This window comes from Urocitellus parryii, chromosome 5 (genome assembly GCF_045843805.1).
Source record: "Urocitellus parryii isolate mUroPar1 chromosome 5, mUroPar1.hap1, whole genome shotgun sequence".
Classification (NCBI taxonomy): domain Eukaryota; kingdom Metazoa; phylum Chordata; class Mammalia; order Rodentia; family Sciuridae; genus Urocitellus; species Urocitellus parryii.
In genome coordinates, this window is record NC_135535.1 from 97,244,953 (window position 1) to 97,533,310 (window position 288,358).

Consider the following 288,358-nt stretch of genomic DNA (forward strand, 5'->3'; position numbering starts at 1 on the left):
CACCCACATAATGACATTTAGGTTAACAACAGACTGCATATAGACTGTGTGTCTTTAAGATTATAATGAAGCTGAAAAACTGTTGCCTAGCAACATGGTAGCTGTCTTAAGGTCCTAGTGCTATGGACTACTCATTTGTTTGTGAAAGTGCTGGTTTCAACAGACCTACTGTGCCGCCAATCATCTAACAGTATAGCCCATACAATTATGTATGGTATATAATACCCGATAATAAGTAAATGACTACTGAATTACACATTTAGTATTCTATATTTTTATCATTATTTTAGAGCATATTCCTTCTCATATTAGAAAGAAAAAGTCTCCTGTAAGATAGTATGCTGTGTTACAACAATAGCAGCCCCATGCATCTGTTGGTCATCTCTTGATTGCATTAGGAGGCCACACAGAGTGATTGGCCTGGCCCATCTAATTTGTGTAAATCCACTCTGTTATTCACATGATGACAAAAATCACCTATTGAGGGACTGGGGATATAGCTCAGTTGGTAGAGTGCTGGCCTTGCATGCCTAAGGTTCTCGGGTTCAATCCCTAACACCACAAAAAACAATAACAAGAAACTATTGCTGCACCTGTTAGAATGTATGCCACTAGTTAAATTAACTATGACTGTAGCTTTTGAAAATTTTACCTCAAAATGTTGCAGAATATTTTTAAAAATCGGTCATGATTGATATCTGCTACTTGTTTGACACCAAGCACTGCAGCTGCTCTGTTAAGGTACTCTGTTTCTGAGGGGAAGCTGGACACTTAACCAACCCTTTTCTCCTTTTTCTTAGGAATCCTCTTTGCTTTCTATCTACCCATCCTCCATTCCTTTTACCACCTTCATAACCGTGGTCTATATACCCTACCTGACCTGGCTCCTGCTTGGCCTTCGGTGCTCATCTCCTACTGCTCCCTCCTGGGCTCCTCCCCACTGGCCACTCCAGCCTCTTTGCTTGAACAGGCCAAACAGCTACCCCCTTGGCATTTGCACCTGCAGTTCCTTCAGTATTGGTTACTCAGATTTCTGTATATCAGATATCTTTGCCCTTCCTCCGAATGGGTCTCTGCTCTAGTGTCACCTCCCCAGAATGGATTTTTAGAATCACTCTACCTAAATTTTAAGTATTATCCAAACGTCACTCTCTATCTCCTTCTTCTGCTTCATTTTTTTTCCTTTATAGTAGTTATCATTAGGCTGGTGATATTTTCTTCAGATCTTTCTGAAATAAATAAAAAGTTGAAAGCTCCCATGATGGTAGATTTTAGAGAACGGATACAGCACCCAGAAGGGTGTGTCTGTGAGAGTGTTCCCAGAGGAGATTGGTAGGTTAGTTGGTGGACTGAGTGGAAAAGTTCTCTCTTCACTATGGGTGGGTACCATCCAATCTGCTGGAGTCACAGATGAAACAAAAAGGCAGAGGAAAAGAAATTCTCATTCTCTCTCTCTCTCTCTCTCTCTCTCTCTCTCTCTCTCTCTCTCCTATGTTCTGGAATGAGACTCTTTTTTTCTTGCCTGTGGACATCAGAACACCAGGCCCTCTGGCTTTTGAAATCCAGGACTGACACAGTCCTCCACCCCCAGATTCTCAGGTTTACAGTCTCAGATTGAAAATTATAATATCAGTTTCCTTGATTTTGAGGCTTTCAGACTTGGACTGAGTCCCTCTGCTGGCATCTCAGGATCTGTGGCATGTAGACATTCCATTGTGGGACAGCCTCTGTAATCATGTGAGCCAAGCCTCTCATAAATCACCTAGCTATTTCCATCTATTTATTCATCTACCCATCCATCTATCAATCCATCTGTCCATCCATCCACCCATCCACCCATCCATCCATCCATCCATCCAGCTATCTTATCGATTCTGTTTCTCTGGAAAATCCTCTTTTTCCATCTTCCCCAATATCATTCCCTTTTCTTCCTCCACCAGAGGAAATTATGGTCATGGTTTTGTTTTCTCTGATTCACTCATTCTTCTATTTGTTTTTATACTTCCATTACATATACATAGGTGTAAACAATGTATAACAATTGTTTTCTATTTGTTTTAAATAAATATTCATATTCAGTGTCACATTGCATGCATCTCTCTAACACAAACACACACACACACACACACAATTCCTTCATTTTAATGGCTGCCTCTGTATTCTATCAAATGAATAAGCCTCGATTTACCTAATCCTTACTGATGAAACTTTCAGGTCCCCACCCCCAAATATGATCACTAAAAACGATGCTGCAAGACAGTATTGTACATGTCCTTTTGTACACAGGTGGGAGTTTCTAGAGGGCATAAACCTAAGGTAGAATTGTGAGTCAGGTGGTATGTTGGATGTTTTCCATTTGCTTCTCTAATTCACTTTCTTCTCTACTGGGCTCTGTGCCCTAGGAAGCTGACCTTTATGGACTGTATCCATGAAATCCCTTTCCTTCTGACTTCTAGTTGGAGTTGGCCAGTGAGAGATGCCAGCAGGAGAGCAGAGGGTGGGAGGAGAGTGAAACCAGGGCATTTATTGTTCTGGCTTCTGACCTGCTGGGCCTCTGTGGATTGGCTGCATTCCTGCACCTAAGGCTTACAGCTTCTGCCAAGTGGCTCTCCAGCTTCCACAACTTTTCTCCTCAGGCTCTGGTGGCCACTCCCTCTCTTTGTCCCTTCAGTCCTAAGGGTAGCAATGAAGATCCTCAGACTCTCCTGCTATTGCCACTTTTTTCTTTCTTTCTTTCTTTCTTTTTTTTTTTTTTTTGAAGTGTCCACTCAGGGGGTGAGGGTGTAGCTCAGTAGTTAAAGAACCTTCCTAGTGTGTGCAAGGCCCTAGGTTCAATCCCCAGCTTGAAATAAATAAACATAAATAAATAAAATGGCTATTAGCCCCACCCACACTTTTGTAAATAGTCCTTATTGAGTTGTCCTCAGTTACCCAGGGTGAGAATGCATTGTGTTTCCTGCCAAGGCACTGGCCAGAACATATGACATGTGCATTTTCAACTTTACTAGACATTGATCAATCAAACTGACTCTCTAATCTCCATTTCTTCCCTGGAACTTGTTGATGAAATCTAAGATATTTTGTAATGCTATTAAGATATGATGTCCTTACTTTTCCCCATCTGAAATCTCTGCTCCAGTCAGATTGACCTACTCACTGATCCATGAATATGCTTTTGCTTTTAGGTTTTCTTGAATAGGTTCTTCTTCTGTTTTGCCACCTTTTCAGTCTGTGATCATTGGAGTCCCTCTTCCTGTCCTAACCTACTGGAAGGGAATCTTATCTGCTTCTTGCCATCATAAACCAGGGGAGGTGACACTTTTGAACTCCTAGCACTTACTGTCCCTACCCCTCACTTGGCACACTGTTCTCAAAATCTCATGTTGTTTTTCATCACCAGTTGGTTTTCTTGTGCATATGTCCAATGATACTGCACTTCTTTTAAATGTAACTGACTTTGGGTTCTAATTTTTTAGTATTCACCCTTATTACCTAAGCTCTATGTACAGACAGGTGCTCATTTAGTATTTTTAATGAAGCAATAAATGAATTTACTGCACTGACATCAATAATCAAGAGTTAGTAGTAACATACAATCCAATGACTTGAAACCTTTCCTTAGTTCCCAATGAATGTAAGTTTCTTTTTTCATGCCAGTTCAATCTATTCTTATGTCAAATGTATCCTGTTAAATGGCCTATTTGTCAGAGAAGTACACATTTTGGTAGTGAAGGAGTTAAAGCCTATGAGTTCACTATAGATAAAACATTTCCATTAGAATGCAAGTATTCATATTCTTATTAGGAAAGAAATTCTTTTTTTTTAAGAAAAGAAATTCTTAGCAGAGAAAATAATAATGGTGATAACCAACCAAATTAGTTAAGAGGGATCAAGGGCCTTCCATTCTCCACCCACTCCAATGCAAAAATTTGAGGTTCCTTTTTTGACTTTGAAGTATCTGTCAACATCTGCAGACATCCTAAGGGAAATTGGCACAAAATAAATACATGCATGCTATTTTTAACTCCACTGTGTTAAAAAAAAGAGCAAGGAGAAATTAAAAGTTTCTCTACATGAAACTAGGAAGAGAAATGTTTTTCTAGAGTCTACCTAAGCAAAAGGAGAAAAAGAAAATTAGTTTCCCAACCTCTCACGGCTATCTCCAAATGAAACAAAAACAACAACCACTACTAATCTCTATGTAATATATACCCAGGCTACAAAATATCCTGCATATTTGTGTGCTTCAAACTTTTTAATCTTTTTTTTTTAACATCAGGCTTTAAGATTTGTTGTTGGTGGTGTAAATGAAAAGGACTGGCAATTGCATTCTATTTTATTTTGGTCCTGGGGATTGAACCCTGAGGTGCTTTACTACTGAATTATCTCCCCTGACATTTTAATTTTTTTTTATTTTGAGACAAGTACTCACTAAATTGCTTAGGGCCTCACTAATTTGCTGAGTCTGGTCTTGAACTTGTGATTTTCCTGTCTCAGCCTCCAAAGGTGCTGGGATTATAGGTATACACCACAATGCCCTGCTGGCAATTGCATTTTAAAGAAGATATTCAGTAGCATGTAGATGTTAGAGGTATTTATCAGGATGTACAATCCTGCAAATAACAGAATCCCTGACCAACATGAACACCACTTGGGAGTTTGATAGAAATGCAGAATCTCAGTGTGCCTTCTCTCTTTCTCTGTCTTTCTTCCTTTCTTCCTCTCTCCTCTCTTCCTCTCTCTCTCTCTCTCTCTCTCTCTCTCTCTCCATCCATATCCCTCTCTCCCTCTCTCTCATGCTTTCTCTCTTTCTTGCCTGAGATAGAGTCTCACTGTGTTGCCTAGGCTGGTCTCCAACTCCTAGGCTTAAGTCATCCTTCTACTTAAGCCTCTGTCACAGGCCTCCAGGCCTAGAACATACATTTTAATGAGATCCCCCAGGTGACTCATATGCACATTAAAATTTGAGAAGCACTGCTCTAAATAAATAAATAAGAGTTTATTATTTCATATAGCAAGAATTCTGGTTAATAAGTTACAAAGTGGTGTTAACAAGGTGTTTTCAAACTTTTGGCTCTGGCATCCTCAATGTGTTGCTTTTTGTCCCCTGAAGTAAATTTTCATTGTAACAAAATGACTGCTACAGCTCCAAACATCACATCCTCACAAAAAATGTAGTCAAAGGCAGGAAAGGCAAGGTCTCCTTGTAGTTTCTTTTTTTTTTTCTAAAGGGGGAAAAACATCCCCAGGAATCTCCCAGCAGTCTTCTTCTATTTCTCATTGGCCAGAACAGAGTTACAGACTTATCATCAAACTAATCATTGGCAGTGGGAACAGGATTACTGTGTTGGTTTAAATCAATCAATTCCCTGGGTCTAGGAAGGGGCCTACTTTTCCTAGGCACATTGCCAATGGGTACCTGAACCAAATGAGGTATTATTATTTTTAGCCAAGGGGACTAATCTCTATTGAATAAGTGCTAATTGGATATATTACAAGAACAAAAGTAGTATTAATAAGGAGAAACAAAATTAGTTAATAAAGAGGGCATGTGGAAAATGTTCCAAACCCAGAGCTTTTCTCACAAACTGGAGGACAGGTGGTCAACAATATGAGATCTGTGTCATATTATAAATTTAACTATGACTGGATCTGATGATGGAGCTACAAGAAAGCTTCATGATCAATGGAGTGATAGACAGGGGATGGAGATGACAAGAGGATAAAAAATGAAATTAGTAAATTGAAACAATTTTAAAAGTGTTCAAGGAAAGAGAGACATGGAGTCAGCATTAAGGAGTAGCTCTGATGAGGAAAGATGAGTATTTGTTTTCTAAGAAAGTGGAAAGAAGAGTGAGTTGAGGAAGAGGGACAAGATGGAGCCAGGAAGGAGCTAAGTCCTGAGTCACAGGGGACCTTGATCTTGGTAAAAGGACAGGCATGTTATCTATTGAAAGAGAGATGTGCTAGGTTGGTAGCCCTCAAAGCACACTCCCCAGACTTGCAGCACCATCTGGGAACTTGTTAGAAATGCAAATCTTTAGGCCATACCTCAAGCTAACTGAATCAGAAGTGCTGGGGATGGAACTCAGCAATCTGTGCACTAAGCCCTGCAGGTGATTCTGATGCACAGTCAAGTTTGAGAATAACCATGCCAGGGAGTTGTTTACATAGTACCTACTTGTATGTGTGCCCTTGCAGTCTAATTATTTTGAGTTTTTTTTTTAAAGTCAGGAAATATTCTTCACTTTGTTCTTCATTGCTCACTCCAGCCAGGTATACCTGTGGGTTCAGGTAAACTCATATGCTGAGGAAGGTGTAGAGAACTCTAGACAGACTAGAAGATCTTTAGTGTAACATTTTTGTTTTTATTCCTGCTAGGCTTGTTACCTACATATTTTTTTCCCCTTGCCCAGGTTCTTTTTGAGTTCAAGGAAATAGGCCACTGATGATATTTTTTTGTCCTGCTAATATCTCTCTATTTCTGAAACATGAAAGCTTATACCCCTTAGCATGGAGGGCCAAAATCTCAACTCTGCTCATTTCTTTTTTTTTTTTTTTTAAGATTTTTTTTTTTTTGAGAGAGAGTGAGAGAGGGGGGGAGAGAGAGAGAGAGAGAGAGAGAGAGAGAGAGAGAGAGAGAGAGAGAGAATTTTTTAATATTTATTTTTTAGTTCTCGGCGGACACAACATCTTTGTTTGTATGTGGTGCTGAGGATCGAACCCGGGCTGCACGCATGCCAGGCGATCGCGCTACCGCTTGAGCCACATCCCCAGCCCCTCTGCTCATTTCTTGAGTCTCCTACCTTGCTGATGATATAAGGGAAATTCTCTCTGGCAAGAGGTCTGTGGAAGGGAATTGAGAAGAATCCTAGCACTATTTGATCTGCTCAAAGACCTTTATGACCTGCCTACTATGTGCCAGGAATTTTACCAGGGACTGGGAAGAAGAGATTCTTTACAAAGAAGCATAACATATACTGAAATAAACAGCCTGTCTCAGTTTGAATTGCACATAGACTGGTAGCTTAAATAATAAACATTTATTTCTCACAAATATAGAGGCTGGAAATTCCAAGTTCAAGCAGCTGGCAGGTCTGGTATCTGGTGAGGGCCCAATTTCTGGTTTGCAGATGGCTGTCCTCTCACTGTATCTTGCATGGTAGAGAGAAAAATGATCTTTCTCATGCCTCTTCTTATAAGGGCAAAATGCTCTTCCTAATACCATCACATTGGATGTTCCGATTTCAACATATGAATTATGGAGGCACATTCAGTCCATATCATATCTAAAGTGGAAAAATGCTTTAAACACAGTGAAATCCAATGCTAGGACAAAGGTCTGAAGGGTTAAGGTAGAATCACAAAGAAAGGACACCTGGGCTGGCATTGTGGCTCAGTGGTAGGGCGCTTGCCTCACATGTGTGAGGCACTGGGTTTGATTCTCAGCACTGCATATAAATAAATGAATAAAATAAAGGTCTATCAACAACTTAATATATATATATATATATTATATATATATATATATAGATAGATAGATAGATAATAGATATAAAGAAAGACAGACACTTAAGTCAAGGAAGGTCTCCTAGAGAAATTAGCACCTACTCTTCAGAAATGGTTTTGAAGGTAGAAAGAAGCTGAGAGAAGAAGGTAGAGGTATGCACTTCCAATCAAAGGAATAGCATAAACAAAGACAGGTAAGTTGAAACAGGACAGAAAAAGTGACCAGAAGTTGGAGCTTAAGAGTGGCTGATCAGCCAGGAAAAGAAGGAGATAGATAGCATCCCAAATCCTGTTTTGCCCAGAACTGTCCCAGTCTTTATTAGTAGTTGCCCCTTTCAGTTCTGGGAAGACTAGGATGACTGATCACAAAAGGATGGAAGCTATAATAGGAGCAGAAGTTCCTATGGGCCACAAAAAGAGATATATTCTTGATTCATTGTGAAGTTAGAGTCACTAGAAAGGACAAGGTGTGTTTGGACAAACATCATAAGGTTGCATTATCAAGCACAGGAGCCAAAGTAGGCAAACTGTATGCAAGACTAGGGAAGGCAAAATCAAGTCGCCTAGATTTTACTATCCCACACATGTGAGAAAATGGACACACATAGAGAAACTTTGTTAAAGAGGGAGGAAGGCAAGTCAAGTAATCCAACTGAGGATGAGACTTAAAGTCTGGAGTCCTGTGTTCATTCTTTTCACTTACTCACACACCTCTGTAAGCTTCCACATCTGTGAAATGGGATAATACCTACCTCCCTGGTTTGTTTTGATGATCAAACAACAGAGTGCATGTGAAAAAGCTTGGTAAACTATAAAGCAGAATATGAGTATTACTAATAGGACCACTGCCACATTCAAAATGTGTCTAGCCACATCAATCTAGAAAGGTAATTTGGGGTATAATTGCATCACGTTGCTTTCTGCTTTTCTATAGCACTATGTCATCATTAATAACTCCTGGGTGTCAGCTGGCTCAAATGGGGTGGAGTGGATGGGAAGGATTGCTAGGGAGGAGGCAATCCAGAGTTTTCCTTTGATCTTACCACAAACATTTAAATCAAGTAAAATGGGGTTAAAAAGAACAAGAGAGCAGGCATGGTGGTATGCACTTATAGTCATAGCTACTCAGGAAGCTGGGGTGGGAGGATTTGAGACCAGGAGTTTGGGATCAGCCTGGACAATATAGTGAGATCCTGCAACAAAAAAGAAAAAGATGGGCTGGGGTTGTGGCTCAGAGGGAGAGCACTTGACTAGCATGTGTGAGGCACTGGGTTTGATCCTCAGCACCACATAAAAATAAAATAAAGGTATTGTGTCCACCAACAACTAAAAAATAAATGTTTTTTAAAAAGAAAAAATAATAAAGGAAAAGACTAAGCAAAAAAGAATAATAGGAGCAGGGACAGAAGAAAATGCAAGAGATTTGTTGTAGATTGCAAAGTACGGCTCAAAACATTGATATTTAGATCACACCCTGCTTATATGCTTTTAATAATCCCTTTTGCCAAGAAGACAAAGTTTGTGCTTAATATGGCTCCTACTTAACTATCTGGGTTTTCTTTACTCTTCTCGCCCCATAGAGCTTAGATTCCATCCAGGACTAACTACTCACTGTAGTGGAGTGCGTTTTGTTCTCTTTCAGATCTTCTTGTCCACACAAGCCCTTTCTCTGACTTTCCTCCTGGAGTACCTCTTCTCAGACTTCAAATATGAGCTCAGATGCCACCACCAACGTGAAGTCTACTTTGGCTTCCTCAGGCAAAGTTAGACATCAGTGAGCCTGTAGTACCACGAATGCTTCTCTAGAGTAGAGAAGAGCATGCGATATTGTGTATTAGACAAGGGCATTGGATTTCCAGTTACACTCCAGATTTAAGGCCCAGAACTAGCATTTTCATCTTGGGATGAAATGTAAGAGGTAGTCATGAGAATTGTGAAGAGCACAGATTCTGAAGCCAGATGACTGGCTGTGGGACCTTACACAAGTTACATAAGTTCTTGGCTTCTCAGCATCCACAATAGGTAAAATGGGGATGACAATTAAGTGTCCACTTCATAGCATACTTGCGAGGAGATACACACACACACTCACACACACACACACACACACACACACACACACGTGCACATACATACACACATACACATTTGAAGCACTGAGAACTGCCTAATACATGTTTGTTAACTTTTGTTGTTAATCTTGTAATTTCTTCTTTTGTGAAATGCAACAACACTTACTGGAGAGAGCTGATATGAGGATTACTAGAGACAAGAAGAAATGATGGTATAGAGAAGGTTCAAAGTAAACCTTTTTCTTACCTTTCACTTCTTTCCCTTTGTATTATAATTCTTCATTTATATATACTTCTACACTAAAAACTCATAACTCATTCAGGGAAGAAATGGGTTCATCCATCTCTGTGTCCTCAGCATTCACACATAGTAAGTGTTCAAGTGCTGGTGAATAAACTGATAAAAATATATTAATAGGAAAATTCAAAATGGCTGGGCATGGTGGCATACTTGGGAGACTGAGGCAGGAAGATTGCAAGATTGATGCCAGTCTGAGCAACTTGACAAGACTCTGTCTCAAAATAAAAACAAAGAAAGGCTGTGGGCATAGCTCAGTGATACAGTGCTTACTTAGCATGGGGGAGACCCTGGGTTCAATCTCCAGTGTGTGTATGTCTATGTAGAGGAGAATGTATTGTGTTCTTGTGTTTCTTTGTGTCTGTTTTTTCCTGTCACACCTTCTTTTCTGTACGCTGTACCCTGATGGACAGGTTTTCTAAACTTGGTTCCTAAGCATTCCTTATTATGGGAAGCAGGATATTTAGCAACGTCCCTGCTTTCCACTAACAAGTTGCCAGTAGCATTTTGCACTTCTGAGTGTAGTTTTTTTCTTTAAAAAAAATTTATTTGGGGGGTAAAAGTTACATTTTTATGTTTAATACTTTAGTAATTAACAACTGGATTTTTAGATTCTCTTATTTCTTTATAAATATGTATCTGATTGCTTATGTGTACAGAGTACATATTTTTAATTAATTAATATAATTTAATTTTTTTGGGGTGGTGCTAGGGATTGAACCCAGGGCCTTGTGCATGTGAGGCAAGCACTCTAACATCTGAGATATATCCCCAGCCCTCTAATTTATTTTCATTGACATGTATTATTTGTATAAGTTAATGGGTTTCACTGTGATGTTCCCATATATGCATATATGGTGCACTGATCATGTCCACTCTCCATTCTACCTTCTCTCATCCTCCCTTCTCCCACAGTTCCTTCCCTGTCCCTAATAGCTCCTCTTTTACTTTCAGGCTTTCAGGTTTCTTTTTTTCTTTCTTCTTTTTTTTTTTTTTTTCAGTTTCCACATATGAGAGAAAACATGGGATAGTTGTCTTTTTGTGTCAGACTTATTTTCTGTAGCTTGATGGTCTCCAGTTCCATCCATTTTCCTGCAAATGACAGGATCTCATTTTTTTTCTTTTAGTTTTCGGTGGACACAACATCTTTATTTTTTATTTTTTTTATGTGGGTGCTGAGGATCGAATCCAGCACGCCCCACTCATGCCAGGCAAGCGCGCTACCGCTTGAGCCATATCCCCAGCCCGGATCTCATTTTTTATGGCTGAATGATACTGGATTGTGTATATATACCACGTTTCGTTTTAATCCATTCATCTGTTGATGAACTCCTAGGCTGACTCATATTTGGGTATTGTGAGTAGTGACACAATAAACATGTGTATGCAGGTGTCTCTTTTGTATGCTGACTTTATTTCCTTCAGATATATAACCAGAAGTAGATCATATGGTAGTTCTATTTTTAGTTTTTAAAGGAAACTGCACTGTTTCCAAAATGGCTTTAGTCATTTTCATGCCCACTAACCCACTTAAAAATTCTTCAGATACTGGGCTGGGGATGTGGCTCAAGCGGTAGCGCGCTCGCCTGGCATGCGTGCAGCCCGGGTTCGATCCTCAGCACCACATACCAACAAAGATGTTGTGTCCTCCGAGAACTAAAAAATAAATATTTTAAAAAAAAATTCTTCAGATACTGCTGAAAGTTAGGGGATGTGAGTGTGTTTGCATGTGTGTGTGGAAAATCTCCTACCTCTTTCCTAGCCATTAAAGACCACTTGTCCAGGGAATCTGTTGTAACATTTCCACTTAACGTCAATTTTGCTGGGATTCATTTTTTTTCTTTTTAATCTCCAAGGAAAAAATTGGGCTTATATAGATTCTGACAATAGAAAAGAAAAAATAATTTCTCTTTCCCCAACTACAATATTCATCTCCATCTTCACTCTCAGAAATGGCAAGGAGCAGGGGCTCTTGGATGGTGGGGGTGGACAGAACTCAGGACCACATTTTATTTATTTATTTGGATATGTGCTTCTAAAACAGCAATGGTCTATTTCTTTCATTTAATTTTTTGGGAAAATTGAAAGAATTCAGTGTTTTGCAATATGGATCAAGGCTTAAAAATGCATCAAACTGTATGATTTTTCTGGGAGTAAGAAGTGGAAAGGGTCTGTCATGGTATAACTGCTTGGAAACTTTTTAACATCAGAAAAAGTTTTTTACAGCATGAAAGAAAAATGTGTATGTTGAGAAAGAATATGAGGCTAAAACACATTGTTGCCATAAATCCTGAATTTGAGGCACAGTTCACAATGTTGCTTTACTAATAGTGCAACTTTAAACCTATTTAAGCTGGGAAATTTGTTATCAGGTGACTCATAAGTGGGGAAATCCAGTTCATTGGTGCCAAAGATGAAAGAAAGAGATTAGGTATTTAAATGCTGAGGTTTTAGTCAGTCTTATGAATGAATTGCAGCAATCTTGGATAGGGAGAAAAGAAAGGGGGCAGTTACACACCAAGTTAAAAAGTTAAAGAGCTCTCTGGATTTAAATAATAAAACCTTATAGTATAACATGTTTATCTTTCAAATAGCGTAAGTACTTTTATTTCTTTTTTATTTTGAAACACAAAGTTAAAAAAAAGAAGTACAGTACAGTACAAAGAACATTTTGTCCTCAACAACTTGAGAATGGGGACTGGGTGCTCTATCATGCTCAAGTACTTTTTGGTGTTATTTCCTATAAATAGCACTCTTTTCTGTATCATCACAAAGCAACCATCAAAATTAAAAAATTAAAACTGAGACAAGACTATTATCTAATTCTCTGATTCTAATTTTTGTGTGTGTGTGTGTGTCAGGAATTGAACCCAGGAGCACTCAACCTTGCATATTCTAGGCAAATGCTCAACAGGTGAACTACATCTCTAGCACTATTGATATTTAAAAAAAAAGTTTATTCTAAGCTGGATGGGATATCCATAGGTACTTGACATATAATTTCATTATATTTGTTCAATGTAAAAATAGTTCAAAATAATGGAAACTCTACCCAAAATCATATTAGATATAACTTTAGTGCAACAGAGCTGTCTAACATGACAGGACATAAAATAACAGACAGACAAAAAAGTCTAGGTCAGAGAGAACCTTTGGGAAGAAAAATGCTGGGGATTGAACCCAGGGCCTGGTGCATGCTAGACAAATACTCTATTACTGAGTTATATCCCTAATTTGGGCAAGACAACTTGATGAAATTTTGAGGCATCCCCTTAGGATAGATAAGAGTGTTTTTTGATTTAGCAGCATACTAGGTTATTGACACTCAATTTTGACAAGTTACTGACATTCAATTGACAAGTTATTGACAAGTTATTGACACTCCATTTTGTCCTCTAGAAAATGTGAACGAATATAACAATTCCCTTACAAGGAACTCATTTATATTAAATGGAACAATGAATACAAATAAAGTACATAAAGGTGTTTGATGAACTGCATCAAATCTTTCTGGAAATTAAACAGAACAGATATCATTTTAATGAGATAGAGAAATATGACACTATTCATTTCCCTAACCCTCATGGCAAAGACTCCTCCCTCATCTTTGTGTACTCTTTTTTTGGTATTGGGGATTGAATCCACAGGACTCAGAGGTGCTTTATTACTGAAATACATCCCCAATCCTTTTTATTTTTTATTTTTGAGATAGGACCTCACTAAGTTCCTTAGACTTATCTTGAACTGTGATCCTTCTTGCCTCAGACTCCTGGGCTCACACCTCATTATGTAAGCTTGTGTGCAGTACTTAATGAATACTCAATTAACATTTGGAGAATGCAGGGAACATACTTGTATTTTTGAATATTGTCAAATCATATAAACACTGCAAATACATGAATCAGTTTCAGCTCTCTAGTTGGGAACTACCAAAATAATGAAAAAGGATTATGTTTACTCATACTAGTGTACTGGTTGATATGTACTATTTATAGCAATGATTTGATTTAAACATGTTCTTTAACATATTTCATTCGTCACTACTTCTGTTTATGTAACTCAAGTGTAAATAAGGTGAAAATTTTCTGAAGTTGAATGATGTAAACACGATATCTTTGGGGCTGGGGCTCAGTGGTAGAGCACTTGCCTAGCATGTATAAGGCACTGGGTTCGATTCTCAGTATGGTATTTATTTTATAAATAAATAAAATAAAGGTCCATTGACAACTAAGCAGTATTTTTTAAAAAAAACCGGTATCTTCCCCTTTAATCTTCTACCTGTTTGTAAATAATACTCACATAAGTCATTCATTTTTCTTTTCTACTTATTTGCTCCCTTGAGTTTGGTGGGGTGAATTTGGAGATCAGGTGGCAAATTTTCCAAAACTCCAGGTAGCAATAACACCCTTGATTTTCTGTGGTTTATTCCTGGGACAGGAAGTGCTCTCACACTCACCCAAGGGGAGAGAGAGAGAAATGAAACGGACAGATAAGGAAAACTGTGCACCTCATCACCTCCCCATCCAGCACATAAAGCTTACTTCCCCCACAGGGACAAGGCTGCATCTACTAACCTGTAGGACCCAGGCAGATCTGTACCTTATAGATGTGAACATACACTGATTTCAGCAAAGAGGTGGATTGGAACCTATCCCATTAAGATTTGTCTAGTCTTGGGTTTCTTTAGTGTTTTCCTGACATGATAGCTAATTTTTCCCCTATGGTGAGTGTTCCAGGAGAACAAAGCAAACACCACTATTTATTTAATTGTCTATTCACACTCTGTGTGATTGCTTCAATAGGTCAACCTTATTCAGTGTGGCAAGGGATTTGACAGAGGTGTGACTACCATGAGGTGAGAATCATCAGAGACTATTGAACTGTCCAAATAAAACTCTTACACATCAAATCCTATCTTAGTGATTGCTTCTCAGTAGCAAGAACTAACACATTTGCTTGGTGGATGGAGATAGGATATATATATATATATATATATATATATATATATATATATATATATAGAGAGAGAGAGAGAGAGAGAGAGAGAGAGAGAGAGAGAGAGTGTGTGCTTGGTTTCTATTATTTTTAATATACTTACAAACTATACATATTATATATATTATATATAATATTATATATAATAGATATATCAGCTATTTTTTGTATGGATTGTATTATTTGTATTGTATAGTCTCTGAACACTATTCTTTTAGCTTTGTGGTCAGCTAGTGGTTTACCAGGGGTTTACCAGGGGTTTTCTTCAATTCCTAGCCAACAAAATAAAACAAAACTCTCAAGTCTCTGCAAAGTGGCTCTGTATTGGGGCCAGTGCTTCAGTGATTAGCCAGACCATTTATAATTCTGTCTTAGCCTTCACTTTCTGGTTGTGGCAAGTCTAAAGATCAACCAGAGGTGAAAGCTTATGGTCTTTTCAGATATTTTCTGAGGATTTGTCTTGCCCTGGATATGCATATAGGCTTCTTGATTCCCCTGTATATACAGGAGCTTTTCAAAGCCCTCATTCCCCAAGCTTTACTCCTAGAATTTCAACATTTCCATTATTTACATAAACTGTTATCTTTTACCTTAGGAAGCACAGGTTTGTTCATTTGCCTTTCAGTATTTTTGAAGAACCTCCACTACATAGCCACTTTCTACCTTGCAAGAGTTCTAAGTTAGATAAAACAAAGGTAAGTCCCTTATATCAATTCTTCAGGGAGCCCTAAACAGGTCAAAATATGCAAACACATTTTCTTAGTAACAAGGTTCCCTTTTATCACTTCCAAACTCGGAACCTACAATGTGAAAATGGGCTAGTATCTTCTAGATCACTGCTATACCAGGCAGGGGATTGGACTAGGGTATGTTAAAACATGACAAAAAAACATGACCTCTCCTACCATGTTCATTCTCTTGATTATGTGGTTACTTTGTTGTCTATTTGCTAGAGTTTCAATAAAGTTGATTTTGACACTTCTTACCATTTTTTTTTGTATGTGTGTGTTCTGAGGAGGAAGACCTAGAATTCCCTACTCCACCATTTTCACTGATCTTGGCACCAATATCTCTCTCTTGTATTTGTAACTCCCTTCTCCAGTACTTAGAAACCCAGATTCTATTATCTTTAATATAATTACTTATTAGATTTCCCTTCTATATGTAACCAATAGTCTAACTCTGTAGTTATCCTCTTCCCTGCACAGACACCTTTTTTTTTTCCTTTGCTCTGACATTGATTCTCTATTCCAGGCAACCCTCTACCTGTACATGTTCTTTCATTCTGTTTGGGGGCTAACTTGAGAACTTTGATGTGCAGTGTTTTTATTTATTATTAATATTTTGATAATCATTATAGGGGTTCATATGATTGATGTTGAAATAAGAAAAAATATTAGCAGAAATAAGTAATACTTATTTTCAAATTATAATGAATCCTTCTTAGGCATCCACATCTTACTCTCATGCTGTAACCAGAAACAAGTATTATTACCATTCAAAGATGGAAAATTAGAGGCAAGAAGGCCATTCTTCATAGTATCCACCAGATTTATGGTAAGCAGAAGTTCCCTCTTTGATGTTAGGGAATCCTGTAATACGTCCTTTCTCAGCTCCCTCTTCTGTTCTTAGCAGCAGCTCTTCCAAACCTTCATCACCTTCCTGAACCTCACTCCACATTCTTTTTTATTTCACTCTCAACAGATTGGCTTAGTTTCCATTTATTAAGACCATCAGGGGCGCTGAGGTGGCCGTGTGGTCGGGAGGGGCAGATTGTCCAAAGCCTCAGGGAAAATGGTGGAAAATTCACCGTCGCCATCGCCAGAAAGAGCGATTTATGGCTTTGTTCTTTTCTTAAGCTCCCAGTTTGGCTTCATACTTTATCTTATGTGGGCTTTTATTCCTGAATCTTGGCTAAACTCCTTAGGCTTAACCTATTGGCCTCAAAAATATTGGGCAGTCGCACTACCTGTATACCTCCTTATTACTATAGGAATTGGTTATGTACTCTTATTTGGAATTAACATGATGAGTACTTCTCCACTCAACTCCGTTCATACAATCACAGATAACTATGCTAAAAATCAACAGCAGAAGAAATACCAAGCAGAGGCCATCCCAGCATTAAGAGATATTTCTATTAGTGAAGTAAACCAAATGTTCTTTCTTGCAACCAAAGAACTTTACAACAAAAACTGAGTTGCATGTAAAGATGCTAATATCAAGCATGTTTTTTGACAGAATAATTTTGACCATAATTTTTTATTTTTTCTTATTATTGCTCAATATTGAAATGTAAAAAAATAAAAGTTATTCTTCTCTTAAAAAAAAAAAAAAAAAAAAAAAGACCATCAAATCTTTCTTTCACTATTTCTTCTCCCCAAACCCAATTTACAGTTATCAGGGAAGATTTAGGTTTTGTGGTGCCTAAGCATGTGCAATCAGGGAAAAGGATATTTTAAAGAAAATAAATACAAAAATCCCATACTTTTGTAAATTTTACAAAAACCTATGATCATGCTGAATGATTGCCAAGGTCCCTCCCAACGCCACTGGAAGGAGTCTGTGAAAATGTGGGAGGAGGGAAAAAGTTAAAGGTTAAGCAACTTCTTATAGCCTCACTCATTCTTCTCTCCTCCAGATGTGGTGGTCCTCCCCACTCTCCCTCCTCTCTCTCTTCCTTCTCCTGTCCAAGGCTAATCCATTTGCTAAACTCCAGATCCTCTGTGAAATCTCTGATTCACTTTTCTTTGCCCCTTCTTTATTGGATCACTCACTTCAGGTTATAAAGATGATCATGTTCCTCTTAAATTTGGAAAAACAAAGTAAGCAATCATCCTTAACCAAGTCAACTCCCAAATTCCTTTCCAGCCAAAGAATTTGCTCTTTTTCCTTTAACAACAAGATTTTGGAAAAACTACTGTCCTCTCTCCCTGTTTCCCCTTCATTTCTCAATTCATTGCACACTTGATTTGGCTCTCATAATGCTGTTGAAACTACTTTGGCCAAAGTCACCAATGACTATTTTGTTTCAAGTTTATTAGTGATTTTTAAAAAGTAGCTATTTGAATTAAAAGAGTAAGAATGTTCCTCCTAGTAGCTCAAATAATAATAAAAATGTCTAAAGTAGAATTAAGTCTCTTCCACCCTTTTTAAGTACACTGCTCTCTGTCCACTCATGTTTACTGCCCCTACTTTGTACTCTGTCTAGCCAAATCCAAAACTGACATGTATACAACTACATATGATTTCTCTCTTTCTCTCTTCCCCTTCATTCTTTTTCTTCTAAGTAAAAAATTCCATCATGCAGACACACTATTCTGTAACTTGCTCTTCAGTTAACAATATATGACTGCTATATTTAAAAATTCATACATATTAATCTACCATTCTTTTTGGCAGTCATATGATATCCCATAATAAAGACGTAACATTGTGGCCTCTTATGCAGATGCAGTGGCACACACCTATAATCTCAGTGATTTGGGAGGCTGAAACAGGAGGATTACAAGTTTGAGGCCAACCTGGGCAACTTAGCTAGACCCTGTCACAAATAAAATAAAAAGGGATGGGTGTGTGGCTTAGTGATAGTTCAGTTCCTGAGTTCAGTTCCTAGTACTGGGGTTGAGGGTTGGGAGGAAGACATATACTTGTTTATTAAACTATTCCTCCTTGAAGGGTATTTGGTTTTCTTTTTTGATAAGGCTGAATCATAAAACTGTTTTTTTTGTAGACTTATTTTTTTCTATTATATATAATGTTATAATAAATATCTGTGTACACACCTCTATAAACTTTTGCTTTTATGGATAAATTGCTAGAGATTTCTATTTTCTAGTTTGGAAAGTTTGTATATTTTATTTCCAAATTGCTTTCCCAAAGTGTTGGCAAAATGTATGGGTCCCCTCAGTGACTTTTTTTTTTTTTTTTTTTGGTGGTGGTATCAGGGACTGAACCCAGGGTCTTGTGAATGCTAGGTAGGCACTCTACCAACTGAGCTATATCTCTAGACCCATCAGTGACCTTTTGGTCAGTTTTAAGTCCCAACATTCTTTTTCAGAGCTTTGTTACAAAACATTGTATTTGTCATTGTTGACTATACTTTCTTTCTTTCTTTTTTTGGTTCTGGGGATTAAACTCAGGGGCACATCCACAGCCCTATTTTGTATTTTATTTAGAGACAGGGTCTCACTGAGTGGCTTAGCACCTCACTGTTGCTTAGGCTGGCTTTGAACTCTTTTTTTTTTTTTTTTTAAATACATTGTAGTTGGGCACAATATCTTTATTTATTTATTTTTATGTGGTGCTGAGGATTGAACCCAGGGCCTCACATGTGCTAGGCGAGCGCTCTACCACTGAGCCCCAGCCCCAGCCCTGGCTTTGAACCCTTGATCCTCCAGTCCTCAGCCATTGGGATTACAAGTGTGTGCCAGGCACCATGCCTGGGTGACTTTACACCTTCTTTTGTGGTAGTACTTTCAGCCATTTTCTACCTGCCTCTTTTTGGTCTCTTTTTCTAGCTTTTCTTCTGATTGCCTCTAAATATTTTATACCACATAAATTCTGTCTTGGCTCATATTTCTAGTTATGGTTCTAGACAGATTTTTTTTTTTTCATTGTTGAGGACTGAATCCAGGGCCTCACACATGCTTGGAAAACATTTTATCACTGATCACTTTATCTAGAATTTTACCCTCAGCCCACGAATAGCCCCAAAGGTGACTTCACCTGAATGAGGAAAGTTTTCCTTACTTCCTTTTCCTTAATTAAGATGCCTTTCTGCCACTTCACAGGAAATTTTGGTAGTAACTATTGAGTATTCTATAAGCTGTCCCCTGTGGTATATAAGTTCCGCAATCATTGTTCATGATTGTTTTCCCCATTCCTCTGCTGAATCCTAACTTCTTGTTTTGTTCTTGTTCTTCTTCTTTTGGTACTAGGAGTTGAATCAAGGGCTGCTTAACCACTGAGCCATATCCCCAGACTTTTTTATTTTTTATTTTGAGACAGGATCTTACAAAGTTGCTGAACCTGGCCTTGAGCTTGCCATCCTCCTGCCTCAACCTTCTGAGTTGCTGGGATTACAGGTGTGTTCCACCATGCCTGGCATGTCCCAACTTCTGTACCAGATCTTTCTGCTGTGTATTTCCAATTGAATGCCATACAAATGTCTCCCATATTAAAGACCCACTGTGTAATTTATTACTCCCTCTCTTTAAAAATGCTTCTTATGCATTTCTTTTCTTATTAAAATGAAACTCCCATTATACTGAGGTACTTAGAAACCTGGAAATTCATCCTAGATTCTCTCTTCTCTGTTGATAGATTTATATGTATTGATTTGGAAGTATAGTTGTGATAGTTTACCAAGTTCTACTGTTTTGATCTCATGTTTTTCAAAACCATATCTTTTTGAGTGTCAGTGCTGTTGTCCTGACCATTCTTTTCCCAGATTTCTCTACCATATGCAAATATCTTCAATGTCTACATTGTCAATAGGTTGACATCTAAAACTCTAAGCTTGGCTTAAAAAGCTCTTCATTATTAAACCCAATGTCTATTTAGTGGTCTAGTCTCATTTCCTGACATACCATAAAAGCACCCCATTTAGCTATGTGGCTTTACTTTCAAATCCCCCAGCTCTCTAGTAATTCAGCTTTGCACGTGCAATCCTGCTTGGAACTCCTTGTCAGTCTTGTTGTCCTGGCAAACTCTTACATTTCCAGTCTCAGTTCTATAGTTATTTCCCCTTCTCCAATGGTCTAGAAAGACTTCAGTACTTTCTACATTCAGCAATTTTTACATGTTTAATTATTCGATTAATTAGTGTTTCCAAACTAGTTTGTAAACTTCCTGAATGTATGGACTATGATTGCTCTCATCTTTAAATCTCCAATACTTAATTCAGGGGCTGGGGACTGGCATTTAATACATTCTTTAGTGACTGAGAAAAAGATTAATTTTGTAATAAGAACAGCATCCTGGTTATGGATTATGCCTAAGCTCCAGATTTTCACTTAAGTACCTTTAAAAAAATTGTGATAAATATATAATGTGCTAAAAGAAATTGAAGAAAAGTATATCTTCATCCTAATGCCTATTTTAGTGCACTTACTTCTAGTCTTTGCTCAAATATGTGCTCTCTCTCTGTAGGCTTATATATTTGTATTATATATATTTTATATAACTATAAATAAAATTTATGTTCATGTTCCACTTTTTTTTTCTTCTTTGTGCTGGGCATTAAACCTAGGCCCTTAAACATGCAAATACTCTAGCACTGAGCTATACCCAGAGCCCCACTTTCACTTTTTAAAAGTTCAACTAATTGTAAACATTTTCCAACATTCTTGCACAATCCTCCAAATTGGGTTGGTCCTGCTAGTTACTACTTACTTGAGTGACCTTGGGTAAGTCACTGAACTTCTTTCAGGTTCTCATTTTCCTTCTGTGTGCAATGAATATAATAAGTAACAAAACCTGTCTTACCCCCAGGTTGTTTTGAGTGTCAAATATGATAAAGTGTGTGCAAGCACCAGGTGAACTCCAGTGTCACTAAGATTTTAGTAACACTGGTAGTAGCTCGCTTCCTTGCCCATCTGCCTGCAGGTAAGGGCGTGTGACAGCTGGGCAGAATGCACTTGATGTCTCCATTATGGTTAACTCTTGGAGTGCCACAGCCTAGACTGAAGTCGGTTGGGTGATTTCATGAGGCGTCCAAGCCATTACTCCTGTATGCCCAGTGCACTTGGTACGGCAGAGGATATGCAAAGTTTTATTCTGGGAAATTCTTTCCTCAAGTAGAGAATTGATCATCAAAGCATACCAAACATTCATTATTAAATGCGATTTGTAAAATGCCCAATGCAGTCTTGTCCAATTGCCACTTGGTTCTGCTAGGGGAGCTGACGCCTTTATCTTGGAATTTTATCTGCCAGTTTATAAACCTTTAGTCTTTGTCAGGATTAACTCTGGGGTTAAGTCTGTATTTCCAAAAACCCAGGATAAAATAAAAAATCTGTTTTGAGTTGGCGTTTCACCTGACCCACGTTTAAAGCTAGTGCAACCAGCATTTTTCTTTTTAAGAAAAGAGATGCTTAAACCAATCTCCAACCCTGAAGACGGGATTCATCGCTGGTGACAGGATCCTCCGCTGCTCCTGAAGCACAGACACGCGGCTCGGCAGCAGTTGGTCCTCAGCCCCCGGCCCAGGTGACTGCCTGCGTGGACACGGAGCCCCACCTGGCCGCGCCGCCGCCCGCCGCACAAAGAGCGGGGCAGGCGGCGGCCGGGCCAAGCCGCAGAAAGTAGTCCCGACCACGCCGGCTCCAATGTTTTTCGACGTCGCTTCACGCCCTCCGCGGGGAGGGTCGGAGCCACCGGGCCGGGAAAGAATCCCATCGGAATGCGCCGCCGGGCGGCCTCTCCCCTCCAGCAGACCTCTGCTCACGCGGTACATCTCCCGTGGTCTCCTAGCACAAGCGTGCGCACTGGGGTCCCCACCTCTTTTCCAACCTGCGCGAGAGTCGGCTCTGAGGGAGGGGGCCGGCCGCGCGTAGGGAGACCTCGTCGGCGACTCTTGGAGGAGGCCGGGCGGTTGTATCCCTGCGCGCTGCGCGAGAGGAAGAGACTGAATGAGGAGCAGCGCGGGGGAAGTGGGGCGCCGGGGGAGGAGGCGGCGGGATGGGAGCAGACGCTGGCGTCGCGCGAGCCCGGGGCAGAGCGGCGCGGTAGAGAGGGCGGCGGCGGCGCGCGCGGAGCCTTGACGTGCCCCTTTCTTTCTTCTCTCTCTGGAAAGCATGAGCGTGCAGACCTGCCGCTGCGGCGGCCGCCCGGGCTCCTCGCCTCCCCCTCTTCTGGCCGCCCCTCGCCGGTAAGAGTAGAGAACGCGAGAAGGGAAGATGGGGGCCGTCCTGAGGAGCCTCCTGGCCTGCAGTTTCTGTGTGCTCCTGAGAGGTGAGAAGAGTGGGGGGACCGGAAAGTTGGTGGGATTTTGGAAAGGGGGGTGGCCTTGTTTTGTGTGTCTGGGGGGAGGGGAGGGAAGAAGGGAGGGAGAAGACGGGGAAGAGAGCGAGGAGAGAGAGGCCTGGTGGTGGGGAAGGAGAGGGAGAGAAAGGGGCCCGGGAGAAGGGGCTGTGCGCACCGTGCGCCTGGCCACAATGCAGACCCCTGCCTGGGTTTCCAGACTGTCTGGACAAAGCTGAGCCTAGGTCTGGGCTGCTTGTCTTGGCAGACCCCTGGCACCCCATTCTATCGGAATGACTGAGTGTCTTGTGTACCTCTTTGCCTGGAGTTTCTAGGGAAAAGGGTCTTTGTACGTATTTTGGCTTTAAAAATGTTTGAGCCCACGGTGCTTAATGTTGGCTTCTCTCTCGAAGCTCTCACCTTTTCCATGTCTCTTAGATGAACTTTTAGAGCCCTCTTACTATTTTTCCGGACCTTGTTACAACTAATAATTGGCTTCCGTTTGGGGAATAATGATCCTGGGTGAGAGCACAGTTGGAAAGTGACTTCGAGGTTATAGGTCGAGCGTTTCAGCAATGGGAATCATCTGAGCTTCAGCCCATAATAAAATACAAACGTTGCCCTCGTAACCCCTGGTATTCAGGACTTGCCCCTATTTTCGGAGTATGCAATTGTACAGTTGGCACCAAGTAGGGAAGTCGTCCTTGTGTGACGAGCCTATCCTGGGAACTAAATTATCATTTGCTGTGCACTCTTGGGGACTGCTTGGCACTTTGGTAAATATTACAGACTTCCCTGGATAATTTGCTCTGGGAACCACTCGGGTTTAGTGCCTCTATGATGTTTTGAATTGGACCGCAAAGCTGACACATATGCTTTGACTTTTATTTTGTGACAGTTTCTAAAGTATTTTGACTAGCTGGCAAGATTGTCCACAGGTCGTCTCAAGTCTGTTAAGAGTTGAAGATGAGATGACACTGATGCTATCAAGCATTTACCAGCAGAAGAATTTAAGTGCCGCTTGATGCAATGGCTTGTAGTTTTGGTTTTCTTAATTTTACTTGTGTTCATAGTCAATTTTTTTCAGGTATGGGACTTCAGGAAGCTTTGGAGATTTTTTTTTAGCCATTAATTTAACAAGCTAACTTTGTTAAATCCTCTAAAACTTAAGAAGTTTGTAGAACATGGTAATAAATAATCTGTGGTATAAATGTGACAGGTGTGTCATTTCGGTGTGTCTATATGTATTTTTGATGAGAGTGCCTTTTTTTTTTTCAGAAGGAACATTTACTTTCGCTGCTCTTCTGCACCATTATTATGTTTACATATTCTATTTATACTTAATAATAATTATGTCTTGTAAGCATATTTTGAATTGTCTAGTTATATATATATATATATATATATATATATATATATATAAACTCAAGAAAGATAGTGCTTTAATTTTCATGGCAGAGTACTTAATTCAGTGTTAGGTACTTGAGGAATTCAATAAGTGTGTATTATTTTAGTATACCCTTCACTGAAAGATTTTGCTTTAGCTGTGAGAAAGAATTATATCTGATATAAGAATATGTATTTAAGACAGAAATTGATAGAAATTAAACAAATATGACACCAGTGGATTGTAAAGTCTAGGGGAAATTAAATCCATAACCTGCATACTTCTGGTTCCCCAGTTGTATTTCTTGGAGGGGAAGGGTGTGAGTGATATAAATGCTGTTTGTTTATTTTAACACCAGGTTTGAACCCAGATGTAAATTTGTTCATTACTTGAGTTTAGAGAAGTAGTTATATGTTTTGAAGTAATAAGAGCTGAAAGAGTTAATAGGCAGTCTCCTTTCTACTACCAAAGCTTTCAAAAGTGGAGCTCTTACTTTAGATGTAGCATAATAACCGTATAAAGTGGTCTTTATATTTAACAGTATTTAATGTGAGTACATATCATTTGAACTAAAACTCTTTTGATGTGAAAAATTTTTTGTTCATTATTTATATTGTCGTGACTCCTTGATAATGTGTGTCATCCTCTGTTTTGGTAGTGATACCTAGTCAACCTTGGACTCCAAGGAGAAAAATATTAATTTGTTTTAAGGTCATTTTTCTAAAGAGTTGGAGCTTTAACATTGGGTATGTGATGGGGTGTGAGACTGTTTGGGAAACCTGTTGTCCTGTAACCTTGTTTAATCAGTAGCTGAAAGCCAGGAAATACTATCATGATCCAGGCTGCATTCCTTTCTCCATCATCAGGTAGCAAAGTACAATGGAAAAATTGAGGGATTTTAACACGAAAATCTTGATTTTTAAACCAAAGCTTCACTTCTTCTTAACTTTGTGGTTTGGTCCATTCAGTTTCTCTGGGTCTCAAGTTTTTTTATTTGTGAAATGTGGGTGATGATAGATGTATGTCTGCCTAATTTGCAGGATTATTTGACATTTTAAGTAAATGAATTTAAAGTGCTTTACAAGTTTTTTTCCATCACTGAGCTGTATCCCCAACTCTTTGTCATAATCTTTGATTATTTGTGGATGTAACCTGAACTGCTGGGGATTTGAGGTTTAATTTGTGATTGATTGATGAATTCTTAAAGGTAGATGGGATCTTGGTCTTTCAGCAAATATGTATGAGATACCTACTATACAATAGCTTCTGGTATAGTGGTGAACAAAACAGACATGGTCCTTGTTCTGATGGACTCTGCAGTTTAGGTTGCCATTCTTATCATTCTTTTTTTCCACGGAGAAAATACTATCTCTGCTTTTTGATAAGAATTATAAGTTTTGAAATACTATCAAAGTGTATATTTTAACCTTATTTGAGGAGGCTTTAGTTTTGTAAAAGTTCTTTGCTGATTGCTTTTTTTTTTTTTTTTTTTTTTTTTTGTGGGCTGGTGGTAATGGTACCAGAATAAAGCAATAAAGCACTGTTGTCCAAACTTGTTTTTCTATACAAGTGATCTTTTTAAGGCCCCTTCCCGACTTTAAAATCAGATATTTTAATTTTTTTGGGAAGAAGAATGAATTTTGGAGAGGAAATGAAAAGAACAAAGTTATAGTTCTGTTTTTCCTTAGCTACTTTGTGACCTTGGATAAGTTACTGTCTTTGTTAGGGTAAGGAATCTGTAATTTATATTATTACATTAAGGGCTCTGAGAAATCCTGAAGTAAAAAGAGACCAGTTTTAACTTTAATTTCATATTTCCCATATTTGACAATGAAAATTTTTATAAGTTCTTTTAACATGCCACTGGACTTCTGCTCCAAGAAATACACTTGGAGAGTGTCTCTAAAGGTAGTATGGTGCTGTCATAGTAGACATTCAATAAATGGTCACTATTTAGATGGCCACATTAAGAGAATAATGCTTAGAAAAGACTAGTAAAAACATTTTAAGTGCCTGTTATGTTCCAGTAATTGTTTTTGGCAATAATTTTAGACCAGTGGTTTTTGAACTTCAAAAATTTTTCTGCAACGAAAACAAAAGCTCCATAAAATGCATTTACTTCTGATATTTTCTGTTTTGTTTTATATAAAATACGATGGCCAAACTTTTACTCTCTAAAGGGTAGCAATCCAGGGACACTACCACTGAACTATATCCCCAGTCCTTTTATTTTGAGACAGGGTCTAAGTTTGCTAAAACTCTGTTGCCTCAATCTCCTGAGCACCTGGGATTATTAGTGTGTGCCCTGTTAAAGCGGCATCTGAACAATGCTTTTTTAAAAAGGTGATGATTATTATGAATAAGCTAGAGATAGATAACTCAGTTAATTATGATACTTACTTAAGGGTTGAGTATGGTGGAGTCAGGTGTGTTGTAATGCACAACTGTAATCCTATCTGGGTAAAGAGGATTGTGAGTTTGAGGCCAGTGTGGGCAATGCAGTGAGATTCCAGCTCAAAAAATAAAGTTAAGTATGGATAAAATCACTTTACCAAAACATTTTCTAAGTGAGAAATTATTTGGCATTGGGGATTAAACTCAGGGGCACCTAACGGCTGAGTCACATCCCCAGCCCTTTTTTGTATTTTATTTAGAGATAGGGTCTCATTGAGTTGCTTAGGGTCTCCCTGAGTTGCTGAGGCTGACTTTGAACTAACAATCCTGTCTCAGTCTCCTGAGTTTCTGGGATTACAGGTATGTGCCACTGTGTCCAGTAGAAATTATTATTATTATTTTTTCTTTTCTAATTTATTTATTTTTTAGTTGTAGTTGGACACAATACCTTTTATTTTATATATATATATATATTTTTTTTTTTTTTGTTTTTTTTTAATGTGGTGCTAAGGATCTAACCTGTGACTTACAGGTGCTAGGTAAGCACTCCAAAACTGAGCTACAATCCCAGCCCTGGAAATTATTATTTTTTTTTAATAAGAATTTAAAATTATTCTGGGACCTGGGTTGCAGCTCAGCTATAGAGTGCTTGCCTAGGACGTGTGAGGCACTGGGTTCAATCCTCAGCACCACATAAAAATAATGAATAACTAAATAAATAAATAAAGGTAAATATATATGTGTCCATCTACAACATATATATTTTTAAAAAAATTATTCCACACCAAGTAGGTTATGGGGCTAGGAGCCTTCCTCCTTATTGGAATGCTTTATTGTGAAGTATAATTTTAAATATGCTCATATATCCAATTTAAAAGATATTTTATAAGTCTGAGAAGGATGACAAGTGAACTTCATTACTATGCACTCTTAGCTGCATGTTATGTGGTCTTTATTTGTAAATTTTTTGATTTATGCTAATGAAGAAATAGTTTTTAGATGGTAAAGTTTCTTTTTTTTAATATTTTTTTTAGTTGTAGATGGACATAATATCTTTATTTATTTTTATGTGGTGCTGAGGATTGAACCCAGTGCCTCACATGTGCGAGGCGGGCACTCTACCACTGAGCTACAGCCCCAGCCCCAGAAAAATTTCTTTATAATAGTTTTTTTTTCCCCTTAACATACTGCTGTGTACCAGAGCTTTGGACATATTGGATACTGTAAATTTTACACTTAAAGCGTATAAAATATGTGAATATTTATAACATTTATACAGTCTTATTTGGAACTTAATTTTGTGTTTTATCTAAAATCATTGGTTAGACATGGTTAAGTTATACATTTATAACTATTAGAAAGATTTCTTACACAGGTTATATATGGAAAACAGACTATTTAGAAAAAAAATCAATGTATTTATACTAAGGTTTGAAATTGAAGTGTGGATTATGTATTTTCTGGTTTTAGAATGTAACTATTGCATTAATAATAATATACTTATTCTCACATATAGTTAGCCTTCCAAATCAGTGTTCCACATCCATAGATTCAACCAACTGTTGATTGAAAATATTTGGAAAAAACACTTTTTTTCTTGTCATTATTCCCTAAACAATACAATATTTACATAGGTGTTACATAAGATATGTTATAAATTATATTAGGTAGTATAAGTAATCTTGAGATGATTTAAAGTATTTCGAGGAATGCACTTAGGTTATATGCAAATACTACCCCATTAAGGGAAAACCTTCAGATTTTGGGGTCCAGGAGGATTGTTATTATTATTTGTGGTGCTGGAGATATATAATCTCTCTCACACATGCTAATAATAAGCAAGTGCTCTACCACTGAGCCATACCCCCAGTCCCTGTGGGGTGGGCATGGGGTCTGGAGTGAGGTGAAAGGGAAGCATCTGGAACCAGTCCATCATAGATGTTGAGGGATGATTATATTTTTATCTTTTTTAGTTTTAAATGGACACAATACCTTTATTTTATTTGTTTCTATTTTTTATGTGGTGCTGGGGATTGAACCCAGTGCCTCATGTTAGCATTTGCTCTACCACTGAGCCACAACCCTGGACCTGTGATTATATTTTTTTAAACCGGTGTTTTGGAGATAAAAATCTATGTACCATAAAAATCTCCATTTTAAAGTATACAGTAGTTTTAGTATACTCACATGGTTGTACAGCTGTCACCACTGTCTTATTCCTGAACATTTTTAGCACCCTCCAAAAAACAAACAAAAAACAAAAAACAAACCGCACTCTAAAAATAACTCCGTATGCCTCTTAGCATGACTTGTGGGGAAGGAGAGAAGCCTGACAAAACTTTGGTCAAGGCAAGATAATGGGTGAATAACAATAGCAATTGTGATGAACACTTCTTAGTCCCCCTGTTGCTTAAAACAAAACGTGTCACTATTAGGGATAGAACAAGAGTCACTGTACAGTTGGTCTCATTAGACTTGGCTTGTAATGTTTATATTTGGTAGCAACAATAGTAATTTACTAGGTAGGTCTTTAAAGTTTTGCTGAAAGCTTTTCAAGGACTTTTAGATTGGAGATTGGAGGGCTTTTTTTCTTTTCTCTCTGTGTGTGTGTGTGTGTGTGTGTGTGTGTGTGTGTGTGTATGTGTGTGTATGTGTGTGTATACGCCCGCCCGGCTGGAGATTGAACCCAGGGCCTTGTTCATGTGAGGCAAGCACTCTACCAACTGAGCTACATTCCTAGCCCTAGATTGGAGTTTTAAAACCCTCTTGAGGCTAGAGATGTGAGTCAGGAATTTACCTTCAGGTTTTACTTGTACCTGTAGATTTGAGTTATTTCCTGCCTTGTTGAGGTTTACAAAATATTCTAGGGTTTCTGGGCCCTCTAGGAAGTGAGCATTCTTAATTCATCTGTGAAGCTAGGAACTCTGTAAGCCATTTACCTTGACAAGTTTCCCAAAAGAGCTATAAGCATGGCTCATAAAATCAACTGTAGCTCCTTTAAAGTGTCTAGTCATATCAGATTAAAGGAGCAGCACTTTCAAATATCCAAAGTTATATAACAGTGTTTCCAACCAGAGGCAGACTCAGTGAACCTATGCAAATAACTATGTTGCTATGAGAAGAATACTTAATAATTGAGTTTTTGAATTCTGGAGGTGACAGGAGAAACTGAGAGATAAATGTTTGTTTTACTTCATAAAACATAGTCTGCTTACATGATTATAGATAATTTCAGAGAAGAAAGAGAGGGGGTCCTTATATCCAGGAAATATAAAATTAAAATGAGCACTGTTTTAAATAAAACCCATAATATTCCTTCAGCACTTTATTCAGTTCTACATAATTAACTCTTGTTCTCCTGGATCTGTGTTAGCAATCTCTTGAACTCTTCTACTTCTCTACTACTAGCTTTTTGGAAATCCTGACTCATAACACTGATGTGTTCTCATCTGTCTATATGATGCCATCAGAAGAAACCTGTGCGCTAGTGTAACTGGCAGTTCTTTTTCAATAATACTTTTTTTTTTTTTTTTTTTTTAGAGACAAGTACTTTGACCTGTATACTTGCAGGTATGTTCAGAGTAAAACAAAACAAAAGTATCTGAACTGGATGAGGTGGTGCATGCTAATACTCCCAGACTTTGGAAGCTAGGATCACAAGTTTGAGGACTTCTCAGCATTTTAGAGAGACCCTCAGCTTTTAGGGAGACCATGTCCCAAAATAAAAAAGACTGGAGATGTAACTCAGAGGTAAAGCACCAAAGGTTTAATCCCCAGTATTTGGAGGTAGTGTGTATGTGGGGGGTGGGGAGGCAATGACAACAAAACAAAACACCCTCCAATAAAGCCTATCTGTAGATAACCAAAAGACTTCAAATAGTATAATTAATATATTGCTGATAATTTTAAAAGTGAAAGATCTAATGAGTGGTTGTTATTAAAAAAAAAAAACACAATTTTGATGTGGATGTTGGTATGAAAACCAACATCAAGTCAATCCTAAAAAGTTTTGACAAAATATCTATAAGCAATAATGATTAGCAATTTAAAGAAAATTGCTATTACATATAATTTATAAATATAACCTCAAGAAAACAATCCTAAAGATATGTAATGATCCTGAGTCATAGAAGGTTATAAATTTATCAAGCAGAATATATGTAGAATATAACAAGATCATTCTATTATAGAATAGAATATAATAAGATTCTACCAAGATTATCAAGTAAAAAGATTTAGTCTATAATAGGCCTTTAACATCTGTGTAATAAAATTTCATATGTAAATATGAATTCTCAGTTGAGAACCACTGACCTAATGAGAAGATAGATTTTTCAAATTAAAGAAGTAGCCAGGAGCAGGGCACACACCTGTAATCCCAGCTTCTCTGGAGGCTGAGGAAAGAGGATTGCAAGTTATAGGCCAGTCTTGGCAATTTAGTGAGATCCTGTATCAAAATAAAAAAATAAAAAGGACTGGGGATGTAGTTCAGTGATAGAATGCCTCTGCGTTCAACCCCCTCTTCCTCTGCAAAAACAAACAAACAAAAATTAAAGAAGTAAAATTGTGATCATGTTAACATTAAAACAAACAAATATGGAATTACTAAAGGCACTATACTGTTGTTTAATGTCAGGCAAAGTAGTACCAGGAATACATCTACAGTGAGAGCATCACTAAATTTCTAGGAACTTCATGCCAGTATACAGTGTCTGAAATAATTCATATTAATAACAGTCCACCTATATAGATTTAATTTAGGGAGGATAAGTATCTCTTTATTTGACAGTGCTTCCCATTCAGCTTATAATGTTTTGATCAAATAAACAATTAGTTTTAACTTCTGAGTTTTACAAGGTGAAAAAATAAATTCCTTGTGATTTCCAGGGGCCCTTGGAAAATCTCAGACAGTTGTTAGTATAAAAGACATTATTTAGGATTTGATTTGAAAAGGCAGAATGTCAAAAGTTCTCAGGAGATTTGAATGTTTAAATAGAAGCATGGGTTGATGAGAAAAACTATTTGACTACATTTTAATCTAAGTGACAAAAAGATGTTTAAAAGTAAACATAGGAAGTAACATAATGGTAAGGAATCTTAGCTCTTTGGAAAGGAGTATCAGAGTAAAATCAAAAACTTATCTGTAGGTGACAAAATACTCCAAATGGTATGATTAATCTGTTATTGATTATTTTAAAAGTGAAATAGCTAGAGTGCTTATTACAAAAAGTAATGCATTTATTGACAAGGATGTTTGGTGTTTTTTGTGGCATGCAAACCAAAATCAAGTCAATTCAAAAAAATGAGAAGACGTTGTTTTTTGAATAATCAAAGACATAACAAAGTCAATATTAAGTTCAAGAAATTCTGGTAAAACAGTCTTATGTCTTCCAGGGAGATTATTATTCAGAATGCAAAGACAAACCTTTTATAACCTCTTTATTAGAGCAGACCAATAATCCAGGAAAATTTGTTGCTTTATTATTATTTTTTTAGTTGTAGTTGGATACAATATCTTTAATTAATTAATTAATTTTTATGTGGTGCTGAGGCTTGAACCCAGGACCTCTCCTGTGGTAGACAAGTGCTCTACTGCTGAGCCACAACCGCAGCCCCAATTTGTTGCTGTTAATAGAGCCAACCCAACTCTAATTTTGTATAAAGATATTAAAGTACATTTAAGAAAATGTTGTAAATAAACCTAGGAAATCTTAGCTGGCCTTGACCACAACAAATATAGTTCCTTTTTCATGAATTTAAAATACTTATATCCATTCAGGTTTTGTCCTATGTTTTCTTCTTTCTCATTTTGAAACAGTTAAGTCATTTATGAGAAAACTTTTCTTTTTCATTAACAAAAACTCATCCTACATACCTTGCATACAAAGTTGTTTTCCTTTCTGTACTATAGAGTCTCATTTACATGTAAGATTATAACTCAGTATAATTATAGTAACTGCTGTTTTACACAGAAAGCTATGAGGTGGATGGATAATTTTGAAACTGTCCCACACCAGCATTTTGTAGTAGACTAGCAGAGCTTATGGGATAATACAACTTTTGACACTACAACATCTTATTGTGGCAAAACTGAGTATGTTCTTCTTTTTAAAATTTTTTTTTCATTTTTTAGGTGGACACCATATCTTTATTTTATTTTTATGTAGTGCTGAGGATTGAACCCAGTGCCTCATGCATGCTAGGTGAGCACTCTACCACTGTGCCACAATCCCAGCCCCTGAGTATGTTCTTTAATAAACTTAAATATATATATAGCTTCTCTGTAGCATAAAAATACAAGGCAGAAAACTGTATAAACTTGAAATTATGCTTCACTGTTCAGTTTTACTTAGAAATGATCCGGATATTTAACGAATATCCATGAACTAACTTTGCACAAGTCAGGTTTTAAGTCACCAAAGATTTTCGAATCTGTCTTCAAGTTCGCTTATTAAGAACCTAATTATTTTTTTAAATTTTTATTAAAAAAATTTTTTTTTCTAATTAGTTATACACGACAGCAGAATGCATTTTGTTTCATGGTACACAAATGAAGCATAACTTTTCATTTCTCTTCTTGTAGATGATGTAGAGTCACAACATTTGTGCAGTCATACATGTACCTAGAGAGTGATGTCCTTCTCATTCCACCATCTTTCCTTCCTTCATACCCAGTCCCTTTCCTCCCTCCCCTTTGCCCAGTCCAAAGTTCCTCCATTCTACCCATATTCCTTCCCCTCATAATAGATCAGCATCCACTAATCAGAGAAAACTTTTGGTTCTTTGGATTTTTGGGATTGGCTCACTTCGCTTAGCATTATATTCTTCTACTCCATCCATTTACCTGCAAATGCCATAATTTTATTCTCTCTTTTTAAAAAAAATATTTTTTAGTTGTTTATGGACACAATACCTTTATTTTATTTATTTATTTTTATGTAGTGCTGAGCGTAGAAACCAGTGCCTCACATGTGCTGGGCAAGTGCTTTACCAGTGAGCCACAACCTTAGCCCCTTTATTCTCTTTTAATGCTGAGTAATATTCCATTGTGTGTATATACCACAGAAAAACCTAATTACTTTTGAAATAAAGTTTGTCAGATTAATGATTCAGTTTAGCCTAAAACAAATGGAGATGTAATGCTAGCATAGTCAGGCAAGCTGTGAAAATTTAGTAAAAACATACCCAAGTAAAATAAAGATGTATGTTTGTGTTATTAGATATTTAAAAAATTAAACAAGCAATTTATCAGTGTGGTCATAGGACATGATGTGTTTTCAGTTTACATGTTGAAAATATGTATGATGCAGATTATAAAAGAAATTTAGAGTCCTCATAGTGGAGGGCTGAGGTATGGAGGCTTTCTATTTTCGGCAAGGGGAATCAGAAAGCTTTTTATTTGGATCAAATATGAGTATGTATTAGACATAGAAAAAGAAAGGGAAAGTATTAAGATCATTTACTATTGGGGTAGTTTAGGTATAAGATCATGAAGGTCTAGAGTAGCATAGTGGTTCTAAAAATGGAGAAGAGGCACATTTAAAGAAGAGGCACATGGTAAAGAAGAATCAACAAGATGGTAACTGGCAGACTGGGGGAAAAGGAATGAGGCAAAGATGGCTCTAAGGGACATCAATAAGATCTGGAGAATTGTACTGTTGGCTGATGAAAAATTTTTGGAAAGAAAGATGATGAATTTAAATAAATGGGAAGAAGATTGGCCCAAAAGAAGTTGTAGGCATAGAACTTAAGGTTTAACTAGAGATGATTTGGAAATTAGCTGCATAAAGTTGTTTGTTGACCAGGTGAACTTGATAGTTTTTCATACTCTGTCATTTGGAGAACCAACAAAGAAATCTTGAAATGCTATATATGGAAAGGAGGAAGGTTTAAACCCAAAAGTAAACAAACAATAATGATTGCATAGTAAAAGCAGAACATTTTACTTCAGGTAGGGATATGGCCAACAGTGTTGAATGTTGCAAAGAAGTCAAGAAAAAGAACTAAGGGGAAAAAAACCCAAAACGTTGGATTTGGTTATGAAGGCTTAGAGAAAACAGTTTCAGCTGAGTGATGTGTAGGAAGTTAGACTAAGGGAATTTATAGCTAAAAGTACATACCAGTGTTATGAAATTTTTTTGGTTAAGAGAAATACAGTTATTTGCTTGATGGTAACAGGGTAGGATGTTAACAGCAAAATCATTGATAACAGGACCTCCATGAGCTGTTGAAGGTATAAGAAATACTAAACAACTGATAGAGCAAAGTTTCAGAGAGGAGATAGCCGAAATTTTTACTGTTGTCTTAGAGTAACTGGCCTTTGAGAATGATAACAAAGTAAGGGAGGTTAGGGAGAGATACAAAAAGTTTTTTTGAGAGGTATAAATTAAGATGTTGAAGATGTTTGACATTTACCTTTCTTCTTGCTTCATTGAGATTATGTGATCATCTGAGAATAAAGTATTTAGGACATGAAATTTGTCTGCAGGAGTGCAGAAAAGTTGGAAAAGGCTGCTACAGGATGTTTGGTAGGAGTTTAATAAAGGAAAACTAAAGATTCTTAAGCATCCATGAATATTTGGTAAAGAGGTATATGATTGATTATTTGGGTTGTTTTAGGAATTCAGGAAGTAGTGTTCTGGAATGGAAGGCTTTGAGTACATTGCACATATATGCTACAATCGGGGCAGGTGTGTGTGGATCCAGCTTCCTCTTTAGTAGATAAAAATAACATTACAGATCAAATTATATCTTTCAGTTATCCTAGTTATTTCTGAAAAGATATTGGTGGTGATATGTAGAAAGTGTTCAAGCATCAGAGAAATGATTGTACAAGATGTACTTGGGTTTCCTTTTAATAGTGTATGGGTTTATAGTCCTTTAGTAACTAGTACCTTGCTTCCTGCTTTTTTCTTTTTAGTACTTAGAAGTCTTGTGAGTCAACTTTAAATAACCAGGATTATTCTTTGATTTAGTAGACCAAAGTTTAGTGGAAATATTAATATTTGACTTGAAAGTTAGAAAGACATTTGGCTGCCATCTAATATCATGTTCAGATTTGGTATATGAACACTCTTCCTAAGTTAGTGCCATAAATTAAGAGTCCAATAAATATTCGATTATTATCATTCTTGGGTGTTAAAATTAAGTGCACTGGGGCTATTTCTTGTTCCTCTCTAGGACTGAGCATTGTACCCCTCACTAATAGGAACTTTTTCCCCTTATGTTTATATTTGGCCCAAGCTAAGAGAAGTTCAATATAAGATAATGTGGGCACTACAAGATAATGTAGGCGGCACTATCAGGACTGATAAATCAGCGTGATGTTTAAAGGCCTGAAATGAATTAAAAGTGAATTTAAAAAAAAAATGTTTTTAGTTGTTGATGGACCTTTATTTTATTTATTTATATGTGGTGCTGAGAATTGAACCCAGTGCCTCACACATGCTAGGCAAACGCTCTACCACTAAGCCACAATCACAACCCCAAAAGTGAATCCTTATTAAGAAAATTTATAGTTTTGCCAGTAGCTACAGCAGAATATGCAGCAGAATACGCAGAAAAGATTCTTAGTCACTTTTGAAGAAAAGGTTATCTTCCCATTTTGTTTTTTTTTTTTTGGGGGGGGGGCCGTGGTATTGGGGATTGGACCCAGGGGCACTTGACCACTGAATCACATCCCCAGCCCTATTTTGTATTTTATTTAGAGACAGGGTCTCACTGAGTTGCTTAGCACCTCACTGTTGTTGAGGCTGGCTTTGAACTTCTGATCCTTCTGCCTCCACCTCCTGAGCCCTGGGTTTACAGGTGTGTGCCACCACGCCTAGCTTCCTATTTGCTTTTGAATCAGAAAATTGGATTTAAGCTTGATTAAAAGAGGATTTTATATTGTACTTGTAGATGAACAGAGTGCATATTCATAACTCCATTTGGCAGGTACAGTCCATGGACTGACCTAAACATCACTATTTTTCTTTATACTTTTGTGAGCACTTTAATATTTTGGAATTACAGTAGTTTCTTTAAAAAGGAAATGGTTACTTTTAAATAGTAGTTGGACTTGGCTTTGGAAGTATAGCTTTAGAGTTTTAGTAATTATGAAAGGAGTTTATGTAGATTATTGCATCATAATTCTGGTCTTAGTCTTTATTCCATTTTTTATTCCAATCTCTAGATTGCTATTTAATATCACCACTAAATGCATTTGGTTATTTAAATTCACATTTAAGTGAATTAGTATCTATAAAGTTAGAAGTATAACTTGTTAGCTACATTTATTTTTTATTTTTAATTTTTAGTTGTAGGTGGACACAATACCTTGATTTTGTTTATTTATATGTGGTGCTGAGGATCAAACCCAGGGCCTCATACATGCTAGACGAGTGCTGCACTGGGAGCCACAACCCCAGTCCTATCAGCTACATTTTAAATACACCATAGTAACATGTGGCTGGTGGTACTGCGTTGCCCCAGTCCAGATAACATTTCTGTCATTAGGGACAGTTCTGTTGGACAGTGGTACTCTGGATTTTTAATTGCTACTTGGTACCAGGGAAGTATATGTCAGAAATTTGGAATAGATATTTTAAAAAAATTCCACAAAACCATAGAATTAATGCTACTTTAATCCTTTAATAGCTTCAACTTTCTCAAAATTAAATGTTATTTCTTTAAGATAGTTTAAATTTGTTTTTAGTTGTAAATGGACACAATATCTTTATTTTATCTATCTATCTATCTATCTGTTTATTTATGTGATGCTGAGGATTGAACCCAGTGCCTCACATGTGCTTGGCAAGCACTGTATCACTGAGCTACAACATCAACTCTTAAGATGAGTTTAATATTTAGTTTTGGTATCAGTCATTCTGATAGTATAGAGTAGAATAAAATAGGTTAAAATCTAGCTCTGCTGAACTTTTTATTTAACATTTTTCAGGTATAATTGTTATACCATAAATTGTACTTATATTAAGTATAAAATTTAATAAGTTTTTTTGGGGGGTGGTGTCAGTCTTTATTGTAGGGTTCCCACTGAGCCCAGCACTGGAAGGGAGTGCTCCTATCCTCGGTTGGAGCTGGGGAGTTCTGGAGTCTTGTTGTCCCCTGGCACTCAGACATTGGGAGTGGGTAGGGGTCACTTGGGAGCAATGAAGGGGTCAGTCTGCAGGTGAGCAGGTGGGTGGGTGGGCCCCCTTCTACCACAAAGAGGTCTGAGGTATCACTATTCTGCTCTTGACTCATGAGGAAATAACCATGGAAACTCAGGGGCAACCACATAGCACTGGCTTCAGACAAGCAAAATTTAATAAGTTTAACATGTATACATCTCTGGAACTATCATCATAATAGAGATAACAAGTCATCATCCCCCAAAATTTTCTCATGCTCTTTTATAATTCCTACCTTTCATTCTTTTCCAACTCTTCTCCTCATCTCACCTTAAGACATTCAATGATTGGCTTTCTGTTATAATAGATTGGTTTGCATTTTCTAGGATTTTATATAAATTGGAGTCACATAAACTATACTTTTCTTTTTGTACCAGGGATTGAACGTAGAGGGTGCTTAACCACTGAGCCACATCCCTATCCCCTTTTATAAAAAAATGTTTTATCCGGCTAGGGTTGTGGCTCAGTGGTAGAGTACTTGCCTAGCATGTGTGAGGCACTAGGCTTAATTCTCAGCACCACATATAAACAAATAAATAAATAAAGGTCTATCAATAACTAATACAAATATTAAAAAAAAGATTTCATCAGAAACAGAGTCTCACTGAACTCAGTATACTTTTGGTAAGTTGCTGAGGCTAGTTTTGAACTCGTGATCCTCCTGCCTCAGCCTCCTGAGCCACTGTGTGCACCACTGAGCCTGTCTAAAATATACATTTTTTTGATCTGGCTTCTCTCTGTTATTTTGAGACTAATTCATTTTTTAAAAAATATTTATTTTTTAGTCGTGGTTGGACACAACACCTTTATTTATTGTTATGTGGTGCTAAGGATCGAACCCAGGGTCTCGCACATGCTAGGCGAGAGCTCTACCGCTGAGCCACAACCCCAGCTCGAGACTAATTCATTTTTGATGTACATGTACATTACTTTTTATTCTATGATATATTACAATTTGTTCATTCATTAATTTGTTGATCATATTCCAGTTTAGGTTACAAATAAATTGCTAAGAACATTTATATACAAGTCTTTGTATGATATATATTTTTATCTCTTTGAGTTAAAACCTAGGTATATGATGGCTGGATCATATGGCAGGTTGTGTATTTAAGGAAAGTTGGTAGTTTAAGAAATTACCAACTGTTTTTCAAAGTGGCTGTACTGTTTTATATTCCTATCAGTGTTTCAGTAGCACAGTATCCTTGCTTATTTTTGGTATGGCTAAGCTTTTAAATTTTATCTCACAGACTGTTTCCTTAAAAAAAAGACTATTCTAGTAGAATTGATTTCACCTTGTTGTTTTGGTTTTAAAGTGATGTAAAAATAAAATTTGCCTGAAAGGATTTAGGTATTGCCCTTGTCTGTTTACCCTTTCTAAATTTTTTATGGTATTTGCCACTAATGCTGATTTGAAACCTAGTTTATAAGAACCAATACGTTTTCTTCCCTCTTTACTTACATGTTTGTCTCATTTTGTTCCAGCGGCCCCTTTGTTGCTTTATGCAAACAGACGGGACTTGCGATTGGTTGATGCTACAAATGGCAAAGAGAATGCTACAATTGTAGTTGGAGGTTTGGAGGATGCAGCTGCGGTGGACTTTGTGTTTGGTCATGGCTTGATCTACTGGAGTGATGTCAGCGAAGAAGCCATTAAACGAACAGAATTTAATAAAACTGAGAGTGTACAGAATGTTGTTGTTTCTGGATTATTGTCCCCTGATGGGCTGGCATGTGATTGGCTTGGAGAAAAATTGTACTGGACAGATTCTGAAACTAATCGGATTGAAGTTTCTAATTTAGATGGATCTTTACGAAAAGTTTTATTTTGGCAAGAGTTGGATCAACCCAGAGCTATTGCCTTAGATCCTTCAAGTGGGTAAGTTTTTGTATATTGTTCAAAGGTCATTCATTGTATCTCTTTTTCCTGGTTTCTCCTCTCACACACCCCTCACTGCCAAATGAAAAGAAAGATAAAATAGGAAGTTGAGAATCTTTAAGTTTTCCCCAGAGTAGTCTTTCTTGTTTTCTCTCTTTCTTTTCCTTTTTTTTTTTTTAAGAAAAAGGACAAAGAAGTTTTATTGCTCTGCTAGCAAAGGAGAAACTTGGGGGACTCCTGTCCCAGAGACTGTGATTCTGCCCAACAGGGGAACAGGGGTTCTTCAAAGCGGTGGTTTAAAGGCTACATTCCACCTGTTCTTTCCAGAATTGTAATTTATTTGTTAATTTGGGAGATAGTAATTTCTGAAATCTTCTAGTGCTATACCCAAAGTCTGAATTACTTTGTTTCTGAGGTTGATGTGCTCAAGAACAGATAACTGCCTAGGATGGGAAAAAAAGGTAATCCGATTTCCCCAAGATTAGGGAGGGGGAGGGAGACATCAAGATCAAGTCACAATGGGCTGGAGTTGTAGCTCAGTGGTAGATTGCCTGCCTGGCTTGTGTGAGGCCCTGGGTTTGATCCTCAGCAATGCATATAAATAAATAAATAATCAATCCATTGACAACTAAAAAATATTAAAAAAAAAAAGTCATAGTGGCAGAGCAGCAAGGGCTACATTCAAAGCATGAAGTGGACCTCTGTTATATTTCTCCACTGCCAATGTCTAATTCCGTTTCTTTGGAAAAGTGGGTGACAACATCTCCAAGTTGCTTCTTGCTGAGCGAGGGTAAAGTTGTGGGAGGGGAAGTGACCTGAAGTGCTTGTTCTCTGTCAGGTGGGGCATGGACAGTTAAGGATATTCAGCTTCAGGGCAGTTCAGAGGTCTGTGGTGACTGGACAAGACATACATAAGGCAGGGGTCATGTTGAAATTTTTCAGGCAAGATTTGTGAAAACCTATGGTTGCATACAAACCCCAAAGAGGCTTAAACCAGGAAGCAGAGAGAGCTTTCAGTTCATTTTAAAAAGTATATTTTGTTTTGAGATAGGGTCTCACTAAGCTGCTGAGGCCAGGCTCAAAATTGCAATCCTCCTTGCATCATCAGCCTCCCGAGTTGCTGGGATTACAGGATTGTGCTGCCATACTCGGTTTAAGTGGTCTTGAACATGGGAAGCTATATACTTAGAGTAAGATGTCTGGGGGCTGGGGATGTGGCTCAAAGGTAACGTGTTGCCTGGCATGCATGGGGCACTGGGTTCTATCCTCAGCACCACATAAAAATAAAATAAAGATGTTGTGTCCACCGAAAACTGAAAAATAAATATTAAAAAATTCTCTCTCTCTCTCTCTCTTAAAAAAAGATGTTCTGTAAATACATTTATGCTTCTAACAGCATAAAAGTATTATGAAATAGCCATGTTTATAGTTCTTGCTTTTCTTCTGCATTTACTTTTTGTTTTTATGAGAGGATAATTAGAAGGGAGAGGAAGGAATGGTGGCTTAACAAGACTTGTATTTGATACTTCAAGATGAGATTAAAAAATTTACAGATTTTATAACTTTATTTAACAATTATATAGTCATAATATTTTGTAATACTAATCTTTTATATTAAACTTGAAACACTATTTAAAAAAATTTTTACTTGTAGATTGACAAAATATCTTTATTTAATTTTATGTGGTGCTAAGAATTGAACACAGGGCCTCTCACATGCTAGGCAAACTCTGTCACTGAGCTACAATCCCAGCCCTGAAATACCATTTAATATATCAGTGTTGAATTAAAACATTTAGTTATTGAATAACTCATCCCAGTCAGTACATGTATATTTGCAGTAAGAATATTTGTTTTTTAGTTTTAGGTGGATATAATATCTTTATTTTATATTTACATGGTGCTGAGGATCAAACCCAGTGCCTCATGCATACTAGGCGAGCACTCTACCACTGAGCCACAATCCCAGTCCTTAATACTTTTTTTTAAACTTAAGTGTGTTGGAATACTTTAAAAACTCAATTATAGAAGAGAGTGTATTAATTTTATGTACTCATGTAGAACTCAGAGAAAATGAAAGGAAGGATTGTATGTGTTCCTTTATTTTATTTCTGCCCTGATTTGGTGATGAAGATTTAAGATGATGCCATTATGTTGGAAAATGAAAAAATTCCTTTGATTATAAAGGATAAGATAACATGGCAGTATTACAGTGAAATTTTAGGGTTAGATATTTGAGAAAGCACAAATAGATATATATTTTAAAGAGGAATTTAAGGGGCACATGTTGAAGTCAGCTAGTGCTCTTAAAGCACCAGAAAGGACTTGGGAGTTCTGGATGCCTGTGCCAACCCCCACCCACCTGCAGCCTCCACCCCCCCCCCCATCTCCACCCCAACACCACAGAGGCAAGGAAGTACCACCTGATCTGGGGAAAGTAATCTGTTTGAACAATTCCTGAATGTAGGTGTATATAGGAATCCAGCACAGATGACAGTAACCGAGACTGCCAAGATGGGGTCTCCTTGTGGTGCCTACACTGGTCTTCTGTATTCAAGTGATGCTCCTGCCTCATCCTCATTAGTGGATAGAACAACAGGCACATACAACTGCATCCAACTTAATTTTAAACTACAAATAAAAATCATATTCAACAGATACTTTTGAAATTTGATATTCAATTGAACCTCAATGACTCTTCTTGGAGTACAGCATAAATATGAACCATAAGTTTACATTTTGTCTGTTCCAATGTTTTACTTCCAGCTTTGTTGATGTATATCTGATGAATAAAAATTGTATATTTTTACCATGTTAAAAAAAAAAAAAAGAGCACCAGAAAGTATTGTAATGGCTGAGGTAGTAGCAAGAGGGTTGGACATTCTCAGAGGTTGTGATCAAAGAATTTGGTTATTGAGAACTTTTTAGATTTTTAAAATTTATTTATTTATTTATTTTTTATGTGATGCTGAGGATTGAACCCAGCACCTCACATGTGCGAGACAAGCACTCTACCGCTGAGCTATAACCCCAGCCCCAAGATATTTTTGAGAAATGTAATTTGTGTTGTGCTAACAGAGTTTGTAAGTCTATGGGAGTGTTGAAATATTTCTGAGGTTATTTCTTTGTAGAACACAGTAAGATTTGGTGCTTTTAGTGGTCGGAAAAGAGTACTTTGGTGAAAAGACAAATAGTACCTTTTTTTCTTTCTTGATTAATTCAGTATTACTGAAATTCACCCATATATCTGTTATATGGTTAATGTGTTCAGACCTCTGTATTTTGTACTCTGATTGGGAAGAGGTGGGTATATCTTTAAGATTTACTGTATATTTAAGGACAGAAAACTTGGAGGAGGCAAGTTTTTCTTCTTCTTTTTTTTTTTTTTTTTTTTTTTTTTTTTGTGGTACCAGGGATTGAATCGAGGGACACTTAACCACCGAGTTACATCCTCAGCCTTTTTTATTTTGAGACAGGATCTCATCAAGTTGTTGAGGCTGGCCTTCAATTTTCAGTCTTCCTGCTCAGCCTCTTGAGCTTCTGGGATTACAGGCATGCACCACTGTGCCTGATGCGACTTTTTCTTCTTTAAAGCATGTTTGTTTGCATTATGTTGTATGTGTGTGCAGAAGGGAAGGAAGTTAAAGGAATTAGAAGACCTACTACAGCCCATGCCTTGCAGGCCTGATTCCTGTAATTCTGGATAGCATCTTGATCATTTCCATAAGGGGTTATAAGTACGTGATAGTACATATAATTTACTATATATATATATATATATATATATGTACACACATGCACTATATATGTATATATAATATTATATAAATTTATTTTGAATATTCAGGATTTTAATAATTTCGTGAGTAAATTGATCATTATCATTTTATTTGCTAAAATGAATGAGCTTTACTACTGGCCTGATAAGTGGCTTAGAAAATAAGTTTGCCACCAGGTACAAAAGCATGTGCCTATAATCCCAGCGACTCTTGAGCCCAGGGCAGGAGGATTGCAAATTCGTGGCCAACCTCAGTAATTTAATGAGACCCTCTCTCAAAATAAAAAGGTCTGTGTTGTAGCTCAGTGCTAGAGTGCCCCTGGGTTCAATTCCCAGTACCAAAACCAAAAAGAAATGAAGTTTACCATATTATTAGAGGCTTTAATAAATCCATGTTCCTTCTCAGTATTGAATGAGATTTCAAAGACTCAGCTCTGATATATTACTGAAAGAGTCAATAATGTACTGCAGTTGGGCATGGTGGCACATGCCTGTAGTACCAGCAACTTGGGAGGCTGAGACTGGAGGATCACAAGTTCAAGACCAGCCTCAGCAACATAAGGATGGTCTAAGCACCCTGTCACAAAATAAACAATTAAAAAGGGTTGGGGCTGGGGCTGGGGTTGTGGCTCAATGGTAAAGCGCTTGCCTAACTGGGTTTGATCCTCAGTGCCACATAAAAATAAATAAGTAAAATAAAGGTATTGTGTTCAACTGCAATTAAAAATATAAAAATAAAATATTTTAAAAAAAAGGGTTGGGGATAATAGCTCAGTGGTAAAGTGCCCCTGGGTGTGATCCCTAGTACCTGCCCCCTGAAGTAGTTCATTTATACAAATAGTGTTATTGTTTCTAAATAAATTCAGTGAAGAATATTTTTTCCTCTGAGACCTAAAAGTTTGATAAAAACATCAAGTGAAATTATTATTATTATTATTTTATTCTAATTAGTTATACATGATAGTAAAATGCATTTCTTTTTCTTTTTTTTTTTTTTTTTTTGGGTACCAGGGGCACTCGATTGAATTCAGGGGCATTCGACCACCAAGCCACAACCCCAGCCCCATTTTTGTTTTGTATTTTATTTAGAGACAGGTCATACTGAGTTGCTTAGAACCTCACTTTTTGCTGAGGCTGGCTTTGAACTCGTGATTGTTCTGCTTCAGCCTCTTGAGCTACTGGGATTAAGGTTTGCACCACTGTGCCTGGTGTAGAATGCATTTTGATACATCATACATAAATGGAGTATAACTTCTCGTTCTTCTGGTTATATATGATGTAGAATCACAATGGTTGTGTAGTCATATATGTTCATGAGTAATAATGTCAGATTCATTCTACTATTCTTCCTTCCCCTCTTTATTATTTTTGATATCTGTGATTAACTTGTCTAGTGAAAGGCAAATTTGCCCCCCCCAACCGTTTTTCTCAAAAGTTCTTTTAATTTTGAGAAGTTATTTTGAATCATGATTATCTTAAAAAAAAAAAAACACAACTGAAAACAAATAGAATTCAGCCAAATGGTAGACTTTTGATAATTAGTATGGTGGGGAGTGTGTTTGAAATTATATTTGAACTCATGCATTTAAAAGTACATTCAATCAAATAGTCTTTCATTGTTAATCTTAGATTTGTATAACATTTGTAGTTTTAGTGCAAGTATTAAAGATGGAGTACACCACTTGTCAAACAGAAGAGGTAGTTTCCAGATTTATTTTTTAGGGGAAATATGAAGTTTGCCTTTCAAAGTATGTGAAAAACAGTGCTGAGGAAAAAATGTAGACCTTAGCGTTCCAAAGGATCCTAGGTTATGAGGTTCAGAAGAGCTGAGTCCTCCCTCTCATCAGCTTACGTAAAAGGAAAGCTTTTAGAATGACTGGTATTGTTCGAGCCCTGGGAACTAGTGCGGACATCTGTGTGCTTTTGGATGTATCGAGTTCTTTGTGTAATCAGTCCGTTTAGCATAGACTGAAGGAAGATTTTTATTTCTCTCTAAATTTGGGCACTATTAGTCTGAGGTCCCCCCCCCCCCCCAATAGTGACTGGCAGTGTAGAGTTCAGACTAAGGAACAACACAAAATATGTGTACAAAAGTTGTTTCAGAAAGGGGATAACCATAGTTATAAGAAGCAGTGTTCTTATGTTACAGTGAGTAGAGGTAATTCCTATGTGACTGCTCCTAAATTATAAATCAATCTGATTCTACAGTTACTGTACTTATTTTGGTGATGTTGAGAACCTATTCCAGGTACAGATTTGTATGTTGTTCTAAGGATTTATTGTTTGTTGAGGAGCCTTTCATATTCCAAGTAATTTTAGATTTTTTTAAATAAGTTAAGACAGTATAATATTAATAATATTAAAAATTCTGCTTTAGGGTTGGGGATATAGCTCAGTTAGTAGAGTGCTTGCCTCGCATGCACAAGGCCCTGGGTTCAATCCCCAGACGCCCCCCCCCCCAAAAAAAAAAGAAAGAAAAATTCTGCTTTAAAAATACTTTGCAGATCTAGCTCAATAGGAAAATTATAGTTTATAATTTCCTTATCAATTTTATACATTATCATATCCTGTATTTAATAAAATTTTTTAGTTGTAGATGGACACAATACCCCCCCCCCAATTGAGCCCAGTGCCTCACACCTCAGGTGCTCTACCAGTGAGCTACAATTGCGGCCCCTCCTATGTTTAAAAGTACTTTCTATACTCATGCATCTCAGATGACTAAAATATTTCCTGTCACATAATAGGTGTTTAAAAAATACTTTTTGAGTGACTGAACTTTATGTTTATTATAATATAATATATAAACCTCTTAGTTTTCCTTAGTAGGGGAGAAAGTATTTTCTAAGCAATGTAAATTTCAGTATTGTCCCTGGTAAATTCCAATCAGTAAGACCTTTATTATAATAATGTTATTTTATAACAATGTTTAGCCTTTTTTCAACAAGTTATCAAAATCATAATTTATAAAAATGTACTCATTGGAGCTTGTTTTATGTTGTACCTAGCTTTTATTATTTACCAGCATGGTATTTCTTTCTTTCTTTGTTTGAACCTCAATTACCTCATTTCTAAAATGATTGGTTCTTTTTAGTTTTGTTTGTTTTTGTGGTGGGGATTGAATCATGGCCTTGCCCATAAGCACAAGCTTCTTTCACTTTTGACATTAATTTTTTAAAGTGAGAGATTTTAGGAAAGTACTTTCAATATCTCATTAAAATTTTTATTTTACAGTTACATGTTGAAGCCAATAATTTAGGTATGTTACCATCAGAATTGTGTTTCTATAGAACTGATTTTTTTTTTTTAAATTTTAGATTCTTCTGTCCTTACTGCAATATGTTTTAATATGTTTTCACACTGGAAAACCCCCCCCCCTTTTTTAGAGCTACCCCATCCTAATATTTTAAACCCTTTTTTTTCTTTTTTCTTTGATGTAAACTGAAAAAAAATCAGAATGTAAAAGTATATATTTTTTAAAAATAAAGAATGAAAAATGTAGCCAATTACTTTTAGAAAAATTGTATAGATTCATATAATTGGGGTTTAAAAAAATTTTTATTGCTACCTAAAAATTAAAGAGTAGTGTGTTAGGAACACCTCCAAACTTGTCACAAAATCTGGATTACCTGTTTAGCTTGAGCAGCTTCTGGGATATGAATCAAGGCCATAGAAAATGGAACAAACACATGAGTATATTTAGATCTTCTCAGATGTTAGTACAGGGCTTTTCTACTTCCTCAAAACATCTTAACCTTGTCTAGTTTAAAAAAAATCTTTTTTTTTTTTTTTTTTTAGTTGGAGATGGACACAATGCCTTTATTTATTGATTTATTTTTATGTGGTGTTGAGGATCAAACTCGGTGTCTCAGTGTGCTACGCAAGGGCTCTACCACTGAGCTACAACCCCAGCCCCCTACCTTGTCTAGTTTTTAATTGTTTATACCAATGATATTTATTCCTTGTCTCAAATTACTGATTTTCAAATATATTGTCTAATTTTCTATGTCTCACATCTTTAAGCCCACTTTTACAGATGGATTTTTTTCCCTGTTTTTTAGCCATAGTTACTTGAATCCACAGATATGGAATCCATGGAGTTATTATCTTCTTAGTGTTTTCTAATCTGGGATGTTTCTTTGTTGTTCATAAATTGGAAAGTTTTGTATTTGGAGATTAGTAGAAGCCAGTCATTTATAGAATTTCCTTCAATTTTGTTTCTTTTTTAAAAAATATTTAATTTTTAGTTGTAGTTGGATACAATTCCTTTATTTTATTTATTTATTTTTATGTGGTGCTGAGGATCGAACCTAAGGCCTCACACATGCAAGGCGAGCCTTCTATCACTGAGCCACAACTCCAGCCCCTCAATTTTGTTTCTAATGATTAAAATTATACATTTTTTTTTTTGCGAAAATCTTACACTTTGGAATACATAAGTGTGATACTGTGCCCCTCTCAAGCTGTCATATCAGCAAGTACGTGATATGGATGCTAAATTGATCCCTTGCATACGATGGTATCTGCCAGATTTTCTTTTGCAGTTGCTGTTTTTCACCTTGAAATATTTGAGGCTGTGTAATTTTCCTGTTTCACATCCTATTTTTATCCACTAATTTTAGCATTCCTTGATGGGTTTTGCTTGTAGTAATTATTATAGTGGTGTTTGCCAAATGGTGTTTTTTTTTCCTAGTTAGATTGCTCCTTCTATATTCATTGTTAGGTAGGATTCCATCACAAGGGAATGAGCTGTCTTATCTCTCCCATATATTTATCTAATTATTTATATTAATGTGTTATGAAAATACATTTGGTCATTGTTCCCTGTTCCTGGCATAGCTCCTAAAACTTTTTTGTTAATTTCCCAAGCAATAGCAGTGCTAGGTACATTTTCTGATCTAATATTTGGGGTTCTTGGACCCTAGTGCCCAGCATATGTCTCCTAATGCCTTGGAATTTCCTAGTTGATAGAAGTGTCTTGTTCTATGAGGCAACACTTGATGGACTCCTGGATGGGGCTGGTCACCAGAAAGATGAAGCTATGATTAGAAGCTTGGGTCTTTCAACACTATCCCCTCTTCTCTGGAAAGAGTTAAGGACCTGGAGTTGTATTAGTAATTGATTATGCCTATGTGATGAAATCTCCATAAAAATCCCAAAACACATTCATGTACAGGGAGGGTGGTGGACCCCAACTCCATAAAGTCAGAAGCAGTTGTGCTTGGGATCCTCCCATATCTTGCCCAGTGTCTCTTTTCCATTTGGCTCTCCCTTTGTATCTTTTGTAATAACCTTTATAGTAAATTAGTAAAATATGTACACTCTGCTAGTACATTGTGGAACCTGAGATAATGTGGGACCCTCCAGTTAATGGCTGCTGACTGCTTAGAAGCACAGATGAAAGCTTGGAACTTTTGATTGGCATCTGAAGCAGAGGCAGTCTTGTGAGACTGAGCCCTTACTCTGTGGGATCTGGTTCTGTTTCGGTTAATTAAAGGACACCTAACTGGTATTGAATTGCTTGGTATGTGGAAATCCTGTCCACCCAAAATCTGCTGTCAGATGTGTTCTGTGTGGTGTTAACTGGGTAAGAGAAGAAAAAATATTTTTCTAATATCATTAGTATAGACTTTCAGGCATTTTGGCATATTATTTATGAATACTTCATTTTGCATCTGTAACAAATTAAGACCTTTTTTTACCACTATAATTATAATACCATTATCTTTTACACACTTCATTTGAGAAAATCTTTAATATTATAAGTTGTTCTGACCTCATTCAGATATCTACAGTAATCCAGAAAGCATTTTAGGTCTCCCATCTCCATCCTATAGCAGGGATTGACTTCAGGGGTGCTCTACCACTGAGCTATATCCCCAGCCACCACCACCCCACCTTTATTTTTTAAAATTTGAGACAGGGTCTTAAATTAGTTGCTCACGATGGCCTGGAACTTGTGAGCCTCCTGGCTCATCTTGAATAGCTGGGATTACCATTATGTACCACTGCACCCAGCCATTAAAAATAAAATTTTTAAAATAGTTTGAATGAGGATCCAAACCAGGTTCACAAAATTGCATTTTGTTATGCTTCTTAAGTTTCACTAGAATTGTCAGTCCTCTCCTTCCCCGCTTTTCCCTCTCCCTGTTGACTTATTGAAAAGACAAGGACTTTTGTCCTATAGAATGTCGGATTTTAAAAATTTCTAACAGATTTTTGTACTGTTTGACTTAGTTTTATCGATTGTGTTTATTGTAAAGTTGAATTTTACAGACTTGATAAAAGATAGATTCAACATTTTGGAATAATTATCATAGGTTCTACTGGTACTTTGTATTCATTCCATGAGAAAGTACATAAAATATTACTTTATTTGTAGTGATGTCAGGATTGCTTCAGATGGTGAAAGTTATATCTTTTTATGAAGGTTAGCTTTTCTTTTTCTGTTCTTCCATTTATTTGGAGATGATCCTTTTGTGCTTTGCCAGTATCTAGTTCCTCATTAACTAGTTCCAACCACTTATCTGTTCATTGTTTCAGCATGCACTGAGGATCTTTTTTTTATATTATTTTATTAGGTTTTGATGAAGTCTTGGTCCTATCTATTATATTATATTTTATTTCTCTTTTTGTGTGTTTTTAATCCTTTTTAAAATATTTATGATCTCTATCAGATTGTTTAGTTGTCTGAGGTTCTTAGAAGTCCACTTCTCAGGCTGGGGATATAGCTCAGTTGGTAGAGTGTTTACCTCGCATGTACAAGGCCCTGGGTTCAGTCCCCAGCACCACCAAAAAAAAAAAAAAAAAATGTCCACTTTTGTTTTTTGTTGATTCCTGCTCATGGTGAAATGTTTCCTTGAATATGTCATATTTTTGTGAACTGATCTCTAGAGGGTTTGTCTGTGAGAATCCTGAGTGGCTTCAGCGGGGGAACATTTCTGCAGAAAGGTTTTGGTTTGCTTTTGCCAAGTACCCTAGAGGTGTTTGCAGTGACCATTTTAATTTTTTATCTTAAAATTGAAGTATAATACATACACAGTAAAATGCACAGATCTTAAATATGAAGTTTGAATTTTGACAAATGAGCGTATTCGTGTTATCATTACCCTGTTCAAGCAGAAATCACTGAATATTTTTGGAGTTGGGAGTTCTTGTACTATACAGATAAAATAAATTCAGAGTCTAAACCTGTCCGAGGGCAACCTTGTGATTTACAAAGTCTCACCTTTTAAGAGACTAGGCCAAGACAGAAAAACTTCCTTGCTTCCTGGGTAAAACTTTTTATTCTGTTGTTCCCTAGGAGTGTGTGTGTGTGTGTGTGTGTGTGTGTGTGTGTGTGTGTGTGTGTGTGTTTAATATTTATTTTTTAGTTGTAGTTGAACACAACACCTTTATTTAATTTATTTATTTTTATGTGGTGCTGAGGTCGAACCTAGGGCCTTGCACGTGCTAGGCGAGCACTCTACTGCTGAGCCACAATCCCAGCCCAGTGTGTGCTTTTCATTCAGGAATTTTCTTCCTCTTCTTTGCCACTGCTGCAAACACCTTTGCTATACTGGGGAATGAACTCAGGGATCCAGGGTCTTGCATATGCTTGGCAAGTGCTTTGCCCCTGATGTACATCCCCAAGCCCAACTCCCTTTTTAAATTTTTATTTTGAGACGGGGCCTTGTTAAATATATTGCCCAGGCTGACTTTGAACTTGCTATTCTGCCTCAGCCTCCTGAGTATCTGGGATTATAGGCATGCATCCCTATATAGGAATCTTATTCCTAGCACACATCTTCTGTTCCAAAGCCTAATCTTGTTTCCTGCTTTGCCACTGAAACAGAAGTTTTTCAGTGTCTGAGACCAGAAAATCTTACAGGATTGCAGCAGCATGCCCATCATGTACTGCTTTTTACTTTCTTGATCATTTCCCAGCTTTACAGTGAAAGAAGTGTTACATATTTTATTTTGTGTATATATATATATATATATATATATATATATATATATATATATATATAAATAAGATAAAAAGTTAAACAGTAGTAGTTCTAAGTGTTTTGTAAAAGTGGGTAGAGTGTGGTTCTGGTTATTTTATTACTAATTTACCAGAAATAAAATTCTAACTTTTATGTTTGAAATGTTTTTTAACTAGGGGCTCTTTTTTGTTTGTGTTGGAGATAGGTCTTGGGTGTTGCCCAGGCTGGTCTTGTAATGTTGCCTGTTTTTATTAGGGATACATATATGGGATTGTTGGGCTTGATATTCTTACTAACATGTATATTAATGACATCTTTTAATTATATGTAGGATTATTTAAGTAATGTCAGGGAGTATATGCCAGTATAGATCTGGTTAACTTAGTTTTTATAGCTCAATTCTAAATATTGTAATTAGCCACCCTTGTGTGTAATTACATCTTCTAGAGGGTAGAAATTTATCCCTTCAGTCTAGAGTTATTTATTTAATTGAAACTGAATATTTCTGAATATTTTCATTATAGGAAACCGAATTCAGATTGAGTACAGATAACAAATTAGGGACTTGTGAAAATTTTGGAAATTTTTTTTTATCTTTACCTATTTACAGAAATTACATGTTTTGTAATATAATAAATTTGTGTCAGTTTGAGATATTTTTTCTTTCTTGGCATGAGAAATTTTGATGCTTGAAAACTTAACGTTTGCTTGTTTTAATCCCCTCCCAGTTGAAGTAGAGCCTATCTTCTACCCTTCACTGCATTTAAAAATTATTTTCCAGAAGCGTTACAAATGAATATCAGGCCAGACACAGCAATAAAATTACCTTCATATGGATACTAGTGAATAGCTTATAACAACCTGGTGCTGGTTTTCATGATTTTTCATTAATAACAGATGTGCGTATAATTGCAAAGTGGATCTGTGAGCACATATGTGTATTCTTCACTATTAACTAAATATGTTTATCTTCTCAATTCAAAGCCAGAATAGAACCTATTGAGGACAAAGTAAATTAGGGGCCAAATAGAATACATAATTGGGGAATTAGTAATAATTGTTGATGAAGAGGGGCTGGGGATGTGGCTCAAGAGGTAGCGCGCTCTCCTGGCATGCGTGCGACCCAGGTTCGATCCTCAGCATCATATACAAAGAAAGATGTTTTGTCCCCCGAAAACTAAAAAATAAATATTAAAAAAAATTGTTGATGAAGAGATATTTCTCCTACATTAGCCTATAGTCTGGCTTTTGAGAATCCAAGGGAAATATATATTTTATATTTTGTTCCCAAAGCATACTAAAATTGGCTTTTAAATAGGTTGCTGACATGAGCTCTTGCAGAATGTATTACTCAAATAGTTCAGCCTAGCAATTTTGTTGTTGAAAAACTCCTAGGCATTTATAGATTTCTAAGGTAGGTTAATTATGAAAACAACCAACCAAATTCACTCCTTAATCTGTGCATACCAATTTTTATTTTTAGGAAGAGTTCAAAATAAAATGAGTAGTCAGGGAGCTTATCTCACAGTCTAATTTTTAAATCAGTGAAGGGGCTAGTTTTCAAGTATGTCAGGTTCTTCATTTTAATGATAGCATATTCTAGGTTTTTTTTTTTTTTTTGGTATTGGGGATTGAACTCAGGGGCACTGGGTCACTGAGCCACATCCTTAGCCCTATTTTTGTATTTTTTATTTAGAGACAGGGTCTCACTGAGTTGCTTAACACCTTGCTTTTGCTGAGGCTATATTTAAACTCTCCATCCTCCTGCCTCAGCCACCCAAGCTCCTGGGAGTATAGGTGTGCACCATAGCACCCAACTTGCGAATGTTTTTTTTTTTTTTTCCTTCCCCCTGAACTCTGAAGTGTCTATTCTGCTGACGTGATATTCTCCTTTCTAGTGTCTGGTGTTTAGACTGAAAGTGTACATCTTTCTCATACTGGCTATATTCTTTCTTTTTTAGGTCTTAACTGTTTTAAAAGTCTAAATATTGATTTTTATTGAATATAACACCTTAGGTATGTCATTTAAGCTTTTAGCAGTTGTCTTTCACATATCAGCCTCAAATTCTTTTACTTAGCTTAATAGGCTGCTATAGGCTGTTTTAGTCTTCCATTATATGTTTTAGTTTTCCAGATAATCTTCCCTCACTTCTCCATTTCACATACAACTTGATTCGTTTGATGTTTATTGCCCTCATGATGCTTTCCACTGGCAGCTGTACCCTAGCTATAGAATTTCCGGAAATTTTGAAGCTGTAGAATTATTTCGAAAATGACAAAAATCTCAAAGGATTCAATTTTGTTTTAAAATTACCTCTATAGTACACTGATGTGAAAAATGATAAAGTTTGCGGGAGTTTTTAAAACTCTTGGATAAAACTTTATTTGGACTTTTTCTAGGCTACACAATCTCTTTATGATTCATAGTGTGAACTTTTATTTCAGTACCTAGACTAGTAGTCTGTTGAATTTTTAAAGGTATATTTGTTCCTCATGTCTAGATTACAAGTACTTGAGGGCCGAGTATGCTGGTGTTGTCTAACACTGCACTTGCTCCCAGGGATACAAATTTTTATTTACTTGAGATTGTTTAAATATTATTAATTCAGCTTGTATGTTCTGGCTTAAATGAAGTTATCAGATAATCATAACCGACACTGTAAGCTGGAGGACATTTCTGTTTTCACCCACAACTGCTCAGTTTATGTTTTCTTTCCTCTCTCCAGGGTTTTCCCTCTCTGCTCATGCTGAATAATGGGTTTAGGTTTGCAAAGTAGAAATAGGTGAAATAGGTTCATAGTTCTCCACATTGTCTGTGTAATGTCCTCTGAGTAAGGCTCAATAGTTTCTACTATTCCTACATGAATTTTAGTGGTACATCCTTGAGTGCCATGAGTGCCTGTCTTGGGCCTGTTGTCATTTTTACTTTCCCTGGAGAAGGGTTAGTCTCATAAAAACAGACCCTAGACTAAATACTGATGAGAAATATAGTGTATCTGCTCTGGAGAGGAACCAAGCAAACACCCCCATCCTACTGCCCAGTTGAACAAACTGAAGACACCTACATATTTGTTATGTTTTAGGCATAATGTTTATCTCTTTTTCTCAAGGCTGTTTTTTATTCCTTTCCTTGTTTACATAATTTAGCTACCCTTGGGGAAATGTGCAGAATGAGAATTTGGTACCAGTTTTATTGACCACTAAAAATGAATTCCATGTTTCACAGAATAGCAAACTGAAGCAAAAAGGGCTTTGCCTTTTCTTGTTTCAAAATAAGATAAATGACTATTTTTTTATTTTTTATTTTTTTTTAAAGAAAGGGCACCAGAATTAAAAAAAAACAACAACACATTTTTAGCTGTAGATGGGCACATACCTTTATTTTATTTTATTTTAATGTGGTGCTAGGCAAGTGCTCTACTACTGAGCTATAACCCCAGCCCTTGTTTTTATTTTTTTATGACTTTTTGAAGAGCAGTTTGGGTTCGTAGCAAAATTGAATGGAACAAAATATTTCTAATTTCTCCCTTCAATCTACACATAAGCTATGATCATTAATACATTATTTTATTATTATTTTGAAGAAACTTATCTGTTAGCTCAATTAAGAATAAAAAAGTTTTTATTTTACCTTCACTTATTCCTTCTCTAATAGTTACTTTCTCTTTTGTGGATCCTGTTTCTTACCCATATGATTTTCCTTCTTTCTGAAGAACTACTTTTAAGATATCTTACAAGGCAGGTCTAGCAAAAAATTCCCTCAGTATTTGTCTGGGAAAACCTTTATCTTTCTTCTTCACCTTTGAAGGATAATTTTGTGGAGTACCTAATTGGATTGGCAGTTGTGATTTTTATTTTTTCTCTTTAAGTACTTTACTTTCTTGTTTCTTGCATGGTTTCTGAGGAGAAGATGGGTATAATTCTTACTTTTGCACTGGTATAGGTAAAATGTTTTTTTGTTGTCTTCTGGCTTAAGAGTTTTCTTTATTTTCTATTTCTTTGATTTTCTGAACTTTGTATTATGCCAGAATGAAGGTGTTTTTTGTTTTTGTTTTGTTTTGGTTTTATGCTAGATGTTTTGAGCTTTTTGGATTTGTGATTTGGTATCTGATATTAATTTTGGGGGAAATTTGAAGGCATTATTGCTTAAAATATCTTTCTTTTGGTATTCCCATTATAGGCATTTTATATCATTAGCAGTTGTCCCACTATTTTTAGATGTTCTGCCCCCCCTTTTTCCAGTCATTTTTTTCTATTTTCTTTGCAGTTTTGGAAGTTTCTATTGATGTTTTCTCAAGATCAGAGATTTTGTTTTCCTCAGCCAAGGCCAGTCTATTAATGAGTCCATCAAAGACATTATTCATTTCTGTTCAGTGTTTTTGATCTTTAGTATTTCTTTTTGATTTTTTTGCTTAGAATTTTCATCTCTCCTCCTTACATTATTTATCTGTTTTAGCATGTTTTCTTTTTTTTTTTTTCCCAGTAGAATTCTTAGCATATTAATTGTATTTGTTTGAAATTCCTGGTCTGCTCATTACAATGTTCCTGCCATATCTGAGTCTGGGTCTGTTGCTTGCTCTGTCTCTGCGGAACTGTTTTTTTTTTTTTTTTTTGGCCATTAACCTTGTAATATTTTGTTGAAAGCTAAATATGATATACCTAGTAAAAGGAAATGTGGTAGATTGGCCTTTAGTAATAGTGATGAGGTATAGAGGGAGGGAAAGCCTTCTATAGTGCTGTGACTACATTAGTCTTTTAGGGGCTTGTGGCCTGGATTACAAGCTTCACAAGTGCTTCTTAGCTTTTTTCACCCTTGGTGGGACAGGACAGTTAGAGAGGAATGGAGTTAGTTGTTTCTCTTTCTACATGTGGAAGTCTTGAGTGGGCTGAGTTGGATATTTTCCTTCCCCCAGGTCAGTTAGGCTCTGGTAAAGTAGATTAACTTAAGAACAGAGTACTGTGGCATATTTAAAAATGGTTAATTTCCTTTCCTTTTGCTAGAGGCTTTACTTTTTTTCTAATCTTCATTATGAGGATCTGGTTGAACTCCTGGAGGTAAAAACACACATGGCCTCTCCCCTTCCTCCCATGACTGGTTCTTTCTGGAGTTTCGGAAAGCTTTCAGATTTGTTCATACTAGTACTCCAGCAGTCATAAATATCAGTTTAGATTTTTCTGCCTCAGTTCTGGTTGTTGTGGAGGTTTCTGCCATTGGGTGTCTGCTTTGGTAAATTGTGATTCTTTGTGTCCACTCATTTATCTCCCATGTTTTGGGAATAGTGATTTGCCCTATAACGTTACCTTCTCTAAGAAGAGATTTTTTTTTTTTTTTTGGTGATACTGAGGATTGAAGCCAGGGGTGCCCTACTATACTATGTCCCCAGTCATTTTTATTTTGAGACAGGATCCTGCCTCATCCTCCTGAGTTGCTGGGATTCTAAGTGTGCACCAGCAGGCCCAGAAAATTGATTTTTCAGTTTGTTTAGCTTTTTATTAGCTATTAGGGTAGAGTTGTAGTTTCTAAATGCTGATCTGGAAACTGAATGTTGGGCTTTGCTTTTTGTGTTAAAATATGCATACATGAAACATAAGTGACAAATAATATATATTTAGGAAATATAAGATCTTGTATAGTCTGGTCTAAGTTAATTGTAATAGTTTAATTCCAGGCATATTCAGAGGTTTTAGTTTGGATTAGCACATGTATCCAGGTTATAGAGCCTGTATGCTTTTACCTTTTTTATATTTTTAGTGTGTATTCATTCTAGTGCTCTGCATGTTGGTATTGGATCTACTGGTACTCTTATTTATTATTTTAAACTGTTTACCTGCAGTGAACTAGTATTGTTCAATAGGTTAGACTGACTTAGTTTAAAAATCCTTATGGTTAGAAATGAGCTGAATAAAGAAATTCACATCATCCCAGTTATAGGAAGGTCAAAGTGGCAATGAAAGCAGTAAAATGATGGTTAGTAATCTGGAAGTGGTGTTTTCTGAAATGAATCTCTTGAAGATTGTGAAAAAAGTGGTATGTGCATGGAGATAAGCCTGTAAACATGTAGGCTTGGTATTCTGTTTATTAAAATTGAGGAACACTTTGGAAATGTGTATGATTGTCCAAAGAATAGTGGTAAAATTTTTGTAGGATATTATGTATATAGAAAATAAGAAACATAAAAAAAGCACACTGCACAATTATTAAAAACCATAAAAGCTTATAGCAGAAGAGTGAACCTTAATGAATATAAATTAAAGACAAATCATTTAGGAGATTGAAGAATCCTGAGATGGTCTGCAGACTGACACAGAAGACTCTAATTGTATTAGGAATGTATAAAACAACCTCAATGAAAGATGATGGGAGGGAAAGGCATTGGCTTAGTTAACTGAAATGCATATCCACCTGTAAGACTAAAGGCAAAAGGAACTTCACATATTCTCTAGTTGTGTGTACTCTGGATGATGTTGTTTCCACATAGAGGCACAATGAACAATTCCATACCTTTAGTAATATAAACCAGAATCAAGCAATTAAATAAAATGGTTGGCAGGTGGTGGGATCCAGAATTTTCCTGTTGGAGTGATAAGCTATAGACAAGGAGAGGAGGGATTAGAATTGGAGACATTAATGTCAAAAGTATTTAAATGAGTTTTTTTCATTAACCTCAAAGCAATGAAATAAAAAGTCTCAGCCCTGAAGTTACTACCATTAAAAAAAAATTAAGATAGGAATAGTAGAAAAGTGTACTAGTACTTTCAGCTTTTCATTTAATAAGCATAATAGGATTTGTGAGATCTCAAGGGACGGGGGGAGGACCCTGGACCCAAATTTATGTATTACAATAATATTATTGAGTGACCTCCAGTATGAGGGAAATTTATACTGATACAAATATGCACAGCTTGGTCATAGAGTAGTGATTATATTTTGCGGTATTTGTAGTCTTATTTAAGTTATGTTAAATATATAGGTTGTCCCTTTTCCCTCATTTCCCAGAAAGAAACACAGCAACAGAGTTTTATTATAGCTAATATTTGTACATATTCAGTTAAATACTTGGTTTGTGGCAAGACTTGTAGTATGGTTATTTCTAAGTCATTCTGGGAAGCTCTGATAAGTGACCATTACATGCATATAAAGGTTTAGGAAAATTCAGGTCCTCTCACCCCCCCCCTTCTGATGAAGTGAAAGGCTTGAATGTAATAATTAGGGAGATATTTCTGAAAAACCTTGGAGTAACTTTACAGTTTTTTTTTTTCTTAGCTTTGGGATATGGTATTACCACATTGTCTGGGAGAATGATTTAAAATATTTTATTTTGGTGCTGGACTGTGTCATCTGTAATTTTGTGCTCAAGAAAATAAAATCAAATATGATTGAGATTTAATTGGTGGTTTTTCTGCCAAATGCTTTGTATATTTTTCCTAGAAATTTTTCTTAAGTATTTTTAGAGTTTTACATATGCAACTTTTATAAGTATGTATGGACCATGTGTTTTCTGGTGTTACAAATTGCATCTTTGAGGGAAGGTAATATTTTGATTTTATTTGTTGTTACAATGTAGATTCTGATTTAATACTTGGAGGGTGTGTAGCTTGAGATTTTGCTGAGGCTTTTGGCCCACACTTTTAAGTTGTAGGCCTTGAGAACAGAGGTGGGCAGATTTTTTTCTTTAAAGGCCCAAATAGTAAGTATTTGAGTTGTGGCAGACCACATATAGTCCTTACTGCTTGCTTACTTGCCTGCCTGCCTGCCTGCCTGCCTGCCTGCCTCTTTCCTTTCCTCTCTCTTCCCCTTCTTTTCCCATTCTCCTCAAGAAATGCAGAGATCCATCTGGGGTTATAGCTCAGTGGTAAAGTGCTTGCCTTGCACTTGTGAGGTTCTGGATTCAATCCTTAGCACCACATAAAAATAAATAAAATAAGGATATTGTGTCTATCTACAACTAGACAAATATCAAATATTAAAAGAAAGAAAGAAAGAAAGAAAGAAAGAAAGAAAGAAAGAAACGCAGAGACCATTTTTAGCTTGGAGCCATACACAAACAGGGCATGTGCTAGATGTGACCTGCTGGTCATTGTTTGCTTACCTCTGAGAGAAAGGATGTATGTGTTTACCTGTTAATGGAAACCAAAATTCTAGAATTGATGTTTCTAATGACTTTTCAGCATTTCAAATAATATATGATTTTTCTTTGTTATGTTGATAAAAGTGAATTATTGCTGGTGGTTTGAAAGCTTTTTGCTGTTATTTACAGATTTTTTTTCTTATCAAGGTATTATTTACATGTAATAAAATTTATCGTTTTTAGTGTAGATATTATGAATTTTGACAAATATATAGAGTTGGGTACTGTCAAAGATGAATAGTCATTAAAGTGACGAGAACAGAATTTTTAATCAATAATATTGGTGCAATAGAGTAAACTCTAATTTATACAGAGGAACTGAGTGTTTTAAAAGGAGAATGAGGGGAAGGGAAAAGGAAAGGAATACACAATGGGGAAAAAATGTATTTTCAGACAGGATTATGCATAAAATTAAAAAAAAATTCTACAAGTGATTTCTAGAACCAGTGAGTTGAGCAACATCACAGGATATAAGGTTGATATGAAAAAGTCAATTACGTAACTCTTTCCATAATGGTTGCACCAATTTGCACTCCCACCATCAACGTATAAGTGTATCTTTTCCCCCACATCTACACCAACATTTATTGTTGCTTGTGTTCTTGATAATTGCCATTCTGACTGGGGTGAGATGAAATCTTTGAGTAGTTTTGATTCGCATTCTCTAGTTGCTAAAGGTATTGAACATTTTTTCATATATTTGTTGATTGATTATATTTTTTTTCCTGTGAAGTGTCTTCAGTTCCTTAGCACATTTATTGGTTGGGTTACTTTTTTTTTTTTTTTTTTTGAGTTCTTTATATATCCTGGAGATAATGCTCTGAGTGTATGTGGTAAAGATTTTCTACCATTCTGTAGGCTTTTTCTTCACATTATTGATTGTTTCCTTTGCTGAGAAGAAACTTTTTAGTTTGTATCCATCCCATTTATTGATTCTTGATTTTTACTTCTTGCGCTTTTGGAGTCTTTTTAAGGAAGTAGATCTTCGGCCGACAAGGTGGAGATTTGGGCCTACTTTTCCTTTTGTTAGGCGCAGAGTCTTTGTTCTAGTGCCTAAGTCCTTTATCCACTTTGAGTTGAGTTTCGTGCAGGGTGAGAGAGAGGTATATAATTTCATTTTGTTACATGTGGATTTCCAGTTTTCCCACCACCATATGTTGAATGTTATCTCTTCTCCAGTGAATGTTTTGGCGCCTTTGTCTAGTTTGAGGTAACTGTTAAATTATGGCATTTACTGGTAGGTAAGTGGGTGGAGCTGGAAAATATCATTCGAAGTGAAATAAGCATTCGAAGTGAAATAAGCTGATCTCAAAAAACCAAAGGCTGAATGTTTTCTCTGATATGTGAATGCTAATTCACAGTAAGGGGGGAAGCTAAGGAAGACTAGAGTTACTTTAGATAGAGGTGAATGAAGGGAGGGGAGTGGGCGTGGAGGTAGTAAGGATAGTAGAATTAATCAGATATTATTACTATATGTACATACGTAACTATATGATCGGTGGTATTCCACATCATGTACAACTAGAAGAATGAGAAATTATACTCCATCTGTATATGATGTATCAAAGTGCATTCTACTGTTATGTATAACTAATTAGAATAAATAAAAGAGAAAAAGTCAATTACATTTCTATACATAACAATGAACAGATGGAAATTAAAATTTATATAGTATTATTTATAACAGAATCATAAAACAAAGTATTTAAGCATAAATGAAATAAAGTATGCTGAATTTATATGCTGAAAACTACAAGACATTAATAAAAGAAATCCAAGATTACTTAACTGAATTAAGAGACATTCCATAATTGTGGATTGAAAGACTCGGTAGTTAATATGCCAATTCCCCTAAGACTAACATTTACAGTCCTTTTCAAAATTCCAGCAGAATTTAATTTAGAAATTGACAATCCAATTCTGATATTTGTTTGGAAAATCAGAGAGTAAAATTGCCAACTCTTACTACCTGATTTCAAAGTCTTACCATCTTTACTATAGTGATTAACGTAGTATGTTATTGATAAAATGGTAGACAAAAAGATAAACAAAAACAGAGTTTAGAAATAGATCCACATGTATAGTCAATTGTTTTTTGATAAAAATCCAAAAGACAATTGAGAGGTACTATTTTCAATAATACCTTTGTATGTCAAGAAGAACTTCAGTAATATCTTGTGTCATACACAAAAACACAAAACTCAAAATGGGTCATGGAGCTAAATAAAGTAAAGCTAAAACTTAACAAAGTTTCTTTCTAAAAGAAATATAGGAGAAAATCTTAGTGACCTTATGTGATAGTCAGTTTTATGTCACTGTAATGAAACATCTGAGCATCTGAGATGATCACCTTTTAGAACGAGTTTATCTTTGTTCACAATTTTTGGCAGTTTCATTCTAAGATTGGGTGGACCTATTACTTTTAGACTTTTGATGAGAATGCTAGATGGCAATGACATAGAGGTTGGTGGAGCAAATTGCTCACTTCATGGCCAGGAAGCAGAAGAGGAAGAGGAAGGGACTAGGGTCACATATTTCCATTAAGGACATGCCCTTGGTAATCTTAGAACCTCCCATAAAGCCCTTCATCCTGAAGATTCACACCCTGGGGATCAAGCCTTTAACAAATACATGGGCCTTTGGTGAACATTGAGTGTCTATATAGCACGTTGGTTATATTTCATCTCAGTATTTCTTGGATTTGAACTGAAAGCACAAAGCACAATGCCTAAAAGAAATTCCTTTCTTGTCTCCTTTCCCCTTCCCCCTCATTTTGCCATATTACACTGGCTAAGATATCTAGTAGGGTGCTAAATTGCAATTGTGAGAGCAAATATTGTCACTTATAACTTAAGCAACATTCTATTATTCAGTGTTAAGTGCGGTGATGTTGCAAGCTTTTTTTGTAGATGTACGTTATCAAGACGAGGCAGTTCTGTTCTCATCTATTCCTAGTTTGCTGAAAGTTTTTAATTATGAATTGATGTGAATTTTTGAAAAATTTCAAATGCTTTTTCTATATCGAGAGGAAATATGGTTTTTCTTCATTGGTTAGTTCATATGGCAAATTTCATTGATTTTATTGTTGAACCACACTTAAATTTCTGGGATTAACTATACTTGGCCAGGATGAGTTACTTACATATTATGTTGTTGGATTTGATTTACTAAATTTTTTTTGAGGATTTTTGCATTTGTTTTCCTGAAAGATTTTGGCCATAGCTCCCCATCCTTTTTATTTCTTGTACTGTGTGTGTGTGTGTGTGTGTGTTTTTCTTTCTGATTTTTGGAATCAGTATAAAACTGGTTACAGAAAATACATTGAGTATTTATTGCTCTCTTTGGTCTCCCCATTCCCCAAAGCACTTTGTATAATTTGGTATTCTTTCTTTATTGAAATATTGGTAGAATTTACCAGTTCAGCCACTTAGACTTTGAGTTTCTTTAATGGAAGGTTTTAAAACTATAAATTTAATTTCTTTAATAGATATAATACTGTTTGTATCATTTGTGTGAGTTTTTGTAGTTTGTATCTTTATGTTGCCAAATTTGGGGCATAAAGTTGTCTATAACAGTATGTGATGGTTTGGATGTAAGGTGTGAGAGCCTTAACTAATCAGTGAAATTAATGCCTGATAGGGATTAACAAAGTGGTAAACTGAAGGTGGATAGGGTGTGGCTGGAAGAGGTAGGTCATTGGGTGTGTACCTTTGGGGTATGTATATGGTGAGCTGAGCTTAGTCTGTGCTTCTGATCATCATGTGAACTTCTTCCCTCCACCCACTTCCACCATGATGTTCTGCTTTACCTCAAGCCTGGAGGGATAGAGCCAGGTGTCTGTGGCCTGAGATTTCTGAAACTGTGAGCTCCTAAAATTAATCTTTCCTCCTTAAAATTGTTCTTGTCAGGTCTTTTAGTCACAGTAGTGAGAAAGTTGACTGAAAAACAGTATTTGGTTGTATTTAAAAAAATTTTTTTTTTATTTGTTGATGAACCTTTATTCTATTTATTTGTATGTGGTGCTGAGAATGAACCCACTGCCTCGCACATGCTAGGCAAGCCTGCTACCACTGAGCCACAATAACAGCCCTGATTATATTTTTAATATTTGTATGATCTGTTTTTCATCCCTGATACTAGTAACTTGTGGATTCTCTTTGTCTCAGTCAGTACAATGTTTTATCAGTTTCACTGATATTTTCAAATAACTGTGTTTTATTTTTTTCTTAATCTATTTTCATTTCATTGTTTTCTGCTAATACTTTTCTTTCTTCTTGCTTTGTTTTTACTCTTCTTTTTCTAAATCCTTGAGGTGGAAGCCTAGAGGATTGAATGAAAAACTAGTCTGTTTCTTTTCTCTTGCCCTTCCCAGTTCCCTTATCCTTGTATGCTAGACAAGCACTCTGCCACAGGGCTAATATAAACATTTAATACTGTTACTTTCTTTTAAACACTTCTGACTGTATTCCACAACAATTGCTCAGTTGTCTTTACAGCTTCATTCATTCACACAATTTGCCAATTTCCTTATTTTCTTTGTGTCATGTTTGGAAGTCAGAGATCCAAAACCAGTCTTGCTTTTGACAGCAGTTGCAAATTTGAGGTTCCCAAGACCACCCTCAGGCTTGATAATTCACTAGAGGTCACTGAATTTAATGAAAGCATTACATGCACGGTTATGGTTTATTTCAGTGAAAAAAAATACAAATCAATATGAGCCACCGGAAGAGGTGCATAGGGCAAGGTCTAGGGGAATTTTAAGTGCAGAGCTTCCAATTGTTCTCTTCCAGTGGAACCCTGTGGACAGCACCTACTTCTCCTAGCAGCAGTGCTCCACAATATGTGTATAGTACTTGAACCTTAGTTTTTATTGGAACTTGATCATGTAGGAATGATTAATTACCTGAATAGTTGACCCGAATTTCCAGCCCCTCTGAGCCAAAGCCTTCTTATAGCTCACATTGTTAGCATAGACTATTTGGGGGTATTGAGGCCCTTAGATAAACAAAGACATCTTTATGAGGCAGGACTTTCTAGAACTTAGAGATTACCCACTGTCAGAGGGCAATGACCAGATATCTCTTTGGGTACACTTGTGTTTAGAAATATATTGGTAAATTTCCCAAGTTTTAGGATTTTTCTAGATGTTTATCATAGATATCTAGTCTAAATTCTGTTTTGGCTAGATCACATTGCATGATTTCAATTTTCCTTTGTTGTAGGGGCCAGAGTATGGTCTTTTTGAATATTCCATTTGTACTTGAGAAGAATGCTTATTCTACTGTTTTGGGCTATTCTCTTTTTGAATATTGGAATATTTTTGTCTAAGATTAGAATAATTTAATCCTTGAAAATTTTATAGAATTTACCAGTAAATAACTGGCCTATATCTTCCACCTAGGATGATATGAATGATATGATATGAATGATGAATTACATTTTTATTTTATTTTTTAACTTTACCTTGGCACAATTTTGTTAGCTCTTTTTTCCTCCTATATATTTCTCTGTGGTATCTCCCCCCTCCGCCTTTTAAAATCTACCTTTTTACTGCAACCTTAGGGATTTCTTCTTTCTTTAATTGTCTTATTGTGTTTTTGGATTAGCTTTTTACTTTTAAATATTACAACTTTTCTGATTTAAATATACTTAATTTATGTCTTATACCTTATGGTTTCATTATTTGTATATAATAATTTAGTTATCTTGCTATAATTTCCATTAAGATTTATTCCTTTGAATTGTTTGTTATTTTAGAAATGTAATTTTTAACCAGGTGTGGCGGCACACACCTGTAATCCCGGTGACTTGTGAGATTTAGGCAGTAGGATTGCAGGTTCGAGGCCAGCCTCAGCAAATTAGGAAGACACTGTCCCTGCCCTCCCTCTCCCCCCAAAAATTAAAATGGCTGGGATGTTGCTCAGTGGTAAAGTACCCCTGGTTTAAATTCCCAGTAATACCTCCCCACCAAAATAAATAAATTTTTAAAAAATGTAATTCTTAGTTACAAGACAGGGATTTCCCTTCTGGCTATTGATTTCTAACTTGAAGTCATCCTATGTGACAATGTGTATCAATCCTTTAAGACCTGTATTATGATTCCAGTGGTCAGATCTTTTAAATCTGCATGTGGCCTGGCATGGTGGTGCACGCCTGTAATTCCAGTAGCTTGATCAGGAGGATCAAGGTTCAAAGCCAACCTCAGCAAAATTGAGGTGCTAAGCAACTCAATGAGACCCTGTCTCTAAATAAAATTAAAAAAATAGGATTTGGGATGTGGTTCAGTGGTTGAGTGTCCCCGAGTTCAATCCCTAGTACCTACATGCCACCCCGTGCCAAAAAAAAGAAAAAAATCTGCATGTGTACTTGAAAAGATGATGTATTCTGCAGTGAATGTAGTGTTCTAGAAGTGGCCATTTAATCAAGCATTTTTGTTCTGTTGAAATCTTCTGATTTTTAAAAGTCCATTTGATATGTCTTGCTGAGAGGATGTTATAAATCTTTCATTTGAAAATTGATAATTTCTTTTGCTTTATGTTGTTTGAGGTTCTGCTTTAAATACAGATAGGTATGAAATTATCTTCCAGGTGTATCTTATACTGTTTCCTAGTTATTCATATTATTGCGATGAATGTATTTTGGCTTAGAGTCTGTTTTGTCAGATCTTTGTAATTACACCAGCTTTATAATTACACAACCTTTGTTGATTTTTGCCTGATACATGGTTTTCCATCTTTTTACTTTTACTCTTTCTTGGTGTTTTTCTAGCTATTTCTTTTTTGAGGAGCATGTAGCTGGATTTTGTAGTTTGATTTTAAATCCTTTGTGACAAAATATTTTTGACACTATTAGTTCATTTTGCTTATTATAATTCCATTCACAGGTTGCTTAACAATGGGAATATGTTCTGAGAAATTCATTGGTAGGTGATTTCATCCTTTTGTGAACATCATAGTACTTAACAAAAACTCTTGGTAGCAGACTCTCTTTTATTTGTCTGAAAATGCCTTTATTTTGTCCCCCCTGCCCTTTTTGGTATATTGTACAATTTCAGGTTTACATGTGTTTTCTTCTCCCATGTGGTTTTTTTTGTGATTGATATATAGTAGTTCCCCCTTATCCACCATTATGCTGTCTGTGGTATCAATTACCATGATCAAACAAGAGTCTAAAAATATTAAATGGAAAATTGTTTCACTAGTGGTCTTGGGACTGTATCCCCTGCAGATAAAAAAGGGACTAACTACTGTAACCAGTTATTCTTATTGTCATTCCTCTCTGACTACAGCTTTAGTATGATTTGTTGAGATTCTTTATTTCTTATTATGCTACTTTTGGGTTTAGTGGACTGTCTTTTTATCAATTCTAGGAAATTCTCTTCAAATTTGCCTTTACCCCATTCTTCTGGAACTTTTAACTAGATATCTGTTCGTCTTAACTCTGTTTTCCATGTTTGTTTCATAAATCCATTTTTTCCCTTTGTGTTTAGCACTAAAAGGTTTATCCAGAATTCTCTCTTGTTCTTTGGTTATCTCTAAATATAATAAAGTATTTCTACTGTTTCCTTTTCTGTGTGTGTGTGTGTGTGTGTGTGTGTGTGTGTATACTTGTGCTTTCATGTGTGCGTATATTTTCCTTTGAAAATGTAAACCCATGATGGGGTTTCTGCCCTTATGTGGATTTTTCATCCAAAAATCTATGTGTAGGTTAGAGACTCTCCTCTTGTAGGAAGGAGGTCTGTAACTCTAGTTTTAGGCCAGTGGGAATGGGGCAGATTCCTTTATCTCTGGATTACCTCTCTGGATATTTTTCTTTCTAATGTTTGCTGTGCTCAAAATATATTTTATTATGAGCACAGGCTTGAATTTAAAATATTACTTTTATAGTTTGTCTGGCATTTTTAGTTGTTTTGTACTAGGAAGATTTCCAGTTTGCCCTATTGCCAAAAACAGACTCTTATTTTCTTTCCTCCCAAATATTCAGTCTAAATTTTGGTGCATTTTAAACCACTACTAATAAATTATATTTCATATATATCAAAAATGAAAAGAATAACATAATGAATACTGGTATGTGTTCTGCATAGACTACACAGTAGAACCAGTACAGTTTGTTTCACCCTCAAACTGATTGTTTCCTTTCTTGCAACACATAGAGTATTTGATTTTTAAGATTGATTTGGGGATGTAAAGTAGGGTTAGATTTACCCTTTGTTGTGACTTTTAAAAGTATATATTGTATATTTTTATTTTGATAAATTTTCCTGATTTAGTCACATTTTCCTTTTCTCAGCCATTCCAACTTAAGTAAAGATTTTTGTTCTTTAGATTCCAGATGATTTTATCCTTTTCTCCTCTTTCTACCTCTGGTAGGTTAATGGATGACTACTCAAACATATTGCTTCTTTAGTATCCCGGGGATGGAATTGAACCTAGATTCACTGTAGCACTACACTATATCTACAACCTATTTTATTTTTTGAGATAGCGTCCTGCTAAGTTTCCAAGGCTTGCCTCTTGTTATTTGCCTTAGCCTCCTGAGTTGCTGGGATTATAGGCATGCACTACTGCACCTGGCTTGCTTATTTAGCTTCTTAAGTAGTATTTTGTTAGAACTTATTGACAAACTAGTTTCTCATTCATTGCTTTAAATTCTTTTGCAAACTCAGTCTTTGTTAAATTAAACAGGTTTATTCAAAATAATAATCCTTTTACTTAGGTTCTTTCCCAACTGGAGAATAAATTTAAAATAATAACTTAATTCAAATGTTTCTTTTTTCCTTTTTTCTTTTTAAGTTTAAATAAATGTTCCTGTTCTGTTTTTTCCTTCAGTTAACCTGGAAGTTTTTCTTTCTTCTTTTTTTTTTTTTTTGACCTGTTTAACTCTAAGGTGAAATTGGAAGGAACTTATTTTTGCATCTTAGGCCTAGGTAATTGCTAAGGAACTCTAAAATTAAAATTTCCTTTTGTGAGGAAACTGAAGATCTTCTGGGTACTCTTTGACTCTGACTCTTGGAGTCTCAGTCAGAAACTGAGTCTGATTTTGTAAAAGAATTTTAATACACCCCTTCCTTCCCCCTCACCCCACCCCTGCAAAGGGATGGGGTAGTTTGGATGTATGTTGGTCTGTTGTATATGTCTGAATAAGATCATGTACTTTTCTCTGCTGATATATATGCATTTCAAAAAGAGGGTAATTAGTGATGTCTTTTTATTTTCAGAAGTGTTCAAAAACTTGGAAGCACATTACTTCTCTTGTGAAAATTTAGAATTTTATCAATTTTTTTTTGAGTAATGCAGTTTTGTCATGATGGCTTTAAAAATAATGATCTCTTACTTGACTAGACCTACTTTAAGAATAAAAAGTAAAATTTTATAATTATAGCTAAGGGTAAATTCAAGTTAATCAGTATCATATTGACAAGTAAATTGTATATATTTTATTGAACATTCTGGCTATGGGTACCCAGCCTTTCTATTTGGTGTAGTGTCTTCTAAACTAGAGACAAACTTTGTACAGATATTTATCATAACTCTCTTTGTTCATGATGTTAGTAAAATGAGACTGTATTTAATATATTGGACAAATTACCAAATTGAAACCCCCTTCTGTGTAAGGAATTGGGTACCAAAAGCTTGAAAGGTTATAGGAGAAAATTGAAAATCTATTTTTACCCCCATAAATACTTTCACTTAAATTTTCAGTAAATTGTGAACTTTAAAAACCTTTTTTTTTTCAATTTATAAAGTTTTTGAAAGAAATATGGAAGGCTGTTGTGTGAGAAGGAATTTATTTGGTGCTTTGCTTGCTTATGTGGTCTGGTATTACTTAAGGGCTGAGTACTACCTGGGCTGATGATTAGCCAGTATTGTGGGCCAGCTGGTTAATGAGTTAAACACATTAACCTACCTGTACAAGAACAGAAGACTGTGGATGAACAGGTGCTTGAGAAAGTCACGCTCTTATTGGTTTTAAACTAGCATGTGAGTCAGGGACCAACATAGGGACAAAGTCAGGGACCAACATAGGGACAAAGGACAAATGTTCTTTTGGGTCTTGATCATAGTCATAGTGCCATCCATAGCCATTGTTAGCTTTGCTTCATTGAGGTCAGAGTGCCTTGTATGCATTCTTTTGAACAGCTGCAGTAACTTATCTTTAGCAGAGGGCAAAAGGCTTGTGTACACCTAAAGCTAATTAACATTTCCACCCATGCAAGTAACCAATAAAACAAGCTCCTTTCTTTCATTTAGAGAGCCAAACTGATTTCTTGTTGGAGCTGTCTCCTTTCCTAAAAGGAAGCTCCAATAAAACCCCTGCCTGAATGTTTACTTGTCTGTTTCTTTTTCATCATCATCTTGGTCAAAAGATCCTAGTGTTTGGTATAAATGCTTTATAATTGCTTGGGGGAACATGAAAACAAAAATTGATTCCTGGGTCCTAGCTCAGAATAATTTAAACAGAATCCCTGATGGAAGAACCCAAGTTATTGATATTTTTAATGTTTCCCGGGTTATTTCCTAGTGCTGTTGAGGTTGAACATTCCTCCTGTAGGTTTTATTCATTTGTCTTTTCCCCAGTGCTAAGGATAGAACTCAGGGCCTCAAATGTTCCAGGCAGGTGTTCTACCACAGCTGCACTCCTAGCCTTCTGCTGTAGGTATTTGCTGCTGCTGTTGCTGTTGCTGTTATTTTAATATGTGGTCATAGGGGAGGGAGGAAGGTGCACAATCTAAGAAATTTTGTGCTTCTTAGAACTTAATTTTCCATTAAATTCTAGTTTATTAATATGTTTAATAACTAGTTATGTCATGGTTATGTATTGGTGTTTATTGAAATTCTGAATGCATGGGTAAAGCAGTTTTTTCTCTTATCTCTATTGTTTCATTGATTATGGTAACAAATATCAAATTTTAACGTAGTGTTGGCTTTTTAAAATCTATCATAAATTTGTCCCTTTTTATTCGTTTGCATCAAGATACTGTTTTACATACTGGTATGATGTTGACATTGGTCTGTAATGAAAGGGGTCTTAAGATTGTGGAAAGAGCTATGAGACTTTTGAAACATGCCACTTGTTAAAAGACAGGGAGTTCTAAGATGATACTTTGAGATAGTATTTGCTTTTAAGAATGTATGTTAGTGTTCATAGTTTTAAACAATAGAAATCCCATTACTTTAGTCACAAAAAGATTTGTGGTTGAAGAAGATATTGGCTAAATTTCCTAAGTACCAGAACTAAGATTAAAATCTATGGGCAGGAACAGTGCCACAAATCATTACCACAGAGCTGGCCCAGTGAAGGCATCTCTTCTGTTGTATGGCATGCTCACCGCTGTTGGTACTCTTTCTGGCATGAAGTGACTGACTCTGCTGTCAGTCCTGTATTTAAACATTGCATTAAGAAAGGATTCATTTATTCAAATTGAATTGAGTAAATTGTTGCTGTTGCCCTCATTCTCACCAGAATGAATTGCTTGGGGTGCTTGCTGCTGCTGCTACCTTTTCTACCTCCTTTTTGTGCTTTCAGTTGGGGTTGGTTTGTCTGATTGGCAAAATCCACATCTCATGTTCCTGTCCCAGTTGAAAGTTAAGTTTGGCAAGCAAATATCTGTTTTTTATTTTTAGTTTTTAAAGTTTCCTTAGTCTCAGAATGTGAAAGGTTCTTCAAACATAGGGTAGTAATTTAGATGCTGGGTAGTCCATCAAAAGGCCAGGTATCCATGACAGAATATTTTGTGAAAGTGAATGGTCATGGGATTGACCATGATTGTGGATATATTTGCAACAATTTCAGTCTCATTTGTTCTTTTCCCCTTGCTAATGTTGGGAGAATGAGGTGTGGTTGTAAATGTAAAAGGGATGACAGTTAACAGAAGTAACAATTTTGTAAATGATGTAAGCCCTAGGAATAATCAATCTATTGTTATTCCCTCATTTTATTAAACTACTAAGGAAATACTGCAAATATATCAGTATCTTGTAGTTTATAAAAGCCCAGGTATTTTAAGTGACTCGCTCAAAGTTATATAAACAGAGGTGTGCCATAAATCAAACATTTTCATTGTTTTATACTGTCCTTATTCACATGAACTTAAAACTTAGTTGGGAGAGAAGAATACCATGCAAAATCCTCATAAGACAACTCCAAGGAAGCAAATAAGCAAGAGGATAGAGTGATCAGATTCTGAATGAATTAATAAAGGATCAGTGGTGAAGCTTTCATTACAGTTGTGGCTGAGCAGATATATAGGTTTTGGAATAAGAAAATGGAAAAGCATTTCAGAGTTTTTTTTTAATATTTATTTTTTAGTTTTTCTTAGGTGGACACAATATCTTTATTTTTTATTTTTATGTGGTGTTGAGGATAGAACCCAGCGTCCTGCACATGCCAGGCGAGCGCGCTACCACTTGAGCCACATCCTCAGCCCCAAGTTTTTTTTTTAAAGGCTATGTTGAGCTGGGGTTGTGGCTCAGTGGTGGAAAGCTTACCTAGCTTGTGTGAGGCACTGGGTTTGATCCTCAGCACTTTATTAAAATAGATAAATAAAGGTATTGTGTCCATCAACTAAAATAAATAAATAAATACATACATACATACATACATACATACATACATAAAAGAAGATATGTTTGCAAGTCAGCGATTAATTAGAGAATAAGATTTCTATGTTGTTGTCATGGATTTGGCATTAACCATTTGACAGGGTTGTTAAATATGTTGAGAGTTCGAATTTGCCTCCTCTGGATAGGAGAGAGGGAGTTCCTGTAGTTTTTAAAAATTAGATATAATTCACATACTATAAAATTCAATTTTTGGTTGTGTACATTTGGTGATTTTTTTTTAAGTACATTCTCAAAGTGACACATCTGTTACCACTATTTAATATTGGAATATTGTCATCACTTCCAAAAGAAACTCTGTTCTCGTTAATAGGTTCTTTCCCTTCTCCCTTCCTTTTAGCCCTTAGCTAACATTAATCTACTCTCTGTCATGGATTCTGGACATTGCATAAAAATGGAATTGTACAATGTGTAACCTTTTGTGCCTAGTTTCAGTTATGGTGTTTTCATGGTAGGTTTATGCTATAGCATGTTTAAATACTTCATTCCTTTGGATAACCAAACAATATTCTGTCATATAGAAATATCACACTTTGTTCTTCCATTCATCAGTTGATCTTTTGTTTACATTCTTTGGCCATTATGAATAATTTTGCTGTGAACATTTGTGTACATGTTTTTTTGTGTGAGCATATTTTTTTTTTTTTTCAATTTTCTTGTGTGTTGTTGGACTGAGGTGCTCAGACCCTGGGAAACAGATTCGGGATCCTCGAAGGTGGAATAAGATGTGAGGCACAATTGGGATAGTAGACATGCTTTAGTTAGAGGCTGCAGCAGCCCCCCAGTCCCCTGAATCCTTCTATAGGCCTCTTTTATGTGCAGGCCAAACAAAGAAGGCACATTGCCAACAGGTTACATAAGTAAGTGTATGGCTCACAAGCAGATGTTTATGGCCTTGAGTACATATGCTGAATCAGGGTGTTTATGACCTTGGCTACATAATGAAAACATAGCTCACTGCAGTCCTCAGGAAGGGAGCCTAACTACAACCATCTTGAGACTACTTTACATGTGTATACCTGGAAATAGAATTGCTTGGTCATAGGGTGACTGTGTTCAACTTTTTTCCCCCTTTTAGTTATATTATTTTATGTGGAAAGTATTCCTGTGCTAAGTTTTTGTTTCTTCAGTTTCTTCTGGGATATCTTTTTCTTTTGTGTACCTCCCTCTTCTGGTTTAGGAACAATTTGTTTCTTTTTTGTGAGTATCATCTCAGTGTGGCAGAGGGAATTTATATATCGCTTAATTCAACTATGGAGCTCTGTTAAGTATGGTGGTACATCTTCAGTGCTTTTATTACCTGGGTATATATATGTGACCAGAGACTTCCCATCTAAACCCTTGAATTTAGAGTTACTCTGCATTTTTAAGCATATGCAGAAAAAAATTAGAACTTTTTTTGGACCACCAACAGCTCTACTGTTTGGGCTGGCACACCTACCAGGTCTACCATTGTAATGCCAGAATGACACACAATGCTTCTTTAAAGTGACATCTTTCAGATACTTGGTGGCATTTTGGACATGTATACCAGGGAAGTTTCATGATAAACATGAAGATTTAAATCTCCTGATTTGCATGATTTTGTAGGATTTTCAGTTTTGTCCATTGATTTCTCTGCCTGACCTTATGCTAGCTAATAGTACACTGTCTTGATTACTATGGCTTTGTGAAAGGTTTAGCATTTGGGAAGCTTGAATTCCTTTAGCTTTTTTAAGCTAAGAAAGCATTGTGAAGAAGCTGAGACAAATTAGAGTGTTATTATGTCAGATAAGAAGTTTGGGATTCATTCTGAAAAGTAAAGAAATTGCCTAATAAGATGGGGAAGGTACATAGTTGTGACAATCAATAATTTCAGAGCATTGTGGATAAAGATTGGGTTGAAAATTTAGTCAGCTTTTCATCACTGCGACAAAATCCGTGAGATAAACAGCTTACAAAGAGAAAAGATTTACTATGTCTCGCAAATTCAGTCCATTGTTGGTTGGCTGCATTGCTTTTGGTGCTATGGCAAGCCAGCATATCGTGATAGGGGATATGTGGTGGAGCAAAACTGCTTATTACCTCCTGGTAGAAAACCTTTGGCTTTCAAGCCAAAGAGAAACAGGAAAGAATTGGGGGTGAGGGGGCTTTCCCTGTATTTCCTTCAAGGGTGCCCCTAATGACCTAACTTTCTTCCAGTAGTCCTTACTTCCTAAAGGTTCCACCACCTCTCAATGACACCACAGGCTGGAGAGCAAGACTGAACACATTGCCTTTGGGGACCATTCAAGTTCCAAACTGTAGCAGAAGACTCGATGCAAGAAGCTGTTGTAATTTTCCATTACTTTATTGGGACTTGAGAAATTGATCCTCAATTATTTTTATTAAAATTTTTTTTTGTAGTTGTAGATGGGCAGCATGACTTTATTTTATTTGTTTAGTTTTATGTGGTGCTGAGAATCAAACCCACTGCCTCACAAGTTTGAGGCAAGTACTCTGCCACTGAGCTACAGCCCCAACCCTCAAGTAGTTTAAAGGAAAAAAAAAAAATTAAAACAGAGAGAGGTGACCATGTTTAAGAAACCTGTGTAACAAAATATTATATACGGATTTGTGAACAACTGTATGGTTATTCTACTTAACTTCATTGCAGAAACTAAAATCCAAGAATCATTCCAGCTCTCTTTTTCCTCACTCATTCGGTTAGCAGTTTTTTTTATTGTATCTTCTAAATATTCCCTTGGATTTGTCTCCACTTCTCAACTACCATTTATACTATCTTAAGGACCTTATATTTTTCATCTGAGTAAATGGTGTGATGGTGCATGCATGTAATCCCAGCTATTCAAGAAAGATGAAGCAGGAAGACCACAAGTTCAAGACCGGCCTGGGCAACTTAGTGGGACTCTGTTTCAAAAATAAAAAGGGATAGGGATGTAGTTCAGTGGTAGGGCACTTTCCTAGCTCAGAGCCCTGAGTTTGATCCCCTGAACTGGGAGAGGGGGAATACTATATTATTGTTTTCTAAAAGTTGTCTTTAAATCATTGTAAAACAAGATTACATAATGTTCATTGTACGGTAACAAGGGCACTTCCAAATGTGCAGGAAGTTACTCAGAAATTTTATCAGATATGGAGGTACCCCTATATCTGCCCCTCTTCCTTTGTTTGTGTTTAATTAAGAGAACACAGGTAGAACAAAGTGAGGTAAGAGTCTCTGTCTTGGCGAACAGCATAATTGCTTTGAAGATTTTGAAAAGAAGTAGTAATTGGGCAAATGTATTTGTTACACAAATAGTTTTTTTTCTTAGTCTGTTTTGCATGAATATGTTTGTTTTGATAACAGAATATTGAGGTTGGCTGATTTATAAAGAACAGAGACTTATTAAAGTTCAGGAGACTGGGAAATCCAGGATTGAAGAGCCTGCATCATATAGAAGGCCTTCTTTCTGCTTTAGCTATTGATGAAAGGTAGAAGTGCAGGTGAGTGTGAGAGCAAGATGGGGCTGGACTCACATTTATAACAACACCCCTCCTCCCAAGCAATGACATAATCCATTTATGAGGGCTCTGATCTTAAAACTTTAGCATCTCATTTAGCCCCCCCCCCCCCCCCCCCCCCCCCGCCCCACTGTTCCTTTGAGGATTAAGTTTCTATCACTTGAACTTCGGGAACCTTATCAGCTTCTTATAAGAAAAGCTAGATTTTTAATATCTGAAAAACTGTCTATGGAAATCTTAGTTTTAACTGATTGAGGGCATTATTAGTAATAAAAAACAGTATTGTTTTTATCAGACCATTTTTATTAAATTTGTTTGCTCCATAGTTTGCTATTTTTCCAAATCTCAAGGATCAGTGGGATTAACTTGTGATATTTGTTTCCCTCTGATGTCCTCCCTTTAAGTTTTTAAAATTAGAAACTGTTCATAAAATTGTTAACTTTATGCTTACTTATAAGCATGTAAGCAACTGCAAATAAAAATGGAGAAGAGTCATTTCCATATAATAAGAAAATTGTTTATTTTTTCTATGCTTACTTACAGAAATTGGCTCTGACAGAGGGGAAAAAGTTCTCATGAGTTAGAAATTTCAAATAAATTCTAAAGATTAGTCTTAGCATATTTTATGAAATGGAGTCTAGTCTCTTCAAAATGATTAAGCTTATGTATTTATTTTGCATGAATGTATGTTTGTTATGCTTAAGGACTTTACATTCTTACCATATATTGTAGTTCATTTATGAGATATCTGAAGATGGTAAGCTGACAGGGACCTTGGAATGGTACATTGTATCCCCCTGTTAGTAAAATGAAGCTTATTTTTACAGTGTAGGGGAATATTAGGCTTTACATGGAGGAAACATTTGTATGTAGTGTTCACAAATATTAACTGGAGTCTTTCTTTCTTTTAAAGGAAATTTTCTTGTTGAGTAAATTCTGCTTTGTCCTAAATTTTATCCCATGATATACTTGAATCCATCAGTTATTCTCTTAATTGTGACTTACTTTTGACAAGCTTGGTGCTTACCTCCTAATAGGAGCTTAGTAGTTTAAAAAAATTGAATAACATATCTTGGTGACTTATAAAATACTTGTCTTTTGTGGTTCTATGCCTCTTTAACTTTTTATATTTGTAACAAGTTTTTAACTTAATTAAATAACAAAATGGAAATCTTTGTTATTTATAGATGAAATTTACTAACTTTAAAATATTTTAGCAAATAAAAATACATCAGCAGGCTTCATTTACAAATTCTAAAATGTCTCAGTTTCGTTTATTGTAATTGCTTCTTTTATCTTGAGTATCAACCTTGAAGTAACATGATTTGTATTTTTTAGGGATGGATAAAATAGGGATTTAAGTTAGCTTTGGTGAGCAGTGGCATGCATATGCTTTTGTTTATTACTAAAATTCTTGTGAGGCTAATTCATCTGTAACAACATTTAATTTCACCACAAAGTAGACATTGAGTATTGAAAGTTAAATTCTTTCTTGGAAAAGATTAGTGACAATTGTGAAATTTACATAAATTACATTATACAAAGTAGAAAACAGCCCTTATTACATTTTCCATCTTGGAAGTGGGAACTATTTAAAAATTGCTTATGGTTTGTCCAGCTTTTAATGACAACATTTCAAACCTTGTATGATGTAATACCTTCATGCATGTTGCACATGAAGTGTCGAGTGTGGTTTAGTAATTTTTGAAGTGCTGGTTGCTTGAAAATACTGATAATTCATTTTGTGTATGTATAGAGAGAAAAGAATGGTGGCCAATGAATTGTGACTTGAGCTTGTTTTTACTTGTATTATTAAATTAAGATGAAAATTTACTTTAGTTCATTCTATTGGCATACACGTGCACACAAAACCATTTCACTGTTTCTGTCTGCCTGATGCTATGTATTTAACTGTGCATATTCCATCTTTCTTACAACATCTCCTGATTCTTCCTGTGCCCATTTCCTTGTGGATTGGGATGGAGTGAAAGGGAAGATTGTACATGGGAAATAAGAGTGCATGGAGAAGGACAAAGTCTGGGTTCATTTTTGCTTTTGGAAAAACATGTGCTGTGTCGATTATTTTGATGCGGTAGTAAGACCTGCTTTTTACCTTTGAGTTCTTCATAATTTATCTAAAAGGTTAATGAGTACCGTAGTGTAGCAAAACATGGTATGAAAGTACAGAGGAAGGAGTAAGTTCACTTTCTACAGTTGGGAAAAGCATTTACAGAAATGAAGTGAACTTTAAAATATTTTAGCAAATAAAAACACATCAGCAGGCTTTATTTACAAATTCTAAAATGTCTCAGTTTCATTTGTTGTAATTGCTTCTTTTATGTTGATATCAACCTAGAAGTAACATGATTTGTATTTTAAATTTAACTTTTAAAAATAGTCTCATTTCTTATTCATGTTTTAAGAAATTTTATCAAGATAAAATTCGTATGCAAAAAAATTTTGTTTATAGTTTAATGGGTCTTGATAAATAACTGCTTTTTATCACCTCACTCCAGGAAATTGCTTTAGTCCTTTTGAAGCCAGTCCTTGCTTTCACCCCAGTAACTGCCAATCTGAGTTTTATATTATAGATTTGTTTTGCTGATTCTAGAACTTTATGTAATGGAATCATGAAGTAGTCACTCTTGGGTCTGGTTTCTTTTGTTCAACATAATTTTAAAATCCATCCTGGTCAGTGTATGAATAAGTAGTCAGTTCTTTTCAATTGCTGAATAGTATTCTGTTTTATGAATATATCCAAGTTTATCTGTCTACCTATTTATGGACTTTTGTGTTGTTTCCAGTTTTGGGTTATTCTGAACGAAATTTCTGTGACTGTATATGTACAAGTCGTTATATGAACAAGTTTTTATTTCTATTGGATAAATATTTAAGAGTGGAATTGTTAGTTGGCAGAGTAAGGGTATGTTTAACTTTGTAAGAAATTATAAAATGTTTTCCAAAGTGGTTATTATTATAATAGCAGTGTATGAGCATTCTGGTAGCTCAATTCTTACCAATACTTAGTATTGTTAACTTTCTTAACCTAGTTGATGTGAAATGATATCTTACTTTGATTTTAATTTGCATTTCTCTATTAATTATTGAAGTTGAACATCATTGTATGTGCTAATTGGCCATTCATATATCTTCTATTTTAAACATCTATTCAAATCTTTACCCATTTAAAAAGGTGTAATATATATATATTTCATTTTTACCTTTTGATGGAAACTTCTGAATTTAGACAAATGCATATATTTGAATAATTACCACCAAAATTAAGCTATAGAATAATTCCATGCTTGTTCTCCCCCATTGATTATTTTCCTTTTGACATCTATTTTTTTCTGCCTATGCCTTAGGTAACCACTGATTCTTTTTCTGACTGTAGTTTTGTCTTTTCCAGAATGTCATATAAATGGATCATATAGCATGTAGCTCTTTAAATGCTGGAGAGGTTGTAGAGAAAAAGGAACTTTAACATTGTTGGTAGGACTGTAAATTAGTACAGCCACTATGGAAATCATTGTGGAGTTTCCTCAAAAGGCTGCGTATGGAACCGCCATGTGATCCAGCTATATCATTCGTCGGTATTTATCCTGAAGAATTAAAGTCCTCATTCTACAGTGATATATGCATTCCCATGTTTATAGCATCACATTTCACTATAGCCAAACTATGTCAGCCTAGGTGTCTATCAGGGGATGAATGGATAAAGAAAATGTGGTTAATATACACCATGGAGTGTTATTCAGGCATAAAGAAAAATGAAATTTTATCATTTCCAGAAATATGGGTGAAACTAGAGACCCTTATGCTATTGTGTATTCTTGTTTAGTGACTTATCTGTACTAATTCTGTTGTATATGTGTGCTCAATGTGCTGTCTCTAAATTCATTGCTTGTATTTTCTTCTTTTAAAATACTTTTATGCCTGATTTTTACATGTTGCCCTTATATCTCTCTTGTCTGAGTGGTTAGTTGATGACTGAGTAAAAGTTATTGTTAAAAAAATATTGGGCCAGTAAAAATATTGGGTCTTTGGATTGTGGAATATTTAAAAATTCTAAGCCGTTTGAAGTTTGTCTCACATTTAGCCAGATCAGCTTGCGAGTGTTCTTTCTGGCATCTTTTGAGAAGGAGCAGCCATGTACATACATACAGCCTTCCTGACCACCAAAGAATTATACTTCACTTAACAAGGCTCTCTGTCTCTTTCCTAGGACCTTCATGTTAAATTTCCAGTTTGTCTGCTGGAAATTTTGTTGCCTGTCCCAGCCAGTGTCCCTGGGATAACAGACTGCCCTGACTGTCTATACTCTTGCTTTTGACAACATTGCTAGGCATAATTTTTTTTTCATGGTTCATCCTTAATAAAGTCATCCCTTCTTGTAAGGCAGAGTAACTGTAGTTCTCATGGCTTGCCATATCTATGTAAGGTAGAATTTTTTTTTGCCATAAATTGACATTATTGGTAGGGATGCAGTTAGCTCTTAGCTAAAATATCACAGTTCTGGAGCTTTATTAGATTTTCCTTGAATACATATTCCTCCTTTTATCAATTTTCTGAGATTTTAGTTATTTTTGGCAGTGTTGTCCTATTTTTTCATTACTTTTAGGTCAGAGGATTTATGGAGTTTCTCACAGAAACTCTTGAAGCCACAGTGTCTCTGTGTTCTTGTTAGTCTCCATTCAGTCATTCTCACATTGCAGCAAGTACACCTCCCTACCTGCAAAACAAAGCCAGTCATTTCATCTTCAATTTTAAAAGTGTTTAAGTGTCTTCATGCTGCTCTCAAAATAAACTTCCCAAATTATAACATGGTCTGGCCTGCTTTCCTATATAGTTTTATCTTATGTAAATGTACTCATTTTTATCCTGTATTCTAGACTGTATCCAGTCAGTAGCCTCAATTTAAGGAGCACTTTGCTTTCTGTTCCTTAAAAGTCCAGGCTCTGACCTATGTCATTAGTATTGACTTTTCATCCTGAGGAATATAGGTTTGGCTTTCTAGTCCCCATTTGTTAACCATGACTTTGAGGAATACACTTTTTAAAAAAATTTTCTTATATGAAATGTGATGATGAGTAATAGTCCATAAAGTTGTAAGGCTTAATTGAGGAAATATATGTAAAGCTATTAGCACAGTACCTTGTATCTGGAAGGTATTTTTGTTCCCCACTTGATGTTCTCCTCCCAGTCTTTTTGAATAAGCAGTTTATATGAAATAGTAGAGATTTCAGTGTGCTTAAGTAAAATTAATCCATTATCACCAGGCTATCAATTATTTCAAAGTTAAGCCTGTATTTCACTCTGCGCTCTAACACATTTTAGAAACTCATTACTCCTAGTTCATAGCACCCTCTTATCTTTTTTGGAAATAATACTTTTTAAAAATTTAAAAATTTGTTTTAATTAGTTATACATGACAGTGAATGCATTTATGCACTTTGATATACATAGATGGGATATAATTTCTCATTTTTCTGAGTATACATGTTGCAGAATCATATTGGTCATGCAATCACATATATACATACAATAATAATGTCTGTTTCATTCCACTGGAAATACACTTTAAAGTATTACAGAGTGTTTCCTTTATATCAAAGAAGAAATTGTTTCTTCCCTGTATTGAGACTGTTAAGCTCTTTAATTTTTTATTTTGAAAAAAATTTTAATTTTGTACACAAAAAAAGTAAATCAGTGAATTCCTGTAGATAACAACTATAGACAATTAGCGCATTTAAACATTTAACATTAATATAGTAGTACTGTATGATTTGATATTCCGCCAATTTTGTCTTTTCCCCCAATGTCCTTAGAATTTCCCCCCACCTTATTAGTCCATGTTGGCTTGATGTGCACTTCATATAGTTACCATATTTCTTTATTCTACTCCAGTCTGTATTGTTTCCTCAGCCTTTGATTTTCATGGTGTTGTTTTGTAGAATACACCTTGAGTATTTTCCTCATAATTTTATTTATATGATGTACTTTTAGGCAGCAACAATAGATAAGAGATTTATATAAGATTCCATGTTCTTGTCAGTGTATCACATTAAAAGATTTATGCTGCTGTTTTAATCTCCATTGGTGTTGTTAATGTAGATAACCTTTTTAATAATCTCCATTGGTAGTGTTATGTTAATGTAGATGACCTTTTTATGTTAGTATACCAGGTTTGTCTAAAGGTATCATTTTCTCCTTTGTTATTAATAAGTAACCTGTGGGGAGACACATTGAGATAGTATGAATATTCTTTATCCTCTTAAATTTTGATCCAGTGGTTTTTTTTTTTTGTTTGTTTTTTGCAAACTTTGATGATGCTTGTCTGAAACGGGTATTACTGTGGTAGTTACAAAAAGGTTACTAAAATTAAAAAAAATTCTTGAGGTTTTAGGTTTACTATTCTCTGGAGAGCTTTCTTTATCTAGTAGTGTTAATTACAGAATATTTTTTTGTTATTTGTTTATATCATGGTTTTAATTGTTTTATTACCTTTAGGTTCATGTACTGGACAGACTGGGGAGAAGTGCCAAAGATAGAACGTGCTGGAATGGATGGCTCAAATCGTTTCATTATAATAAACACTGAAATTTACTGGCCAAATGGACTGACTTTGGATTATGAGGAACGGAAGCTTTATTGGGCAGATGCAAAACTTAATTTCATCCACAAATCAGATCTGGATGGAACAAATAGGTAAGATTATTATATTAGGCTCTTTTTTTTTAAATGTAAGAAAACTCTATGTTGGCTTGATATATAGTAACCAAAGTATAAAGCCTAATTTTCTTTTTGGCTAAGTGTTGGGGAGGAAGAATAGACTTTTAGTTTTTTAAAAAGTAATTACAGCTGGGTGTGGTGGTGTATGCCTGTTATCCCAGCGGTTTGAGAGGCCGAGATAGGGGGATTTCGAGTTCAAAGCCAGTCTCAGCAAAAAGCAAGGTGCTAAGCAACTCAGTGAGACCCTATTTCTAAATAAATACAAAAAGGGCTGGGGATGTGGTTCAGTGGTTAAGTGCCCCAGGTTCAATCCCTAAAACTCACCCAAAAAAGTAATTGCATTTTCCATTCACAGATTATATTTTCTCCTTCCTTGCTGTGATTGACTTAGAAGTGGTTTTCAACTGGGGATAGTAGTATCTCTACTCCATCCCAGGATATTTGGAAGTGGTGAAGAATTTTGGTTAACCCACTGCCTTGGCGTGTTAGCAGCATTTTAGTTCTTGGAGAACTAGGGTTGCTGAACATACTGCAACGTGCTGGACATAAAAGCAACAAAGAATTGTTTACTTAAAATTAGCAGTAGATTCTTCAAGTACTATTTATGGAAGTTTGCTTGACAAGACTCTATATGAGAACAGGGTGTCTTAAGTTTGTTTTCGTTACTGTAACAAGAATATCTGAGGGCTGGGGATGTGGCTCAAGCTGTAGCGCGCTTGCCTGGCTTGTGTGGGGCCCGGGTTCGATCCTCAGCACCACATACAAAAAAAAAAAAAAAAAAAAAAAAAAAAAAACCAAACCAAAAGATGTTGTGTCCGCCGAAAACTAAAAAATAAGCATTAAAAAATTCTCTCTCTTAAAAAAAAAAAAAAGAATACCTGAGACTAGGTAATTTATAAAGAAAAGAGGTTTATGTCAGGCACGGTGATGCATGCCTATATTCTCAGCTACTTGGGAGGCTAAGGCAGGAGGTTCACAAATTCAAGGGCAGCCTATCTCAAAAAGGGTTGGGCATGTACTAAGTGGCAGAGCACCTGCCTAGCAAAATTAAAGTTGTGGATTTAAAGGCCCAGTACACCCCCCACCCCCCAAAGTTTATATTTGCTCATGGTTCTGAAGACTGAGAAGTTCAAGATTAGGCAGTCATGTCTGGTGAGCACTTCATGCTATAACATGTCAGGAAAAGCAGAAGATCAAGCAGGCATGTACCGCAGAGGTGAAGGTCCAAAGGGAGCACAGATGGCTTTATAACAACCTGTTCTTATGATAACTGATTCATTCTGGGAACTATAAATCTCTTCTTAAAGAGCCTCCAGTGATTCAAACACTTCTTAAAGACTCACCCTCTTGTTACTGTTACTTTGCCAGTTAAATTTCATCTGAATTTGGGTGGGGACAAACCACATCCAAACTGCAGGCATTAACCAACTTTTTCTGTGAGGGTCTTATGATCCCTGGTTTAGCTTATTGTGCTACCCATAGTTTGAGAGGACCTATAGGTAATGCATAAGGGAATAGGTGTGGCTATGTCCCAGTAAAGCTGTAGTTATAAAATGGATAGTAAGCCTCTGGGCTGAAGTTCAGTGACCCCTGGATTAAGAGAAAGACCTACTGCATGCATCATATATTCCAGTTATCCCTAGGAAGACAAAGTCTGTAATACAGATACATGGAATTTCTTCTTAGATCACATTTAGGTTTTAATGACATTTTATATTTACTTTCTTGTGTTTGATCATGTGAGTTTTTGATGGTCTTTCTAACATTCTATCAGAGGTGAGTCTGAGGTAGTTGAAGGATTATTCAAACTGTAAACTTTTGTAAATTCTCTGAGTTATGAAAAGTTTAAAAACTTTAATCAAATTAGTCTTTCGTTATCATGAAGTTTTTTGGCTCATTTCAAAAAAGTGAAATAACCTATAGCCTGATGATTTAAAGAACTAAAAATAAATGTAAAAAAGTACATTTATGATGTTGCTCAGTGGTTAAGCACCCTTGAGTTAACTCCCTGGTACCCCCCAAACAAACAAACCCCCCAAAACCAACATTTATGAGGGCTGGGGTTGTGGCTCAGTGGTAGAGTGCTTGCCTAGCATGTGTGAAGCACTGGGTTTGATCCTCAGCACCACATAAAAAAATAAACAAACAAAAATAAGGGTATTGTATCTAAAACTTTAAAAAAAAAAAAAAGAGTGCAGGTTGTTATAAAGCCTGTGCCTTCTTTGGGCCTTCATTTATGATTAATTAATTAAGCAGTTGTGTTTCCACTTCAAATTTGGTCATAAGAGATTCTAGGAAGAGGGATATTACTTTGTCGTCGTCGTCGTCGTTGCTGCTGCTTTTATTTTTAAAGGAAGATTGACATACTAGGTACGAAACCATATTTATAAAAATGACTATAAAACTAGTGTCAGGCATTAGAAATACAAACAGATAAGGAAGGTCATGCCACCAACAGCCACAAGACCTCCATGGTATTATTCTCTGCAGGAGTGAGCAAATAGAATTAATAGGGTATCTCATAGGACTTGGAAGTGGGGGAATGTCAAAACAGCTTCAACTATTTGCTGGATGATGTGGTGACCTATTTTTAAAAGTGGTAATTTATAAAGAAAATTTATAAAGAAATGGAAAGGTATGTGGTTTTCCAGTGTAATATCAGGCACGTGTAGTATGTTCATGGTAAAAACAAAAGAATCTAGTATGGCCTGCTCCAGTGAACTCTCAAAATATGTGTGGCAGACCTCTCATCCAGAGCAGGGTACCACAACGAGCAAAAATCAACAATGCTTATTTTCTAAGAACTCCTAGCTTTTTTGTCACTGTGACTAAAATACTTGAGAAGAACAACTTAGAAGAGGAAAAGTTAATTTGGGGCTTTTGGTTTCAGAAGTTTCAGTCCATAGATAGCAGTCTCCATTGCTCTGGGCCCAAGATGAGGTAGCATAACATGGTGAAAGGACTAAGTGAAGGAAAGTTGCTCAGCTAATGGTGGAGTCAGGAAGTAGAGAGAGCAAGGGAAGGAGAGTGACAGACAAACAAAACACAGATTGAGTTGGAGGAAAGGGGAAGAGGACGTAGGAAAGATATACGCTTCTAGGGCATAACCTAAGTGACCACCTCCTCTACCTACGCCCCATCTGCCTATAGTTTCCAACCCAACAGTCCATTAAAACTAGGATGGACTAATTAGGTTACAGCTCTCATAATTCAGTCATTTCATCTCTGAATATTCTTGCATTAACAGGAGCTTTCGGGGATACCTTATCCAAACTATAACACCAAGCTATCATATTTTTTGGTTTTCCTATATTTTTTTATTGGTACATTATACATAATGGTAAGATTCGTTGTTACATATTTGTACATGCACAATATTTTGGCCAATATTATTCCCCTTTTCCTCCCTTTCCCTGACTCTGGGGCCTTTACTGATTTCCCTTCGATTTTCATGGGATGTCTCCCACCTTTCCTTTCCATTTTCCTCTCTAGTTTCCACATTAAAAAAAAGAAAAAAAAAAGATCCTTGACTTTCTGAGTTCGGCTTCTTTTGCTTAACATAATGTTCTCAAGTTCCATCAATTTTTCATTCATTATGTCTAAATAAAACTCCATTGTACATAGATACCACATTTTCTTTATCCATTTATCTGTTGATGACCTAGGCTGGTTTCATAGTTTGGCTGTTATGAATTGTGCTTCTGTAAACATGCGTATGTGTGTATAACTGTAGTATGATGACTTTAATTCTTTAGGACAAATACTGAGGAGTAGTATATCAAGCTATAATATTTTTGATTATTATGTGAGAAAACAGGAATAGATTTTATGCAGTTAGGAAAACCACCTTAAATACCACTTTCTTCTGAAAGTTCAGGAAAACTAATTGTTCACAGTTATGAGAATCAAATAAATATCAGGATAAAGTCTCATTAAAAGTTACTGCAAAGGAAAAAAGAGTGAGGAACAGAATATAGCCCAGTTGGTAGAGTGCTTGCCTCTCATGCAAAAGGCCCTAGGTTCAATCCCTAGCTACACACACACACACACACACACACACACACACACACGCACACAACACCCCCCCCCAAAAAAAAAAAAAAAAAAACATTTAACTGTAGATTCACCTGTCTCACATTTGCCGGGTTCAGTGGCGCTCACCTGTAATTCAGTGGCTTGGGAGGCTGAGGCAGGAAGATCATGAGTTCAAAGCCAGCCTCAGCAATGGCGAGGCACTGTCTCTAAATAAAATACAAAATAGGGCTGGGGATGTGGCTCAGTGGTCGAGTGCCCCTGAGTTCAATCCCCAGTACCAAAACAAAATACCCCCCACCCTAACCCCTAGAAAAACATGACCTTGGGGCTGGGATTGTGGCTCAGCAATAGAGCGCTTGCCTAGCATGTTTGAGGCAGTGGGTTCTATCCTGAGCACCACATAAATACATACATACATACATATATGATATTGTGTCCATCTACAACTTAAAAAAAATAAAAAAGGAAGACATAAACTTAAAAGAGATTAAACTTTTCTTCCAAAATGTGAGTTTTGTCATCTCCTTTCTCAGCTTTTCTGATTTTATGTTCTTCCATATGTGTTTCTGGTTTCTCACCAACTTTTGGCATATTTTATTTTTTTATTCCCATATTTTTATTGGTATATTACAATTGTATATAATAAGAAGACTTGTTATATATTCATACATGCAAACAATATAATAATATAATTTGGTCATTATGGTTCCCCAGTATCTCCTCTGGTCTCCCTTCTACTTAATGAGATACTTTCCCTTTTTTTTTCTGTAGCTTTCATACATGAAAGACAACACATGACCCTTGACTTTCTCAGTTTGGCTTATTTTGTTTAACATAATGCTTTCAATTTTTATCCGTTTTTCTGCTAATGACATAATGTGTTCTTCTTTATGGATGAATAGAACTTCATTGTGTATGATATTAAAAAAAAAATAAGGGCTAGGGTTATGGCTCAGCGGTAGTGTGGAGAGCTACCCGTTGCCCTTGGGATGAGCTTTCAGGGCTACCCCCTACCTCACCCCACCACCCCGTCCCTCTGGAGCTATGGAGGTACCTGTCTAGCACACCTGGGAAAGCTGTACAAAGCAAGTGGCCTTTACCTTTGCTCAGCAAAGGAACCTGCTTCAAGATGGACAACCCTCTGAAACCTGATTCCCTTTGCCTTATTTGGTGAAGAACATTCCATCCGACCTCCTTTTCTGTGTCCCTCTTATAAAAAATAAAGAGAATCCAGGTGCATGCTCTCTTGCACTGGAGCTGACTCTTGGGGTCACTGAGCCGAGCTGTCCTGCCTTAGAAATTTATGTTCATGTACTGCGAGGTTTCTTCGCCATTTTCTTAGTTATTGATACAGCCAGCTCCTTTGAACCCAGTTCATACCACCGTTCAGCCGGCTGGTGATAGGGGTAGAGTGCTCGCCTGGTACACATGAGGTACTGGGTTCTATCCTTGGCAACACAAAAAAATAAAATAAAGATTATTGTGTCCACCTACAACTAAAAAACAAATATTAAAAAAAAATGAAATCAAAGCTCCATTGTGTAAATATTTCACATTTTCTTTATTCATCCATCCACTGATAGCTAACTATACTGGTTCCATAATTTGGCTATTGTGAATTGTGATGTCATAAACAGGGTATTCATGTATTGCTATAGTATGCTGACTTTAATTCTTCAGGATAAATATGGAGAAGTGGTATATAGTTGGGTCATATGATGGTTCCATTCTTAGTCTTTTGTGGAACCTCCATACTAATCTCTGTAGTGGTACTAATTTATAATCCCACCAACACTGTGAAAGTGTTCCCTTTGCCCCACATCCTCTTCAACGTTTACTACTGTTTGTATTCTTCATTGCCCCACATCCTCTTCAACATTTACTACTGTTTGTATTCTTCATGACTCCTATTCTAACAGGAGTGAAATGATATCTCAGTGTAGTTTTGATTTGCATTTCCTTAATTGCTAAAAATGTTGAATATTTTTTCATATATTTGTTGGCCATTTTCATTTCTTCTTTTGAGAAATGTTTGCTTAGTTCATTTGCCCATTTATTGATTGGGTTACTACTTGTTCTTTTGGTGGTAAACTTGAGGTTTTTAAGTATTCTGGTTATTAATCCTGTCAGAAGAATAGTTAGTTAGCAAAAGCTTTTCTGCTCTTCTTTAGGATCTCTCTTCATATTCTTGTTGCTGCTTTTGCTGTGCAGCATCTTTTTAATTTGATGTTATCCCATTTTTTTATTCTTGGTGGTATTTGCTGAACTTTAAGAGTCCTGTTGAGGAAGTTGTTGCCTGTGCCTATATGCTGGAGTGTTTGCCCCACATTTTCTTCTAGGAGTTGCAAAATTTCTGGTCTAATTCTTAGGCCTTTGATTCATTTTGGATTGAATCAAATATGATTGATAGGGAGCTGGTCTCATTCTTCATATTGATAACCAGTTTTCCCAATACCATTTGTTAAAAAGGCTGTCTATCCTTCAGCATTTTTTTGGGGGGGGGCACCTTTGTCAAAGATTAGATGACTTTATTTATCTCTGTGTGTTTGTTTATCTCTGTGTCTTCTATTCTGTTCCATTTGTCTATGTGTCTGTTTTTATGTAAGTACCATGCAGTTTTTGTTGTTATAACTCTGTAGTGTAATTTGAAGCCAGGTATTACAATGCCTTCAGCATTGCTTTATTGGCATAGAATTTCTTTGGCTTTTCTAAATCTTTGGTTCTTCCACATGAGTACTGTTTTTTTCTAGTTTTATGAAGAATGTCACTGGTAATTTGATGGGGATTGAATTGCAACTATATACTGCTTTTTTTCCCTTTTAATCTACTGTGAGTGAGATTGTTTTCCTGATTTCTTTTTCAGCAAATTTATTATTGGTATATTGTAAAGCTGTTGATTTTTATATGTTGATATTGTATCCTGCTGAATTTGTTGATTAGCTCTGGCAGTCTGTGGAGGTTTTTGGATCTTGTAGGGTCATATTGATTATTTGTCCTCTTCCTTCTTTGTTTTTATCTCTTTTATTTCTTCCTTTTACCTAATCACTGTGGCTTGTATTATATTGAACAGAGGCAGTGAGAATGAACATGGCTTCTCTTGTTCTATATTTTACAGTAAATGCTTTCATTTTTTCCTCACTTACTATGATTTGGCTTTGAGTTTGTCATAAATAACTTTTATGATGTTGAAGTAAGTTCCTTTTCTCCCTAGTTTGCTCAGTGTTTATATATAAACCATATAGTTTCGAGTTTTTCTTGTCTCCCCCCCCCCCAATTTCAGTCTGTATGATAAGGTACATGGAGTTATATAATTTTTTCCCCTGTATCTACTAGGAGTTGTTTTGTGGCCTTATGGTTTTAGAGAATGTCCATGAGCATCTGAGAAAAAAGTGAATTCAGCAGTTGTTAAATGAAATATTCTACAGATATCTATTAAGTTCGTTGGATTTATAATGTTTTTTAGGTCTGAAGAGTGTTTTTGAGAGAGGTGTGTTGAAATGTCCTAATATTGATCTAGGATCTGCATTTTTAAGGCTAGAAGTGTCTGTTTTATGTAATTAGGTGTACTGATGTTTGTGGCATAAATATTTACTATCATGATATCTTGTTGGATTGTTCCCTTTACTAGTAAGAAGTGATTTTTCTTTTTTGTCTCTTGATTAATTTTGGCTTAAAGTCTGGTTTGTTGAACATGAGAATAGCTACTTCTGCTTTTTTGGGGGTGCCATTTATATAGCATATCATTTTCCATCCTTTGATTTTCAGCCTGATTTCTTGAAAACAATATATAGTTGGGTTTTATTTCTTCTTAATTCATCCTACCAGCCTATGTCTTTCAGTTGAGGAGTTGATATCATTTGCATTCAGAGTTATGGTAGAGAGCTGTTTATTAATTCCTGCATTTTGATTTATTTCTAATGTTTAATTTGGTCTTTTTTTGTTTAGCTACTTTTCAAATGAAATTTGTGTACATACGAGCTCTGGAATTTGTTTTTGATTTCTTCCTGTGTGTAGTATTTAAGTGTTTTCTTTAGTGCTGGCTTAGTAGTTACAAATTCTTTTAGTTTCTCCTTATTTTGGTATGTTTTTATTTCTTCTTTCAGCAATTGCTGGGTATTGTGATGTGGTTGACAGATCCTTTCTTTCAAGGCTTGGAACACATTCTAAATCTTTCTAGATTTTACTTTGTGCTGGGAATTCAGAAGTAATTCTGATGGGCTTGCCTCTAAATGTGATCTAATGTTTTTCTCTTGAGACTTTTAAAATTAAAAATCTATCCTGCTCTGGACATTAGGCATTTTAATTACATGTTGTTTTGTGATTCTTTTTTACACTTGTGTATTTGGGGTTCTGCTTGCTTCTTGTTTCTAGGTCTATCTCATTCCCAAGATTTGGAAAATTTTTGTTATTAGTTCTCTGAAGAGGTTATTCATGTCATTACTCTGTGTCTGATGGCCCTCTTCAACTCTTGAGTTTGGCTTCTTGATGTTGTGTCAGAGTTCTTGTATATTGTAAACATGTTTGCTTATTTTCTTTAAATCTGCCCAAATATTCAAAGTTGGCCACTTTGTCTTCCAGCTCTGAGATTCTGTTTTCAGCATGGTCTACTCTATTAGAGGGACTATCAACTGATTTTTTTTTTTTTTTTTATTGTGCCTTTCATTTCCAAGGATTCTTTGTTTACTGAGGAATTTCCCATTTATATCCTATACTGACTACTTTAGTCATTTAGTTTTTCTGTGTTCTTGAATTCAATGATTATTTTTATAATCATTGTTTTGAATTTTTTGTTGTATTTCATTTGCTTTAATATCTTTGAAGTCAGTTGCTTGTAAATTATGAACTTTAGGAAGTGTTATGTTATCTGTTTTTTTCATATTTGTTGTATTCCTGTGTTGGGTTTTGTGTGTCTGTTGGGTTCTCTTCAACTTTTCTATTTTAAGAGCATAGCCTTCTCTTGTCGAAGTGATCCCGTCTCTGGAATATCAATTACTGTCAGTTTTTAAATATATTTCCAAGTGAATTTTGTAGTATAGTTTCTCTACTAATTCTTTGATAATGATTTGACATAGTGTATATTAATTACATGAGAACTTAAGAATCTCACTTTTTCTGTAGGTCTCATGAGTGTGGTCCTTTTTGTAGATCAGGAAGTTGTGTTGTGTACAGCAGCAACAATAAGTAGTACTGAGCCAGATGTGGCATTAAACAACAGGAGTCAGTTATGCCATCTATAGTCCCAATCGCCACAACAACATGACTGATAGTATATACATATTTCTGAAAGATTGTAAAATATAATTCAATAAGAGAAAGGAAAATGGGGTAGGAAGCCCTGAAAGAAAGGAACTGTCAGCCAGATCACAGTAACCAGCAATGTCGTACCTCAGAATACAGGAAGAAATAAAAACCTACCAAAATAAGGAGAAACTAAAAGAATTTGTGAAAGTTTTGAATATTTCAAATTGGAAAGCAAAACTGATATAAAGTAGGAAGAGAAAAAGCCAAATAAGGGAAGCTAAAAGAGAGAAACAGGGCTAGGGCTGTAGCTCAGTGGCAGATGCTTAGTATGTGTGAGGTACTGGATTTGATCCTCAGCACCACATTAAAAAAAAATAAATAAAATAAAGACATCCTGTCCATACACAACTACAAAAAAAAGTTAAAAAAAAGAATAAGAGAATTATTAAAAGGAGAAGAATGGAGAGAAAGAGTGTGATAAGAGAAACCAAAGGGGGGAAAAACAAAATATCCTAACCCACAAAAAAAAAGTAACAGATAAAAAATGATAAAAATATAAAACAAGGGCTGGGGTTGTGGCTCAGTGGTAGAGCACTTGCCTAGCATCTGTGAGGCACTGGGTTTGATTCTCAGCACCACGTGTAAATAAAACAAATGTATTTTATTCACAAAACCATAAGCAAGGCAAGAACACGCAAACACATAATTCTTAATGAAAAATGGAAGAATTATTTCTTTCATTGAATAAAATAAAAGTCCATCAACATCTAATTATATGTGTATATGTATATAAAACAAATATATTTTATTCACAAAATCCCAAGCAAAGCAATTACACACACATATAATTCTTAATGAAAAATGGAAGAATTATTTCTACTTTGGTGGTCAAAACTGTTGACAAGGATGGATGTTCACTGTTGTAAAGACTGTCCGTTCTGTTTCTTCTTTGGCTGTGTACCCCTTTAGAGAGCAAGTACTGGGATTATTAAACCTTTCCTCTTTTTATGTTGCTCACCAAGTTGACAGCTGGAAATAAAGTTCCTTGAAATAACTCTCTGCTTCCCTTCCCATTGATACAAGATAGGATGGAATAGGAAGTACTCTTGATTAGAATTTTGCCCAGATAGACTAGATCAGTGCACTGACAGGGCTGAGTTAATGTACAGTTCTAAAAGGGGAATTCTGGTGGCTGGTGTTTAGCTCTGATGACCTTTGGGACTTGATTCATGATATCTTTGGAGAGATTAGATCAACACCCTCCTCAGTCGGGTGAATTCTGGTCACTGCTGGATCTCTGAATCTTAGGTGCCTCTCAAGAATTTCACTTTAGTAGCCAATCCTCCACAGGTCTTGTACACTCTACCACTCACAAATATGGTCTTTCCAGGCTTAATTCCTGAGTGTGTAATCGCACACACTTGTTCAGTTTCCCCACTTTCTTTGGCTGGTTTTGTGAGCTACAAGACTCATAAAGAAAACATGTTGTTCTCTGACTTAAATTCTCTGGGCACAATCTTCTCTGTACCTGTTTCAGTTACAATCTGCTGAGTATACCCTAAACCATACAGTAGGCTCTTGCCAGCGCAGTATACAGTGTTTGCTGTGATTTCCTGGTGTCCCACAGCTGCAAGCTGCAGTATGGCTTCCTCAAGAGGGGGTCTCATCTCTTGTTTGCCAGTTGGAAAACAGGGCACTTTTTTTTTTTTATACATCAGCCTCTGGTTCTGCTAAGTACAGTCAGCTTTTCTGATTTGCAGGTTTTTCTGTGCTGTATTTGTACATTATTTTTCTCTCTGTTTGTGTCCCTCCCCTCTCTGGTGAACTGGCACTGTGGGTTGGTCTGTGATGTCCTCATTTTTGTCCTCTGTTCTAAGCACTCAACTTCCTGTTTTTGAATCTGACCATTTGATACTGATTTCAGGGAATTTTCTCTGACACCCATTTTGCTGAGAATTTTGAGCCATGGGAGCAACTAGAAACCTCAGCCTTCCTCTAATCCATCATTTTATATATCCCTGTCTGGGAGGCTTTAAAAAATATTCTTTAGTATTATACATACAAAATCATGTTATCTGTGATTAATGGCAATTTATTTCTTCCTTTTTCATTCTGAATGCCTTCTTTTCTTGCTTGATTGCATTGGCTAGAACTCTTGTAAAATATTGTTCCTTTCCATCCAAATCTTTGGGAAAAGCATTCAATTATTTTTTGCCATTAGACATAATGCTAGCTGTAGTTTTTTTGTGGCAGGCTTTCATCAGAATTGATGCCTGGATTGGGGGGAAGATTGTAAATTACTAATTTATTTGCTTTATTTGTATAGATCTGTTCAGATATTTTTAAAATTTCTTCTTGAATCAGTTTCAATTGTTTTTTTCTAGGAATATTTTATTTCATATGAATTGTCCAATTTGTTGCCATAAAATTGTCCCTGGTATCCCTTGTATGATTCTTTTAATTTGTGTAAATTGATGGTGATGTTCCTCTGTTATTCATAATTTATTTGGTTTTCACAGTAGTGTCTTAGCTTTTTACTTGGTCACTATAGCTAAGGGGTTGTCCATTTTATTAATCTTTTCAAAGAACCAACTTTGAGTTTTATTGATTTTTTTTCTCTATATTTTTCTGTTTTGTGATTGGCATCTTGATGTTTTTGTTTTCCCCCTATGCTTGCTTTGGATTTAGTTTATTCTTTGATAGGTTCTCAAAGTCAAGCAGGTTGAAAGAAGATTTATTTGAGATCCATCTTCTACAATAGGCACTTACATTCTATAAATTTATCCCTAATTACTGCTTTGGAGGTAGTCCATAAAATTTTATATTTTTGTTTTCTTTTAGCTCAAAACTTAAATTTTTTTTTCTGTGACTGATTGCTTATTTCCAAATCCAAGGAAAAATTTGGAAAATATAGAATTTAGAAAAGAATTTGATTTTCTAAATTTCCATCTGCTGTTGATTTCTTAATGAATTCCATTTGGGTCAGAGAACATGCTTTGTATAATTTCAGTCTTTTGAAATTAATTCTGTGAGCTAGTATGTGGTCTGTCCTGGATAAAGTTCCATGCATACTTGAGAAAGATTTTAAGTCTCTTGTTGGTTGGAGTGTGCTGTAGATGCTAGGCTATGATGTTAATGTTAGGTTAATATTGTTCACATTTTCTATATCCTTGATAATTTTTTGTCTATTTGTCCTTTTCTTTAATGAGAATAGGGTGTTAACATCTTTAGCTGTATTTTTGAACTGTTTTCCTTTTTCCATTCTGAAATGTTTTGCTTCATTGTACTGGGGCTCTGTTTTTAGATGTATATGTGTTGGCAATTATATTTTCCTGATGATTTGATTCTTTGACATAAAATAGCTTTTTTTTTTTACCTCTAATAATACTTTTTTCTTTTTCTTCATTTTTTTTCTTTTTTTTTGGGGGGGGGGGCGGAGTACTGGGGATTGATCCTAGGGTTGCTTTACCACTGAGCTACAATTTCAGCCCTTTTAATTTTTTATTTTGGGAAAGGGTCTTACTAAGTTGCTGAGGATCTTGCTAATTGCTGAGGCTCAATTTGCAGTCTCCTTCCTTAGCCTCCCAGGTTGTTGGGATTATAGTTGTGCACCATCATGCCTGCTATAATACTTCTTTTTGTTTTGTTATATTTCATCTGACAGAGCTGCTCCAACAAACTCTGTTTTGTATTACTATTACTGTTTGCCATAACTTTTTACTGTCAACAGATTGTGTCTTTGTATCTAAAATGTCACTTGTAGACAGCATATAGTTGGATCTTAGTTTTATTCAGTCTTGAAACCTTTGCCTTTTTTTTTTTAAAGAGAGAGGGAGAGAGAGAGAGAGAGAGAGAGAGAGAGAGAGAGAGAGAGAGAATTTTAATATTTATTTTTTAGTTATCAGCGGACACAACATCTTTGTTTCTATGTGGTGCTGAGGATCGAACCCGGGCTGCACGCATGCCAGGCGAGCGCGATACCGCTTGAGCTACATCCCCAGCCCCAACCTTTGCCTTTTGATGTATATTCACATTTAATGTTAATTATAATGTTAGGCTTACAGCTGGCCTTTTTTTTTCTTTTTATCTTAGGTCATTTTTGTCCTCTTCTGTCTTTAGTATTTAAATGTTTTCCTCTGCACTATTTTAATTCCTTTGCAATCTTCTTAAAATATATTTTCATTTAACAATAACTATTTGATAGATTGCATTTTGACAAAATCTACTTCATGAAACTATTAAATTTTGCTAATGCAGAAATTTCACTCCTGTATAGCTCTGTTACTACTTTTCTTCATGGTGTTATTTATATTTCATTGCTGTTACAGTAATAGTCATGTTAATAATTGCTTCATACAATCTTTTTTTTTTTTTTTTGTACTGGAGATTGAACTCAGGGGTATTTGATCACTGAGCCACATCCCTAGCTCTTTTTTGTATTTTAGTTAGAGACAGAGTCTCACTGAGGTTGCTTAGTGCCTTGCTTTTGCTGAGGCTGGTTTTGAACTCAAGATTCTCCTGCCCCAGCCTCCCAAGACGCTGGGATTATTTTATTTTCATTAAAAGCTGTTATTTTTTTTTTTTTTTAAGCTTACGGAAGAAGGCAAAGTTCATCATCAGTTTTCTGACTTTACAGAGAACTCTCATGATTGTATGTGTTTGGGGAAAAAAACCCAGCAGTTTGCTTTCTGAGATAATTGTTTCTTTCTCCATTTTTTTCTGTGCCTTATTTTTTCATTTTTTTCTCTTGTACCTATCAAACTCACTTTTCATTCTATTACCAGTGACTTGTCCTCATTTCAAGGCTGCCTCGAAGGGAACCCTTCTAGGGGTCCCCTAGAAGGTCAATTTTGAGAGTTAACTGTTGTTGGAAATAATGCTAGCCCATTCAGTGCTGATAATGGGTTTGTTGTATTCACTTATTCTTAGAGTAGCCACAACTCCTACTGTTCAGTTACTGTTCTAATTTTGTTTGCCATGCTTTCCAGTGTTGTCTTGGATGTTCTGCCCTTAGATATTCTATATTCCTTTTTGTTTGTTTCTTACTCCTTCTGCAGAGGTTCTGATAACAATTAGTAATGTCTTCTGGCTGTTTATAGTTTTCCACAACTTTTTCTGTCTTGGTGTTTTAATTTGCCACATAGTTTTAGAAATGTTGTCTTAGGGTTTCTGATTTTGCTATCTAGTTTGTTTTTCTGTAGAGGATTTATGGAGATTTTTCAGTAAATTGTGCCACCATCATTAATGTTATCTTTCTAGGTGTTGCTACAGCCTTTCTTATGGGGGAAACTCGCAAGATTAGGTTAAGATGTTAAAACTGCATGACAGTGGTTCATGGTGTGGTTAAAATAAGATTTATTACCCACATAGGTAGTTCTGAGATGGGGCAGTATTTCCCAGAAGGTGTCCAGAAACAGCAAGTGAGAGTGTGGAGATATTTTATAAAGAGTAAATCCAACTGGTACGGAATTTGAAAGTAGCAAATGCAGGATATAGCAAAAGAACTCTTTTACTCCGGGCATAGTGATATGAATAAGCTTTTTCAGTAAGCTGCAGAAACTGACAGACTAGCACTAAATCAAATCATCTGTTGGTGGGTCTATCTCAGTTTCTTTTCCTTGGTCTCCATAGTTGAGATCCATTTTTAAGCTCTAATTATTGTGACATACACTAATAAGCTGGACTATGTACAGTTATCTCCACTTTCAGCAACAAGTCCCCATTGACTGGACAAATAAGTAAATGACTCAACTGATAGTTTCATAGTGCTGCTTTTTGTTCAGCTCTGTTAATTACATCTTTTCTATTTTAAACATTTACTTTTATTAATCATTCACTAAGTGTTTAATTTAATAAGTACACTAAATTATGTATATCATATGAGATTTTTGGAATAAAAATAAGCTAACATCTTCACTCTCCAAAAGTTTATCTGATACAGAATTGATGAACAAGTAAATGTTTAAAAAAATAGTCCAGAACCTTATTTGAACCTAAAAGAATAAAAATGACTTGTAGGTGAGGAGATTAAGGAAAGCTATGAAATAGTGACATTTAAATTGGATATTAGTATGTTGAGGGCCACAGCCGAGTCGGGATGACACATGGCATTTTTGCCAGAAGTAGTGGTTGAGAGGTGACGCCAGCGAGCCTTTAAGATGATGACTTTTGAGTTCTCGTGGAGTTCCTGTTGAGTTCTGGTTGAGCTCTCGTGGGGATTCCTGAAGAGTTCGCATTGGTTGGGGAAGTGCCGGAGGAGGGGTTTTCCAGTTGGTGGTTCCTGGAGGAGCCGCATGTGTAGAATGTGCTGGTGGAGTTCAGAAATAAAGTTTGTTCCTGCTTGAGTGGCTCGTGATTTGTGCCAGCCAGACTGCAGTAATTGGCGGCCTGTGCGGGGAACGCCTGAAGCTCGGAGGTAAGTGAAATTGCTCTCCCCTAAGGGAAGGTGAGAGAATGGGTGACCATTTCAAAAAACAATGTGTTCTTGTTTTGATTTGTTTTGTTTTTGTTTCAAGCTGCCTATCCCTAGAACTTTCTCAGGCAAACTGGGAAAAATGGTTGGCTCAAGGTTTGAAGTTGTTTGCCCCTGAGGAAGAGATAGAAATAGACCACAAATGCACATGTCAAGAAAATAGGAAAATTGATACAACGATTTTTTGTTTCGGTTTTGTTTTGTGTTATCTTGTTGGGTTGCGTTATCTTTATAGTAGATTAGAAATTAGTAAAAAACAAACCAAAAGAGTGTTAAGTAAATTGTTAGAGGTTCAGACCATGAAGAAAGACATTTTAGATCAAGCAAAAGAGAAGATCTCTTGAGCTAGTCAGACAGAGGGAGAAAGACATTTTAGATCAAGTAAAAGAGAAGGTCTCTCGAGCTAATCAGATAGGAAGAAAATTTAAAGGAAAAGGGGCTATTAGGGAAAAAGCTACAACAGGAGGCTGCTACTAACACCGTTCTATCACCAGAGAGTGTAATTCAACCAACAGCTCCACCTATGGAGACAGCTGAGTGGCCCTCAACCCCCTTGGTTGATAGATGGGATCCTGAGACAGGACCTCAAAGATTAGCATGCCCTGTACTTGAGCAGGCAGGAGGGCAGCAAATTCACCATGCTTTAGATTTCAAAATAGTGAAGCAGTTAAAGGAGGCTGTAACAACCTATGGTCCCCAAGCACCCTTCACTGTAAGCATGGTCAAATCCATTACCAACTTGGACATGACGCCAGCAGACTGGGCTAGCATGTGTAAATCAGTGCTAAATGGAGGACAATATTTGTTATGGAAGGTTGCCAATGAGGAATTTTGCATGGAGACAGCTAGGTGAAATGCAGCAGCCGGTTACCCTCAAAGAAATCTAGATATGTTATTAGGAAAAGGACCTTATGAGGGCCAACAGCAACAAATTGAATATTATCCTGCTATATATTCACAAATTGCTGCAGATGCAGTTAGGGCATGGAAGACTTTACAAGGACATGGAGATTTACAAGGTCAATTATCTAAGGTAATACAAGGAGCTAATGAACCTTATGCTGAATTTGTAGATAGGCTTATTCAAACAGCTACCAGAGTTTTTGGGGACACAGAACAAGCAATGCCATTAATTAGACAGCTAGCCTTTGAGCAAGCAAACAGATGGTGCAAGGAGGCCATTGGACCATGGAAACATGGAGATTTAAACACATATATTAAATTATGTAGAGACATTAATGAACAAGGGCAAGTCTTGGCAGCTGCAGTACAACAGACTTCAGATGCCAGGCCGAAAACATGCTACAGTTGTGAACAAACAGGATATTTTAAAAGGAATTGCCCCATAGGAGGAGAGTTTAACAAAACTAGGTATCAAAGGGGTAGAATACTGGGTATTTGCCCACGATGCCATAGAGGGAGACATTGGGCTAATGAATGCCGTTCTCAAACCACCATAGAGGGTACTCCATTATCAAAAAACGGACAAAAACCAAGTGTTTATCCACAATATCGTGGAGAAAGGCATCAGGCTCCATTGTCAAAAAACGGACGGGGGGCCCAATGCTCCGAGGCCTACGACCACAGATATACGGGCCACTGGAGGAACCCAGCGACACCATCAGGGTAGTGCCCAGGAACACATTGTCTATTAGATCCCTCATCAGACAAACCAGAGGAAGTGCAGGATTGGATATCTGTGCCTCCGCCAGAGCAGTACTAACTCCAGAGATGGGAGTTCAAATCATTCCCACAGGGGTAAAAGGGCCTCTTCCCCAAGGAACAGTAGGCTTATTATTGGGATGCAGTTCTTCTACTCTAAAAGGACTTATGATAAGTCCTGGGGTAATTGACCCCGATTATGAAGGTGAAATAAAAATTATAGCTAGTTCTCCAAGGGGTATATCAGTAATTTCACCAGGAGATAGAATAGCACAGTTATTAATAATACCCAGCCTGCATGATAAATTTTCCAGTCGTACTATAGAAAGAGGTTCCAGGGGATTAGGCTCCACAGGTGTAGATTGGGCTATGCTGTCTTTAAATTTAGATTCTCACCCCATACTAAAACTAAATATTCAAGGACATAAATTTAATGGGCTACTTGATACAGGTGCAGACTTTAGCATCATACCTCGTCAAAAATGGCCAAAACATTGGCCATTACAACAAGCCACTTAAACGCTTCGAGGCCTAGGAGTGGAGACTAATCCTCATAGAAGTACAATGGTATTCGATTGGAAGGATCCTGAAGGATGTGAAGGAACTATAGAGCCATATGTATTGGATCATCTTCCTTTAAATTTATGGGGATGAGATGTCCTAGATCAATTAGGTTTGACATTAACAAATAACATCAATCCAAATGCACCCACTATTAGGGCTAGACAAGGTTTTAGGATAAAAAAAAGATTAGGAGAACAAGAACAAGGTATAGCAACACCAATACAAATAGATCAAGGAATAAATAGACATTGGGTTTTAAGAAGGGGTCACTGAGACAATAAAAATTACTTGGAAATCAGAAAGAACAGTATGGGTTCCTCAGTGGCCCCTGACTAAAGAAAAGATACAAGTAGCCCATGACCTGGTCAAACAACAATTAGCGGAGGGACATATACAACCTTCCATATCTCCCCATAATACTCCCATTTTTGTCATCAAAAAAAAAAATCTGGTAAATTGTGATTATTGCAAGATTTAAGAGCCATTAATAATGAGATGGTTATTATGGGACCTGCTCAATCAGGGATTCCTCAATTGTCTGCTTTGCCAAAAACCTGGTTTGTTTTAGCTATAGATATTAAAGATTGCTTTTTTTTTTTTTCAATTCCAATTCATCCTGAGGATAGTTTTACATTTACTGTCCCTGCGCTGAATCATGAAGGTCCTGATCAGAGATACGAATGGAAAGTACTCCCTCAAGGGATGGCTAACAGCCCAACTATGTGTCAAATTTATGTTAACAAAGCAATCCAGCCACTTAGAAATCAAAATCCTGAACTATCAAATATTTCACTATATGGATGATGTATTGTTAGCACAGAAAAATAAAAACACATTGCTAGAATGTTATGCCACACTTACAAACTTATTAATAAATTATAATCTAGAGATAGCAATAGATAAAGTACAATTAAATTTTCCAATTAATTATTTAGGAGTTCTATTATCCTCAACCATGGTCCGTCCACCAAAAATTCAAATACGAGTAGATCAACTCAAATCACTTAACGACTTTCAAAAGTTATTAGGAGACATAAATTGGATAAGGCCTTATCTAGGCATACCAACAGGAGAGTTGGGACCTTTATTTGATATCCTAAAAGGTCCATCAGATCCAAATTCACCCCGCATGTTAACGCCTAAAGAAAGAAAGGCATTAAAAATTATTGAAACATATATGGAAAATATGCATTTGGATAGAATTGATATAAATTTGCCTTTATTATTTATTGTAATACCAACAAAAAATATTTCTACAGGAGTATTTCGACAAGAGGGTCCATTATTATGGATACATTTATGTTATTCTCCTAACACTATTCTTACTAGGTATCCTGAGGCTGTATGACAATTAATACTCAAAGAAAAAAAAGCAACAAAGGGAGTGTTTGGAATTTCTCCCAATAAAATCATTACTCCATATACTATGGATCAAATTGATGAGTTAGCTAATGAGTTAAATACTTGGGCAATAATCATGTGTAAATCTAATGTTTCATTTGATAAACACTTACCATCTAATCCTTTATTGTCTTTTTGGTCTTCGCATCCTGTAGTTTTTCCAAAAATGACAAGAAAAACACCTATCATGAATGCTCCAAATATATTCACTGATGGGTCAAATAATGGTACAGCAGCAGTAGTTACCCCTGATCAAACTTTACATTTTTAGTACCCAAACAATCAGCTCAAAAGGTAGAGCTTAATATAGTATTACATTAGTATACTATATTTATTGATTCTAAAAAGCTGTTAATTTTAAAAAGGTATTTAGGGACAAGGGCTGTAGCCTAGTGGCACATGAGGCACTGGGTTCAATCCTTAGCACTGCATTAAAACAAAACAAAATAAAAGCATAATGTCCATCTACCAACTACAAAATTTTTTTAAAAAGTATTCAGAGATTACTTCTTGAAATGTTTACATTATAAAATGTTAGCCTTATCAGAAATATTAAAATATTAAAATGTATATCCTGAAATTGATGTATCATTTGTGAAATGTTAGTAACAAACATAATATGGAATGGCTTTTGCATTTGTTGTGATTATTTATTTATTTTGGTATCAGGGATTGAACCCAGGGTCTTAACCACTGAGCCACATCCCCAGCCCTTTTTGTTGTTGCTGTTTTTTAATATTTTATTTTTTAGTTGTAGTTGGACACAATACCTTTTATTTATTTATTTGTTTGTTTTTAATGTAGTGCTAAAGATTGAACCCACGGCCTTGCACATACTAGGCGAGCACTCTACCGCTGAGCCACAAGCCCAGCGCCCCCCCCCCACTTGCCCACTAGGTTGCTTAGGATTTTGCTACATTGCTGAGGCTGGCTTTGCAGTTGTGATCCTCCTGCCTCAGCCTCCCAAGCTGCTGGAATTACAGGCATGTGCCACCAGGCCAGCCCAGTAGAGTACATTTTAACATTATTTGAGGTATACAAAGGAGCCAGGTGGTGCATGCCTGTAATCTCAGCGGTTGGGGAAACTGACAGGAACATTGTGAGTTAAGAGCCAGCCTCAGCAAAAGTGAGGCACTAAGTAACTTAGTGAGATCCTGTCTCTAAATAAGATACAAAATAGGGCTGGGGATGTGGTTCAGTGATTGAATGTTCCTGAGTTCAATCCCCAGTATCTGCTCCCATTTAAAAAAAAAAAAAAAAAAAAAGAGGATACAAAGGACTTAGACCTATTTTCTCTCCTCCAGAAAATTTCAAAGATCTGAATATGCCATTTGCAGTTTTTAAAAATTTGTTTAGTTGTTGATGAATCTTTATTCATTTATTTATATGCAGTGTTGAGAATTGAACCCAGGACATCCGTAGGCAAGCGCTCAACCCCAGCCCACCATTTGCAGTTTTTAAGGATAGTTGATGAACTGCTAAATAACTAAGTATTTATTCTTTGTTTTTCATTGATATTACGTGCCTGTCTTGGCATCTTCTCAGAGTTCTGTGTCTTCCCATAAAGAATTTTGGAAGGCTTTAGTGTAAAATATTTAAAATTGGACTTAAGTTATTGATATTACTATTGTAAATAACCTACTTACTTTAATTAACATAATAACTGCCCATTTTAAAAGAGGAAACAAGCCCCTGTGTTGTAACAGTTCTTTTAGGGAAAGAAGAGGGATAAGTTATATGGGGAATAGAGAATAAGGTAAATCAAAGGAGAAAATTTTGGTGGTATGGGCTGTCAGAGTGATATGAAATTCCAAAATATAAAGTTTGTTTGGTAAACTAATCATGCTAACCTATATTCAATTTTTTAAAATAAATCTGGCCTGAATTTATGACACTTTAGACTTGGATCATCCCATGTACAATAACAGATACTATTTTTTGCTTAAATAAAAAGTTTGCCTGGAGCAGTGGTATACACCTATAATCACAGCAGATCAGAAGGCTGAGACAGGAAGGATCACAAGTTTGTGGCCAGCCTCAGCAACTTAGTAAGACACTGTCTCAAAAAAAAAAAAAAAAAAAAAAAAAAGACTATGGATGTAGCTCAGTAGTAGAATGCCCCTAGGTTAAATTCCTAGGACGTCCCCTCAATTATGTTATTGCTCTTGAATTTAATATATTAGTAGTCTGGTAGATATTAGAGATAAGCAAGAAACCTCATGGATCTAAAAATTCAATTATCTTCCTTTAGATATGTGGTTATTATTTCTCTTCATTAGCTTACATTCTCCCTCTCTTCCTAGGGTAGACTTAGAAGAAAATCTGAGGTTATGAAAATATCAAAGCATTTATTTTCTTGAATATTATTTAGACAAAGCATGATTTGTTAATTATTCTAGAACATTTACTAATTATGTAACTGACACTTTGCAAAGTTCTGTGTCTTGATTCCTAAATGCTCTTTTCCTTTTATATAATATGTATTGCTTTTTTCTGGGTCTCCTTTGTCTCATGACCATATCCTTTTAGGACTTCCTTTAGACTGCCTGAATTGGGAGATTAAATAACAATATAGCAAAAAAGCAAACTTAAATGTTCATTTGCTGGAGGTTTTTGGGTTTTCTTTCTGAGTGCCATTTTTGTTTTATCTATATTTGCACTACCAGTTATTAAAACTATAAGAAGTGATGAAAGAAATGGGCTCAGATTCTTTGTTCTTCCACATCAGGAAGGAATATCTGTCTGTTGGCTGATTTAAGTCTACTTAAATCACAATCCCAGTTGTGACCCTTGGGATTTTCCTTACTGCTCACCTTTTTTCTTCTGATGATATGTAAAAGAATGGAAGATGCGAGTCCAGAGATAGTAGTTGAGAGTGGAAATTGACAGCCTCAGTGCTTGTACTTGGGCTTTCTATATCAGTTGGCGTATAGTGAACTTGGGACCTACTGTCATGTTAGAAACCATTCTGACGTGCTTGGTTGGTTTTTGTTTTGTTTTCATGCCAGGGATTGAACCCAGGGGCACTTAACCACTAAGCCACATCCCTACCCCTTTTTATTTTTATTTTTAATTTTGAGACAGGGTGTCACCAAGTTACTTATGGCTTCACTAAATTGCTGATGTTGGTTTTGAACTTGTGGCCTCCTGCTTCAGCCTCCCAAGCCACTTGGATTATAGGTGTGTACCACCACATGCAGCTTTATTGGGGTTTTTGAACATCATCTGAATTTATCAGGTGAATTGTTTTCCATAGATGTATTTGACTTAAAGATATATGCTTAAGATTTGTGTGTGTTAATGTGGACAAAGACCATTTTAATGGAAGTGAGGATGTTACGATAAAAGAAGAAAAATTAAAAGTGAGTTTTTCTTTTTGCATTAATAGACAGGCAGTGGTTAAAGGTTCTCTTCCACATCCTTTTGCCTTGACGTTATTTGAGGACACATTGTACTGGACTGACTGGAACACACATTCCATTTTGGCTTGCAACAAGTATACTGGCGAGGGTCTTCGTGAAATCCATTCTAACATCTTCTCTCCCATGGATATACATGCCTTCAGCCAGCAGAGGCAGCCAAATGGTAAGTGATCTTAATTTTTAAATTGTAAGTTGGAATAGCTTTGTAGCTCTTGGATGTCTGGCTTTAGTGAGAGTCAGGAGAAAGGACATATCTGAAGGTAGTAGGAAAATATTTAAAAAGGGAAAACATTGAAATGTAATTCAGGTTAAACAATAACCTAAATCATTTGTATCCTTATATCTATCACTGTTATTACCTTGCACTTTGTTTGGGGTAGAGGTAGTGGAAGTGCATTAAAAAATTGAGATAACTCATTTGCTATGCTTATACACAAATGTATTTCTTGTTCATTTTATTTCTCTGTGGGCGCTTGCATGTATTCATGTGCGAGCATTTAAAAAACACTTTTCTTGAATGGAAAACACTGTTATTCTAGTTGGTAAATTTAAGCACCTCAAAATTTTGCTGAATGAAGTATCTGAATAAACAATTCCCTGCATATCTCCCTACCTCCTCCCCCACCTTTAAATTTAGTTTTGCTTCTATTTTTGGTCACCTTTTAGGATGACTTGGGCTGTGTCTGTTGACAATGACCTCTTGTAAGAGAGGAATGGAATTAGGCTTAAAAGGAATATGAGAATGTTAAGTGTTTGGCACTTGTGTGTAGATAAATGTCTGGCATGTGTCTGAATATATTTCAGATTGTGTTCTGTAACCAAAAATGAAAAGCTTTTGGGTTATGTGTTGCTTTGTATTAGCTCTCTCCATTTAGGGGGCGTTAGTCAAATTCTGGATGTGTTATATTGGAATCTCAGGATCATGAGCCCATAAAAACATTTAAAACTGTATTGTGAATTACTCTTTTATTAAAAAGAAAGAAAGAAAGAAAGAAAATGTTTAGTCACTTGTGAAATTTTTATTCTCTTGGTCACCCTAAGGAGAAATTTTTTCCTCTGTGTGTGTGTGTGTGTGTGTGTGTTTTTAATGTTACTGTTGATCTTTTAGTTTTACTAGTTTGAAAATTTGCAGTTGTCTTTGATGTTACTCTCTTCTTTTCTCTCATATTCCATTGGTATGCATCTTATGTTGAATTTTTAAATTTGAATATTATTTGACATTCATTTCTATAGTTTCTACAAATTTACTGATTAGTTTTTTCTGCTTTAATTTTTTTCCCTCTTTTAATCAATTCTGCTCTCTCTTCTGTTAATCTTTCCAAGGAACAGCTTTTCAACATTCTCCTTTTCTTGGCTTTCAGTACCTTCTATTACAGTGTGTTCCTGTCCTGTATGCTCATTAATCTTTAGTAACTATTAGTCAATGGAAATCATAACTTCCAACTGTATTATTCACCTCATACCTTACTCAGTGTATGGCCCCCAAGATTCTGTTCATAGTAATTTAATACATTTGAAATGTCCTGTACTTCCTGTCCTGCAGGCTCCTGCCATATCCTCTATACTCCATGAAGCTTTTCCTCAATTATTTAAACTTCAGTGACTTATTTCATGTTTGACTGTATACTTACTTATAATGTGCAAGATTGCATTTAATTTCCTTGTTTTATTGTTGATTTTACCTTACTGATTAGATTTCGAGGATCTCCTACTTTACTTTTTGTTTATTACTTTTTGGATCTAAAGTGCTAAGTAAATTCTCAATGATTAATTCCTTGCAGATGGTTTGGTAGTCAAGCACCTGAATGACATTTGGTAATAATTGTGGTTTATCACAGTTTTTCATGTTATAGTTGTTAACATTTGTGTACTGAGAGTCTGGGAGGTCATCCTTAATCATTGGTATTAATCAGTGTGATTTATATTTGACAGCTACAAATCCATGTGGAATTGATAATGGTGGTTGTTCCCATTTGTGTTTGATGTCTCCAGTCAAGCCCTTTTATCAGTGTGCTTGCCCTACTGGGGTGAAACTCCTGGAGAATGGAAAAACCTGCAAAAATGGTAAGAAGGAAAACATTTTATGACAGCAATTGAGGTTCTTTTTTTTTAATATTTATTTTTTAGTGTAGTTGGACACAATACCTTTATTTTACTTATTTATTTTTATGTGGTGCTGAGGATTGAACCCAGGGCCTCACATGTGTTAGGTAAGTGCTTTACCACTGAGCCAGCAATTGAGATTCTTTATGATTTATTTCTCTATAGTAAACTCTACATGTTATAGTGCTTTGGGAGACTAGTTACTAACAAATGGTTATATAACAGGAGTGTTTTATGGCATCTTTTGAATACTATTTAATCAGTTTTAATATTTTAAGAAATGTACTATTTTGGGAAAAGATAGGTACTATTTCTTTTCTGTCAGATTTCATAGTTACCGATATCATAGCTAATTACTATGGGAATTGAGTATTATATCTCATTAAATACATTTTCAACTATAGGTGGCACTTGTAAGTAAAGAGCCTCTGTAAAGGAAAAATGTTTATTAAATCGTTTAGCTATAAAGAACATCATGGAATAAATATATTTTCTAACAACGGTTGAATGATATTTTTAATTGCATTTTTAATGTTAGAGAAGTGTTTCCAGAAGAAGAAAAAAATTCCATATTACACTTTGCCTCTTCTCCTTACTTATTCTTAATTCCCTATATAGAGAGAGCCTGTTGGAGAAGTGTACTGATTTAGGACATTTCAAGGGACTTCTGATTTGGAAGAACACCAGTTCTTCTCCTTTTCTTCTTAATGAGAATATTATTCTTCATTCTTACCCCTATGGATTACCATTTGGTTCTCTAGGAACCAGCAAGACCTGGTAAAAAAAAAAATTGTTGTTTAGCAGTGGCTTCTTTATCTAACTATGAAAAGCAGAAGCCTTTATTTCAGCGCAACAGAGAATTCCTGGCAAGGAGGTCAGGGAGTCAGAAAAATGGAATTGAGTTCATGTACTAGATGTTTGTTAAGACTTGGCATTGATAAATTGTCCTCATAGTCAAAGGTGAAGCAGGCTGACTCTAGTCTGATAGTTTCCATGGCAAACAATAATTTGGTTTCAATTTAAAACAAAAGGTTTTTGTAACGTTGCTTTTTTGTTTAAAAATGTAGCTTGACTTTAAAACAGAGGATTTATTTTAGCAATTGTGTTCTGTCTACTGCTTCACAGTTTTTGCAGATGTACATATTTAACAGTTTTGAATTTTAGGCATACATTTGTCAGGTAGAGTAGACTGAAGTTAGCTATTATGTTTTGATCATAATACCCATATTAACAGCTTTATGACTTATTCATTTGCTGAGTTTTGACTGGTTTCTTTTGGCAGTCAGCAGGACCAGTGAATTGTATAGTATTCCTAGTTTGTACTTGATATATGGCATTTTGGGATATTCTTTCTCCATGTTAGAGTTCATTTGTAATTAGCTCTGGAGTTAGAGAGAGAGAATTTTTTTTTTTTTAATATTTATTTTCTAGTTCTCGGTGGACACAACACCTTTGTTGGTATGTGGTGCTGAGGATCGAACCCAGGCCGCATGCATGCCAGGCGAGCGCGCTACCGCTTGAGCCACATCCCCAGCCCAACTCTGGAGTTAAATAGCTGATGTTATGTTGAGAGGTGTCATTCCTCTAAGTTTTTACAAATATAATTCCAGATGGATGCTTGAAGTTTATATACCCGTATTTTCTTTTGGACACTTTTTTGGGGGGTGGGGTGGGTTAGGAATTTTTTCTTGCTCTTTTAGTTGTCAGTATGCTTATTATTTTTAATTAGTGTTTTATAGTTACATGATTGGTGGTTTACTTGAACACAAAAAATGAAAACAGAGTGAGCTTAATTTTCTCATTCCCAGTTATCTTTTATTGAATCCTAATTTAGGTTAAAAACAGTTCGTAAATAAATCCCATTTAAAACTCAATGAAATAAAAATTTTAAATTTTTATTCATTTTTTAATAGTACCATCATGATTTTTATTGAGTACTTATATGCTTAGTATCTTCCTGAGTTTTATATTTATCTCCTTTAATTTTCACAGCGACCTTATGACATTTAAATGTAGAAATGAGGCTAGAGAGAGTCTATATTTTGCTTAAGTTTGTATAGCTACTTGAATCAAATTGGATTCACTACTCCTGCTACCTCCCCCCCCCCCACTACTCTTACTCTTAAACACAGTGTTATGTTTATCTGGTTCCCTCTCTTCATTGCTTTTTCCTTCTCCAAACTTCTCTTGTCCTCAGTTATGTCAGGTGTTGCCTTGTATTTCTTTGTTAAGACTGCTTTATTAAGATCTAATTCATATTCCATAAAATTCTTCCATTTCAGGTGTATTATTGAGTGATTTTTAATAAATTACTGAGTTGTTTAACCATTACAATACTGTAATCCAATTTTATAACATTCACATTGAACTCAAAAGATTTTTGTTCTAGATTTCTGTAGCTTTCAAAACATGCTTCTTGAACAAAGGCTCTGTATCCTATATCTCCTTCTTCCTTTAAATATTTAGCTACTCAGAAATTACTTAGTCATTTTTTATTACATTTAATAAGTAATTAGATAGCTGGGTATCTAATTAATGAAACCAGGAAGTGTTTTCATTAATTCGTCCAATTCTTTATTTGGAGAGGTTAGCCATTATAGAGCTTGACCTCAAATAAACTCTATTTCATTGTGTTAGTTTTCATTTCTACTTTAAAGAGAACTAATTTCCTTTTGTACTCATGTATTTTATATTTCTTAAAGAAGTTCTGCATTCTTTCTTTAGAGAGGCTAAATTTTGGCTGTGGCTTTCAAGTGATTTTTTTTTTCCCTTTCATTTCACTTTGTTGTTATAGGTGCTACTGAATTATTACTTTTAGCCCGTAGGACAGATTTGAGACGTATTTCATTGGATACACCAGATTTTACAGACATTGTTCTGCAGTTAGAAGACATCCGTCATGCTATTGCCATAGATTATGATCCTGTGGAAGGCTATATTTACTGGACTGATGATGAAGTGAGAGCTATACGCCGCTCCTTCATAGATGGATCTAGCAGTCAGTTTGTGGTTACTGCTCAAATTGCCCACCCTGATGGTATTGCTGTTGACTGGGTTGCACGAAATCTTTACTGGACTGATACTGGTACTGATCGGATAGAAGTGACACGGCTCAATGGAACCATGAGGAAAATCTTGATTTCAGAGGACTTAGAAGAACCCCGGGCTATTGTGTTAGATCCTATGGTTGGGTAAGAAACTCTGCTGATAGTAAATATGTCTGGTGTTTCTGTTTCCTACAGCCATCTAAAAACATCAACTCAGACAATGTGAAATACATAAAGTTTATGTTAGTTTTAATAAATAGTTTTTTAATGGCTGTTTTTAGAATATAATGATTGGAATAAAATCTTTCTAGGGTTGTTTTTTTTTTTTTTGCCTCGGATGTCTTAAATAATTTATCTTTCTAAATTAAGTCCATATTTGCTGACTTTGGGTGTTGTCTGCAGATTTTGCTCAGATTGCATCATGACCATGAAAAATGTGGAAAGAAATTATTTTCAGAATTCTTTCCCTTCCTGTAGAAGATTTAATTTCATTCCATTTCAGTATTTATGGTAAAAATATTATCTTACTTCATATTTCTCCAAATATATGAATGATTTGGTTTCTAAAAGCTTGTGAGGCCATATAGCTTTACTCCATTTTGGGGGGGGGGAGGGAGCATACCACCCGGACTTTAGTCTGAGGTAGCACAACTTTCTACATACTTCCAAATGTTATTGTGGGATTCATTGTGGGGATGAACATAGTGACAAATTATTATACCTCATTGTATACCAATAATCATCCAGAAGCCACAGGAATGACTTGGCTTTTCAGGGAGAATTAGACGAATTCATTTTGTCATCTGGATATTCCTACTAGGATAACTTTTTTGTCAGAGAATGATAAGCATCAAGAAAGTTCATGGGAAGAGGCACACAATATTGTTTTAAAAATCATGAATAAATATGGAATCTTATTGGGAAGCATTTTCAGGATCAGTGTAGAAACAGTGTTCTATCTGAACATTCCCTACAAGCTTATCTACTTCTATTATAAGTTTCTTAAACATAATCTTCACATGTGAAGACTATGTATGTGTTATTTCCTTTTCCTTCTATGGCATTGACTCATGATAGCAGTGTAATATGTGTTGTGGATATCATTTCTGTTTTCTATTTTAGGTTCAATTTCTGTATACTTCTGCAGGTACATGTATTGGACTGACTGGGGAGAAATCCCGAAAATTGAGCGAGCAGCTCTGGATGGTTCTGATCGAGTAGTGATGGTTAATACTTCTCTTGGTTGGCCAAATGGTTTAGCCTTGGATTATGATGAAAGCAAAATATACTGGGGAGATGCCAAAACAGACAAAATTGAGGTTTGTTTTTTACTTTTTTACTTTAAAACCAGTTTTGTATGTTTTTGACTTGGTAGTAATTTGGTGCAGATACTCTGGCCTCTTAATAGTTTTCTGGGGTACCGAAGGTGTCTTTTAGAAGTTTTACTTGATTTCATGTTTCTAGGGATAATGTATTATCTTCCACCTAGTCCCATGATTTCCAGGTTAGGCAGGTATGAGAAAGGGAGGTTCACTTATTTCTAGTCTTAAAAGCTAATGTGATTGTCCTCATTTTGGATAAAGCCATGTCCTGAATTTCCAATAGGCAGTTTTAGCAAACTAAAATTTTATTCTATTACTGGAAGAGCTGGCTGTCCTAATTTGGGAAAATAAAGCCCATATGTGTATGTAACTTTTGTTGGTGTTACTGGTATAAAGGCAGGAGGTGAAATATATTAAATATTAAGTGGTTACATATAAACACTTTTTAGATTAATTTGTGGACTGTATGGGGGAAAGATTAATTAACCAAAGCTTAGGAAAGATATTTACCAAGTGGTAAAGTTGTTTGTGGCAATGAGATAAAATTATGGTAAAAATAACCAGTAATGAATATTTTATCACAGTAGGTTGTAAATATATCCTTGATATTGATGTAACATTTAAAATTCACAGTTTGAGTTAGGCTGTGTCAAAGGTTTCATGTATCACAAACTTAAGACAGAGTTAGAATCTTATTTTTCCTTTGAGGGATGCATGACTTTCTCCTTCTCGTATAAGGAAGGGCCTTGAATGGCTCTTTAGGGAGCCACTGCACATATCTTACATATAGAAAATTTAGGCTCTAGAGCAGTTATTTTAGAAAGGTGGTTCTGTGATGTGCTAGGAACTCTGAGGGAATAATGAATTAAAGGGATTTTCTTCCAGAGTGGAAAGTTGGAATAGAAGAAATCCATTAGTATTCCACCAGGCCCAGACACTGAAAATGGCATCTCTTATTTTTGCACCTGGTTTCCATTAACAGAAAATCCTGTATATACTAACTATATAAAATTTCTCCCTGTTGTGTTTCACTGTACTTCCTTACCTCCTTCTTAAATCCAAGTTAGTATTTGAATCTTGGAGGACAGTGCTAATGAGACACAGGTGATGGATTTCCTTTTCACATACGATGTTAACTTCATTTGGATCAGCTTGAGTACAAATTACCCACCTAATTCCAGCCAGTTCACAATTGTGTGTTGTTCCTCAGCCATGGACCATACTTGAATGTGTTACCATTAGGAAAACAGTTTAAAGCCCAAGTGTACTAGAAGAATGTCTGTAGCAATGAAATTTACATCAGGAAAGAACACTTGATTTATTATCTCATAGGGATTTTTAAAATTCCACATTTAGTCTTTTTTTAAGCTTCTTATAACTTTTTGATTAGCTTGAAAATAAAAGCATTATTTCTTAATGGGAAATTCTCAAGTCTTATTTTCCCCACTTTAGGTATATTTAATACTTTATATATAGCAATTTATTCCATATCACAACTTTTTAAGGAGGGAGTCAGAAAAAGAAAAGAGTTTAGGTTCTGAGTAGCAGTGATTAGGAATAAAAATGAATATTCATTTAACAATATAAAATATTAATTAAAGAGAACTTATTTTCTTTAGTTCACAGTGAGAACAGGTCTTTTTTTTTTTAAAGAGAGAGAGAGAATTTTTTTTAATATTTATTTTTCAGTTTTCGGTGGGCACAACATCTTTATTTTATTTTATGTGGTGCTGAGGATCCAACCCAGTGCCCCGCGCATGCCAGGCGAGTGCGTTACTGCTTGAACCACATCCTCAGCCCGAGAACAGGTCTTAAAATTAGTATCCCTTCTGGCCCCCTTGTTCTGTCTTTTTGAATTGACCTGTATAAGTGAACAGTGGTGTCATTGATCCCTCACCTCTTCTTTCCTTCTTCCCTAAGTGGAACCGGCATCCTTAACCTACCTTATTTTTCTTCCAGATTTCTAGCACATAACTGTTTGTTATTTGTCTTCTTAATGACAGGTTGTTTGGTGTTAGTGGTGAATGTACTTTCATTAAACTATATACGTAGGACTTCCCCTTATTGTTTCCCCTGGAGATTCTGATGAACTTTAACTAGTTTAACAAAAACTTTTGTTGTTTTCCTTTCATAGGCTCTAGGAAATAGTAGAGCAGGTATTATTACTTGTTCTCTTCTCTACAATGAGTAAAATTGCCTATACATGACAAACTAAAGAAAGCACAGCTCTTCATCTAAATTAATCTTGTGTAATTTGAGAAAAACTTAAGTTTTTCATCCTGAGAATAGTAGCAATTATGGGAACAACTGTCACCATCGTTTCATCTCTTTTTTACTTGGTTACAGGCAGAAAATATTGAATTTATAAACCTTTTGAAAGAAGTACAATTTTTAAAATGCTTTTAAGCCATGTGCAGTGGTACACGCCTGTAATTCCAGTGATGGGGGAGACTGACAGGAGGATCACAAGTTCAAGGATGGCCTTGGCAACTCAGTGAAACCCTGTCTAAAGAAATAAATAAATAGAAAGGGCCAGAGTGTAGCTTGGTGGTAAAGTAACCCTGGGAAAAATAAACTACAACCAACCAACCAACAGCCAACAAACAACAATAACAACAAAAACCCCACTTTTTTTTTTACCTCAAGAAGTAGTCCCTTACAGCTTTGTCATGACCATGAATGGAATGGGACTGTAAAAGAGTATCAGGTTGTGATTGTGGTAGCCCTGTCCTTTTCTAGAAGACTTCAAATTTTTATATGGGAACAGACTGCTATGTATGTGTTAATAGTACACGTGAGAAGAAAAGTAGTTGTTTGGTGAATTGTTATATGAATTATTGTATGGCAGTGTAAGGCTCTTATGTTTTGAGTGGAGCCCTTGGGAAGAGTTCAGAATGCTCATTCACTCAGGTTATTGTTTCCTTGGTGGGGATGCCTTGGATCAGCTTCTTCCTTCCTCTTTTTATAGGTAGCCATGTGGCTAAATGCTGGCTATATTAGGGTTTAGATCTAAGAATTTGGTTATCAGGGTAAAGGAATGGGGAACTGTGGATTTCAAACTTGATTGTTTCACTTATTATTATAGGGTTTTAGAAAGAATGAATAGATTTACCTCAGATGTAAGTAACATCAGTTTCTGGAAAGAGAAGCTATACCTAGGGCATTGCTAATGATATCACAATTTAAAAAAAGATGGTGGATATGCTGCTTTAATATAAAAATGTATATGTGAAGATAGGTCTTCACTTCTCAGCTGATATTGGCCACTTATCTCTAGGTGTTATTTAGTATTTATTTTTAGTTCTTGGCGGACACAACATCTTTGTATGTGGTGCTGAGGATCGAACCCAGGCCGCACGCATGCCAGGAGAGCTTGCTACCGCTTAAGCCACATCCCCAGCCCCTCTAGGTGTTATTTAGAAGGTATTGACTGGTACTTGTTTCTGTTTGTTTTTCATTATATTGAAATGATTTCATTGCCTTTTACAAACAAACTTTCTAGTTTACTTTTTTTGTGTTCTGTTCCAGCACCTTCTAGTTTTTATTAGTCCTCTAGGGCCTCCTGTATTAACAGGAAGAACACTTTTCTGCTAGTGGAAGCCTTTATTTTGCATGACCCTACAGTACTCAGAATAAAAGGCATCTTAAGAACATTCTCATTTAGTCATTTTTTTCTGCCCAAAACATCTGTTGTACCTAGGATCTACAGTACTGCTTTCCAATAGCAAAGAAGTGTTATTGGTAATTGAAACTGTAAAGCATTCCTTGCCATGATATAAAATTCAGTACGTATTGTTAGCTTGCTTGTATTTTCTTGAGGATGCTTTTCTCATTGTATTCCACTTTAACTGAAAAAAAATTCATGTTAAATCTTCTTTCTCCCACCCCTTTATTTCTGAGCTTTGCTGACAGTGCTGCAACACCTGGCAGTTACAGGTAAAAAGAGAGCTTTTCAAGTCTACTTTAAGATCTTGAGGATTTATTCGAAATCTCTGTTAATATAAGTTTCCTTACTTTAGAGGATATAATATTCATAGGTAGTTATGTGCAAATCTAATTATACCTGGCACAACTTTGTTGGGAAACAGACAGAGATTATTAGAACTTTTAATGCCAAGAATTTTTGAATAAAGAGTGTATTATTGTCTATGATGTGTGCTGAAAAAACTTGGCATTTGGTGAATGTTCTGTTTCATATTCTAAGCCTGAAATTGCAGGGCTACATTTTCCTCTGATGACAACTTCCTCTGTTTTATCAATACCCTAATAAGGAAATTTGTTTCCCAAGTATTCAGATTTCTTTTTGAAGGAATTTCTTTGTCTGGAATCTTTAGCTGGCATATTGTGAAAGTCTGTCAAAACACACAAGGATCTTTTTATGATTTTTCCTACTGTTGATTTCTAGGATTAATTTTCTTAAATAATAGTAACAATTATCTATTGTTGAGATAAGTTTTTCTGATTATATAGCAAGTAGTAACAAGAAATCCTTTTGAATTTTGGCCAGTTCATAACATTCAGTCTTCCTTAAAATTGATTATACTTTCAGTTTGAGAAATCTCTGAGATAGTGAACTTCAGTTTCTGAATCTTTTGTCCATTTCTGCTATTTTACCACACATATGTATGTGTGTGTGAATATGTATTCCTCCCCCATCTTCATGTTATATGATCACAAAATGATTGATAAACTTTATCATTAGATTTGTCACCAGAGTACTTTGATTGCAGACCTGTATTCATTGAGTTTTGAATATAGTGTTGTTGTATTATATCATTTTGCAGGGTTTTTTGGTGGGAATGTATCTCATGAAAATGAATTTGTGAATTCCTTTTATATACAGTTATCACAGCATCATTTAACTTGTTATAACCTCAGTAACCAAAGCAGTACATCATTCAGTTATATGCTATTGTCTCATTTTTCACTCTGCTTATCCTAGCTCTTTTTTTAAAAAAAATTTCAGGTATATAATCAGAGAAACTTACTTGACGATAGGTGTAATTATGCTGTCCTGAACTGCCATGGCAAACCCTAGAGCCTCACCAAACAAAATGCTTTGCCTCAATTAGGAGTTTTTGGATAGTTTCAAAAAATTAAGATAATCAGATACAAGTTGAGACTTAGCACTTTAGTGATCAAGTTTGAACTTGCCTTTGAACCGTTTTTTAAAATGAACTGTTGGGCTGGGGATGTAGCTCATTGGCAGAGTGTTTACCTAGTATGTGCAAGGCCATGGATTCAGTCTCCAGTAACACAAAAAATAAAATAAATAAATATATAACCCCAACCCCCCCAAAATGGTCAACAAATAAAGTGTACTACTGTTATACTTTTTCAACTCATGTTTAATGTAAAACCATTGAATATTTGTGGAAGTGTTTTTAGTTTCAATGTGATTATTTTAAAATACTTTATTCCTTTGGTTTTTGTAACTCCTGAAGGAAAAGAATATTGTTTTTAATGTCCTACTTTTGTAGCAATTTATAACAGTATTTAGTAGTAAAGAGTGGTAATCTCTAAATCTTTTTTTAAATTTTTGATACTGGACATTGAACTAAGGGGCACTCAATCACTAAGCCACATCCCCAGGCCTATTTTGTATTTTATTTAGAGACAGGTTCTCACTGAGTTGCTAAGCTTTGCTATTGCTGAGGCAGGTTTTGAACTTTGATCCTCCTGACTTAGCCTCTGAGCTGGTATCTAAATTTTATTAAAACTGTTTTTTAAGTTGTCAATGGACCTTTATTTTTTTTAATTTAAAAAAGTCTTTAAATTTTTAAAAATATGTATTTTAAAATTATAGATGGGGGGCTGAGGTTGTGGTTCAGCAGTGGAGCACTCACCTAGCACGTGTTAGGACCTGGGTTTGATCCTCAGCACCACATAAAAATAAATAAAATAAAAGTATTGTGTCCAACTACAACTAAAAACTAAATATTTAAAAAAGTAAAATAAAATAATATATGGCCACATTACCTTTAGTTTGCTTATGATTGAACCCAATGCCTCACATGTGGGAGGCAAGCTCTCTGCCACTGAGCCACAACCCCAGCCCTGGAACTTTATTTTTATTTATGTATATATGCAGTGCTGAGAATTGATCCCAGTGCCTCACTTGTGTGAGGCAGGTGCCCTATCCTGAGCTACAACCCCAGCCCTATTGAAACATTTTATAGTATTGGACCCTACCTTAGTTTTTGTTTGACACTCCCCTCCCCCATTCAATAGGGTGACCTTAGGTAATACTCATGATTTCTGGTCTTTGTATTTTGGACCAGATAATATATAAGATTCCTTGTAGTTGTAGCTTTTCCAATGTTACTGTATTAACTCTTGTCTTAGTTTAAGAATGGATAGTCTACTTCACTTTGGGAGAATGTAAAAAAAAAATTTATATCACAGATGATATGAGTATTTTTGTTTTTTTCTTTCAACTCTTCCTTATTTGCTATGGATGTACTCCCCAGTTAAAGAGAACTTCTTGTTAGGGGTTTCAAATTTTAGTAACTTAATTTTACTGAAATAATATCCATTTAGATTTTGTACTCACCTATATACAGTCTACTCCATTACTAACATGGTTGTTAAGTTTTAATAAGTGTTTTAAAGCTGTTATTTGATCCTTGCCAAGCATATTAATGTGTCTTTTTTTAAAGGGAGTCCATATAAAATATTGTTTTTCAGTCCGAAGATTATTTAGACTAGTGGGAACCTACTATCATTATAAAAGGTCATAGATGTTTTATTTTTATTGTTTTTAGAATGGTTGGAAAGGGTAGGTGGACAGAAAATGGCAAAGATCATAGTAATTTAAACTTGGGAAGCATAGCTGGTAGGTGTTTTAATGTTTCAGTTTAAAGTTATCAGCAGCTATTTAAAGATTCTGGGTCTACTTATTTTTAGAGTTATCTATGATGAACAAAGGATTTCCTTTCAGTTTGTTTTCTATTCTTTAAGTGTGGTGTGCAAAAATTTAGAATTGGAAAGAATGTAATAATGCAGATCTGTAATTTTTTTTTACTAAACTCCAACATAGACTTTCCAAACTCTTCATTCATGGTGTTTTAAACTTGTCATTAGGTTTGATTTGAAATCATTTATTATATTTTTGGTAGAATGGTATTGTTTTAGCATTTCACTTATAATTTTGAGCATTAGAAATCCATCAGACTTTTAAGGTTTTTAAGTAGAAATAAAATTAGAGGCTGTCTGTAATTAATGTAGCCTCTGTTCAGATTTTTTTGTTTCTGTTTATTTTTATTTTTGAATTGACTGTGATAACTTGGTTTTTATATTTTGTGAAAATATATAATATTGCTTTTGTTTAGCTACTGTGTTATTCCTAGAATATAGAAAAAGTCCTTCTGTGCCACATAGATTTCACTAGTGTGCAGATAGTAACTAAATATGTTTCATAGATTTTCAAAGTTTATTTTATTTGAATTTAAAAAAGCTGTTTTTGGATTTCTTTCTACATAGTGTTCCCCACTCCCAACATTTCCTCTTTGTATCCAGGTGTCTCACTGAAAATTCAGCAATACTGGATCCATTTTGTTCAGCATTTTTTTGTTGCTCCAAGTTATATATCTTTCTATTTAGAAAGAATAGAATTTGGTTTCCTGATTCTTATACAGTACTTTTTGTGTTGTACTCTTCTGTCTTATTTTTTACTGTTCACTTTGAAATAATTTCAGACTTAGAAAAAGAATAATATCTTGTACCCAGGTTCATTTTACATAATCAATGTAGTTACTAATGTTGATGCTTTTTTCTGTCACTCTTGCTGTGTTTATTAATTGGAATTTTGTAAGGAAGTGCTATCCCTTCTCCCCTGTTCACTTAATAAATTATTTACTTATAACAGTATGCATGGATGTTTATTTTATTCTAGAGGTTATATCTCCTTATGATTACTATTGCAGGAATTGTCAAAGATTTGACATAGAAAACCATCTTTTTTTTTTTTTAAGTTGTAGTTGGACACAATACCTTTATCTTATTTATTTATTTTTATGTGATGCTGAGGATTGAACCCAGGGCCTCGAACATGCTCTACCGCTGTGCTCTACCACTGAACCATAATCCCAGCCCCCAAAACCATCTTTTAGTTGACTTTTCTATCCTTTTCACATGCCCCATCTTTTAAATACCTTTTTTTGTTTGTTTGTTTTTGTAGATGGACACAATACCTGTATTTTTTTCTTTATGTGATGCTGAAAATTGAACCCAGGACCTCACACATGCTCAGTAGTGCTCTACTACTGAGCCACAATCCCAGTCCCCCATCTTTTTTAATTGTGATGAAAACCACATAACATAAATGTTTCATCTCAACATTTTTAATTGTGTAATACAATAGTATTGACTGTATACACATTATTGTCAGTAGCTCTCTAGAATTTTGTCCTCTTGCAAGACTGAAACTATAGCCATCTCCTCTTTTCCTTTTCTCCAACCACCGATCTCTGGCAACCACCATTCTACTGTGTGTTAAGTACTTTATAGAGTTTAAGTACTTTATAGATACCTCATAAAAGTGAATCATGTATTTTTCTTTTCACAAATAATTTATTTTACTAAGCATTGTTCTCAAGTTTCATCTGTGTTATAATCTGTGACAGTATTTCCTCTTTTTTATTGTTGTTAAGCCTGAATGGTATTCTAATGTGTTTATATACCACATTTAATCTGCTCATCTGTTGATATATATCAGTATTACTTCTACTTTTTTATTATTGTGAATTGTAATACAACAAATGTGGGAGTGCAAAGATCTCTTTAAGATCCTGATTTCAGTTCTTTTGGATGTATACCCAGAAGTGAGATTGTGGGACTATATGTATGAGTAATTCTGTCTTTTAATTTTTTTGAGAAGCCACCATCATTTTAAAAGTACTTTCCAGAACAACAACATATTCCAGCTTTATCTTACATTACTCCTGCCTCAGCCCATCAGGTAGTTCTCCAAGGAGCCCTGTGTTTTGTTTTTTTAAGAATAATAATATTTAAAATTCAGTATTTGGGTATAAGCTTTTTGTATTGGTACTGGAGCAGTCTGCCTTTTATTACTAACCTATTTTTTTTTAACTTAAATTTTAGATAAAATTTGTTCTGATTGTGCTTGAAAAGAATGAAAGGGAAGGAGACAGTTTTCCTTTGTTTACATGATGTTTTCTCCCTTAGGATTTATGTGGGACTTCAAGATAGTAGGGCTCTCAGAGAAGTATCTTGTGAAGCAATTAAGTGTAATTGATCAAGGTGTTGTTGATATTCATCATAGTAATGCCTTTATTTGGAAAACAGTTCTTAATTATGTAATTTTACCAAATAATTCATATTTTAGAAAAATTTGATAACCTTAATAATTCTGAATCCCAAAAAGAGCATAGTGAATTGCAGATGTTTAGTATTCTAAGCATGATTCTTACAAAAAATATTATAAAACTACCTGGTATAGCTATGCTACTTTTGTTCTTTTTTCATACTAAAAATCACCTGTATGAATTCATATGATATGTCTTGAACTTAACAGGTTAAGATGGTTTGAACATAGCACTGTAACTTACGGCTCCTTTTGATTTTATTGTTTTTACTAGTTATACATGACAGTAGAATATATTTTGACACATTATATGTATAAGGAGTGTAACTTCCCATTCTTCTTGTTGTACATGATGTGGAATTACATTGGTAAACACAGGAAATTAATATTCTATTCATTCTTTCTTTCCTATTCTCATTTCCCTTCCCTTCATTCTCCCTTGTGTAATCCAAAGTACTTCTAATCTTCCCTACTCTCCCACCCCCTTATTGTGATTTAGCATCTGCATATCAGAGAAAACATTTGGCCTTTGGTTCTTTGGGATTGGTTTATTTCACTTAGCATGATAGTCTCCTGTTCCATCCAATTACTGGCAAATTCCATAATTTCATTTCTCTTTATAGCTGAGTAGTATTCCATTGTGTAATTGTACCACATTTTCTTTATCCGTTCATCTGTTGAAGGGCACCTAAACTGATTCCATAGTTTAGCTATTATGAATTGAGCTGCTATAAACATTGATTTGGTTGTGTCACTGTAGTGTGCTGATTTTAAGTTCTTTGGGTATAAACCGAGGAATGAGATAACTGGGTCAAATGGTGATTTCATTCCAGTTTTCTGAGGAATCTCCATACTGCTTTCCAGAGTAGTTGTACCAATTTGCAGTTTCACCAACAGTGTATAAGTGTACCTTTTCCCACACATCCTCACCAGTGTTTATTGTTACTTGTGTTCTTGATAATTGCCATTCTGACTGGAGTGAGATGGAATCTTGGTGTAGTTTTAATTTGTATTTCTCTTAATTGCCATATATATATAATTTGTTGACCAGTTGTATTTATTCTGTTCTTCCTGCCCTTTTTAAAAATTAATTAATTAATTAATTATAATTAGGTATATATAAGAACAGAATGCATTTGATTTATCGTACACAATTGCAGCACAACTTTTCATTTCTCTGGATATACACAATGTAGTGTCCCACCATATGTTTAGTCATACATGTAATTTAGGGTAATGATATCCATCTCATTCCACCATCTTTCCTGCTCCCGTTCCCCCTCCCCACTATTCCCTCCCATTTACTCCATCAAAATTCCTCCATCCCCACCCCCACCCTTATTATGGATCAGCATCCACTTATCAGAGAGAATATTTAGCTTTTGGTTTGGGGGGATTGGCTTACTTGGCTTAGCATGATATTCTCCAACTCCATTCATTTACCTGCAAATGCCATAATTTCTTTGTAGTCTTTTAACAAGTGCATGGTATCTATTTACTTTACCTACTGAGTAGAAAACATTTCTCTTTGTCACCTCTGTGAGATTTGGCATCATTGAAATCTTATTTCCATAGATGTTTATTCTATTTTTATTAAATTCCATTTATATTCAATTATTTTGTATCCCATAAAGTTGTATTAAAGAAAAAATATACTTCCCTAGCCTCTAATCATCTCTCTCTCATGCATAAACTTTTAATCAACTTCTTGTTTTGGATATTGTCAGGAATATTTAAAAAATGGTTTATTTTGAACATAATTTGAGTTTACTGTCTGGAACTCTAGCATTCCCACTACTGTTCATTTCATAATGGGTGCTTGGTTGTCTTGCTGTCATCTGTTGCTTGAACGTGTTTAGTCAAGTGAAGTTACATAGCAGCAATTTTGGTAGTAGACTGGCTGCATTCCAAGATTTCATGGGTAATTCTGTCTTGACATTTAATGAGCCGATGAAACTGCTGAAAAACTGGGTATGATATCTGTAGAAAGTTTGCCCTTACCTTGTCTTTGTGCAGATAATATTATGGTTAACCTACATCAACTTCCTGTTGTAGCCTATATTCTCAGTGTGGTTTACAGTATTTGGGGGTGCATGAGAATTTTAAATTCAGGCCACAATGTGGTTGAATCAGATGAAACCACTGGAGTTTCTAGTACAGATTTGGAGTTAGATTTTAGAAATGACAGAAGCCTAATTTCAGTTTAACTAATTAAACCATTCTGAGGTAATGCAGTAAAGCATACTCTCAAGAGTTGCCAGATTTAATTAGCACTCTACTTTTAAAGCATGAGGTTAATCTTCAGCATCACCTAAATTTTTTCATTTGTTCTGGGTTCAGAATGTTCAAATAAGCTTTTACAACTATTTATTTATTTATTTTAAAAATATGGACACAATGTCTTTATTTATTTTATTTATTCTTATGTGGTGCTGAGGATAGAACCCAGTGCCTCACATGTGCGAGGCAAGTGCTCTGCCGCTGAGCTATAACCCCAGCCCCAACTATTTTTTATTTTATTTTAAACATAAGGAACTTAAATCCATATTTACAAACCTAGCAACCTGTCTAAAACTGTTACTTGTTGGATATAACTATAATAGTGTTTTTCTTTGAGACACAGCAGTGTATTCTTGCTTCACCAAGTTGCTTCTGCCTATTGAAAGAGATTGTATGGCCAAATAGTGGAGAAGCCAATTTTCTAACACATGTGACAACTCTGCAAAAGTAATGGAGGATTTCAGAAAAAAATCATTGGACTTTGTATAAAGGGTAATGTCTAGTTCTGCAGATGCAAAGTCTCACAGTCAGATTTTGTTTAAGCTGTCAGTCCTTTAATCTCTTCAGAGAATCCTTAATATGCTTTCCACATCATATTAGCAACAAAAATGACAAAAGCATTTATTTATAACAACAGTTATCATCATCATTAATATTGCTATTATTCAAGTGCTCTTACCCCTTATTTTTCTTTCTTTCATTTTTTTTTAATTTGTGGAAAATTTTAGATATATAGAAAGCAGACTAAAGATCAACATGAACCACCTAGCTTCAACTAATACCAGTACCAGGCTCTAGTACAACATGTCTTAAGGGAAGTGCCAAGGAAATGGTGGAAATGGATTCATTGATGTAACTTTTTTCTTGATACTTCAAAGAAATGGAAGAATTAGGGTTTGTTTGTTACTCTTACAAATGTCAGATCGTGTTTTGAAATGTAAACTTGTAAATGTAATATAAGAAGAAACTTCTTTGGTTTTTTTCATTAGAGAATTTTGGGGAGTGGTTAGTTTAACCTGTAGTGGAATTACGTATCAGATAGCTGGGAGGAGGGAAAGATCAAATGAACAACATTTAATTGTTCATGACTTTCTGAGCATGATCGCTGTAGGCCAAGCCTGAAGGTAACAGGTATGATCTATAAAATAGGAACAGATTAATTTCATTGTAGGCTATATTGTCACCAATGTGAAATTCTAATCTGTACAATCCAATATGTACCACTAGCCAGATGTAGCTAAGCTGTGGAGTACTAAAAAGATAACTAGTCTGAATTGAGATGCATTTTAAGTAAATACATAATAAAAAGACCTAACTAACATCAAAGACCTCATAAGATCTTAAACTACTTTAATATTATATCTTGAAATGTTTTCATTTGGGATATGTTAGATTAAGTAAGACATATAGCATTATTAAGATTATTCTCTGCTCCCTTTCACTTTTTAAAATGTGGCTTCTTGAAAAATTAAAAATTAACACATAGTCCACATTTGTGGATTGTATTCTATTTCTCTTGGAAAGAACTATTTCAGACCCATCCCTTTGTAACATGTGCAACAGATGAGAACAGAAAGAGAGGGAATTAGAAGAAACAATGTGATAATAAAATTGTTTTAAAACTCTTTAGCACATCTTAATTACATTGTTTAATTTGAAATGGACAGGAATTGATGTATCTTGTTTTAGTATCTTACTTCATTCCTGTCCTTTCTCCTCCTCCCAAAGAAAAGGGAAGGAAGAAAAGCGGGAGGGGAGAACAAAAAACCTTTTATTAGTTTTTGCTTTAAAAATAAGAGAGTAAGGAATACCTGGAATGGCCTGTTTTCTAATGGATAAAACAAAATATCTTCAGTTGTAGCTTTTCAGATATTTTAGTTTCTGGCTGATGCCATTCTAAAATCCTTATTGCATTTGTTGAATAGGTATTGCTGAATACCTCTTCCCGTTCCTTATTTTTTTTTTCCTTAAGTCCTTTGCTCCCTTTTCTTCTTCCTGAAACTCTTACTTACATAGAGCATCCCATTAACTCTGATCCGAATCCCAGTTTTATCATGTAACTGAGGTGAATATGAACAGAGCATTTTTGATTAATCCATTATCTGCAGTTCTGAAATCCACAAGCTCTGAAGACCAAACATTGATTTTTGTTAATTCAGCTAGTGGAAAACTGATCTAAGCAATGTTAGACTATTTATGGTCTTTATGTATACCAATTTGTTGGAGCACTCTCTGTTATAGAAGTGGTACTATGTTTGTCAATGAATATCTTCACTTCACCCAAGCAGAGGTGTTAGTGCTATGGATGTGTGTTCTAAATACAGCCCCACCCCCCACCCCCAGAGTTCTGAAATATAGCTGGCCCCAATTTAAACAGAAATTGGCAATGCTTTGCTAACCATATTCTATATTTAAAATAAGATATTTCTTTTTAGCACAAACAATCTAAACATGGTGGCAAAGGTCAATGAGATGTCCCTGACATAATAGCTTTGTCCTGTCATTCTCCTTAGTGGGCTTTCAGATGCAACTTGTTTTTATAGTTTTCTTTGTCCTAGAATTGAATACCTGCTGCAGGGAAATAACCTGCTTCATGCTGTCCCCTCTGAGTTCCAATGTGTTTTTTCTGCCTCATTCAAAGCATTTCTTTCTTAAGCAGTCAAATATATTGTGTGCATCTTTTATTCTATGCTTCTGTATGTTATTTGATTCTGAAAAACCTTTATCGTTTGTCAAAATTCAAATTCTTCAAGATGGATTTCAACTACTATTTTCTGAAATTTTTCCTGATTACGTATAGGCCGGAGAGGGTGTCTTTGTGGTTATCATATGAAGAGTTTACCTTCCTGATAGACTGTGGTAATCCCTTAGCACTAAGAGGCCCTGTTCCAAATGCTTAGCATTTATCATATCTTCTATGGTGATTTGCATTCTTTAGATGTCATTGTTGATGTTATTTGATTTGGGGGAGATGGGGTGAGAGTCTAGTAGAGCAATAAAAGACTCCAATCTGATCCTTTTGTTTACTCTTTTATTACTTTGTGTTAACTAACAAAAGCAAATAACAAAGATAGGCATAGGAAATGGGAATAAGGTGCCCAGGAAATAGAAAGTTCTATATTGGTTTTATTGTTCATTTTAACAGACCATTATCACATAGTCTTTTCTATTTATTTATTGATTTTTATTTTGAAGTACTGTAGTTTAATAATTAAATTTAGCTATTTACATTTAGGAACCAAAGCATTTCAGTAATAATTTTAACCAGCAGGAACTAGCATTTACAAAGCACCTACTATATCTGATATTGTATGGTATATTTAACATTATTTTATTTAATCTTTAAATAATTCAGTGATGGTAGTGACTCCCTCTCTGTTTCACATGTGAGAAATTGCCCAAGAGTATTCAATGAATGATAGAGCTTATATTTGAAATCCAAATTTTAATTTCTGACACAAATCATTTGCTGATCATGTAAGATCTACATTCCTCAACCCCTAAAGGGGATTGAACTCAGAGCCTTTTGTGCAGGCTCATGAACACTCTACACTGACCTACTTCCTCAAGACTTTTGGGAGAGGTGTGTGATGGGATACTGGGGATTGAACCCAGGGCCTTGTGTGTGGTAGAGAAACACTCAACCACGGAACTGCATCTCCAGCTTATCCCCAGACCTTCTTAAATTTTATTTTGAGTCTGAGTCGCTCAGACTAGCCTCCAATCTGCAAGCCTCCTACTTTAGTTTATCAAGTAGCTGAGATTACAAATGTGCATTTATGTGGGCCAGGAGAGATTTTTAAAAAGCAGAGGAATGAAGGGGAACTGCTGAGTTGAAGATGAAGAATTGTGTGAACTGAAAAGATCTTTTGGAACTGTGGCTTTTGTTATTTTTCTCAATGTGATCTTCAGTTTCATTCTTAACTCATTATCCAAATTCTTAATCATACATCTTTTGTTTAAGGTATTTATTTATCAATATGAACAAGCAACAAATATTTCATGGTGATATAGCAGGAATTGGTAGACCCGGTGGTGTTTTTGAAGTGGAAATATAAATATTATTTTTTTACAAAGGAGTTTAGTGTTTGGCAGTTTGAGAGGTACAGACTGGAGGATCACAAATTTGGGCTAGGCTGGGCAATTTAGCAAGACTCCATCAAAATAAAATTAAAAACAAAAACAAAAAACAGGGTCAGGGATGTAGATCGGTTATAGAAGTTGCCTAACATGTATGAGGGTTCAATCCTCACTATGACTAAAGCCAAAAAAAATCTTAGATCAACAATTAAGTTTTAGTTTGATGGCTAACCTTTGAATGTAGTATTCAGCAAAATTAGTTTAATTTGTTAAATGTAAGCTAATACTGAATGATTTAAGATAGTACTAAAACTAGGAATAAAGTCATAATCGAATTTTTTTTCTACTGGAGACTGAATGCACTCTACAATGGAGGTGCATCTTTAGCCCTCTTTATTTTTATTTTTTTTAATTTTTGAATCAGGTTCTCACTATATTGTCCATGCTGGCCTCATACTTGCCATTCCTCCTGCCTCAGCTTCCCCATGTTGCTGGGATAACAGGGATGTTCCACCACACCCAGAAAATTAGAATTTTTTAAATATCCCATAAGTTTATAAGTAATAGTTAAAGAGTTTTATGATAAAAAGTTATTTAGCACCTGTGTTGGGTGCTCTTTAAAAGGATGATAAACTCCCTCTGGTAGAGAACATAGTCCACTGGTAAGTATATTACATTTTAGATGTGGTATCAATACATTTTCTTGGAGTTGCAGATGGAGATATTGCAATAGAAACTGCCCAGACCTTAGACTAGAATTTATGATTTTGTCAGTTTTAAAAATGAGGTAATAGCAGAACTCATAGAACATGCTAGGCTCTTTGAAAGGTGTTTCACAGAGAAAAATCCAGGAAATCTTCAAAAAAGGAAAGAGAAACTGGTGAAATGAAGAGATAAAAAGCAGTCCTGGTTATAGAAAAAGAAATAGGATAATATTGTGCCATAGAAGCTCTGTGAAGAGTTTTAGTGGGTGGTGAAGAATATTGACTATTAAAAAGAGGCAAGAGCAAAGACACAAACAAACAAACAAAAAAAAACAGAAAGTAGTCTTTGACCATTTTCAGCAGTTATCTCATCTGAGTAATAGTTGGAGGCCAGTCTCAGGGAGTTTAGGGAATTAATGTTAAAAGGTGGAGGCAGCTGTCACAGGTCATATTCAAGGAATATGGCAGTAACAACAGTGGAGTAGTTATCAAAGGGAGCACAAAGTCATTTAACTTAGAGACAGTATCTTTCTAAGATGGGAGAATTTCTGTATGTTAAAGGCAAAAAGGAAGGGGGCTCTATAAAGGGGAAATTGAAGCTTCTGGGAAGAAAAAAGTATTTAGAAATTCTTGAAAGAGGGGTTGAGGAAAAGACACTTGAGACGAGATAATCTCCTTATTAGAAGGGGGGCAAAAATAAGTTTTAAAGTAAACTTCCCCTACTAAAATTTCCTAAACTGAATATTTAATAAAGGAAAGTTTTTTGTTTTGTTTTTTTTCACTGTGATTAGAATTTCCGGGCAATAATGATTAAATAGGATTAGGAATTCTTTTTTTTTTTAATTTTTTTAGTTGTTGATGGACCTTTATTTTTTATTTTCTTATTTATATGTAGTGCTGGGGATTGAATGCAGTGCCTCACATGTATGAGGCAAGTGCTCTACCGCTGAGCTACAACTCCAGCCCCAGAAATTCTTTTTATAGAAACTCTGCTTTTAAGAGGAGTGAAGAATGTATCTGTTCTCCAGAAGTGGATGGTATGCCATTGTTTTACATTGATTTAAGTTTTGGACAAGAACACTGTTCAGTGCAAAACTATAGGATCTGAGGATAAGAATATTAAATAAGTACATTTTCCTTCCTGTTTTTAGAGAAGGTTTCTTAGGAATTCTGTACAACTGAGGTTTCTAATGAGGCTCTGATCCTGCTTCTAGCATTATAGGCATTGACATTTTAAAGTGTAAATTCAAGTTCTTTGCATTTTATAGATACTACTTATAAGAGCCTTGATAAACTATAAGAGCTGTGGGGGGAATCTTTGTATAGGGATGATGATAGTAATCATGGTAATCAATTAAATATGCTTTTTCTCTTAATCAACAGTTATTTTGTTCCACATGTGTTGTCTTCATTCTCCTTAGTCCTTCTCTGACACGGGGTTTTTCTACAGATAGGCACCATTTAAACCCTGTAGTTGGAGAAGCCAAGTGTTTAAAGTAACCATTTTAAACATTCAAGGTTAAGAAAGCACAAAAAGTTTTTAAAAGATAGGTACAGAAACAGAGGCTATTTTATTTATAATAAATGTATTATTTATAATAAATGTTTTATTTATAATGTATTAATTTCAACTTATTTGCCATTAAAAAATCATTTAAAAAATGTTTATAGTTTTTTGACAGGCTCTTTGATGGGAACTGTGGAATGAATTTGAGGTTCCTGTTATCCTAGAACTCAAGTTCTAATCAGATACATAAACAAATATTCAGCTCCTTTTCGCTTCTTAGTCCTTTACTCTTTCACATTGTTTTGGTATTTGACCCAAAATTTTAAGATATAATATACATATTATAAAACATATCCAGGAAGGGTCTAAAAAATAAATTTATGTTTCAAATTAAAGAGAAATTAATAATTTTAAAAGAAATGGGATTTGGATGAGTATTTAGTGTTTTACTTATGTTTTTGACTTTGGGAAAACTAATTTAAGTACAGATTTATATAGTTGGGCTTAATAAGTGTTTTTATGTCTGATATAGACAGATTTAGTAAAATGTCTCTTCCATCAGATATAAACCAAATATTTATTGAAATTTGCTAATGAAAATGTAAGGATATAAGACAGTTTTGCTTGATCAGTTTCCAAGTGCTGGGTTTGTCTGTTCTTAGATGTTCAGCAAGTGTTTTTAAGTTTTTAGGAGAGATAAAGATAATATCTGATTGTCCATTTAGTTAATAATAGTGTTGAGTTACCTGGACTATTACTAATTTTATGGGTTTAAAAAGTTAATATTTGTATGTCAGCTTACATCTGATGTCTTTTTTGGCATCATTGGGGGACAGATGTGGTTCATGTGTACATGTGTTTAGTACCAGAATAACATTTTTGAGGCTAATTTGCCAACCACACAGGCTATTTTAAATGGTAGGAATAGTCTCAGTTGAGGATTTAAAGTTGGTATTTTGGACAGGTTACTCCATCTTTGAAAACAGCTGTGTAAAAAAATAATAATGTTGTTGTTGGGTGATTGGAGATGTTAGTTTATCTTTGTTTTTGGTACTCAGATTCTAAACTGCATATACTTTTATGATAACAACCTCAGGGAAAGAGAGATTTATTGAGACAAGTTTTACCTGTTAATTCTTTGGTGGCTTTTTTTTTTTTTTGGTGATGCTGGGGTTTGAATCCAGGACCTTGTGCATGTGAGGCAAGCACTCTACCAGCTGAGCTAGCTGTATCCCCAGCCCCAGTGGTAGTTGTTTTAATAACAACATAAAATGAAAAGTATGCTGAATGAAAAGAGTCCTTAAAACACATCTGTTCATGAGCTAAATGGCTTCATATGAATCTGTTTCCTAAGATGTAAAAAAGGCAAAACTCCTAGGATGGAACTAAAATAAGTTGTAAAACAATTTATGTGGTAATGTATGTTAAGATACATCATGCTGGCCATGGTGGCACAGGCCTGTAATTCCAGCATTTTGGGAAGCTGAGGCAGGAGTATTACAAATTCGAGGACAGCTTCAACAACCTGGCAAGGCCCTAAGCAACTTAGTAAGACCTTGTCTCAAAATAAAAAATAAAAAGGGATGTAGCTCAGAGGTAGAGTGGCCATAAAATTCAATCCCCAGCAATATGTTCCCTCCCCAAATTATAATTTGAAAACAAATGCAGATCCTAGTACATTTTAAATTTTTTTCCAAATTTTTAATTGGTGCATCATAGTTGTATATAATGCTGGGATTTATTGTTTCATATGCATATAACAATATAATTTGGTCAATATCACTCCATGTTTTAGTTTGATTTCGGGTTTTTTTTTTTTAATACTGAAAATTGAACTCAGATGTGCTTTACCACTGAGCTACAGCCTCAGTCCTTTTAATGATTTATTTTGAGACAGTCTCAATTGATTAGGGTTTTACTAAATTGCTGAAGTTGACCTTGACCTTTGAATCCTCCTGCCTCAGGTTCCCAAGCTGCTGGGATTATAGGGGTGCACTGCCATATCCGCCACTCCCTGTATTTTAAATTTTCATTTAATAGAAGAGTTGCATACTAAATCTAAAATTTCCAGAATTTTTGGAAGGAAGAGCAATAAGAGATTGAAGGGGAAAATGTTTGTGTATGATGAGTATTTGAAATAATTCTCATTAAAACATGATGTTGTGAAAGCATTGTTGATAGTGTTACAGAGTTTTAGGCCAGAGAGGGCCTGACTCTTAGGAGTCCCAGTAAACCAAGTCTGGGCACTTTGCCCCAAACATCAAACAAAAAAAGTATTGGTGAAGTAAGAAAGGAATTTATTCAGTATAGATATGTTGGGGAGATTGAGAAGATCCACTATCTTCAGCCCCTTCTTTGGGGTTACTGACAAGAGTTTAGGGCTTAAATAGGGGAAGAATTAGGGCATAAGTCACAGAGGTATGTATGCATAATTAAGCAGTCTTGGTCAGACTGAGGTTTGGTTGATCATTATCTCCTGATTGGTCAGGCTGAGCTTTAGAATGCTGCTGATCCTGGTGGGTAATTTCTATTTATCACAATCTGGAATCCGGATTGACTTCAGGAGAGAATGACTCAGAGAAAAGGACAGAGCCAAAAAGCAAGATAGTGTTAGTTCTTTAATGTTCAGGGCAATAATTGGAGACTTCTAGGTGCTAGGTTTGGTACAGGACATTGTTTACAATGGCATTTTTTTTGCAGGCATTGTTTACAGTGGCATCTGAAAACCTGTTAATTATGATGTCCCTGCAAACTTTAAAAATACCTCGGTTACTTTTATTTTAGAGAGGATTACCAGCTTTACTTGTTACTTAGTTGCAGAGAGGGTGTCATAAACTCTAGATACTTTTGTGATAGTAACCTTAGGGGAGTAAGAGCTTTATTGAGACCCCTTTTATCTGTTAATTTTTTTTGGTGGTTGTTGTCCAAATAATAACAACAAAATAAAAAGCATGCTAAGTGGAAAGAATCCTAAGAACACATTAACTGTTTACAAACTGTGTGACTTCACATGAATCTCATTTTCCTGCTACCGTGAAGATTAAGGAAGCAAAGGAGACAGGCAAAAATGAAGGCAGAGAGGCCATGCTTTTTTCCTGCTTTTAGTTACCCATGATACTTGCAGGCCCAAGTGAAAAGCAGCCTTTAAATCCTGATACAATAGGAATAACTAGGATATCTCTTGGATTTTGATTGAATAAGCAGTTGTATATCTCATTGTACAATACATTTGAAAGATAAATACCTCATCCTCTTCTTTCTCTTCAAATTTAAACTTGAAGGTTATGAATACTGATGGCACTGGAAGACGAGTACTAGTGGAAGACAAAATTCCTCACATATTTGGTTTTACTTTGTTGGGTGACTATGTTTACTGGACTGACTGGCAGAGGCGAAGCATTGAAAGAGTACACAAGCGAAGTGCAGAGAGGGAAATCATCATAGATCAGTTGCCTGACCTCATGGGACTAAAGGCCACAAATGTTCATCGAATCATTGGTAAGTAAGTACAAAATATCTTAGAAATGGAAACTAGGAAAGAGAAAAGATAGTTAGCAGCTTGTGAAGCAGCAGTGTAAGTTGTTGATGTTTGAGACATTATAGAAATCTTTAATTTTTTCACATTGACTTACCATTCTTGGCCTCACAGTTTGAATTAAGGGACAAAATACACATGAATAAGCATTCATACACCTTCATCAAAATAATTTAATTCTATGGTTTGAATAATGCACCTTATTTTGAAGCTTACTGTAAAAAGGAAAGTATTTTGTTCCAGGTATGATAAGGCATGCCTGTAATTTGAACTACTCAGAAAGCTGAGGCAGGAGAATCACAAGTTCTAGACCAGCCTGGGCAATTTAGCAAGACTTTGTTTGAAAACATAAAAATGGCAAGGAATGTAGCTCAGTGGTGGAGTGCCCATGGGTTCTATCTCCAGTAATGGGGGGTTGGGGGGAGGCACTCTGCTATACTTTTATTCTCTATTAGTCCTCAAATTGCTTGTTTTTTGAGAAGAGAATTAAAACTCTAGATTGGGAGCAACATAGTCATAGGTCTTTGTGAATCAAATATGTATTAATTCAGAAGTGAAGTGTGTTGATTAGTCAACATGTGTGTCCTTCTGTGCCCTTTCATAAATTAATTTAATTTTTTAGGTTCTAATCCCTGTGCTGAGGAAAATGGGGGATGTAGCCATCTTTGCCTCTATAGACCTCAGGGCCTTCGCTGTGCCTGTCCCATTGGCTTTGAACTCATCAGTGACATGAAGACCTGCATTGTCCCAGAGGCTTTTCTTTTGTTTTCACGGAGAGCAGATATCAGACGAATTTCTTTGGAAACAAACAATAATAATGTGGCCATTCCACTCACTGGTGTCAAAGAAGCTTCTGCTTTGGATTTTGATGTAACAGACAACCGAATTTACTGGACTGATATATCACTCAAGGTTAGCAGAAAGAATTGGAATATTAAAGCTGAGACTAAGAGGGAGAATTTCTTGAATTTCTGAATCTGCATGCTATTATGGCCTCTCTCTCTCATTGCTCAATAGAGTTCAACAAATGACTTTAACTTTTGTAAGGAAGTGAAGGGGAAAGCCTGCTTAGTATATTACTAGGAGCCTTTTATGCAACATACTTTGCTAGAGGTTCTGAATCTGCAAGACATTATCTTTATCCACTTTATTATATTTAAGGATGATAAATGTTATTTTTTGATAAATGTTATTGTATGCTTCACATAAAGTGGCTTATAGAGGCTTCAGTCTTGACTTAATTTAAACAAAATTTTGAAGCCTGAAAGGTAGAAAGTGCCATTTGTGAGTGTCTTAATATTCTTTTTCCTAGACTAAATATTGAGAAGCATACTGGGATAGAAAGAGAAACTCCTTACTAAAATCTGGAATGTAATTTTTCCTTTTTCCAGATTGTTGGGGGCTCATTCAGATACCTTGTGTAAACTCTTGTGTAATTTGCAAAAAATATGAGTTCTTGGAGCCAGAATAAAGTGTCTACAGCATTATGGTCACATGTTTTTCACTGATTACTAATAAATTTTAAGAAACTCATTCCATTGTTTTAGTAGAATAAATTTTTGTTTTTTAAGAGTTATTCATGATTTTTCTCTCTAAAGTGGCAGTAAAACTCAACACAATTGGATTTACTAGATATTGACATCAGATTTTTCTTTGCTTGTAAACTATATGAATTTTATTAGGAATCATTATGTCTCTTGACATTTCTGCATCTTTCCATTTTCAAGATAGCCAGACCAAACCTTTCTGAATAGTGTTTTATACTTGTAACATGTAACTCAGTTGTGAATTTTATCTTTGCAGACCATCAGCAGAGCTTTTATGAATGGCAGTGCACTGGAACATGTGGTAGAGTTTGGTTTAGATTATCCAGAAGGCATGGCAGTGGACTGGCTTGGGAAGAACTTATACTGGGCAGACACAGGAACAAATCGAATTGAAGTGTCAAAGCTGGATGGGCAACACCGTCAAGTTTTGGTGTGGAAAGACTTAGATAGCCCCAGAGCTTTAGCATTGGACCCTGCCGAAGGGTAAATAGCTTTATATATGCATTTTTTGAAACTACATTGCACATTTTGAGGAACATGACCTTGATTTCTTAAATAATGCTCATAAGTTATATGACAACTGGGCTGGGGATGTGGCTCAAGCGGTAGCGCGCTCGCCTGGCGTGCGTGTGGCCCAGGTTCGATCCTCAGCACCACATTCAAACAAAGATGTTGTGTCCCCCGAGAACTAAGAAAAAATAAATAAATATTAAATCTCTCTCTCTCTCTCCCCCCCCCTCTCTCTCTCCCCTCCCTCCCTCCCTCCCTCTCTCTCTCTCTCTCTCCCTCTCCCCACCTCCCCCTCTCTCTCACTCTCTAAAAAAAAAAAAGTTATATGACAACTAAATAGCTAATAGGCTTTATCTAAAACCAGTAATTGAGATTTCACTGGTTAATATTAATTATTAACTAAAGTCTGTTTCTGTTGTTACTTATATTGGGTGAAGAAAGAGTAAAATGGATTCATAATCATATATTACTGATAAGTATTTATAAAGTAAAGAATAGCCCTTTTAAACATAGAATCAACCTGTATTTGCTTGCACCCACTTCCAGAGTAAATAACTAGATTACAAATCTATGATAGTAAACTCACTAAAACAACGTTGTATTTGAAGAAATTACTATAGTTGTGCCCCGTTTCTCAGGGCTTTGCTTTTTACAGTTTCAGTTAGCGTGGTTCAAAATATTAAATGAAAAATTTCAAAAATAAATAGTTCATAAATTTCATATAACTTTATTACAGTATTTTCCCCATTTTTTAAAATTAGTGGTTCTTAATCTCTTACTGGGCCAAGAAATAAATAAAACTTTGTAAATAAAACTTTGTTATATATATGTATAGGAAAAAACTTAAAATATATAGTATTTGGAACTGTCATGGTTTCAGGCATCCACTGGGAGTCTTGCAGTGTGTTCCTTATGGATAAGGGAAGACTACCATGTCCATCTAGTCAGAAACCCACATCAAAAACAACTTCTCTTCACTGACATATTGTGGAATTATGGTGATCTTTGTTCTAAGCATTAGTTTTCAGATAAATTTAGTAGTTGGAACTAAGAATTCTAATATAGGTTGCTGCTGGCAAGGGTACAATTTCTTACATGGTTGTTTTTCTTTGGCTCTTATGATGTACATATGCCTTTCAACTGACAAGTACAAATGAAAAAAAAAAAAAAGCCCAGGACTACTTTAATTTTCAGGAAAGCATGTTCATACACCTTTACCAAGTTAGCCATCAGCTGACAGGCTGATGAGTGAATGTCTTTCCTCAGTTACTTCTTGAGAGTTGGCATGTGAAATGTTTTCCTAGTGCCAGTATTTAGTGTCTTGAGAATTAGCATCTTCCTAGGTTAGTTGAAAGGGCATTTGGCTAAGGATGAGGTTCTAGTTCTAGGTCTACCATGAAACTGGTTTGGAAACATGAGACAAATCCATTCAATTTCTTTTAGTCCTTTGGTCTCCCCATCTATAAAACACCTATACTGTGGGGTAGTTCTAAGATTAAAGTGAACAACTTAAAAGAAAAAAAAAAAGGAATCTTAACATTTCACAGGGATAATGGTAGTAGTATTCATTACCCCACTGACACATCAAGGGTGATTGATTGTTCTTATACATACAATATGTTCCCTGGGATGGTATGACCGAATGCATTTTCAGGCTTTTCATTTGACTTGAGCCTTTCAAAGACTCATTGTTTATTTTTACATTTGATGTACTTCTGCAGCTTGTTTTTGAGGCAAACTTATTATGTAAGTTAAGTTCAACAATTAAAAAGTTAAAGTTATTTGTATTAAAAAACACATAAAGACATTTTAGTCAAAAGTGAACCAGCTTCTTAGACTGGAGCTTTAATCTTTTGCTTTTTCATGAATAATTGTTTTATAAATGCCATAGCTGCAATAAAAAACCATTGATTTGTTTCCAATTCCTAGGTTTGGATGGAATAAATTCATTGGAAAAACTAAGGAAAGCTGACTCACTTCCTTTTTGGGGAAGTGAAAAAATAAATTTAGTTGAAAGTTTGTTTTACCCATTTTCTTGATATGTATTTCTTTAAATTTATTTAGTTACTATGAATGAATATAACCAGTTTTCCCAGAAAGCCAAAAGTGAAATATTAATTGTTAATTGTTTTGATTCAGATTTATGTATTGGACTGAATGGGGTGGAAAACCTAAGATTGATAGAGCTGCTATGGATGGAAGTGAACGTACTACATTAGTTCCAAATGTGGGGCGGGCAAATGGCCTAACTATTGATTATGCTAAAAGGAGGCTTTATTGGACAGACCTGGACACCAACTTAATAGAATCTTCCAATATGCTTGGTAAGCTTTACTACTTTTTACTGGGATAGTATATTCTTTATACAAATATCAGTGACAGCTATTCATTATTGGTTAGACAACTTCATATAGATGTTTAGCTGCTTTCTCTGTTCTGGAGTTGTATCATTATTAATAGTAACTACTGGGATTCATATCTACTTCATATGCAAAAATTTCACTATTGTTAGGTTTGTAATAACATTTATAAATCCCTCTAGTCCTGAAGTAAATTTTTATACCAGTAAAAAATAATAATAAATATATTTATTATACACAATTAAAATAGACCATTCATGGGGCTATGGTTGTAGCTCAGTGATAGAGCGCTTGCCTCACATGTGTAAGGCACTAGGTTCTATCCTCAGCACCAAATAAAAATAAAATAATTTTTTTTAGTTGTAGGTTAGTTGAAAGGGCATTTGGCTAAGGATGAGGTTCTAGTTTTAGGTCTACCATGAAACTGGTTTGGAAACATGAGACAAATCCATTCAATTTCTAAAAATTGTGTTCACCTACAACTAAAAAAAAAGACCAGAGGAATTTAAACAGTTATTTATAGTAGGAATACGAGTTTGAGACATGGGGTCAGAATACAAATAGATTAATTTCAGAGAACCAGTCTGGTTTTAGAGTTACTTTCAAATGAATTGTTCTGTTTTATTATAATGTAATGTTTTACATATTAATATTTTTTGTGGGGGGGAGACAACAAGATGCTTGTATTTTCACATATTTCATCCTTGTGCATCTCCCCTGTCTACTGCCTTTCCAAAAATAGGACTCAACCGTGAAGTTATAGCGGATGACTTGCCTCATCCTTTTGGCTTAACTCAGTACCAAGATTACATCTACTGGACGGACTGGAGCCGACGCAGCATTGAACGTGCCAACAAAACCAGTGGCCAAAACCGCACCATCATTCAGGGCCATTTGGATTATGTGATGGACATCCTCGTCTTTCACTCTTCTCGGCAGGCAGGGTGGAATGAGTGTGCTTCCAGCAACGGGCACTGCTCCCACCTCTGCTTAGCTGTGCCGGTTGGAGGTTTTGTTTGTGGATGCCCTGCCCACTACTCCTTGAATACTGATAATAGAACTTGTAGTGGTAAGCAGCATTTTGAAAATACTTTGTCTTTTTCTAGGGTAAATAGTTGTGGATGTCAAGTTGGTCATCTGTTTAATTAAGGGGAAGGCCAGAGGGAGGGTGGATACAAATTTTTGTCACTTATTTGATGATAGCAACTTGATATTGTAGAAAGACTAAGTCTTTTAACTTTGGGCATTAATGTTTAGTGTAAAATGTACATAATTTCAGAGAGGCATGCATGCATGCATGTTTGTACATAATTCATATTTATTCATTATTAAGGAAGGGAAGAACAGAACAAATAGTACACAAACAGAATCCCAAAACATAACCTCCTGTTCTTTAAAGTGTATAGAATAGGACAAACAAAGATTTAATTGCATATGAGACCAGGAAGAAAATGCATATGACAAAATTTAACCCAGTATTACAACATAGTCAATAGATGGGAAACTAGAGAGCACATGTTCTCCAAACATAGTGAATGGTGCTGCTTAACTCCCGCTGGTGTTCTTATCTATTAAAAAATCTAGTCTTTTGGGTCTTTTCATTTTTAAGTATTGGCAAGTAATTCACAATAAACATTATACACATGCAGTGCTAACAGCATAGTGTATAGAAGAACATTTGGCTGGGGAAAACTTGGTGTATGACTTAATTATATATGAAAGCCCATGTCTTAATAGGCAGACATGAAAAAATTGGTATGACTGATCAAGAAATGGGTAGAGGTCAGAAAGTAAATTCATAGGAGACAGAGGGTATGTGCTAATATGGGAGAAAATAAGGAACTTGTTACAAGATACTGATATAATTAACTACTTTGTTCTGTGTCTGAGAAAATGTATCAGAAATCACACAGGCAAAGATTTAATCTATTCTGATAAAGAATTCAATTGTGAAAGAGAATGCAGCCATATAGTTTAATGATTAAGAGAATATACTTTTGAATCTGTCACAATTAGTGTTTTACTTTACATAAGTAACACATTTTTTAAAGTCTTAATTTTTCTCATTTTAAAAATGGGGATAATAATAAATACCTTATAGGATTGTTGTAAAGATTAAATAAGATACATGCTCTGATTCCTGGGAAGAAGAAAGCCTGGAAGTCAAGAATAGCATGGTAATTCAGGTAGACTTAGACTGTGGTGGTGGCTGTGGTAAGGAGAGATTTGATGGTCTCAATGTATACTTTGGAGCTAGAATGAATAGAACTTAGGGTTCTATTCGAAAAGAAAAGAGAAGAAGCAAAGATGACATCTCAGTTAGGTGTCACTTTTGATAGACTATGAAAAGATGAGATTAAAGGTATGAATTTTTTAATTGCCAGGTATATTTAAAATGAATGAGATTACCACCTAGGGAGAAGGTAATTTTTCTATAAAGGACCAAATTGTAAATATTTTAGACTTTGTGGGTATGTAGGCTCTGTCATACCAACTCAGTTCTGCCCATCTATCCACTATAGCTTGAAACCAGCAATGAATAATACATTTTTAAAGTGGGCATGATTAAATTTCAGTAAAACTTTATTACCAAAAAAATAAAGAGAAAAAGAAGAAAGTGTGCTATATTGGTTTATAGGCCATAGTATGCCTGTTTCTGGTGGAGAGGGAAAAAAAGGATCTGGTAACCTATGGAACTCTGGTTCAGAAGGGAGAGTTTGTAGAGAACACTGAAAAGTTGCAGAGGTAAGAAGAAAAGCAGGGGAGAATTGAGGCACTGAAGAGAAGAGTTAAAGTTGTTTTTTAAGGACCATTGACTACTGCAGAGAGGTTGAATATGTTGATATTTAAAATAGTATCTATTTGAGTTTTGGGTAAGATTATTATTAGTAACCCTCAAGAGAATGATTTCAGGGAATTAATGGTAAAATGCAGATTTGAGTAGTTTAAAAAATTAATGAAAGAAAAAGGAAGAGGCAGAAGTATTTATAGACATCTCTTTGAAGAAATCTGGCTTTGAATGGAAGAAGAAATTAGTCTTTTTTTTGTTTGTTTTTTTTTTTTTTTTTGAGTATATTTTATTTTATTTTATTTTATTATTTTTTTTTATTGGTCGTTCATAACATTACATAGTTCTTAATACATCATATTACACGGTTTGATTCAAGTGGATTATGAACTCCCGCTTTTACCCCGTATACAAATTGCTGTATCACATCAGTTACCCTTCCATTGATTGACATATTGCCTTTCTAGTGTCTGATGTATTCTGCTGTCTGTCCTATTGTCTACTATCCCCCCTCCCCTCCCCTCCCCTCCCCTCCCCTTTTCTCTCTCTACCCCTTCTACTGTAAATCATGTCTTCCATTTGTATTCTCTTGACTTACCCCTCCTTACCTCTTATATGACATTTTGTATAACCCTGAGGATCGCCTTCCATTTCCATGCAATTTCCCTTCTCACTCCCTTTCCCTCCCACCTCTCATCCCTGTTTACTGTAAATCTTCTTCTCAAGCTCTTCGTCCCTACCCTGTCCTTGTTTACACCCCTTATATCAAAGGAGTCATTTGGTATTTGTTTTTTAAAGATTGACTAGCTTCACTTAGCATAATCTGCTCTAATGCCATCCATTTCCCTCCAAATTCTATAATTTTGTCATTTTTTAATGCAGAGTAATACTCCATAGTGTATAAATGCCACATTTTTTTTATCCATTCATCTATTGAAGGGCATCTAGGCTGGTTCCACAGTCTTGCTATCGTGAATTGAGCTGCTATGAACATCGATGTAGCAGTGTCCCTGTAGCATGCTCTTGTTAGGGCTTTAGGGAATAGACCGAGAAGGGGAATAGCTGGGTCAAATGGTGGTTCCATTCCCAGCTTTCCGAGAAATCTCCATACTGCTTTCCAAATTGGCTGCACCAATTTGCAGTCCCACCAGCAATGAACAAGAGTGCCCTTTTCCCCGCATCCTCTCCAGCACTTATTGTTGTTTGACTTCCTAATGGCTGCCAGTCTTACTGGAGTGAGATGGTATCTTAGGGTAGTTTTGATTTGCATTTCTCTGACTGCTAGCGATGGTGAGCATTTTTTCATGTACTTGTTGATTGATTGTATGTCCTCCTCTGAGAAGTGTCTGTTCAGGTCCTTGGCCCATTTATTGATTGGGTTATTTGTTATCTTATTGTCTAATTTTTTGAGTTCTTTGTATATTCTGGTTATTAGGGCTCTATCTGAAGTGTGTGGAGTAAAGATTTGTTCCCAGGATGTAGGCTCCCTATTTATCTCTCTTATTGTTTCTTTTGCTGAGAAAAAACTTTTTAGTTTGAGTAAGTCCCATTTGTTGATTCTATTTGTTAACTCTAGCGCTATGGGTGTCCTATTGAGGAATTTGGAGCCCGATCCCACAGCGTGTAGATCATAACCAACTTTTTCTTCTATCAGATGCCGTGTCTCTGATTTAATATCAAGCTCCTTGATCCATTTTGAGTTAACTTTTGTGCACGGCGAGAGATAGGGATTCAGATTCATTTTGGTGCAAATGGATTTCCAGTTTTCCCAGCACCATTTGTTGAAGATGCTATCCTTCCTCCATTGCATGCTTTTAGCCCCTTTATCAAAAATAAGATAGTTGTAGTTTTGTGGATTGGTTACTGTGTCCTCTATTCTGTACCATTGGTCCACCCGCCTGTTTTGGTACCAGTACCATGCTGTTTTTGTTACTATTGCTCTGTAGTATAGTTTGAAGTCTGGTATCGCTATACCGCCTGATTCACACTTCCTGCTTAGTATTGTTTTTGCTATTCTGGGTCTTTTATTATTCCATATGAATTTCATGATTCTTTTATCTATTTCTACAAGATATGCTGTTGGGATTTTGATTGGCATTGCATTGAACTTATAGAGAACTTTTGGTAATATCGCCATTTTGATGATGTTAGTTCTGCCTATCCATGAGCAGGGTATGTTTTTCCATCTTCTAAGGTAAGAAATTAGTCTTGTAGTTCCTTATGCCCAGGCTTGTTGGTTGTTGGGTAAGGGCCATGAGAAATCACTGCTGAATGTCCCTAAAATCTGTTGACTGCCTTCCTGAGACATGTAAGCAGTGTTTCAAGAGATTTATTGTGTACTCTTTTTGGGGGGAGGGGTACTGGTTATTGAACCTAGGGGTGCTTAACCATTGAGCCACTCCCTAGCCCTTTTTTATATTTTCTTTATAGACAGGGTCATGCTTAGTTGCTTAGGACCTAGCTAAATTGCTGAGGCTGGCTTTGAAATCATCACTCCTGCCCCAGCCTCCCGAGCCACTGGGATTACAGGTGTGCTCCACCTTGCCCTGCTGTGTGCTCTTTTCATAGTGAGTACTATTTAATTTTTGTGTAGAAATATATTAGATTCTAGGGCATATTATAAGAGAAGTTTAGCACAATGTTCTTGCCCTCCAAAATTTCTAACATTGTGTCCTTTGCTCTTTGACCTGTTTTAAAATCTAAATCAGACTACCTTGTTTCTGTACTCAAATCTTGCAGTGCTCCCCATTTTACACAGAGTAAAAACCTAGCTCTTATAAGGGCTGGTGAGTCCTGCATACCTAATCTATGCCCTTTCTTCATCACCTCTGAATGAAAAGGCAAGATAGGTTCTACAAAAACACATGTGCTTTTCTCTCAACTGCTTTATGGCTTTGGAAAAATTATTTAACTTTCTAGCCTTGATTTGGTCACCTGTAAAAAGGAAATCTTGGGAATTATTAAATAACAGTATGATGTACCTGTGAAACATGTTGGAGGCCCTTGATAGTTTTTTTTCCCCTCTTTTCCTCCTCTCAAACAATTTTATTTTCTTACTTTAAAAATTAAGGCTGTAGGGGCTGGGACTATAGCTCAGTGGTAGAGCACTTGCCTTGCATGTATAAGGTGCTGGGTTCAATCCTCAGCACCACATAAAAATAAATAAGTAAATAAAGATATTGTACCAACTACAACTAAAAAATATTTTTTAAAAAAATCAAGGCTGCAGGGCTTTCCTTGTCATCAAATGTGTGTTTCTGCATTTATTTCTTCAATGAATATTTATTTAATACCTAATTCATACTGGGCATTATTTTAGTCAATGGAAAACACAACAGTGAACGAAATAGACATAAATTCCTGCCCTCACAGAACTTACCACTCTGACAAATAATGAGCTAAATAAATTGTGTCAGTGTTAAATGGTGACAAATATTATGTAGAAATATTACAAGCAAGAAAGGGTGGTGGCAGCAGAGTTGATTGTTAAATAAGATGATCAGCAGAGTCCTTACTGAAAAGTGACATTTATGTCAGAACAAGTAAGGAAGTGAACTATAGAGATACCTGGGAGAAGACCAGTCAAGTCAAAGGGGAGAGCAGATGCGAAAGTCCTGGGAGGAACAAGTCTAACACAATACAAGAACGTTTAAGATGCTAGTGTTGCTAGAACACAGTGAATAAAAAGATTAAGTGAGATGAAATAGGGAGCCAAATTGTGCAGCCCCTTTTTTAGTACTGAAGTGGCCTCAATGGCACCTTTGTGCAGAGTGGGAAAAGATGTTTCCTCTGGGCAGACTTGATCCTACTGGTGCATGACTTGGCTAATGAGAGTGTGTGCTGAATTTCAGTTCCTGCTCAGTGCCCTTGGCATGCACAAATGGCATAGTCATATGTGGTGGGTTTTACTTTGTAGTTTATTCTGTTCTCATCTAAGAGCAGCACTTTCCTTTAAGGTACAAGTAAATATTGGTGCCTTCAACACATCCTATTCTACTACTGCATGTTGCTGTCTTTGTTGTGGGAATGGAAGATTCAGACAACATGCTTGTATAATTTTTAAAGCGGCAATTGTGCAAGAGATGGAGGATTTGTGTTTAGAGTTTACATAAGTTAGAATGGATTTAGTCTTTAAAAATGCCATATTCTGTGTCATTGCAAGCCCCAACTCATGGTAAAATAAGTCAGAACATTAGTTGAGTTTTAGAAATAGTGTAACCATTTATAATTGTAAATGTCTTTTGAGTAGACTTTTTGAAACAAGCATTTTCTTGGAGTTACAATTGACTTCATCTTAACTTGCAGTTCTAGAACAAGATCTGCACCCAATTGTGAAATCTTATTGAAGGTTAAAACTTGTCTTGGGGGAGGGAAAGAAATCCTACTAGAAGCCAACTGTATATTTGATAAATTGTTTGCCAGATAGGAAAATTTGGGAACTAAGATTATGGGGTCTTTCTGCTAAGTCTCATTTTCTTAGTATCTACATAGTGCTTATGCCGTTGGAAACTTATCAATTTACAGTCTTTTTTTCTTTAAATTTACTAAGAATGTTACTGACAAAAATCAGTCCTTAAAAAAAGTTGTAGGAGACTTTGCAGCTACTTTATGTGAAATGTTCTTAAGGCCTGGACTCTTATTACAGTTGTTAAAAGTTAAATAAATACATGATGGGCTCCATAATGTAGAATTCTAGTAGATCGTTGACATCCTTTCTAAAGCTTCGAACTAAATATGGACTTTTAATTAATGAAGAACTTAAATGAAGCAGAATTTCATTGTTGTGAATATGAAGTTTTTTGTGAGTGCAAATGAATTCCTTTGGGGTTTAAGTCAATATACATATGAGTGTGAATGTAAAGTAATCCAGAGAACCACAAGTAGTGGAGCTATAAACAATGGGGCATAGATTAAAATAGGCCCTTAGTTCTGACTTGGCTCTTTTGGGGATTTTTTGTTTGTTTGAAGTCAATACTTTTTATTTAAGGAATTTCCCAGGGTGATTGTTTTGTTGTACATCTCAAGGATCCCTTTTTAGAAGAACTGATGCTTAATTTAGTTGTCCCATCAGCCCACAATTCTTTGGCAGGGAATGGGGGGCTTCTATTTCCACTTGAATTATGCACATATTGATAATGATTTCAGGATTCTTCATCTAAGATATTTGGGATCTAATTTTTTCAAGTAATTGATTTTAGGATCACTTTGGAATAAATGGATCTGCCTGGTTCTCAGTTGCTGCAACTTCTCTAAACATCAGTGAGTTCAAATCATATTCATTCCTATTATCACCCTCAGGAATGCCAATATGACAGTTAAACAAACATGATCCAAACACAGTAAGATATATCTTCAACTCCACATATCATTTTTTGAGGATAGAAGCTTTTAAGAAAGAAGCCATTTTCTTATATCAATATGAAAATTGGAATATTGAATCAATGTATCTGAGATTTCTCTCATGACTTGTTCTTTTTGTCAACTTGTTAGTCTTAAAACCAGCCTTTTTAGTTATTAGTATCCCATCACTATAAGCTATCTTAGGTATGACATTTCTGCTTGCGTATCCATACTCATACTGAACAATGAGTTCTGGATTGCAAAGGGGTGGGGGTTTTTTTGTTTGTTTGTTTGTTTTAATGTTCGTATTTCTGAGAAGGACAAAGTTCTACTGGATTTAGGTGATGACTGGAAACCGAGAGAATGGAATATAATTATGGAATTTATACACACACACACACACACACACAGTGGTCTTCTCATCTGATTTCACTTTCCAATGTCTCAGATATCTTACCTGCCATTTGGAAATATTAAATGGGACATCCTAGAATTTATAAATTTTAAATTCCATGTAGTTCTAAGAAGCATGATTAAGTCATTTTTCATCCTGCTTAGAATGTGAATTCCTTTGTCCAACATGTCCATGCTGTATATGCTACCTTGCCTGTTAGTCACTTAGTAGTCATCTCTGTAATCAGATCATTTGTCACTTAGTACTGCAGTGCTTATATTCAAGTTGTACTTATTTTACTTAATAATGGCCCCCAAACATGAAAGTAGTGATGCTGGCAATTTTTAATAAAATTATATAGTATTATAAAAGAATATTATTTAATAAAAATATATTATTATAATTATTCTGATAATATTCTATTCTTATTGTCAATCTCTTACTGTGCCAAATTTATGCATTAATTAATCATAGGTAGGTGTGTGTATATAGGATTCAATACTGTCTGTGTTTGAGGTATCCACTGGGAGTCTTGGAATTCATCTCCCACTAATAAGGGGAGACAGCTGTATTTTAGTGAGGATTTAAAAATGCTACTAGATTTTGTAGTTGTTATCACTGGCATTCTTTTCTAGATGTTTTCCTATGATAAAAGTGATTACATAATAACTAGAAGCCTAGTCCTTGGGAAAGGGAAGTGTTTGCAATGTATTTTCCCAGTTCATGAATTTAGGGAATCAACTTAGCATCAAAGGAGAATTTTATTTTAGTGAAAATATAAATGTAAGGTTTCTTTTGAGGATTAAAAATAAAGAATGTGGGGCTGGGGTTATGGCTCAGTGTTAACGCACTTGCCTAGCATGAGTGAAGCACTGGGTTCGATTCTCAGTATCACATATAAACAAAGGTCCATCAATAACTAATGAAAAAATTTTAAAAAAAGAATGTGAAGTGTCTATATTATTAATTTTGGGATAATTTTTATCTGTCTTTTCTCCCTACAGCCATTATATACATTACAAAGCAAAATAAAGTCTATATCTGCATTTCATGAGTTTTTGTCTAATTCTTGTTAATCTAAGTTTATTAATGCTACTAATAATAATTGATAATAATAAACAATAGCTATTTGTACTTTTATATCCTGGCTTCCAGTTTTTAAAGTGTTTTCATTTCTGTGATAGAATTTTTATAGCAACTCAATGAGAAGGGCAAGGTGGCTATTTATTTTACAGTTGGATAAAATTTGATCAAGAGGAGGGTCAATGACTTAGTAATCAAATGATTAGATAATGAACAGTCTGAATTTAAAATAATAATGAAGATTCTTCTTTGACCTATGGAGGCCCAGGTTTTCGGCCACACACACACACAAGAATAGGTTAAGGAGGATTAGAGTTATTCACCTGATGGACTAGAATTAAGTTTACGTTTATCAAATGTTTCATTGAAATCTCCTATGATATCTGTGATAGAAGAAGAAAAGTAGATTATGTCACTGGGTAACTGGTTTGGTAACCAGAGTGCTCATCATTGTCGCTCTGAAGAGAGTTTTGGATTACGTATTCTGAATCCTGCTATGTCTGTCTGTATTGAATACAGGAAATAATATCCAATAGTCTAGTCAAATATTTGAGTAATGCAAGACTCAGAATAACTATATTTTGGATTTGCTCTTTTCTTTTTTTAAGCCCCTACCACCTTCCTGCTCTTCAGTCAAAAGAGTGCTATCAATCGAATGGTGATTGATGAACAACAGAGTCCTGACATCATCCTTCCCATCCACAGCCTTCGAAATGTCCGGGCCATTGACTATGACCCCCTGGACAAGCAGCTATATTGGATTGACTCACGACAAAACATGATCCGAAAGGCTCAAGAAGATGGAAGCCAGGTAATTCAGGGTCCGTTAATTTCTCCCCTCCCCTTCCTTCTCCTCTTTCTCTTCCCTCTCTCCTTCTTTTCTCTTTTCCTTTCTTTTATTTTCCCTCTCTCCCTTTCATCTGTCCATCCATCTGTCTTAATGTCTTTTTTTCTTATACTGGAGATTGAACTCGGGACCTCACACATGCTAGGCAAGGGCTCTTGAGCTATGTCACCAGCCCTTTTAATTTGAAACAGGACCTTGCTAAGTTGGTGAGGCTGGCCTTGAACTTGTGAACCTTCTGCCTGAGCCTCCCAAGTAGCTGGAATTAACAGGAGTGTGCCACCATACTTAGCAGGGCTCAGTTCAAAATCCATTTCTTCTGACTGGTAATTGGACTAACCAATTATACTATTTTACTTGGTTCTTGCCACAGAGAGAGACAGAGACAGAGATAGAGACAGAGACTGAAATTCTGAACCTAGTAGCTCTCTTTTATTCCTGATGATTTTTCTGAGTGAACAATTACTTGACAGTGGTATTGGGATGGAAATTATATTAGGAGAACTTAAGCTCACGTATCAGTAATGACTATCACTGCTACCCACATCCATTTATATAGTTTTTTTTTCTTATGATTTCATTTGTGTGGAATGTTAGAAGTTTTGAAGTCAAATAGGCCTTAGTTCTGATCCAAGCTCTCTCCTTCCCTGGGAATCTCATAAATTTTTTTAACTGAAAAAAATGCAAAGTTACATAGTGCTTACCTTTATATGATAGGGACTTGACAAATAAGTGTTACATTACTAATTACAAATAAGTGTTACATTACTAATTACCTATTATTTAAAAGGTTCAGAGGACAGCATATATAGCATAATTTTGTAAAATTTAAAACATCTAGGATGTGCTGTTGATCAAATATTTTTTTGGTAAATATTATTTAGTGACTATGAGATGGGAATGAGAATATTGTCAGTCTTACTTATGCCTACACACTAGTCATGGATTTATATACCACTCTAATACTTAATTTCCTTGTGTTCTGTGACCAGGCAGGGTTAGACTGGGATTACAATAAATATAACTATTGTCTTCCTTATAGCAGTGATGTTAAATTGAATTTTGAATGTACTAAAATATAGGGGGATTAAATTACTAATTTTTGTTACATCTTTTCAAACAGTTAAGAACAAGATGGTAATATATTTAGAGCTACGGTAATATATTTAGATCATTTAGGGGTGAGGTTATAGTTGTGTATTCTATATACACTTTATACTGGGTAGGACAGAATTAATGATTGATAACTAGTAGATAGAAGTTATGGTTATTATAGAGCCAAGGACATTGCAAATAAATTAAATAACCTCATTAAGGAATGTTAATAGTAAAGTCCTAGTAAAGGAAATGTACTTTATTCAGATGGACAAGTCTTCCTATGATTGACTTTGTTAAAAAATATATATTTATTTTATTTATTTGGAGGTGAGTTTCTGGATTAGAGAAAGAGATGATTGATAGAGTTGGTTTATAGCCCTGACTAGCGTTATCATTTCTACAGCAGTTTCTAAACTCTTTAGACATTGGGGGCCAGATAAATCTTTGTTGGGGGGGCTATCCTACATGTTGTAGGATGTTTAACAGCATCCTTTGCCTCTACTCACTATATTGCCAATAACATCACCATAGATGTGACAACCAAAAATGTTTCCAAACATTGCCAAATGTCTGTAGGGACAGAATTTATCCCTGGTTGAGAACCATTGCTCTAAAGGTATTTCTAGGGTGTAGTTCTAGCCATAGTTTGCTGAAGGTTGCTGTTACTTTCTTCCTTCTGTCTCTAATCAAGGCATCATTAGCTTCTTGGAGCAACTAATCTATCCTCGGCTCCCTCTTCTACCCTAGGCCATAACAATCCCACAGAGTATTTGAGATGCATGTTAACAAAGAAGTACATTATCTGTAAAAAAAAAAAAAAAGTATCAGTAAAAAAAAGCTTCCAGCGACTTGAGAGCTCCTTCTCAGGTGTGTAACCACATAGGCGGAAGCATTATGAGTAGATACCTCAGGGCTATTTGTTATGGAGTCTTTAACTTTCTGTGTGTGACTTTTTCTTTCCTTAGGGCTTTACGGTCGTTGTGAGCTCAGTTCCGAATCAGAACCTAGAAATACAGCCCTATGACCTCAGCATTGATATTTATAGCCGGTACATCTATTGGACTTGTGAGGCTACCAATGTCATTAATGTGACCAGATTAGATGGAAGATCAATTGGAGTGGTGCTGAAAGGCGAGCAAGACAGACCTCGAGCCATTGTGGTAAACCCAGAGAAAGGGTATGTTACTAAAGTGGCATTCAGATATATTTGCATCTGAGACCCTTCTCAATCTTCCTTTTCAGTTCTTTATTTATCTTTTAAATATTCTGTGCTCCTGTGAACAGCTCATTATTCTCTGTCCACTTGCCCATGCATTTTCTTAACAGCTTTCTTATATTTTCTTTGATTTCACTGCCTAGAATTTCCTTTCTTGGTTTAGTTCTAAATTTGATCCATACCTTCAGGACCATTTCAGCTCCTGTTTCCTCCATGAAGTTTTCCTTGGTCTTCCTACCTCCTGCCAGATGTGATTCTCCTCTGTCCTAGATACCCAGTGCTCTGTGTCTGTTCCTCTCTATTCATATTTAATTCTTTTCAGTTTGTCTTCTACTTAACTATTTTTCAGTTGTATATTTCTTATTAGACCTTAGACTCCTTTATGACAAAAATTAATGTTTTTTTTTTCACTTAATACAGAGCTTTGCATTTAATAAATATTCAGTACTCAGCTGAAAGATAAGGAATTCAGCAGGGAAAGTAGCTTATTTAAAAAGAATTACAGGAAAGGGATGAAACCTATAAGTTAATATAAGAAATGATTAATATATAACTTATTTTAGTTATTAATAGGAAAGGAACTTAAAATTTTATGTCCAGTTTTCTCTGGCCACTGATTTCTTCTTTATTGTAGTAGTCTGAAAACATTGGCATACTGTGTCTAATACTCTTATATTCAAATCTATGAAAGTTAATTCCCTATGAAATTGTGTATGCTCTTTTTTACTTCTATGAAAGTAGAAGTATACCAAGACCTTTTTTAATATTAAATTTTAGGGGGGAGGGAGAAATGGGGAAAGGTGAATCAGTGAATACTAAGTTGTAGTTAGATCAATATTTTAAAAAGAGCTAGAAAAAAGAATTTTGAATGATAATTAAGATAGTTATACTGGGTTATGCATGTATACATGTATTCAAACATCATATGTTACTCCATTAATATGTACAGTTTTTATTAGTTTAAAAGTAAATTAGGGGGCTGTGGTTGTGGCTCAGTGGTAGAGTACTTGCCTGGCATGTGTGAGGTACTGGATTTGATCCTTGGTGCCACATAAAAATAAATAAAATAAAGGTATTGTGTTCATCTACAACTAAAAAAAAATTTTAAAAAATAAATTAAAACAGATTTAAAGATATCTAAAAGATATTAGTTGACCTTCATTTATCTTCTTTTTTTTTTTTTTTATAGTGATGGGAATCAGACCCAAGAGCTTTATGCTAGTAGGCAAGCACTCTACCACTGAGCTACATCCCCAACACCATCTCTATTTGTCTTAATCATTAAGAATATTCTTATTTTACATGGTTTCTTACTTTGATAACTTCTTATTTTCTTCTAATTACTCTTCAGGTATATGTACTTCACCAATCTTCAGGAAAGATCTCCTAAAATTGAACGGGCTGCTTTGGATGGAACAGAACGAGAGGTCCTCTTTTTCAGTGGCTTAAGTAAACCAGTTGCCTTAGCTCTTGATAGCAGGTTGGGCAAGCTCTTTTGGGCTGACTCAGATCTCCGGCGAATTGAAAGCAGTGATCTGTCAGGTACTTAAGAAGTGTATTTCCCTATTTTGATTTGAGTTTTTCAGATGGTTTGTTAGTAGCATTTGTATTTTTCTTGCATTGTATTTCTGATAGATTTATTTGTAGTTTTATCTTCTATAGTATACATCAAGTTGGTTGGATAAAAGCTTTTTCTCTTACTATCTAATTATTTGCCAGTTTTCTTGATAGAGTAATAATATATTTCTAATGTATCTTTCATTTCTCTTAGTTGTTCTCCTCTAGTACATGTTCTCATCATCTGATTGATGGTCTCCCCGCTAGATTTTCCTTAAAAAAGTATGTGTGGGGCTGGGATTGTGGCTCAGCAGTAGAGCACTTGCCTAGCACAGGTGGGACCTGGGTTCAATTCTCAGCACCACATAAAAATAAAAGCATTGTGTTGTGTCCGTCTACACCTAAAAAAAAAAATAAATATTAAAAAAATAAGCAACTGTTGTTACCAGTTTCTTATGTATCCTTCCTGAAATATGCTGTGTACCCACAAGAAAATACAGTTATGCACTCTATCCTCGCTATCCTTTAAAAAAAAAGTGTGTGTGTGTGTATGTATCCATATATATAAATAAACATCCATGAACATAATTTTTTATATATACAAACATAATAATCTAAAATGTGGTTTTCTTGTTTTGTTTTGGGTGTTACTGGGGATTGAACCCAGGGCCTCACACATGCTAGGCAAGTGCTCTACCACTGAGCTACATCTCCAGCCCTTTTTATTTTATTTTGAGACAGGTTCTCACTCAGTTATTCAGGCTGGCCTTGAACTTGGTTTTCTCCTGCCGCTGCCTCCTGAGTAGCAGAAATTACGGGTGTTTACCATTGCTCCCAGCCAGAAGTATGGTTACAAATGTCATCAATATACTCTAAAAATCTTCAGGACTGTCTTATAACCTACAGGAGAAAGGTCCAGATGTACACTTAATTTGGTATAAATTGATATTTGCCTTTTACAAACTTAACTTGACCTTTATATTTTAACCAAATTAAATCATTCTTTACTTTTAAGGTATACTTTAATTTCTCATTTCTCTGTAGTCCTCTATGATCATATTTACTTCATCTACCCTAATTTCTTAACATTTTATGCAACCTTACTAGTGATTAGGGAAATTAATTTAAAATAATACACTTTGTCTATCAGAGTGACAAAAATTTGTTAAAGCTGATTGTAGTTAACATTGGCCAGAATGCTAGAAAATAACATATTCTCAAATGGTTTAGTGAAAATGGGAATAGGTAGAACCTTATGGAGGGTAATTTGCCGATAATTATCAGCATTTAAAACAAGCATTCCTTTTGATTCCTGGCAGTTTCCTTTTTAAATGGGTGTCTTAGAGAAATATAAACCCAAGTGTACAGAGGCATTTATGAATACTATTTGTAATCATTTTTCATGGAGGAACATTCTACTATATCAGTGTATAGAATATAATAGTCCTTTAAAAGATTAAGGTAGATCTACATGCACTGATGTAGAGGATGATTTTTAAAACAAATTATGCAACAGTGTTTATTAAGATCCAATTTTGTTTAGAATTTAAAACTATATAGTATGTTTGCATGTACCCCCTGCCACACTCACACACTACACAGACACACACACACACACACACACACACACACACACATATATCAGTAAGAAATAAGGGCATGTCTATATGTTCACTTTGAAATATGTAAACAAATATATCTTAAGAAAGGTCTGGAATGTTTGCATATTAAAATGTGAAGAGTATTGTATTATATGAAATTTTTTATTTCTGAATACATTTATAATTTTTTTAAAAAGCAATAAATAAAAAAAAAATTCTGGCCAGGTGTGTTGGCACATGCCTGTAATCCCAGCAGTTCTGGAGGCAGAGGTAGGAGGATTGAAAGTTCAAAGCTAGCCTCAGCAACTTAGTGAGGCACTCAGGAGATGAGTGAAACTCTGTCTCAAAATAAAAAAAAAATTAAAAAGGACTTGGGGATGTGGTACAGAGGTTAAGTGCCCCTGGTTTCAATCCCTGATATCAAAATAACAAAATTCAAAACAAAACAATTTTGTCCTTTCTTTAGGTACCAGAGTCCCCCTTTGCTTTCTCTGATTCTGAGTATTCATATACATAGTTACACAGGTGTTTTCATATGTCTGGCATGGTATATCCTTTCCCTGATCTGATTTTCCTATGTCTCTTATATTACCTCTGTTTTGTATAATAATTGTTTATGTCCACGTTTCAGCTCTTTTATTAGTATTGAAGATAGGTTCCCACACCCTTGCCTTTTCTTTCTCTTCTTTTATGATGTTTGGTTTTTGTTATTAAAGTAATACATGTTCAAGCTGGGCTCCGTGGCACACCCTTGTAATCCCAGCGGCTTGGGAGGCTGAGGCAGGAGAATCACTAGTTCAAAGCCAACCTCAGCAAAAGCAAGGCACTAAGCAACTCAGTGAGACCCTGTCTCTAAATAAAATACAAAGTAGGGCTGGGGATGCGGCTTAGTGGTCGGATGCCCCTGAGTTCAATCCTCAGTACAAAAAAAAAAAAAGTAATATTAAATATTTTTATTAAAGAAAGTTTGGGAAATAACTTCTGATAATCAAGAGATTATCTGATACACTATTATTATTAACTTTAGTCTTCAGTGAGTTCTATTTTCTTTTATTGTTTTTTCAAACATATTTTATTGGTGCATTAGAGGTATACATAATGATGGTATTTGCACACAATATAACTTGGCTAATATCACCCCCCACACCCTTTCTGTTCCTTCTATTCTCCTCCTTCTCTATCCTAGAGGTAACTTTTGATGTTTTTTTTTTTTTTTTTTGCCATGCGTGTTTTGAGGTGTTTGTGTTTATTTTACTATATCTATATCTATCTATCTATATATATATATATATATATATATATATACACACACACACACACACACACACACACATTTATTTATTTTTTAATTTTGTAATATAAATAGTCCCATCATGTATTATTTATAGGTTGCTTTTTTTTTCAGGACAATTATGATTTTGAGATGATCCATGATTATCCACACCTCTGTTGTTTATTTTCAATGCTAAATAGCATTTTATTGTGTGACTTTATTCTGTTGTCTGTTTTGCTATTCAAACTGTCTAAAAAATTTTTTTTTTTTTTTTTTGCCATAAAATACAGTGCTGCAGGGGATTGGGGATGTAGCTCATGGATAAGGTGGTTGCCTAGCGTAGGTGAGGCTGAATTCAATCCCTAGCACCAAAAAAAGGGAAAAAACAAAACAGTACTATAGTACATGTCCCTGTGCACACATGTAAACATTTCTCTAAGGCCTAATATTATTAGTGGAATTTCTAAAATATAATGTGGACACTAGAATGGCAATATGTAAATGAATGGAAGGGTAACTGATGTGATACAGCAATCTGTATACGGGGTATAATTGGGAGTTCATAACCCACTTGAATCAAACTGTGAAACATGATATATTAAGAACTATGTATTGTTTTGAATGACCAACAATAAAAAAAAATAAGTAAAATAAAATATAATGTGGACATACATGTGTATGTGTATCTGTGTATGTCTATTAACAGGTATAGATTAATCTCCAGTGTGATTATACAATTTGAAGTTTGTATTAGCAATATATGAGAGCTGCTACTCCAGAATCTGGTTATTGTCAGACTTACAGATTTTTGCCAGTCTAATAAATTTAAAAGATATATTACATTAATAAAAATTTTTATTATCCTGTTTCTGGTGAGGTTTAACAAAATCTCATGTTTTTATTGGTAATTCACATTTCTTTTATGAATTTGCTGTTCATAGCCTCTGCTCATTTTAATTTTCCCTTTTCTATTTTTTTGAGACAATATCTCCCTAAGTTTCTCTGGCTGGCCTTGAACTTATAATCCTCCTGCCTCAGGCTCCAGAATTGCTGGTACTACAGGCGTGCACCACTGTGCCCAGCTGCCATTTTTCTGTTTTAGATTTCTAGAAATTCTTTATGTATTCAAATTATTAATTTATTATTAGTAACATATGTATTGGAGAATTAGCATGTTTAGTAAATTTAATCTTTTTATCCATGACCATGAGAATCCTTCCTTTATTTTGGTCTTATTTAATAGCTTTTAGTACTTTTTCATAGTTTTTTTCTGTAGTGATCTTATACTTTATTTGCAGACATATAGGAGTCTTCTCTTACTTACAAGGAACCAAGTTTTTTTTTTTTTAATCTATTTGGCAAATTGGTTTTTCAACACCATTGACTAAATAATCCATCTTTTCTGTTCTGTTTTATAACTTTTATTATATATAAGATTCTTATTTATCCACTAGTCTTGTCTTTTTAGTTCTGTTGCATGAATGTATTCTCTTGCATAGATCTACAGTCTTCCCCCTTCTCGTTAGAGGATATGTTCCATGATCCCCCAGTGGATGCCTGAAACTTGGATAGTACCAAACACCATGCTATTTATTTCCTATATGCCTTGTAGCATAGTCAGAGAGTACTAGAGTTAATCTCTCTTTCCATATTTTATGCCCTGTACCTCCTTTACATCTTATACTTTGGGGCCACTATTAAGCAAAAGCAATGTTTTTTGAACATAAGCACTATGATACTGAGATAGTTTTATATAAAGAGATGACTGCCAAGTGATTAAAGGTAGATAGCTTATATTGATAATGCTGAACTTTCTTGGCTATAAATATTTTTTTTCTCCTATTATACATCTCTTTTTCTTCTGCTTTCTTGGAGAGCTTTTTAAATTTGTCACCCAACTTTCTTACTGAAAAAACAAATTTTTAAAAATTTTCCAGTATCTTGTTTAATTTGCAAAGTCTGGTTTGTTTTGGTTTTTTCCCCTCTGAGTGCTCTGCCCTCAAAGCATCCTGTTCTTTAGGGTTATAATGGCTAATTATTTATTTTCTTCTGCTTTTAATTGTGTCTTTGTCTTTTATTTCAATTTTAAAATTAGTTTCAATTTTATTTTTTTAGTTGTCAATGGACTTTTATGTATTTTTATGTGGTGCTGAGGATTGAACCCAGTGCCTCAAACGTGTTAGGCAAGCACTCTGCATCTGAGCTACAATCCCAGCCAGTTTCAATTTTAATACAGAGGTTTTCTTTAAATATTTGGTGAACCTTAGTTGTCTGTTTAATATTAGGCACTAAAAATGCTGACTTAGGCTTGCAGATGCTTTGATTACAGTGGCTTTCTTCTAGAGGCCTGGAGTTCTAATGGGACTCATAGGCAAAACTGTCTGAAGTTATTTTCTTTAGTGTATTTCAGGGTCTGTCTGTTTGTTTGTTTTTGTTCTTTAGTTAATAGTTTTTCCTATGGAAAATTCTTCCAGTCTTTTGTATTAGGATAAAAGTGGGCTGCTTAGGCTGGGCGTGATGTTGCAGTGGCTCAGGAGACTGAGATAGGAGGTTCACCAATTCAAATCTAGTGTCAGCAACTTTGTGAGGCCCTAAGCAACTCAATGAGAACTTGCCTCTAAATAAAATAAAAAGGGGTCTGGGGATGTGGCTCAGTGGTTAAGTGCCCCTGAGTCCAATTTCTGGTACCTAAAAAAAAGAAGTGGGCTGCCTAGTGTTTTTGAAAGATGTTGGGAATGGTATTATCATTAGAAAGTAGATTTTTTAAAAAGTGATTCCCTTGTGATAATCCATTTATGGCACTAACTTTTTGTCTTTGCCTGGTATATTAAGGTCTCGTTATTTTTAGTCTTCTGCAGACTAAGGGAGGAGTTCCAGAAGCTATTTAACTTGAACGTATTTTTAGTTAATACTCTTTTTCTAGCCCCAACCATATAAATCCTCCCTTTGCTGCATTCTAAAATACCTGGTGCTTCCAGATCCTCAGGATGGTTTTATGCATTATTTTTGTTTATCACTACCAGTTTAGTATTAGGAGAGAGCACAAGTAACCTTGTTCTTAATCTATTTGCCATGGTTATGAATGTTGACTTAAGTAATGCCTGCCTGTCTGGTTTTCTCACTATTCTCCATTTATTAAAATTTAGCATTGTGCTTGCCTCTTTCCTGGAGCTCTCCTTGTTATTCTTAAAATATAAGCTAATGTCTTTCTTTAACTGAACTCATTAATTAGAAATCATGAAATATGAGGAAAGGGAATCTTATTTGTTTATTTATTTTGAGTGAGAGAGAAACTATGAATAAATGAATGGGTTATGTCGACTCAGATGTCAGCCTCCTCTGTGGAAGAACTTTCACACTGTCAAGCAATAAAACAAGTTGATTCTTCATAGTCTAAATAGTTCTGTGTTTTGGATGTTATAGGAATAATTCTTGTCTTGGGGTGAGACTTGACCCAGTGAGTCAGTCTTCTTTCTGTGTTCTGAGAAGCCAGGTGTTCTTCATAAATGGTCTCTCCAAGTAGGGTGTGTCAAGCACAAAACTGGGCTCACCACCACTGCTTCATTTAAAGAAATGTCACTTTTATCTGTTTTAGAGTTTTCATAAAACTAAGTTTGAAAAATAGACTCTACTGAAATAAAAATAAGCTGCTTTAAATTCTTTCTACGTTTCTATAAACTAGACTATTTACTGACTATTGGGCTCGCTCTCTCTTTTTTTCCCCTCCCTTTATTGTGGTACTTGGTAATGAACCCAGGGGTGCTCTACCTCTGAGCTATATCCCCAGCCCTTTTTATTTTTATTTTTGTTTTATTTCATTTTATTTTATTTAATTGTAGTTGGACACAATACCTTTATTTTATTTATTTATATGTGGTACTGAGGATTAAACCCAAGGTTTCGCACATGCTAGACAAGCACTTTACTGCTGAGCTACAATCCCAGCCCTGCCCCCCTTTTTATTTTTTAATGTAAGACAGGGTTTCACTAAGTTGCCCTGGCTGACCTTAAACCTGTGATCCTTCTGCTTCAGCCTCCTGAGTAGCTGGGATCACTGGTGTATGTATACCTGTACCCAGCTTACTATTTATTCTTGATAGCACATTAATGATTTATTACCTGTTTTCTGATGTGTGTATATATACTCAGCAGGATTTTTAAGCTTTGTGGTAAAGAGCTCATGCTTTCCTTTCCCATACTTTTAGAGTCTGATATTCATTAAATAATTGTTGAAAGTATGATTTGACCAAATTAATCATTGTTGTTGAATATTCTCCTTTTCCAAGGTGCCAACAGGATAGTGTTAGAAGACTCCAATATCTTGCAGCCTGTGGGACTAACTGTGTTTGAAAACTGGCTCTATTGGATTGATAAGCAGCAGCAAATGATTGAAAAAATTGACATGACAGGTCGAGAGGGCAGAACCAAAGTCCAGGCTCGAATTGCTCAGCTTAGTGACATTCATGCAGTAAAGGAGCTGAACCTTCAGGAATACAGTAAGTGCTGATGGACTAATGCTAATTGGAGGACTTGTTTGTGTTGTAAGAAACTAAGATACACTTTTATGTCTTCTTGGACTCTTTTGTCTTTAAGATTTTTATATACTTTTAGTTTGCCATTAAAAAAAAAAAATCTTCCTTCTTTTAAAGCTTTATGTCAAACTCATCTGGAATCTTTTCCAAATGAATAATCATTTCCTTGTAAAGCAGGAATGGGAGAAAATCATGTTCATGCTCATTTGAAAAATTTTGTGCTGGGGGTGTAGCTCAGTGGTACACTTGCCTAGTATGCATGAAGTCCTGGGTTTCATCTTCAGCAACACACAAAACACACACAAAGACTAAGTATTAACTCTGCTTATCATGACTTTTCTTTATCTCCCTCAGTCACTTAGAGACACTGGTAGTATTAACATTTATTTATCTTTTCCTCCTTGCCCTTACAGTTTGAATGAAGTAAAAAATTATATAATGATTAATTAATATGCTTACTGTGGATTAATCATATTCTTAGGCAAAAGCAAAATAAACTACAATTAGTATATAAACATAGAGAAAACTTTAATCAGTAAGTGCTTGTTTACTTTTTTCTCAGATAAAATTTTTTAATTCCCAACTTAGAAAAATAGTTATGATTTTTAAATTTTATTTTAAAACTTTGGAAAATGACTAAGCATCTTGGCTTAATTTCTTTTTAATGCATGTATATAACCAAAAGTGCCTTCATAGCAGTCACTAACAGGTCTTACATTATATAAACTAAACCTTAGTTTAGCCTTACACCAATGTTTAGTGGAATACTAGAGTCAGAACCATTATAACTTCTTACCTCCTCAGCTTAGTGCTTTCCAGTGGAATTGAAGCATGAAAAGAGAATGAGGGAATGAGAATGCCATTCCTTTTTCATTTCGAATGTTCATTAGGTTGCCACCATTCATGAATTTAGATATAAAATTAAAGATATTTGAAAATTAGAAAGAATTTTTGTCATTTTATGTTATTGAGCTTTTAATAGAAATAAGATAGTAATGACAATACCTGCATCATTCAGTTGATAAATGAATATTTGTATTTGCAGAAAATCTCAGTGGATTTTTTTTAGAAATTCAGCAAAGAGTATCTTCTTTATATAACTTAATATATTTTGGTTTTATCTTTAGGAAAACATATCTTAAAATTTCTAATAACATAAGACCATGAGATTTTTGTTAATCAAAAGTGTAGGAATTAAAAGTTGAGAGGCATTGCTGAATAGGTTGTATTTTCTAATATAATAAATGATGTCTCTTTTGGACAGTCGTTTTCATAGATGGCTGATTTTATCTACCTCATCAGTACAAACTGAAGCACAACACATGTTATTGTAGATGAGAGTTGAATAGTAAATTATGGTACATTAGATGCTGTTTTGGGTTTTTTGTTTTTGTTTTGTGTGTGTGTGATGACAAAGGTCAAGTTGCTTGTAAAACAAGCTAAATAGAAAATTCAGAGCAATTATTATTTTTTTAAGAAAGAGAGAGAGAAAAATTAATATTTATTTTTTAGTTTTTGGTGGACACAACATCTTTATTTTTATGTGGTGCTGAGGATCGAACCCAGTGCCTCATGCATGCCAGGCTAGTGCTCTACTGCTTGAGCCACATCCCCAGCCCAGAACAATTATTTTTTAAAATATAATTTGTGAAACAGATTTCAAAATGTTTTACCTATGTTTTGTTTCTCTTACTTTGCCCAAATATGAGGAAATTTGACATTTGTAATATGGTAGGTTATCCTTTGCAATTAACCAAGCAGTAATTTTATCTGTCTCTGAATGGTTCAGTTCCATGTAATCTTCAGTTTTTCCTTCTAATAACTTAATTCTTAGTGGATTCCTCACTAAAATATACCTTTTAAGTGAAATCATTTTATCTTTTGAAAAAATGAAGTTTCTGAGATAAGATGTTGAGAAATAGAATAATATCCAGGTCTCAGTGGTCTCCTAACAATGTTTCTAGTTCCAATGATCAGCTTTTCTTATATACAAAATTAACATAAGCCTATAATATTGTGTTGTAAAAATATTTTTAAGTGTGTGTGTGATGTGTATAAAAAATAGTAACAGTGGTTAGGTATAAATATATTCTTGTAGTTATGGGGATGGAGTGAGAAATTATGTTGTGTGGAAATAAAGGCCAAGCTGATTTTACATTTGGGTTTCATGTAGTTCATAAATAATTGATTTTTATAATTGTCCCCTTTTCCAGGACAGCATCCTTGTGCCCAGGATAATGGTGGCTGTTCCCATATTTGTCTTGTAAAAGGAGATGGCACTACAAGGTGCTCTTGCCCCATGCACTTGGTTCTGCTTCAAGATGAGCTGTCTTGTGGAGGTAAATACATCATAATTTTCTTGTGGAAGCTTAAATGTCACTGTATTTATTATCTTGGTTTTAGCCTTCTATGATTAGGGACTGAAGTTAACCTTTCTCCTAAATTAATTGGTTATTTGTGTTCCATTCATCTGCATTGTATTACATTTTTTAATTATTTTCTCCCTCTCCTCATCCCCTCATTCCCCATTCTTCCATCCCCCTATTCACTGAAAGCCATTTCTATGAGTTTGACTTTTACACTCCATATATAAGTGAAATGATGTGATATTTGCCTTTCTTTGCCTTATTTCACTTAGCATTATGATGTCCAGGTTTATTTGTTGTTGTAAAGATAGCATTTTCTTCTTTTTAAAGGCTAAATAGTATTTCATTGCATATATATTTACCACATTTTCAGCCTGTGAATGAGTATATTTTCAAATAATATAGTAGCTTCTGTATCTCCCCAGAATGTTGCAAGATAAATTAATATGACTTGTTGTAATCTATATCCACTGAATTCTGGATTCTGTCAGTTTAAAGTATTATTGTTGAGATACCATCTGGTGAAAAGAATGCTCTTTTGTTCTATCCATCAGTAGTTTGCTATTGTTTTTCTTATTTACCTAACTAATAATAATAATAAAATAATAATTACAATCATATTTTTTAAACTATCCAGAGTATAGTGATTAAAATAAATAAATAAATAAAAAGAGTATAGTGATTATATTGTGAAATTTGTTTAATCACAAGGTGTAACAGATTGGTACATTTCTTCATTAAATCATAATATAGCAATATCATGCACCATAATAACATTCTTACCCTTAATTCAGAAATCTTTCTCTTGGGGATAGTTCTCAGTTAATTCAACTAAAGGAAAAAGACTGTGTCATGTTGTTACTTACAGTGATAGAAATTTTGAACAATCTAATTTCTAATGTTTGGGAAATTCTTAAATAAAATAACTGAGTTCATGCAGCTTCTAAGGGCTGTGATCATGAAGCTGATGCAAAAATGTATTTGGCTCAAGTGGAGACTACTCAAATGTTGTAGATCAACAGTAGAGCATTTGCCTACCATGTGTGAAGCCTGTGATCCCCTACTACCTCAAATGAAAGAAAAAGATAAGTGTTTTCTTCTATGATAACAATTACATAAAATATATATATCTGTAAGTCAAGATTTAAAGCTAACATACACTCAAAATTATAAAAATTGTTGATAAAGTCGGATTACAAGTAAATTTTATTTTTCTAACTTTTTCCCCCAACTCTTTAGCAAAAGCTTTTTATTATGAGTCAAAGTGTGAACAATTTTTTACTATATACAAGCTTATTATATAAAAAATCTCCCCCAGTCTGTTCAGATTTATCAGTTTAGATAATATTGAGAATTTCTCCAGGGTGGGCATGGTGTTGCATGCCTCTAAGTTATCCCAGCAGCCTGGGAGGCTGAGGCAGGAGGATCACAAGTTCAAAGACAACCTCGGCAATTTAGCAAGGCCCTAAGCAACTTAGGGAGACCCTTTCTTTAAATAAAATACAAAAAAGGGCTGGGGATGTGACTCAGTGGTTGAGTGCCCCTAATTTCAATCCCCAGTGCCAAAAACAAAAACAACTCCAATTATTTAATGACTATCTGGTATATTTTAATCTACCCAATTTTTTTTTATAACACAAGGGTCATAAAAATAGCTTGTTTTTCAAGCTCTTACTGGGTATAAAGAAACATTCCAGTAGCTTACGTCTATTAAATTGAGTAGTAGGAGCTTAGTAGGTAAAAGTAAAAATTACTGCCAGTGTTATTCTTCCAATTTTGTTTTGACTTCTTATTATTTTTTTAAAAATTTCAATAGCTTACCAGTCTTGTAGCCTTATTAGAAGCTAATGTAGTTATTCTCACATAACTTGCTTTAATGAGTCCAAAATTGTCTTTTTTTTTTATTGTTGGTTGTTCAAAACATTACATAGTTCTTGATATATCATATTTCACACTTTGATTCAAGTGGGTTATGAACTCCCATTTATACCCCATATACAGGTTGCAGAATCACATCAGTTACACTTCCATTGATTTACATATTGACATACTAGTGTCTGTTGTATCCTGCTGCCTTTCCTATCCTCTACTATCCCCTCTCCCCTTCCCTCCCCTCTTCTCTCTCTGCCCCCTCTACTGTAATTCATTTCTCCCCCTTGTATTATTTTTCCCTTTCCCCACACTTCCTCTTGTATGTAATTTTGTATAACCCTGAGGGTCTCCTTCCATTTCCATGCAGTTTCCCTTCTCTCTCCTTTTCCCTCCCACCTCTCATCCCTGTTTAATGTTAATCTTCTTCTCATGCTCTTCGTCCCTACTCTGTTCTTAGTTTCTCTCCTTATATCAAAGAAGACATTTGGCATTTGTTTTTAGGGACTGGCTGGCTTCACTTAGCATAATCTGCTCTAATGCCATCCATTTCCCTCCAAATTCTATGATTTTTTTTAATGCAGAATAATACTCCATTGTGTATAAATGCCACATTTTTTTTTTAATCCATTCGTCTATTGAAGGGCATCTAGGTTGGTTCCACAGTCTTGTTATTGTGAATTGTACTGATATGAACATCGATGTAGCAGTGTCCCTGTAGCGTGCTCTTTTTAGGTCTTTAGGGAATAGACCGAGAAGGGGAATAGCTGGGTCAAATGGTGGTTCCATTCCCAGCTTTCCAAGAAATCTCCATACTGCTTTCCAAATTGGCTGCACCCATTTGCAGTCCCACCAGCAATGTATAAGTGTACCCTTTTCCCCACATCCTCTCCAGCACTTGTTGTTTGACTTCATAATGGCTGCCAATCTTACTGGAGTGAGATGGTATCTTAGGGTGGTTTTGATTTGCATTTCTCTGACTACTAGAGATGGTGAGCATTTTTTCATGTACTTGTTGATTGTTTGTATGTCCCCCTCTGAGAAGTGTCTGTTCAGGTCCTTGGCCCATTTGTTGATTGGGTGATTTGTTATCTTATTGTCTAATTTTTTGAGTTCTTTGTATACTCTGGATATTAGGGCTCTATCTGAAGTGTGAGGAGTAAAGATTTGTTCCCAGGATGTAGGCTCCCTATTTACCTCTCTTATTTGTTTCTTTTGCTGAGAAAAAACTTTTTAGTTTGAGTAAGTCCCATTTGTTGATTCTAGTTATTAACTCTTGTGCTATGGGTGTCCTATTGAGGAATTTGGAGCCCAACCCCACAGTATGTAGATCATAGCCAACTTTTTCTTCTATCAGACACCGTGTCTCTGATTTGATATCAAGCTCCTTGATCCATTTTGAGTTAACTTTTGTGCATGGCGAGAGAAAGGGATTCAGTTTCATTTTGATGCATATGGATTTCCAGTTTTCCCAGCACCATTTGTTGAAGATGCTATCCTTCCTCCATTGCATGCTTTTAGCCCCTTTATCAAATATAAGATGGTTGTAGTTTTGTGGATTGGTTTCTGAGTCCTCTATTCTGTACCATTGGTCCACCCGCCTGTTTTGGTACCAGTACCATGCTGTTTTTGTTACTATTGCTCTGTAGTATACTTTGAAGTCTGGTATCGCTATACTGCCTGATTCACACTTCCTGCTTAGCATTGTTTTTGCTACTCTGGGTCTTTTATTTTTCCACATGAATTTCATGATTGCTTTCTCTATTTCTACAAGAAATGCCGTTGTCTTTTATTTTTCCATATGAATTTCATGATTGCTTTCTCTATTTCTACAAGAAATGCCGTTGGGATTTTGATTGGCATTGCATTAAACCTATAGAGAACTTTTGGTAATATCGCCATTTTGATGATGTTAGTTCTGCCTATCCATGAACAGGGTATATTTTTCCATCCTCTAAGATCTTCTTCTTCTTCTCTCTTTAAGGTTCTGTAGTTGTCATTGTATAAGTCTTTCACCTCTTTTGTTAGGTTGATTCCCAAGTATTTTATTTTTTTTGAGGATATTGTGAATGGAGTAGTTTTCCTCATTTCCATTTCAGAGGATATGTCGCTGATATACAGGAATGCCTTTGATTTATGCGTGTTGATTTTATATCCTGCCACTTTGCTGAATTCATTTATTAGCTCTAATAGTTTCTTTGTAGACCGTTTTGGGTCTGCTAGGTATAGAATCATGTCATCTGAAAATAGTGATAATTTAAGTTCTTTTCCTATTTTTATGCCTTTAATTTCTTTCGTCTGTCTAATTGCTCTGGCCAGTGTTTCGAGAACTATGTTGAACAGAAGTGGTGAGAGAGGGCATCCCTGTCTTGTTCCAGATTTTAGAGGGAATGCCTTCAATTTTTCTCCATTCAGAATGATGCTAGCCTGAGGCTTAGCATAGATTGCTTTCACAATGTTGAGGTAAGTTCCTGTTATCCCTAATTTTTCTAGAGTTTTGAACATAAAGGGATGCTGTACTTTGTCCAATGCTTTTTCTGCATCTATCGAGATGATCATATGGTTCTTATCTTTAAGTCTATTGATGTGGTGAATAACATTTATTGACTTCCGTATATTGAACCAGCCTTGCATCCCAGGGATGAATCCTACTTGATCGTGGTGCACGATTTTTTTGATATGTTTTTTAATCCGATTCGCCAGAATTTTATTGAGGATTTTTGCATCTAGGTTCATTAGAGATATTGGTCTGTAGTTTTCTTTCTTTGAAGTATCTTTGTCTGGTTTAGGAATAAGGGTGATGTTGGCCTCATAGAATGAATTTGAAAGTTCTCCCTCTTTTTTTATTTCCTGAAATGGCTTGTAAAGTATTGCTATTAGTTCCTCTTTAAAGGTTTTGTAAAACTCTGCTGTATACCCATCCGGTCCTGGGCTTTTCTTACTTGGTAGTGTTTTGATGGTTTCTTCTATTTCCTCAATTGATATTGGTCTGTTTAGGTTGTCTATATCCTCCTGACTCAATCTGGGCAAATCATATGACTTAAGAAATTTATCGATGCCTTCACTATCTTCTATTTTATTGGAGTATAAGGATTCAAAATAATTTCTGATTACTTTCTGTATTTCTGAAGTGTCTTTTGTGATGTTGCCTTTTTCATCCCGTATGCTAGTAATTTGGGTTCTCTCTCTTCTTCTGTCGATTTTATTTATTTTTTCAAAGAACCAACTTTTAGTTTTTGTCAATTATTTCAATTGTTTCTTTGGTTTCGATTTCATTAATTTCAGCTCTGATTTTAATTACTTCTTGCTTTCTACTTCTTTTGCTGTTGTTTTGCTCTTCTTTTTCTAGGATTTTGAGATGAAGTATGAGATCATTTATTTGTTGTTTTTTTTCTTTTTTTAAGGAATGAACTCCAAGCAATGAATTTTCCTCTTAGAACTGCTTTCAATGTGTCCCATAGATTCCCATATGTTGTGTCTGTGTTTTCATTTATCTCTAAGAATTTTTTAATTTCCTCCTTGATGTCTTCTATAACCCATTGATCATTCAGTAACCTATTGTTCATTCTCCAAGTGATGCATGATTTTTCCTTCCTTCTTTTATCGTTGATTTTCAGTTTCATTCCATTATGATCAGATAAGATGCATGGTATTATCTCTACTCCTTTATATTGTCTAAGAGTTGCCCTGTGACATAATATATGATCTATTTTTGAGAAGGATCCATGTGCTGCTGAGCAAAAAGTGTAACTGCTTGATGTTGGGTGGTATATTCCATATATGTCAATTAAGTCTAGGTTGTTAATTGTGTTATTGAGTTCTATAGTTTCCTTATTCAACTTTTGTTTGGAAGATCTGTCCAGTGGTGAGAGAGGTATGTTGAAGTCTCCCATGATTATTGTATGGTGGTCTATTAGACTCTTGAACTTGAGAAGAGTTTGCTTGATGAACATAGCTGCACCATTGTTTGGGGCATATATATTTATGATTGTTATGTCTGTTGGTGTATGGTTCCCTTGAGCAGTATGAAGTGTCCCTCTTTATCCCTTTTGATTAACTTTGGCTTGAAATCCATTTTATTTGATATGAGTATGGACCTCCTGCTTGTTTCCACAGTCCATATGAGTGATATGATTTTTCCCAACCTTTCACCTTCAGTCTATGTATATCTTTTCCTATCAAATGCGTCTCCTGTAGGCAGCATATTGTTGGGTCTTGTTTTTTGATCCATTCTACCAGCCTGTGTCTCTTAATTGGTGAGTTTAAGCCATTAATATTTAGGGTTATTATTGAGATATGGTTTGTTCTTCCAGCCATATTTGTTTATTTATGTTACTAAACATGGTTTGTTTTCCTCTTTGATTATTTTCCCCCCTTTACTGTCCTACCTCCCACTGTTGGTTTTCATTGTTATTTTCCATTTCCTCTTCCTGTAATGTTTTGCCAAGGATGTTTTGAAGAGATGGTTTTATAGCTGCAAATTCTTTTAACTTTTGTTTATCGTGGAAGGTTTAAATTTCATCTTCCATCCTGAAGCTTAATTTCACCGGATACACGATTCTTGGTTGGAACCCATTTTCTTTCAGTGTTTGAAATATGTTATTCCAGGATCTTCTAGCTTTCAGAGTCTGTGTTGAAAGATCAGCTGTTATCCTGATTGGTTTACCCCTAAATGTAATCTGCTTCCTTTCTCTTGTAGCTTTTAAAATTCTCTCCTTATTCTGTATGTTGGGCATCTTCATTATAAAGTGTCTAGGTGTGAATCTCTTATGATTTTGCACATTCAGCGTCCTGTAGGCTTCTAGGATTTGGGATTCTGTCTCATTCTTCAAGTCTGGGAAGTGTTCTCGTATTATTTCATTGAATAGATTGCTCATTTCTTTGGTTTGGACCTCTGTGCCTTCCTGTATCCCAGTGACTCTTAAGTTTGGTCTCTTATGTTATCCCATATTTCTTGGATGTTCTGCTCATGGTTTCTTAACAGTCTTGCTGAGCTGTCTATGTTCTTTTCAAGTTGAAATACTTTGTCTTCATTGTCTGATGTCTATCTTCTAAGTGTTCTACTCTGCTGGTAGTATTCTCAATTTTTTAAGTTGGTTTATTGCTTCCTGCATTTCTAGGATTTCTGTTTCTTTGTTTCTTATTACGTCTATCTCCCTGTATAGTTGATCTTTTGCTTCCTGGATTTGTTTATGTAATTCATTGTCAAAGTGATCTTTCATTGTCTGTTTTTGCTGTCTAATGTCTTCCATGAGACTCCAGATCATCTGAAGCATGTATATCCTGAATTCTTTATCTGACATTCCATCTGCTGCAGCTATTACCTCTTCTAAAGTTGAGTTGACCTGCATTGCTTGTGGTCCTTTCTTTCCTTGTCTTTTCATACTGCTCGCGTTTCTTTCTGCTTGGTGAAACTGTTGTGTTTTTGAAATTTTCCCCCTATATATTTATATTGCTCTTGTATAGTTAAAAAGTCTCCCTTGCAGGGCGGGCAACGGCTGTGCTCCTCCTCCAATTGGGGTGATCTGTCTACCACGCTGGCGGGCCACTGGGTCTGTTCTGACGGTCGGTCGCAGGTGTGCTTACCTTGCAGGCGCGGGCAGCGGCTCTGCTCTGCCCCTCCTCCAATTGGTGTGACGTGTCTACCACGCTGGCGCGCTGCTGGTCCTGTTCTGCCGGTCGGTCACAGGTCTGCCTACCTTGGCGGCTCTGCTCGGCCCCTACTCCAAATGGGGTGACGTGACTACCACGCCCGCTGGTCGTTGGGCCTGTTCCAGATGCGGGCGGCGGCTCTGCTCGGCCCCTACTCCATTTGGGGTGACGTGACTGCCACGCCGGTGGGTCGCTGGGCCTGTTCCAGGCGCAGGTGGCGGCTGTGCTCTGCACCTACTCTAATTGGTGTGACGTGCCTACCACACCGGCAGGCCGCTGGGCCTGTTTTGCTGGTCGGTCTCAGGTCTGCCTACCTTGCGGGCTCGGGCAGCGGCTCTGCTCGGCCCTACTCCAAATGGGGTGACGTGACTGCCACGCCAGCAGGTCGCTGGGCCTGTTCCGGGTGCGGGCCGCGGCTCTGCTCTGCCCCTCTGGCCTCCACAGTATTCAGCAGGACCCGGACCAAGAAGCAGTTTCCGCAGGTTCTTTAGCCCTGGACCAGAGCAGTTCTGGGAGCCAGAATTTGGCCGCTCCCGGCTTGGTGTATGTTCTGATAGGAACAGACTCCAAGAAGCAGTTTCCATGGGTTCTTTAACACTGAGCCTGAGTAATTTGTCTGCGAGACACAGGCGAATGGCAGCCTGAAATTACCTGTTCTATAGCTGAATGAGCTGCGATCAGTCGAAAACAGGGATGGTAATGTCAGCTCTCCAAGATGGTGGCCGCTGGCTTCCTCTGTGGTCTAACCGGTGTGGAGAACCGAATTGGACCGCTTCCTTCCCCTGTCTCAGACCCAGAATTCAGCACTGAGTACAGTGATTGCACAGCTGGCAGGAGCCCACAGAATCCGCAGCGCTGTATCTTTGCATTGCTGTCTCATGGTTTCCCAGCGTGCGCCGCAGATTCTAGCCGCGGGGTGATTTGCTGAATAAGCAGCATGACCCTCCATGCGGACAAATCGCTCGAGTTTGAGCCCCCGTAGCTGATCCTCGTGTGATGAAAATCCTTCCACTAGGTTTTGGAGCACCCCAATTTTGCTGGAAATTCCTAACAAGATAGCTTTTAGCTGTTCTAACTCGTCATTCTCCCGCACAGTGACGCGGTACACGGGGGTGATGCACTCCCTTCGCCGCCATCTTCCCCAATCTCCCAAAATTGTCTTAATGGTTACTGTTTCCTTCCATACAATTGTTTGTGTTTTCAGCCTTTTATTGATGTATTTTAAATTGTAACATTGAATAAAGGTCAACTATTCTTGTTTACGAGTATAAATATTAGAATCACTTTTTCCTGTCTTTTGATTTGTGATAGACCCTTAGAATTTTACTTAGCATTGTCAATGAGAGAAATGTATAATTACTGAGAATCTGGAGTCAGATTATTTATCAAGGCCTATATATTATTTGAAAGGCTAACATGATTAATATTTTAATACTATATAGACCATCAGTCATAGGCACAGTAATTTTTTCCAGATAATTCATTCATTATATTCTGAGGACAAATTCATCATTCTCATCAAGGCATATGTGATTACTGTAGGGTTTTGTTTGTTTGTTTTGTACCTGGGATTGAATACAGGGCACTTAACTATTAAGATACATTCCCAGCCCTTATTTATTTATTTATTTATTTATTTATTCATTCATTTACTTATTTATTTTTAAGTTTTGAGACAGGGTCTCATTAATTTGCTTAGGGCATTGCTAAGTTGCTGAGCCTGGCCTTAAACTGATGATCCTCCTGTGTCAGCCTTGAGCTGCTGGGATTACTGATGTGAGCCACCATGCCTGGCTTGTGAGGTTTTTAATCATTAATTTAATTCAAGGCAACATTTATACATACACTCAGTCTCTGTACAGAGGTTATATGTAACAACTAATGTTAAGAACCACCTCCATTCCTCTGGTTTTGCTTCTTTTGCAGATTGACAGTGACCTTCTCACTGTCTCTTTCCTCATTCCTTCTTTATTCCTCTCCCTATAGAAAATAGTGAAGTATTTGTTATTCATTGACAAAGGTCTCACAGCCATTGATCCATATTTTTGAATTAGCAAAGCTATCTATTGAACATACTAGCCCTGGGGATTAATTTTGTTATTTCCTCTCTGCCCATTCAAGGTAGTTATCCTAGGTAGTATGTATGTTTAGCAGAGTTTCACTTGGGTGAGTTTATCAAGTTCTTTGGCCTGGAAACAAAAGCTATATTCTACAATTAGTTTTATCAGTATTGAAGTCAATACTATCTTCCCATCAGACTGTTTTCCATGTCTTATTATTCATTTCATTCTAAATTCAGGACAAGGGGGAAAAAACCAAAGTGATTTATTGCTTTCTCCACATCCAGCAATTTCAATTATTTGAAAAGCTTTCTTGATGAAATTTCTGGGAATCTGCCACCCTATAGCCATGCACCTAAGAGAACCCACTTCACTACATTACTCTGTGAATAGCTGGCACTAGGTTTTCTAAATGGTTGTTCTGGGTTTTGTGTGAAGGATCTACACATATGCTAGTATTTGATTCTTACACTGTCCATCCTTATAAATGAACTCATTTAATAAGTTCACCTAATTTATCATCTTCACATCAAAACAGAAGTAGATCAGATGTTACACAATAATAGGCAGGTATTACTCCTGGTGTTTCTTACTGTGGATGGCATTGTGAAATATAATCAAATAGATATTGAGTATACTGTGTCTGTGTCACTTCGTCTCTCACACATAAACACATGCTAAACTACTTAACTATTACACTGCTTGGGCTGGAGTTGTGGTATGAGGCACTAGGTTCAGGTCTCAGCACCATATATAAATGAATAAAACAAAGATCCATCAACAATTAACAATACATATAAAATAATATTTCACTGCTTAATAAAACTCTTTGTGGGAGAGAGTTATTTTTTTCTCAGCTGAAACAGTAGCTGTGATAATGACAAAGCTATATAGGGGAACATCTGGGAACTCAGAAATTTTTCTGAGTGGTAGTTAAATTGGTATTGATAACTTTGTGACATTTTACCAAGCTGTACAACTTATTATTTATTTAATCATCAATGTGTATGACACACCACAAAGAAGCTACTCTAAAAAGTCATACCATAGTGAACAATGAGACTTCAAATAGTGTGTGAAATTTAAATTTGAAATCTAATTGTCCCTTTTAAGTATTTTGACTTATAAAAAGAATGGAGCTTCTGTTTTTACTGGATATATTATCCACTAGAATGTAGTAACATAGAGTTCCTGTATTCTTAAACACTTACATTTGATAAAACATTAAAAAGTAATCACAAAGAGCCAAGCATGGTGTAATCCCAGTGGCTCTGAGGGCTGAGGCAGGAGGATCACAAGTTCAAAGCCAGGCTTAGTTACTTAGCAGTTTCTTTCTCAAAATGAAAATGGCTAGGGATCTTGCTCAGTGGTTAAGTGCCCCTGGGTTCAATCTTGGTACCAAAATAAAAATAATTACAAATGATGACAAATGACTTGATGTCTCCTGAAAATGTTTGTCAAAAATGTTAATCTACACAGAAACAAAAAGACTGTACTTGTGATCATAACTCTGTTAAACTATTTACGTATTTTATTATGGAAAAAAATTGACCATAATTTACCTTTAGTAGAATTTTCCATGATTTATTAGCCACAAAAATGCAACTCTGAAAAAAACTGAAGGAAATGTTACAAGAAAAAAATAGATCATAGTCGTACTGGGGTTGTGGCTCAGTGGTAGAGCACTTGCCTCACATGTGTGAGGCACTGGGTTCGATTCTCAGCACCGCATATAAATAAATAAAATAAAGGTCCATTTATTTTTAAAAAATAGATCATAGAATAAAAGATTGTTCAGAAAGATTTCAAGTACCCGATCTTAGAAATGTGGCTAAGAAAGGTTAAAATTTATACTATGCATTACAAATAATTATTCATCTAGTATATTTTTTTATAATTAGTCAATGTTTTTTTGCTTTAATGTATATAGATATGTTTTCTTTATTTTTACAAAGCGTTTATTCTTTTACAATTTGAAATAGAAATGTCGTAGGTACATCAGTAAATGAAAGTCAGTTTGTAAATAATCACAAAATGTAATACTAAGTGTGATGGTTATTTTTATGTGTCAACATGGTCAGACCATGATACCTAGATAGTGGTCATACATTCTGAATATTTCTGTGAGGGCATTTTTGGATGAGATAAACTGGAGATAAAATTACTGGATTTTAATCCACTCCACAATGTGGGTTAGCCACACTTAAATAGTTGAAGGCCTGAATAGATTAAAAGGAACAATAAAATTCTGCCACTAGTTTGCATTCAGGGTTCATCTGCAGCAACAGTTCATTTTGTTCATCAACATACTGCCTTTGTTCACTGGACCCAATTGGAGTAGTTTTCTGAGTTTTCACCCTGCTAATTTCCCCCACCAGATTCTGGACTCACTAAACCTCCATAATCCTGTGACAGTTCTTTAAAATAATCTAACTATTTAATTCATCTGTTTGTATATGTAATCATCCTATTGGTTTTCTTTTTTCTTTGTCCTTTTTAGTTATACATGGCAGTAGAATATATTTTGACATATCATACATATGGAGTATAATTTCCCATTTTTATGGTTGTATCATACATACGGAGTATAACTTCCCATTTTTGTGGTTGTACATGATGTGGAGATACACTGGTCATGTATTCATACATGAACATAAGAGAGTATAATGTCTGATTCATTATACTGTCTTTCCTATTTCTATCCCCCCTCCCTGCCCTTCTTTCCCCTTGTCTAATCCAGTGACCTTCAAACACTCCCTCACCTCCCTAACCCCTATAATTGTGGGTCAGCAACCGCATTTCAGAGAGAACATTCATCCTTTGGGGTTTTGGGAACTGGCTTATTTCTGATAGACTGCAGTAGCATCCATTTACTTGCAAATGCAGTAATTTCTTTCTTCTTTATTTTTAAAGAGAGAGTATGAGAGGAGAGAGAGTGAGAGAGAGAGAGAATTTTTAATATTTATTTTTTAGTTCTCGGCGGACACAACATCTTTGTTGGTATGTGGTGCTGAGGATCGAACCCAGGCCGCACGCATGCCAGGCAAGCGCGCTACCGCTTGAGCCACATCCCCAAGCGCTCTTTCTTCTTTATGTTTGAGTAATATTCCGTTGTGTATATGTACCACATTTTCTTTATCCATTCATCTGTTGAAGAGCACCTAGTTTGTTTCCTATTGGTTTTCTTTTTCTGGGGAACCATGACTGATAACTCAGAATTAGGAATTTATCATAATTTTCTCAAAAAAGGTAATATTTGAGTAATCAGGCAAGGCAAGAGTATTCTGTGGAGCTTCAGACTATTATCTCAGTTTTACATTCTGCCACAGCATGCCCAAAAGAAAGAAGTCTGTCAAGGGGGCTTCCCATATCCCAAGTCCTCAGGGCTGTGTTTTGGAGGCTTGACTGTCTTTTACCTCCAGGCTTCCTTGATTTCAGAGGTTTAGCCCAGGATTGGCAGAGTCTACTGCTGTGGGTCTTAGGTGAGGCAGAACATCATGGCCGAAGGGTGTGGTGGGGGAAAGCTACTCATCTTATGGTGGCTGGAAAGCAGAGAGCTCAGTTTTTTAAAATGTAAGTAATGCATGTATTGATTAGCAGCCACAGGTGTTAGTTTTAAACTATAGGGATTTGAAGAACTTCAATATAGAGTATAATCAAGCCAAAGTGTAATTAAGCTGGGCTTGGTGGCACATGCCTGTGATCCCAGTGGCTTGGGAGGCTGAGACAGGAGGACCACAAGTCTGAGGCCAACCTGAGCAGTTTACCAAGACCCTGAACAATTGAGTGAGACCTTGTCTCAAAATTAAAAAAAAAACAAAAACAAAAACATAAAAAGGGCTGGAGATGTAGCTCAATAGTAAAGTGACCCTGGGTTCAATCCCAGTCTAAAGAGAAAAAAAAAAAAAGTAATCAGAGGGCCACCCATGTATGGTAGAAATTAAGCTCTGCTATTTGGGGGAGGGAAAAAAAAAAAACACCAAATACTGCACAATAATGTGAATCTATTTAATGCCACTGAACTATATATTTTGAAATGGTTAAATTGGTAAATTTTATGTCACGTATGTTTCACTACAACAAAAACAACAAAATCATAGGTTTCCATATCAGAGTGCCTGTTACTTTAAAAGTCAAATCCTAGAAAAAGTTCCTTTATGTTAATAACAGATAAAACTGAATCAAGGATCTCATCTTCCAGTTAGAAAAGGGCTTTTGTTTTCATTTTTCGTTTGTGGTTATTTTAATGTGTATATTGAATTGGTTAATTAATACGTTTTGGAAAAGTGTACAACTATGACAACGCCCAAATCAAAATATAGAATTTTGCCATTGAGAAAAGTACTCTCAGGCTAGAGCTTGTGTCTCATAGCAGAGAGCTTGCCTAGCATGGGCAAGGCCCTTGGTTAAGTCTCTAATGCTGCAAAAATAAGTTAATACTTTCATGTTCCTTTCTTATCTTCTTCCATAAGTAACCACTGTTGTGATTTCTAGCTCCATAGACTAGTTTTGCCTTTCCTTGGGCAATGGAATTATTATATGTAACTTTTTTGTGTCTAGGTTTCCTGCATGGTATATTTTAAGAGTACATAAAATTTGAGTATTGGTAATTTATGTTTTCTATTTCTGTATAGTACATTATACAATACCCAATTTATTACTCTCCTCGGAGGCATTTAAATTGTTTTCAATTTTGGATTATTTAGACTGAAACTGCAATGAAAATTTGTATGCAAATATTTTTGTAATTTAGTATTGATTTTATAGTGGAGATAAAGATAAAATCTAAATTCCTCTACTTCACTCTTAAAACATTGTTTCATCTGAACCTGTCTTAACCTCTCCATCTCATTTTGTATTTCTTCTCAACTTGCTTACTCTTCAATATTTTTGTTTGACTGTTTTGAGGTTGAGAACTACTGTGGAATGTTTTTTTTTTATTTGCTTCTGTGGCTTTTCTTCTGATATTTCAGGGATATATTTCTCTTCTTGCATGCCTATCCTAAATCTTATATGTGTCTCATAGCAGAGCACTTGCCTAGCATCTGGTCTCCTGGAAATCTACAAAAACTTTGCCAGCTGTTCTTGTCTCCTCTTTTTTGGAATTACAGCACTTGTTACCACAGTTTTCATGACATACACTTCAGAGTAATGCTATCAGTTTTATGTTTATTAGTTCCTATCTAAAACCAAATTAAAAACTATTTTAGGACATGGATCATATTTTATGTATTTTTAATTCACTGTATGGTCTACCGTAGTTGCTGAATACATAATAGGCTCTTAGAAAAGAATTCTTGAGATTTTCCAGGTAAAATGTTCACCTATAATCTGTAATATTCTGTTTTAAAGATAGAGTTTTCTGATTCATGGTCACATAATGAAGTTGTGTGTTTCCTAGAAAACTTAACAGATAAGTTTTAAAGAAATGTGCTAGAAATAAGGGCATAGCCTTCTTATCTCTCTCTTTTTTTTTTAATCATCCATTATTTTATAAGAAGCTCTCTGACCTTGGGCAGTCACTTAGCTCCACTTAGTTTCCTCATTTATAAAAACAAGGAAATTTAGCTTTAATTTCTGCACTTAAACTATTTGTTCTTGGTATATTTTTACATTTTAAAAAAATTGAGGGGCTGGGGTTGTGGCTCAGTGGTAGAGCACTTGCCTAGCATGTGTGAGACACTGGGTTTGATCCTCAGCACCACATAAAAATAAATAAAATAAAGGTATTGTGTTCAGCTACAACTAAAAAAAATTGTTTTAAAAAATTGAGGACCCTAGAGAGGTTGTTTTTATATGTTGTGTTTATATTTACTGTACCAGAATTTAAAACTAAGAACTTTAAAATCTATTAAAAGTAATAATAATAAACCTTTATATGCTTTTAAATCAAAGATTTAAAAATTAACTTTTTAAGGCAAAATAATTTTGGTGAGAAGTTTTATGTTTTTGTAAGTCTTTTTAAAATTGGACGAGATTCTAATGTCCACTATGCATTTATTCTGTTGTGATATGTAGTTTTGGTCTAAATATATGAATAAAATAGTAGTCTTACAACAGATACATAGTTGGAAGAATAGACTACAACAATAGCCTTTTCATATAATTATGGATATTTATCTGGGATTCTATACCAAATCTTTACAAGTGATAGCTTCCTTTAGGTTTAGTTGCAGTGCAGAATTTGAAACCATTATCAATTAACTTTTAATGATCTGTTATATTAAAATGAACTGATCTGACTGGGTAAGGTAGCACACATCTGTAGTCCATGCTACACAGAAGACTAAGGCAGGAAGACTTCTTGAGTCCAGGAGTTTGGGCAACATAGCAAGTCACTTTAAACAAACAAACAAAAAAGCATAGATGTATTTTGTACTCTGAATGGATGTATGGATATTTTTACCTAGGCATGACTTTATCCCTTGATCATTTGGAAATATTAGAATTTCATTAAAAAATTTTCACCCATTTTGACCCATTTTACCATATGATATCAAAAAAATAACATTTGTTAGTTGGGTATGGTGACACATGCCTATAATCCCAGAACTTGGAAAGCTGAAGCAAGAGGATCAAAGTTCAAGGCCAACCATGGCAATTTAGCAAGACCCATCTCAAGGTAGATAAATAGACACGCAGAGGACGAACGGATGGACAGATAGATTTTAAAAAAGAAAAAAAAAAAGATGGCTAGAAATGGAGCTCGAATATAGAAGACTCCTGGGTTTGGTCCCCAGTAACACACAAACACACATACACACAAACAAATCACATTTGTTAATATTACCACCAGTCTCATCAGAAAAAAGGTACTGGGAATCTGTCAAGATAAAAGTGTTGTATAGATACAAGTTTTTCAAAATGTAATTTCAATTAGAAATTAAGTTGGAGATTGGTGATTATAGTGATTTAATGTAATTTGCCACAAATATTAGAAAGAAACAGGCTCATTTGGTTCATTCTTTAAAAAATTCTTGCCTAATAACCAAATGTAATTAGCTATAGTTTTATCAGTTACTCTTTCAAGTAAAAGTATTCCATTTTGATTTGTTTTTTTTTTTTTAGAAGATGAAATTATATTTTTAATTAATACCCAATTCCAATGCATTAAAAACTTACATGTGAAAAAAACAAAACTTAGCACTTTAAAAAATATACAGAAGACAACATTGTCACAGAAAAGAATTTTAAGCTAAGAAATAAAATATAAAAGGTATAAAAGGGAAAGCACTGATAAATTTAATATTAGAAATTAAAATCAGTCTATGATTAATTTTTTTTTTTTATGTTTTAAAATATGTAATTTATTTTTTTTTTCTGGCTCTTAGCTGAATTTTTTTTTCTTTTTTTTTTTTTTTTATTGGTCGTTCATAACATTACATAGTTCTTAATACATCATATTACACGGTTTGATTCAAGTGGATTATGAACTCCCGCTTTTACCCCGTATACAAATTGCTGTATCACATCAGTTACCCTTCCATTGATTGACATATTGCCTTTCTAGTGTCTGATGTATTCTGCTGTCTGTCCTATTGTCTACTATCCCCCCTCCCCTCCCCTCCCCTCCCCTCCCCTTTTCTCTCTCTACCCCTTCTACTGTAAATCATGTCTTCCATTTGTATTCTCTTGACTTACCCCTCCTTACCTCTTATATGACATTTTGTATAACCCTGAGGATCGCCTTCCATTTCCATGCAATTTCCCTTCTCACTCCCTTTCCCTCCCACCTCTCATCCCTGTTTACTGTAAATCTTCTTCTCAAGCTCTTCGTCCCTACCCTGTCCTTGTTTACACCCCTTATATCAAAGGAGTCATTTGGTATTTGTTTTTTAAAGATTGACTAGCTTCACTTAGCATAATCTGCTCTAATGCCATCCATTTCCCTCCAAATTCTATAATTTTGTCATTTTTTAATGCAGAGTAATACTCCATAGTGTATAAATGCCACATTTTTTTTTATCCATTCATCTATTGAAGGGCATCTAGGCTGGTTCCACAGTCTTGCTATCGTGAATTGAGCTGCTATGAACATCGATGTAGCAGTGTCCCTGTAGCATGCTCTTGTTAGGGCTTTAGGGAATAGACCGAGAAGGGGAATAGCTGGGTCAAATGGTGGTTCCATTCCCAGCTTTCCGAGAAATCTCCATACTGCTTTCCAAATTGGCTGCACCAATTTGCAGTCCCACCAGCAATGAACAAGAGTGCCCTTTTCCCCGCATCCTCTCCAGCACTTATTGTTGTTTGACTTCCTAATGGCTGCCAGTCTTACTGGAGTGAGATGGTATCTTAGGGTAGTTTTGATTTGCATTTCTCTGACTGCTAGCGATGGTGAGCATTTTTTCATGTACTTGTTGATTGATTGTATGTCCTCCTCTGAGAAGTGTCTGTTCAGGTCCTTGGCCCATTTATTGATTGGGTTATTTGTTATCTTATTGTCTAATTTTTTGAGTTCTTTGTATATTCTGGTTATTAGGGCTCTATCTGAAGTGTGTGGAGTAAAGATTTGTTCCCAGGATGTAGGCTCCCTATTTATCTCTCTTATTGTTTCTTTTGCTGAGAAAAAACTTTTTAGTTTGAGTAAGTCCCATTTGTTGATTCTATTTGTTAACTCTAGCGCTATGGGTGTCCTATTGAGGAATTTGGAGCCCGATCCCACAGCGTGTAGATCATAACCAACTTTTTCTTCTATCAGATGCCGTGTCTCTGATTTAATATCAAGCTCCTTGATCCATTTTGAGTTAACTTTTGTGCACGGCGAGAGATAGGGATTCAGATTCATTTTGGTGCAAATGGATTTCCAGTTTTCCCAGCACCATTTGTTGAAGATGCTATCCTTCCTCCATTGCATGCTTTTAGCCCCTTTATCAAAAATAAGATAGTTGTAGTTTTGTGGATTGGTTACTGTGTCCTCTATTCTGTACCATTGGTCCACCCGCCTGTTTTGGTACCAGTACCATGCTGTTTTTGTTACTATTGCTCTGTAGTATAGTTTGAAGTCTGGTATCGCTATACCGCCTGATTCACACTTCCTGCTTAGTATTGTTTTTGCTATTCTGGGTCTTTTATTATTCCATATGAATTTCATGATTCTTTTATCTATTTCTACAAGATATGCTGTTGGGATTTTGATTGGCATTGCATTGAACTTATAGAGAACTTTTGGTAATATCGCCATTTTGATGATGTTAGTTCTGCCTATCCATGAGCAGGGTATGTTTTTCCATCTTCTAAGGTCATCTTCTATGTCTTTCTTTAGGGTTCTGTAATTTTCATTGTATAAATCTTTCACCTCTTTTGTTAGGTTGATTCCCAAGTATTTTATTTTTTGGGGGGATATTGTGAATGGAGTAGTTGTCCTCATTTCCGTTTCAGAGGATTTGTCGCTGATATACAGGAATGCCTTTGATTTATGCGTGTTGATCTTATATCCTGCCACTTTGCTGAATTCATTTATTAGCTCTAATAGCTTCTTTGTAGACCCTTTTGGGTCTGCTAGGTATAGAATCATATCATCTGCAAATAGTGATAATTTAAGTTCTTCTTTTCCTATTTTTATGCCTTTAATTTCTTTTGACTAATTGCTCTGGCCAGTGTTTCGAGGACTATGTTGAACAGAAGTGGTGAGAGAGGGCATCCCTGTCTTGTACCAGATTTTAGAGGGAATGCCTTCAATTTTTCTCCGTTCAGAATGATGCTGGCCTGTGGCTTATCATAGATTGCTTTTACAATGTTGAGGAATGATCCTGTTATCCCTAATTTTTCTAGAGTTTTGAACATAAAGGGATGCTGTACTTTGTCGAATGCTTTTTCTGCATCTATTGAGATGATCATATGGTTCTTATTTTTAAGTCTATTGATGTGGTGAATAACATTTATTGATTTCCGTATATTAAACCAGCCTTGCATCCCAGGGATGAATCCTACTTGATCATGATGTATAATTTTTTTGATATGTATTTGAATCCGATTCGCCAGAATTTTATTGAGGATTTTTGCGTCAAGGTTCATTAGAGATATTGGTCTGTAGTTTTCCTTCTTTGATGTGTCTTTGTCTGGTTTCGGAATCAGGGTGATGTTGGCCTCGTAGAATGAATTTGGAAGTTCTCCCTCTTTTTCTATTTCCTGAAATAGCTTGAAAAGTGTTGGTGTTAGTTCCTCTTTAAAGGTTTTGTAAAACTCTGCTGTATACCCATCCGGTCCTGGGCTTTTCTTAGTTGGTAGTCTTTTGATGGTTTCTTCTATTTCCTCTATTGTTATTGGTCTGTTTAGGTTGTCTATATCCTCCTGGCTCAATCTGGGCAGATCATAGGACTCAAGGAATTTATCTATGCCTTCACTATCTTCTATTTTATTGGAGTATAAGGATTCAAAATAATTTCTGATTATCTTCTGTATTTCTGAAGTGTCTGTTGTGATATTGCCTCTTTCATCCCGTATGCTGGTAATTTGAGTTCTCTCTCTTCTTCTCTTCGTTAGCATGGCTAAGGGTCTGTCAATTTTATTTATTTTTTCAAAGAACCAGCTTTTAGTTTTGTCAATTTTTTCAATTGTTTCTTTTGTTTCAATTTCATTAATTTCAGCTCTGATTTTAATTATTTCTTGCCTTCTACTTCTTTTGCTGTTGTTTTGCTCTTCTTTTTCTAGGATTTTGAGATGAAGTATGAGATCATTTATTTGTTGGTTTTTTCTTTTTTTGAGGAATGAACTCCAAGCAATGAATTTTCCTCTTAGAACTGCTTTCAATGTGTCCCATAGATTCCGATATGTTGTGTCTGTGTTTTCATTTAACTCTAGGAATTTTTTAATTTCCTCCTTGATGTCTTCTAAAACCCATTGATCACTCAGCAACCTATTGTTCATTCTCCAGGTGATGCTTGCTTTTTCCTTTCTTCTTTTATCATTGATTTTCAGTTTCATTCCATTATGATCAGATAAGATGCATGGTATTATCTCTACCCCTTTGTATTGTCTAAGAGTTGCCCTGTGACATAGTATATGGTCTATTTTTGAGAAGGTTCCATGTGCTGCTGAGAAAAAAGTGTAGCTACTTGATGTTGGGTGGTATAGTCTATATATGTCAATTAAGTCTAGGTTGTAAATTGTGTTATTGAGTTCTATAGTTTCCTTATTTAACTTTTGTTTGGAAGATCTGTCCAGTGGTGAGAGAGGTGTGTTGAAGTCTCCCATGATTATTGTATGTTGGTCTATTAGACTCTTGAACTTGAGAAGAGTTTGCTTGATGAATACAGCTGCACCATTATTTGGGGCATATATATTTATGATTGTTATGTCTTGTTGTTGTATGGTTCCCTTGAGCAGTATGAAGTGTCCTTCTATATCCCTTTTGATTAGCTTTGGCTTGAAATCTATTTTATTAGATATGAGTATGGACATTCCTGCTTGTTTCCGCGGTCCATATGAGTGATATGATTTTTCCCAACCTTTCACCTTCAGTCTATGTATATCTTTTCCTATCAAATGCGTCTCCTGTAGACAGCATATTGTTGGGTCTTGTTTTTTGATCCATTCTACTAGCCTGTGTCTCTTAATTGGTGAGTTTAAGCCATTAACATTTAGGGTTATTATTGAGATATGGTTTGTTCTTCTATCCATATTTGTTTATTGATGTTACTAAACCTGATTTGTTATCCTCTTTGACTACTTTCCCCCCTTTACTGTCCTACCTCCCATTGTTGGTTTTCAATGTTGTTTTCCATTTCCTCTTCCTGTAATGTTTTGCCAAGGATTTTTTGAAGAGATGGTTTTCTAGCTGCGAATTCTTTTAACTTTTGTTTATTGTGGAAGGTTTTAATTTCATCTTCTAACCTGAAGCTTAATTTCGCCGGATACACGATTCTTGGTTGGAGCCCATTGTCTTTCAGTGTTTGAAATATGTTATTCCAGGATCTTCTAGCTTTCAGAGTCTGTGTTGAGAGATCAGCTGTTATCCTGATTGGTTTACCCCTAAATGTAATCTGCTTTCTTTCTCTTGCAGCTTTTAAAATTCTCTCCTTATTCTGTATATTGGACATCTTCATTATAATGTGTCTAGGTGTGGATCTCTTATGATTTTGCACATTCGGCGTCCTGTAGGCTTCTAGGATTTGGGATTCTGTCTCAATCTTCAATTCTGGGAAGTTTTCTCGTATTATTTCACTGAATAGACTGTTTATTCCTTTGGAATGGAGCTCTGTGCCTTCCTGTATCCCAATGACTCTTAAATTTGGTCTTTTGATATTGTCCCATAATTCTTGGATGTTCTGCTCATGGTTTCTTAGCAGACTTGCTGAGCTGTCTATGTTCTTTTCCAGTTGAAATACTTTGTCTTCATTGTCTGATGTTCTCTCTTCTAAGTGATCTACTCTGCTGGTAGTATTCTCAATTGAGTTTTTAAGTTGGTTTATTGTTTCCTGCATTTCTAGAATTTCAATTTGTTTGTTTTTTATTACCTCTATCTCCCTGTGAAATTGATCTTTTACTTCCTGGATTTGTTTGTCAATGTGATCTTTCATTGTCTGATTTTGCTGTCTCATGTCTTCCTTGAGACTCCAGATCATCTGAAGCATATATATCCTGAACTCTTTATCTGATATTCCATCTGTTGCAGCTATTACCTCTTCTAAAGTTGAGTTGACCTGCATTGCTTGTGGTCCTTTCTTTCCTTGTCTTTTCATACTGCTCGCATTTCTTTCTGCTTGGTGCAACTGTTGTGTTTTGAAATTTACCCCCTATTTATTTATGTTGCTCTTGTATACTTGAAAAGTCTCCCTTGCAGGTGCGGGCGGCGGCTGTGCCCCTACTCCAATTGGGGTGTCGTGTCTACCACGCTGGCGGCTCTCTGGGCCTGTTCCGGGAGTGGAAGGCGGCTCTGCTCTGTCCCTATTCCAATTGGGGTGTCGTGACTACAATGCTGGCAGGTCGCTGGGCCTGTTCCGGGCGTGGGCGGTGGGCTTGGCTGGCGGGATTCCACCTAATGGCAGTCCCTAACCTCCCTGCTTGCTAATTAATGGCTTCTCTGAGGCGCCAAGCCTTCTGTAGCTGCGGGGCAGGCCGCGCGAATCAGTTGGCCTGGATCTCCGGGGTCCTGCTGCTGGCTGTTTTGATGTTGCAAGCTGTTGGAGAGTGGTGGTGTATTCTTCAGCTTTCCCGGATGGTGGCCGCTGACTGCCTGGATGGAGTGTCCGCTGTTTTGATGTTGCACTCTGAAGGAGAGTGGCGGTGTATCCTTCAGCTTTCCCGGATGGTGGCCGCTGACTGCCTCGGCGGAGTGTCCGCTGTGGGGGATGGGACTGTACCGCTTCCTTCCCCTTCTGAGATCCCGTGCTCGGCCCAAGGGTCCGTGTGGGCTTGGCTGGTGGGATTCCACCTAATGGCCTTCCCTAACCTCCCTGCTTGCCAATTAATGGCTTCACTGAGGCGCCACGCCTTCTGTAGCCGCAGGGCAGGCCACGCGAATCAGTTGGCCTGGATCTCCGGGGCCCTGCTGCAGGCTGCTGGGATCCCTGGCACTCTATCACTTTGATTTTTTCTGCTTGCCCCTCCTCCATTTTGATTTGTGCTTACCATTCGAGAAAGGCTTTTCCCCTAGAAACTGTTATGCTTATGTTTGCAACATGAGCTTTTTGGTTATTTCCAGTTCATCAAATGGTATTGAAGAGACATGCACTCAGAATTTGATTTTACCACAAGAATGGGTTCCTAATTAGAATAAGTTATACTCCATGTATGTATGTATAATATGTCAAAATATACCCTACTGTCATGTATATCTATAAAGAACAAATAAAAAGATATTAATAAATTTAATATTTTTATTGATTCTTTTTTTTGGATTTTCTTTTTTTTCTTTTTTTTTCTTTAATTTTTATTGTTGGTTGTTCAAAACATTACATAGTTCTTGACATATCATATTTCACACTTTGATTCAAGTGGGTTATGAACTCCCACTTTTACCTCGTATACAGATTGCAGCATCACATCGGTTACACATCCACTGTTTTACATATTGCTATACTAGTGTCTGTTGTATTCTGCTGTCTTTCCTATCCTCTACTATCCCCCATCCCCTCCCCTCCCATCTTCTCTCTCTACCCTATCTACTGTAATTCATTTCTCCCCCTTGTTTTTTTTCCCCTTTCCCCTCACTTCCTCTTATGTAATTTTGTATAACCATGAGGATCTCTTTCCATTTCCATGCAATTTCCCTTCTCTTTCCTTTTCCCTCCCACCTCTCACCCCTGTTTAATGTTAATCTTCTTCTCATGCTCTTCCTCCCAACTCTGTTCTTAGTTACTCTCCTTATATCAAAGAAAACATTTGGCATTTGTTTTTTAGGGATTGGCTAGCTCCACTTAGCATAATCTGCTCTAATGCCATCCATTTCCCTCCAAATTCTATGATTTTGTCATTTTTTAATGCAGAGTAATACTCCATTGTGTATAAATGCCACATTTTTTTTTTTATCCATTCGTCTATTGAAAGGCATCTAGGTTGGTTCCACAGTCTTGTTATTGTGAATTGTACTGATATGAACATCGATGTAGCAGTGTCCCTGTAGCATGCTCTTTTTAGGTCTTTAGGGAATAGACCGAGAAGGGGAATAGCTGGGTCAAATGGTGGTTCCATTCCCAGCTTTCCAAGAAATCTCCATATTGCTTTCCAAATTGGCTGCACCCATTTGCAGTCCCACCAGCAATGTATAAGTGTACCCTTTTCCCCACATCCTCGCCAGCACTTGTTGTTGTTTGACTTCATAATGGCTGCCAATCTTACTGGAGTGAGATGGTATCTTAGGGTGGTTTTGATTTGCATTTCTCTGACTGCTAGAGATGGTGAACATTTTTTCATGTACTTGTTGATTGATTGTATGTCCTCCTCTGAGAAGCGTCTGTTCAGGTCCTTGGCCCATTTGTTGATTGGGTTATTCACTTTCTTATTGTTTAATTTTTTGAGTTCTTTGTATACTTTGGATATTAGGGCTCTATCTGAAGTATGAGGAGTAAAGATTTGTTCCCAGGATGTAGGTTTATTGATTCTTCACAAACATTTTTCCCTGAAATACTGGATATTAAGCCCAGAAATATTCTACCTCTAAGCAACAATTTATTTTGAGTCAGGGTGTCACAGAGTTGCCCAGGAATTTAACAATCTTCCTGTCTCGACTTCTCAAGTAACTGGGATTACAGAGGTGTACAACAATGCCTAGCTCATCACAAACCTTCTTAATTGAAACTGGCTTTTTTTTTTTTTTTTTTTGCTTAAACTGTGGGTTCGTGGCTATGCAGAGTACAGTAACTGCCAGTATAACTTGGTGCAATTGCCTTGAGTCTGCCGAGATACCAACAGTTTCACCATTCCTTTTGTAGCATCTGTGCAAATGTAGTGAAAAAAGCAAATGACACTTAGAACTATTGCTAAAATAGTTCTAGCATTAGCATATCCACTGAAGAGGTGTCAGGGATCCTGAGGAGACCATGGACCGCTCTAGAACCTCAGAGCTAGGAAAGTTATTAGTTCTAGGCTAACTTTAAAATGTTTGGAGGGCTAGGAATATAGGTCAGTGGTGCAGTGATTGCCTAGTATGCATAAGGCCTTGTTCAAGTTTAAGCAGCACAAACAAATAATAGAAAAATTTGTTTAAAGTTGGAGGTTGGTGATTATAGTGATTTTCCTAGGTTATGTTTGAAATCATAAAGTGCTTTGTATATGTTAATTATTAAATGAATTCATTTGAGTATAGATGTTTGACCTTTGCTATGCTTTTGTTTCTCCTCCTTTTTCATTTGAAGAACCCCCAACATGTTCTCCTCAGCAGTTTACTTGTTTCACTGGGGAAATTGACTGTATCCCTGTGGCTTGGCGGTGTGATGGGTTTACTGAATGTGAAGACCACAGTGATGAACTCAATTGTCCTGTATGCTCAGAGTCCCAGTTCCAATGTGCCAGTGGGCAGTGTATTGATGGTGCCCTCCGATGCAATGGAGATGCAAATTGCCAGGATAAATCAGATGAGAAGAATTGTGAAGGTAATCAAACTTCTCAGAAAATTCTTTTTCCATAAAGTTGTTTACAATTCATTGCAGGTCTGGGGTTGTGGCTCAGTGGTATAGAGTACTCACATAGCATGCATGAGGCATGGGGTTTGATCCTCAGCACCACATAAATATAAAATAAAGACATTGTGTTGGGCTGGGATTATGGCTTAGCGTTAGAGGCCCTGGGTTCCATCCTTAGCATCATATAAAAATAAGTAAAATAAAGGTATTGTGTCCGACTACAACTAAAAAACAATTTTAAAAAAACATATTGTGTCCACTTAAAACTAAAAAAACAAATATTTAAAAAATCCAGTGTAAATACTGGTGGGAGATTTTGGGGTGTTTCTAGTATGTTTGAACATACCATGAACATAATACCATGTTCCAAATTACTTGAATTCATTTCACACACGTAAGGTTTTACTGATTAATAAATGTGTTTAGTCAGTTTTTTCTAACTTTAATGAAATACCTAAGGCTGGGTAATTTTAGAAAAAGGTTTATTTAGCTCATAATTCTAGAGGTTCAAGGGTATGGTGCTGGCATATCAGTTGGGTGAAGGTGGCAGGTGGCAGCACAATAGAGGAGTACTTGTGAGAAGAAAAAATCACATCCCAAGATAGGAAGCCAGAGCAAGGAGAGTGGCCAGATTTGTTCTCATAACAACCTGTCTGGAGAACTAACTCAAAGTTCCATGCCAGCTACCTTAATCCATTCTGAGCACAAGGCCCCAGTGACATCCTAAATAGGCTCCTCAAGGTTCCTCCACCTCAACACCATGTCATACTGAAGACCATGCTGCTAACATGTACATGAATCTTTTGAGGACATACTCAAACCTTATCCAGTCTATAAGCTCTGAAAATTGAGAAATGGAACCAAAATATTAGGCTCTATTTTAAAAATAGTCTCTGTGAACCCTGATTTCATAGATTTACTTACTACAATCTAAATTTTTTTTTTCCTCTCTTTCCCTCACTAGCCTTACACAGTACAAATAAGTTCTCTAGAATTCTCCAGGGTAAACAAGGAAAATTTATTGCAGTGAAAGGAATTTAAGAACAAAGTAAGAAATTTCCTGTTGGGTTCCGTTTCTGCCATTCTTTTCTTTGTATCAATGGGAATCCCCAGAAAACATTTAGAGTATGTGTAAAAGTTTAATGTATTTTTCATTTGTATTCAGAAAGCACCTTTGAACTCTTGCCAAAATTTGGCTTTATATAATGCTAAAAATAAGAAAACTATTTGCATTTTTTTCAGTGCTTTGTTTAATTGATCAGTTTCGCTGTGCCAATGGTCAGTGCATTGGAAAGCATAAGAAATGTGATCATAATGTGGATTGCAGTGATAAATCTGATGAACTGGATTGCTGTAAGTAGGAATAAAACTTTATTTATAATTTACTCTCAAGGGAAAACTTGAAAACCTTTAAAATACTTTTCCATTTTCCTTATGTGTTTATTATCAAGATTTTCTTATTAAGTACTAATATTAAGCTCGTTATATGTGCCAAGATTTCTTTGTTTTGTTTCTAATAATTTCTTTTTTTTAATATTTATTCCTAAGTTTTAGATGGACACAATATCCTTATTTTACATTTATGTGGTGCTGAGGATCAAACTCAGTGCCTCGTGCATGCTAGGTGAGCATTCTGCCACTGAGCCACAACCCCAGCCCTCTAATAATTTCTTGAAGATAGCAATCTTCTGGTCTAGTTTTTTGTAGCTCAATGGTAGAGCACTTGCCTAGGATGTGTGAGGCCCTGGGTTTGATCACACCACATAATAATAAGTGAACAAAATAAAGGTGTAGTGTCCATCTACAACTAAAATATATATATAAAGAACAATTTTCTTATGCACAAAAATATTCACAGAAGTATTTCATAAAGCACCAGGAATGAATAAGCATAGTTGTGCCACAACTAAAAAATCATAAACATCTCTAATAATTTAGATAGGATGAAATGTTAGTGGTCTCAACTTAGTTACTGAACATTATTCCCTGCTTAACAGTTGATTATTGTTTCTCTAAGTGTTTCCACCAGGTTTTCAATGGCTAGAAAAATTTAAGAGTTTTTTTTAAATGCAGCCTGAGGATGCTTAGACATTCCTGGAGACTTAGAGACCCTTGGCTGAACAGCCTGTAGTTTCTTCAAGGTTCATTACTGTTAACCAATGCTGTAACATGTGTCTATCTCAAATCAATAAAAGTTCAAGTGGAATGTTTACTAAGACTTTTAGAATCTACTCATTGATTCAATAATGATTTGCTGCCCTGTGCTGAGAACATTGTACCTGCAGCAAGGTTCCCAGAGTTGTCTCTATTGCCTAGGCAATATTCCACTCACAATGGAGAATCATTGAAAATTCTAAGAAAAGGATCTGCATGACTACATAAATCAATAAATACATAAAGGCTATATTAGATATGATATTTCAGGTATATTGGAGGTGATAAGATTGTAGGCAGGGAAGTCATTTAGGTTGGTTGTTTTCAGACTGCTTTGGATTACATCAAGAGGAATACAAAGATGTGATTATATGCATAAACAAAAGTGTCACACAGCAGTATGAACCCATATGATGTCAATTGAATCCCAATATTTTCTTTCTTTTTTTTTAAATGCTGCTTGCAACCCACTAAATTGTTTTTATCATCTACTAATGACTTGTAGTCTGTAATTTAAAAGTGCTTAAGAGGTAGTTTAGACAGAAGATAAGATCTAAATCAAAAACAAGAGCAGTGGTGTTAAAAGAAGGAATAGATTTCAGAGTTATTTTAGAATTGGAATAAAAAGGATTCGGTAACCACCTAGATTTAGCTGACAAGTTTAAGATGATCCATGGATACCTTATTGAGTGGAGTCATTAACTAAGTTAAATAGCAGGAACTGAAAACTGAAATACTGAACCCTATCCTGGATGTAGGTGTGATGTTTAGTTGATGAAATGGTTTTTGTTAATTTATTTTTGTTTTTAATTTAGCCTAAATGCCTTTAGGTAGACATGCACTTCACAGCTTGCCACAGACCCCACCACTCTTCATTGTCCTGTATTACACTGTTTCTTTCATTTGTGATGTGTTTCACCTCTGGAATGTGAGAGAAACAACAAATGGTAGTAATGGTGAATTCATTTTGGGATATGTTTGCATTAAAGATAACCATGGGATATCCCATTGAAGCTATTAGGAAATTGTTGATATATGGCTCAAGAGGATCTGGCACTCTTTGTTTTATTGATAATAATTAAAGCTGTGGCAATAGACAAAATCTCCTAGGAGAGTAGATAGAGGAGGAAAATATTAGGTGATAGATCTCAAGTAAACACAATTGACAGGAATGAAACAACCAAAAAAATGGAGAAAAAGAATAATCAGAAATAATAAAACTGGAAGAGTGGTGTCTTTGAAGGATATTGATCAGACATTTTTGAGAAAAAAACAGAATCCAGCATTATTGAATGTGTAGAGGGGTCAGTGAGATGAAGTTTAAAGAGAATGGCAAATGGAGGAACTTTGACCTTTCTTACAGCAGTTTTTAGTGCTGTGGCGAGGGTAGAAGGCCTGAATTCGGTGAGTTACACATAGCCCAGAGCCTAGAAATGGGGGTGGTGGATTTAAATAATTTTTTTTCTTAAAGCTTGACATTGGAAAGGAATACTAAGGTTCTAGAAATGAATAAAAAAGGTGGGATTGCTGCTTAGCAATTATGTGCCTCAGATTCCACAGACTAAATTTGTAACAGATAGTCCCTATATATTATATAACTTAGTGCTATCATTTTCACCTTATTTCTTTGATATAATCTATTTAAATTAGCTGTGTGTTTGGGAGATTCACAGTAAGGTGAAGCAAAAGAAAAAAAAATTAAAGGATCTGCAGCTGTGAAATATGTTAACTAGTCAGAATGGAAGCTTTTTCCCTCTAAATAGAAACCCTTCTAAATTTGATAAGTACATTTGCTCTTTTTGTCTACCTCTGATGTTGATATACTCTGCATTAAAAAAAAAAAAAAAAAAAAAAAAAAAAAAAAAAAAAAGCTCTCTCCTTCTTAAAGGCTTCTTAGAGGGATCCAGGGAAGGTGAATATCCTGGGCAGAATTCTTCTCTAGTGCTCTAGCTTTTCTCTGTGAATCCTCTAGTAATTGGGTATCAGAGACCTCTGTTTCTTGCCTTTAGGCAACTAGACATAGACAGCCTGAGGATAGCAGCTTATTGGCTCTGGGAACCCAGGATCATCTGTAGTTTCTAATTTTCCTTTACTAGGCCTAAATGTCATCATTAAAACCTAAACTCCAGCATGTGCTCAGAGCTGTTTTGGGCTTCTTCAGCATTCCAATTCAAAACATTTGATGACTTTTCTAGGTCCATGCCTTCTGGCATATAATGTTGAAATTCCAGAAGAAACCGTAGGTTTTTATGATACATAGAAAAAAGTCACTTTTATCTGTTTATGAATTTAAAGCTTCTTAATGTTTAAATTTATATTTGCCATCTTTGTTTCTGTCAGTTTATAGTTATACTTACCAATCTATTTTATTTCTGTCTTCACTTAATGTGGTTCATTTTGATTCCTAATGATGACATTCTTATTTTCATGGAGCATGGTATATATATGGATTCATAAAATAAAAATATGTGAGTTGTATTCATTAATTTTATAGTTTCACATTGTTAGTAAACCCTCTTTTTATTTGCTATTTTGAATATACAGTTATTTTTCTATTAGATAACTACACAATATTCTCCATTTTAGATCCAACTGAAGAGCCAGCACCACAGGCCACTAACACAGTTGGTTCAGTTATTGGAGTAATTGTTACCATTTTTGTGTCTGGAACAATATACTTTATCTGCCAGAGGATGTTGTGTCCACGTATGAAGGGAGATGGGGAAACTATGACTAATGACTATGTGGTTCATGGACCAGCTTCTGTGCCTCTTGGTTATGTGCCACACCCAAGTTCTCTGTCAGGATCTCTTCCAGGTGAGTTAAGACTGATCCATGAAAATCAAGTCTTAGATCCTGGCAAGATTATTAAGTCTCTTTTGTGGAAACAGAATATTACCTAGGTTTTCTTTGAAACTAGATTATTTGGGGTTTTTAAAAAATTATAAGAACAATGTTCTTGTTTACTTCTTGCACGTTCTCTTTTACACAAAGAGTTTGGTAGAAATTTGCAAAGGATATAAAGCAAATATATCTGTAAGCTCTGAGTCCTCTATCCTCTGGAGGCATGCTCCTGAAAGCGAATCAGCCAATCCTTTGGTGAAGAGTTATAAACATACATTCTTCAGGTTCATAACTACCAGGAAACCTCTTACTCTTGAGCCCAGGAATAAAAAGTCACCAAATAGGTAGACTTCCCTTCAGCAGACAAAGATTCAGAAATAAGTGGGTGACTGAAGGGAGGGATATATTGTTTTATGTTTTCTCTGACTTAACAGATGATAGTAGGACTAGGACTGATTTAGGCATAGCCAAATAGCCAGAAGTTTTATTCTTGGGTAGGCACTATTGCTCAAGGGAAATGTAACTTACATTTCAGTGTTTTCTGGTGCCCTTAGTGAAAAGAAGCCTTCCTTTTAATGAATATGAAGAGGAGGTTCCTGGCCAAAGACCTGAAAATAGGAACATATTTTGGGTATAACTATTAAGTAAATAATCATGGTAGTTAAGCTGATTATGATAGTGTTTTCTTGGTGCTATACCAATTTTCTGGATGTGAAATTTAGGGAAGCTACTTGGAAGAAATAGAATTTTTTCTTTAAAGTTGCTAGTTTTGATTCCAGCAATGTTTGCATCCAGTAGGTGAAGAAATATCTTCCATACATTGTGTTTAGGCCCTAAATTTTTTTTTCTCCCTTTTAAACAAATGTTGTTATTTAACCTACCATGCATGACAACCTCCATCCTTTCATCCTTTCTCCTTCAAATCCTCCAGGCTGTTGAAAAACCTCACTTTGAAGGTCTCTGTTTAACTATTGGTGTTTGGGACCCTAGTGTTGAGCAAAATTATTTCATACATTTTTATAATCTTACTCATCCTGAGTTTTTGTCACATATTTTTATAGATGAATTGTATTTACGCATATTGATGAAATTTGTTGCTACATATTTGTACATATATACAATATAACAATACAGTTTGGCCAGTATCACTCCCCAGCACTTCCCTCCTCCCTCCTCACACCCCTCATCTTCTGTTTTTGTCTCTCTTTTATGTTAGGAATGTCTCGAGGTAAATCAATGATCAGCTCCCTCAGTATCATGGGGGGAAGTAGTGGACCTCCCTATGATCGAGCACATGTCACAGGAGCATCATCAAGCAGTTCTTCAAGCACCAAAGGCACTTACTTCCCTGCAGTAAGCAGTCTATCTTGCTGTGTTTTTCTCTGAATACTAAAATAAATAGCATTTTAGATTAATCTGTGGGTTCTCAATGACTATTTCTTTTTTGCTGGTTTGTTTTCTTGTTTTGGATACCAGGAATTGAACCAGGGGCACTCAACTGCTGAGCCACATCCCCAACCCATTTTATATTTTTTTATTTTGAGACAGTTGCTGAGCCTGGCTTTGAACTTGATCCTTCTGTCTCACACCCCACCCCCAGCCATTGGGATTACAGGTGTGTGCCACCATGTCCAGCTGTAAAAATATTTTTTTAATAAAGAATTTAAGTATGTAAGTCTCAGAAGGATTTACCACACTGTTCCTGCTTATAAATATTTCTTTTAAGTTCACTGACCAGCAGCATATTTGAAAGCACTGGGCATTACTTTTCCATTTCAAGTAAAAATAGAATACTAAATGGTATCTCTTAAGAGAATAAGTACCTTCATTTCATGACCTCCCAAAAGAGGAAGGACACCTAGAATTTCTCTTAAATTGTTAATTTTTTTCTAAATGTTTAAAAAATTTTTTAAAAGTTCCAGGTGTGGTGGCACATGTCCTCTAATCCCAGTCACTTGGGAGGCTGAGGCAAGAAGATTGCAGTACTGATTTGAGTCTGCAAATTAGTAAGACCCTTTCTCAGAGTAAAACATAATAAGGGCTGGGGCCAGGAGAGGTGCTGCATGCCTGTAATCCCAATGGCTCAGGAGGCTGAGGTGGGAGGAACACAAGTTCAAAGGCAGTCTCAGCAAAAGTTAGATGCTTAGCAACTCAGTGAGACCCTGTTTCTAAATGAAATACAAAATAGAACTGGGGATGTGGCCCAGTGATTGTGCCCCTGAGTTCAATCCTTGATACCAAAAAAAAAAAAGCTCAGTGGTAGAGCACCCCTGGGTTTAATCCCCAATATGGCAAAGGGAAGGTGTGTGTTTGTATGTGTATACAGTTTTTAAAAATCAGAACCTAGCTATGCTGAACTTAAACCAGTAACTCACAGATTATAGATTTTCTTTTCCACTTTATACTTTTTAGCAATGATAAGATTGTCTTAGGGAAAGTGGAGCCACAATCATAAAATACTAATTGAAGTCAGTTCTTTGGAAAAGGATTAGTGTTATTATTTAACCTCATGCTTAAAGTCAAATAATTTAACTTAAATATATTATTTAAGTTAAATATAAGGATTATAAATATATAAAGTTAAATATATTTAAGGATCAGTGTTAAGCTAACGTTAAGTGTAATGAAACACAATAGGAATAAAAAAAGTAAAAGAAAATCCAAGTCTCTCGTCTGGAGTAGGCTTATTATTTTAATATGTTAATTATTTTTCTTTTTAGATTTTGAACCCACCACCATCCCCTGCCACAGAGCGATCACATTACACTATGGAATTTGGATATTCTTCAAACAGCCCTTCTACTCATAGGTCATACAGGTATGTACATCCTCTTTTAGTGTAAGTTGAAGTACTTATTAGAGGAAAGTATTCCAGTTGTGGCTTGAAGAAGACCCAAATGAGCAGTTGTTGGTCACCAGATGGAGAATAGGCATTTTGTCTTGGTAATGCTGACTACCTTACTCACAAATCCTTTTCTTTCTGGGCATTTTACATTTTTAAAAAAGTGTTACAGATGCTGGCAATTAGAGTAATGAAGTAGACTCCAGGCTTTGGCAGTGTTTACCCACCAAAATGACTAATTCCAAAATAAATTACTAGTCAGATGTGTGATTGATGCTCTAAGGATAGAATATTGGGGTAAGATTGTTCAAAGAATTGTGTGAGCTCTCAAACAGCAGGGGTATTAAGAGCACAAAATTCTTTTAAGAGAAGTACAAGGTCAGTTCTTGCTTACATGTGTTATTGTGATCTGGAGTGAAAGATTTCTCATGTTCTTGTATGGAGAATATTAAGACTGGCTAAAATAAATGAAGTATATTTATAAGCCACAACAGGGGAAATTATACATTTATGCTAATTTTGTGAGTCTATAGAGCAAATTGAACAGGTCAGTTACCATTGTGTCTGCCTTATTTTTCCATCTTCCTTGAAAGGCCAGCAGAAAGTCAACATCTTTATATTCTCTGTCTTGACATAGTATTATGTCTGTGGGTATCTCCAAATGCCCATGATCATTCAGATAAGATGTCCCCTAGCATTTCAGTTGAATTTATCAGATATAACCTTACACATGGATGAAAATACAATGGAAACTACTTAGAGTATTATTTGAATTATATTTCAGTTGATTATATAAAGCTGTTGAGATAGACTTGGCTCTGAACTAATTGTTTTTATGGTTTATCATACTGTTGATTTCTGCCACAAGTTTGTTCTAAAATGTCAAAACAGAAAAGCAGAAGACTGAAGACCAGAAACTGAAAAACAAAAGGAAAGAACCAAACTTTTATTTTGAAAAAGGAATTTCTTTAATTCAAATTGAATAAAACACTTTGATAACAATAAACATAACTACATCAAAAACAGTTATTATTTAAACATTTCTCATGTTTCATTTAAACCCAATTTATGTTTGTTCTATATCAAGTCTTTTATCATTTGATGAAATTTTTGTCTCAACCAGAACTTTAAAAAAAGAATTTTGAAAAAGCAGAATTATATTTGGCCTTTTTACTGCTTAGCCAGGACATTTTACCTAGTCTTTGACACCTGATTTGATAGGACCAAAACAAAAGTAGAAACAAAAGCACTACTATCAACATCCATCTTAAAAGCCTCTGAGAACCTGCTCAGCAGGTCATGTAACTTCTGGTCTTCTGGAAGTCACTTCTTTTGAGACCAGGTAGAGTGGCAGTAGATGGTTTGTGTCTTGGAATACTATTTCCTGTGCTCATATCAATAGGTATTTTATAAATTATTCTATCAATTATTCTTGGTCTTGCCCCTTCTCTTGTAGTCACTTTGGTGAGAAAGTTTATGCATAAATCTTTGGGATAAATATGAAATAAGGTACCCATTACCACATTTATAATAGAAGGATACAAGAACTTACATCTAAAAGTAGGAAAGTATGTTCCTCTCGTTCCAATGCCTTTTTCTTGGATAGCCAGGCTACATATTTAGCAACTATGGATTACTTGTAAAGATTTTTTTTAAAAAGTGTAAGAAATATATTAAACTTCTGAAAATATATATTAGAAATTTACTGGTCCTCTATGAGTATTTCAAATTTAACATTTTGAGGTTCAGTTAAAGCTGCTCTTATGACAGTATTCCCGTCTATAGTGAATTAAAACTATTTTCCCCAAATTATAGCAGTTTCCCTTTACTAGTGGTAATAGTAACAGGGTAGATATGCCCTTTAGGTTGTCTACCAAAATTCAGCCTGAATTATGTAATATTCAACTTTTTAAAAAAGAAATGAAGACTTCAAGCATCATTAAATTATTTGTCAGGTAACTATGGAGCATTTAAAGAATGTTGAGGGAATGCTACCATTTGTAGTGTAAAATCCAGAAAAACTCATTCTTCTCATAGGCTATAAAACTATAGCAATTGGTAAGGTCTACTGGATACACTACATGCAGAATGTATAACAGACACATTTTTCATGACCATTTAGTATAACTTTGTTTTTTTTAATTTCTTACTTTTTTAAAAATGGTACTAGGGATCAAACCCAGGTCTTCATTATGCCAAGCACACACTTTACCAGCCCAAGCAGAACTTTGAATAGTTCCTTTGTATTTTGTGATAAAGTTTAACTTGAAGATATAAAAGCACATCTAGATTGAATTTACCTCTGATTTCTCATTCTATCCATTTTTACTTACCTCTAATTATGTTTTATTTGCAGATAGGAAAATGCATATTCTTTTCTCCTCTGCCAATCCACCATTGCAAATTGCTTCTTAAAATGTGCAGATTTAAATTGCAAGTGAAGTTTGTATCTAATGTCCCTGAATTCTGTTAAAGAAAATTGTTTTTCCATAAAACTTAACTCTGCTTCTCTGTGTTTTCTTCCTGTACCAGCTATAGGCCATATAGCTACCGGCACTTTGCACCCCCCACTACACCCTGCAGCACAGATGTTTGTGACAGTGACTATGCTCCTAGCCGGAGAATGACCTCAGTGGCAACAGCCAAGGGCTATACCAGTGACTTGAACTATGACTCAGAACCTGTGCCCCCACCTCCTACACCCCGAAGCCAGTACTTGTCAGCAGAGGAGAACTATGAAAGCTGTCCACCTTCTCCGTACACAGAGAGGAGCTATTCCCATCACCTTTACCCACCGCCACCCTCTCCCTGCACAGACTCCTCCTGAGGAGGGGCCCTCCTCCTCTGACTGCCTCCAACATGAAAATGTAAATACATATCTGGTTGAGATCTGGAGGGGGGGAGGGAGCTATTAGAGAAGGATGAGGCAGACCATGTATAGTAAAAGTTATAAAATGGGGTAGGGAATACTGGAGATATTTGTACAGAAGAAAAGAATATTTATATATTTTCTTAAAATAGCAGATTTGCTGCTTGTGCCATAAAAGTTTGTATAAAAAATAAATTTGTACTAAAAGTTTTATTTTTGCAAACTGAATACACAAAGCATGCCTTAAACCCAGTGAAGTGACTGAGTACAAAGGAAACAGGAATAATAAAGGCATCACTGACCAGGAATGTCTGGACTTTATTGATACCAAAAAAAATGAAAAAAAAAATTTTTTAGAAAGAAATTAAGTCCATCTCAGAGCAGCAAACCATAGATGCTTGGAAGTAGCCAAATAGCCTTCAGGTTAACTAACATTTGAGGGCCAAGAAGTTAAGAAATCATGAGACAAGGGGAAAAAAAAAAAGGAATTAAAATTAACCGTGGACAAAGGGCTTTGTTTTCTCTTACGAATCCAACCATTTTAATAAGGAAGAAAGATACTTACAAGAATCCATTCTGGGTGGTGGTACTGTAGGCAAGATTGTTGGTCTGTGAGATGTTGTGGGGCTGCATATATGCACATCTTCTGTCCCTACTTTAGAGTCCACACCTTTATCAAAATTAAAGTTTTCTCTAGATGTTTTTCACCTTGCTGCCTCCCCCAGCAACTTAGGCCATTTGCTAAGAGAACATGGTTTATTCAAGCTTTTTATCTGAGGAATCAATTAAATGGTGTTTTCTAAACTAGGTTTTGACTTTAATATTTCTACTAGCTCCATCCTGTAATAGGCTTAGCTCTTCAATTTGACTGCTGTTTTTGCATAAATGATCAAAAGTTAGCCATATTATTGGTCTTCTTTACATCCAAGATTGTTTTAATGCTCATTAAAATGTCTTTTTACAACACATATAGACAGTGTTTAAAAATTACAAATCTAATCATAACATTTTTGTTGTAAATTGATCATATATCCTTGCAGTACTTTCAGCATATGACAATATGAAAATCATTTATATATATATATTTTTGAGTAAAGCATTTAAATATGTTCTGGTTATAAGCAATATTAAAAATTTTTTGTTGTTGTTAGTTTAGCCCTAATTAACTATTTGTGACATTTTCATGTTCTTTAGACCAGTTTTTCTCAGAATGCTGTCTACATACATACCTCTTCTAATGTGTGACATGAGTTTAATATCTTCCAGTTACCCACTGTGAATAGTAGGTTATTTTGATTATCCACAAATAATTCTTATAATCACCTCATGTATTTGTGTGTTCTCTTTTATCTCGTTATGAATTGAGATAACTTAACAAATTTAACAATGGGGTTAAATTGAGCAGATAAACTATAAATTTCTCAGCTGTCAGAATTTGGGTAGAGGGGAATGATGGAAGTCTCTCCCGTGCCCTGTCTGACCTGCTGTCGTGTGTGGTACTGGGGCTGCTACATCTTCAGCTATCAGGGCTGACCTGTGGAATGATTCTAGCACTGCTGTGCCACCTTACCAGAAATTGGTTTCCTGCTTTTTACTTGTGTCTAGCACTTCTCTGCTAAAATTAAACGTGTTTTTAAACTAGCATACTTTTATCTTACAGGTGTTGGTTAGTTAGTCATTGAGTGATTTTAAAATTCAATCCTGAAGAGGCTCCTCTGGGTTTCAGGAGCCAAGAGAAAACAATAAAAGAAAGGATTCACAATTTTAGCAGAGGTGAAGTAATTTTTTAAGCAATTAAAAAAATACCTATGTAAACAATTTAAAGAGGGGAAAAAATGTGGTTTCAGAATGTTGCTCAGATTGTTGGGGGCAGCTTGATTTTACATATAAATAAATGGTAATCCATCAGTGTCTTGCATTTCAGTCAGACAAACATTACTCTTCCTGTTGGTGGAACAAAGTGCTCCTAGTCTAAGACAAAATGAACGTTGAACTTGTATTCTGTGACACACAGGGGCACAAATGAAGATGGAAAGGTTAGCAGTAACTGGGTATCAATTAGAATTTGAGAATTCTATATGTTTACATTTTTAATGTGCATCTTTATCTGGTGGGCTTCCCATGTGGAAACTTGCACTATAATGAACTAAGAAGAATATTGCCTTGTTGTATCTCAGTCCAAATGCTTGTACTGCGATGGCAATGGCCTCTTCTTGCAAAATACTAATTTGTGTGCCAATTTGTTTGAAATTATTTGAAGGCAGTTCAGCTTAATCTCAGTATCCTCTTTCTGGGGTGGTTGAAATGGATTCTTAATATTTCTGAGAGTCCTTTTTGATGAGAGTATTATCAAATTTGGGGGTGATTTGTTGGTTCTCAGTTTACATGGACAGTTATACTTAAATAAACTACATCTTAATTGTTAAACACAGAGCTTTAATTGGAAAAAGTGAGGAAAAAAATAAACTTGAAACCACAAATCAGAAAAAGATTTAAAAAAAGGGGGGGGAGTTCTAATTTTGGTGTATTGCTAGATCCATCATTCAAGAGGAAAAATGAATAAAATTTCATTAGAGTCATTAAATATACAAGTATCCCTTTTGAACCTGTATCTTAAAGTATGCCTCCTTTTGATTCAATTAAAATTATCACACAGCATACCTTCTGTGCACTACACATTGAAATGGTCTTTTATCACTAAAGTTCTGGACTTGGCTTCTTAAGGTCCTTCTTAACAGTGGCCCAAGGAGTTTTGTTGCTGAAATTAGAGAAAGGCACATTCACAGGAAAAAAAGAAAAAAAAAAAAAAAAAACCCTGTTGTTGGATAGAATTTTGTCAGTATTAATTTTTCTTCAAGAAATTTTAATTGTAGTTTTGGCACTTGGTGGCTCTCTTTTATATGGTGTGTCACAAGATATCTGGTTAAACACAGAATATTATATTGTTACTTTAATTTTAATATAAATACACTTTGTGATGTACCACCAAGAGATAGATGATCCTTGAATAAGTTTAAAAATGACTGTTCTAGGGCTGGGGTTGTGGCTCAGCGGTAGAGCGCTTGCCTAGCATGTGCGAAGTTCTGGGTTCGATCCTTAACACCACAGCAAAATAAATAAATAAAATAAAGGTATTGTGTCTAACCAAAAAATAAATATTTAAAAAAAAAAAACATGAACTGTTCTAGGGAGACAATAGTGTATTAGAAATAAAGACTTTAAAGTACATTTTCATCTAAAGTAAGCCAGTAATTTGGGAGGAGGGAGCTTTGAGCAATAGAATTTAAGGTGGACAGGTCTTATTTTAAAATACTCTTAAGTCAATAATTTGTACAATGGCAACTCATTCCATACTAAGTTGTAAGAATAGCCAGTATCTCTTAGGTAGCAGTGGCCTTGGGGGGAATATCTTTTGTTTTGCTGTAAAGGCACATTAATGAAGACCATTTCCAAGACCTTTTCAGGTAGTTAGTAGCTGTGGCTTACCTTACCTGTAATGAGATCCTTTTGTTTGTGTGCCCTGATACCAAAGATGATTAATAGAACTGGAGAGGCTTGCTGTAAGCAAGCTGCTTCTCTGCAGTTAGGTGGGTTGCTGCTGATTCCCTATGTAGACCTTGCTTAGATTAAATTCCTATAAATGTAGTTTTTAAAATCTTTTTTTGTTTCTTGGAGGGGAAACCTTACAAGATTCTGAAACAACAAACTTGGACTTCTCACATTCCCAAATAGGCCATTCTTTTAGTAAATGTAAGAAATCCATAGTTTGAGGTATGGATATGGGTGTGGAAGTATCAGTTGACTGACAGGCATTTCAGGATTTACAATTGACACTATACACTAAATGTAGACACAGACTAGGTCCTAAAGAAGTTTATAATCAAGTATTGTTTAAAACTTACTATGCAGAATTCTTAAACTCAATAAATTTAATTTTTATTTGTTGTTCTTTTTCTTATCCCAAGCCTAAAATAGGCCAAGAGAAATAACAAATAATTTTAGAAAGTACTGGTAACATGTGTGGTTATTGGCTTCTGGTATGGCACTGTATCATATTAGTCTCAAAATTTGGCTTTTGAAATTCTCAGAGTTTTAAAGTAAAGAACTTTGGGCCTCAAGCATAAAAGTACATGTTTTTAATTTTTAAAAAATTTAAGTTATGACATTATGAATTCATATTGTGAGGATGTTTCTCCTTGACTAGATTCCACATGTTATTAGAATAATCCTGTACCTGACTGGAGGGGAAGGTAGATTCTTAGGTTCATCTTAATGACTTAGAAGCAAATTATTGACCCAACTCTTCACCCCCTTTAAATCCAGGTAAACTATACTGTTTTCCTCACAAGGCATTCTTAATCTACAAACTAAGTGGTTGCTTGTACTCAGGAGTGAAATATGGACCTAACATAAGCCAACTGTTAGACTTCCCACTGTCACGTAGACTTTGCCCAGAAGTTAACACCAAAGAATATAGATAACATGCTTTTTTTTAACTGTCCATTTGGGTTATTTTGTTTTTTAATCATATAAGGGCAGGGGATATAGATATGTATCAATATATTAATGCCTCAATATGGGTACTAAAAAGAAAGTAAAGCAAGTATTGTTAGTTCCACTATTACATGAAGTTAATTATCTGGGTTAGTGAGGGAAATTTAAGAAGAGGAAAGAGGATACCATGAAGCTTAAACTGGACTAGCCTTACTTGCAAGTGAAGGATCTGGTGCTGCTTTCAGATGTTTATCCTTTATGTTTTAAAATTTTTTCTTAAGCTTTAATCTTTGTCATTGTCTTAAAGTCAACTGGTGTTTCTGTGTTCATCGACTTTGGTACGATGGTGCTTTGCAAGGATGTATTTATATTATAATGGCCAACATTTGGTCAGCCCTTGTCCACTTATTCACTTCCCCCTTTTGTAAAATAAGTGCTTTAATTATAAACTGTATAAAACTACCTTGTATAGATTCCCTTTTTGATTATTTCAATAAGCTGAATTGTAACAAATGAAATGTTGATTTTTATAATAAAACAGTGGAAAAATAAGTGTCATTTATTCTCATCAAGAAATTAAAACAGTAGATGGTGTGCTTTGCTGTGATATGAATAAGATTCCTATGTTTCAAATACAACAAAACCCAGCTGTAATTGGCTGTATTTCTTCTAGATTTCTATTGCCCTAGAAAAGACAAGACTTGAGGTCTGTTGCCCTTGTCAGCGCTGACGGTGAGTGGTAACAGAGAAGGAGGAAAAAAAGCTGTGCTTCAGGACTGCTCTTGCTTTCACTGAACTGGAAAGAGTCCTGATGTGGACTCTAAGCAGTCCTCTTCCATTCCCCTACATCTGCTTATAAAGTGAACATTACTTGTCCTGATGTAGAGCCCAGTATGATATATAACACTTTCCATGAGGGTGGGTTGTGGTAAGCCAGTAGGAACCTGAACTACCAGGTTCTGGCTTGAGTCTTGGTATACTGGTTTGATAGCCAGGGAAAAAGCTACTTGTTTTATTTGTAGTAGTAGACCTCAAATGTCGAAAGTGTAAAATGGATCTAGTATGACCAAGTATGCTTACCCTGGTGTTTGCTGACTTGTATTCTTTCCCCTGAAGGGAAAAGCTATACAAACCATGCCATTCCCAGTTAAATCAGACAGGCAGAACTCTGATTGGTTTGCCTGAATTGAAGATGGTCTCAAGAATGGGAAAAACCCTAAAATGTGGTTTGTGCCCTTTCCCCAGATAGATTTTTACACGGTCCTTTTTATTTTCATTGCCTTGAATATGGTTGTCTTTTTTTTTTTCTTTTGGTGGTGCTGGGGATTGAAACCAGGGCCTTGTGTGTGCAAGGCAAGCCCTCTACCATCTGAACTATATTCCCAGATCCTGTTTGTCTTGTTTCTGTAACTTTAATTCATATGACAAATTAATGTGGTCAGATCTCTCATCATTTATACCATTATGCATTCTGCACAATTCCTTTTCACTATTTGGAAGATTTTCTGCTTGAGATTTGCATTTGCAAATTAAGATTAGTCACAATAGATAAATGGTTTCCCCCAACAAAGAGACTAAAATAAAAGACAATTTTTAGTAACTTTTTACCTGCATCTACTGTACACCAGGCACTGTTGTCTTCCTCTACCACCACCACCAAGTGATTAATGACCAAATTTAACAGGAAATGTCAGATTTGAGCATGAAAACCTCCAGTGCAGTATTTTGGTCAAAAACAGGTTGGCAGTTGGTACTTGGACAGAGATCTAGATTCTAATGTTAGGTTCTAATCAGTTGTCAAGGCATACCTGAATTCATTCTCTTGGTATTTATTTCTTAGTTGTAGTCTCTAGTGTAGTTGCCTGAGCAACTCTCATCATTGATCAGTTCCTCCACCAAGTCTAGAGAGGGCCTTTCACATGAGGCATTCAAGGAGCCAGGTGTAAAGTCAAGTCTGCTGGAGCCCAGATACCTGTGTGGTATTCTATTCCATGCAGATCCCTACTGGATGCCTCTTTTCCCCTGGGTCCTGGCTCTGCTTGCCAAAGGAATTAACACCTTTTGAAATCCAGACAACCCCATGCCCATCTTACATCACAGGCTCTGTAACAGACGGGAGTGATTACTTTGAGAGCTTTTAATAACAATTTCTCCACTAGATATATTCTATTCCTATGTCAGTTTTAGTAACTTGTGTCTCAAGGAATTTGTCCATTTCATCTAAGTTATGGAATTTTTGACATAAAGTGTATCCCTTATCTTTTTAATATTAGTTTTCATTTCTGATATTGATAATGTGTGTCTTTGGGGTTCAGAGCACAGTAACCCCCAAATATGGCACCTTTGCATACTGAATATTTTAAGCTGAGAGAATTCAAGAATAGTCTCTATTCAAGAATGGTCTCTCTGAAACTCCCTCATTTCTTCCCTTGAATCAAGGGGGGGGGAAATATCCAGGCAGTATTTTCTGATCTTCCACTGAGGCAGGTCCCTCCCTTTAACCAGAGGAAAGGAACATTCTTATCTTTGAAGACATAGGGTCTCTAAACTAACAGGACTTGCTAACTTTCCCCAGATTACTGTTAGATCATATCATTTGTGCTCTGTCATGTTTTTCCACAACTATCTACTCCTGTTTCTTTCAGTATTTATTCATTTATTTATTTTTGTGGTGCTTGGGATTGGACCCAAGGCCTTGTGCATGCTAGGCAAACACTCTGCCAGCTGAGCTGTATCCCCAGCCCTGGGTCTTCATTTTCTTTATAATAACGTTTGTCACGTGAGACATATTACATACATTTGGTGGTTTCCTCTTATTAATCTACCGTTTGTTGTAGAGACTTTGGTCATGAACCTAGGAGAAGTAGAGAAAAAAGATTCTCCTTTTTTTCTTTTATCTGGATTAGTCAAACTATAGGAATATTAGTATTATTTAGCTTTTCAAGAAATCATCTCATAGTAGTTGCTTTTCCTCTCTTATATGTTCATTTCTACTTCAATAATTTCTACTCATTTCCTTCCTTTTACTTACATTGAGTTAATTTTGCTAGCTTCTTAAGATGGAAGCTGAAGTCCCTGATTTTAGACCTCTCTTTTCTGATGTAAACACTTAAAGGTAAACATTTCCTTCCCAGCTTACTTTAGCTATATCCCATAGATGTTGATATTTTCATTATAATTCAGTTCAAATATTTTCTGATTTTACTTGTTTCTTCTTTGAAACATGAATCACACAAAAATGTGCTTAATTGGGCTGGGGATGTAACTCAGTGTAGAGCACTTGCCTGGTACATGTGAGACTCAGGCATTTCTGTACCATGTGTTATTTTAAAATTCCATAATGATCAAACTATGTTAGCTTTCTGTTACTATAACAAAGTCCTTGAGATAATCAACTTATAAAGAGAAAAGTTTTATTTTGGCTTGCAGTTCTAGAGATTTCAGAACATGATCAGTTGTCCCTGTTACTTCTGGGCCTGTAACAAGAAAGCACATCATGCCAGCAGTGCATGTCAGTAATTCACCTCATGACTACAAAGCAAAAGAAGAGAGAAGAAGTGTCAGAAGTCCTACCATCCTGAGGACATGCTCCCAATGACCAAAAGACCAAACAACAACAACAACAAAGCAACAATATATTTTGTCCATAAAGTTCTGTAGCATCCTGTCATCCATCTCTATAACCTTATTTTTTTATTTTTGGGGGGTGGCAGGGATGGAACCCAGGGGTGCTTAACCATTGAGCCACATCTTGAGCCTTTTTAAACATTTTTGAGACAGGGTCTTACTAAGTTGCTGAGGCTGGTCTTTTTTTTTTTTTTTTTTTTAAGAGAGAGAGTTTTAATATTTATTTTTTAGTTTTTCGGCAGACACAACATCTTCGTTTGTATGTGGTGCTGAGGATGGAACCCAGGCCGCAAGCATGCCAGGCGAGCGCGCTACTGCTTGAGCCACATCCTCAACCCTGAGGCTGATCTTGAACTTGTGATCCTCCTGCCTCAGCCTACTGAGTTTCTGAGATTACAGGCATACACCACTGCGCCCAGCACTCTTTCCATCTTATAAAACTGAAACTCTATACATTCATTAAACAATAACTACTCGTGACTTTCTTTCCCTAGCCTCTGCCAACCACCATTCTATTTTAAATCTCTGATTCTACTACTTTGTGTACCTCTATAAGTAAAAACATCCAGTATTTGTCCTTTTGTGAGTGGCTTATTTCACTTGTTATAATATTCTCAAGGTTCATATGTGTTGAAGAATTATGTTAGAATCTCCTTTTTAAGGCCAAGTAATATTCCACTGGGTATACATACCACATTTTGTTCATTCATCCATTAATGGGCAATTAGGTTGCTTCTGTGTTTTAGCTATTGTGGAATAATGCTATCACAAACATGGATATACAAATATCTATTCAAATTTCTGCTTTCTATTCTTATGAGAATTACACTGAGAAGTGTGATTGCTGTATCAGGTAGTAACTCTTTTTTTAATTTTTTGAGGAATTACCACAAAACTTTTTTTCCACAGCAACCATCAGTTATTGGATAGAGTCTTCTGTATATATCTGTTAGGTATAGTTTATTATGTTAAATTATTTATTGGCTTATTTTCTGATTGTTCTATTCATTATTGAGAGTAGAATGTTGAAGTCTCCAACTATTATTTTAGAACTATTTATCCCTTAGATTCTGTTGGTTTTTACTTCCTATATGTTGATGATCCTGTTAAACATAAATGTTTAAAATTGGTGTGTCTTGACCTGTAATGCTAGCTACTCAGGAGGCTGAGGCAGGAGGATTGCAAGTTCAAGGCTAGCCTCTACAATTCAGCAAGAACTTGTCTCAAAACAAAAAAAAAAAAGGTTTGGGAATGCAGCTTAGTGGTAGAGCACTTGGTTAACATGCATGAGCTCTGGGTTTGATTCCAAATAACAACCATAACAAAAATTTATATATCTTCTTGCTGTATTGAACTTTTTTAACAATAATGTCCTTTGTCTCTTGAAACATTTTTTGATTCAAAGTTTAGTTTGTCTGCTATTAGTATAGCCACCCATGCTCTCTTTTGGTTACTATTTGCATGAAATGCCTTTTCCATCCTTTTAATTTCAGTCTATTTATGTCTTTGGATTTAAATTGAGTCTCTTATAGATAGCATATAGTTGGACCCTACTTTTAAATCTTTTTAATTTCTGTCCTTAGTGTTCTGGTTAGGATCTGGATTGTCCTCCGTAAAGCTCATGTGTTTAAAGTATGCTCCTCGGGCTGGGGATGTGGCTCAAGCGGTAGCGCGCTCGCCTGGCATGCGTGCGGCCCGGGTTCGATCCTCAGCACCACATACCAACAAAGATGTTGTGTCCGCCGAAAACTAAAAAATGAATATTAAAAATTCTCTCTCTCTCTCTCTCTCTCTCTCTCTCTCTCTCTCTCTCTCTCTCTCTCCCCCCCCCCCTCACTCTCTCTTAAAAAAAAAAAAAAAAAGCATGCTCCCCAAAGCAGCAAGGTTCAGAGGGGGAGCTTTTAGACTGACTTTATCACTGGAGAGCTGGATAGACTTCTGGGGGCTGGGCTCTAGTTGGAGGAAGTGGGTCACTGAGGAAGGAGGAAGTGCCCTGAAAGGATCTGTCTTCTTCCTGTTCCCCACCTCTCTCTGTGCTTCCTGGCTGCCATGAACGGAGTAGTTTTCCTCTGCCACATCCTTCTGCCACGATGTTCTACCTCTCCTCTGGCCCAAGGAAGTGGAGTTGGCTCACCATGGACTAAACCTCTGAAACTGGGACCCAAAATAAACTTTTCCTCCTCTAAGTTGCTCTTATCAAGTATTTTGGACACAGGGATGAAAAGCTGACTAACAGAATTTAATACATTTACAGTTAAAGTAACAAAAAAGGACTTGCATCTGTCATTTGAGATTTGTGATATGTCTTGTAGCTTTTCCCCATCCTCATTTCCTGTGTTACAATCTTTTGTGTTGATTTTTTTTTTTAGTAAAAACATTTAATTTCTCATTTCCTTTTGTATATATTCTGTAGCCATTTTTCTTTGTAACCTCCATTGCTACACCGGACTTTACATTTAATATCCTAAAGTTATAACACTCTGATTTTTATTTATAGCAGCTCAACTCCAATGACATACCCAAAACTGCTCTTTTTCTGCTGTTTCACAAAGTTCCATCTTTATGGATGTGTGCCCCCAAAATATAAACTGTTTTAAAAGTATTAGTCTCTTAGATTACGTACAAAGTAAAAAGTGGAGGTCTGAGTCATTGTCACAATAATAGCTTTTATAATTACCTTTATATTTACCTTTGTGAGCTCTTTTATTTCTTCTTAGGGTGGCAAGTTACTGTCTAGTGTCCTTATATCTTACCCTGCATAGGACTCCCTTTAGCACTTCATTCAGAATGGTCTAGTGGTAACTAACCCCTCTCTGGCTTTTATCTGAGAATTATTTTCCCTGTCATTTTTGGCAGATAGTTTTGCTGAATGTAGGACTCTTGATGAACAGGATTTTTAAATTGTAGAACTTTGAATATATTGGCCCATTTTCTTCCTGTTCTCCAAATTTCCTGAGGAACCTGCTGATGGCCTGACTGAGGGTCAGTGATGAGTCCTTTCTCTCTTGTTACTTTCAAGATTCTCTGTCTCAAATTTTTATTAGTATGTATCCAAAGGTTTCTTTCTTTTTTTTTTTTTTTTTTTTTTTGTACCAGAGATTTTACCAGGGGTGCTTAACTACTGAGCCACATCCCCTAGCCCATTTTTTATATTTTATTTAGAGACAGAGTCTCCCTGAGTTGCTTAGGGCCTTGATAAGTTGCTGAGGCTGGCTTTGAACTCAAGATCCTCCTACCTCAGCCACCTGAGCTGCTGGGGTTACAGGTGCGAGCCATTTCTTGGATGCATATAGTCACATCTTTCATCAAATCTGGGAAGTTTTCAACCATTATTTCTTCCAGTGTTCTTTCTGCCCCTTTCTTTCTTCTGGTAGTCAGTCCCCAATGAGCATGTTGGCCCACTGATGGGTCTCACATAGCATTATGCTCTGTACGCCTTTCTTCAGTTCTTTTTCTCTTCTTTTTTTTTTTTTTTTTTGAGAGAGAGAGAGAAAGAATTTTTTGATATTTATTTTTTAGTTTTTGGCGGACACAACATCTCTGTTTGTATGTGGTGCTGAGGATTGAACCCGGGCCGCACGCATGCCTGGCAAGCGCGCTACCAGTTGAGCCACATCCCCAGCCCTTCAGTCCTTCTTTCTGCTTCTGAGACTCAGTAATTTCCTTCATCCTATCTCGAAGTCCACTGATATTTCTTTTACCTGCTCGAATCTGCCTTTAAATTCATCTAGTAAATTTTTCTTCTCAGTATTTGTACTTCTCAGTATTTGTACTGTCACCTTTTGAATTTCTTTTTGGCTTCTTTTTTAGGTTGACAGAAATATTGATATTTCTGTTTTGTTGATACTTCATATTCTTGGCTTTCTCTATGTCTTTCTTTAGTTCTTTGAACGCCTTTTTTTTTGGGGGGGGAAGCTGGTTGTGGGGGATGCCAGGGATTGACCCCAGGGGCACTCAACCACTGAGCCACATCCCCAGCCCTATTTCGTGTTTTATTTAGAGACAGGGTATCACTGAGTTCCTTAGCACCTCGATTTTGCTGAGGCTGGCTTTGAACTTGTGATCCTCCTGCCTCAGCCTCCCAAGCTGCTGGGATTACAGACAGGCATGTGCCACTGTGCCCGGCATTAGTTTTTTGAACATCTTTGACATAGTAGTCTGAAAGTCTGTCTAGTAGACCTGCATTGAATCTTTATTGTGATTGGCTTCTGTTGAATTTTTTTCTTTCTTGGTGCTGCAAATTGAATCCACGGTGTCTTTTACATGCTAAGTACACACTCTACCACAGAGCTACATCCCCAGACCTATTTTTTCCCTTTGAGTCAAATTTTCTTCATATGTCTAGCAATTTTGTTATTAAAAACTAGACTTCTGATAGGAAAGGCAGCAGAATACAACAGACACTAGTATGTCAATATGTAAATCAATGGAAGTGTAACCGATGTGATTCTGCAACCTGTATATGGGGTAAAAATGGGAGTTCATAACCCACTTGAATCAAAGTGTGAAATGTGATATATCAAGAACTATGTAAGGTTTTGAACAACCAACAATAATAAAAAAAAACAAAAAAACAAAAAAAAACTAGACTTCTGAGTCTGATAATGTGGTGTTTCTGGAAATTAGACTGGCCCTCTCCCTAGTGTTTGGTGGGGTTGTTTTTGTTTTTGCTTGTTTTCCTTTTTACTGTAGGCTGCCTCTGCCATGGATCTGCCTGAGGTGTAACCTTAAGATCTTCTTGAATCTTTTGAGTCTGTGCCTCCCTGTGGATATGCAAGGTCACTTTTTTTCTTTTTAATCTTCCCAGTATATACAGTTGCCTTTGAATGTCCCCGTCTTTTCTTCTTTGGTTTCTTACTGGGAAAAAGAGAGAAATGATGGGGAGGAAAAAAAAAAGAGGTTCAGGCCAATTTAATTTCTTGAAAATCATTTCAGTCAGAGCCAGAGGGGCTTGTAACCAACTTGGGTGGGGGAAGCAAAGACAGTGACTGCCCCCTCTCTTTGCACCTCTGTGACCAAAGCACCCAACAGCCAGAGCACAGATCCCTGATAATGGGAGGATGAGATCCTTTTGTTTCCCTCTTGGTTACCCCAAGCTATGTGCAAACTGTTCCAGGAACCAGTGTGCCATTCCTTTCCATGGAAAGGAGATACATAAATGTCAGTTTGTTCAGAGTTGAAATGTCAGTTAGCTGCTGTTTGCCTGTGGAAGCCTTCCCCTGGATGTTGCAAGTCTTTAATAGACTCCAGAGTTCCCATATAGTTAGTTACACCAGATAGATTCTGCCAGTGTTGTTTAGATGGGTTCCAGATTTCTGGTGCTTCCTACTTTACCATCTTACCAGAATGCTCTCTTGTCTTTTATTTATTTATTTTTTATTGTCATAAATTTTTCTTCACATGCTGTGAATATCAAGTGTTGTTATTCATGCTTTTTATTTTTTATTTTTTGAATTTTTAATATTTATTATTTAGTATTTGGAGGACACAAAATCTTTGTCTGTTTGTGGTGCTGAGGATCGAACCCGGGCCGCACACATGCCAGGCGAGCCCGCTACCGCTTGAGCCACATCCCCAGCCCCTATTCATGCTTTTTTAAATGGTCAGTTATCTTTTAAAGAAGTTTAAATATAAGAAAAATATTTTTATTTACCCACATATTTTTTGGTGTTCCTCCATCTAGTATAATTTTCCTTCAGGCTGGAAATTTCCTTTGATATAGCTTCTACTGTTGGTCTGCTCGTGAGAAATTCTACTTTTGATTGTCTGCAAATGTTTTCACTTGACCTTTAACTTGGAAAAATTTATAACAGCCTTGAAGAGCTATAAATGACATACAATAAACGCATGAGTATGACATACGCAGTGACAGGTTTTGTAATGTTTACATACACCCATGAAACAATAAAATAATCAAGATAAAGAGCAGTTCTATCACTCCAGAATACTCATGCCTCTTAAATCCCTTCTTCCCATTCCTTCCTGTCCCTAGGCAACAATGATCTATTTTCTGTCATTTTGTTTACATTTTTTCTAGAATTCTACAGAAATAAATTTACATAGTACATGCTTTCTTTTTAGTATCTTTTACTTTGTGTAATTATTTTGAGATTCATCTGTGTGACAGCATATAGCAATAGTCACTTGTCTTTATCATTGGATAATATTCCATTGTATGGATGTGCCATAATTTACTTGTACATTATTCTGATCATGGACATTTGAATTGTTTTCTGTTTGGATTTTAACAAATAAAGCTATTGTATATATTACAAATTTCAGTCTGTGTTCCTTTTCTTTGAGTGACTTCCTAGCAGTGAAATAGAGGAGTCACAATATAGATGTTTATTTTATGCTAAACTTTGAAGAAACTACTGAAATATTATAACATTTCTCTTCCTCTCTCCGTTCCCTCCTTTCTTTCTTGTGCTAGAGATCAAATCCAGGACCCCACTTATGCTCAGCAAGCACTCTACCTCTGAGCTACATCCCCAGCCTCATTTTATTTTTTTTCTTTTCCAAGTACTGGAGATTGAACTCAGGGGTGCTCTACCATTAAGCTACACACCCAGCCCTTTTTATTTTATTTTTTCAGAAGTTTGAGCTTTATATTTTTTAAACAGCAAATTGTATACTTTATTTTTATGTGGTGCTGAGAATCAAACCCAGTACCTTGCACGTGCCAGGTAAGTGCTCTACTACTGAGCCACAACACCAGCCCCCAACCCTTTTTATTTTGAGACAAGACCTTGTTAAATTGCCCATACTGGCATTGAACTTGGGATCCTTCTGCCTCAGCTCCCATAGAATGGGGGAGGGGGGCTGTGTGCTACCATGCCTGGCCCCCAAATCTGTTTTCATTGAGTGAGCTTTGCTAGTTTCTGTCTTACAAGAAATGTGACCATTTCATCTGTTGTTGAATTTTTGCATGAAAATATTTATAGTGTTCTCTTACTATCCTTTTATTATCTGTAGAACCTAGAGATATTACTTCTTTCATTCCAATAATTTTGGACCTTCATTTTTTTTGGTTTTGGTTTGTTTCCCCGCCCCCCCGCCGCCCGCAATCAGCCAGGCTGGAGGTTTTATTGATCTAACAAATCAACTTTTCGTTTCATTGTTTTTTCATAGTCTGCTCTTTGATTCTCCTTTTTAACTTCCTTTCTCATACCTTTCTTGTGCTTTTTCTAGTTTAAATTGCAAGCTTAAGCTGGGTGCGGTGGTGCATGCCTATAATCTCAGCAGTTTAGGAGGGTGAGACAGGAGGATGATGAGTTCAAAGACAGCCTCAGCAACTTAGAGAGGGCCTAAGCAACCAGTGAAACCCTCTCTCTAAATAAAATACAAAAAAAGTATTGGGGAGGTGGCTCAGTGGTTAAGTGCCCTGAGTTCAATCCCCAAGTCCAAAAATAAATAAATTGCAAGCTTAAGTAATTAATGAATGACTGTCCTTTCCTAATGTAGCTGTTTACTGCTACAAATTTCCCTCTGCTAAAGTACTAGTCTAGTGCCTGTAACAAATTCTGGTATGCTGCACTTTTCTTTTTTTTTTCTTTTCTTTTTGTACTTGGGACGCACCCAGGGCACTCCATCACTGAGCTACCTCCCCAGTCCCTTTTAGGGTTTTATTTTGAAACAGGATTTTGCTAAGTTGTCCAGGCTGGGCTCAAACTTATGTCCTCCTGCTTCAGCCTGCCCAGTAGTTAGGATCACAGATGTGCACCACTGCACCTTACTTTATCTTCATTTTTAAACCATCTTTTTGCTGGGTATAGAATTCTGCGTTTAAAGGGGGGTTTACACACACACACACACACACACACACACACAAGAGAGGTTTACTCTATTTTCTTATATAGTCTCCCAAGAAGTTTGCTATCATTTGAGTTTTTGTTTTTCTGTATACAATACACATTTTTCTCTGGTTATTTTTAAGATTATTTTCCCCCTTATCACTGGTTTTGAGCAATTGTGATGTACCTGGGTGTCATTTTCAACATGTGTTTTGTGCTTGTCACTCACTAAGTTTTGGGGGTTCTGTGGATTTACAGTTTTCTGTGAGATCTGGAAACTTCACTCTGCTTACAAACACATTAGGCCATTAGAAGTCCTATGGTTTGGGTTACAGCTCAGTGGTTGAGCACTTGCCTGGCCTACCCAAGGCCCTTGGTTCAGTCCCCAGGATCACATGAAGTCCTATGATTTACTGTTGCTTTGGTTTTTTCCCCCTGCTTTTATTTTGGATCTATTGCTATGTCTTCAAATTACTTGTCTATTCTTCTGTAATGTCTAATCTGCTATTAATGCACCCCAGTGTACTTTCTTCTGAGGTACTATAGATTTCAGCTCTGCAAGTGTGGTTTTAGTCATGTTTATAATGTGTACTTTACATATTCCATCATTCCTCTGGCTTATTGAATGCACGGACTACAGTTAACAGTTTTAGTGCCCTTATCTAATAATTTTATAAGTGGTGTTATTTCTAGAGTGGTTTTCTTGGTTTCTATGTCCCCACCTCTCTTCTTCCTTGGTGGTTCTGGGGTTTGAAGCCAGAGCAAATGTTCATGCCCTGCAAATGTTCTACTAAACTACATCACTAGCCTGATATCCCCCCTCATTATTAGGATCACATTTTCCTGCTTCTTTGCATTCCTTGTAATTTTTTTTATTATATGCCAGACATTGTAAGTTATCTGTTGGGTGTTGGATATTTTTGGCAATCCTATAAACTTATTAAATTTTGTTCTGATATGTAATTGAGTTACTAGATAAATTTAATCCTTTCAATTTTGGTCTTAGTCTCTACTGAGCAGGCAGAAGAGTGTTTAAGACTAATTTTTTTTTTTTTTTTTTTACATTTCTGAGGAGAAATTCTTTTGAGTATTCAACATGTTGCTGAAATAGGTACTACTCCTGTTCTGTGTAAGTTTGGAGAATATTCCTATAAATATTTTCAGGAGGTTCTTTCCCAAGCTGTGGGTAATTTCTTCACATGCATGTACTGATCAGTACTCACCTCTAGACTTAAAGGGAACCATCTGCACGTCTGGAGTGTCATGTGCCAGTCTTTTCTCCTTTATCTTCCCTGCACACATTGGCTGCTTTGGCCCTCCTGGACTCCCAGCTCTCCCTGCTCCACTGAGAAAGACTGCTGACCCCTGAGTGGGTTCCCCTCTCTCTAACATGGCCCAGAAACTGAATGTGCAATACTCTAGAACAAAAGTATGAGCTCACTTAGTTTCTCACCTGTCCAGGTGGTAATAATGCCAATGTCTTGAAAATTCTTGTTTCATTTATTTTGTCTGTTATTTAGTTGGTTCAAGAAAGGAAATGAAATCTGATCACTACCACTTCATCTTGACTAGAAGCTGCAGATGATATTGGAAAGACTTGGAGAACTTGTAATGACTACGCATATCTTGGGCCATACTCCAGTCATATATTGATTTACAAGCAATAGAAGCAAGGCTAGGGTATGGTTCTGCAGTTATGTGCCAGAAATGTGCCTGGCATTAGATATACAAAGCTAAACTAGATATAATGCTGTTTACAAGAGTTTATAATCCTCTGAGAAAGACTGGGAAAAATCAGTTCTTGTGGTATACTTGTGTTAAGTATAACATATATATGCAGAGGGTTTTGGAACATTTATAGGAGGAAACTCATCCAAATAGAGCCCCCATGATATTCAAGGCAGAGTTAGTAAATGGTTCAGGGGAGAAATTAAGTAGTAAATTTGGAAAGATGGGCTGGAGTCTTTTGGATTAGGGGGAAAGGAGGCAGGCAGGCAAGGACATTCAAGCAGAGAGAACATCACTCATTCTGAAGGCTCCAAGTGCAAGGTTGCATACTGCATTTTGGAAATGGAAAATAGGTTGGCATGGTTAGATTAAAGGAGGAGAAGGAGAAGTCTTTGGCGTCTCCATCTGTAAATAGACTCCTTTATTCCTAACATTTGTGACTTTCACATGACAGAATAGAAGAATAACGCACTTCATTGTGATAAGTTATTGGAAACCAGCTTCCCCTTGAATCTGAAAGTATGTCTGATTGACTTATTTATTTTTTTTGTTTATCAGAGTTTTGTTAAGCATCTATTTTATGTCAGGTTGTATCATAGGTGCTGGAAATCCAGAAATGTGTAAGACCCTATCATATGATAGTATTTTTTAAAAGCATGACTTAAACACTATTGAAAACATATTTCACTTATTAAAAATCTTCATTCTGAACAGTATCCATTTCAGAAAATCAGTGACTGCTTTGAGAGAAGAGTACATTTTTGGCTTAGTGGAGGGCTCACACATATTAAGGAACATAAGCAATCACTTAACACTATCAAGGTCTGTTCCACTTTATGTAAATTAACTCATTCGATCTTCACAGAAACCCTCGTATCATTACTATTATGTTAACCCAAAAGACACTCTTTCCACAGTAGTCTTTCTATGTGTTTATTTTACCAGCTACTAATCATTATGCTACCACCAAGAATAATAAAGGAGGTTCCAGAGGCCTTGTGAAATAGAGGTATATCAGGGAGATGCAGGTTGAAGGCCAAGGGGATGGTGCTTTTGTTCTAAATTGAAGTCTTTCAAACTGCCAGAAAATGTTTTGAGAAAAGTGGCTCAAAAAGGCATCTATAGCTGTATCTCCCCCAAACTAGTGGACACAGTAAATTTAAGAATTTCTTTCAGCTATGTCTGCTAATACAAATAACAGCATCTTCCTAAAGGTAGGCTTGAAATGTCATTTTTTTAGACCATTCCAAGTGTAGTTTAAAAAATAAATAGTACTAGAAACTAAAAAGTAAACATGTGCATGATTTAGCATTTCATCCTTGTGAGGTCAGCAGACATCTCCAAAGGAGCTAACAGAAGCAGGAGGATGGTTTTCGTTCTGAATGTTTGAAAGCAGAATGACCACTTATCTTTATAGACTTCTTCCCACACTCAGTGAAGGACCTGAAAATCATCAACGTCAAAGCCCAAGACCATGCATCTGTGTCTTGTGAGTCAGAGAGGCCCAAAGCCTCTCCCCATGCCTTTTTGAGTCACAGGACTGCTGTTTACATTTTAATTTTTTCCTGTAGTCTCTGCTGAGACTGATGTGCACAGGACCACCATTGGACAATGAATATTCCATGATGACAAATCTGATATTTCAGTCTACTTCTTCATGTGATATCCCAAGTATCTTTTCCTAGAAGAGGAAAAGAGAAATAAATTCTTAAAATTCCAAGTTTGATTCACCGTTGAAGTGAAAACATATGCTTAACTCTGCTCTTATCCCAGGCATGACCTGAGGCTGGAAGAGTATGTTGGGGGAGGGTTTGGAAAGGTGACAGACATCCTTGGTATGCCTGCAAGGAAAACATTAGCTAAGGTCTTATGTTACATATCCAGGGCTAACAGACTGGATCTTTTCTCCAAGATGGGAAGGCTTGGAGGCCTTTTTAAAAAATTCAACAAAGTACCAAAAGGTTCATGACTGTGAAGGTTGCAAACTTCTCCTTTTGAAGTGCTGCAGAAAGAAAAGAGGAGAGGTTGTGGACTGCAGGATAACAACATGAACGGTGCCCCCACCACGAGGAAAAAGAGGCCAGGAGTAAATTAAAATCTCACGGTAGCTTGATTAGCATGCTTGGGTGATGGAGTTGCTATCCATTCATTTGGTTGATTCTTTTACTATTTCACAAGTATTGGTTGAATATCTATGATGTAAGTAAAAGGATGTGAGCCATGGGAGATAAAAGGGGGTGTAAAACACATCATGCTGCCCTCATGGACTTATTTGCAGTTCAGTTGGGAAGATTAGATGCCCTCCTAGGAAATGTGGGATGTTCAGGTAGTTAGGAGCCCTGAGCTGCTAGTAGGCTTGTGCACCACTGAGAGCCACCAAGATACTAGGGGCCAATCGTCCCCTGATCCCTGTCCAGAGAGAGGGAGCACAGGTCCACATCTCCTTCAGACCCTTATAGCTTATATCAGTTCATAGCTGCTCATAAAGATTCTTTTATAAACATCTTTTTATTTTTTCAATCTGTTTCTGGCAGTTTGGAAAAATGAGTCCTTTCTCACACATTCTTTTTCTTCATTCTTCTAATTTCCACTTATATGTTCCAAATTAAACCTAACCATGGCCAAGAGTTAAGATTCAGGTTTCTGATATCCTGGATAAGTCATAAAATTTGGATGGAAAACTACAGAGGATAGAGAACTAACTAGGGCCATCAATTGTTAAAGCCTTGGGCAATCCTCTTTAGCATTTTTACTGAAGAATTTATTTTCTCTAACTACATCTGATTTTCTAACCCCAGAAGCCAAATTAAAATAATAAAAATACTTGTATTCACTTTTCTTTCCTTTTTTGATAACTAGAATGAGAACCACTATTTATATTTACTGAAATAAAATTATACCACAAAATTTACCCTGCTAGAGTATATAAGTTAGTTGCTTTCACTATATTCAGAATTGCATAACCAACACATCTGATTATAGAATATTTTCACCACTCCAAAAAGAAACTTCATGTCTGTTAGCAGTTACTCTCATTTCCTCATTCTCCGGCTCCTGGCAACAATCTACTTTTTTTCTCTATGAATTTGCCTGTTCTGGACATTTCCTGTAAATTCAATCATACAACATATGGTCTGACTTCTTTACTAACATGGTGTTTTTAAGGTATATATATATATATATATATATATATATATATATATATGTATATATATACTATCAATATATGTCAATATTTTATTCCTTTTTTATGGAAGAATCATATTGCACCATGTAGTTGTATTGATTGGTTGATGGACATTTCACGTGTCTCCTTCTTGGTTATTATGAATAATCAATTCTGCAATGACTATTGGCAGACAAGTGTTCTGTAGAAATGTGTTTTCAGTTTTCTTGGTTATAGGAGTGCTACTGGCAACACTTTGTGTTTTTGTTTTTGTTTTCTCCTGTGGTACTGGGGATTGAACTCAGAGCATTGCACACATTCAGCATGTGCTCTGCTGCTGAGCCACACCCCAAGCCCCTCATAACTCTGTATTTAACATTTTGGAGATCTGACAAATTGTTTTCCAAAGGGGCTGCACCATTTTATAACTCAACCAGCAGTGTTTGAGGGTTCCAGTTTCTCCGCATCCTCACCAGCTTTTATTTGAGCCATCTTGGTGGGTAGAGATCATCATGGTTTTGATTTGCATTTCCCTACTGCTGAAATGAAGGTGTCAAGCATCTTTTGTGTGCTTATTGACCACTTATACATCTTCTTTGGAGAAATGTCTATGTAAATCAATGGCCAAATTTTTAAAAATTGGATTACTTTTTGTTGTTGAATTGGAAGAGCTGATTACATTTTCTGAATATATCATTACTAAAATATGATTTGCAAGTATTTCTTTTCCCTACACTGTGGGGTTTCATTTCTTGTTTTTTTGTAGTTCTAGAAATGGAACCCAAGGCCACACATATGCTAGGCAAATGCTCTACAAGTGAGCTACACCCCCCAGATATGATTTTTCATTTTGCTGGTGGTAGAGGCCTTGGAAGCAGAAAATGAAACCCAATTTTTTTTGTTGTTGTTGTTATACTTTTGGTGTTCAACCACTGTTTGTTTTGTAGTACTGCGGATTAGGCTGGGAGGGCACTCTGCCACCATGCTATGCCCTCTCCTTTTTTCTTTTTGAGACAGGGTTTTACTAAATTACCCAGGCTGGCCTTCAAATTGCAATCCTCCTGCCTCAGACTCCTGAGTAGCTGGGATTACAGGCCTGTTCCACAGCATCCAGCCCACTAATTTTTTTTTAAAATGGAACTTTTATGACATTTCAGCAGCATTAATGAGTCAAATAGACTTAAGAGAGGTGGCCTGTGAACCCAATTGATACTTATCATTTCTTCACAGAAATGCAGTAATAGGACCAATGATGATTTAAAAATGAACACTTGAAGCATGGCTGGGAATTTGATCGTTGTATATTACTGTCGTGCAGCCATGAAGTGTTACAGCCAGAGACTGATGAGGCCACGTCAGATCCCATGAAGGGATCCAGGGAGGAAGATCAGGGAGAACCAAAGTCTTGTCAAGGAATCTGCACTCCTTTCAGAATGGGTTAAGGCAGCTTGGATTTACAATGCATAAGGGGGTTAGTTGTTCAAATCAGCCACTTAAGTGTTATATATGATAACACTTATGTATGCACAGTGCAAAAGTGGAAGACAGAAAGGAACAGTAGACTAGGTAATCCCAATGGGCAGCCACCGAAGACCATAGTGGGCACTTTAGCCCTGGAGGCAAGATCAACTGCACTTTTCTTCCAATACCCAAGAGACTAAGCCTGTTTGGAGGTCCCAGGGTCACTGTGAGCATGCCTAGTGTGAACTCAAGCTTCCTGTGGTCCCTGGACCATTCTCATGGAAGGAGGATTAATGATAATGTGTAGCAAAGTCCTGTCCTCCTGGGCCTCTGGGATCAAAGGTTCCGGGATATAGCAAAGGGTAGCTTTTAGACATGGCCATTTTAAGGAGCTCTCAGGGATAAAGGATGGAGGAGGAGAAGATGTCAGTTTTGATTGATACTGGATAAGTAAAAATAGATGAAAGTTTAACTTTTGCCTTTTGGTTTGTATCTCAATGTCCCTGTCAAAGTGAGTGGGTCAAAGTAGTGATGACAAAATACCGTGACCTCTGAATCTCTGCATGAGGATTAGCCCCCACAGTCTGTATCAGGGAGCGTGAGGCTCCATCTCCCTACCCTTGTCTCACTGCCAGACTTCCGCTGCCTTCAGAATTTGTGAAAACAGAAATTACATCTATCTAAACATTTAATATCTCAGCATCTCCTCATTTCCTGCTTTATCTGACCAGTCTCTTGGCACCCCCAGCCCCGCCCCCCGCATACCCTGAGAGAACTCAGTAAATATTTATGGTTGATGAAGATAATCACTAAAAGTATGTTTCCATCAATGGTGTCTATCTCTTGCCACTCAAGTGTCCTAAATCCATGAGAACTGCTTCACAGATGTGTTCCCTTCACTTTAAAAACAAACCCAAACCAAAAGAACCTTTTCCATCTCATTCCTTCTGAGTTCATAGAAGAATCATTTTTTAAATAGAAATGCACTTACCCATCCACCATGCTGCTGAACCCAGGGTGAGAAGTTCTCTTTCAGGTACTTGGTGCCGAAGCCCAGCACCCTGTTCATTGGGTGGTTGTCAATGGCTGTGAGCTTGCCTATGGCGTCTATGGCAAGGGCAGCCTTGAAACCCTGTGCCTTTACTTCTGTTTCTCCTCTGGTGTCCACATTCCCTAAGAACTGGTCTGTGATCGTCTTGAAAACAGAGTAGGACATAATATCCTGGAGGTTGCTTGGCAAAGTCTTGTCTTTCTTCAACTGTGTAGGAGAGGAGAAGCAGTCACTAAAGTGGCAACTTGGCTCACTGAAGCAGACAGAAGGCTACTCTCTAGCTTCAATGTGGGCCACTACAGAAACGAACGGAGGGGCTGGGGCTGTGACTCAGTGGTAGTGCTCTTGCCTAGCACGTGTGAGGCCCTGGGTACAATCCTCAGCACCACATAAAAATAAAAAAATACATAAAATAAAGAAAAAAAAAGAAACCAATGGAAAGAGGCTTGAGTCTGGTCTCAATCATGGTACAATGTCCCACAGAACCAGACAAAGGCATGGATCTGCTTTGTGGATTCATTTCATCTGGACAAAGAAGTGATTAAATTGAACAGTCCATTCATTCAACATTTAACAATATTTCTCGAGCACTTACAGTGGACAGGGACCATGGAGAATTGAGACTCGGGCCCTTACTCAGGGGACTTACAACTATAAAACAGAGGTAAGTGCTTTACTAGAGGTAAAAATGGACAGGATCTGAAGCTCAGAAGTCACTGTCTTGACTTGTAAACCTCTGCCCCTCTCTTCTTTGCTGTGCAATTTTGGGGAAGTTACTAACCTTTCAGGTTTAGTTTTGACATCTCTAAACCAGGATGATGATAGCACCTATAACACAGGGTAACTGAGTAGGACACTTAGCATAGTGCTGGATGTGGAGCAAGGGCTTTGGGAATTATCTTTGTGTGTGTGTGTGTGTGTGTGTGTGTGTGTGTGTGTGTGAGAGAGAGAGAGAGAGAGAGAGAGAGAGAGAGAGAGAGAGAGAAGAGACAGAGAGAGAGACTGGGGATTGCACACGCCTGGCAAGTGCTCTAACACTGAGCCATGCCCCTAGACCTTTTTAAATTTTTCATTTATTTAGCAGTACTGGGGATTGAACTCAGGTGCACTCCACCACTGAACTATATTCCCAGCCTTTTTATTTATTTATTTTTAGTTTTTATTTTGAGATAAGGTCTTGCTGACTTGCTGAAGTTCTTAATAAGTTGCGGAGGCTGACCTCAAACTTGTGATCCTCCTGTCTCAGCTTTGAGAGTAGCTGGAATTACAGGTAATGTACCAACATGCCAAGCCAATCATTTTTCAGGATTCTGTGGGAGCTGGGGGTTTCAGGAAGCCTCCCTGAAGTACACATGTTCACTTAAAAAATCAAATCCATTGGTTCCTTTCCCATTTTTCTACCTCCCACCATTCCTACAGCCTAGTATCTCTGTGCTTCACCTCCTGCAATGTCTGTTAGTATGATGATTGCCAAGTGAAAACAGAGATTTCTCAATAAGCAGACACTAAATGCTTATTTGAAAATCCTCTAGTTCTGTCCTTGAGGAATGGCACATTAAATAGATTTTCAGCAAATATTTAACAGGGGTAGCTGGGGAATGAGTCAGATGCTATATGAAGATTTTGGTCAATAGTGTCCTTTACCTGAGCCAAGCTCTCCTCCCAACTTCAGAGACACAGGGTCCTATTTGAGTTATAAATCTGAGCAGGAATGACCAACTTCCTACACAAAGAAAGGACTCTTCTTTAGTGGCCCAATCAAAGAAGTGAGGCTCAAAACCTTAGCCAGCACTTGGAAGTCTGAAGTCTGCCGGAACAGTGAAAGAATCAGATGCCAGAAAGAAAACATCTTCTGCAGAGCACCTCCCCTGTTCTGTCCCCTCTCAGTCACACCTGGCCCTGGCCTCTCAGGAGAGCTTCTTTGCAGATGCTCTGCAGCCAGGGCTGGTCGCCCCTCCTCAGTGTCAGTTTCCCACCATACAGTGGGAACTCACGGCCACATAAAACAAGGTCACACCTACCTTATGTTCCCACCAAAGTCTTCAATTGGGTAAACATGCCAAGGGAATAAGAACCAAAGTTTCTAAATAAATAATGTAAAATACCACCAAAGAAGATAAAGCATCAGGCAAAGTGAGGTTTCTGACCGTGGGAATTTATGGGATGGAAAGGAAAGCCTCTTCCTTCCTAACCAGAAGGGTTACCTTCACACCACCCCTCCCTGACCTCAGCTTGGCTACTGCAAATCTCTGCCTTCAGAATCCAGGAAGAGGAGGTGGCCAAGTCAGAGTTTCAGGGTTGTAAAATCCTCTGGAGTAAAGGAGCCGTCCTAGTTCAGGTCTGAACTGCTGGCTAGTTTTTGGCACCCACTTGCAATTCTAGTGACAATATCATCCTTTCACAGGCAGCCCTTGACCCTGAGGGGTGGCCTTGAGAACTAAAAACATTCTTCCAATGGGAAGAAATCAATTGCCCCGTAACTTCTGTATCCATAATGCTGGCTCTGGAGAAACTCAAGTTGTCCTCCAATCATGTATCACGTTCCAGTCCCTGCTTCCTTTGCATGTGCCCACCTCGCCATGTGGCCCCGAAGCTCACACACATGCAGTTCTTTTTTCTTTAGCTTGGTACATCTGTTTTTCATTCTGCAACTTTCAATACCCCTGTTTTTCATTCTGTACCATCTCCCAGGCCCTTCACCCTCTTGGTCATCATCCTCTGGGCACACTTCTGACAAAGCTGATGAGAAGAGCTGTTAACATGCTGTGACTGAGTAGGGTGGCCCACTAGTTCCTACTGTCTCCCCCTACTGCAGAAGCTGCCCTGGGCCTGACTTCCTCCCCATAGATCCTGGCAAAACAAAGGCAAACATCTACAGGCCGGATCCTGATTGACAGCCCCTACAGATGTTGCATTAGCTTGGGGGAAATGGACACAGAAGAGATGGCGTTCTTAAGAGAAGCTCTGTGATTACACTGGGGTGTGTGTGTGTGGGGGGGGGGGGTTGTCATCTCCTTTCTCTGAAAGCAACTCTCACAGATTCCTGATTAGAAAGATGGTTCTCAACTTGGAAATGGCAGGAAGTCTACAAGTTCTCCAAGTGGTACTGTCCTGCTTCCCTGGCCAAATGACTAGGAGAAGACTCTAAGCAGACCACAAATAGTTCAGCAACTGTAGGGGAGATGATTTCAGAAGTCTTCAGCCTTTGGTCCCCTGTGGAACATAGATATCCAGGCTGCAGGGCAAATGGGAGAGTCTAAACAGCACTGAGGATCAGTTACATGGGGAATGAGATTAATAATCCTATTCAGCAAATTTTAATTTACTGGTGTTTTTTTTTTTTCTTGCAATAACACAGCTACTTTTCTAGTTTCCAAAAATTCCAGGGAGGCTCCAGAAAGTTTACTTATGTTTTCCAAAGTGATTCATTTTTGAGATGCAGCCAGCATGAATGTGGACTCCAAGGGAAATAAAATTTAGGACTCAGTGGAAACCAGAACTTTGAAAAGGAATAAGGTTACAACCTGGAGTACAGTTCTACTCTTGTGCACTGGTACATGGAAGAGAAAGAAATCTCATTAGTTCAAGGTACTTCATACCTCTCTGTCCAACTGATCGCCTGAAAATTTCAGCAGCTCAACAATTTTGGATATTATTTCGTCTTCTCCATCTGTTGAGGGGAAAATGGCAGTTATTTCTTTCAAGAAAAGCACAAAATAGGGACTGGGGATATAACTCAATTGCTAGAATGCTTGCTTCACATGTACAAGCCCTTGGGTTCAATCCCCAGCACCACATAAAATTTAAAAAAAATTTAAAAAGGAAGAGAAAAACTCAAAATAATCTTAAATTTTCCCAGTGGTGATGCTTGTGGCTTGGTTTGGAATCAAGGAAGAGGAGTGATTTCTAATTCCTAGCTAATAAATTTTACCTTACTTCTTCTAATCAGACACAAACCATCTGAGACTCCTCTATAGTCCTTTCTTTCCTTGCCCACTAGCCCCTCCCCACCCCTCTGACTGTAAGAATGTTGTTGAAGATACATGATCCTATGAAGATATTAGAAAAAAATTTCCCTCTGGTTTTTATTTTGGTTTTATTATTTTATGTATTTTTTGGTGCTGGAGATCAAACCCAGGGCCTCATGCAAGTTAGACAAGCAGTCTACCACTGACCTACACCCCAGCCGTCCCTCTGGTCTGTAGCCTTTCTTTAGCAATGATGTTTTTCCTTATGGACACCACAGATTCCATACTGGATCATATTTTCACCTTTGTATCATCTACCAGGAAGAGCCAAATTTGTAGCTCAGATCTAAGGGAAGATAAAAATCTTCTGTCCTCCATTTGGGGATCAACCTAATTCCTAAACCCATCTTATTTTCCTATTTTTTTTTTCTCCTTATATGCTCTTTGAAATTTGATTGATTTTTAACTGACTGGAATGTAAACATGATATGCCATGTCTCTACAACGAGGTGGGATAAAATAAATGAAATCAATAAATCCTCCCATCCCCAAGTCTCCAGTGGTAAATAGACTGAAAATGGCTATCATTCTGCATAGCGTAGAGTTAGAACCAGGGAAGCAGACTGATTTTTCTTGTCTCACAACTTGCTGACAAACACGATGAGAAAAGTCATTGGAGGTGTGGCATGGTGGCACATGCCTATAATCCCAGGGACTCAGAAGACCGAGGCAGGAGGGTCACAAGTTCGAGGCCAGCCTCAGCAATTTAATGAGGCCCTGTCTCAAAATAAGTGTAGCTCAGTGGTAGAGCATTGGCTTTGCATGTGTGAGGTCCTGGGGTCTTGACCCCAAGTACAGACGGAAAAAAAAAAAAAAAGAAAGCAAAAAAAATGGTCACTGATATAGAATAAAATCCAAACAGAGAAAGGCCAGTTACTGAGAGAACAGTATTTCTTACTTATGGCCCAATCCTGAGGTCACGGAATCCACATTTGTCCACTTATTAAGAGGATCAGAGAAGAGAGGTCAGGGAATCGGTGTGGCCAGTCTGGTGAAGGGAGAGGGGAGCAGGACACCTGGGGCTCACATTATTTGAGAGCAGCAAGCGCAGACTGCTCAGTCTGGTGCTGCCTTCCTCTGGGAAGGCTGCTCTGGGAGAGCCCTGGATTCTTCCCGGGGGAGGAAGAGCACCTTCGCTTCCGCTTGGTGTAGGAGATCACTTCCCATCACTTCCTGCACTGGAGATAGCCATAAAGTATCGACATTTTCTTTTGGGCAGATTCAGAGGGCTCTTCCTCTCCTCCAACTCCTCACCCAAAGCCTCAGTGGCAGTGTGTGTGTGCCCCACAGTAGGGCAGAAGGTGGACAAAGCCACTGCTGGGTGCCAGCAGTTACAGGGAGACCTTCTGCCTTGATCTTGAAGGTGCCTCCAACCCAGGAGCCACCTCTGCCTTGCAGCCTCCACGGGAGGTGCTGGGGAGGAAATCACAGGAGAGGAACCTAGTTGGTAAGGAAAGGCAGGAACCAGCTTTTCTTCCTGTGGCACTTGGTCCTTCTCTCCTTAATTCTCCCCTCAGAGTCCCCAGCTGCCATAAGTCTCATGGGGCCTATACCCCTAGCTACAGCTATTGCTATGGTCTTGGTGACAACTGACCTAGTCTGGTCACTACTTCTCAGTTTTGCTTCATGTTCTTCACCAGACCTGCTATTTGACAGACCCCTCCTTTTCCATAGGATCCCAAAGCAATATTTAAATCTCTGGGTTGATGTTCCAACTCTATCCAGTGCAAACTGGTCCAGAGCCATTGGTAACAGGGTCCAATCTAATCAGGCATCCCACGTCTACCAGGACAAGGTTGAACGCACACTTCGTGTTTCCTCCTCTTTCACTGCAAGGAGACTTTTTGACTCAGCAGTGAGCTCTGCATATGGGTTCATCATGTTGGTGTAGTCCCCGTGCCTTGGGCAGTTCTCAAACTGTAGCTCAGTGCCTAGAGCATGTTGCTGGCAGGTCTGCTGAGACTTGCAAGTTTCAGAGCGCTGAGCTAAACAAACACATGAATACTTGTATACCTCTGCTGGCACACTCACCCAACACAAACACACGGAAGGAAGATTTACCTTGCTTAGAACTTGTACCTGTAACTTTTAAGCTTTCTTTTGGGGTACGAGAACCTTGTGGCACAAATTTTAAGCTTTCTTTTTGGGTACGACGACCCTGTCGCACAATTTTATCTTTGAATTCCAAGCCTCCTCCCCGGAGGCGGGTCCTTTCTGATGGTGGCCAGGAGTGAACAATGTCAGCCACTCGGTTGGCAATGGAAGCAACTTTGGGGTCCACATCTGAAACAAGAGAAAATGGGGCTGAGTGGCCTTTCCCAGAATGTCATCTGGCTCGTTGGTATGCAGTTTCCTGGAATGAAGAGGTCACCCCAGAATGAGAAGAAATTGCCCAGGAGTGAGAGAGAGAGAGAGAGAGAGAGAGAGAGAGAGAGAGAGAGAGAGTGTGTGTGTGTAGGGATCATTCTTCAGAAAGGGCTGGCAGTTGCCTGGCAGAAGCTGGGATGCAGGAGGAATATTCAGAAGAATGATTGTCCCCTTGTAACAATTACCTATTTGTATCCCATTCTGACGTTTTCCAAATTATGGTCCCCTTTCCCCTTTGCAAAGGAAGACACACAAAAGGAAATGTTTTAATGGAATGCTCATTATGATTTTATTTTTATTCTTTATTTTGTTTTATTCTTTTTATTCTTTATTTTGTTTTATTCTTTATCTTATTTTGATTTGGGAAATGTCCCAGACGTTAGGCCATATTCATCGCCTAAATTCATTATTAAATAAACCCTTAATTCCACCTGCTTGTAAAATCACATGTCTTTCCTCCATGTCCACTGGGAAGCATTCAATTAACGCTTAGGGGTAAACAAGGACACACAGAGTACGACCCATCCTTCAAGAATTTATAATCCATGAAAAGGGTTGTGCATTTGCAGGCAGAGGTATAGAATAAAGCATTTGGGAACAGGAAAGTTTACATGGCATTGACCCCCTGAATGTTGTAGCCGGCCAAAGACAAGTCAACTTTATACCTGGTTGGGGATGGGGTAGAGCGTGGTGGGCAGGTACATGGCTAACTTGTTGGGTAGTAAACTTTTCCTTATTGATGTGTCACTAAGTTCTTAACTGGTAGAAGCTTGCACAGGTTCTGTCTTTGGTGCCATATGGAGCAGCTGAGTTGTATCATGTCTTATTTGAAAAATAACACTAGCTTATTATTCACAAGACTTGAAGATAGTCATGGAGTAGAGTTTTGGCCAGAAGATTGATATACCCAGGGGAAATCCTAGACTCTGTAAATCATGATAGATAAGAGACAAGGCCTAAGTCCTGGGAGGAATGTGTCCTAAGAGAAACAGGCAGGGCTGCCAAGACAATCTCCAATCCTCTGTCCCTGGCATTCTTCCCTAGCATGAGAGCTTCAGCGCCCTCCTTTGCCTTCACTGGCCACTCACCAGAGGACCATGGAGATAATGCTCTATCTATCAAGCCTTCCGTAGGTGGACACCTGGCTTAAAAAAGTGGTATTCCTCATGCTCAAACCACAGGGTTCAAAAACTGGTAAGGAGTGAACTGGAGAGAAGTCAAGGGGAAAGGGGTCAATACTCTTCCTTCTCATTTTAACAACCAAACCAAATGTACTTCCCACTTTAAAATCACCTTATTGCAGCCAAACGAACCTCCTGCTCCACACTGGCTACCATGGCCTCTGACAAGGAAATGGCAAGAAGCTGATTTCCCAAGCTAAGTGTGCAGTCTTATCGGGAGGTGAGACAGGACGGCTTAACGTGTGCTCCCTCTGTTACCTTGCACAGCCTCTCTAGGGGTATCGTGTGTGATTCTCCCACCTGAAGTCACCCTGTGTCCATCTTCATGATGAGGGGCCAGGCTGATGAAGAGCCTCAAAGGCTGTTCCTCATCCCTTTTAGCACAACCAGGGTAATCTCAATTTCACCAGCAGGCCTAGGAGTACCCAATGCCTATTAGACTAACCTGTAGCTAGTGTGCTCATTTCTGTGGATCTGTGAACATGAGTGGACGATGCAGAGGAAATATGTTCAGATCAAGTTAGATGAAAACTTTCTCAGATGGACTAGCTAACATTCCCATCCAGAATACCTTCACTTAAAAAAAAAATGAAGGGAGGAAAGATTCTAGATATGGTCCTATCGGATAAGTAAGGAATATTGGATGGGGGTGAGGAGAGAACAGAAAGTCTGTCCATCCTCGAGCGTCTATTTTGGGGGATATTGTGGGGCCAAGAAGAGCAGAGAGCAGGATTTGGAAGGTGCTTCTCAGTCCTTGACCTGAGACATTAGCTTTAAAGAGAAAGGGCAGGCAATTGGGGTGTGATTTCCATATAGAGAGTTTGCTATTTCCCACTTAGCATCCATATTCTCCTTCCTTAGTAATAGTCTCGGAAAATGTGAAAGGCAGCTGTGGTACCCAGCTCAAACAAATATATCCCGGCCTTCCTTGCAGCAGTGGGTGACAAATGAGATATAAGGAGAAGTCTCAAGAAGGCTCTCTGAATTATCTAGCTAAATTTTCTAGAAATCAGGCACCTGGGACCTTCCCTTGTTTCCTTTTTCTTCCTGCTTAAAATGTAGATAGACTGGTTGAGATCTGAGCAGCTACTTTGGAAGTCACTAGCTAAGGCGGGGCAGAATTCCTAGGAATCCCTAATGACTTCATGGAGCAGCCGTATCAGATTTGGGCCTCCACGCTTTGGTCTTCTTTTATGGGAAAGAAAAGTAAACCTCTATGTTATCTAAGCCATAATTGTGTGGATTTTCCACTCTATCTTGCTGAACCTAATCTTTTTTTTAAAAAAAATATTTATTTTTTAGTTGTAGTTGGACACAATACCTTTATTTTATTTATTTATTTTTACGTGGTACTGAGGATTGAACCCAGGGCCTTACGCATGCTAGGCAAGCGCTCTACCGCTGAGCCACAACCCCAGCCCTGAACCTAATTTTAACTATAACAGTCCACATAAGAAATCAGAGCTGTAGAGAAACAAGATTCACAAGTCACAGAACCTGGGCTGATAGGTTAAGCTACGTGTTAACTTCCATTTCTCTACATCTTGAGAACTCTCACCAGAACGTTCTGGTCTTGGGATGTACCTCACTGTTGCCACTGAAGATTGGATCTGAGTACTGGAGGCAGCACAAGGTTATGTTGTAGCCTTTAGTTAAAAGAACCAGGTGAAACTAAGCTCTGCCTGATGTGTGGCAACACAGAAACAGAATGTGAGGCTCCCTTGGGTCACACCCAGTAAAACCAACACAATTAACATAAAAACCACATAATTAACTCAACAAGAAAGGGAGGAGAAAGAAAAGGGAGAAGAGAAGATGAGCTGTACATAAGTGTTTAAAGCAAAGTTTCCTTAGGAGATTTGTGCGCGCGCGCGCGCGCGCGCGTGTGTGTGTGTGTGTGTGTGTGTGTGTGTGTGTGTGTGTATTTTAGCCATAGATATTATTCAGCTTATAAACCCTCTGCTTTTTAAATTTAATATTTTATTCTTAATCTCAAATAAAAGTTAATTTTATTAACCTACCCCCCTCCCCCCCCCAAAAAAAAGCAAAGAAGCTACTTTTGAAACTTCAGAAAATTAAACAAGGGCATGTGATTCTTTAGTAAATACCAAAATACAAAATGTCATTTATCCCAGGAAATGTCTAAGAGTGAAAGTCTGTGGAGACCTTTGGTCTCTGGCACAATCCACATGGTAGGCCTGAAGGCCTTTCTGTCTGCTGCAGGGTTCAGACACACACACACACACACACACACACACACACTGGTCCAGTAGAGTCACCACGGTTGCCACCCTCAGCTGCACAGAGTGCAGAGCGCAGATGCCCTGCTGTGAAGGTTAGACAGAGGCCTAAGGATGATCTCTGAGAGGTCCAGGTTCTGCATTTCCTTTGGCCAGGCCCTCATATTACCTGTGCAAAAAGGTCCCCCATGCAGTCCTGACCCTGATCTTCCCTGGTCTAGGCGTCTACAAGTCTAACAGGAAGTGGACATTTCCCTGATCCTAACAGGTTTTCTCAAGCTGTTCACTTGTGGGCTGATTCTCCAAGAAAATCAGGACAATCATATTTTAAAAACGAGACATTACTGCCACCTGTTGACTCTTTATCAACAAGTTACCCAGGGCAATCCAGGGGGCTTTCTGTTCAAGTGTGGGCATCTTTGCAGACGGAAACCCTGTGCAGGGCCTAAGAGGTCAGCTAACTTGGGAAGGGAGGCAGCCTCGGCCCCTGGCCAGGGCTCTTCCCTGTGGCTGTGTGGCTCAGGGGATTAGGCATGTGAGCAGCAAGCTTATTAACTGACAGTGGAGCCAGGAAACCAGTCCCGGCACTCCTCACTGCCATCTTCTTCCTCTCCTGCAGTCTCGAGCAGAGTGGGGCAATTATTACTGAATACTACCCAATTGGAAAGTTGCAGCAGGAGTGCCCCAAGGCCTGTCTCTCCCACGTGGGAGAGATGAGTTGTTGTGCACAGACAGAGGGGAAAGATTTGGGTGTGGGAGAGAAAAAGTTCCCGAAGCTTACCTCCATTATCCAGGTGCCGTTCCACACTGGAAAGGGACCGGGACCACTGCTGACCGTGGATACCACCCTGAGCTGCCACTTCCACGGGGCCCTGAAAACAGATCTGAGGTGAACTCTGTGGACTCTCCTCCTTCTCCGTTCCTCCAAAGAGAGTTTTCCAAGAAGGTTTTTTCTTGCCAAGCTGTATGGGCTTCTCACTCGATGAAGATTGTCTGCAAGGCCATGGCATCTGGGTCCATGACTCCGCTGCCCAACTCCCCAGTCCCTTCTGGGACAAACTTCTTGTTCTTGGCAGCTTGGGTGAGAAGACAGCAGGGGCGCTCTTGAGGACGTGGTATTTGGTGTAGAATGCCAGGATTTTGAATTCGATGCTGTTGGGGTCATCATCGTCCAGGGGGATGTCTTCTAGGTCACAGGTGCTGGTGCTGCACATGGTGGGCTGTAACGACAAAGTCCACATGTTTCCTTCTCTGTGTGGTGACATTGATTCTTTGTAGGGTAAGAGACAGGGTGAAAACAATATACGCTTCCTGTGCACCTATTCTGTTTTGCTGGGCAGCCAGGGATAAAGCAGAGATGGAATAGCCACAGTCTGACTGTGGTGGGAACAGAGAGATGAGCATTGATTCCAAAGGAAGAGAATGAGATCAGAGCTGTAATGAAGACTGTGGGTAGCCCAGCACATCGGGTAGAGGCAGGTCAGCTTCAAACATAGGAGCCAGTAAGGGCTTCCTGAAAGATGGAAGGTTTAGACAGTGGGCTAAGAACTGAATGTACAGGGAGTAGAGTGGGGGACTTGTTTGAAGAGTAGTGTGAGGATGGCAGGCATCAGGAGGGGATGCCTGGACATAGTGGAGGGAAGATAAATCAGGACTGGATTGTGGAGGCCTTTGAACATCAGCAATACAGCTTTGCATTTTCTCATGTCAATCAGTACCTTTCAAAAGCAGCCATAGGGCTGAGGAAGGGGGGAAAGGTCTTCTTGGGAGAGGATGGGTGAGCAAAGGGGGAGGACAGTCAATGTCTGAGCCCACTGACCCTTCCCTTCCTCTCTCCTTTGTCCTGTGCCCTCTGCTTTAGTTTGTCTAGGTTTGATGCTATTTCCTGCTCTATTTGGAATTCCATGTAAGATTTCATCTCATAAAAACATCTTCTTGTTGTTGTTATTATTATTACAAATTTGAAAAGCACTGATGGAGGCAATGGAGAGCTTTCCATTGTCATTGTTTTGGTGGGAGAGTGATTTGTTCACAGGCATGCTTTATAAACATGGAACACGCTCTAAAATGGCAGGAATGGAAGTGTTTCATCTTGATTTCCATCCAAATAATTAAATAGAGATAATGAACTGGTTTTTTTTTTCAATTTTTTTCCTGGTCAAGCTTTCATAAAGTAATTTCTTTCTAGTTTCCTGCTAGGAAAACATTTATTTTTTGCTAATAATCTTCTTTGCTTTTTTCTGTTATAGGTTAAGGACTATATTTACCTTTTTTGTCTCTAATGCTAGAAAGCCCAGTTCTACTTGTCTGCCACTGGGTTAAAATTCATAGCCAATAGACATATTGGAAAACAACTCAGGCTTTTAGTCCAATAGTCTTTTTTTTATTTATTTATTTATTTATTTTTTTTTATTGGTCGTTCATAACATTACATAGTTCTTAATACATCATATTACACGGTTTGATTCAAGTGGATTATGAACTCCCGCTTTTACCTAGTCCAATAGTCTTGAGTTCAAATCCTGGCCATGCCAGTGATACCTTTCTGACCTAGGGTGGATTACTTCATCTCCCTGAACTTGAGCTATCTGTAGGTAAATTGTAAGTCATAATAGTCATCTTGCAGGGATATTGTGAGGGTACAGGATAATGCATGAGAAGTCTTGGCACAGAATCTTGCTCAAAAGTGGTAGCTGTTCTTTTATTCTACTACAAACAATCATGCATGCATCAATTAATGACAGGAATGTGTTTTGAGAAACACATTGTTAGGTGATTTCATTGTTGTGTGAATGCGGTATGCTTTTATGCAAACTAAGAGGGCTATGACGGTACTTGGCAATATAATCTTATGGGACCATCCTCACATCTAGGTCCATGTGGACCAACATGTCCTGATGTGGTACATGACTGTGGAACTGTCATACCAGGCCCTCTGGCTCTGTCACTGGCATGACTTTGACCCAGGTTCCCTTCTCTTACTGCACCTACTGATCTTTTGGTACGATGGTAAATAAGCTGTAGTGATATTGATGGGATGGACTGGCAGGCCCCTCCTTTTTTCCCCCCTGTACCCTGTCATACCAGGACCAACCTGTAAAGGAACAGGACAGTAACTGCAGTCCAGGTTTGAAGTGGTGTGATGTGGTACAGAAAAATTGGATAGGTGTCTGTAGGACCACAGCCAGGGTCCTGCTGCTTCTAACTTGCTATGTCCCTGGGCATGTCAGTTGCCTTGGTACTTGGTTTACATATAGACTGAGAATATTCTCTACTTCTGCTATTTGAAGGAGTTGCAGGGGCTGGAATATCTTCCCTGCAGGTCTGCGGCTGCTTCCTCTTCCCATCGTGGTTTCCCTTCCTGTATTTGAAAGAGACTCTTGCTGGCTGAAATAGGAGCTGTTCATCTGAGGAACAGCTCCTTCATGGGGCCCTGAGAAAGCAATGGTACCTGGCTAGGTGAATTCTGATGGAAGTGAGGTTGGGGAGCTGCAGGGGGCTGTGCTAAAGTGTCAGGTGAAGATGCAGGCGCAGAAATGGATCTCCCAATGCAGCAATGGGCAGAGTTGCAGAACCCAACACACCTACTACACATGCAGACAAATTTGCACAACTTCTCGCAAGCACTACAGACCTGCCTCAGGTAAGTGAGTGTAAGCTTGCATAATACTTGAGGAATATGACATGAATGGGGACCATAGCCTCCTTCTTCCTCCTCTTCTGTTTCTTCACATTTCTGACCTCTTGCAACACTTGACAATCTGTCTTCCCTTGACTCTCCCAATTTCTCACTTGTATTAGGTGAACTTTGGCTCTGTCACTTCAGTGTCTCAAAAAACATGCTCCTTTCCCCTTTTCCACCTCTGCCCCTCCTCCCACAGGTACCTTTTACAGGTCAGCTGGTCTCCCTCTTCTAGCATGTGGCCTGGTCCTGACTTTATCACACATTTTGTGTTCCTACACACTCAGTCCTACTTCCCTGTTCCAGGCCACCATCGTCTCTGACCTGGAACACTGCAAGATCTTTTTTCCCCCCTCCTATCCTTCCTCCAACCCAGACTCCATCAGCAGCCAAATGATCTCTTGAAAATATACAGGATAAAGTCTGGATCATATCAACAGCATCTGAACTCAATGACCAATCTTCTCTTTGCTGAAGGTGAGACAATTATTATGTGCCCACCCTTACGTGATGCAAAAAAAAAAAAAAATTAGATCTTAATTATTCAAGCATTTAGATGTAAGTACAGTTTGCAGAAAATGCAGGGGATAGAGGAATAAACTGATGACATAAGGAAGCAATGGTACAAATTCTGGATATGGTAAATTCTACAAGATGAATGAACTAATTTCTTCAGCAAATATATAGCACATGCACACACATTCAATCACACACAAGGGGAGAGGGGAACTGTTATAGACTAAAAGAGACTTAAGAAACTTATCAGTCACACACAACGAATGGTCCTTCTTTAGATTTAAATTCAAACCTATTTACCATGCAATGGTACAGATGTTTTTGAGACAATAGGGGAGATCTGAATATGTGTCTTTTAGATGGTTCTGAGGAAATATCAATAATCTTGTTAAATGTTTTTCAAAAGTATTTATTTGAAAAAGTCTATACATGGGCTGGGGTTATGGCTCAAGCGGTAGCGTGCTCTCCTGGCATGCGTGCGGCCCGGGTTTGATCCCCAGCACCACATACAAAGATGTTGTGTCCGCCGAAAACTAAAAAATAAATATTAAAAATTCTTTCTCTCTCTCCCCCTCTCACTCTCTCTTTAAAAAAAAGTCTATACATTTGTAAGCATATATATTCCATATGCATATATGATAAGAGCATATTTACTGCAAAATATGAAGACATTTTGGCTGACTTTCCCAGAACCTAGTATTGCACTGGACACATAGCAGGTGCTCAATAAATATTTGATGAATGAGTGAGTGAATGATTATAGGTCTGCCAGGTGAAACACAGGATATCTGGTACAATTTGAAATTGAACAAATAAATTTTATAAGTAACAAGTAAATTTTAGTATAAACATGTCCCAAATAAAATATTATATTAAACTAAAAAATAAAAATTTGTTATGTACCTGAAATTCAAACTTAATGGGGAGCCTTGTATTTTTATTTGTTAACTCTGAAAACCCTGTGAATGAAGGATGTGCTGAGAAATCCCGAGATCTGTGGTATGAGGGTTGAGACGAAGGAACTGAAAACAATCAAGAGAATCAGCTGAAAACAAATTGAGGCTGTAGTGGGTTCAGTGGTCACAAGGATGAGCAGCAGGTGCAGTGGGCAGGAGGCTGAGCCCAGGCAAAAGACCGGAGCTGGAATTTCTCAAGGCAGGATTCATGAGGTTTTTAATATGATGCTTCCTTTTAAATTGGGCATCTCCAGACATAGTAGGCAGGAAGTACACTCTGGTCCTGTAGGAGGAATGTCCTTGGGTAGGAAGGGTGAGCCCTTGTCTTGAGTGTGTGTTGTTAGTGGAGAGAGGAAGGGTCTGGCTTCTTTGAGAAATAAGTTTGCTAAATGCTGATTCAGGAGCAGCATCAGAAATGTGGGGACTGCAGGGCATAGTGGTGCACATCTATAATCCCAGCTATTTAGGAGGCTGATGCAGGAGGATCACAAGTTCCAGGCCAGCCAGGGCAATTTATAGAGATCCTTTCTCAAAATTAAAAATGAAAAGGTCTGGGGAATGTAGCTCAGTGGCAGAGCACCCCTGGGTTTAATCTCCAGAAAACACACACACACACACACACAAACAAAAGTTGGTGGGAGCCACTAAGGACAAAATGGTGCTTATGGTTCTTTCACTTCATAAATGAGAATCTGGTGTTTTATGGGCTAGAAAGGAACTGAAGACTTGGCCCGATCAACTGGCAAAGCCAAGAGTGAGAGAAGCAGAAAGGAAGGCAACACTTGCTCAGGCCATGGATGCAGAATGTGGCTGTAGAATGAGGGAGGAGGGACAGGACGCTGTAATCAGAGCCTGGAATGTACATGAGTGAAAAGAACAATGCAGACATAAAGATATTAATGTGTAAGATACTTCAAGTGTATTGAAGAAGGGTAAGTGAGCACTCCTGCTTAATTGATAGCTAAGTCTTACTTTAAAGCAGCAATGAGCAAGTCAGTTTATAACATATTTGATCCAACCTGCTCTCAGCAACTCCTGAGGACATTTCACTTTACAGAAGTCCAACTTCTGGAGTTAAGGAATCATAAACTATAAATGAACCCTGAGCACTGGTTCAGAATCCGGGAGATTTCACTTCCTACGTAAGGCCTGTGAGGCTTATGCTAACTCTGACTCAGAGACCCAACCCTACTTATAACACCTTACATCTATATACTTTCTCCTTATCAGGAACAAACCCACACTTTCTTTTTTTCTTTTTTTTTTGTGGGGGGCGGGTACTGGGGATTGAACCCAGGGCTTTAACCAGTGAGCACATTCTAGCCCTTTATTTTCGATTTTGAGACAGAGTCTAAGTTGCTTAGGGCAGCTACCTCTGTGGAGGTTGGATTTCCCTTCCCTTCATATGGTGAGTAACGGAGGAGCACACAGAGGAAATGACAACTGAGGCCCCCGTGACAACCTATTGCCCCAATTATGCTGGAGTTTGGACCTCCCCTTGGTTCTCTTCACCTCTGCCTGTCTCAGATGTGGGGGACATGGAGACCTTTGGGTGGCAGGCCCAGCAAAAGAACGGACTTCCATCTGCCCTGAGCATGCGGCTGGGAAGTGAGTGTGACTCAGGGTGTCCATGCTCTTTCCCACGGGAGGTTCCTATCCCAAATCATAAGTGGCATCTGTCCAGTTGCCTTGAGCCCCGTTCTCAGCACCCTGGGCCCTTGTGACCTGTGGAGGCTGGCTGCCCTCCTCCCTTCCCCTCATTCTAGAACTCTCCAGGCCTTCATTCCTTTCTGCCTTGTATGCCATCTCAAAGTACGACATGTTCTTTAATCCTGAAGGTGAAATGAGGAATAAGGCAAAATGCCTTAACTTCCTGCCCTAGAAGCTAAGCTCAATGCCTTAACTTCTTGCAACTGAAGCTAAATACAAAGAAGGTAAATGAAGCCTCAGTTCACATTCATCACACAGAAGGAGCTCAGTGTGTGAAAGGGAACTCAGGGAGGAGCGAGCTTTCTCCAGGGTCAACAGATGGATCTCCCACTTCATCTGAGCCTTGTATTCAAGGAAGTCCTTCAGGGGACTGCCAGGACTAGGATGAGTACCCAGGTCCCCTTAAGGTACTCGTCCCTGCTCCAGGGGAGGGGTCAGCCAGGCAGCAGCACCCAGCCACTGACCAACTCTCAGTCCTCATGTACCTTGTTATACACACAATGAAAGAGGACAGCATAATGTGAAAAGGGACTGAACTAGCCAGGTGCCCTGGTGTACACCTGTAATCCTAGTGGCTGGGGAGGCCGAGACAGGAGTTCAAAGACAGCCTTAGCAAAAGCGAGGTGCTGAGCAACTCAGTGAGATCCTATTCCTAAATAAGATACAAAATAGGGCTGGGAATGTGGCTCAGTGGTGGAGTGCCCCTGAGTTCAATCCCCGGTACCCCTCCCCCCTCAAAAAAGGGACTCAACTGGTTGCATATTATTAATTAAACTATCTATTTAAAACTCTCTCCTGAGGGCATTTCATTTTATAGAAGTCCAACTTCTGGACTTAAGGAAACATAAACTATAAATGAACCCTGAGCACTGGTTCAGAACCTGGGAGATTCCTACAAAAGGCCTGTGAGGCTTATGCTAACTCTGACTCAGAGACTCCAACACGACTCCTAACACCTCACATCTATATATTTTGGATGAAGCAAAGAGAAATGAAAGAGAAACCTTCATGACTGACCTTTCTCATGCTTCCTGGAAACCCCATTAACTAGATTTTCAATGTCATTTTGATTCCTGAGACAGACATAATATCTTTGTAATAAAGCCAGTCCGTCACTCCCTGAGTTCTGCCTTCTGTGGCAAAACAGGGCTGAAGCCCCACCTGTCCCCCTGAGAAGGCTGGGCAGGAGACTGCTGCCTCCTGCTGTTACCTGGTCTGGAAGCTGTCAGCGGTGGCGGCAGGGCAGGTGACAGTGTGGCTATTTCTATCTCTCCACAAAGCTTAAGAGGAAACAACTCTGCACAGGTCTTCTTAGCTTCTCCTTTAGAAAGGCTTATGTGACTTAAAGCTCCAGAGAGCAGCCTCTTCAGGTTTAGGACGAAAGGCTGAAGGGAAGTTTGGGGAAGAGAGCCACTTCCTTATTAAACCCCGCCCTCAGCCTTTTCACCCAAGGAGCACCAACCTTTGCTTATGTCATTTGACTCCAAAAGGAATTTCTGTATCCTTTACCAGACACTTTGGTTGCCAGTAGAAGCAACGAGATGGTGCTTTCCTAATACTTTATTCTCTTACGGTTTCCTCGGTTTAATAAATACCTACTGACCACACCTAGAATGCCACAGGTACTGTTCACACAATTAATCTTCACCCCAGCGAGGGGTAGGTGTTAGTATTCTTATTTTCCAAATGAGGTTAACTGAGGCTCAGAGAGGTAAAGAATCTGTTGGGGATCCCTGTCACTGAAGTTGAGATCCAAATCCTGGTCTTTCTGGCTTTACATGATATTATGTTACCTTCTCCTGTGAGAGTCAAAAATTGTACCAAATGGACCCACTGGGAAAGCTTTAAAAACTAATCTAATCTCAGCCATAGTAAAAGCCACCCAAACTCATTTAGGGACAATATGTCACTATTTGAGTGATTGGATTCTGTATGTATGTAAAATAAGAAACACTTCAATATGGGTTAACCCTCTATCCAGATTCTTAACTGAAATAGATGTTTATGCCATCCTGGGGATCATGAAACCTTGGCACGCTGACCAAAATGTGAAGATAAAGGAAGTGTGAGTGGTGAAAGGGGAATTCAGGCTATTTTCATCAAAGTAGGGGAAGAACTGGCCATTGAGATATTAGGCAAACTGACCCACGAGAGACGAACAGATGGTCATTATGGGAAAGATTGTTGATGACTCAAAAGTGAATTTTCCCCAGCAAAGTAATATTTATTGAACATAACATGCACCAGTATGGTCAACTTAGGTGTTAAAGAAATATTAAAAAATGGCTTTTCTCTTTAAACAAATTCACAATCAGAGCGGGGGTGTAGTTGAGTGGTAGGGTGCTTGCCTAGCATATGTGAGGCCCTGGGTTGGATCCCTAGCACCAAACAAAACAAAAAAAAACCTCCCCAAACCTACAGTCTTTTTTTTTTTTTTTTTGGCAGGGGGATAAAATAGTGTGTATTTATTTGAACAGTCCAAGTATAATGAAATGAGTGTAGTCAATAATTAAAACACATAGGATGGACTACAGTTGTTACTGGGTTCAGAATCAGGTAACCAAATGACTCTGGTTGTAGAAACTGGTAGGAATTCCAAAGGTCTTGGCACAGCAGCCATGAACATGAGGAAGGGGCCATCACCAGGAGACAGTGAGCTCCGAGAGGGTGGCCCTGTCTCGTTCACCTTCATATTTCCCATGCCTAATAAGCTGGCACACTACAGTGATCAGACTCAACAAGCCATGTTATGCATTTAAAACCCCAAAACAAAAATGACTTTTCTCCTGATCTTAAAAATATACATTGTATCATAGAAAACTTGGAAAACCTAAAACAGCAAACATCATAGGATTATCACAATCCACCCATTCATTCATTTGATAATAAATACTATTTAAAATGTGGTAGACTTCTTTGTTTCCATGACAGAGAGACTGGCTAGCAGGCGCTGGCTGTCCTGCCTGTGGCCCTTCTTCATGCTGCCCCTGGGGGGGTTCGGAATACCACCCCCCCTGCCTCCTCCCCCCCGCCCCTATCCAACTGTAGCATGAGAATTTTTCTGAGCTGAAGGCAATTATGGAAAAACAGACATAGTGGCAAATTCTCTGCCCTCCTTTTCTCTATGAGGCAGAACAGGACGATTCTGCCCAACTCCAGCCTCTGACACCAGGAAACAGCACCAGAGCAGAGTACATAACAGACCTTGCTAAAACTAGCCCTGCTTTCCCTCTTCTCCTCTTACTCTCCCCATACACTTACCTTTCTATAGCTGACTGCCTGCGGAAGCCTAACACTCTTTTCCTTTTTATTTTGTCCCTGCTATACAAATTTATGGGTTTTTTGGGTCAAGATCTTTATATAAGCTCCCCATTCTAACTAGCCCTTTGTTACTCATCACTGAATTCTGGTGTGTGTGTGTGTGTGTGTGTGTGTGTGTGTGTGTGTGTGTGTCCAGATTGCTGGGTTGTTGTCGTTGTTAATCTGCCTTTTGCCAGTCTAATTTGTAGGAACTCAGATGAGTAAACCTCTAACTTGTGTTTGAGTGAAGACAAAATAATAGGAGACTTGAGGTGAGTGTGCTGACTGTGTTGGGGTTGTAGCAGCTGGCCCAGCCTCAGGAAAGGCTGGCGATGTTTTTGATGCAGAGCTGTCACTGGCACAGAGCAAGACAGAATTGTGATAGGAGATTTAATGACCTCAGATATCTGTTGAAGATTCCTGAGAAACAAGGAGCATCCCATTCTTGATGCTTATATCATCTCTTAAGCTGGAGAAAGCCAGGATGGTAAATATTGTTGTACATCTTAATCAATGGGAAGCTTGGAGAAAGAATAGAATTCACATTCATTTTTTTATAGAGTTATAATCATTAAGAGAGAATTTTGGGCCAGGCATAATGGTGCAGACCTATAATCCCAACCACTCAGGAGGACGAGGCAGGGAGGATCGCAAATTTGAGGCCCGCCTCAGCAACTTAGCAAGAGCTTGTCTTCAAAATAAAAAATAAAAGGGACTAGGGATGTAGCTCAATGGTAAAGTGCCCCTGGGTTCAAACCGTGTGTGTGTGTGTGTGTGTGTGTGTGTGTGTGTGTGTGTGTGTGTAGAGAGAGTGTGTGTAAGGGAGAGAGTGTGTGAGAGAGGGAGAGGTGGAGGGGTGGGGGGGTAGACTTTGGGGCATGGTCAGGCATCAAACCTCAAAGTAAAGATAGGCATGGTTTTATGGTCACAGGTTCCAAAGAGGCATAACAGTTACAGCTCTCATTTTACTGAGCCTCTGTCAATGATTAATTCAGCTGGGCAGTAGGCACTTACACTTATGCCCAGTTACAGATGAGTGAACCAAGGCACAGATGACTAAGTAAAATCGCTCAAGATAACGAAACCATGTGAGGCAGAGCTGGGATTCAAGGGAGCCCAGGCAGTCTGTTTTTGGAGCCGGTGACCCTACGCTCTTGACAACATTTAGACAGATTCCCTCCCTTAATGCCTTTTGTCTTGTTCCTTTTACGGGCCCGTGGTCACTGCCATTTGGAGTAGGGAAAAACTGGGAGATTTGAAATGGGCAACAGAGAGTACCAAATATGCTTTTGATGGAATGTTAGCAACTATGGAGATTATCCCATTTTATAAAGATGCCTCTTTGCCTGGCTTAGTCTAGGCTTTTTCACAACTCCCTAGAGATACAGGTTAATTGTAGAAAGCTAGCAACCATGCAAATAATTCCTCCCATTGAAAAGAAAGTTGGCTTCTGCGGAGTGCCATGGTTTATTGTCTTGTAGATATTGACCAACCTTTCCAGTTTTGCTGCTTTTTGTAGATTCATTCCAGTATTTCTTATCTGACTATAAATGCTTGGTGGTTTGAGTTCTCCTTTGAACTGGTTGTAATATTTTATTGGTTTCAGTTCAAGGAGTTCTAAAAAAAAAAAATATGACACAGGTTCTTTTCGTGGTTTTACTCTTAAATTTTTTGTCTTTTATTTTTTATACCAAGGATTGAACCCAGGGGTACTCAACCACTGAGTCACACCTCAGACCCTTTTTATATTTTATTTAGAGACAGAGTCTTGCTAAGTTGCTGAGGCTGGCTTTGAACTCACAATCCTCCTGCCTCAGCCTTCGGAGCCCCTGGGATTACAGGTGTGTGCCACTGCTGCTGGTGTATTTTTTAAATCTTTGAACTTTGGTTAAATCGCTTAAGTTTCCTGGCTTTCAGGTCCTCTTCTGTCTCTTCTTGGATTATATGCTTAATTAATTGAGATGCATTTTGACAGCAATCTCCTGCTTCTGTTACTGATTCTGACTCTTCTTAGGTGAAGGATGTGAGGTAGTGATGAGGAGCAAGAAGCACTAAGAAGACATTTGATTTTGAGATTCAAAAGGAAGGTTTGGGATGAGTTCTCACTTTATTTTGAAAGTATGTCGACAAAAGGTATTCAAAGGAGACCCTAAGAAAAAGTTCTTCTGGTACTTGTTGAAATGGCGAGGCAGACTTTATTCAGGACCATTGCCATATGAATATGGAGCTTTGCAGGAGGGTAACCCTGACAATAGCATGGGCCGTGGGAATTAAAAGCCAAGGACTGGGTGGGCAGAATCAGTGGATGGAAAGTTACTAAGAGGAAGCACCAGAGTAAAGGAGAGACTCTGATAGACCCACCAACAAAATCCTGGCTGAAGCAGCCAAATGATCAGACATCTCCTGGGGGATGGTGGGGAGGACAGTTTATTGGACATAGGGTAGGGACATGCCCAAGCACAAGGCCCAGTTGGGCTCAGAGGACTACAGTGTGCTCAAGGAGAGAGGATTTGTCCGTGGTTCTGACACAAAACAAATGCTAAAGAGTAGCGCAGGATTGAGGGGGTGTGTCAGACCAAACAGAGGCTCCTGAACAAGTTCATGACAAAAGAAGAGATTTTTTTCAACTTTATTCACAACAAGTTTATTTACAAGGAGATCTGCTGTGGGTTGATTTGATTTCTGTCTTTGCTGTCAAGGAAAACTGTCACGTTTGGAAATGACTGAGGGACATTGAAGCTTTGGATACATAAGAAATGGCACAGGTATGCTTAGCAGTGTGAAGCGAAACGTGGGCCTGATGTGGGCAGACCCAGGGCCACCATTAAGAGTGCCTGAGGACGGGGCATGACTAACAGCTTAAGGGAGTTGGTGGGTCTCAAAAATCACACTTGTGCTAACGTCCAGTAAAATCCTACACTGGGTTATTATATAGATGATTTATGAATGGTTAGGCTGGTGAATTTCACATGTTCCCAAAGTGTCGGTCAGGGCAGATGAATCTCATCTCCCACAGATCAGGGGTGTTTTTGATGAAGTGCACATTCTCTCCTGCAAGGCTTTTGACAAAGATCTCAGGAGACATGTGGGAACGAGTTGGAGAACTGCAGGCTCAATGATACTGTAATTGCAAAGCTTTTTTGGGTGGTTTCTCAATAATATTCAAAGTGTGTGTTGATGGAATGAGGAGGGACTTGACCTTGTGGATTATTTATTTCTTCTTCCTTCCCTTGGTGTGTGAGAGTGGGCAAATTGTTCAACTTCTCTGGCCCCCCAGTACTATGTAAAAAATGTCTTATCCCTGTTTATGACTAGATGAGTAATTGGTTCTTGTACACCCAGAGGGATGCAATTTGCCTCTGAGTTCTGTCCTTGATTCTGTTTGACACTTTTTATGATTGATTTAGATAATGACAAGTTTACAGATGGTGCAAAGAGGTGGGAAGAGAATATGGATGAAATTCAGGCCCTGGAGTCAGATCATTCTGGATGTGAATCTTGGGTCTGTCACTTCCTAATTGGATCTTGAGCAAGTTTTTGAACCTCACCAGCCTTGATTCCGTGTTCTGTTAAATGAGGACAATAATCATATTTGGCTTTGCATAAAGACTATATGACTATAAAGGTGTTTCATGAAAACACCTAGCAGGTGCCTTTTTCAAAACTGGTGCTCCAATACATGTCAGCTGTTGTCATTACTACTATGTGGGGAGAGGTAACACTAGATAACATAATGTTCCAAGATTACTGTAGCATGAAATGTGAGATAAAAGCTGGAATTTTGTAAGACTGAATGTGAAACTCAATGTTTAGGATTAACCAATCAGCTGCATGTGAACAGATTGGGAGAGACCTGGTTTAAGAGTAGCTCATGTCTGGGCTGAGGCTGTGGCTCAATGGCAGAGCACTTGCCCTGCACACGTGAGGCACTGGGTTCGATTCTCAGCACTGAATGTGTGCTGAGAATAAAAATAAATAAATAGTGATATTGTGTTCATCTACAAGCAAAAAAAAAAAAAAAGGCTCATGTAAAAGACACACGGTTTTAAGTGATTGTCAGCTCCATTTGAATCATCAGTGTGATGTGGCTTCCCAAAAAGCTACCTTGTCTTAGGATGAATTAATGGGAATGCAAAAGAAGCTATAGTGCACTCTACCTACTATAGTCCAGATGTGGACATGTGAACATGCAGAGCTATGTTAAGCTTTGCTCTTGCAGCTTTAAGTGAGGATTGAACCCAGGGCTTCATGCACACTAGGCATGTGCTCCACCACTGAGCTACATTTCCCAGCCATACTCTTATGCTTCCTAGTTGAAGAAGTAAAGCAGGTAACCAGACTGAGTGCATTTAAATCTCAGCTTTGTTGTTAAATGAGCTCTAGGAACTTGGGTAAGTAATTCAACTTGAGGTTAAAATAAAAGCAAGGATAGTTGTTATTTAGGTATAGAATAGACTTGCAAATCAGGAGACATAGGTTCAGTCAGAAACCAGACAAGTGCCAAGGGTAAGGAGGATTGGGTCTTCAAAGGGAAAGGGGAAAAAAAGGGACAATGGGGTGGGAAGAAGTAACTTTTATTTTTCCAAACAAACAATTTTCCATGAGCCCTGCAGGATATACAAATTGTTTTAAGTGAATTTAGATTGGCTATGGAAATACACTCAGATATTGAGCTATGGTAATTGGTGGCTTGGGGCTATGGTGAGCAGGCAGTTCTCAAGGGGAGAAAATAATGTAACCTGGGTGCACCACTCTTTTCTATTGTGTGGAGGTACAAATTAAGATGGCTGCAGTTTGGTCAAGAGAGACAGATCAAAACCTTGAGCTTCAGATATCACATTGATAGGCTGCTGTTTACTTCAGAGGCACAAGTTCTTTGATCTTTTACTTCCAGGAAAAGAATGCTGCCCAGAAAAGAAAGTGCTTGCAAGACTGCAAGACTGCAAGGGTTTCCAGGCCTAGGACTTCTGCTGACTTGCTGTGGTCAAGACTTACTGCTTACTAATAAGTCTTCATGATTGCCCCCTAGTGATAGCCCAATTTCCAATCACTATGGCAATGTCTGAATAGACCCCCCAGCACCCATCTACATTCATTTAAAACAACTGGTATAACCTATAGGGCACACCAAAAATTGTTAAAAAAAAAAAAAGAGTTATTTCTTGTCATCCAATTGTCCCCTTTCCCCCTCTCCCTTTAAAGACCCAGTTCTTCTTACCCTTGACATCTGCTTGATTTCTAACTGAACCTGTGACTCCTGATTTGCAAATCTAGTCTGTACCCAAACAAAAACTGTCTTTGTTTTTTATTTTAGCCTTACGTATGATTTCTTAATTTACATTTGTAAATGTGAATAATACAGATTGTACCTATCTCATAGGGCTGTTAGGAGGATTCCATGGGAAATATAAAGAAGGAGAATGTTTCTTTTTTTTTTTTTGTCTAGATTTTTATTAAATTATTTATTTATTCAAATTTATTATACATGAAGGCAGAATGCAATTCATTTCATATTACACATATAGAGCACAATTTTTCAAGTCACTGATTGTACACAAAGTATTTTCACACCATTTGTGTCTTCATACATGTACTTAGAGTAATGATGTCTAACTCATTTCACCATCATTCCTACCCCATTGCCCCCTCCTTTCCTCTCCCTCCCCTTTGTCCTATCTAAAATTCCTCCATTCTTCCCATGCTCCCCCCCCCATTGCTACTGTGAGTCAGCATCCTCATATCAAAGAAAACATTCAGCCTTTGTTCTCTTGGGGTTGGCTAACTTCACTTAGCATTATATTCTCCAACTCCATCCATTTACCTACAAATGCCATGATTTGATTCTACTGAAGGGCATCTAGGTTGGTTCCACAATATAGCTATTGTAAATTGTGCTGATATAAACATTGATATGGCTGTGTCTCTGTAATATGCTGTTTTTAAGTCCTTTGGGCATAAATGGAGGAGTGGGATAGCTGGGCCAAAGGGTGGTTCCATTCCAAGTTTTCCAAGCAATCTCCATACTGCTTTCCACATTAGCTGCACCAATTTGCAGTCCCACCAGCAATGTATGAGTGTGCCTTTCCCCCACATCTCGCCAACACTTATTGTTGTTTGTTTGTATTCTTGATAGCTGCCATTCTGACTGGAGTGAGATGATATCTTAGAGTAGTTTTGATTTGCATTTCTCTAATTGCTAGAGATGTTGAGCATTTTTTCATATGTTTGTTTATTGATTGTATATCCTCTTCTGCAAAGTGTCTGTTGAGTTCCTTGGCTCATTTATTGACTGGGTTATTTGTTTTTTTGGTGTTAAGATTTTTGGGTGCTTTATATATCCTAGAGATTAGTGCTCTCTCTGATGTGCTAGTAGTAAAGATTTGCTCCCATTCTGTAGGCTCTCTATTCATTTCACTGATTGTTTCTTTTGCTGAGAAGAACCTTTTCAGTCTGAATCCATTCCATTTATTGATTCTTGGTTTCAATTCTTGTGCTATAGGAGTCTTATTAGGGAAGTTGGGGCCTAATTCGACACAATGGAGATTTGAGCTTACTTTTTCTTTCATTAGGCACAATGTCTCTGGTTTTATTCCTAGGTCCTTGATCCACTTTGAGTTGAGTTTTGTGCATAGTGAGAGATAGAGGTTTAATTTCATTTTGTTACATGTAGATTTCCAGTTTTCCCAGCACCATTTGTTGAAGAGGCTATCTTTTCTCCAATGTACATTTTTGGCACCTGTTTCTAATATAAGATAATTGTAGTTTTGTGGGTTAGTCTCTGTGTCCTCTATTCTGTACCATGGTCTACAGGTCAATTTTGGTGCCAATACCAGGCTGTTTTTGTTACTATTGCTCTGTAGTATAGTTTTAGGTCAGGAATAGTAATGCCACTGGCTTTACTCTTCTTGCTAAGGATTGCTTTGGCTATTCTGGGTCTATTTTTTTTCCAGATGAATTTCATGATTGCCTTTTCTATTTCTGTGAGGATTGTCATTGGGTTTTGATTGGAATCACATTAAATCTGTATAGTGCTTTTGGTAGAATGGTAATTTTGACAATATTAATTCTACCTATCTAAGAACAAGGCAGATCTTTCCATAAGAAGGAGAATGTTTCAAAAGGTGTCTGGCTCACAGACTGGCCTGAGGAATGTTGCTGGTTGTGCTGGTGGGACCATCATCCCCCAATTTTTTTTTCTTTTTTTGTGGTATTTGGGATTCAACACAGTGGTGCTTTACCACTGAGCTACATCCCAGCCCTTAATTTTTTTTTTTTTTTAAGTTTGAGATAGGGTCTTGCTAAGTTTCTGAAGCTGGCCTCAAACTTGAGATCCTCCTGCCTCAGCCTCCCGAGTGTCTAGACTTACAGGCATGCACCACCATGACAGGCCCATCATCATCATTGTAAGATGGAAATGGTCAGGGTCCCACAGAGGTACCATCAGAATGGTGACAGGCACTGCATCAGTGCTTCAGGTAGAATATCGAATCATTGATCTCCCTTCCTGTATCAGTCAGCTTTTCCTCCCTGTGGCCAAAATACCTGACAAGGATAACTTAGAGAAGGGAAGCTTTATTTGGGCTCATGGCTTCAGAAGTTTCAGTCCCTGGTTGGACAACTCCATGGCAGAAACATCATGGCAGAAGGTGTGCTGTCCACTCATGGCAGCTGGGAAACAGAGGGGTGGGGTGAGGGAGAGAACAAATATAGTCCTCAAGGCCACACTACCTCTATGACCTAATTCCTTTTCCAAGCCCTATGTGCCTACAGGCACCACCTAGTAGTCCATTCTAATTACTAATCTGTCACACCCCTCATGACCCAATCATTTCCTCAAAGCCTCACCCCTGAATCTTGCCACATTGGGGACCTTGCTTTCAACTATGAGCTTTTGGAAGGACATTCTCCATCCAAACCTTAACAGTATCTACACTGTCCTTGCTTCTGATACACACCATACTCCCTTTATATGAGCAAACTTTACACTTTGGGGCTCTTATCTAAGTTGAAATGCTTAGACTTACAGTTTCTATTCTTAGACTTACAGTTTCTATTCTCTATCACTAGATTTTAAGTTCAGGATCCTCCCACTTTAGATATTCTCGAGGTCAAACAAGTTAAGAGCCCAAGCTTCAGATTTAGCCATCACCCCTGTGCATGTCTATCCAAAGGAAATGAAACCAGTATGTTGAAGAGACCCCTGCACCCCATGTTCCCTGTAGCACTATTCATAATAGCCAGCATCTGTAGAATCAGCCAAGTGTTCATCAACACATGAATGGACAGAGAAATTGTGGTATATAAACAAAATGGAGCCTCAAAAAGTAAGAAATCCTATTATTTGTGAAAACATGGATGAATCCGGAAGGAGTTATGGCAAAGGAAATAAACCAGGCACAGGAAGGGAAATGCTGCTTGATCTATTTAAATATGGAATCTAAAAGAGTGGATCCCGTAGAAGTAGAGAGGATAATGAAGGTTACCAGATGATGAGGAAGGTGGTGGTTGGGGAAAGGGAAGATGGCCAAAGTTAGATAGGAAGGAAAAGCTTTCGTGATCAATCACACAGAATGGTGATTTTATAACAGTGAATACAGTGAATAATACCACATGGTCTATTTCAAAATTGCTAAAAGAGTAGATTTTAAATGTTTTTCAGCATACTGAAATGATAAGTACATGAGTTGATGGGTTTGTTAATTAGCCTAATTTCATCATTCCACATTATAAACACATACCAAAACATCCACAAATATATACATTCAAAATATATACAGTATTCGTTGTCAATTAAAAATAAAGAAAACCCCAAAATTAAATAAAGCAAAGAGAAAAATCGATATTTTGAAAATAGAGAGAGGCAGAGGCACCAAGGTGCTCATGTGGTGCCCTGAGCTCTTTCCACCCCCTTGCCCCCTTCCGCACATCTGCTTGTTGAAGTCTTTCAAAACTTCAACTCAAATCCCACCTCTTCTAGAAGCGTTCCCAGATCCTCCAAGTTGAGTGGGTCTACTCTTTCTCCATACCTATAGCATAGTAAGTTTTGAATGTTTATTACAATACTTTAGAGTATGGTCTTCTTTAGCGTTTGCTGTCCATGCCTCTGTCTTCATCCTGTTTGCCTGAAGAGAAAGGAAAGGCTCATTTTAGGATCCCACTCAGCACATACATGGTGCTTGGCCTACATCAGCCATCATGAAATACTCCTTGAGTTGGTGATTGAGGTTGTATGAGGTGGACTACTTACCTTGGAAGAGAGAAGGTGTAGGAGGACTGGAACCCACTTGGGGATGAAGGGTTAGGGTTAGATTCATAACCCAGAGAGTAGACTGAGGATTTGGCAGAGGGAAAATAGGATGTACTCTTGAGATGGCCAGTTTATTACTGGGTTTTGCCATCACTGAGGGTTTTGGTGACATTTTAGGGTTCACATGTAGTCACAGATATAGCAGATAGATGGGATGCCTGGGGCATTAAGCCAACAGGGCTGAGATGGGGCCCGACTCTGCCAGGCGGACCTGAGTCTCAGTTTTGTCCTGGCTCTTGCATGTTCAGGGTGTGGAGACTGTGCTCCACAAGAAACCAGCCTTTTCCCCACTTCCTCCCTTCCCTTGCCCACTCCCCCGCTTCCCTTGCCCACTCCCCCAATGTTCACTGCTGGCTGGTGTGCCCCAAAGGCCAATTTTATGCTGAACTTCACTACAGTGAAAAGTCCTGAGATTCATCTAAAATAATTTGGGGTATTCCACTATTGAATTCTAAAACCTCTCAGCTCAGCTTCCGTTATAGTGCTATTCATTCCTTACCAAGAACTTTCTCAAAACAGCCCTAAATCTGTTTTTTCTAGGTACTCAGCCTTGGAACTATAGTCTGGTATTTCTTCTTACTCTTCTATTTCACTCTCAAATTGTGGGTGTAGTTCTGTATTTACTGTTGGGTATGCAGGTGTGTAGTCAGTTGTCTCTCAAGATCTGTAGGGGTTGGTTTCAGGACCCCCATGGACACCAAAATCCTTGGAGGTCAAGGCATAATATTTGTATATACCCGGCCCACATCACCTTGTATGCATTAAATCATTTTTAGATTGCTTGTAATACCTTATACAATGTCAATGCTGCATGAAAAGGTGGTTCCCTATATACTTAGGGAAATGTTAAAAAAGTCTATACATGTTCAATGCAAATGCAATCCCCTCTTCCCAAATACTTTAGATAGGTGGTTGGTTGAATCCAGAAGGCAGAATGTGGACAGAGTGGAGATTGTGCTCCTCTAAGTTTCTGGTTAAAACCTGTTTTTAGGGTGGGAAGATGGCAGAATAGAGGAAGTCCTGTTTCTGGCTGCTATGTGACATGAAACCAAGAAACAGGCAGCTTCTCCACAAGGTCTCACCTAGACGGAATACAACATCTCAGAGAGTGTGAGGAGACCCCTATACAATGGATTTTCACAGAAATCACCAGCGCTGTGACCAACTGTGCAGAAATCAGAGCCTCTGATCTCAAGTAAGTCTCTGGACTCAAAAGCCCGCAGTTCTAGCTCCCATACTGCTCTCAAGCGGCTTTGCAGAACCACCTCTCAGTACCTCTGCAGAACTCCAGACTGCACTCCACTCCCACAGAGGTCATTCGGCTGCTACCTATCCACAGAACAAGGCCATCGCCCAACTCCTCCCATATCACCAGACACCCTGGAGCTGGAGGCAGACCGACTCCATCTTGGAAAACCTTCCTTGCCATTTTGTGGTGGGTGTGGCTACCAGATGGGATCACCATTTGAGCAGGAGAGAACCCTATAAGAGCACTACAAATCTATAGGGTAAAAACAATAACACACCAGATCCACAACGCTGGAAAGAAAGACACATGAGCAACATGAAAAGACAATGGAAGAAAGGATCAAGACAACACATCATTAGAAGCATCAGCAGGTACAGCAGAAAAATAACAGCAAAAGATTTTGGGATATACATGGTTAAAATGTTTTGGGATCTCAAAGAAGACACAAGAGAACAAATACAGGCAGTGAAAGATCACTCCCACAATGAGCTATATAAACAAATCCAAGAAGCAAAAGTTCACCTCAACAGGGAGATAGAGGTTCTACAAACAAAACAAAACAAAACAAAACAAAAACCACAAACAGAAATCCTTGAAATGAAAGAAATAATAAACCAAATTAAAAACTCAAATGAAAACATTATCAACAGAGTAGATAGACCACTTAGAAGATAGGACATCAGAAGATAAAATAAATCATCTTGAAAAGAACATAGATCACACAGTGAAAATGATAAGAAACCACAAGCAGAACATTCAAGAAATATGAGATAGCATAAAAAGACCAAATTTAAGAGTTATTGGGATAGAGAAAGGCATAGAGGTCCAAACTAGAGGAATGAACAGTCTATTCAATGAAATAATATCAGAAAACCTTCCAAACATGAAGAATGAATTGGAAATCCAAATTCAAGAAGCCTACAGGATGCTGGATGTACAAAATCACAACAGATCCACACCAAGGCACATTATAATGAAAATGCCCAACATACAGAAGAAGGAGAGAATTTTAAAAGCCACAAGGGAAAGAATCAGATTACTTACAAGGGAAAACCAATTAGGATAATGGCAGATTTTTCAACACATACCCTGAAAGCTAGAAGATCCTGGAACAACATATATCAGAAAGTTAATGGGTGCCAACCAAGAATCTTGTATCCAGCAAAATTAAGCTTTAGATTTGAAGATGAAATATAAACCTTCCACAATAAACAAAAGTTAAAAGAACTTATAGCGGGCTGGGGATGTGGCTCAAGTGGTAGCGCGCTCGCCTGGCATGCGTGCGGCCCGGGTTCGATCCTCAGCACCACATATAAACAAAGATGCTGTGTCCGCCAAATACTGAAAAATAAATATTAAAAAAAAGAACTTATAGCTAGAAAACTGGCACTTCAAAACATTCTTGGCAAAATATTTCATGAAGAGGAAATGAAAAACAGCCATGAAAATCAGAAGAGGGAGGTAGTGTACTAAAGGAAAAACTAATCAAAGAGGAAAACCAATTCAAGTAAAATAACAAAAATAAACAAATATGGCTGGAAATACAAACCATGTCTCAATAGAAACCCTAAATGTTAATGGCTTAAATTCACCAATCAAAAGATGTAGGCTAGTAGATTGGATTAAAAAAGACCCAACAATATGCTGCCTACAGGAGACTCACTTGATAGGAAAAGACATACACTGACTGAAGGTGAAAGGTTGGGAAAAATACCACTCACATGGACTGTGGAAGCAAGCAGGGGTTTTTATACTCATATCAAAAAAAGTAGACTTCAAGCCAAGGTTAATCAAAAGGGATAAAGATGGACATTACATACTGTCAAGGGAACCATATACCAACAAGACATAACAATCATAAATATATATGCCCCAAACAATGGTGCAGCTATGTTCATCAAACAAACTCTTCTCAAGTTCAAGAGTCAAATTGTCTACAAGACAATAATCTTGGGTGACTTTAACACACCTCTCTCACCACTGGATAGATCTTCCAAACAAAAGTTTAATAAAAAACTATAGAACTCAATAACACAATCAATAACTTAGACTTAACTGACATATATAGAATATTTCAGCCTGCATCAAGTGGATACACTTTCTTCTCAGCAACACATGAATCCTTCTCTAAAATAGACCATATACTATGCCACAAAGCAACTCTTAGCAAATACAAAAAAGTAGAGATACTACCATGCATTTTACCAGATCATAATCGAATGAAATTGGAAATCAATGACAAAATAAAAAATAAAAATTTCTCCATCACCTGGAGACTAAACAATGTGCTACTGAATGAACAATGGGTCAAAGAAGACATCAAGGAGGAGATTAAAAAATTCTTAGAGGTAAATGAGAACATAGACACAACATATCAAAATCTCTGGGCCACTATGAAAGCAGTACTAAGAGGAAAATTCATTGCATTGAGTTCATTCCTCAAAAGAAGAGAAAGTCAACAAATAAATGATCTCACACTACATCTCAAAGCCCTAGAAAAAGAAGGCATAAAGATAGGAAAAGAAGAACTTAAATTAGCACTATTTGTGGATAACATGATCCTATACCTAGCAGACCCAAAAGGTTCTACCAAGAAACTTCTAGAACTAGTAAATGAATTCAGCAAAGTGACAGGATATAAAATTAACATGCATAGATCAAAGGCATTCCTGTATATCAGTGACAAATCCTCTGAAATGGAAATGAGAACAACTAACTCATTAACAATATCCTCAAAATAAAAATACTTGGAAATCAACCTAACAAAAGAGGTGAAAGATCTATACAACGAAAACTACAAAACCCTAAAGAGAAAAATAGAAGAAGACCTTAGAAGATGGAAAGATTTACCTTGCTCATGGATAGGCAGAATTAATATCATTAAAATGGCCATATTACCAAAAGTACTCTATACGTTTAATGCAATGCCAATCAAAATCCCAACAGCATTCCTTTCAGAAATAGAAAAAGCAATCATGAAATTCATCTGGAAAAATAAGAGACCCAGAATAGCTAAAGCAATTCTAAGCAGGAAGAGTGAAACAGGTGGTATAGTGATACCAGATTTTAAACTATACTACTGAGCAATAGTAACAAAAACAGCATGGTACTGGTACCAAAACAGAGGGGTAGACCAATGATACAGAATAGAGGACACAGAGACCTAAGTGCTTTACCACCGAGCTACATACCCAGCTTATTTTCCATGGTTTGAGGCTCCTTTCCAGGATTCATCCTCAACCTCTGCAGATCTAGGTACTGATAATGACCCCTACTGAACACCCCCAAGTCCATCTAGTTCTCTCTCTTTTTTAAAAAAAAATTTTTATTTGTCCTTTTTAGTTATACTTGACAGTAGAATATATTTTGACATATTATTCATACAAGGAATATAACTTCCCGTTCTTTCACCTAGCTTTCTTTACAACATAGTTTTTCTTCCTACCTTTGGCCTGAGCTTCTCTACCATCTTCCCTCATTCTTAAGGTTCTCAGTGGGATCAGAAGACTATCTACTATATGTTAGCCTGATAACCTAGTGTCCCCAAAGCATCTTCCCTTAACCATTAAATTCTAGGCAGTAGTTAACAGACAAGTGGGTCCTAATTCAAAGCCTTGCTCCTGAGGAACTTGCACAGAACTCACTTTTTCTCCTTGCAGTGATGTTCTTCATGGTGGTTAGTTTTCCTAGGCTGGTGGAAGAGAGCCCATTTAACCTATAGGATTAAGCTGAAGTACTGGAGCCAGAGATCTTTAGTAGTAATAATAGTTGTGTAGAACACAATCACAATGTAGAACAGTATTTCCATGGAGAAATATTTTCGGAGTTCCAACTTGGAACTCTCTGAAGTTCCAACTTACCTGTGTAGTGAGACTGAGCATACCCCAGTCCCATATTCAAAACAAAAAAAACAACCTACAATTTTTTAGGGATTGCTGCTCACCAGGCAGGGTAAAATCAGTATGTGAGTTATGTTGTTTTGTCATCCCATCAAGGCCAAGGTCGGAATTGCTTGCTATAAGCCACACTTTGCAGACAAGGAAATCAAACTAAGGGAACTGCTTTCAGTGACTGGAGCAGGAATTCTAGTAAAATGAAATGTGGTAGGTCCTGGGCAAAAAATCAGATTCTAGAAGATGGAAGGGTTGAGGAGAGAACCAGAGATGGGGCAGCAGATGGATTACAGATTGGTCAGGCTGGTGAGGCAGTGGGCAGTGGGACAAGGCAGAGGCATCTTACCTTAGGGTAGGGGATGTAGATGCACGCTCCCTTGTGACTTGGTTTTGGCAAGGGGACATCCACATCCTGTTGTGTGGACTTTGCAGCAATGGGCGATAGTCACAATTGGCCATGAAAAGGAAAATATTTACATGGCAGTGGCTCAGGTTCAGGTTCCACTAAGGGGAGATTTCCAAGGACCACTCCAACACATCAAAACACACACACACACACACACACACACACACACACCCTATTCTGTTCTTCTCCATCCTCTTCTCATTTCCTCCCTCACTTGGATGAGGCAGGGATTTGGCAGAACAGGTAAGAGCTGTAGAGGTAACAGTTCTTAGTCATGGGTGGTCAGGGATGGTGTGGTAGAGGCCCCAGGGCCCCAGCTTTTTGTCCTTCCCTGAATCAATGCCTGCAGTCAGGTAGCCTTGCAGTGCCCCTATCATGGGTAGAATGACCCGCGCTGACTCTTGATTCTGGACTCAGTAGCATGACTTGCTTGGGCCACCACAATGTAGGAGCCATGCCTCAAGCCCAGGCCCGGGAAGTGTTTGTCTATTTGAGCTTGTTTTCTTGCGCATCTTCTGTCAAAGCCACAAGAACAAGCCCAGGCTTGTAAAATTCTATCCTTTTGCTGCATGCTAGGCATTTTCATTATAATGTGCCTTGGTGTGGATCTGTTGTAAATTTGCACATTTGATGTCCCGTAAGCCTCTTGTATTTGATTTTCCAATTCATTCTTTATGTTTGGGAATTTTTCTGATATTATTTCATCAAAGAGATTGTGACTTCCTTTGGTCTGAAAAGAAAAAGGAAGGCATCTCTGTGCTTTCCTCTATCCTGATAAATCTTAGATTTGGCCTTTTGATGTTATCCCATAATTCTTGGAGGTTCTGTTCATGGTTTCTTACTATCTTCACTGTGTGGTCAACTTCATTCTCAAGATTGTATATTTTGTCTTCATTATCTAAAGTTCTGTCTTCCAAGTAGTCTAGTCTGTTGGTGATGCTTTCTATTGAATTTTTTTATTAGGTTAATTGTTTCCATAATTTCAATTTGTTTTTTTTTTTCAGAGAATCTCTATCTCTTTCTTGAGGTAATCTTTTGCTACCTGTATTTGCTCTCTTATCTCTTTGTTGGAGTGATCAATTGTTGCCTGTATTTGCCTTCTTATGTCATTATTTGATTTGCAGATCCTTTTAATTATGTACATTCTGAACTCCTTCGCTGATATTTCATCTACTGTGCTGTCAAAGGATTCTATTATTGTATCATCTTGGTTTGGTTGGGGCACTTTCTTCCCTTATCTTTTCATGCTTTCTATGTATCTGACCTTCTAGCAGTGCAGATCTTTAGGTCTTACAGTTTCTACCCTATAATCTTAAAGCATCCCTGCAAGTTTCTGGTGTCTCACCTTTAAGGGGGAGATCAACACTAACCGCTCCCAATGCAAATGATATACGGATTTAAACCAACTAGTTCCTGTTTAGACAATTACAGTTTTGTAATAACAAACAGAAATGATGTGTTCAGTTATTATCTGCAAGTTTAAATAGTAGGTTTGTAAAAGGGCCTACAGTTTCTACCTGTGGACAAAGATAGAAGTGGGGTGGGGTGTAGGGTGTGATGTTTATGAGATTGGAGGTGAGAATTTAGAGGTATTAGATCATAGCCAGAGTGAAAGATGAATCAAAAGAAGTTGGCTGTTAACAGGAGAAAAGAGAGAAAGAAGCAACCCTGTGTAAGGCTCTCTCCTGCCTCTGAAACAAAATGGTGGCTATTATCACACCGGCAGAGATACCACTGGTGGAATCAGGCCTGCAGGGACCTTGGTGATGGTCTTCCAGATCCTGGCTGTTGTCCCTAGATGGAAGTGGCCTCTTCCTTAATTGGTGGTAGCAATAGTGTCAAACCTGTAAGTACCTTGGTGATGGGCTTCCAGTCCTGCACTGGTGTCCCAAGATGGCAGCTGTCACAACTGAAGATGATGGTGTTGGTGGAGGGAGGGGGTAACCCAAGATGGTGGTGGAGGTGTTCCAAGATGGAAACGACAACTTTCAGAGATGGAACTGAAAGGACGGGCATTAGGATGGCTTTGGGAGGCCTGCTCGGAGATGTAGTGCTGTGGTGTGTGGTGCTGTGGGGAGCAGCTGCCTCCAAGCCCTGTCAGTTGTCCCAAGGTGGAGGCTACTCTGTGGGAAGAGCTAGGGCAATGGCTGCAGTGACCTAAGATGAAGGAAGTCCAGGAGGAGCCAAGCGTTGGGAGCCATAGCACAATCCTTTGCTCTGTGTGTTGGTCATTCCTGGGCTTGGGCCTAGGCTCTGGCACTGGTCTGAGGTTGGCGGAGTGTGCTGGACCTGCCTGGGCTGTTTAAGTTAATCTGAAATGTGAGACTTCTCAGATTCATTTTTCTGACCAAGAATGTGCAATCGTTCTAGTATCATTTGTTGATGTTTTAGTCAACTTTTTGCTTCTCTAACTCAAAAGGTCTGATAAGAGCAATTTTAGGGAAGAAAAGTTTCTTTTGTGAGTCACAGTTTCAGAGGTCTCAGTCCCCGGATGGCTGACTTCATTCCTTGGGGCCTCAGGCAGAACATCATGATGGAAGTGTGTGGCGGAGGAAGGCAGCTCAGCACATGGCAGGAAGGCGAGATAGAGAGAGAGGGAGAGAGAGGGGGAGGGGGAGAAGGGGGAAGAGAGAGGGGGAGAGAGAGAGGGAAAGAGGGGGGAAGAGAGGGGGAGAGAGAGAGAGACTTCCTTCACCACTGATAAAATACATGCTCCAAAGCCATGCCCCCAACAACCTACCTCCTCCAGCCACATCCTACCTGCCTGCAGTTACCACCTCACCAATCCCTATCAGGGCATTAATGCACTGATTACGTTAAAACTCTCATAATCCAATCATTTCCACCTCTAAAGTTTCTTGCATTGTTTCACACATGAACTTTTGGGGGATGCCTAATGCCTAAACCATAACAGTTGTAAAGACTATCTTTAGCTGAGCATGGTTGTGTACACCTATAATTCCAGTAACTTGAGAGACTGAGGCAGGAGAATCATAAGTTCAAAGCCAGTCTCAGCAACTTCGATAGGGCCTACACAACTTAGCGAGACCCTGTTTCAAAATAAAAAAATAAAAAGGACTGGGAATGTCGCTCAGTATCCCTAGGTTCAATCTCTGAAACAAAAACAAAAAAACCTACAAAATTTTCTTCTGTTAAATTGCTTTTGCACCATGTCAAAAATCAGTTGAACATATTTTTGTGGATCTGTTTCCCTATTCTCTATTCTATTCTCTTGATCTATCCCTCCACTGATGACATATACTCTTTATTACTGTAGTTACGTTACATAGTATGAAATCAGATAGATTGATTCTTCCCACATTTTTCATTTTTTCCAATATAGCTTTTAGATATTTTGGTTCCTTTGCCTTTTAATTTAAATTTTAGAATGATCTTGTCTAGATCTACAAAAAATATTTCTGGAACTTTGACAGGGATTATATTTAACCTGTATATCATTTTGGGAGAATTGACGTTTTTATTATGTGCCTCTCTCTTTATTTAGCTTTTTTTTTAATTGGGAATTGTACCCAGGGGTACTCAACCACTGAGCCACATCCCCAGCCCTTTTTATTTTTTGTTTTGAGACAAGGTCTTGTAAGTTGCTTAGGGCCTCGCTAAATTGCTGAGGCTGGCTTTGAACTTCTGATCCTCCTGCCTCAGCCTCCAAAGCTGCTGGGATTACAAGTATGCACCACCACACCCAGCTAGGTCTTTTAATTTCTTTCTTCATTATTGAGCAGTTTTCTATATAAAAGTCCTGGGCATGTTTTTTTTTTTAGATTAGCAGCTAAGTATTCCATTCTTTATTGAGTGATTGTAAATGGTACCTCTCATATTTTAGACTTTGGTGCTTACATGTTCATTGTCCATGGATAGAAATATGTTTTTTTTTTCTTAATGTTTATCTTACGTCCTGTAACTTTGCTGAAATCATTGTTAGTACTTATGTATTAGTACCAAGAGTTTGTATACCCCATGGGATTTTTCTATATGGACCAGTCATACATTCCTTTTTATTTTTTCCTTTTTATTCCATTCCTCACCCCTACTCCCCTCTTGGCCTTCTTGTACTGGTTTAAACTTCCAACATTATGTTCAACAAGAGATTGAGAGTGAATAATCTTGCCTTAGTTCTGAGCTTCCACCATTAGGTATAAGTTGCTGTAAATTTTTTGTAGACGCCAAGTTGAGAAATTTCCCTTTTGTTCATACTTTAGCCAAGAGTTTTATTTATTTTTTGATCAAGGATGGATGTCAAATTTTGTCAAATACTTGATCGACATTAATTGATATGATCAACTGGTTTTTCTTCTGTAGCTTGTTAATATGGCTGATTACACTGATTACTTTTTGCAATATTGAACCAGTCTTGCATCCCTGGCATAAATAAACGCTACTTAGTCAGGATGTATAAAGCTTTTGCTGAATTTTATTTGTTAATATTTTGCTAAGGATTTTTTATATCTGGATTCAAGAGGATATTGTCTGTAGTTTTCATCTTTAAAAGTTTTTTTTTTTTTAGTTTTCTGCCTTTGTCTGCTTTTGGTATAAACAGAATATATAACAAAGGTATTATGGTTTGAATTTTTGTGACCCCTCATAAATTCATATTGAAATCTAATCCCCATTGTGGTGGCATTATAAGGCAGGGCCTTTTGGGAAATGATTAAGTCATGAGGGCTCTGCCTTCATGAGTGGATCAGTGTCTTATAAAAGGTGCCATCATGAAGCAGAGAGAGTGTCTTATAAAAGGTGCCACCCCCAAAACTGCTGACACCTTAATCCTGGATTGCCGATCTCCAGAATGACAGGAAATGAATTTAAATTGTTTATCAATTACCCAGTCTCACACATTTTGTTATAGCAGTATAAATGGACTAAGAAAGAAGCATTCCCTTCTCATATTCCAGAAGAGATTGTGTAGAATTGTTAATTCTTCTTTAAGCATTTGATATAATTGTCTAGTGAAAACTTTTTAATTTTTTTTTGTATTTTTAGTTGTCAATGGACCTTAATTTTATTTATTTATATGCAGTGCTGAGATTTGATCCCAGGGCCTCACACATGCCAGGCAAGTGCCCTACCACTGAGCCACAACTCCAGCCCCTGTCTACTGAAAACTTTTAGGCCTGTATATTTTTGAGGGGAGTTTTAAAATTATGAGATTAATGTTCTGAATAGTTGTAGGGCTATTCCAACTATCTATTTCAGGGGCTAGGGGTGTATCTCAATGATAAATCACTTGCCTTGCATGTACAAAGCTCTGGGTTCAATTCCCAGCACCTCAAAATAAACAAACAATCTATTTCATATTGGGTGAATTGTGGTAATTTTGTTCTTGTTTTTGAGGAATAGATCCATTTTATTGAAGTTTTCACATTTATGTGTATAAAGTTGTTTCCTTTATTTTTATGTGTGTAGAGTAGTATTCCTTTATTATCCTTTTGATGGCTTCAGAATCTGTAATTATAAGACCTGTTCATTTCCAATATCAGCAATGTGTGTGTTCTTTTTCTTTTTAGTTTTGCTAGAGATTTGACAATTTATTGACCTTTTCAATGAACCAGCTCTTTTGACTTTTGTTTTTGTCTTAAATTTCATTGATTTTTACTCTCACCTACATCATTTCCATGTTTGCTTTGGATTTATTTTGCTGTTCTTTTTAAGTTCTTGTGTGTATGGGGCTGTTGCTTAAATAATTGATTTGATATTTTCCCTTTCTAAAGTATACATTTAGTTCTATAAATTTTCCTCTCAGCACAGATTCAGCTCTGTCCTACAAGTATTTATATTATAGTTTTACTTTCATTCATTCAATGCAATGTAATTTTTATTTCAGTTTAGACTTCTTGGACCAGTGAATCATTTAGAAGTATATTGTTGCATGTCTAATTGTTTGAATATTTTCTTGTTATCTTTCTGTTTTTATTTCTACTTTGATATATTTGTTGCCAGAGAATACATTCTGTATGATCTTAATTCCTTTACATTTCCTTAAACCTTATTTTATGGCCCAAGATATGATCTATTTTGGTGTATGTTCAATGGACACTTGAAAAGAATGTGTATTAGAATGTATATTCTGTTGTTAGGTCAATTGTCTGTAAATATCAGTTAAGCCCTCTTGATCTGTGATACTGTTGAGTTTTTCTATAGCCTTGCTGTTTGTTCTACTTGTTTTATCAATTGTTCAGAGAGGCATGTTGGAGTTTCAACTTTAACTGTGGATTTGTCTTTTTATCCTGTCAGTTCTCTCAGTTTTTGCTTTACATATTTTGAGGCTCTGTTGTTTGGTACAAATATGGTTAGTATTGCTACTATTTTTTGATGGACTGACCCCTTAATCATTACATAATGTGTCTTTCTTGCTAGTAATTTTCTTTGCTCTGAAGTGCACTTTATCTGATATTAATAAGCCAATCCTGCTCCCCTTTTTAAAATGTTTGCATGATAAGTATAGTTTAAATACTTTTATGTTATTTATTTATTTTTATATGATGCTGAGTGCCACTGTCTGGCTGGGCACAATTCAGGAGCCACTTGTCAAAAGAAACTAACTTTATTTTTAGAACTACAAACGCCAAGCAAAACAGCTCCTCAGGAAAAGAAACCCTCAGAGCCCAACTGCCACCACCGGCTTCCACAAGCCTCTCACCCACACCAACCTCACCACCTCCCACAATCCTCCTGCTCTTGAGGCCGATTGGCTGGGTCGCATGGGCGGAGCCAAAGAAGTCCCCCAATGAGCAGTTCCGTAGTCTGAAGGGCAGGGAAACAGCCCAATGAACATCACCGCAGAGGAGCCAATCAGCTAGATGTTGCTGGGGCCGCTGTGAGCCAATCATCAGCCAGCAGCTGAAAGTTTGCTGGCAGCTGGAAGTTTGCTGGGCCCCTTTGGCTGTGGCTCTCAACAGCTGAGGATTGAACCCACTACTTCACACATGAAAGGCAAGTGGTCTATACCACTGAGCCACAACCCCAGCCCAGCATGATATATCTTTTTTTAAAAATCTTTCTACTGTCAGTATATATAAATCATCATCGGGTTGAAATGAATTTGTTGTAAATGATGTATATAATTGGGTTATGTATTTTAATCCAATATGTCAATCTCTTTTAATTGTTATATTTAGATTATTTGCATTTAATGCAATTATTGATATATTACAATCCAAGTGTCCTATTTTATTTTTTGTTCTCTGTTTTTCATTTTTTTATTTACCTTTTTTCTCTATTTTTTTGGTTAATTGAACATTTTCCATTTTGATTTATCCATAGGATTGTCAAATGTATCACTTTGCATCACTTTTAGGTTCTTCTAGGTATTGTATTATATATATATACATAAGCTATTGTAGTAGTCAGTTTGTTATTTTACCCTTTTGAGTGAAGAATAGAGATGTTTTCTCTCGTTCCATGTCTTTACTTCTTTGTTTATAGCATAAGTGTCTTAAATATCTCCTCTACATCAATTGAGAATCAAACCAGACAGTGTTACAGGTTTTGTTTCAATCATCAATCATAACAAAAGACTCAAGAGAAAGGAAGCCATTCCACTTACCCATATTTCTTGCTTCATGATGGTCCCTGCTTCTTTTCATCTCCTTTTTGTTTAGAGAACTTTTTAGCCATTCTTCTAGGGTAGTTCTTTGTGTTTTTTTTGCGGGGGGGTGAGGGAGCGGTGTACTGGGTATTGCACTCAGGGGCACTTGGCCACTGAGCCACATCCCCAGCCCTATTTTGTATTTTATTTAGAGACAGGGTCTCACTGAATTGCTTAGTGCCTTGCTGTTGCTGAGGCTGGCCTTGAACTCATGATCCTCCTGCCTCAGCCTCCAGAGCCTCTGGGATTACAGGCGAGCACCACTGCGCCTGGCTTCTCCTAGGGTAGTTTTACTGGTGATAAGCTCTCTGTTTGCCTTCATCTGAGAATATTGTTATTTCTCCACAATCCTGGAAGGGTGTTTTTGCTGTGTATAGGACTCTGGGTTGACAGTTCTTTTCTTGCAGCTCTTGAAGAATATTCCTTTTGGCACACATGGTTTATGATGGGCATCTACTGCCATTCTAAGTGTTTTCCCCTTATTTTTTTTTTCTGATGTATTTCAAGGTCTTTTTCTTTGATGTTTTTATAAATTTGACTATCATATGTCTTGGTGTGGACTTCTTTGGATTTACCATGTTTGGGGTTTGCTGAGCTATTTGAAAGTGTGGGTTTGTGTCTCTTGGAAAATTGGGGAAGTTTTCAACCATGATTTCTGCGGGAATGCTTTTCTGGCTGTGCTTGTTTTCTTCTTTCCTTCTGGGATTCTGATAACTGAACGTCAGAGCTTTTGGCGGTCCCACAGGTCCTGGAGTCTCCCCTGACGCCACGGTTGGTAGTGAGCATCCTGACTCTCTGTAAGGCCCCCTCACAGGGAAGTGGGGAGGTCCTCTTTACTGCTGGGGAGGAGGAAATCCAGGCCACTCACGTCATCTGTCCCAGGGATTTGTGCATTGTAAGGAGGCCAGACTGGTGTCTCAACACGGGGTACAGAAGTGGAGAGGCTGAGCGCACCAGCAACCCTGAAGTCTCACTGTTGAAACTGGGCCTCGCACAGCCCAGTGAGCCCTCGCTTGTCACTGTGCCCAGCACCCTGCTGGTGCTGATCCTTGGTCCTCTCTTGGAGGCTCATATTTTTAGGACTTTGGTTTACATCACAATTGGATATCATTTTTATCATCGTTGGTTCCCTGAATCTGGTGGGCCTCATTAAAGGGTTCATCCCACGATGACGAGTTCTTCTGGGGTCCTTGCATGGTGGGAAAGGCAAAAAAGCAGAAAGGAACAGATGCTGTGTCCTCACATAGTAGAAGAGATGGAAGGATAAATGGGTCTGGCTGGTTCCCTTCAGCCCTTGAATTCAGGCAGGAATCCCATTCCCGAGCTCTCCTGACCTAATCACCTGCCAATGGCTTCATCTACTGACACTATCATCTTGGGGGTGAAGTTCCAACATATGAAATTTGGATGAACACAATTGCACTAAATCACTGAAAATCACCAGGATGTATAACGGAAGTGCTTCATAGTTTACTTTCAGATAAATGTGCCAGAGGTCAGGAATTTGGCTTTACTGCGATAAAATAACACATTGTAAAAGGAATTAGTATTGGATAAATATTCAAAGTACTTTTCAACAAATGCTAAACCAAAAAAATATGCTATATTTTAAAAACATGGTAACTTGTAGAAGATAGCTATATCAAGGGTATTCAACAAAATGACTTCATTCTGAGTTCATATTGCTTTAGTTTAAAAGTTAGCTCTGTTGGAAGTTTACATACTTCCAACAGATCTGGTTCTGATCCTAGCTGTAAGGTTCAGGCAAGTGACTTCTTTGTACTTATTTCCTCATCTGCAGAGCTACGGCAGAGGTTATTGTGAGGACTAATAAGGATTCATTATTTGAAACTCCTGCACTAATCATCAGACAAATATTAATTGAAACCACAATGAGCTATTATTACCTCACATCTGTTATAATGGCTATTATAAAAAAGACAAAAGAAAACAAGTCCTGGTGAAGATGTCAAGAGAAGGGAACCGGAACCCTTGTATTCTGTTGGTAGGAAGGAAATTATTATGGATATTCCTCAAAAAAACTAAGTATAGAACTGCCATTGGATCTAGCGACCCACTACTGGGGATATAACCAAAGGATATGAAACTATGTTGAAGAGGCATCTGTACTCCATGTTTATTGCAGTATGTCACAAAAAGCCAAGAAATGGAAATGATCTAAGTGTCTGTCAACTGATAACTGGATAAAGAAAATGTGGCAGATATACACAATGGAATACCATTCAGCTATAAAAAGAAGAAAGTCCTATCATTTACAACAACCTGGATGAGCCTTGAGGACATTATACTAATTGAAATAAACCAGGCCCAGAAAGATAAAAATTGTTAATATGTGAAAGTAGAATAGCAGTCCCTAGAGGTTGGAGGTAGTATGAGTAGGGGAGGGGCACATGTTGGTCAAAAAAGCACAAAGTTTCAGTTAGAAGGAATAAGTTCAAGAGATCTCCTGTAAAACACGATGACTCCACTAAATAACAATATATTCTTGAAAGTCCCTAAAATAGTAGATCTTAAATGTTCTCACCACAAAAAATGGTGAGGGAAAGCATATGTTAATTGGCTCAAGTGAGCCATTCCACAATGTGCACGTGTGTCACCTTTCTGTCACTGTAACAAAATACCTGAGAAAATCAACTTAAAGTAGGAAAAGTTTATTTTGGTTCCTGGTTTCAGTCCATGGTGGCTGGGCTCTGTTGCTTTGGGCCTGTGGTGACTGGGAGTGATGGTAGAGCAAACCTGCTCCTCCTAGTGGCTAAGAAGCAGAGCGAAAGGAAGGAACTGGGTTTCCAATATCCTCTCCAAGGGCACACCCCCAGCCACCTTACTTTCTTCCACTAGGCTTCACCTCCTAAAGTTTTCACTACTTCCCAATAGTGTCACTAACTGGGGACCAAATCTTCAACACATGAGCCTTTGGGGACAGTTCAGATCCAAATTATAACAATACATATTTCAATCATGTCATACATGATCTATATTATATGATTAAAAAAAATCCTGTCCGGCCTGCCTTCCTTTCTTTCTCTCTCTCTCTTTTTCCTTCTTCCTTCCTTCCTGTCCCTCCTTCCCTCCTTCTCTCCCTCCCTTCTTTCCTTCCTCCTCTCTCTCTCTCTCTCTCTTTCTTTCTTCTTTCCAATTAAATCTGGGGCCTCATGCTTGCTAGGCTATAATTCAGATCACTGAGTTATATCCCTGGGCCTTTAATTTTATTTTGATACAGGTCTTGCTAAGTTCCTTGAATTTGTGATCCTCCTGCCTCAGCCTCCTGAGTCGCTAAGATTACAGGTGTGTTCCAACCTGCTTGGCCAGAGCTGGCATTCCTTAAGTGTTAATTCCTTGTAATGCTGTTTTTAGAATTAAGATACTACCTGCACACACACACACACACACACACACACACACAGCTTGAGTTACTCTCAAGATTTTCTAGTCACCTTTCTGTCACTGTAACAAAATACCTGAGAAAATCAACTTAAAGCAGGAAAAGTTTATTTTGGTTCATGGTTTCAGTTTGGTTCCCAAACCCTCAGGACCTGAAAAAGGGGTCTTGTGTTAGTTTAATATACTAAAAGCCCCCAAGAGATCATTCATGTACCTCTGCAATAATCCTGGGATTAGGATAAGAAGGGATCAAGTGTCTGTTTTTGTCTGTGATATAAACTCATTGTAATTCTGGGTGCTTTCATGATGATCAAATGGTCTGTCTGACATTCATTCATCTGATTATGAAGGACAGAAAACATTAATATCACAGTTTTAGAAATAAATGATGGTAGGCAACATCTCTTAAAAACATAGAATGTATGGGGAAAATAATGAAGAAGGTAATAAGTCTGGGGCACTGAGATCCAGAAAGTAACTTGCTGGACAGAGGTCGCACAGTGACCTTGCCTTGTTAGTAGCAGCAAGACGATAGCTTATTTCTCCTGATACCTAGGCATCAGCATGTTCCCCTAACCTATTGCACCTCTGCAGACCCAATTTTCTTCTCACCACCTATGTTCCATCCTGGCTATCCAACTTTGCTTCAGAGAATTGGAACCCAAGATGTTGTAGTGTCGGGAGCACCTCACATCTCCTAGATGCTGGGACCCTAAGAATCATGGTTAGGGAGAAGTATCTCCTGCCATTTGTCGTGATTTACAAGTACAGTAAGGAATTTCTCTCTTGCTTCCTCTTGTCAGTTAGAGAGGGTATGATTTTAAAGGCTTGGTTACTTAAGAAAAAACTACTTGTTCGTATTATTTGTTTCGTGCCAGGGAAAATAAAGGTGATTTTTAGTCAGTGCACATCGAAGTGCCTGAAATTCCCACAAGAAAGCAGACAGACCATGCTTGAGAATGCAATGTGTTCCTTGAGCCTTTGATAACCACTCCGAAAATCAGGAAGGAAGCTGTGTTGATAAGCTATGGTCACCAGGTGGCGCTATATACACACGTCAAACCTAACCACTTTTCCCAGGCCTGTTTTTTTTTTTTTTTTTTTTTTTTTTTTTTTTTTTTTTAGGTCCAGCACTTCAGCTCAGAACAGTAGGGCCGAATGGCAAACCCCAAAGAACTGGCCACGTCCAGTTGTGCACCAGAGTCCACTCAGTGTTCTTCAGATTTCTTGGGGAAATGTGGAGCTGGTCTAGAGGAGGTGGCTGGCTCCAGCCGGCTCCACTTGTTCCTTGAGGGCAAGCCCTCCAGCAGTGGCTGTCCCTAGGTGTATTATTCCTTTAGGTTCCACCAGTCTGATCTTAAGGAGAAAGGCAATTTCTATTTCTGTATGGGAAACTATTTCCTTTATGGCTTCTTTGATTTTCTTCCTCCCTGGACTGGGCTGGAGCCTGCGAGGAGGGGATGGATAGTGAACAGCAGCGCCCTCCCCTGGGCAAGATCCTCCGGCACCTGCGCTGATCCCACCCGCCCAGTGGTAAAGGGCATATGGTGTACCCATGTGCTCTGACAACCTGGAATTTTTTGGTCAGTTCTGATTTAAAATATCTTTGGATATTTGCTTCTAAAGGGCTACTTTTTATTAAAAGGAGATAAACGAAAGAATCCCATGCCTCCAACCCTAAAGCCTTAATTTAACTCTCTGGCAGCTTTGATTCTAGGCCAGGGGCCACTGGGCCCTGTTGACCACCAATATGATGGAACCCTGGCTGGCTCCCTGGACATCTCTGATGGCTAAGCAGTGACTCCACCAGGTCCTATATGAGTCCCTGTGCAATTAAAGCCACACCTAGACACGTGCTTTGCTGCACTTTTGGATCAATGCTGCAGAGCGGTAGTTACCAAACTTTGGCATGCCTCAGTGGTAGGGTCCCACTTCCAGCATTTCTGGTTTAATAGGTCTGGGGTGCAGCTGGACATTTAAAACAGTTTTCCCCTGAGGCTACTAGTCTGGTGACCACACTTTGAGAACCACTATTTCAGAGCAGAATGCTGGTGGGGTGGGAGGAGGAACGGCAGGAAAAGCTGATGGCTGTGGTTTGGCTGGTCTTTTCCGCGGGGAGCTGTGTGTGCCAGGACTGCAGGGTCGGCAAGAGGGCTGGTCCTCTGGGGAAGCTGTAAATCCTTATCTCCTCTTTCTAGACGAGTGGTTCTGAAACTTGGCAGCACATTGCAGTCACTTTGGGAGCTTTAAAAAAATATACTGATTTCTGGCTCCCAGCCCCAGAGATGCTGATTTAATAGGTTCAGAATGCAGTGTGGTCATTGGAAGTTTTAAAAGCTCCCCAGGTGTCTCTGATGTGCAGCCTGGGTTGAAAAACCAGGGTTCTAGTGTCTGCTCTTACTGCATTCTCATGTCTAATCCCCATCCCCAGTGAGGGCAATAGATAATCACCTGTCCCTGAAAGTCCGGGCACTCTCTCCTTCCCTGCTTCTGCCCATCCCAGGTGGCAAACTCTTGCATTGGTCTCTCATAACTGAACTTCTATTTATCCTTCAAGACCCAGTTCAAATATTTCCTCCATGGTGAAGACTTTCCTGGCTTCCCCTGCCAGTTCGGTTCCCCTTTACCTGTCTCCTAAAGCATTTCAGACACACTTGAATTACAACCTTTATTTAACTGAAATTCTTTGTGTTAATTTCTTCCCTTCCTACTTGATGGTGTCCATGGGGGGGGGGCTAACAAAACTCTGTGATGGAACACATCCTATAGTTGGAGACAAGGTTAAACGTGCGCAGGGTTCTGGTTAAGGAAATTGATTAATTTCAATTCTGTATCACAAACAGATTGCATATACTGTGGGGGTTGGACTCTGGTGGGTATTCCGGAAGCAAAACAGAGGGAGCTGTGGACCCTGTCCTTGAGAAGTTCCTCCTGGAGCTGGTATCTCAGCGGCTAGATGTGTTCTTATTAAGTCCAACTTGGAAACTACTTGCAGAGAGGCTGACCTTGAGCACAGAGTGGACCTGGGTCTCCCTTTGGTCAAGCTCTTCCACGGTGCTTACTGCCTACAGGATAAAGTGGGTTTTATGGCATATCTTTATGAACCTGCCCTGGTTGACCTCCCAGACATATATTTCCCCAGCCATATTTAGTGCTTGGATTGTAGTTCCCTTTTGTTGCCAGATCACACCTTTCTGTTTCCCTGCAATGCTCCTTTCAACTTTGCCTCTCTGGTAATAGCTATGGCCTGTGAGTCTTCCAGACCCCCAGACTGAGTACTTTCTTTTTAAAATTCATTTAATACTTTGTACATCCTTGCTATGGTTTGAATGTGCCCTCCAAAAGTTTATGTGTTGAAAACACACAAATTTTTATGGCAATGGTATTTAGAGGTAGGGTCTTTGGGAGGAAATTGGGAGGAGATGGGGTCTCCATAATGGCACTAGTGGCTTTAGAAGAGGAGGAAGAGACCCATATTATCATACTTGCTCTTTCTCATATACAATGCCCTCTACCATGTTATGATGCATTAGAAAATCTTCAACAAATGCTGAACAAATTTGGTTGCCAGTTCTTGGACTTCCTGGCCTCCAGAACTGTGTGCCAAATAAACTTCTATTTCTTATAAATTACCTGGCCTCAGGTATTTTGTTAAAGCAACAGAAAACAGACTAAAATAATATTATTATTACATGGAAATAATTTAAACTTTTTTTTTTTAAAATAAGCCTGGCGCATAGTAAGTGCTTCACAAATGTCGAGCTAAGACAAATGCTTACTCAATGATTCTCAAACTTTTTTTTGTCTATGTACCGTTCACATGCAAAACATACTCTCATAGTTTGCATCTCTCATAGTGTTTCTTCATCCATATGGGTTTGGAATAGGTGGGCACATTCTCCTGGGGGAGCAGAATACCCAGAAGGGAGGGAGAGAAGGAAGGGCATAATTAGAAACAGTCTTCACTTGCCATCCAGATCCTAATATGTGTCTTGTTCTCGAGTAGAGATTTGTAGTAAAGAGTAGTGTGTAGTGTGCTAAGTGCATTTAAAAATTATGTGTATGAAGCTTGCAACAATCTATCCAGGTAGGTATTATGACCCCCTTTTTATGGATGCAGAACTGAGGTTAAGTAATTTGCTTAAAGGCTCATAGCTGGTGATAGATGGATACAAAGACCAAGCCACACTACTTTCTTATTTGTTTCTATGCCTCTTTTTCCCACAAGCATTAGGTATTTCTTGAAGGCATGGACTTGGTCTTAGTAATTTTTGTACTCCCAGCTCCCGACAGAGCCTACTGTCATAAGGTCCTCAGAAAACAAGTGCTGAACTGAACTGAATTACTCTCCACAACTTCTCTCTGTCCTTCAGCTACACATGTGGGTTGGAATGACACATTCAGACCAAATCTTGCTGTGTGTGCAGGTCTTCACTGGGCCAAATAACCAAGTTTGATGTTGTAAGTTGTTTTCCCATGAAAGTTCTGTTTTAATGGATCTTTTATCTGTGGCCTGTTAAAAACCTTGGGAAATCTAATTTTACATTCACCCAGTTTCTGTGTCATTTTTTAAAAAATTGGTACGAGGGATTTAACCCAGGGGTGCTTAAACACTGAGCAACATCCCCACTCCTCTTTATTTTGAATTTTGAGAGGGGTCTTGCTAAGTTGCTTAGGGCCTCTCTAAGTGCTGAGGCTGGTCTTAAACTTAAATCCTCCTGCCTTAGCCTTCCAAGTTGCTGGGATTACAGGTGTGAGCCCCAGCGCCCCTCATGTCATGGGTTTGATTATAATTTTCCTGTCTAGGTCTCGTGTCTGGGTTGTCTTCTGCTGCTCTTTAGGGGACAGAGCCTTTTCCTTCTGTTTTCTTTAGCAGGACATTCTCTTCCCTTCAAACATCTCAAACAGTAGCCCTGCAAACCAGCTCAGCTTCCCCTCCTGTGAGGGTCGATACCCAACCCAGGTTCACATGGTGTTCCATAAAGCCAGGAACATGGTACCCTCAGCCTGCACAGCCCGTCCCCGAGAGCAGTGCAGAGCAGCGTGGGCCTCAGAAACCAGTGTGAGAAGCAGCACGAGTACTTAGGACCTATTCGTCAAAATTTCCATTTTCCCCAGGTTTACTCTTTTACTTTCTTCACCGCCATCTCCTCCCCTCCATCCTGTACCCAGTGCCAAACTTCACGTCTGTTAGCAAGGCAGTTTTATCACAGAGCCCACTCTCACGATTTCATTCTCTCCACAGCTGCTGTGTGGTGGGGCTGGTAGGGCTGAGTCTCATGCTGCTTACTACCTTGTTATTTGTTCTTAATTTCCCCTTTTATTCTTTTTTTTTTTTTTTCGGTACCAGGGATGGAACCCAGGGGAGCTTAACTACCAAGCTACACCCCATCCCTACCCCCCTTTTTAAATTTTGAGACAGGGTTTTGCTAAGTTGCTTACAGCCTCACTAAATGGATAAGGCTCGCTTTGAACCTGTGATCCTCCTGCCTCATTCAGCCTCCGGAGTCACTGGGATTACAGGTGTGTGCCTCTGTGCCCTGCTCCCCATCTATTCTTTTTTTATTTTGGGGTACTGGGGATGGGGTGCTGGGGAGTAAATCCAGGAGCACTTAACCACTGAGCTGTATCCCCAGTCAACACCCCCCTTTTGTATTTTATTTAGAGACAGGGTCTCACTGATTTATTTAGGGCCTCCCTAAGTTGCTGAGGCTGGCTTTGAACTTGTGATCCTCTTGCCTCAGCCTCTCGAGCTGCTGGGATTACCTGCGGGAACCACCCAGCCTGACCCCATCTATCCTATATCCCACTCCCACCTGTCTCTTTTTAGATTAGTGAAGTGCTTGTGCTTGCGAGTATCCCACTCTATCTTCTCTACTGACTTTTACCTACAACTCTATTTTAGTAGTTGCTGACATGCCTCCTTAGCTCATCACAGTCTGACTTGAATCAGAAAGACTTCATGTGAATATGAGAACCTTATAGCCTGCTCTCACCCTTCCTCTGCCCTTTATGCTCTTGTTGCCATACATTTCACTTCTTCCTACGCTATAAACCCTGAAACACATTGTCATTATTTTCAATTTATATATTCAATGTAGTTTAGTCATTTAAAAATAAAATGTTTTCTACCTACCCCATCTGGCGCCCTCCTTTGTATATAGTAGATCTACCAAATACCATTTCTCTTTGGCCTGAAGAAGTTCCTTTAGCTGTTTTATTTTTATGGTACTGGGGACTGAACCTAGAAGTGCACTAAAACTGAGATATATTCCCAGCCTTTTTTTTTTTTTTTAATTTTGTTACAGGGTCCTGCTAAATTGCCAAGACTGGTCTTGAACTTGTGATCCTCCTGCCTCATGTTCCCAAGTTGCTGGGATTATGAGTGTGCATTACTGCACCCAACTCTTAATATTTTTTACTGTGTATTTTTTGGGGGTGGGGGTACCAGGGCTTGAACTCAGGGGCACTTGACCAGTGAGCCACATCCCCAGCCCTATTTTGTATTTTATTTAGAGACAGGGTCTCATTGAGTTGCTTAGCACCTCGCTTTTGCTGGGACTGGCTTTGAATTTGATGTGCTCCTGCCTGAACCTCCCAAACCGCTAGGATTACAGGCATGCACCCAGCTTTACTGTGTACCTGTGTTGCTAATAAATTATCTTGGACTTTGTTTATCTGAAAATATCTTTATTTTGCCTTCATTTTTAAGGATGTTTTTGCTGGAGATAGAATTATAGGCTAACGATTTTTTCCTTTAGAGTTTCAAAGATGTCATTTGACTTATCCTAATTCTGATGAGAAGTCAGTGATAATTTTTCTTATTGCACCCTTGTAGTAAGGGTTTTTTTAAAGGCCATTTTTTAAAATCTTTGTTTTTCAGTAATTTGACAATGATGCACTTAGAGGTGGTTTTATCTTTATTTTGTTCAAGATGCATTGAGATTTTAAAAAATTTCTGTATTGGTATTTTTGATCACATTAGCAGGTCATTTAAAACTATTTCTTTTGACCCAATTAGACCAGCTAATATTGACCCACATGTAATTCCAGTTCTGTTCTTCCCCCCCCCCCAATCCTTTTTTTTTTTTTGTGGCAGGGGGTGGGTACCAGGGATTGGACTCAGGAGCACTCGACCACTGAGTCACATCCCCAGCCCTATTTTGTATTTTATTTAGAGACAGAGTCTCACTGAATTGCTTAGTGCCTCACCATTGCTGAGGCTGGCTTTGAACTTGTGATCTTCCTGTCTCAGCCTCCTGAGCCGCTCCCCTAGTCCTTTTAAGCATATCAGTTTGGATAATTTCTATTGTTCTGTCGTCAAGTTTATGAATCTTTTCTTTTATGGTGTCTAATATCTTGTTAAGTCCATCCTGTGACTTATTTCAGTTATTGTATACTTTGATTTATATCATTTCCATTTGGTCCTTTTTTATAGTTTCTCTTCCCTCATAAGATTATCCATTGATTCATTCTTTATGTCCATTTTTTTTTCTTTAAATTTTTGAAAATCCTTAAATATCTGTTTTAGTCACTTTGAAGTTCTTTTCTGCTAATTCCATTGGTCTCACCTCTGGGACTTTCTCTATTGATTCTTTTCCTTCTCCTTGTTACATGTCTAGTCATTTTTTTTTATTATATGCCAAACACTATGGATTTTATTGTCTTTTTTAAAAGAGCAATCAATCACATTTGTTTTGGCAGCAGTTGATCTACTGGTGAACCAGCTTGATGCTATGGCATGTTGGTTTTTTTTTTTCCATGGTGGGTGCAGAGCAGTCCCTCTCTCAAGCTGGGGGTGAAGATTACAAAGGTGTGGCCTTTTCTGGATCTCAGATGAATGCCCAGAGTATCCACCAAGTTCTCTCCACTGTGGACACTGAGGACATTAGTGTCCCTTCCCACTGTGTAATCTCTGGAATCTCTGTTCAGTAGGCAGCCCCTAATATCCATCTCTACTAGGCCTTGGGAAAGCTTACCCTGCACCTGGGCAGCTTCGTTTACAGCCAAAGACTCAGGTGGCCCCCATGCAGATTTCTACTCTGAACATCTCCTTCCTTTCTAGTACCCTACCCCACAAATTCAGTCCCTTGAGCAGGCCTAACATTTGATCTCCTTTTCTTTCACCGTAGGTCCATTTCCCTGTGCTGTGGTTGGATAGGCTGCAGGCAGAGGGACAGAGGAAATAAGGATTTTTACCTCATGTGCTTTTCTTCTCTCAAGGATCACATCCCTGCATCATCTGTAGTGTGGTACCTGAAAACAGTGGTTTATATATTCTGTCCAGTTTTATTGCTGCTTATGGTCGGCAACAACCAGAAGTTTCTGTTATTAGAGATTGTTATCTATTTTAGAGTCAAGGGAACTGAGGCTCAGAGTATATAAGCACCTTGCTCAAGACCACATCCGAACGGGCGAGGAACTTGGCTAGGCCTCAGGCTAGAGTCCCAGTCTCCCTGGCTTACAGAGCAGGCTCTTAACAGCTTCCCTTTTGGGCTTCCCAGTTTCCTTTTCTATCTTGTTCCGCTTCAAAGAGAACATACAGTAATCTCTTGTCTACCTTCCTATCTGCAATTTTATCATATTTCATCTTGTCTTTAATTTTCATGGCTTTGAATTTCTCTCTGCTTTAATTGGCAAATTTTATATTTTAAATATTCACCTTCTTCTGCTGTTCCAGTTTTTTTTTTTTTGGTCAGAATATTCAGCAATGTTTCTTATTTATTTTTGTACCTTCTAAGTATTGAGCACTGTGCCTGGCACACAGTTGTCTCTTTATAAATGTTTGACAGAAGCTTTGTTCTGTAACATTTTACTCATCTTTTCACCCTCTTCCCCATATGCCTCTGAAAGCAGGTGCTTGGCCAGGCTCAGGTGAGGAGCCAGAGTTCACAGGCAGCCGCGGGGAGATCCCTGAGGTTGGTGCGCTTCTCCACACACAGCTTGGCCGTGCTTCTCTCTTGATATGGATTGTTGGCTGGCCATTCATGCATTTCTTTATTATTCTTGGCATGCAGAAATCAGCCCACTGCTCCTCATTCTATACTTCTCTTGGAAACCATTTCAAAAAGAACCCCTTTATTATCCACTTCAATGATGCAAATAAAATCCCTCTACTTCTCTCTTTTAGTTTTACCATCACTCTATTCCCCCCTACATTTCTAGTCCACTCCAGAATTCTGTATGAATTTTTCTATTTTCGCTGTCTCTTTCTCCTTTCCTCATTTCTTTCTCCGTACAACCTCCTCTAGAAATCTCTCTGGGGTCCTTTAAATTTCATCATTTCGGTTCCAGCTTCTTCCTCCTGATCTGTTTATGGCTTCTACTTGAGAGACTTTGGTTTTCTCTTTAAAACCTTTGATTGGGGGGGCCACTTTCCGTGAACACTTGCTCCTATCATTTTCTAAGGCACCTACCACTGCCAGCCAGGGGAGGATCAGAAGCCCGGCTTCTCCTTCATCTCTCCTCTATTGTTTTAAATCTCTTCTTGTTCCATCAGGAATTTGTTCCTTTCTTTATACCGTTGCCAAACTTCTCATTTTTGAAAGTTGAGTTTTGGCTACTTCCTTCAGAAACTAAAAAACGGGAACGTCCTTCCCATTACCTGTCATAGGCTTTATTCTTTTTTGTACATAAACAGTGTCAGCGCCCCGGCTCAGTTTTCATTTTGGTAGCCAACTGTTGGCACGTGTGCTTGAGTAAACACCTTTCACTCCTGTGCTCCTACACCTGGGCTATGAGGTTTGTCAGACACACTTCTTAGCTCACCTGTTTCGTTCTTCTCTTGAGAGTCAGTGGAAGTCTTGCTCTCCACCCTCCACCCCTTCCCTTGTGCTGTTACAGAAGTGAGTTATATTTTTATGGATGGCTTTTATTTTTCAAGTTTATTTTGGTGGTTGTATTAGCTTTCCATTGCTGTGACAAAATACCTGATAAACAACTCAAAGGCAGAAAGATTTATTCTGGCTCTTGGTGTCAGTCCCTAGTTGCTTGGCCTCATCACTGTGGGCCTCTGGTAAGACAGAACATCATGGCGGGGAGCACAAGGTAGCAGAGAGAGAGAGAGGAAGGAACTGGGGAAACCCTTCCAAAACATGCTCCCAGTGACCTGCTTTCTCCAAGTAGGCCCCACCTCTAATAGCACTACCAACTGGGGGCCTGGCCCTTAACCCAGAGGGACATTCCAGATCCAAACTGTCACAGTGGTTTGAAGCATTTCTTTCAGGGGACCTATGTGTCCATGAATGAAGTAGATTGTTTTGCTTCTTCCATTTCCAGGCATAGTTATGTGTAAGATCCAGATCCCATCTATCTTTGCAGAGTTCCTTTTATACATTGTAGACAGAAATCTCACTCTTTGAAAGCTGGTGAGGAAACCCATGGATGCAGTTCCTCTCCATGTTCTGGTGAATACTCTGCGCCAAATGGTTAACACCTAGACTTCTTCGTGCACAAATTTGTGTCTGGGTTTCTCTTTCCCTGAAGTCCTTTACATGGCAATGAGGGCCTTCCTTTTAGTGGCAATTTCACATTTCTACTTTTAATTACTCTTTATCCACCCGCCCCCCCCCCCATTTTTTGTGGTTTGACTTAGTCTTTGAGGGGTTCTTTTCCATTTCTCTCTGTTGCCTCCTTTCTCCAGGACTTGGGATCCATCCACAGTGAGTCAGCCAAGTCTCTTCCTCTGTCAGTTTCAACAGCGATTTATTCCACCTTAGTTTTCTCTTTCATTGATCTCAAACAATGTTTCCCCGGCCAGGCTTATCTGCCTTGGCCCTTTACTCACTAGAAGTTACCTTCTCCTAGATGATGGCTCTGGGCCCTGGTCACCATGCCCTGGCATTTTGTCTTCTTCCTTTTTCCCCACCTCCATCTGAAGTCAATCTTTTCTATTCCCCCCATTTCTCATCCCCTTTCCTGTCCTTCCTGGACCCAGATGGCTTCCTTGAATCCATTTGAACAGATGTTCCCAGCTCACCTTTGTCATTTCTCCTTCTACTCTGCACAACTGAAGACAGCCCAGCTGGTCCGGCCTCCTGTTGGTGTGACCTGCTCTTGGGCAGTTTGCCCAGTCTTCCTCCAACAAAGGCCACACGTAGGTAATTAGGGCTTTTCTCTCAATACCTGAAGTTTGACCTCCTGGCACACTCAGCCTCATCTTTTTGTCTCCTCTAGCTCTTATTGAGGTATAACTGACAAATAGAAATTGTATATATTTAAAGTGTAGGACTTGAGATTGTGATATAGGTATATATTACGAAATGATCACCACAATCAAAATAATGAATATACCTGCCACTTATTCACATAGTAACATTTCTTTTTTTAATGCTGAGAACACTCAGACCTCACAGCGAATCTCAAGTGTACAATACAGTACTGTTAACTATAGTCATGTTATGGTTTAAATACTAGGTTGTGGGACGCCATTCTCACACGTGATCGGGTGCCTCCCGTTGAGGGTCTGAGGCACTTTGGCAAATGTCGAAGTTTTTCCCGTCCCTCTCCTGATGAGAGAGCCCATCCGTGTGGGGCTGTGCCTGACCACTGACCCCGGGGACCCAATCGCTGACCCTGACCTTGGAGTGCAGCCCCCCCTCAACCTTCATTGGATGGAATTCTCCCCTGAATCTCTGGTTCCCTAATAAAAGGCTACTCCCCAGCGTGCTCGCTCTCTCTCTCCTGCTAGCCCTGAGTAATCCTTGCTGCCCTGCTGGGCGGCTAGAGGAGCGAACCAGAGAGGGGAGCCGTCTCGGACCTAGCAATAGAATTAAGGTAACTGAGTCTGTGTGTTTTTATTTCGATCTCGTCTAACTAACTTTATGCCTAGAACCTCATTAATGAAACCACTGCGCAGGCCGCGTGGTAGACTAGGTGTCTTCCAAAAGCTCGTGTGTGAGACAATGCAAAAAAGTTTAGAGATGGAATGATTGGGTTATAAGAAATTTTAACACAATCAGTGCATTAATCCTCTGATAGGATTAATTTGAGGTAGCTGAAGGCAGATAGGATGGTCATTGAAAGGTGTGCCTTTGGGGTAAATATTTTGTCCTTGTGAGCAGAGCTCTCTCCCTGCTTCCATAGTGGCATATCCCCAGCTGTTTTCCTCCCCCACACTCTTCTGCCATGATGAACTGCCTCACTTTGGCTCCAGAGAATGGAGTCAGCCATCTATGGAGAGAGACCTCTAAAATCATGAGCCCCCAAATAAACCTTTCCTCCTCTAATTGTTTTTGTTAGTTCTGTTTGTCACAGCTGTGAAAAATCTGACTAAGACAGTCACTGTGCTGTACAATAGATTTCCAGAACTTATTCATCTTATGTAACTGAAACTTCCTACCTTTTGGCCAATATCTCCACTCTTCTCTTAGATCCTGTCAATCACTGATCTACTCTCTTAGTTTGACTATTTAATATCCACATATAAGTGAGATCCATTCAATATTTGTCTATGTCTGGCTTATTTCCCATAATGTCTTCTAGGTTCATTCACATTTTTTTTAGGTTGAATAATATTCAACTCTGTGTATGTATGAGTGTGTGTGTGTGTGTGTGTGTGTGTGTGTGTGTGTGTGTGGTCATCTATACATGTGTACAGCTCACATTTTCTCTATCTGCTCAACTGTTGATGAGCACCTATGCTTTTTCCATACCTTTTGAACCTCGTCTTTTATAGGTCTTTATCCTATATAAAGAATAGAGGAAAGTGTCAAACTTTTCTGAACAGTTCAGTTTTCTGTTTCTCTGGTCAAATTCCATAATGGTTGATCATTTTTGGCTCTTCCAAGCTGTTTAATACCTCACTAAGTTTCATCAACTGAACTGTAATGTCTTTATAAATAAAGCCTTTAGATTTGACCTGCCCAAGGGGAATCACAAGAAAGTTTCTAAAGTATTTCGATCCATTTGTGGATGAAATCAGATTTCTACTATGGTCTGAACATACTGCTCATTTCTATGAAGCACAGCTCTATACTTTGGGTTCATCTATAATGAACTGAAATGGGGATCTCCCCACAGGTCTCTGGCTGCAGGGGACTGGGGAAGGTGCTGTACAGTTGCTATTCCCAGTGCTTGGGCAGTAACGGGGACTCTCTTATTACTTACAGTTCCCTCTGGGATCTGAATCAAGGCCTAAAGTTTTAGATGTTCTGATTCATATGGGGGACTCATCTTTTTCAGTCTCCAGATCCATGGTATTGGGAATTCTTTGTTTATATTTATGGTTGGCCTTATATTCAGAAGAAATGGTGATTAATTGGTGTCATAAGAGATTGCCACATTTCAAAAGTACTGGGTCTTTTGTAGGATTGCATCAGCAAATATTGGTTATGGCCCTTTAGAGCTCCTTTGGCTGGATTATGAGGCTCTAGCTTCAAGCCATGGTTGTTCAAGTGCAAATATTTCTGAATATTCTGATTCAATAGTTTCTTAGGAGTTACCTTAGTCATGCCATTGCCTTTGCAGTCAGATGAAGCATGGATCCCATCCTGTCTCTTCTTCTTCCTTGCTGAAGGATCTATAATGTCTTTGAGACTCATTGTCTTCATCTGGAAAAATGAGCATAACAATATCTACTTTATTGGATTATTTTCAGAATTCAGTGAGGGGTTTGGAAGTGTATCATTGTTACAAAGTGTTATGTAAATGGGAGTAATTGGTTCTTTTTTTGGTATCTTCATCTGGCCTTCATCTCCTTCTTTATGTGTGTGGGGGGCATGACTGGCATCCAGGATATAACATAGAAAATGGCAAAGGATGATTATAAAAATAAAGGACTAAGAGCAGGTGGAAAAATTCCACAGGAGGTGGGGAGGACAGCATAGGACAGAAGTGGAAAGAAATCCATGTGTCAGGTGAGAGGGGTCCTCTCTCTTGTTTTGAGGAGGGGTAGGTGTCAGCATTTGCTCTATTGCAGCAGGTGGGGTCGGATATCCTATAATATTCTTTGAATCTTTTGGAGGGGTCTGGGCAGTATTAAGACAAAGATGAGTTGCTAGATTCCATAGGTAGAGGAAGGGAAATTGGGGCCAGGAGGTGGGAGGGCACACAAGATAAACTGCATCCACTCACAGATGAGGTTCCCCATCTTTTCCAGTTTCCAGGTCCATGGGATTGGGGATTCTTTGTTGAGCACATTCACAGTACTAGTCCAGCCTGCCGATGGGAACCATCCAAGTAGAATATGATGGTTCAAACTGGTGAGTCAGAAAGACACAAGTTTCAACTGCAGAGCTGGGTCAAATGGGAGGAAAAGCTGGGACTCTGATGGTAGGATCTTACTTGAAGTGTTGTGCTCAGGGGTCTACACAGAGGGGCACACATCAGAGAAATGAACTCAGGTCTGGCTGGATTACCTCTCAACTAAGTAACCTGGGTTGTATTTCCCAACTCCTCTGAACTTCTGCTTCATTTTTCCCCCTTTTTTTTTTCTTTTTAGCTCTACATGACAGTAGAGTGTATTTTGACATATCATACATACATGGAGTACAACTTATTCTAACTAGGATCCCATTCTTGAACATGATGTGGGGATACACTGGCCATGTATTCATATATGAACATGGGAAAGTTATATCCAATTGATTCTACTGTCTGAACTTCAGCTTTTTTATATTTCCGATGTCTAACATTACTACTTATATCATGTTTTTGTTTTTGCAACCGATCAATGAAGTACTTGTTCATTTTTGAGTTCCATATGAATCTTATTTTTTTAATAAAACTTGTATGGCACGTTATTGTCTTAAAGTCCAAGCATTTTTCTATTATGGATAAGGAAATTATAGTTCAAAAAAGTTCAATGAGTGTTGAAGGCAATGTGTGACCCAGGCAGGGTCTTGTCCCTTGGAGACAGAGCAGAGGCAGCAGGAAGGATCATGTGAGCATCTCAGGCCAGGTAAGATGCAAGGCCAGGGGCATTGGAACTGGCAATAAGTGGATTCTTCTGTGTGTCAGCCGCTGGGCAGGAGGGCAGGGCACAGAATGAAGTCTTTCATAAGTGAGTTACTGTTTGGCTCCATTCCCAGAATGCCTGCTGAGCCGAAACTGCCCAAGGAAGGGGCCTTCCTTGATCCATGGATCCTTGGACACTCTTAACACAGAGGTCCGGGTGGGCTGTGGGGAATCTGACGAATCAGAGAGGAGGCTTTCCTCATTCTTTCACCTAAAAGCAGCAGGTTGGTGGGACGAGTAGGGAGGGAGCCTGGCGTGGGGCAGTGAGAGTCTGTCCTGGGTGCCAGGTGGACAGAGCAGCTGTCTGTTTAGGGGACAGATTCCTTGATGTCAGTGACTGTCTCTTCTTTGACACACTGCAAAAGCAGGGGACCTCTTTTCAGGGCTATTGTGTGACTGAAGAATGTCCTTGGGTAAGGCTTCTAAAATGATGGACTAAGCTCAGGAAATAGGGAGGGGAGACAGTTAAATACTTTACAGATTTTTTTTTTAATCACACAGAGGTTTGATGCATCTTCAGATTCTACCATTTATCCCTGCTCCCTTATCCATCCTACAGACAGTCTCTGTGGGTTTTTAGGACTTCTAATTAGCCAGCCCCTGTTCCTCCCATCTACCCCCACGAGGGTCCCTGAACTGTGATGTGCTTCAGGCTCAGAAAGCCTTAGGCTTCCCCACAGTGCACTGTGGTACCTGAGCAGCCCACTCTGATTTCTGCCCTTTCCTTGGGTTGCAAAGGGGTCAGGTCTGTGATGCGCTAGGGCTGGCTCATTCTGAACTGAATGTCAATTTTCGGGAGCCAGTTACATCCCACTGGCAACTTGAAATCAGCTGAGTGGAATATTGACATCCTGGAAGCCAGCAAATGCTAAAATCCAGGGTCTTTGTTTTGGGACATCTAGCTGTTAAATGTCTACCAGCACACTGCTAGCTAGCTAAGGGGATGCAGGATTCAGACTAGTTCTTGGAGTGACTTCTATCAAAATTCCCAGAGGCCTAGAACTTCCCAAGAAGATCCAAGGACCCAATGCCCTAATCCAAGTCACCCACCCTCTTGGCGTATTGAGTTTCTGGGAGAGTGGCAGAGAAAGCCAACACTGAGAATATATGGGCTGGACAGTGGTCAGGCCCCTTCTGCTCCAGGATCCTGGCTACCGTCATCTTGATGTGACTAGAAGGAACTGCTCTGGGGCAGAGCGGCCACATTCTTTAATGTGATGGCAGAGACAAGCCCAGGGCTTTGAGCCTACTTGGAACTCCATACCAGGACTCTCCCTTTCCCTTCCTTATCTTTGGTGGCAATCATACAAACCCAGATGTCAAACCGTCACTAATTTCCTAACCAAGGCATCTGGTGTTTGGCAGATCTCTAGGCATCTGATTCTGTGACTTTGAATCACCTTGGCCTTTGTACGATCAAACTCCAGAGGCATTGTACATGGGCTCTGTCTTTGTTTCCCCCAGAAAACTTTCTCTGACAGTTGTCTCTAAGTCCTCATTAAAACAAGTCCCAATAAAACAAAATCAAAATTTTAAAAACCAACCAAACAACATCAGAAACCATATCAACCCCTGCCCCCCTTATAAGAGGAAACCCCAAACAACATCTTCACCCACACTTCGGAAGAAGCTAACTTGCTGCCTTCCAGAAAATGATGGAAACGTGCTATTCAGAAAGCACTTAACACATGAATCATAGATCCTCCCACTCCTTCATCTGTATGAAAATAGACACTTCATCTGCTTCCATTTCTAGTGTTCCTGCCCAGGAGTCATTATCCTTTGGTGGCACCAGAGCTGGTTGCTGTAGGGGGCGGTGGCTGGTGAGGACAGCAGGCAATGCCAACTGGAGAGGGTGCTAGGCCTGCCAATACTGAACTGTCATCCCAGGAAAGAGAGAGGCAGAGATGAGTGGGATGTGGAAAGAGAGGACAATGTCGGAGGACAGTCTCTGAGATGGCTGAGTCTAGGACGCATTTTAGTACTTTCTCCTAGGTCCAGAGAGGGTAATGGACCTACCCAAGGTCATCTTGTGAATGGGTAGAAAAGTGGGACTGAAACAGAGACTATCAGGCCCCAAAGTTCTCTAGCAGATGCTATGGTTGGCAGGGCTTGGTCCAGGCTGTTGCCCGTGCAGTGGAGGCATATCGTGGCCCAGGGAAATGGCGGCAGCAGACGTATCACTTTGCAGGGGAAAGAGCACAACACTAGAATCAAATATTTGGATCTAATCCTATGCTGAGCCACTAGTCCCTTCCTTTCCTGGGAGTCAGATTTCTCATGTCCCAGGAAGGGCTTGGACTAGACAAACTGGAACAGACAAGCTATGGCCCAAGGGCTAAATGCAGCACACTGCCTGTTTTTGCAAGGCCAGCGAACTAGGAATGGCTTTTACATTTTTAAATGATGAAAATGAGAATCACATTTTTCATCACCTCTGAAAATGATAGGAAATTCAAAATTTGTTATCTATAAATAAAATTTGATTAGAGCACAGCCCTGTCCATTCTATTAGGTATGGTCTGTAGCTGCTTTTGTTCAGAGATTAGAATGGATATACCATGTGGCTGGCCAAGTTAAGTAAATTACTATTGGCCTTGATGACCCCTCTAGGTCCTTGCACCTCTGCGTTCTAGACAGGGTTCCACCTTTCCCTTTGGGGATTTCCCACCTGCCCTTTCAGCTTTGCTTCTCTTGTGGATTCTCCATCTCTTCCTCAGCACTTGTTCCTACCCCTTTTTGTCCTGTTTGGATCCACTTCCACGGAAGTGGCATTCAGACCCTCCAGGAGGTTGTGGTTGAAAACCTGGGCTTCTAATCAAAAGGCAGAGTGGGAGGAAGGGGGCTCTTGATGTGGACCAGAAAACCATCCTTAGTTATCATGATTATATTTCCATCAGACTCATGTGATGTTGGTTTCTGTGGTTGTTGGGGACAGTCACATTCCTGGAAACGCACACTGGGGTTGAAGGTCAAGACATCTGGGTTCTTCTCCAGTTTCAACTTTCAACTTTCCCAACAAATGTTGACTGAGCTCCCGCCATGTGTTGGGACCACATGGTGAAAAATATTCTCTCTCTAGAGAGGGCTGGGTGAAGTGCAAATAGTAAAATGTATACTACAATGTGTGCTGGGGGAACAAAAACCATCAATACAAATAAAAGAAACAAAAAAGAGTGCTGGCTAAGGGATTGGAAGGTTCCAGGAGTTCTGACACTAACTACTCAGCGTAAGTAGGTAGTATAGCGTTGGTGGAGCAAGAAATTAATTCAGATCTGTTGTTTTCAATAGCGCTCAGAAGAGCCATGAAATTGGACCAGAACATTAGGGTCTTCCTAAGGTGGCATCACTAAGAGGCAAATGGTGGAGAGCTGACTAGTCAGGACATCTACCCCTACCCAACAAGAGTAGCACCTTTCAAATATTCTTTTATCTATCTGCCTCTGTGTGAAACTTTAATTGATGATTATATTCTCGTGTTTAAAAAGAGCTTGGGATCGTCTACATTAAATAGTCTGTAAGTTCTCTTCTAGCTCAAAGCTTGAGAATAGTAGGGTTTTTTTTTTTTTTCCCTATGAGCTGCAGCTAACCCAGATCTTCCTCGTTGTACTAGTGCATGGTGCTACTATGATGGTAGCAGTTACATTCCTAAGTGTGAATTTTTATCTTCTTAGTTTGAGCCCATCAGTCTAGTAAGCCAAGATAATTTTGGAATATAAATTTTAGCTTTCTACATATTAGTGATATTTCTCAATTTCGGTTTATTTGCAATTCTTTTGTGTATCTTTTAAGACTGTCCTCAAATTAGCCTAACTATAATCAAGAGCCTTTTTTTTTTTTTCCCCAGTGTTGACCAGGCCCTCTTGCATGCTAGGCAAGTTCTCTACCACTGAGCTATAGCCCCAGCCCAAGCCTTTGAATTGTATATGTTCCAATGGCCACAGAACCATTGAAGTACATTGGCATCCATCCATTATTTTCCCTTCTTATCTCTAAACTTCCTCATTCTCTGTACTTATTTCATGACTATTCTCTGTCGAGGTCTTGGATTGACCCGGGTCAAGGAAGTTTCTTGAAGGGGTTCTCGGATAGTGGACAGGGTTGAAATGTAAATCAGGAGTCCCAGGGGGGAGTAACTTTACCTGGGGGTGTCAGGGAGGGAGGTTTTCTCAGTCAAGAAGACATTGTGGATGATGATGTCCAGTGTCACCCGGAATCTACACATGACACCTGTGGCATCCTGCTGGTCTAGTTGTTCAGAGTTTCTGGAATTGGATTTGAAGAAGGAGGGAGCATCTAACAGGTTAGGCAGCAGATGAAATGGAGGCTTGAAGGGAAAGAGGTGTTTTCAGAGTGGAGACAGACGAGGGGCAGTGAGATCCAGAGCCAGGCTGTAGCAGTGGGAAAGGAAAGGACGGAGAAGAGGTGGCAGCCACATCGGTGGTGGTTGAAAAGTGGGATTGAGGTAGAGGGAGGGATGATGTAGTGCTCCAGCTCTAGGCTTTCTTCCCGGGCACCGGGGGCTGGTGGTGCTATTCTGGGAGACTTCGAGGAGGAAACAATGAGTCTGAGATTCAGAGGCCTACATGAGATTCAGTGGAATATATTATTTCCATGCTCTTTCCTTTCCTGTCCTGATCTTGATTTATTTCCGGAAAGCTCCTGACTTAGGAGAAGATGACTTCTGGGAGCAGGCCAAGAGAACAGTGATGAGCTGGGAGAACAGCAGTGAACTCCATTCTTCCCTGAGAACTTGTACATCGTGACACGTACTCTTTGGCGTGGCCTGGCTCAGTCTGTTCTCAAACTTTCGCACAGTGTTAGTGTAGAGTGTGTATATGCCTCTGCACACCATTGATTCTGTTGTAGGTGACCAGCTCATTTCAATTTGCCAGGAACGTTCTTGGTTTATAATGATAGTCCTGCCTCCATGAATCCCATCAATCCCAGGCAAACAAGGCTGTTGTCACCCTAGATGATCGGGAGAGGCTAGGTACTTGGTGTGCACAGAACATCCTGGGTGGCATTAGAGAGGAAACTCATTTGCTGGAGCAAAGTGTAGCTGAGCAAAGAAGCGCACAGGGCCTGTGGGGCAGCAGAGAGGAGCCGAGGGCTGCTTCGAGTGTTTGCAGTCCTGGTGAAGGTCACCCCGGGGCAGGCATGCAGGCCAAGTAGCAGGGCCTCCAGCAAAGCTGTGGGCATCTGTAGTTGATCCAGCCATGTCTCCTGAGGCCTGAGCCAGGCCTCCCCGGCTTTACTTTCCTGAGCATTTAATTGAATGAAGGAAATGAATGGAGAAGACACAACAGGATCAAGCTCACTCTCCAGCCCTCAGACCACAGCTACTTTCATGCAGAAGTTTCCCAGGAGCATTGTCTCCCCCACCCCACCCCCATGCCTTCCTGCCACTGGAGGACACTCATTGCTGCAGGAAGCCAAAGTCACCAAATAGCCAGGGCCACTGTCCTCTATAAAAACACTGGGTCAATAAAACTCAATGACTGTGGTATCCTGAGAGTGAAGTGGGCAAAGAGGGCGCAGACAAGTTTCGCTCCTGCTTTCCCCTGCTTTTCCTGCACACGCCCATGTGTCCAGTCACGCAGGGCGAGATACAGGAGCTTAAAACAGGCTTCTCTCCACTTCCTGAAGGATGCATAAGAAAGCGCGGGGCCAATCTAGCACTAAACACATGGCTCTGGCCAGATCCAGGAATCCCTCTCGCCTCTCCCCCAAAGGTTAAATAGTTCCCACAGGGTACAAGAAAGGGTTATTGAAAACAGCAGGTTCTTTTTTTTTTTTTTTTTTTCCTTAACTTCAGCACTTCTGGTAAATCTCTGATCCAGCATCTAGTGGTTAACCACTGATACAGGAAATGACATTTAACGTTTTTATCACTCAGCCAGAAATGGAAGAACAAGGCGAGTCTGTGTTTAGGGAAGATGGATGGTTGCCCACCACCTTCATCTTAAAGGCACACCGTCTCTTTTGTTGATTGCTGGGTTGATAGGCGGCTCTCTTCCCCTCAGTCTGCTCACTGACAGCAATGAAGCAGCAGTGTCAGGAGGAGAGTCTCTGCTCTGCTGCTCAGAATGGGAACCCAAACCTTGTCAACTATGGAAAGGGTTGAAACAGACAGTACTTGGTTCCCCTTTCTTAGGAGTCGTTGCTTGTGGGGACAGGCAGGCAGGAAATGAGCTGGGATGCTCCTGTCCCAGGCGCTTAGAACCACAGCTTCAGAGCCCAGGAGGCCACCTGGCAGGGTGGGTGACTCTGAATGGAGTCCTGGCCGTCCATT

General features: G+C 37.5%; 2 protein-coding genes and 1 pseudogene across 4 annotated transcripts; 2 read left to right on the top strand and 1 right to left on the bottom strand.

Annotated features, from left to right (window-relative positions):
• The first annotated feature begins 16,617 nt into the window (after positions 1–16,617).
• LOC144254963 (phosphatidylinositol N-acetylglucosaminyltransferase subunit P pseudogene) lies at positions 16,618–17,172 on the top strand (annotated as a pseudogene).
• Positions 17,173–22,542: 5,370 nt separating this feature from the next.
• Lrp6 (LDL receptor related protein 6) lies at positions 22,543–202,972 on the top strand. The gene is made up of 23 exons (XM_026412107.2): positions 22,543–22,830; positions 39,277–39,670; positions 82,164–82,361; positions 105,149–105,345; positions 107,115–107,246; positions 110,080–110,476; positions 111,480–111,651; positions 132,832–133,048; positions 133,708–133,997; positions 134,889–135,115; positions 137,282–137,466; positions 138,245–138,571; positions 147,716–147,918; positions 150,015–150,226; positions 151,617–151,807; positions 158,983–159,192; positions 161,442–161,567; positions 186,970–187,206; positions 188,479–188,589; positions 191,977–192,207; positions 193,451–193,587; positions 194,955–195,052; positions 197,609–202,972. The coding sequence occupies exons 1-23, from the start codon at positions 22,776–22,778 to the stop codon at positions 197,901–197,903; spliced, it is 4,842 nt and encodes a 1,613-aa protein (XP_026267892.1). The 5' UTR covers positions 22,543–22,775; the 3' UTR covers positions 197,904–202,972.
• Positions 202,973–217,229: 14,257 nt separating this feature from the next.
• Positions 217,230–232,295, bottom strand: Bcl2l14 (BCL2 like 14). 3 transcript variants are annotated; one of them, XM_026412114.2, is made up of 6 exons: positions 231,863–232,295; positions 227,448–227,576; positions 226,759–226,800; positions 224,865–224,935; positions 221,206–221,472; positions 217,230–217,268 (listed from the first exon to the last, which is right to left on the bottom strand). In XM_026412114.2, the coding sequence occupies exons 1-6, from the start codon at positions 232,293–232,295 to the stop codon at positions 217,230–217,232; spliced, it is 981 nt and encodes a 326-aa protein (XP_026267899.2). The 3 variants fall into 3 exon arrangements, with proteins under 3 accessions (XP_026267899.2, XP_026267898.2, XP_026267897.2); XM_026412113.2 differs by lacking the exon at positions 226,759–226,800 and adding an exon at positions 227,355–227,372 and having other exon boundaries at positions 227,409–227,576; XM_026412112.2 differs by lacking the exon at positions 226,759–226,800 and having other exon boundaries at positions 224,865–224,962; positions 227,403–227,576.
• Between the last annotated feature and the right edge of the window lie 56,063 nt (positions 232,296–288,358).

Bases quoted from the DNA above. Each gene is read 5' to 3' on its own strand.
- Bcl2l14 (XM_026412112.2), bottom strand. From the start codon at position 232,295: ATGTGCAGCACCAGCACCTGTGACCTAGAAGACATCCCCCTGGACGAT. The intron at 227,577-231,862 runs GTAAGCTTCGGG...CTCTTGTTTCAG, and splicing joins ACGGCACCTGGATAATGGAG to ATGTGGACCCCAAAGTTGCT. The intron at 217,269-221,205 runs GTAAGTGCATTT...TTCCTCTTCTAG, and splicing joins TTCAGCAGCATGGTGGATGG to GAAAAGATACTTGGGATATC.
- Lrp6 (XM_026412107.2), top strand. From the start codon at position 22,776: ATGGGGGCCGTCCTGAGGAGCCTCCTGGCCTGCAGTTTCTGTGTGCTC. The intron at 110,477-111,479 runs GTAAGAAACTCT...ATACTTCTGCAG, and splicing joins GTGTTAGATCCTATGGTTGG to GTACATGTATTGGACTGACT. The intron at 137,467-138,244 runs GTAAGCTTTACT...TTCCAAAAATAG, and splicing joins AGAATCTTCCAATATGCTTG to GACTCAACCGTGAAGTTATA.